General features: G+C 38.1%; 2 protein-coding genes and 1 pseudogene across 5 annotated transcripts; 1 reads left to right on the top strand and 2 right to left on the bottom strand.

Annotated features, from left to right (window-relative positions):
- Positions 1-51,653: 51,653 nt before the first annotated feature.
- OLFM3 (olfactomedin 3) lies at positions 51,654-242,228 on the bottom strand. 4 transcript variants are annotated; one of them, XM_039348456.1, is made up of 7 exons: positions 241,708-242,228; positions 235,855-236,093; positions 100,104-100,250; positions 83,426-83,581; positions 73,734-73,953; positions 62,059-62,165; positions 51,654-53,044 (listed from the first exon to the last, which is right to left on the bottom strand). In XM_039348456.1, exons 4-7 carry the CDS (start codon positions 83,570-83,572, stop codon positions 52,367-52,369), a joined length of 1,152 nt encoding a protein of 383 aa, XP_039204390.1. In that variant the 5' UTR covers positions 83,573-83,581; positions 100,104-100,250; positions 235,855-236,093; positions 241,708-242,228; the 3' UTR covers positions 51,654-52,366. The 4 variants fall into 4 exon arrangements, with proteins under 4 accessions (XP_039204390.1, XP_039204389.1, XP_039204388.1 ...); XM_039348455.1 differs by lacking the exon at positions 235,855-236,093 and adding an exon at positions 211,439-211,586; XM_039348454.1 differs by lacking the exon at positions 235,855-236,093.
- On the top strand, positions 153,789-155,423 carry LOC120310251 (elongation factor 1-alpha 1-like). The gene has a single exon (XM_039348457.1). It carries the CDS (start codon positions 153,870-153,872, stop codon positions 155,256-155,258), a length of 1,389 nt encoding a protein of 462 aa, XP_039204391.1. The 5' UTR covers positions 153,789-153,869; the 3' UTR covers positions 155,259-155,423.
- Positions 216,855-216,977, bottom strand: LOC120310276 (annotated as a pseudogene).
- Positions 242,229-288,358: the final 46,130 nt, after the last annotated feature.

Here is a 288,358-nt window from a genome sequence, read left to right as displayed (position 1 = left end):
AAGGGAATGAATGAATGAATAAGGGAATGAATGAATGGATAAGGGAATGAATGAATGAATAAGAGAATGAATGAATGAATAAGGGAATGAATGAATGAATGTTTATAGGCACATATACCCATAAGTTGGCCTTTGCCATAAGACACACATTGGTGGTGGTGGGCATTCTATGTTTGGTTAGGGCTTCCAGTCATGGGTCAATCTTCTCAGGATTCTAAGAATCTAAAAGAGTCTGTAACATTTTGAGTTAGGGATCTGGCTTTTAAAATATCGGGTTTCGAGTTGTCTACAATAGAGAGAAAGAGCATGAGAAAGAAAAATAGAATTTTGATTGCATGAAACTTTACACTGCAGGAGAGAGTGTGAATAAATAATTATCCCTGCAAATTGAACAACACAAATAAGAAAGCAATCTAGGGTACAACTCTTATTAGGATGATGTAGAAAAGAGATTTGCCGAGAATTTTCCTAATGAAGATACTTTCTGAAATGGAATGGTGCTCTTGCAGCCCTTAAAATAGTCCAACCTCAGGATTAATCATCTTGGTGTCAGCCTAGCCCCTATTTGTATTTGCCTTTACATAAAATAGCTATTTGTAGAAATTATAGACTGCCTCCAAGAACACTGCTCAGAGGCATTTGTATACTGTTAAACTCATTAAACCATACAAAAATGGCTTCTTATGTATTTTAGAACACAGATGTGGTTTCTAGATTAGGAACAGATTAATCCCATTTGTTCTTAAGCACTTCATAAAACCTCTGGGTAACAAACAAACAAAACCTGCAGCTGCTACAATCTACATTAATTTCCACTGTAGAGATTATCCAGATTGGCATCTTACTGTTAAGAAAAGAACACTCCCTTCCTAGATGAGAGATGCAAATTAGGTTTTATCAGCATTTCATGCTGATAGTGTATAAAGACTTTCCTGAAAAGCTTGTATATCGCTGATGAGACTATTATGGTTAATCATATATTAAAAACTCAAGACATCCAGCTATTAAAACAGCAGGATATATTGTTATGGCCAGTTTCTTAAAACTAAATGTTTAACATTATAGTTTCAGGAATCTGCAGATCTAAGATGCTACTGGAATTGATGAGAGCATGCTATTAGTTATGACACAGCCAGAATCATATTTCAAATTGATCAGGAACTAGTTAAATTTCTAAAGTGAGGCCTTGGAAGTAATATGCAATAATTATCTGGATGCTCTCCTGCTCAGTATTAGCAACTCGCCTTTAACTGATGTCAGCTAATTATGTAATTATGCCAGGGATTGATTAGGAAAAATTAACTTGTTGACATCATTGCTATGGCATTGCAGCAGTGATATTTCGTGGGACTTAACACAATATTTGCTTTCTATCTCTACCTATTCCACCCTTTCTCTGTCTCTTATCTATCATCTCTCTCTCTCTCTCTCTCTCTCTCTCTCTCTCTCTCTCTCTCTCTCTCTCTCTCTCTCTCTCTCTCTCTCTCTCTCTCTTTCTACCATCAATCCATCACATTTCAGTGTTAAAGAATACAGCATGCCCTTAACTCACCCATTGAAGCAAAAAATCTTAAACATTTAGTTACACAGTTTACCTATTTTAACAACCACCATGCCTAATGGGAATAGATCAAAACATTAACACTTGCTTTGTCTTAACAACTATATGTTGTATTTGTTCAATATATGACAGACCAGTGTTAAACTGCTATAATATAAGGCTTTCTAAGCAACAATACCAAGGCACAAATGCTACCACAAAACAACCAATAAGATTATTATGGGTCACCACTGTACTGTAGTTAAAGAGAGTTATAGCACCACATAGATAAATGTTACTGGTGTTATTTGTTCCTGAGAGTGTCTGTCATCATACTATGAACCACATAGATGTATGGTTTCCATCATTTGTTTTTCTGGAATATACAAACAATGGACAAAAAAAGGATCCAAATCCCCTTACTATTCTTGGTATTCACTAGCATATATCTTGATATTCTAGAGGCAGTTAATAGAAGGTTAAATCTATGATCCTGTTTTTGTTATTTGCTTTGCTACCTGCATCGCTGAAAGGTGTTTTGTGCAAGGCTGACCAAACCAGCTCATACAATCTCACCTATTGTGAGGATGCTTATTTTGGCATCTTCAAGTCTGTGTATATTCTACCTGCTTCAGCTTACACATCAAAACTTGCATAAATAAAAAAGATAAAGAGGAGGATGTTCTCCCGATAGAAATTTTAAAAATCTGTTAAGCAACCACCAAAAAGGTTTTTCCAAGCATTTCCATCAGACAGTGAGAAGAGTACCAAGAAAACCTTTTCTTATAGATCTGAACCCCCATCACATAGGGCATATCCCTATATCCCTGGCTGAATGGGAAGAAGGTTCCATGCTGAATATGATCACAAGGATAGGATCACAGTAATTGACAGCATTTAGCCAATCTTAGCTGATTTTAAAAGTTAATCAAGGTCAGGCCTGATTAGCCTGTTGGTTCGAAACATGCCAAGAGTTGTAGGTTAGATTGAGAAGTCAGAAAAACATCTGAAAAGAGGTAAGCCCCTTCTATATTGTTGCCAAGAATACTATATTCTTCACACAGATATCCTGTTGGTCTGAATGACACATCTGATTGCACAAGAGGAAGATGGAGTCAAGGTAAGCAGTCCAAATATTAGAACGTTAGCAAAGACATAAGCTATAATGCACAGTGTGGGAAGCCTCCCCACAGAGAATGAAATATTTTGGGGAATATTAAAAGAGGTGGAATATTATACTTCTCCTAAAGGAGAAGAGGAGAAACATGATCTCAAAGGCAGAAAGTTATAGAAAAAACAGCCTAAAACAGAAGCCTGAAGTCTTCAGAAATGGAGTGGCCTGGCCAATTAAATGGCCAAGCCACCCCATTCATAAACAAAACTCCTTTAGCCACAGCTCTCACAGAAGCTGATGGGATTAGAAAAACAAACACTCCTAAAATCCACATATCCCACCCAGTTCCAAGGACAGGGCATGACCTCCCAGTCACAATGGGAGTCAGGCAAAAATAATTAAAATACTAAAATGGCACACTCAAGCAGAGGTCAAAGTCCATTTCACAAAAAACAGATATCTCAATCGCAAAGCCACAAAGAATGTATAAAAAACCTACCTACTCTCAACTCCATTTTGTCAGCTGTCCCAGAACCGCATGCTGTTGTTGGTTCTGCTCATCAATAAACAGAGATCTTCTTTCCTGCAGCCTGCCTCCATTTTATTTCCAGCATCTTTCTCCCAGCTTGGAACTGGCCCCGATTTTTCTTTCAACAACAGTATACTGAGGAATTGAACATTTGTGAAACAGGGAAGAATGTGAATGAAGCAAATGTGAAAAGATGTAAGCAATGAAAGCAGACATTTGAGTGGGTGGATCCTAGTCCTAATGTTGGTTGCAGAGGATCAAGCTCTAACCCCCCAAAAGAACAATTAAAGAAATCCCAGTCAGAATTGCATTGCCATTAGATTAAGATAGTATTAGAAACGACTGTGAAGCGGTATATATGTCTAAGTGCTATTGCTATTGGATCCAATCACATCTGTATGGTTTCCACTGCAGCTGTCTTTGAAAGCTTAGATTGGCCAGGCTGGCTGTCATTTTTTCTTTTGTTGTGCAGGATTGTTTGTTGCAGACATATATACTGTATCTTTTGACTTTTGAAATGTAAGCTGCTGAGAGTCATTGGGAATTGGGCAGCTTCTAAATCCAGTCAAACAGATAAATAAACCCAGGAACTTTAAATAAAGAATTTTTTTTAAGTGTTATGCTTTTCAATTCTGTAGATGGATTTGTTTTAGAAGTTGAGAATAATGTAGTTTTTTTAAAAAAAACGAACGGTGAAGAGAACAGCAAGGAAAAATCTGGTAACAAAGCATATAAAATAGTTTACATTCTTCTGTATTGATTTCTAGTTCCTAATACATTTTTTATTTGTGTATAACCTTTTTCCTGTGTATCCTTTTCTGAGCAGGGAGGAAACGACCAAACCTAATTTCCAAGTCATATTTCTTATAGATAAATATGGCAAATCATTAAAGAAACTATGTCTGCATGATGAACATAATCAGGTTTTACAAGTAAGTTTACAGGAGATTTACCAGTTGTACATGTAAGACTTAGGAGAATTGTTGTAATAGGTTGTTAAAGATTCTACCCCCTTTCTCTTGCCTTACCTTGAGGGAAGACATTTATCCTGAGGTTTGCAGCTTTTCTCATTATATAAGCAGCTAACATTTCATTTGGTTATGCAAATTAGGAAAGGATGAATAAACACTGCCTTCAAATGTAACAGATATTTTGCATTATCATATTAGGAATGGAGGAGGCATAAACCTTTCCTATAATTATGGTCGGCATCTGTGAATTTATAAGAAAGATACAAATTGAAGGAAATACGGAAGTACGGAATGTAGGAGTTGTCGGAATTTTTTTTTATAAAGCCACAGTAATGAATTCTTCTGATCCTTGAAGAAAAGGGAAGAAAGGAGGAAAAATGCTATATTCCTATAGCTAGTGTCATCTCCCTCACCACATAGATTAGGTTTATGTTAATAAAGATGTCAGGTTGGAAAGTTTGGAATTTCTACACAGATGTTAGAAAAGAAAAATCTTGGCCGGCCCAAATTCCCTTATGGGAATATTCCTTAATTCAGAATGCTGAACTTTTATTTACGAAACACTCTAAATGACAATTGAATCAGTTGGATGTTTTTCAATAAAGAAGTCCAGAAATGTTGATTTCTAGATGAGATGGATGTGGGGTTGCTTTTCTTTTTCCAAATGAGGAAGAAAAATTCTTCAGGGGTATGAGGATGAAGAAAAAATTGAAAATTGGCTTTGGAAGAGTTTCTTGTACTTACATGCTTGTTTAGTCTGTCTGACTAAACATTGTGGTCGTGAAAAGCTTTGGACCGTATTGCACAACTCATCATTAATTTAGAGCTGCAATTTTTAATTAATCACAGCAATAGATTTATCAAGCAGAATTCTATTGAGCTATTGGGAGAAACATGTATTTTTCTTATTGGCACTGTGAATTGAGTACACATTTGTGGTTTTGTTTTGATGTTGCTTAGTCATCTCGACTCCCAAATGCAGCTAGATATTGATCTAGCATTAGTGTAATTTAAAAAGAATTAGCACAATTAAAAAAAATAATAAGTTAGCAGATTTAAACTTGATCTCATGAAATTGCAGTTAATGTATCTGTATAATGAGGATTTTTTTAAAAAAAGAATGTTTTAATACTGTAATACATTATATGAAACTACTGATCAGGCTCATGATTTTTACCTCCTATGATTGGAGGTAATCTACTTATGGAAGATTCTGATCCAGTAGAGAAACTATACTGAGATAAAAAGATTTCTCCCAATCCATCAAATCAATATGAATTACAATCAAAAGCAGGAGACCTAGTTGCACAGATATCTTCACCAGCTTAAGTTGTGAGATTGCGTCCCCAATCTAGGTAGCTCTTCCAGGTCAATTTATCAGTCATTTGTTGAATTCCCTCTGTAGAGTTCCCTGAAATGGTTCCCTGAGATCTCTGCCATTCAGCTTATTCAGCTTGAGAGCCATGGTGACGCAGTGGTTAGAATGCAATATTGCAAGCTAACTCCGCCAACTGTCAGCAGTTCAATCTTGACTGGCTCAATGTTGACTCAGCCTTCCATCCTTCCGAGGTCGGTAAAATGAGGATCCAGATTGTTGGAGGCAATATGTTGACTCCATAAACCGCTTAGAGAGGGCTGTGAAGAACCATGAAGCAGTATACAAATCTAAGTCTATTGCTATTGCTATTATAATCATTTAGGTGATATAGATATTATTGGGGGAGTAATGCAGTAATACCAGAGGAGGGATGGACTGATTATTTTAACTGCCAGGACTAGATGAGACCACATCAGCTTTCATAACCTCTTCTTTTTGCCTAATTATCTGCTTATAGTGTCCCCCCCTGCCTTGTTATTTTACTGTTATTGGCTTTATATAGGTTATGGTTGACTCTTAGCTTTCCCCCAGCTTTTATGCATTCTGGAGGAAACCATGCTTTTGAGGGCTGTATTGGTTTATTAACATCCTTGGGATTATCATGGAGCTCCTACATTTAATTATGATATAGTTCTAAGAGATCACCAATTGTACTCAACATAAAAGGAATGGATAGAAAGTATGGACAAGGTAGTTATTAGGTGATTAAATTACCAATTTAGGCAGTCTGTTTTCCTTTAAGATTTGGTTGTTGGAAACATGCTGAGCTATAATATTGAATGTATCACATCCTTTGGTTGTCATGTGCAAGAGAAAATGTTGATTTCTGGGTTAAGAATAGAATAGAATAGAATAGAATAGAATAGAATAGAATAGAATAGAATAGAATAGAATAGAATATCTTTACTGTCATTGTATAACTCACAATGAAATTAAGTAAGTTGGTAGCAATGGTACACATGACTAGTACTGCAATGTCTTTTTCAGGATTTTTTATAGCTCAATCAAGAGATAATAAAGACTGTAACTACAACAACAACAATAATAGCAATAATACAAAATGGAAAATGTGACATTTGGTAGTCAGGATTGTGGTCAGTATTTTGGTGGGCAGAAGCTGCAGGAGTGTTAGAGAGTCCTATCTTTAATGAATAAAAAACTAGATATGTTAAGTCTGTCAGAAACTTTATGCATCAAATTTTCTTGTTTTTCTGCCAAAGATTGATGGGGAATTATGCAGCTGTAAGCTGTCAGCTAGCTGCTGAATGTCTGTGAAGCAGCAAAAACAACAACTCAAGATTCCTGATTGCCCACAGACAGCATGTTGTGCAAATCTTTTTTGAAGGTCTCCCTAGAATCATCTCTGTTCTTATACATGGATAAAGTTGTGTCAGAGTGGTGTAACACAAGACATCCGTTGCCTTCTTAACTAGTGCAATCTAAACATGAATTGTAGGGTAAAAGCTAGTATACATAATAACCTCAGTCAGCTCAAACACAGTCTCCTTTTGGACAGACTATGAATAAGTCTGCTCAAGGGAAGCATCTTTTCCTCTAAAGGTACCTTTTGCAGTACCTCACTCTTTCTGTGAGACACTGACATAATAAAAAGAGAGAAAAAGAAAATTATTGTGGCAAACGCCACAATCATTTGAAGACTCCTGGGCTACCTTCAGACTTATGCGGTTGATCCATTCCCAAGTTTGTCTCTGAATCTATAGTCATACATACAACACATACACACACAAACAGTACACACACACACACACACACACAGAGAGAGAGAGAGAGAGAGAGAGAGAGAGAGAGAGAGAGAGAGAGAGAGAGAGAGAGAGAGATGCATACAAACACATACTTACATACATATGTTTGAGTGCATGTGTATGTACTGATTTTTAATCAAACTGTAGCAAAGTGTCTCCTGCCTATCACCCAGTGTTCTTCACACAGAAAGAATGAATGTCTTTGTGTATTTTTCTAGGACTCCCTGATTAGTGCAATCTGACATGCCTCTCAAATCCATAGCCATAAACAGTATAAAGCTGTTTGCCTCGTAGCAATCTTGAGCAAGATTGTTCATAGAGAGACGAAGCTTAATGAGATTTCCCCATTCTTCGCCATAATCCTACCCGTAATGTGTTGGTTTCCCCTAGGCAGGAAAGTCTTTCATTTATTTACATGATTTATATAGCTGCTGGTTTCACATGAGTGATTTTGGGTGGTTTACAAAAGCAAACAACACCCCACTCCCCCCCCCGACCCGTACCCACACAATAGAAATCAACTGACATCAGTAATTTTAAGCAGGATCTCTGGAAGGAACAGTGAAATAAATGCCTTCCTCTTTTATTTCAAAGATGTCACTGCAGGCTGCATATAGTCCATAATCCAGCTGTTCTTATAGTATAACATTTGGATTTTTCTTCTTTTTCAGAAAACACAAGGAGCCTCAAAAGCATCTTAAAGAAGCATTCCTTAATATACGTTCTAGATTGCTCAAACACAAGTTCTGAGCTGACTGTGTGTGATAGGAGCCAATCAGAAGATCTTTAGGATGACGAGAAGTACTTTAAATTTAAAGTTACTTGCCAAAAGGGGAAGCTGCATTTGCAACTATCAAAAATGTTCTAATCTAAGAAATTAGTACAAAATACCAAGTTTTTTTTTTTTTTGGTTACACATAACCTTATATATCTCTCCTTTTACAAACTTTAATTGGCCTGTGCTAAATTCAAGGAAATTTAAATGCTAAATAAGGCAAAAAAAGATATGCCATTTCTTGTTCTAGGAAATCTCACTTAATAATTCTTCTGGGTGTGCTATCAGAACTTTAAAGCATGGTACTTTGAACATGATTATTGCATCATTTTAGAAAAAAAGAAAGTATAAAAATAAAAACCTGAGAGGTATACTTTGTTGACCTTCTACATTAAATCTCATTTTCTGCTTTGATCTCTTTGTTTCATCAAACAACAGCATAGACAGAGCCCAACCTATATCCTTTAATCTTCCACAGCAAGAGAAAGACAGAGATGACTTTATCCTACTCAAAACCCAGAAGTCCAAAAGTTGATGGATTAATACAAGGATACTTGTACAACATCTTTACTTTAGGAAAGAAAAATACTGTATACAATAACAGGGCAGATTTTTTAAAAAATCCACTTAATTAGAAATAGATTTCCTTTTAGGAAAAAAAAAGAATGACTGAATCCAGATTTTTCTGAGACATGGACTGCTATAATTGAAGCTTAGTTACTCTAGCCATAAGTAAGAAATATGTATTTCCATCGATGAAGTAAAGCTCTAAGTTTGTTCATACAGGCTACAGAATAATAGCAACAGCATTTTAAAATCATTTTGTGTGTACATTTAAAAGTTTCCAAGGTTCGTATGGTTTGGGATTGGGCAATAGAAATGACTAGGCAAAACATTCAATACAAACCGGAGACATTACTATTAGGAATACTAGAGAAAAATGTAAATAAAGAGGACACATATTTAATTATCCATGTGGTCACAGCAGCAAGGATACTATTTGCTCAAAAGTGGAAAGCAATGGAAGTACCGAGTGGGGAAGCACTAATAAAGAAAATTATGTATTGTGCAGAACTAGATAGGATAACTAAAAGATTAAAAAATCAGGAAGAAACAGAATTTTATCGAATATGGAATAAATTTTATAGATGGGGGAAAAAAATGGAGGTCACAGTAAAGAGATAAACTGAGATGGAGACTAGAAATGTATAGCTGTATATAGGTATATTATATGTAATTAATGTACAATATGGACTGAGATGTAAGTCAAAGACGATTTACCATGTTCAATGTTTTTAATCCTTTTTTTTCCTTTGTATTTAATAAAAAAAATTAAAAAAAGTTTCCAAGGTTAAAAACTTACCAGACCAAGACAGGAAAAGAAAAAAAGGACAAAGGCAAAAGTGCAAAAAGAAAAGATAAAAAGAAATAGAAAGCAGAAGCTACCAATTTCCTTTGCAGCAAATACAAGTATGATTATATAATTATGTCTCACTCTACAGTTACAAAAAAGTTCACTTTTTTTCTATTATCTATTTTTTGTTCCTAGCCATGAAACCCAGAAGTCATTAGTGCATTATATATTTTTTTCATGCAAAAATTCTATAAGTGATTTCCAGTTGGCTACAAATGCAGATGTCTTCTTTTAAATCAAAATATCAATTTAGCCTTCTCTGCAAATTTCAAATGAATGGTCTTCACCAACCATTTCTTTGTTGTGGGTAATGTTGAGCCTTTCCACTTTTGAGCATGTAGTAATCTCATTGCAGTTGCTATAAAATAAATGTTCTACTTTATTGCTTAAGTGTTTGATTTGGAATGTGGGAAAAAGTTCAAATTTTCTTTTATACAGAGCCTGAATACTTATTTTGTTTTACTGATAGAACATGACCTTTAATGATAAAGTGGTAATACCACTTTATAACCCCTTAGTAAGACCACGCTTGGAATATTGCCTCAGGTTTTGGTTGCCATGATATAAAAAAGATGTTGAAACTCTAGAAAGAGTGCAGAGAAGAGCAACAAAGATGATTAGGGGACTGGAGGCTAAAACATGAAGAACAATTACAGGAATTGGATATGTCTAGTTTAATGAAAAGAAAGACTAGGACTGACATGATAGAAGTATTCCAATATCTCAAGTGTTGTCACAAAGAAGAGGGGGTCAAGCTATTCTCCAAAGCACCTGAAGGCAAGACAAGAAGCAAGGGATGGAAACTCATCCAGGAAAGAACCAACCTAGAACTAAGGAGAAATTTCCTGCCAGAACAATTAATCAGTAGAACGATTTGCCTCCAGAAATTTTGTGTGCTCCAACACTGAAGGTTTTAAAGAAGAGGCTGGACAACCATTTGTTTGAAATGGTATAGGGTTTCCTGCTTGAGCAGGGGGTTGGACTAAAAGATCTCCAACTCTGTTATTCTGTTATCTCTGACTCTTCCTTCCCACCAATCATCATTCACTTTCTGTAAAAACTTTTAAATCAAGAAACATATATTTTAGTGAGATGAAGTATTTCTTCTTGTTTGGGTTTTATTGGAGATAAAAAGGGAATTGGGCCAAACTGTATTCTTTCCCCATGTTCTTAACACATTCCTTCCTGTCTTATAAATCACCTTAAGAAAAATCTGTGTGCATTTTCTCCATAAATGTTTTATGACAATGCAAAATTAAAGTGGGATGTCTTGTATCTACTGTATGCATGTCTGTGGACAATGTGTCAGAAAAAAAAGATGTTTGCGGTGTCTAAATTTGAAGTTAATTAAGGGGATTTGGAAGGGATTTTTACTCATTTGAGATGAGGCAGATGTCTCTAATTTGTCGTGTTTTAATTCCAAAATGCTCTAAAATTTCGGCCCAGACTTCATTCTGGAACTCTGTCATTATTAGGCCTCATACCAGAGCTTTATAGCTCTCTGGATTCTTAAATCCTTTTTTTATCACAGTGGCTTGATTTGGCAGAAGACTCTCAGGCCTGTGTTGGCTGGATTAGCATCTTTCTCAAAATAAGAAGGAAGCCTTAAGCACAACAATTGATTGTCCTTTGAAATGCAAAGTGGTAAGAGCCTCAGTGCTCCAGAGTTTAAATTCCAGGCTTTTTTTCTCTTGCTCTTCTGAATTAATAAACACTTGGCCAGCTTCTTGATGACCTTGAGAGGCAGCTGAGGTAGGCTTACACAAAAGTTCTCTCTAGCCTGAGAATTGTTGGTTCCCTTCCATCAATGGTACTTGTGTTGGAGAGGGAGAAGTGTTGTATTCAATGACTGACAGATACATCCTCAACTTGCAGTCAGACTATGACTGGTCAGCTCAATAACAGTTTCTGTGGTCAGTGTTGATTGGGTGCTATTTAGGCAACTCATGAGGCCAACCAGGAGAATGAAGATAGGCAAAAATAGGCTTCAATGGTTTATGCATGTGGTTGCTATGATATATGTTCAAAGGGATCTCTCTATCATCTTCGTTGTCATCCTGCTCCTCCTATCTCTTCATGTGAGACTCAAACTAAAGGTTGGGTTTCATAAAGGTGTTACTGAAAGAATGCCTAGAAATACATCAGAAGAATATTCGAAAGAGGAGACAATCTAACCTCTTTCATCTCTTTCTAGGGAGTCAAGGTTGTGTAATGAAGATGGTTCTGGTCATTTCCTTAGTTAATGAACACAACTGTTTGAGTAGCCTTTTATCTCCAAATTCTTCTAACTTAAAGCTCACTCACATTGTTCTGGATTGGTCTACCCATTTCAAATATCTTCAGAAATCAGGATGCTGTAAAAATGGCCACATCTAGGTTTGTTGTAATTGTAGATTCTTGCTTAAGTAAATATTGCTTCCCCTAACTCCCTGCTTCACAATATTCAACAATACTACACATTCCTCTGTATTTCTGTGTCTATGAAATTGGACTTATCTCTCCTCAAAATTTCACAGTTCATGTTCTTTCTATGTTTTTATATCTATTTGTGTTACACCTCAGGTACCCCAAGGTTCTGACTTAGGTCGGTATTCATCAATGTCTTCATCGATGATTTAGATGAGGGGATAGAAGGGTAACTCCTCAAATCTGCAGATGACATCATGGTGGCAGGAATAGCTCAGGGTAGACTTGAGAAGGGTCTTGACAAACGTGAACACTGGGCCCATTATCTAAAGAAGTGAAATTCAATGGTGTAAAAAGTAAGGTCCTATATTTAGACAAGAAAAACCAAATGCACAGGAATAGCATAGATGGTACCTGGCTCAACAGTGGTAACTCTGAGAGAGATCTTGGAATCTTAGTGGACAATCACTTAAATATGAGCCAGCAATGTGCTGCAGCTGCCAAAAAGCCAATGCGGTTCTAGGCTGCATTAACAGAGGAATAGAATCAAGATCACACGAAGTGTTTGTACCACTTTATAATGTCTTGGTAAGACCATGCTTTGAGTATTGCATCCAGTTTTGGTCATCATGATATAAAAAAAGATGTTGAGACTCTAGAAAGAGTGCAGAGAAGAGCAACAAAAATGATGATTAGGGGACTGGAGGCTAAAACAAATGAAAAAGAGTTGCAGGAGTAGGGGATGTCTAGTTTAATGAAGAGAAAGACTAGGGGTGACATAGTGTTTCAATACCTCTGGGATTGCCACAAAGAAGAGGGGATCAACCTATTCTCCAAAGCAGCTGAATGTAGGACAAGAAGCAACGGATGGAAACTCATGAAGGAAAGAACCAACCTAGAACTAAGGAAAAATTTCCTGATAGTTAGAAAAATTAATCAATGGAATGATTTGCCCCCAGAGGCGGTAGGTGCTCCATCACTGGAGGTTTTTAAGAAAAAAATTGGGCAATCATTTGTCTGAAATGCCATGCAATTTCCTGCTTGAGCAGGGAATTGGACTAGAACAGGGGTTCTCAACCTTGGTAACTTTAAGACTTGTGGACTTCAATTTCCAGAATTCCTCAGTCAGCAAAGCTGGCTGAGGAATTCTGGGAGTTGAAGTCCACAAGTCTTAAAGTTGCCAAGGTTGAGAACCCCTGGACTAGAAGGTCTCCAGGGTCCCTTCCAACTCTGTTATTCTATTTGAAAAAAAAATTGGATGAATTTGTGCAGAACATAATTTATTTTATTTATATACTGTCTTTATTATTTTTACAAATAACTCAAATTGGTGAACATATCCAACACACCTTCCTCTTCCTATTTTCTCCACAACAACCCTATGAATTTAGGTCATTTCTTTGGATGTTCATAAAGAAGCAGATAATGAAATGCGTGTTGTAATGTAATCCTACCCACCAGTATGTAAGGAACACAGCTTACCTTGTGATGTCCCAATGGAAATATTATCATTTGGCTTAATGAGGATACTCTGAGGTTTAGCCCTAGCTGAATGCCAAGGGCGCCCCTTCCTGTTGGCAAGGCTTCTGACTTCTGACTTCTGGTATAGTTGCATAGGTAATGGTGAAAACCTGGTGCAAGTGAGGGACAACGCTCTGGCCACAGAGAAAGAGACTGAGAATCACTACCCTTGCTGCATTCTTCATGGCTGCACATCTTTGTACCAGTCCCTGTATTTGTTTATTATCAAGAGCCTTAAAGCAGCCCCAATCAAGCAGATTTTTAAAATAAGGGTTGACACAAAAGTGCAGGCTGATCCCTGTCTGAGAAAGTAAACTGAGGCCCAGTTCTCTCCACGGTGGCAGCTGAGAAACGTTTCAGCGCATCATGAAGGAAACAATCAAGTGAAAGCTTTTACTAGCCACCATAAAGAAGATGAGAACTAAGCCAGTACACGAAGCCGGAAGCTAGATTAGCCTTGCTATTGACTCATTTCCAGCCATGCATTCAAAGCGATAAGACCCACCTGGTAATCAATAAAACAATTTGCAAATAGCAGTAGCGATAAGCATCTCTCATTTGGAGAGAACTGCTCATTTTCAGGGTCAGTCGCAAACTTTAATTTCTGTATGGGTAAAGCTCTACTGTTAGACTTGTATGCAATTAGGGGCCATTCACAGCTTGCTTCCCAGTTTTGTAACTGCAGCAATAGATGTTTGGGGACAGCCCATTCACTCTCACTGTAGGGATTTCATTTTTTAGCCACCCCAGGCAAGCTTTTGAAATGATTTCTTTTCTATCTTTCTGTAATTTTGAAAAGCTTGCAGCAGATCGCACTGAGCCATTTTCCCAGCAGACAAAATGGTAATATGACATCCAGGGTTGAACTCTGGATCCCCTGTTCCCATCTGCAGAAGAAGAAAACTTTGGAGACGGATTCTTCCCAAAGTTTTGCTTCTTCCAATTAAAACAGCGCTGAAAATTGAAAGATCCTAAGTGTATCATTCAACTGCATGTGCCACCAGGTGCTGGGATGTGGAGTAGAATACACTGTTTGCCAAGGTTGTGATGATAAAATCTGTTCAGGTCCGTTTTTTTTCCCAGCTGGGAGAATGTGGGTGAAGGAAGATACGAAAGGAGGTTTATTTTCCCAATAAAACAACAACAACATGTGTTCTTGGGGCAACTGGCAAAATGGAGTGGTGATCTAGTAGGTTTTTATGTGTTTCTGGGCCCTTTGTTTCAAGGTGTCAGTATATGTGAAACTGGACTGGAGGCACTATTTTAATTGTTGTTATATGTTTTCCTTTTATTGTGTCTAGTATGGTGACTGGTCCTTGGGGGCAAAAGGAAGTGTAAGTATGGGTCTTTTGTTTTCCTAATTTAGCCCTAGTGATCAGCTTCAGAATTTTGTGTAGTCAACTTTCCAAGATCACTTTGCTACTTAGTATTTTCTGAATGGGAGTCTCGTTTTATGAATGGGAAACATTGTATCTTATGAATGAAAGATGGTTTCCCTAGGCTAGACCACTGACTGTTTTAACGGAGAAAAGATAGGAAAGGGTTCCTGTTTAATTCTTATGGGGACTTTCTTTTCTTTGGAAGATCAGCCTTGGGGAAATATTTTATTCTATTGGGGAAATATTCTATAAATATTCTAATAGAATATACCTCTGCCTGCTTGGAGGCTTGTTGTCAAAACATGCCAGTACTGAGTGGGATAGTCCTTACCATTTGCAAAGAATGTTGTATGAGGCACAGGTATGAATAATAGTGGTAACTTAGTCTATTCCTTCTTCACCTTATTGCAAAGCATTGTGTGGTTGGCCAAAACCAAAGCAGGAGTAGATGTAAATATTTATGGGTCTGGTGATCTATGGAAGATTAAACTTGAAATGTAAGAACAAAAAATGGTGAAGAGCATCGATTAACATGTCAGAAATATACCTTTGAGAAAAAAAACTGTCACGGGGGACTTCCGGTTTGCGTCGCAGCGGAGTGGGATGCAGGAAGGCAGGTCTCTGTCTTCTGTGCCTGATTTTGCCCTGCTGGGGGCCCTAAAAAGGGCCTAAAATCGCTCTGAAGAGGTGATGAAGAGGAGGGATGCCTTGTTGATCACAGAGAGATGGCGGTCTTTCCATTTGAGCCAAGGAAAGCCCTACAAACTGGCAGGGGAAAGACCAGTTGCATTCTTGTGGCCTGTCATTAGTGGTTGACAACTAAAGAAGAAAAAAGCACCAATTAACAAATCATAAACAGCATGTTTGGAACTGGATGAGAATATTGATTCTTTCTTTACTAATTTACAAACTGAATTTCCTGGGAAAGGCTCCCAAGAAGCTGAAAACCTCCGAATGTAAATGGAAGTGGTGTTTTAATTTTATGGGGGACAGAAACAGCTAATTTTTCTCTTCTTATCCCATTGTGGGAGTCTGTGACTGGATCTTCTCAGGTTGAATGAAAGCTTTCCACAAAACATTGTGTAATTTCACCCTTTGCCCAATACAAGACATTTTTACTAGCTGTACAGGATTAATTTAACTTTCCAGTTTTGAGAGCCAGCCTGGCCACACAGATCTATGGGCTTGTTTAGAGTGGAATCCAGTCCTTGCTGGCTTACAGAGTCTCCATGTCACAATATTTCTGTCAGCTTCAGCTTGGCTGCATCAAGCTACAAGGCAGAATTGTTGTCATCCAATTCAATAAAGTTCCCTTGCAACTTTAATTAGTAGCTTTCTCCTTGCAATTTGCTTTCTTTAATTTTTTTGTTCAATTGAAGCCTGAATGAATAGATCTTAATTTCTGTTTCTCTTCCCCATGGCCTTGCCTCTGGCAGTAGACTTTTAATTCCTGGATCATTTAGTCTCTTTTCTTGTTTTTCCTTTTCAAAATAGTGAAATAATGCTGCTTGCTATGAAAACATACTTTAAGATCAATAGTTTTGTTGGAAGTCAGCACCAACCCACCCTCCTAGAAAAAGAAATATTTTGGGGAATATTAAAAATAGCTAAATATTATATTTCCCCAAAGGAATAATGGAGAAAAATCTTAGGCAGAAACCAACCCCCAGTCTCCTCTCCCCCCCCCCAGAGAAACAGGTCAGCTTTTAGAAATGCAGACTTGGGGCCACCTTTTCATAAGCAAAATGAGAAGCTTGGAGCTGATGGGATTAGAAAGACAAAGACTTCTAAAATCTACATCCCCACCTAAAATCTAAAGACATGACCTTTAGGACACAATAGGATTAACCCACCACCATTAGAACACCAAAAGGGCACACTCAAGCTCAGGTCAAAGTACCTAAAGCCACAGAAACAGGAAGAATCTCAAATACAATGCCCAAAGAAGGTATAAAAGCCCACCTATCCCAATTCCATTTTGTCAGCTGTTCCAGAACCATCTATTTTATTCCCAACTTGGAAGTGGACCTGATTTTTCTTTCAACAGTTTCAACTCTTTTTTAGAATCAGTGACTGCATGATTTTTAAATTATTAACTAGCAATTCTTATATCATGCTGAACAGAGAACAATAATGGGTGAGAACTTATCAAAAAGGGAAGTTTTAAGCAAAGGGACAATAGCACCCAAATGTCTTAATCATGCCTTACCAGCTTATAATGGAGAGGTGGCCGGCATAGTTGGATTTAGAAAATAAAAATAAAAAGGATAAAGAATTAACACATAAAAATACTAGGACAAGCAAACATGTCATCATCCTGATTTTTTTTAATTAAAAAAAAACTCTTACTAAGAAGTAGCAAGTCTATCTAAACAAAGTTCATCTTATTCCTTGGAAGTTTCAACTCCTCCTTCATAATTCAGCTTTAACACAGCTCATTAAAGGAGTGTAATTGTCATACATTTGTATGCTAATTATTTGTTCATTATTTTTCCCCCCCCTCACTCTTAGCTCTTTATGTACATGGTTGGAGGAGATTCTCTTGTTGAATACCTGCCCATCAGATAGTAGATTAAGACATGGGAGCAGGACCAATAACACAACTGGCGGTCCTACTTTCATATTTAAAAAAATGGATGTTTGGAATTGTGAATAAAGTCACAGCCAATTCTTTCCTGCAAACCCATTGCAGATATTTAAAGCTTTTGCCTGTCTAGTTACTAACCAGAATATAATGTAACTTCCTGTTTCAAAGACAAATGGCTTGTTTGCTGCACTAAATGTTTGCAATCATGATACACATCATGCCTGTAAATAAGAGAGTTAGGAGGGAAGTCAGCCTTTAATTATCCCAAGTAGGTTATTTGGCTGAGAATTTCAAAAGCTTAATCACAAATAACTTATGTGGCAAGGCCAAATGGAGAGAAAGTGATTAACTATTGAAATCTTATCCTCATAATCAAAATGACAGAGCATAAAATAACCATGTGCCTTGAATTGGGATTGCCTGGCTTGTGTGTGTGTTTGTGTGTGTGAAATGAAGCAACAAATGCTTCTTTGAGAAAAAGTCCTGTAAACATAATATTATCTACGATAAGAGTCTCTCTCTCTCTCTCTCTCCCTCCCTCCCTCCCTCTCTCTCTCTCTTCAATAATAAGAGAATTATTGGATTTCATTTTAGTCTCTGGGGCTCTGCTTCTTCATTGTTCTTTTAAAGCAGGGATGGGCAATTGATTTTCCCAAGTAGCCACATGAGAAACTGGGACTGCAGGGCCCAATCAAGAGGACTGAGAAGGTATGTAGGCATGTATGGACATATGTAAATTGAAAAAAAAAAAGCAGTCACCTTAAAAATAAATCCAATGCACTTGTATTGCATGCATGGTGTACACTTATTTACATTTCTGAATGATCTCACACAGGTTAGATAAGAATAGCCAAAGATCTGGATGTAGCCCAGGGGCCATAAAATGCTCAGGTCTGTTTTAAAGGCTGGGAGGAGGAATAATGGAAATAGAAAAACGAACAATTAGTTTACAACTATATGAGAATCCCAGGCTTGCCATAATTCTGTTATCTGAAGCACGGACTTTCTTTTGGATGAAATCTGGAACTCTGCTTTACTCATATCTTGTCTAATATCCTTAATACTCTGTGGCATGTTAAATCTGTAGGGATAGAACTGGTGGTTATCATTTGGCCCAAAGAAACAAGAGTCTGCTTTGATATACCTACCCTATTTGCTCTGTGTTGATTTTACACTAAAGTAAGTGAGTTGGGGCTATCATCTGATTTTGGACACCACTTATGGTGATTTTAGAAAGGTTTCTGCTCCCCCCCCCATTCCTTTATGTTCTTTCTGAAAGAAAATGAGAAAAAACAAACTGTATTGATATTACTATTACATTTCAAGTGGTTTCCCTGCACACCTCTGCTTCTACTCCTCCAAACAAAAAATGTTGGGAAACAAAACAGCTGGGGAGACTGTTAAAAGCAATACAATGAGCCAGAGTTGGGGGAAAAAATCAATCATTTGATTAAAGGAGCAGAAGTGTTCAAAAACCTGCCTAGCACTTCATGCCATGAAACACCTGCAGAATCAGATCTTTAAAAACTGGTTTTAAAGCAGCACAGAGTCCCAAAGACTGAGCTCTAGCAAACTGCATTTTATATAAAAATGAGTGATTAAAAAAGTTATGCTTCCATAGGAAAAGGACAATGTATAAGGAATGAGAATCTGTTAGGAAGTCTCAAACCCAATGCCATGATATTCTGGATTCCACACTAAGTAGAAGACCTGGAGAACATATAATTTCGAAACCTGCCCCCCCTATTTCTTTTGAAGTCTGTATTGAGTGGGGAAATGAATCCTGTAAAATAAGATTTTTTTTTTAAATAAAGTGATGCTTAAAGTGAGGCTCCGTGGTATCTGAAACAGAACATCCAGATGCAGTCACAGTTTTGTTCCATACAGTATTAACCTTGTGAACTCTAAAGCTTCCTCCTTCCGTTATGTAGTCAAGATGGACAGTGAATAATATTTATATGTTACTTATATGTAAGGGTGTAGGTCTATACATATGTAATATATAGTATGTTTAAATGTGTGTTATATATGTGTACACTTTGAGAGCAAGCAAATAAATTTATTTTTTAATGTGTGCCGTTGAGCCCACAGTAAAAAATGACAATAAAGGTTATCTGCCTGCCTGCCTGCCTGCCTGCCTGCCTGCCTGCCTGCCTGCCTGCCTGCCTGCCTGCCTACCTACCTACCTACCTACCTACCTACCTACCTACCTACCTACCTACCTACCTACCTACCTACCTACCTATCTATCTATCTATCTATCTATCTATCTATCTATCTACCTATCTATCTATCTAGTTTTGGTGATATGCTTTATTCTCTGAAGATCATTGCTTTTGTTTCCTGCTAAATGAGCATTTTCATTTGCAATTTGCAGGCTCAACCAAGTGATTTCACATTTAAGTCCCTAGAATCCATTTTGACTTCCTACTTCATTTCTGGACCAAGTACTTTTCCCCTGAACCTTATTATTCTACTGTTTGTGAAATTAGAGCTGGGGGTTTAAATTGAACAATGCAGGAAAGCTTCTTTCGGCTTCTGTGGGTGTACAATCTATAATCTTTCATTTCATTTAGCTTTCAACTCCAGAGTGCCTTTTTTGATTGGTGTTTGGCGATGACAGTCATTTTGTTCCCAATCATAACTTGCTACAGATTTTGTGGAAGTTGGCACCTCTTGACTTCCTTTATTCATGACCGACTCATTAGAATCCACTAGTTGTTTTTCTTGGAAGTAGAACACCTTGATTTACTATTGAATAAAGCCCTTGATCTCATCACCAGCCAGGGAACCTAAAAAGATTATTGCCTTATGCTGGCAACAATCATAAGCAGGCAAGCCAGTCTCTTCAATTTCTCTGAATGTATGTAAATGTATGCTAATTGAAATGAGTTATTTGGCAGGCCTCAGGAATACCAGTTTAGCAGCAAATGAGCAAGGAATCCTCAGAGAATACAAACTAGGATAAAACTATGCAATTGCCTCCTTTATTTATTTATTTGTTGTCAGCCTGATGTGGCCACTCTGCTCATTTATCAGAATTGCCACTATGATTCATGACCTGGTTTCCCAACCTCATAATCTACTGGCATGACAGACAGCAAGCTGCTTCAGTCTCCATCATGATGAAATAGCCCTAGTGCATCAGTGATGGAGAAAGGGAATAGGTTCACTGCCCACAATTATCCTCTCAAACAAGGAGTAACTACGTGACTATACATTACTTCATTGTATATAAGAGGATTTTTTGGGTGGGTGGGCATGCTCTTTCATTCATTCTTGACCCTTAGCAACTGCCTGGACAAGTCCCTGTAGTTTTCTTGACAGAATTTCAGAAGTGGCTTGCCATTGCTTATTTCCTAGAGCTCAGAAAGAGTGACTGGCTCCTGATCACATAGTTGGTTTTGTGTCTAAAATGGAACTAGAACCCACTGTTCCATGGTTTCTGGTTTGGTGTCTTAACCACTACACCCAACTTTTTTAATATAAGAGAAATAAGACTGCTAGATTGAAACACAGACAACATCTATAGTATAGCTTTCCAAGTCATGGGGAAATTGAGAAAATTGAGAAAAGTAATTTTCTCCTTGTGGTTCATTTTGCTAAAAATGTATTCCTGGCAGAGTGATTATTTGCCTTTAATGATACATTTTTTGGTTGGTTAGGATACATTATTCCTTAGAAGAGGAACAGAGTTTGCAGGAAGAAAGGTATGGAGTATTTGCTAGTTGGGAATTTAAAAGTCTTTGAACAAAAGTGCAAAAGGACTTAAATGATTGGAAAAAACTACAATTAACTTTGTTGGGGAGAATTTCAGCGGTTAAAATGAATATACTTCCAAAGTTTCTTTTCTTGTTTCAAATGATACCTATTTTGAAGAAAGATGTTAATTTGGAGGAATGGCAGAAAAGGATTAATAAGTTTATTTGGGCAGGGAAAAAGCCAAGAGTTAAATTCAAGATTATACAAGATATACGGGAAAGAGGAGGACTTAAAGCGCCTAATTTAAAATTGTATTATGATGCAGCGGCTTTAACCTTGATTAGTGATTGGCTCAACTTAACAAATAAAAATATTCTTTCCCTTGAGGGATGGGATTTATTATATGGATGGCACGCTTATTTAATTTATGATAAAAAAGTTGATCAGGTTTTTAAAACCCATATTTTAAGAAGTGCCTTGTTGCGTGTCTGGAAGAAATATTATTATAGGTTAAATTATAAAATTCCAATTTGGGGGATTCCTGGACATGTGATAGAGGGAGTATCCAGGGGAGTGAATTTGGATAAGATTTCTTATAAGGAATTACTTAGTTTGATTGGGCAAGATTGGCAACTAAAGTCATTGATTGAGTTGAAGCAAGAAAATATTGTACACTCTTGGTTTCATTATAATCAATTGTTAGTGAGGTGGAGTTTAGATCAAAAGGTTGGTATCACCTTAGAGGATGTGAATTTGGTAAAACAGATTAAAGATCAAGGTCGAACTCATATAAAAAAATTTATAATGTTTTAATAGAATTGGATTCTGAAACAGAATTAGTTAAAGACTGTATGATCAAATGGGTGCAAAATATTCAAGAGCCGATTTTATTGGATATATGGGAGACAATTTGGGTTAGAAATGTAAAATTTACTCAGGTGCAAAATTTAAGAGAAAATTTTTATAAAATGTTTTATAGATGGCATTTAGATCCCCAAAAGTTGTCTCGCATGTATCCGAATTTACAGCCCAAATGTTGGAGATGTGGAAATTTAGATGCAACTTATTTTCATATTTGGTGGACTTGTAGAGATATTAAAGCTTTTTGGATTAAGATTTGGTGGAATATTCAAAAGAGTTTTAAGAGAAAGATAAAGTTTACTCCACAATTGTTTTTGTTGGGTATTATTGTAGATTTTGGTGTTAAAGAAATTAATTTGATGTTGAACCTTATAACAGCTGCAAGATTATTGGTGGGGCAATATTGGAAGAAAAATTTATTGCCTACTTTGGAAGAATGGATACTTAAAGTGTCTAATTTAGCAGACATGGCGAAAATCTCCGCCTATTTGAAGGATCATTCACAAGAAAAATATATTATGGTTTGGAGAAGATGGATTGATTATATTCAGAAGAAATATGAGATTGAAAAGTATTATCTTGCTTTTGAGTAGATTCTAGATAATTATTATTAGTTTTAATTATTTTACTATTTTTGACTTAATTTGTTAATATTTGTTGGGGGAGTTAAAGTGTGTTATGGTTTTGATTGATAGTATAGTTGATTAATGTTAGTTAGATTATGTTTGTTTATTTTATTTTTTAATCCTGTAATCAGCTCTGGGAAGTGGGGGAGGGGGGAAGGGGTGGGGGTTTATATTATAATAAATTTATAAAACTTTTAAATAAAAAGAGTCTTTGAACAGTTATTGAAGTCTGAGGTAACCTCTTGACAGACTTGATCCTGAGCAGCCTTTCTATCCACTGATCCTAGATGACTCCTTATTTGACTCAAGACCTTTGGCAGATGAAGCGTCAGAAGTGATGCCAAGAACATGAGTTGGGAAAGGAAAAAAAAAAAAAAGACTCTGAGCACTTTTAGGCCTACTCCAGGGGTGTAAGAGAGGTGAAGCTTTTTTACTTTTCCTTTCTTGTTACTTAGGTGGGTTGTTGTCCAGCATCTGTGTTTTGGGTTACAAACTCTGTATTAGGGAACAGTCAGCACCAAGAGCTTTCACTTGGTTGCTGTGATTGTGAACGCAACATTTTGCCATTTGAGTCTTGACTCTGCATGGGCAGGATCTAATGTGATAACTGCAGTGTTTTTTAATCTGGGATTTGGGATTATTTTTGGCCTGTGGTCTCCAAAGGAGTATAATGGGTGCTCTCTAAGATGTCATTCAGCTAAAAGCAAGAAGTTTCCTGCCTCATCAGGGAAGGAACGCTGGTGATGGTCTTGTAGGAGGCCCTGGATCCTTGTGTGTTACATAAGAACTATCCAGTCTTCAACTTTCACTTCTTAGGGAAGATTGTTAAGAAGATGTAGAATATCCTAGAAGAAGCAGATTATCTGGACCTTCTATAGTTAGGCTTCAAGCTTCAACAAGAAAAAGTGACAACATTGGTCACAGTAGGGACATGGATGGGGAAATGCATCCCTCCTTATCTCAATGGCCCTTCATACCATTTTCTGCAGAGGTTGTGTTTGGAGGCATTGGTTTGTAATTATTCTGCTCCTTTCTCAGTGGTAGCTCCCAGTCATGATGATGGTGATAAGGAGAGACTGTCTGGTGGCGATTCCCTTATGATGTATCACAGAGGCAAGTCCTCTTCTCCCTTTTATTTAACATCTACATGAAGTCACTAATAGAGGTATTCTGATGGTTTGGAGACTGATATCATTAGTATGCTACATCATTGGACCAGTTGTGTTGAAGTCCTGCACTGGCATCTGTGGGCTGTGAGGATGTAAAAATAATAATAAAAATCTCTGCCTTTGTCAGCCTTCCTATTTTCAGCCTTTGAGATGCAGGGGCAACTTCTCCAGATCTAGAATTATAATTGTATTTTTTAACCTGTCATATATCTAGCTTGATTTTCTAGTAAGGGGAAATGACGGAAGATAAAACTCCAAATCTAAGGGCATTTGCTGTAGACATTTAACTACATTAAAGTCAGATGGAGAGAGAGTAGGCATGGATGTATGCTTAGGTCTGTATACTTTGACCCTTGAAGAATCCCTTTAGAAGCCTGGCCTTTTGGATGCTCAGATGTCCAGTTCAGTTGGTTTTCACTGGTTTTCTCTTTTTATGGGGTGTAAGTTATGTTCAACCCATTTCTGCATCAGTTGCTTCATTTAGCCACCCTTGTTGTACATTGGAGTAGAAAAGTGAGATGTAGATTGAATACATAAACACGTTAACTAATCTTCGGACTTCTGGGGAAGAAGTGGCAAAATGTTGTTGGCTCCAGTAAGAGTAGTGTTGCCAACTGCAGCAGAACGAAGAATCAATGAATAGAATTACTTCTTTGTAATTTCCCTCTGGACACGGAGGAGACTTGAGATTGTTCACGAGTGCTTTGTGGTCTCTGGCAGGTTTAGGGCTCTGGGAGATGAGAGAGTAGCTATGCTGCTCAAACCATGGTTGGTGCCTTTAAAAGAACACTGGATTTGCATTCTTCCTTTTCTAATTAATTTCAGAAAATGCTTGCTAACTGCTCCTTAGCTATTATGAACCTTTCAACTGACAAGTCTGAAAATGCATGTGGGTTTCCTTCAAATTTAAAGAAAAAACTTTAAATATTGGATTAAATCTTAATTGGGGGGAGGGGAATAAATTGCAAAAGAGTGATTAAAACTTTGGTTTTAAAATGTTACAAATTAATTAAATGGCCAGATGCATTTGAAATAAGATTTTGGAATTACTTATAAGAATTCTTCCCATGGGAAAATGCTTTTTATGGTAGAATAGGACTTTGATGGTTGGACATTAGAGGCAACTAGTAGCATAAAGACTAAGAGTTCTTCTCCTTTGATTTCTTCTAGTAAAGTCAACTTACAAATACAGAATGAAGGAAAGTAGTTTAACCTTACACATATTAAAGAATATTTTTGAATACTGGACTCAGAAGTTAATTTTAAGAGTGTCTGCCCCTTTAAATAGATGGTGTTTAAAAATCTATATGGAAAGGAACAAGTTTTGCTTGACAAGATTGAGAGGGATCTGAAAGTCGATTTAAAAATAATAGCATACAGAAGTGACATGAAAAAGGATGTTACACTGGACATACAAAAGAAATCAGCTATCTTAATAATTAGAAGGAATATACAGATAGTACACCAGAAGAGAGACCTGGATAATTTTCCTAAATTGGGTTTTAAAAAATAGGCTTGTTAAAGCTTTGAAGAATTTTGTGAGAAGGGACAAAGAAAACATGAAAAGAAATAAAATTTTACTAAATAATTTGAAGGGATCAAAGATCAAGATTGTCAAAAATAAAGGGAAGGAATATAAAGTTGATTTATTTGATCATGGCTAAAAGAGATATGTTGTTGTCTCTGGTAACCATTAATGAACTTTTGCTGACCAGGATTGAATAATGAAGCTTTAAGGTTTGTTGATAGATAAGAAATGGGATATAGGAAGAACAGATCATTTGTTGTATTTTAACAAAAGGTGGTAAGTTACTAAAATTGTTTACACTTGTTATGATGAAGAGAAAAGTTATTTCTTTATTTATTTCTCTTTTTAACTTTATTATTTTTCATTTGTTTTATATATTTTTCTACTCTGCACTATTTTTCTTTTTATTCTTTTCTCTTTAGTTTGTATTTACTTTTATTGTTTCAACTTTAATTTTAATAAAATTATTATTAACTAAAAATAAAATAATTTTCAGTCTGAAAAAGGCCTTGTGAATTTTCTTCCAAGTTATGCAGTCCACATGACCTTTGGGAACATTCTTTCCTATAAATTACATTTTTGTGTTTCCCTAAAGATATACATTTTCTGTGTGGTTGTTGGATATGCTGGAATGTTTCCCAAAATGCACATATGCAATCTATGTTTGTTTTAGGTTCTGCTGTGTATTTGTGTAGAAATTCTGGCGGGATGAATTCTAATGATTGGTGTGTGTCCAATGACTTTGCCATTACTTCACTATTTCTCTGTCAGGGTTCTTCTGTAAGATTTGTTTGCACATTCCTTATTCTTTATATACACCAACATATGTATTTAAAATCTCTTTATACTGAGGGGTCCTTGGTGCTCTCTGAGCTTCCTTGTTTTCTTGCAGACATTTCATTATCCTAACTGGTAACATCATCAGTGCTAGTCTACTACATAATTCCAATTTGATGGCCAAATTTACCAACAAATTAAGGAGACACCCATGGGATCACCACTTTCAGAACTTATAGCCAGTGCCTTTTTTGTCATAGAATATGCCGAAACAATACAAAGCTCTGGATCGGTGAAAGGAAGCTGCCTGGGGAAATTGGGGGTATTGAAGGTTGATCTGGAAACACTTCCATAGCCGTGAAAGCAGACCCTCTTCTCTGCCTTGGTTCATGGGGTTCCCCCACTGCCGCCACCTGTCCTCACCCCCGTGTTGGCCGCCAGGGACCAGGACTGGCTCCTGGAGTAAATCTCTTTGAGGGACCAGGCGTGCTCCCAAAGCAGCAGCGCCACTACCGGCTTGGTCACTCTGGCTCTGGAGGAAGCCTCTGTGTCATCAGAGGCAGAGGAGGATGAGGTAACAGAAGATATCCCGGCTCCAAACAAGCGCCCTCTCAAAAGCCGCAGCAATGGTGTCTGTTAGCTAACGCTGCTCACTTGATCTGCACCTTGGAAGCTCCCTAAAGCGGTTCCCCCCTGCTTTGAAAAGGGCTTTTGACTGGAGCCAGATGGAGCATGCTAGAGGCTTTCGCCAGTCCACTGGAGCTGTGCGTGAGTTCCAGCACCCTTTTTTTAACAAAAAAGGACTGCTTATAGCGGAAGTTATCATGCAACGACCTAGAAGCCTAGCACTTCCAAAAAGACTAGTACTGATGATGTTACCTAGTTAGGGTAATGTGCAAGAAAACAAGCAAGCTCAGAGAGCACCAAGGACCCTTCATTTCAACCCTGAACTACAAATATTCTCCTTTATTACTTCCTTTATACTGCATGTTAAAGGCTTCAACATTAGTTAACAAAGATAACTAATAATATTAGAGACAGAGATAGAAAGATAATATTGTAATTTTAAAGACATGACATAAAAGGAAAAAGAATTGGAAGAAGTAAAAAACCTGAGCCTAGATATTTAGTTCTTACTGATAAACTTTAATTGGGAAGAAAATGAGAAGTAAGCTTTCTTTTATTTCATTGGCTAAATGTAAGTTGCTTTTTTCAGACTAACATTGCTGGATTTCCTTTTGATTCCTGCCTGAGGGGTGACTCAAAATTGTGCTGTTCATCTTGCCACTCTAGACCAGTCTTGACTAAGAGAAGATAAAAGGATTTGTGTAGACATTTTGTTCCATGCAGTCTGCTATTAGACAGATGTTTAACAGGCAGGTCAGAAAATGAGTTTGGGAACTACATGAGCAATATTACCACCCATTCCCTAGTCCTCCTTTAAAGAGATGTTATGTTTTATTGTCTTTAAATTGGGATCCAGGTAAATTGTATTGGAAGAATAATATATATAAGCATTAGTTTAAAATGTTTTTAAAAAGTTATTAAAAGATTTTACATCAACAATAATACATTGGAAAAAGAGAAAAAGAAAGAAAAATATAGTAAACATAAGAAAAAAGGAAAAAACAGAGAAAAAAGATAGAAACAATTAAAAAATTTATCTATCTATCTATCTATCTATCTATCTATCTATCTATCTATCTATCTATCTATCTATCTTCTGATCTTCCTCTCAGCAGTTACACATACCGTGCTAATCAAACCATTTTCTCCAAACATTATAAGTCTCTTCTTCCTGTAAGTTATTCTTTCTAATAATCAAAATTATAAGTCACAAAATCATTTTCTTTCTTACACAAAGAGTCCATAAGAGGTTCTTGTCATTGATAAATATCAATAATGTCCTTTTTCTAGTCAAAGAAATCAATTTGGCTATCCCAGCATGTTCTATTAAATTCACCAACCCTTTCTTTATGGTGAATAATGCTAAATCTTTCCATCTTTGTGCATATAAAAAATCTTGCTGCAGTAATCATGTATTGAAGTAGTCTTCCATGATTCTTTTTCTAATTGTTTATCCATCAACCCTACAAAGAAAAGTTCTGACTTCAATTGAATATTATAAGTTTAAAATGTTGATAATAGATTCAATATTTTAACTTTCATGAATCATTTTCTTAGAATATAAGGATTACCTCAAGCTCCTGGCAGCTATCAATAATCCTGTTATTGATCCTAGTGTGTGTGTTTTTTGTGTTCCCTTTTCCAAACTGTCTGAGATATAGATTTTCCCAGTTCAGCATTGACAGTGCTGAAACGGCAGGTGTTAAATGATTGATTTTTGCAAAGTCTTCATTCAGAGTGCAGCTGAGATGTTCTTGAGTGTAAAATGAAATGTTCATGCTGCAATAAGGTTTCTTTACATATGGATTGATCCTTAAGGTAATAGTTTTTACTTCTTGCTTCATAGCATGGAGTTTAATAATGATTGTGATTAGATTCACACATCACTAAGCTATAATGTGGGCTTGTTTCCAATGAATCCACTCACAGTGCTATGTAAAACAGGATGAGTGGTTTATTGTAGTTTATTGTGGCTTATCAGTATGATAAGTGAGTCATGCCTGTTTGCTTAAGTTGTATGTAATATAATTTAATATACGAGGACAATTCAGAAATAAACCTCTGTTTGGTTATCAGATACTCGCAGATACAGAACTTTTATTATATACATTAGAAAACTACAACATTATATTACTTTTCGACATAATTGCCATTCAAATTGAGTTTTTAACTTTTCGGGCAGGGAAAGTGTGTGTATGGAACAAGCCGTCCTCCTTCAGGTTTCGACTTACACACAGTTAGATTAGAAGAGTAATTTACTCAAGGCCATGTAGATAACAAGGAAAGAAACATGCATCCAAAATCTAACCAATCTGTGGAAATACAAGCTTGCCTTAGCAGTTTCAGAAGAGAAGCCAAAATTCAATCTGAGGTCTTTGAACACCAAATCAAGTTTGTCAGCCAGTCCAATGGTCAGAGTTTCAGGGTTTCCAAGCAGAAATCACAACACAGAATAAGAGATCAGAGAGTTGTTTCCAAGATCAGCAACAGCACACAAAACTCCATGCTCTAGGATTAGGAGGGGGTGGCCCTTGCTCATCACCTGAGCTCTGTCTCTCCTGTACATCCTGTCCCAATCCTGGAGGGACCTGGCCTGCTTTGGCATGCTCTTCCCCACATTCCTCTGAAGCCACAGACACCCCTCCTTCAACCTCCATCAGCTCCAGTTCCAGCTCATTTTCCTCAGCAGATTCAGGCTCTGATGGGGGCATGACACCACGCAACTAACTACTAAGGAATTTCAAACCTTATAAGACGATATGACAAGTGCCTCAATTTGAATGGCAATTATGTCAAAAAGTAATGTAAAATTTTCTAATGTGTATAATAAAAGTTCTATATCTGTGAGTGTCTGTCATTGATAACGAAAGGAAGGTTTATTTCCGAATTGCCCTTGTAACTTAATACAATAACTTAGATGAGCCCTACGATTGTTTATAGGCCTTGATAGGCCTATCCATGTTAGTCAAACTTTGAAATCATTTGCCCCAAAAGCAATCTTACTGAAAATGTGGCACATACAAGACATAGTAAAGGCCTCTGAAAAGTGAGGGTGATCACCATGGTTAAATCCTGTTTTTCATGAAGAATTTCTGTTTTACTTTCAGAAAGCAGGTGGATATTTGTATAATTAAATGCGACCCCCCCTTCTCTGTAACATGCTGTCATGTTGGTGGACAAGAGATCTAGCCTAATTACCTCCTTCACTGTTAAATGAAGGAGTGAGTTATACTTTGATACTGTGTGTTTGGGGGAGGAGAATTCAGATTTTGGCTTGATATCATGGTTCCGAAAGAAGAAACTCTTCAAAGAACTTTGAGGCATTGTTTACCTTAAAGAATCTTTAATTTGCAATATAGCTTCCACACGTACATAGAGAAGCCAAAATCTGAATTCTCCTCCCCCAAACATACAGTATCAAAGCATAACTCACTCCTTCATTTAACAGTCATTACTCACATTCTCCAAGTATTTTGAAGTATGAGCTTTCCCACCTGTTATCTCCTCTTATTACAACTAACCAGTGCTTTTTTTGTAAAAAAAAAAAAAAAAAAAAAAAAGTGCCAGAACTCACACATATCATACAACCCACCTTGCTACCCTACAAGGTTCCATGCAAAAAAAGTGCCGGAACTCCGTTCTAGGCATTCTATGACAAGAAAAGCCCTGCAAGTAACCTTGAAGAATACTGTACTGAGATATTGTTATGGCTAACTAGTCCCCAAGCACATTCTTCCCCCTCCCCTCTAGCATCATCAAATTTTTACTCTAAAAGTAATACACAGGTTAAATAGGAAATTAACTTTGTACATGTCATGAGATAAAGTATATGTTTTATTCCCACCTGCCCCCATGTATTCACATGTAATTGATTCTCCTTGATTCTAAAGAGAAAGTAAGAGCTTCAACATTACATCAAAAGTCTGTTTAATTTAGCATTTGGACAGTCTGTTGCTGCTAGAGACCTATCTGTACTACAATATTTCTGGCATGATGTAACTGTTAGTTGGCTGTTGGTTTCCTGTAGCTCAACTCCTTCCTAATCTGGTTAGGCTGGGGTAGCAGAATAACCTTTCAATAATGAATATTGTTGGAAATCCCCACATTAATACAATAGGGATGCTGTGCTATCTAAGATGTTTCTAGGAGGATCAATTCCTTGTATATGATTCTCTTTTCAAGAAATGGCAATTATGACACATCACTAGCCAGGTCAAGTGTCCTGCATAGAGAAGTTAATGCCTAGATTCCTAAATGCTATCATCTGCCTTTGATATCTATGGAGATTCTCAATCATCCAGATCATGGTTGCCCCAATAGAGCTTTTTTCAAAGGGCAGATGGACTTTCTTGTTTTTTGTTTTCGATTCTCACTCAATAAGCAACTTCAGTTCTAACTGAAGAAAGTCTTGGTTCTTCTAACCAAGAAAGTCCAGTTGCCTTTTGGAAAAAACACCTTTGGGAATCTGTCTTTGACTTTTAATATGGATCAGTCCTTAGCACAATAGTATCAATGTGACATCTACAACCATAATTGCCTTAATATGACATTAAGGGATCTACTGTAATTTTTGTTGGCACAATGAGATATTCTTCACCTGTTGTTTGGTTCTCATTGTTTGGTTAGAGTGTTCTGATTTGGGACCTTTCTATTAAAAAAAAGGAATAGCACTAAATCTGGTACTGATGAATTTGGGAGACTCCAACTTAGCACTAGCCATGCTTTAAATTTCTAGAGCTGAGATGATTTAATAACTAAAAATGTGTGAGGTTTCCCCAGATACCATCTACTAATTAAGAAACTCATTTGCTGCACAACTCAGTTTTCTTCTTCTTTTCCATAGTAAATCAATTTACAGATCAGTCTGATGCTGGACACACATTATGGGGAGAAATGAGTTGGGCGTCATTCACACTGTTTGATCTGTGGCACTGCTTCTTTGTTGTGAAGAGAGAAAGGAAGACAAGGGAGAATGCAGGCAATACCCCCACCCCCTCAAAGTTATTTGTTAACTGGAAGTCAAGAGGAGGACAGTGATATAGCTTATTCCTTGCTCATAGAGTCCACTAGTGGTGCAAATCCCCAACCTTGTATTGTGGAACATGTCATTAATAAATGGTGAGAAATTCATCATGAGCTCATCCATACTAAATGAGCATCATTGTGTGAATGAATCTGGCTTTCTTATAAAACACTTCGTACATATCCAATGCTGGAAGTTTTCTCTAACAAAATCTTGTAATTCCTTTCTTCCTTTCTTTAAATGCAGGTAGTAACATGTTTGTTACTTATTTTTAGCAGACAGGTTGCTAAGTAATAGTAATATACAAATCAGGCTGCTATCCTGAACATATAGAGGTGAAACCAGTTTCCATTTAATATGCTAAGATTTGCTTCTGAATAAACTTGCTTATATTTGAGTGATTCAATTCTTTTAATTATGAGCCAAATTCAGGCATTGGATATCAAAAAGAATGTGACTAGCTAGCTCCTCTCCCTTATCAAGTTTCCCAGCTGTCATCTGATTGGTTCACTTTAAGGAGAAGCCTTTCTCCAGGCATCAGGTTTTTTTAATGGAATGCAGAATCCTGATTGGGTTAGACTAAATTAATCAAATGCCAGGTGGGGAGTGAGACTGGGATTTTTATTCCTGATTATTGTGGAAAGATGTACTATAATGTTTAAATGCTTTGTTTATCAGTCTTCCTATATTCCATCAGTTAGATAAGGAGTTATATACAAATATTAATATGTATCAGGTGCAAGAAACCACAATGACTCTGTGAACTGATCAAGTACTTTATTGTTGCTTGCCTATTTACAAGAATCTTCCCAGAATGTCTGCATTTTCGTGGGAAGAGACAGATAAAGTCTTCAGGGATATTAAGGAGGGTCTGGTCTTGGTCACTTCCTCCTCTGGAGGAATTCCAAGCTCACCAGTCTCTTTATTCTACCCCCTATTTTAACTGGAAATCCCACCATATATGAAGTTCTTGGGATTCTCTGAGCTTGGTTATTTTCTTGCAGGTGTTTTTTTTTTTACCAGGGTGAAGAATAACATCAATGTGAGGAAGAGTGGAATTTGCTTGTAATTTATCTATTGTAGTTTGCCCTGCCAGTCTTAGTGGGAGTCTAGTTTCTTCCCTAATGGTTACTTGATTGGGGTATTGCTTCTTTCTCAATTGCTTATCGGGTGATGTCTTTTGCTTAACTGGGTATTGGGTGGATGCACCCTGAGCCAGATAAGTTCAAATAAGTGCAAGGTTTAAAACTAAGAAAAAGTTTATTCATAGGTAAGATATAAAGAAGAAAAGTCAAGAGGCTTTACTAGCTTGGCACAAGTGGAGTACAAGAGCTGGACATTTTGTAAAAGCACCTTTGGGACAACAATGACCTGAATGAATGAAAAGCTCTATAGACAAGGAGGTTGACATTTTAACTGGGAGAATATGTACTGCATGGGAGAAGATTGTGGCTGATGAACTTGAGGAGGAAGAAGAGAAGCAGACAAGATTTGCCTAGTCAAACAAGGAGGAGGTTAAAGAAGGATCAAGCAGCCAAGAACCGGTGTGTAAGTTGGGTAGCCATATATATCTGTTAAATAAATACATAAATGTGAAAAACTGTTGCATGCAATTTTTGAAGCTAGCTGGGCTCCCAAGGGGAGGGTAAAGAGTTGACTTGTTGAAATACACACTTTGCTTTCATGTCCCTTTAAGGATATTTTCCAGCTCTTGGATGGAAGAGAAGGAATTATTCCTATTAAGATTTCCATATAGTTGCTACTATTTAGAGTTATTCTTGTATATATCTAATTCTGTGTGGGTCTCTATCTGTATGGCTCTTGAATGCAAGTAATAAAAAATGTTGCCTCTTTGTAACTGGAGGTTTATATATTTTATCGGATCTGTGGAGGAAGATTATATATTAAATCCAACTATGCCTTTTACAGTATAGTCACTATGTGGAATGACTCAGATTCACTTCAAGGAAGTGCTTAGAGCCATTAGAGATGACTTGTTTTTGCTTTGTTGAAGTAAGGGAGCCACTTGATTTGACTTAGTCAAGTGATTTGGGTGGCCTTAAGCCTCTTCAACCCACTTCTGTGAAGAAAGGTCCTCTCAACTTTTTTTTCCACCCTGGACTGGCTGGGTGTTTTGGGACTGCGCATTGCAAGAAGACCTTGAGCTTAGCTGCCTTCACTCATATTGCAGGACAATGTTTTGTTCAAAATGGCAAATCTGGACGTTCTTTGGATAGTGCTGTAAGAGAAAGTTTTTCATGGATTCTGGGTGCCAGAAGAAGCCACACGGGAGTTGAAGGTGAGTGGACCAGGCAGTGCTATGACATGCTTTCCCAGACTAAATTTGGGGACTGCTGAGGAGGGTTCAGGTTGACTGTCTCTGATGCATGCTGCAGGATTCCCCCACAATTCAACTTTGAAGATTACTCAGCCTATGTTGTAAGACAGGGGTCTTCAAACTTGGCAAACCTGGCTGGCTGAGGAATTCTGGGAGTTGAAGTCCACAAGTCTTAAATTTGCCAAGTTTGAAGACCTCTGTTGTAGGAGAAGGGCTTTTCATGGCCTTCATCAAAACTGGCTCCTTTTAGCTGCCTTACATTGAGATGTGTAAGTAGGGTAAAGTCAAGAGAGGCTCCAATATGGTTCTTAAAATCAAGAGGGTTTTTCCTGTTAAACAACAAACCCAAAGAGCCTTGGTGGCAGAGTGGTTCAAATGCAGTATTACCAGCAGTTCAATTCTCACCGGCTCAAGGTGGACTCATCCCATCCTTCCAAGGTTGTTAAAATGAGGACCCAGATTGTTGGAGGCAATAGGCTGACTCTGTAAACTGCTTACAGAGGGCTGTAAAGCACCATGAAGCGATATATAAGGCTAAGCGCTCTTGCAATTTTAGAAAAGGGCTCTGATTGAAAATTCCTCAAAGCAAAGTGCTCTTTTGACCCTTCCTACCTAGCCTTAATTCTTCCTTGCCTTTCTCACAAGTTGCACTGATGGTTAATTTGCTTCCAGATGTGATTTGAGTTGCTAGCTGATACCTATAAAGCTCTACAGAGATCTTATATCTCTCATAACATCTGCCTGGTTAACTTGATCTTGCAAGGTTGACATGCTCCAGGCTCCTTCAAATATGGTGACTTTGGTGACTTTGAGTCAATTTTTTACTGGCAACTGTCTGGACTCCTCCCTGGATTACTCCCTGTAGTTCTTCCCCTAGTTTTCTTAGCAAGGTTTTCTGGAAGTGGTTTGTTCATTGCCTCTCTCCTAGGGCTGAGAAAAAAGGACTGGCTCAAAATTAGCCTATTGGCTTTGTGTCTAAGGCAGGACTAGAACTCACAGTTGTTTGGTTTCTAGCCTGGTACCTTAATCACTTCACCAAACTGGTTCTGTAGTGCCATTTCCCAGGTCCATGAAGGGATGCCTTCCCTGAAGCATCTCTTAAATAAGGTTTCCCCTGAAATCCAGATGGTTCCTTCTCTACTATTGTTTAGAAGAGTCATGAAGACCTGGCTCTTCACCCTGGCCTTTGCTGAGGGAGAGTGAGACCCTCACTTCTTCATGTTTGCCACCATTTTTCTTTGTTCTTTTCTGTTTTATTATAATACTTTTTTATTGCTGTAAGCCACCTAAAGTTGCTGAGAGTCAGGCAGCATACAACTTTAATACATTATGGATGGTTGCAGACAGTGGTGGGATTCAGCCGGTTCGCAACACTTCAGCAGAACTGATAGGTAATTTTTTTGTTGCCCAGGACTGTAATGGACTTCCGGAAGCTGCATCACATAGAGAACCGGTTGTTCACATATTTGAATCCCACCGCTGGTTGCAGATGTTTAGATTGAATCTGGCATTTTTGTCCACTATCGAGTCCTTTATTATTCCATTAACCATTTACATTTTCTGGGAGCTATCATAGCAGGAGGATACTAATTGGGGAAGGTTAATTGCTGCCTGGTTTTGTTGTTGTTGTTGTTTAGCTAATCATATTGGAATAAATCAATTAAAGGAATGTAATGTAATGTCCATTGTTTCACTATACACATACCTGGGTGGCAAAACATGAATAAAAACATGGCAGGAACACAAACCAGAGAAGGTTTTGAATGTCTCTTTTTTAATATATAAAAAGATAATGTAAACTGATTCACAGGCTTGGTTCAGTGGTTTTTGCAGTGTCTTGGATGGCAAACTCTGTCCAGAAGACTATTTGCAGCTGTTGATATTTCTCCGCTATCGAGAGTGAATGACTTTGTGTTCCCTCTGAAAGATTTTCTTTTTTTTAATACAATATTTTATTACGTTTTATAAGATTAGGGAAGGGCTAGGGTCAATATAGGTATTGGGGTTCAGGGATGGGATTGGGATAGGGGTAGGTACAACAGTGGGGTTGCCCCCAATAACATTTCCAAGCTTTAGCAAGCAGACTATTGTCCAGGTACATATGTTCAATGACAGTAATTAATGTAATAGTAAATAGCTATAGTCAATAAGAATAACAATAATCATAAAGAGTATCAATTAATCAGTAGATATCATTCATCTTATTAAACATCACAATCATTTCTTGCTAGTTTGTTTGGCTAACCATTGGTAAAAAAATTCCCCATGTTTTAAATAGACTGAGTCTTTTTTCTCTTTAATCTCTAAAGTTAGTCTGTCCATTTCTGCATATTCTAAAATTTTCCTGATTATAATCTCATCAGATGATATATTTTCATTTTTCCAATATTGGGCAAATGCTATTCTCGCAGCTGTCAATATGTGTAATATTAAATACTCATTCTCTTTCCCATATTTGGGTTCTAATATTCCTAACAAAAACAGTTCTGGCTTAAATTCTATCTGTATTTTAGTCATTTTTTCCAACCATGTATGAATCTTAAACCAATTTTTTTTCACACTAGGACATACCCATCAGATATGATAGTAGGTACCTGGCTTTTGTTTACATTTCCAACAATTATTCGAAACATTTTTAAACATTTTCGCTAGTCTTACTGGTGTCATGTGCCATCTATAAAACATTTTATACAAGTTTTCTTTATATGAAGCTGCTTTAGTCAGTTTAATGTTTCTATCCCATAACTTTTGCCAATCTTCTAAGTCTATAGAATATCCGAAGTTTTTTGCCCATACTATCATTGTTTCTTTTACTTGTTCTTCTTCCATCTTCCAGTTTAGCAGAAATCTATACAGTTTCTTAATCAAGTTTTCATCTGTTTTCAAAAGTATTTGGTCAAATTCTATCTGTTCTTTATAAAATCCCATTGTCTTTACATCTTTCTCATATCTTGTTTGAATTTGCAAGTAAGGCACTCTCTGAAAGATTTTCTTGTCCTTTCAAGTGGGGACAGTGGCAGTGATGCTTCCAAGCAACCATTAATCAAGAATCTTCTCCTGCATTATCATAAAGGCAGCTTGCTGGGATAAGACACATCTTAATAATTGAATAAGTGGCAATTGAAAAAGAGAGGGAGACCTTCAACCTCCAACAAAAATTAATTGTGACCAACAAACGATGGATTGAGGATGAAAATCCCTGGGTATCCTCCTCCCAAGGAAATCCCATTGCCTTCCGTGAGGCTTATTTTGAAGCTCACAAGAGTTGGTTGCAGCAGGACTTTCTCTGAAGACCTAATGGAATGCAAACAGAGTATCCCATTGGAATGCTGCCTTGAGGACACAAACAGGTCCAAGATCCCCTTTCCATAGAATGGTTTCTACCGTGCCTTTCTGCCCTCCCCAAGGATGCCCTCAGGTGCTCTTGGCTTGCTTTTATGTTTGTTTGTTTTCTGGTCTCACTTCTGTAGCACTAGGCTACAGCCCTGATATTGATTTATTTTTTAAAAAATATCATTTCTGGGGTTCTTTCATAAAACATTTAGAAATACAGATGAGGTTGATAGTTTGCAGCATGCCAGAAGTTTCCTGCATATGACCCAGTTTGCATAACATTTATTTGGAGGCTATTTAGGCAAACTAAATAGCCACTCACTTATCTGCTTTATCTCCAGGTGTGGAAGAAGCGGTGCAGAGAGACCTAACAGCCTTGGAAGCAGCGCCTTGTCACTCCGTTCCTACAGCGTTAGATTGGCTTGTTTGAACCTTCCAGATGGACAGTTGGGGTGGGGTTACCATTGACTCTTTTGACTTATTGATTTGTGCAAGAAACCCTCAGATCCTGTCTTCTATTCCTGCTGTCAACATCTTCCATCTCTGTTTCAAGAGTTCTACTTTCTTGGGAGGACTGATTGAGGCAGGTCCTTATACTAGCTCTTCATGGATACTACCCTGAAAGAATTCAAGGTGGCAAGTGCTGTTTACTAGTTTGATTGACTTTTGTCCATGCTCTGTTCCATTCTGCTACCATTAGTGGAAAAGGAAGATGGTTGGCATTATCACTGCTAACAAAATGCTCTGCCTACTTCAGAGACGGAACCACTTTTTGAAACTATGAATCTTTCTGTTGGTACTGTAGCTGTTTAGGTGTTCACATATGTTTATGCATAGCTAACAGAATCATCTTTTTATTGATTGATTGATTTACTTAATGACATTTTTTAGATTTCTATCACACTCTGAACCATACATTTAGTATATACATTGGACTCACACAACAAACAAAATGAACACATGGTGGACTCATTTATGATTCAGCATCTTATATACACACAAGCAGTGCATTGTTTCTGTGACCCTTATCTTGTCTGAGACTATTTTGAATTATTAAAAAAAAGGCTTTTTGTGTAATGATATCTTCTTCTATAATGGAATTTTAACTTTGGGTCTGGCTCTTATGTATTTCACAATTCTGCTATAGATGAGCTGAATATGGTTCACCCTCTCTAATCGTACCGTGCAGTAACTTTAAACCTTAAACACCCTCACACCGTCAAAATCTTGCTGTAGATAATTTAGGATTGGCTCAATCGTTAAGCAATCAGCAAAGCAACCAACCTGAGTATGAAAGGACCACAAAAATATATGTCAGAGTATGCACAGTCTTATTGCACTGAGATAACCACAGTAAACACAGTAAACAGTGATCTATAGTAAATGGTGGTTTATATTACACTATCTACAATATCATACACCAGGAACAATATACATACACGTGTTAATACAGCAGGATCCAACACATAGCAGTTATAGCAGAAAAACAGAAGAGAAGAGAACATAGCAGCAGAGACTTCCTTTTATGCAAAGGTTCTTAAAGAGACACAGACCCAGCTGGCTCTTAAAGGGACATAGACCCTGTTGAGTCATTCCCATCATTACGTCATACATCTTACATTACATAAGCTGGTTAGCTATTAAATCATTACCTTCACAATATATTAACATCTTGGGTACCTGCTTGAATAGAAAGGTGAGGTATAAATCAACTAAATAACTAAATAAAATAATTTCTGATTGCTGCATTTTATATTCAAATAGAGATGTGGTGGGACTTTCTGCATGAAGGGCCAATAATCAGGGTCAACCTTAGATATCATGTGTTCTGACCTGGGTGAGGGAATTTGACATTCTATTTCAGATAAATTATTTTTTTCTTTCCCCTCTCACTTTGAACAGCACAACTTCATCTCATCCATAAGCTTAAATGCACTCAGTATCATAAATGGTTTACATACATGACAGGAATGAGCATATGTCCATGTTGGAAGTACCAAAGTACTTCCATGGTGAAAGGATTTGCCATTGACATCACCATAGCCCCGGGGATGCCCAATTGGGCATGTTTCATGTTTCTGTGAAGTTGCCCACCAAAGTACTCATTTATCTACTTGTGGGTCACCTGCTTTTGAACCACTGGGTCAACAGGAGCTGGATCATGTGATGGGAGCTCACCCCGCTCCTTGGCAGCAATGGGTCTCGAATGGGGGGCTGCTGATCGTCAGCCCAGCGTTCTAACCTTATGAGCCACTGCACTCCTATTAATGAGCAGCTGTTTTTTCTAGGTACTTTATATATGTACTTGGTACTGCTATATATCCTCTAAAATCTCCAAATGTCATAACTAATGATGTTGCCAAAGAGGGTGGAATTGAATTTGTTTTTATTTAATCCAGAAGCTGGGGGTTGAGGTAGGCATTTACTAGAAACAAGTGTCTTAAGCTTCCCAAAGGGTTTCCATGCCATCTTCATGCATTAAAGTTAAAAAAGGCAAAACAATTGTTATTAGCTACTGATTTATGGCAATGCAATTGGAGACTGAACAATCGAAATCCTCTCAGACTTCAGAGTATCAGTTCCAGTTATGGCTTTATTCTGTTCCTAGTATGTGATTTTTTTTTTTTTTAAAAAAGCCCAACAACAATTCACCCCCAATTGTCTTATTTCCACAAATAAGCTTGGAATTTCTCCTCCCTTTAGGAATAATTTAACTCCTAAAAGGAATGATTGTAAATTTATGATGGCATAATTAGTTGATGAAAAATCCAAGTGATATTATAAATTAATTGAATAGCTCAAGTTAATGAATGATTCTATCATACTCATTAAGAAAGTTACAATTCCTGTAGAGGAACACCTGATCAGACATTAATTGGAACTGTTTATTATGAAGGCATGCTCTTCAATAACTCTAAACAGTTTAATTCAATTGAAAGCAATTCAATTCATTAATTCAAGATGCTAATAAATCATTTAATTAAATTAAAGCTATTCATTGGAGAATGATTACTGTTCAAGCAAGGTATGCCTATTCCTCTGGAAACTACAATAATTGTTTTTCTCATGAAGGAATTTAATGATTAATAATTATGAATCAAAATACAAAATATATTCTCAGGAAAATATGCATTTAGTCCAGCTTGAAGATTCCAGAATTAGTCTTAATTGGAATAGTCTCATTAAAAACAAGGAACATGTGTGGGGCCTTTGGGCGGAACCAAATGGTGATAAATGAAACACAAACAACTGTTTTCACCATTGGATGCACCATAGGGAGTTCTTTCTATATTCACAGGGGACAAAACGAGTATTTCTACTCTAAAGAGCTAAGGAAAAAAAAAAAAAAAAGATTGGCAGTTGTGAGGCCTGGGGTTTGAGAGCTGAGATAGAACAGAACTACTTCTATAGCAAGTTAGACTTTTACTTTGAAACAGGCTATTTTGGAGGAAAAGGGATTTTGATGTCAAACCTGCCCCCCCCAGTTCTTTATATATTCTCTGGTCTCCTTGCAATTCAGCCCATGGTAGGACTTCAAGATTTGCTCTGTGAGCAAGATGAGCGGTCTCTAAATGGGCAGTCTATATCTGATAGATAGATAGATAGATAGATAGATAGATAGATAGATAGATAGATAGATAGATAGATAGATACGTAGGTAGGTAGGTAGGTAGGTATGTAGGTAGGTACGTAGATAGGTAGAGAGAGAGAGAGAGAGAGAGAGAGAGAGAGAGAGAGAGAGAGAGAGAGAGAGAGAGATGGATGATGGAGTTAATATTATACCCTGTTTTTGCTAATGCAAAATCTTCACCCTATCCCAGTACCATTTGTGAATATTCTTCCATTTGCTAATGGCAGGCAGGATATAGGCCACAGGGTTTAGCTGTAACAAATAGTCCAGTTTCCTCCCTCCTGACATTGAAAATTAACACTAATTATAAAGTTTTTATTTAGGTTTCTACTCTCTATCTTCAAGTTGGGTTCCCATCTTAATTTGTGAGGCAGGGGAAAGGGAGGGTAAGAATTCTGGTTCAATTCAGTTGAGCCTTTTTGGACTTGGCAGAAATCTCCAATTTCAAGAGCTGCCTGTTTTTGTTAGGGTGCCAGAATGTGATCACGATTACAATGATTTCAAACTGCTACTGGGCTGTCTAGGGCTTCAGCCCCCTCCTCTTGAAACATTCTTGCTTTCATTTTTCTGCTAGACTTAATTTGTCAGACTTTCATCCATTTTTCAATATAAGAAGTGACGTATCCATTTTTATAGCAAAGCACATTTCTCTTTATTTCTATGCAAGTATCCTATTCACTAGATCCATCTAGAAACATCTTCAAGTGCTAGTTAGTGGTGAATTACTTTGCCTCTGTGGGGCTATTTTTCTTGAAAAAAAACCTATAGTTTTTTGACTGAAAGTAACTTTTTTACAATGAAAAGGAGGACACAAATAAATTGAAGAAAAAATATCATAAATAAAAGAAACATTTTATTCACTGCAACAATAATACAAAATACACTATAATATGATAAATGCATAATAAAAACATTTGTAACAATAATATTTTATATTGTAATTATGCTTACATGCTGCGCCCCTGCCCACAGCTGCCCTGCCAACACTGCTGCCCCACCGTGTAGAGCGGGCCCCATGGCTCCCAAAGCACCAGCTGCACCGGCTCTGGCCCCAGGGGGGACAGCCCACCATCGACACACCCTACCTGCAGCCGCCCCGCCAGCACCACCGCTCATCCTGCACAGCCTCATGCAGAGCAGGCCCCGCGGCTCCCACAGCATGGGGGGCAGCCGGCCACTGCTGCCCCTTACACCCCCACCCGCAGCAGTCCCGCCACCCCTGCCTCTTGTGCCCACAGCCATTATTGCCCTAGCAAGGCTGAAGATCAAGAGAAAGTTACCGTGGCATCGCCGCTCCAGTCTCTTCCAGGTATCTTCAGGACTAACTAGGAGATGGTGTAGTTGGGTAGCAGAGAGGGGTGCAAAGTTCCTACCAATTCGCCTTCGCTGCAGACAACTTACATGTGCAAAGTTTGCCAGCCAAGTGTTTTGGCACGCTCAGCAGCAATTCCTATTGGCTTTCGAAAGCCAATAGGGGGAATAGCACAGCTCATGCAAAAGTTGAAAAAAAAAACATCAAAAAAGGTGTCGAAAGCCGTTCTGAGCGTTCTATGAGGGAAAAAAAAAGCCCTGCAGATTAGTCTTCAAATATCGAAAAGGAGGACATGTAGGAGGACACTTTTCGAGGGAAGACAGAACTCACAAAAGGAGGACTGTCCTCTCTAAAGGAGGATGGTTGGTCACCTTACTGAAAGGTAAAGTAAGCAGAGACAATATAAAGAGGTTATATGGGGCCAGGCAAAAATGGCACTTAATTAAATTAAAATTAAATTATATTAAAATTAAATTAAGTGCTATTTTTGCCTGGCCCCACATAGCCTCTTTAGCCTGTCTCTCTTTGCTTTACCTTTTAGTAAAAAAAATAGTTTATTAATATGATTCCATTGCTCATATTGAATAATCCTCCCAAATTCTGGATATATTAATAATTACAATTCTGTGGCAACTTTTGGAATAGACTTGGGGCTCTACTCAAGGCTTGGAGAGACAGGCTATAACTGAGAGGATTTTGGTTGTGCACTTCTGTGATGGGAAACACAACACATACACATACAAATTTATTGGGAGAGAGAAGAAATACACTAATATGGTGTAGCTAAGGTTCAAGTCCACTGTCAACCATTCACTGTTTGGGCCAGTAACAATTTTTCTCAATCTAGCCAACATCATAGAGTTGATGCTGTAGGGTTAAGCTAGACAAAGAAGATAGATAGATAGATAGATAGATAGATAGATAGATAGATAGATAGATAGATAACCTTTATTGTCATTTTTTACTGTGGGCACAATGGCACATTAAATTTAGTTGCTTGCTCTCACGTACTATATACAACATATCTATAGACTTACACCCTTACATATAAGTAACATATAAATATTAATCATTGTCCATTTTGAATACATAATGGAAGGAGGAAGCTTTAGAGTTCATAAGGTTAATACTGTATGGAACAAAACGGTGACTGAATCTGGATGTTCTGCTTCAGATACCACAGAGCCTCATCCCAGAAGGTAACAAGGAAAACAGGTTGTGAAGAGGATGTGTAGTGTATTATAAATATATTGCCTGGAGGAAAGGCAAGATATAAATCTAGAAAATAAATAATTCTCACAAACATCTGGAGCTAGATAAAGCTCCAGAAGAGGAGGAAACATTCAGATGGATTCATGAAGTAGTCGAACATTTGGTCTCTCAAATTATCCTCCTGACAGAATGGTAGTTGCTGGAAGGAAGAAGTATGAGGATCAGATGTTTGTTCCTTGTTGGAGATCAAAAAGAGTCAAGAGATGGCTTCCCTGGAGGAAGGAAAGAGAAGTCCCAGAGAGACAGCATCTTCACCCATGATCCAATATAGATAGGAGGAAGATGGCTGCCTTTGGTGAAATCCTGGTCTCTGGGAAAGGTCTGGGCAGAAGACACTGAAAGAGGTTCTTCGCCCAATGAAGGAGCTACAGATGTTCAAATGAGCAGATTCAGGCAAATAGCAAACATCTTTATTACAGTTTATTACAGTAGGAAAAGAGAAGTAGTTTGATACAGCTAAAAATTTATCTGTATGATCTTCAAATTTAGAGATGACTGGGGAGATTAGGGCATGTCATGGGGTATCATAAAAAGGACACTAGATAAGCAGATCCAAGAAAAGTAAATGAGCAACCCTTAACAGGATAGGTGTCGGAGAGGAATAATCCCTGGGACAGAGACTTAGGAGGAAGATTGACACCCGGTAAAAACTGGGATCGTGTTGTAAACATCTATTCTATTCTTTTCCTTCTGTTTAATCATATCCAATTCTCAGAGACTGCCTGGATTGGTCCCTGCAGATTTCCTTGAAAAGGTTTTTCAGATGTGGTTTACCACTGCCTCCTTCGTAGGGCAGAGATAGAGTGACTGGCCCAAGGGCAGCCAGGTAGCTTTGTGCCTAAGGCAGAATTAGAACCCATCGACTCCGCCTGATGTACCAAACTGGTTCCCTGTTCTAAATACCTATTGTGAACAGCTTCAGTATATATAATAAAAAAGGATAAAAGCTTCCCCTGTCTTGGTTTCTATATGTCACCTTTGCCAAAATATCCAAATACCTCTATTCTGGAAGAACCCAATCACACTGTGACACATCCATATTGAAAAGGAGAGAAAATAGATGTCTTTATAGACGTTTTTCCATCTGCAGTTCTCCACTGCTGGGTAGAATGTGTTTAAAGCTGTTTGATTACTAAAACACCACCATCCTGTGAATAAGGATTCTCTAATGAAATTTTTAGTTGCGGCTTGTTTGTATCTTCCCCTTCTGAAGCCATCCCAATTTATTTTCTAGTTTTGTGATTGTGGTGCAAACATGATTATACTTGTGGATCTGGCCTACTGAGGCAGATAGCATTTAGCATCACATGACTAGTCTAAAAAATGTTCCCTGAGAGAAGCAATCAAGGATGGAAGCATTTTAATCCTGCTGCGCACACAACTCTTTGGGGAATTGATTATTGTCTTTGGCTTGGTGACTGCCAAGAAGACTTATCGGAAGCAGATCTTTCCGTGGTTGGCTTGGTATGTTGTGACAGATGCCATCTGTGGAGCAGCAATCATAATCTTGAGCTTCTCCAAAAAGAACTGCCAAAAGACTTATACCAAGAGCCAGAACAGAAAAAAAAACATTTCCAATTCACAAGCAGAATTGGTAGATATGATTCCTTTGAGAGAGAGCTGGCTTGGAATGCTTACTCCTTTGTATCAATATAAATCACTGACTTCCAAAATACAAAAGGAAGGATTGCAGGGATATGTGTGTCTGTCAGTGGGAAACGGTGACAGATCTTGTAGTGGATTAAGAGGACAGGTTGTCATTCACATATAGGTAGTTCTTGACTTACAGTTGATTGCTTAATGACCATTTGAAGTTACTATGGACTACAGAAAAGGTACTAACGACCAGGAATCAAAGTTCTGATGGCTACCCCCCCCCCCAGTGGCCATGTGATCACATTTGGGAGCTCAGCAACCACCCATATTTAGACCATTTGCACATCCCAGAGCCTCATGACTGCGACTTACTATGTTTTTTATACCAGAAATAGCACTAGCACTTAGACGTATATACCACTTCACAGCACTTTACAGCCCTGTGGTCAGCATATTAACCCAACAATCTGGGTCCTCATTTTACTGACTTCAGAAGGATGGAAGGCTGAGTCAACCTTGAGCCTGGTGAGATTCGAACTGCCAAACTGGTGACAGCCAGCAGTCAGCAGAAGTAGCCTGCAGTACTGTCTTCTAACTACTGTGTCACCACGGCTGTAAAATCAGCATTTATTTTCAATTTCCAGCAAAAAAAAAAATGCCCATTGTGGACAATGGGTTCTCTTAACAATTATGGTGTTTGCTTAATGATTGCGGCCTTTGCCTTATAACCACTGCGTTTGTTTAAGGACTGTCACATAAAAAAGCCATAAAATTGACTCACGATGACTTGCTTAATGACCAGCATGAATTATGACTCTAATTCTGGTTGTAATTCAAGGACTACCTGTATCTGAATGGCCTGCTAGTCAGCTGCTGAAGTCTCAAATAATCTCCAAAATTCTTCAACTTGCAGAATTTTGCCTAGGAAGTGAGTATCTGAAAAAAAAAGATTTCATGCAACGGAGACCTGCAGCCAAGGAAAGTCTGTGAGAGTTGGAATCAGTACAGGAAAGTTGGCATGAGATGGTTAGATTTTTTTTTTAATTGTTCAGGGCTGCACCCTCAAATCTGGACGATTTTATATCTGTCCAGTACAAATCCTGTCTCTCTCTTTGTTTGCTCAGTCTATTGGCAGATGGAGTGTTAGTTTTGGGATGCTGATCCCACCTCATTAACTAGTTGCAGTTTCAGAGTCTTTTCTTTGTGCTTTTATGAAAATAAATAGCTTTTTTTCTTGATTACTCCAGTGTTGTTTTTGTAATTGAGCACCAAGCACTCCTAAATTACTTGAAATAACGGGGAAACTGTGGTTAAAAGCAAAACATGGGAGCCATGATTTTAAAAGCTAATTTCCTGCTCTGTCTCACCGAGAATCCAGGTGAGTAGAGGACTTCTCCACATTCAAAAACAAATGGTGGCTGTAATACTTCTTAACTGGATGTAACTCTTTTATCTCTTTAACTGTTTTGATTATCTGACCATAACCAAACCCGCTGGAACTCAGGTAAGCAGATATCAAGATGGAGACCCCAAAGAAAGATCTGTTTCCTAGCACCAGGTCAGCCATCTTATTGGATGAATTGCCGATCTATATAGCCTATTTGGCCACTCGTTTTGCACACTGAATGAGGTAGACTATGGGTCCATCAGTACTGCACACAGAATCCAAACTCTATGGTTTATTTTCAAAATACTTTTTTTTTTTTTGCTTTAGAGACCTAAACCCAATCTGAATTCAGAACATTTGAAGGAACAGTTTCATACGAGCCCCCTAGATTATTAAAATTTCTCTGAAAGATGGGCAGATATTCTAAGGGTGCTGCATGAGTTGCAGTAGGAGCCCCCAACCCCCAGTCTACGGCATGCCAGAAACTGGGCTGTGTAAACCAGTGAAGCCCCATCTGTGGGATGCAGACAGCATATGAAACCACGTCCCCTCCAGTCCACAGAAAAACCTCCCTCCACAGAATCAGCCCCTGGTGCCCAAAAGGTTGGGGGCCACTGATCTACAGTATAGTGGAAAGATGAGATGGGTCCAGTGAGAGGAAAAAAAAAATAAACATTTGGCCTGAAATAAAGTGCAGATGTGTTGTCTTTGGTATTGAGAAGGTTCTAGAAACAGCGGTGGGGGGGGGGGACACCAAGTCCTGCTCCTGGAAAGGACCAACCAAGATATCTCTTTTCCACCCCTCAAGCGCAAGGCAAATTATTTGTTCCGTGATTATTTGGCAACTTAAATATAACCTTAAACAATAAGGAACATTAGTGTTTAATACAGGTAGTCCTCAACCTACAATCACAATTGAGCCCGAAATTTCCATCGCTAAGCAAGGCAGTTGTGAAGTGAGTTTTGCTCCATTTTATGACCCTTTTTTGCCACAGTTGTTAAGTGCAGTTAAGCGAATCTGGCTTCCCTCCCAATGAATTTGCTTATCCGAAGCCAACTGAGAAGGTTACAAATGGTGGTCACAGGACCCCTGTGACAGTGCAACTGTCAAAATTACATGCCAGTTGCCAAGCGCCCAAATTTTGGTCACAGCACACGAGGATGCTGCAGCAGTCTTAAGTGTGAAAACCGGTCATGTCACTTTTTCCCATGCCGTCCTAATTTTGAATGGTCTCTAAATGAATGGTTGTAAGTTGAGGACAACCTGTAGTGAGAATGCTAGCTAAATGTCTGGAACCTCTCATTGGCAGCCTATAGTTTTCAGGTATGCAAACTTTGGACAGTGCAATATCCATCAAGAAGGCTCTCCATTAGCTAAAATGGTCTTGGGGTGCCTATTATATTTGTAGGAAGATGACCTTCCTTACATAGTTGAACTACGACTCCTAGCTGCTCAAGGTAGCAGAGTCAGCAGTGTTGGAATTTAGCAATATTTGGAGGGTCATCGGATCCCCGCGTCTATTTTCTTTTTACAATATATTTTATACGTTATAGGAAGCAGCTAGTGGTTCCTACCATTTTTCAATCAAATGACACCCTTTTATTGAAGTTTCTTGTGTTATTATATTAAACAAATAAAGACTGAGGACAGCAGAGCATTAGGGCAACTTGTTTCTGTAAAGGTATTCAAAGTTAAGATTTTCTGGTTGGATTAGCATCTTTTTTTCCCCGCTCTTCATTATGCTGTCAGGTAACTGAATGTACGTAAATAGCAATAGCACTTAGACTTATATACCGCTTTATAGTGCTTTATAGCCCTCTCTAAATAGTTTACAGAGTCAGATATTGCCCCCAACAATCTGGGTCCTCATTTTACCGACCTTGGAAGGATGAATGGCTGAGTCAACTTAAAGCTGGTCAGGATTGACTTTCAGGAAATGAGCAGAGTTTGCCTGCAATACTGCATTCTAGCCACTGTGCCACTAGGGCTCTAAATCTAATAATGGACTAGAACAAGGAAAACTCATTTAATGTTGTCTTTCAAGAGCTAGTCAAATAAATAAAAAAATGTAGTGTTCTTTTTTTAACTTTGTTTGCTGCCCAGAGTTACATATGTGAGCTGAGAGTCTATATCAGGGGTAGGCAACCTTGGCTCTTTTATGACTCGTGGACTTCAACTCCCAGAATTCCTGAGCCAGCTATGCTGAGGGGAAAGGGAGAGGTTTCCAAGCTGAGCCATGCTGGCTCAGGAATTCTGGGAGTTGAAGTCCACGAGTCATAAAAGAGCCAAGGTTGCCTACCCCGGTCTATATATATATTTAATATTTAAATTTGTATTGAAGATTCTATTTAATATCTATTGAAGAATCTCTGAGGTCTATTTTAAAGGGTCCTGAGGGTAAACAATTGCATGCATTACCAGCTTTCCCCAAAAATAAGACCCAACCAGAAAATAAGTCCTAGCATGACATTTCAGGTTGCTCGTAATATAAGCCCCACCCCAAAAATAAGTCCTAGTTAAGATTGTCAGCCAGCATTTAGTACCGTATTTCCCTGAAAATAAGCCCTAACTGGAAAATAAGCCCTAATGCATCTTTTGGAGCAAAAATTAATATAAAACCCGGTCTTATTTTGGGGAAAACATGGTAATACAACACAAAACATAACTGAAAAAGAAAGGCACATGGAGGGAGAAAAAAGTGAACATGTAAAGAAATAAGCTGGAAATTATAATGGCAGTCGAATCTCCAGTAAGGGCAAACTGAAGAGAGGACCACATTCTGTCCAAAAATCTTCCATTTGCAGAAACTGTGTGGTTGAAATCTCTCTAGAATTAAAGAGAGATCATGTGATTAATCATACGTTATGTGTACAGCTGCATTTTTCAGAATTGATGGCAGGAATCCTGCTTTTTCAATCAGCCGAGAATCGCGGGATTCCATCATACTTATATAGCTGCTAATGTCGCCATATGGAAACATTTGGTTTGTTCACTTTGTACTTTATTTATATTTTTCTTTAGCCTTCTTTAAAAATTAAGAACTTTTGGGTTTCAAATTTTATTGAAATCACCTAGTCTATGTCCTTTAATCTTTAAAAAAGAACAGGTTATCTATAAGTTTAAAGATTTGGATTTTCTGGAATATACAGCAAGAGTATGATTATTGTTGGCTTTGGAAAGTGTCACATGGATTAGGGCTCAGATGGAATCTGATGTAACATTTTGATGTTGATTTAAAGGAATCTCTTCCATGAGAAAAAGCTTAGCTTACACTTATACTGATAAGATTTTTGAAGATTACAGGGCACCAGATACCTACTTTAAAAGGAATGTTTGACTCACAGCAACAGGAAGGTTTTGAACTATTTAACCCTTTACTAGCATTGGCTGGTGTAACTCCAGACTATCAACCCCCATTGAATGAATAAAACTGAAACTGATTTACAGATGGAAATAAAAATAACAATTTACAAAGGGATATGGCAATAATGGATTTACAAATGAAAGATGAGGACTCAAAAATGGAAAAAGCAATACTAATGATTATAAACCAGATGAGTGCTTTGAATGATTTCTTTATAGAAATTTACAAGAGGGATTTGCTGGAGTTGCTATGTTGGAAGTAGAAAGAGGGCTTGATAAAGGTGAAGAAAATAACTTTGAGAGAACAGAAGAGAGAAGGACAATCAATGCAAATGCTGGAACTTTCCCTGAGGATTTTAAAGACTATCAGAAGAAAGAATACAAACTTAATCTATTTGGCCAAGGTTAAAATAATGGACTATTATTTGGACAAATGTTTAATGGCTTTTTGATTAGGACTGGATGAAAATATTTTATTTTATTTCAGGTAATATTTAATTCTTTTGGGGGGGGGTTGTGTGGGATTGAATTTTGATTATTTCAAGAGAGGATTTTTTTTTTAAAAGGAAAGGATGGATGGAGATTGGGTGTAATAGATGTAATTTGTAATAATTCTGCTGTCATTTCTGATAACCCCTTTTGCCCGCTGGGTAGTTTAACAGGGAGTGCTGCTGTTTAATAGGGAGTGAGGAAGTTTTAGAGATGGATTTATAAAAACTGTGGGAAGATATGGAATGAGAAGATATTTGATTTTATTTTAAGAGACTGATAAGTTCTTAATGTTGATTATATTTGCTGGGGATAAAAGGGGAAGTTTTCTCAGGATGTGTTTTTTTGTTTGTTTTAAATTAAAACAAAAATAACTATCCACTCCCACCTCAAAATAAATAATATGGGGCAGGAAGCTTGGAAGGTGTCACGAAGAGTGTCCTTGATGCTCATAACTGATGTATTACTCCAGCACCATAGAGTTGGAACAGGAGTATTTACCATTTTCCTAGGCTAATCCATCTAGAGATCTATCTTAAAATGACAGAATATAACTAATATCAATATCAGAAATCTTTCTCTCTTTTTTTGTATTCTGAGCTTTTTATTCAGGCAGATCAAGAAGATGAATAGCTATTAAGTACACATTCCAAGTCTGCTTTTGCTAGGGAGTAACTCTGGGGTTTTCCAAATTAATGTAGTCTACAATTCCTCCTATGCTGCAAGATGCAAAATTGGAGCCAAACATATCACTTTTCTCATGGCTGGGATTCGGCCAGTTTCCATTCCAGAAACATCCTGCTGTTATGTTCAACCAAATAACTTCACCCTATATTGGTACCATATTTTTGAAAGTTGGTGCCATATCTTGAATGAAATGCTGGCATGTCAATACTCCTTTATGACACATGAAGCAGACATTTTAAAATACTACTCATAGGAGCTGTTGAGAGTGGCATTGGATGTAGACAAGCAACACCCTGTCTGAATTAAATATAAAACTAATTGTGCTAGGCTAGCCCAGAATTTACAAGGACTTTCATAGCAGCTTGGGTACAAATGTTGTTGACATAACAGGCAAGAAATCCTGATAATCAGTTCTTAAAGTCAAGTTAGCTTTGGGAATATGCTTGAATAAGTCAAGTTAGCTATGGCACAAGGAACAATCAAAGTTTTTGATTCTGAAAGTGAAGATTGAATTCCCTGAACTACAAGCATTAAAAAAATGGGCCATAATCAGGTTTATGATTAAATTTCAATTATATTTTATAAAAAATAATTAACTTTCACAGAAGTGAAGAGATACAGGTACACAATGGCGGACACAATGGTATAAATACAGATCATTGAGAAACTGCTTGCAAGAGATTAAAAACAGACTGTACAGCACCGCATCTGAAATTGTGTAATAGCCAATGGGATTTTTACTCTTTCTACCCTTAAAGTAATCCAATCCATAACTGATTAATTTTGGAACACTGCTTTTAAAAATTCACACCCTTGCCCCGAAGAATTCTTCTCAATTTTCCCTCAGATGATTGTTCAAATATACTTTAATGTTGAGCAATTATTATTACTTTTTAAAAAATGATGATGGTAGAAAAAGACATTCATGCAGTTTTACACCACCGTTAGTCTCTGATTCTAATATAAGGCAGATCATTAATTTTTTTTTTTTAAAACAATGTCTTTCCCACTGAAATAAGAATTTAGTACTTTCCATGACAAAGTCACAGCAGGCTTTATATACTGTTTAGAAAGATACCTGTATTATGAACTAGGTCATTTTAAAAGAAAGACTTTGCCATATTTGGAATATATTACATTGTAGAAAAATCCTCCTCCATTAATTTTTACTGAGAAAGAAAAAAGAATTTGAAAGAAACCCAGCAGGATGCTTTTTGAGTTCGGCACAACGACACTCTTTCGGGTGGCTAAAAGTCCTGGTTGATACCTATGTGTCATCTTCTGTTTTAATAATGTGGAAAAGAGTGACGTTGAATAGGACTTGGTGCCCATTATTCCAGGCATAGAGAGCTCTATCTCTGGCATTGTAGTCAAGCATTGATATATGGAAATATTGATTGTGAAAAGGTATGTCTGTATATTCGTACGTGGAGGTTTTTGTCGAGTATGAATAGTAGACCTTGGCTCCAGTTAAGTGGGAATTGGTGACGTACAAGGTGCCACAGATCATGAAAGATTCGCCAGCACTTCGCTTAGGGTACCCGGTGCTCCAGGTTTTCATCACTTCTAAAGTATCCTGATTCAGTTGACTGATGACAATGTTGCCTGCATTCTGATTAGTGGCATAGACAGCCCACAAACCTATCTCATCGGCCATCAGATCGATATCAGAGAAGCCACCCCAGGTGTAGGGATAGACGTTGTGAAAACCAGCATACTCCAGGCTACGCTGAGCAAGCACCTGCCCAGTATCAAAACTGTACTTGATGATGATGTTGCTCTGATATTTGTTGAAATAGAGAGACCCGTTGTAGACAACATGATTAGTTCCTGCCCATTTGAAAGGGAGATTGTATGTCCTGGACTCTGCACCGCTGACAAAATCTGCTATGGATTTGTATTCACGGACAATTTTGTTGTTGGTGTAACTGTCCATATACCAAACCTGAAAGTGAGAAGAAACACATGTGCTTTGGAAAGTCAAATCAATGCACTATTTTAAATATTTGTATTAGTCATCTCCCTGCCACCCATATTTTGACTTACTTCCAGTAGCAAAAGAAAGCCAAATGTCAAAAATGGATGCAAAAAGTTACCAAAAGTTGTTTAAGAATGATTGCAAAAAAAGTGTAGATTTGCCCTTCCATAAATAAGAAAACAATGTGTTCAGATTCAGTATTTTAATGCTGCAACAACATCTACGCTACAACTTCATTTTCTTTATTCATGTTGCAGTAAGCCTGTTCTCTTGTTTACATAATATGAAAGTTATAAATTTATCTCTATGTGTTATATAAACACACCAAGAAGATACCTTATCTATCTATATATATGATAGGGTCCGACAGTGTCTGGCAGCAGCCACAGTCTATGCAGGTAAGTCCGAGCACTGCGACCACCAGGATGGCCCTCCAAACAGATGCGTGGGGGGGAGGCAGGCAATCCCAATGCATGGCGGCACCAGCAGCAGGTGGAGGCAGAGATAGGCAGGCAATCTTGATATGCTACACAGCTGCCTGCTCTGGCACTGCCATGGGCAAGCCGAGAGACACCCACCCACTTCGTCCCATCATCTCTTGGCTTGCCTGTAGCCGTGCTGGGGCAGGTGGCCGCGTAGTAAATAGGGATCATGTGCCTCCCCTGTGCCTCTGCTTGCTGCGGCGTGACAATGAACCTCCTGCCTGCCAAGTCCGTCCCACCGTTTCTCGGCTTATCTGCAGTTACTCTGGCAGCTGCATGGGATTTCTAGATTAGGTGCCTCCCCCCCGAATGTCTGCCTCCCTTGAGGCTTGGACAGGTAATCAACTCAATTGTGCTGCATGGGCTGCGCAGCCCCACAGTGCACTGGGTAAGGGGCCAGCAGGCTGTGGCCAGCAGACACCATCGGCCCCTGCCTGCTTGCTTCCCCGAATATGAATATATATATATATATATATATATATATATATATATATATATATATATATATATATATATATAGATGCAATCTTCGATCTCCGGGAAGAGTATACTCCAGTTATTTATTGTTAAAACAACATTTAAAACAATAAAAACAGTTATATACAAGACTAAAACAACTTAGCTTTCGCTGGTCCTCTGCCAGCGTCCTCAGAGTGGGGCTTAGGGGGTGGGAAGTTCTTTTTATCCCCTTGCTGATCCAATTGCCTACTCATTGCCCTCGTGACAGGGCCATTCTTCCTGATTGCCTGTGACTGCCTTAACTGTTCCGCCCTCTCTTTTTTGCACTCTAACATTGTATTTTTCTGCTCCGTCATCCTTGTGCTGTCTCCCCCTCCCTGCGCTGTTATCATTAACACACTCCTCAATCCCTCCTCTCTGCCCAATGCAAGGTGCCTCCTCCGATTCGGCAATACACGAGTCCTGTTGGGCTGCTGGTCCGTCTGCCGTTTTTGCATTCCATTGCCAGTTCCTATCTCATCTTCCTCCTCCAACTCCCTAGCCTGCCGATTCATACACCCTTTGTTGTCCATTCCTGTCATCCTTCCCCCCCTTCCTTCAACCCTCCCACCTGTTGATTAACATATTGCTCCTGCCTTTCATCAACCATTCCTATTGATGTTCTCTTCCTCAATGTCTTTTCCTTCCTGATCCGCTGCTCTACCTGCTGTTCCTGTTTACCCTCCTCCCCCACTGTCCATCTTCCCCTCTCCAATGTCCTCCCCATAATCTGCTGACTTGCCTGTTGTTCATCCATTTCTGTCCACCCTCTTTTCTAACATTCCTCCTCCTCTGACCTGCTGTCCTACATGCTGTTCCCACATGCCAACATCCATTACTATTAAACCCTCCTTCTCAAGCTTTCCTCCCCCCCAATCTGCCATCCTGCCTGCTATTCTTATCTGCTCTTCTCCTTTCCTGTCAGTCCCACCCTCTCCTGTTTCCTCCCCCCCTCTCCAATCCACTGCTCTGTTTGCTGTTCCTTCCAGCATTCTTCCTCCCCTTACCTGCTGTCCTACGTACTGTTCCCATCTACCAACCTGTGTTCCTGTTGGACTCTCCTTCCCAAACTTCCCCCCCCAAAACTGCTGTCCTGCCTATTATTCCTGCCTGCCCTTCTCCATTCCTATCAACCCCACCCTCTCCTGTTTCCTCCCCCCCTCTAATCTGCAGCTCTACCTGCTGTTCCTGGCTATTCTCCTCCATTCTTACTCCCTTCTCAAATATCCCCTCTCCCCCCGTGAATATGCTTCCAATCTTACGTGCCTCATCTTTTCTGTTCTTTTCTCTCTCCCCTTCCCTTTTGATCAGTCCCCTGGGGTCGGGCATACCCCTCCCCCGTGTTCTGGGCCATACGATCAATTCTGCTGTTCCCAAGAGTCTTCCCTGGTCCCTCATCATATCCACCTCCTCTTCCTTTACTACCCTTACCTGTCTGTGACCCTAATATTCCCTCATCTGTCTCTACCTGTGACGTGTCTATGGGATCCTCCCTATGTCTAGTCATGTAGTAAATACCCCCCCCCCACCAGTCCTGGTTTCGCCTCTGACAATCGGCATCCGTCTCTTGACATGCTCTTCCTGCACTCTTAGTGCCTGGTACGCCGAGGGCAGTTCTATACATCGGTTGATGGAGTCTGTGTTGGAGAACCAGGCCTCCTTTAGTAAGCATCCTCCTTTGGAGGCGCCTGGGCAATGGCTTCTGCCTCCTTGAAATCAAAAGAATGTCCGGTATTAATTATGTGCGTCCATATTTGAGAGTATTGCTCCTGCCTTCTGACAGCCAATTTATGTTCATGTATCCTAGTTTTTATTCATTTGGCTGTCTCCCCCATATAATTACATTGGCAGTCTTTGCAATGCACTCTATGACCGCTGATCTTTCTTCCTTCGGCAATGGCTCTTTAGGGTGCATGACTTTCATCCGGAGTGTTTGATCAGGCCGGTGAGCAACTTTAATATTATAAGGTGCCAATATATGCGCTGTTGTTTCCGATACTCCCTGGACATATGGTATTGTTGTCCGGGCCATTGTCCCTGGATCATTTGGTGCCCTGCGGGGTTCTTGATGTTTGCTATACCTCCGAATGAAGCGAGTTGGGTAGCCATTCCACTTACACACTTGATAAAGATGCGCACGCTCCCTCTGCTTAGCCTTCCTGGTATTACAGTGCGTGTCTATACGTGCAAATAATGTCCTTATGACATTATTTGCATGAGATTTTATGGGCTGCTGGGTGATTGCTCATATAGTGCAACATCCTGTCGGTGTGAGTGGCTTTTCTATACACCGTCGTATGGAGGGCACCATTAATTTGACGTGTAACCAAAACGTCTAGGAAGGCCAAGCTGCCATTGGCCTCCTCCTCCGCCGTGAATTGTATATCCGGGAATATTGAGTTAAGTTTCTCCATAAAGGCAGTTTTTCTTGCCCGTTTGATGATGACGAAAGTATCGTCCACATACCTGGCCCCAAACTCCGGTTGGTAGTCGGCCATGGCCCTGCTTTCCAAACACTGTAGGACCGCCTCCGCAATGACCCCCGAAATAGGAGATCCCATCGGCGTGCCCTTAATTTGTTCATATATTGTTCCTTGGAATATGAAGTACGTTTTCAAGCATAGCCGTAATAACCTGACAACATCTTCTATCCCAAGGGAACTTTGACTCCGTAGTCCTTTTAGTTGTAGTAGATCTTTTATAGTTGTCATGGCCAATTCTTGCGGGATGGACGTGAATAGCAATGTTACGTCGAATGAGATCATAATCTCATCGTCCCGTATCCTCATCCTCTTTAACCTCTGTAGGAATTCTTGTGAGGATTTCACAGTGGTTGTGTTGTCCTCCACTAGGTGTTGTAACCTTCGACTTAGCCATTTAGCCAGACCGAACATGGGTGTGCCCCTAAGTGCCACAATGGGTCTCAATGGTGTCCCTTCCTTATGTATTTTGGGTAGGCCATAAAATCTCGCCATAGCCGAGTCCCTTGACCGTATAGCTCTCAGATCTTCTTCATTTATTCCTCCACGTTTCTTAAGTCCATCTATGATCTTATTGAGTTGATTTTTCATGGACATTGTGGGGTCAGTCCTAATTACTTTATAGGCACTGTTGTCATCTAGTAAGGTCTTGGCCTTGCATTATACTTGGCTCTGTCCATGACAACCGTGGCCCTTCCCTTATCTGCTGGCAGGACCACGATGGATTTGTCCTTGCGCAGCTCTTCCAGGGCCTTTCTCTCCCCTGCCGGTAGTACATGGTGTTGTTTGTGGCCTGTAAGCAATCCCGTAACTCGTTGTCTTATGGCATTCTTCTCTGTCTCACTAGTGGCCATACCATGTATAGTTGGTTATATGGTTGAAGGAAGGGGGGGAAGGATGACAGGAATGGACAACAAAGGGTGTATGAATCGGCAGGCTAGGGAGTTGGAGGAGGAAGATGAGATAGGAACTGGCAATGGAATGCAAAAACGGCAGGCGGACCAGCAGCCCAACAGGACTCGTGTATTGCCGAATCGGAGGAGGCACCTTGCATTGGGTAGAGAGGAGGGATTGAGGAGTGTGTTAATGATAACAGCGCAGGGAGGGGGAGACAGTACAAGGATGACGGAGCAGAAAAATACAATGTTAGAGTGCAAAAAAGAGAGGGCGGAACAGTTAAGGCAGTCACAGGCAATCAGGAAGAGTGGCCCTGTCACGAGGGCAATGAGTAGGCAATTGGATCAGCAAGGGGATAAAAAGAACTTCCCACCCCCTAAGCCCCACTCTGAGGACGCTGGCAGAGGACCAGCGAAAGCTAAGTTGTTTTAATCTTGTATAAAACAACATTTGTTGTTTTAAATGTTGTTTTAACAATAAATAACTGGAGTATACTCTTCCCGGAGATCGAAGATTGCATCATTGAACACATATATATATATATATATATATATATATATATATATATATATATATATATGTTGTTCGGGTTTTCTCCCGCGTAAAATTGGAAGTGTCTTGGCAACGTTTCGACGAAGTCTCATTCGTCATCTTCAGGCTGGTGCTTTCAGCTTCGTGCTTTGAGCAGCAATGTGTGGTCTTAGCTGTTTCTTCTTTTTAACTGCCAGTGGGGGTATGAACTGATTGGGTGGGAGCTTGGCTGTGTTCTGATTGGGTGGAGGTGTGTTCTGAATGGTTAGGGGCTTGGCTGTGCTCTGATTGGCTGGGGGAGTGTTCTGTTTAGTTGTGCTCAGGTTAGTCTGAGTTGCAGAGGGGTTTAAGATTTTGGGCTGCCTTGCTATTTTCTGGCTTCGCGTTCGTGGTCGTGCCTCCTCTTCATGGAGGGTGTCAGTTTGCTTCATGTATGGACTGGAGGGGTTTAAAGTGGCTAATGATGCAGCTGTGGTCTGGCTTCTGGTTTGTGGTCGTGCCTCGTCATCAGTGTGGCTTTGGGTTTGTTTTTTGCGTGGATGTGTGGTGGTGACCTCCTGTGTGGTTTTTGTGAGTGTGGGTCTGGTATCATTTTTTGTGTTAGGGATTCGTTTGTCAATAAGGGCGGGTTTCCAAATGGCTGGTAGGCGGGAGGTATCATCTCGCTTGTTCATGCTGTGTGGGCGTTTTTCTATCTCGATGGCTTCTCTGATTAGTCTGTTATTAAAATGTTCACTTTTGGCAATGGTTCTGGTATTTTTAAAGTCAATATCATGTCCTGTGGCTTTAAGGTGTTGGACCAGGGAAGATGTTGGTTCCTCTTTTTTGACTGAGTTCTTATGTTCTTCAATGCGTGCACTTATTCTTCTGTTGGTTTGTCCAATGTATGTGGTGGGACAAGTGGTGCATGGGATTTTGTATACTCCTTGATTTTCTAATTCAATTTTATCTTTGGGGTTTCTAAGGATGGTGGATATTTTTCTGTTTGTGCAGAATGCTGTTTTGATGTTGTGTTTATGGAGGATCTTACTGATTCTGTCTGTGGTGCCTTTTATGTATGGGAGGAGGGCTTTGCCGTTTTCTTGTTCTTTGTCTTGGATTTTAGTGGGGGTTTCTTTTTGGATTAGGTTTGTAATCTTATTTCTATGGAATCCATTGGATGTTAGTACATTGGTGAGAGTGTGTAGTTCGGGTTTTAGGTGTTGTTCGTCAGCTAAGCGTTTTGTTCTGGAGATGAGTGTCTTGGCTACAGAGTTGATCTGTGCTGGGTGGTGGTGTGAGAGAGCGTGCAGATAGCGGTTTGTGTGTGTTTTCTTCTGGTAGATGGTGTGTCCTAGGGAGCCATTGGATTTCTTGTAGACTAAAAACTAAGAAAACCAACAGAAGAATAAGTGCACGCATTGAAGAACATAAGAACTCAGTCAAAAAAGAGGAACCAACATCTTCCCTGGTCCAACACCTTAAAGCCACAGGACATGAAATTGACTTTAAAAATACCAGAACCATTGCCAAAAGTGAACATTTTAATAACAGAATAATCAGAGAAGCCATCGAGATAGAAAAACGCCCACACAGCATGAACAAGCGAGATGATACCTCCCGCCTACCAGCCATTTGGAAACCCGCCCTTATTGACAAACGACTCCCTAACACAAAAAATGATACCAGACCCACACTCACAAAAACCACACAGGATGTCACCACCACACATCCACGCAAAAAGCAAACCCAAAGCCACACCGATGATGAGGCACGACCACAAACCAGAAGCCAGACCACAGCTGCATCATTAGCCACTTTAAACCCCTCCAATCCATACATGAAGCAAACTGACACCCTCCATGAAGATGAGGCACGACCACGAACGCGAAGCCAAAAAATAGCAAGGCAGCCCAAAATCTTAAACCCCTCTGCAACTCAGACTAACCTGAGCACAACCAAACAGAACACTCCCCCAGCCAATCAGAGCACAGCCAAGCCCCTAACCATTCAGAACACACCTCCACCCAATCAGAACACAGCCAAGCTCCCACCCAATCAGTTCATACCCCCACTGGCAGTTAAAAGGAAGAAACAGCTAAGACCACACATTGCTGCTCAAAGCACGAAGCTGAAAGCACCAGCCTGAAGATGACGAATGGGACTTTGTCGAAACGTCGCCAAGACACTTCCAATTTTACGTGGGAGAAAACCCGAACAACCAAAGACCTACATACAAATACCCGCGAAAACCTCAGAAAACATATATATATATATACACGCATATATATACACATATACACATACATACACACACACACACACATAGGACTTTGGTTATTCGGGTTTTCTCCTGCGTCAAATTGGAAGTGTCTTGGCGATGTTTCGATGAAGTCCCATTCATCATCTTCAGGCTGGTGTTTTTGGCTTCTTGCTTCTAGAAGCGAGAAGCCGAAAACACCAGCCTGAAGATGACAAATGGGACTTCGTCGAAACATCGCCAAGACACTTCCAATTTGACGCGAAAACCTCAGAAAACAAATATACACACATACATACATACATACATACATACATACACACACTGCCAACATCATCAGAGCATAATTCAAGATTACTGGGAGTCCTTTTTATATTGCCGGATGGTTCTGCGCCCGGCTTCTCAATCTAGTCATCAGTCTGTCCGTTTTCTCTACTTGGTTTGTTCTTAAAGGGCACACATCTCTTGCTGTGTTGGTATCTTCCAAGGTTACTATTTTCTTTTTCCTGGGCTCAATCACTTTCTTTCTGCTAGCATACGCTGGTTGCTTTCACTCGCTTACACTTATCCCTGGAATAGAACCAAAAAAGGGGATAAGTGTAAGCGAGCGAAAGCAACCGGCGTATGCTAGCAGAAAGAAAGTGATTGAGCCCAGGAAAAAGAAAATAGTAATCTCGGAAGATACCAACACAGTAAGAGACATGTGCCCTTTAAGGACAAACCAAGGAGAGAAAACGGATGGACCGATGACTAGATCAAAAAGCCAGGTGCAGAGCCATCTGGCAATATAAAAAGGACTCCCAGTAATCTTGTATTATGCTCTGATGATGTCGGCAGTGTTGGCCGACGAAAGCTTAGCTTTATCTTTTGTATTAAACAGTTTTTGTTTTAATATTATCCTGGTGCTCGACTATTTTATTTCTAATAAACACACACACACACACACACACACACACATACACACACACAATCTTATATATTTTATTTTTTTCTATACTGTTTCATATTTTTATGCTGTATTGTATACTATCCAGAGTCCCTCTTTGAGGGTGATGAGCAGTTCAGAAATGTGAAATGCAAATCCATGAATCCATAAATCTATCCATCCATCCATCCTCAAAGATTTGAGAGAGTTCTAAGGTTTACAGTCGTGAAAAAAAAGGTAAAATGCTAAAGTAGTCCTTCTTGCTGAAAACGAGGTAGTGGGGACTGAACATTGTCCATAAAAGTCAGCTGGAAAAGAAAAATGAGACAGAAGGAGAGGTGGACTGATTGAATTCATTATGTGTTGTGGAGGAGGTCACGGCTGGCTCTTCTACTGAACAGGTCCACTCCGATTAGAAGGTGAGAATAACATTGTTTGAGAATAATAATAATGTTTTTCTGCAGATTCTACTTTAGCATTTCAAAGTTAAAATAAGAAGCCCCTCTCATCTGTCCCCCTCAATCAAGATTCCCATTCTCATTTGGCACGATAATTATGGATGTGAAAACTGCACCCCATTTGCTAGACTTACAGATACCGAAAAGGATTTATTTCTCTCTGGCAATCAAGCTACACTGGAAGGAGAACGAGATTAGATGTATAAAGCATGCTTTGCCTGCAGATGGTCCTAGTTCATCTCCAGTCAAATGGATCTCTGTAACTAGCGTTTGCTTGAGCCTTTGGGGAATCATCGCTAGTCAGAATAAACTTTAAGTATAGCAGACATTAAAGTTTAAGACAAGCCTATTTGCCTGTTTATTTAAAACACTTTCATACTGCCATTCATTCTATTTAGAATTTCAGAGATAATAAATCAACTAGAAGAATTCCTCCATGGCTCCCAGCAAGAGAGAATATAAGCCACCTACTCTGTTGTTTTTCTCAGATGCTAATGGATCTGTCATCCAAGCTCCAAACCGGGTTCCAGATGTCTTGACTGTAATAGGACCGGTGATTTTCATCAATTTGCCGCAGGCTGAAAAATAAAAAGAAATCACGATATATGCTAGCTGCATTCATCTTCCTGGTTGAAGTGGGGGATGGATTAAGAAATCAATTTTGCTTTAAGTGACCTTCCACTCACATTTTGTCCCGTTCAAAGCAACAGCTTGTTCAGCTTCTCTAAGGAAACAAAGAACTATTTAGAGGTAGTCCTCGGATTAAGACTACAACTGAGCCCCAAATTTCCATTGCTAAGTGAGGCGGTTCTTAAGTGAATAGCCTGTCTCATTTTACGACATTTTCCCAAATCACTGCAGTTAAGTTGTTAGGCGAATCTGGCTTCCCCCATTGACTTTGCTTGTCAGCAAAGACAGCTGGGAAGGTTACAAATGGTGATCATGTGACTCTGGGACTGTCATAAATACAGGCTAGTTGCGACGTGCCCGAATTTTGATCATGTGACCATGGAGATATCAGTCAGGTTGTAAGTGTGAACACCGATCATAAGTCACTGTTTCCAATGTTTTGTAACTTTGAAAGGTTACTAACAAATAGTTGCACAACAAAGGAATACCTGTATTTAAGGAACATATAGGTAAACTATGGTCTCTGGATCACCCCTTCCAGCTTTAGTAGAGTAAACTGTAAAAATATATATATATCAGAGAGATGTTTTTCTTCCATTTTGAGCAGGAAACACAAAATTATAATGTAAATCCTACAAAAAGCTAGGTCTTTTTAAAAATTGACCCTCCTGTTACAAAGATTTAAGGAAAATACCTAAAGCAGAGGTCCCCATCTCCCCCCGAAGATGCCCTTGATCACATAATCCTGATCTTTGGAGACCTTTTGCCTTTCCTGTGCTGAATTTAGCTGTCATTCAGCAAAGGCTGTTCCTGGCTACTTTATTTGCTCCTGATTGTTTACAGGCAGGCTAAATGCGTGTAAAATGCTGCTTTTCCAGAATGCCTGTGGTGTGATGCATTGCTGTACAAGGGCTGTTGGTCCTTTCCTATTATGCTGAAACTTGATAATGTGTTGCCTTGTTTATTGCAGTTTAATCATGTATAACAGTTTTACCTTGCTGTTAGAAACCTTGAGCATTCTTACTTATACAGGATATAAATATTTTAAAGAAAGAAAAGAAAATGTAGGTTTATGCTCTTGTGTGGCTTTATCACACCTGAATGCATATGCTTTCCAAGTGGAAGGCTTGTATAGCAGTCTTAATGTTTTGGCTTTTTTTTTCTTTAAAGAAGGTATAAATAGAGATAAAAAGACAAGCAAAAGGATAAACACAAATGAACAAATAAGGAGTTTCAAAATATTAAGATTATAGTTTTCTATTACACCATTACTTAATTATGAATAACTGAATATATCATTTATTTTTAAAAGATTAGAAATGACTATTAAGCTCTAAGCTAATGATGAAGATCAAGAACCATGGTCAACACAGTATAAATCATGGAATAAGATGATGTGCCACATTAAATTCAATTTATCTTATTAAAAAGCCTGTTCTAATTTAGATATGCTATGAAATTGAAATATGGACGCTATGCATACTGAAACATAAATTTTGGGTGAAGTATGAAGGAATGATTTCCAGTTTGAATTGCATTCTATAGTAGATTTACTTTCAAGGCACAAAGTTATTCTAAATATAGAAGATATCCCACAATTTAACATTTCTCCTAATGAGTGGATCAAATAATCTTTCCAGGAAAAAGCATATGCTTTTTCCTGGAAAGATTATTTGATCCACTCATTAGGAGAAATGCTAAATATATATAAAGCAAATTCTGTATACAGCATCTTCTGAGGGAATACAGGTATAGTCTTCAACTTATAACCAGTTGCTTAGTGACCATTTGAAATTACAGTAGAATGTGCAAAAGTTAGTTACAACCTTGTTTTAAAGTTCTGAGCCCCCCCAATCATGTGATATTTTGGATGCTCAGCAATTGGCCAGCATTTACGGCTATTTGCAATGTCCCAGGTCATCTGACCAAGATTTATGATGTTTTGGGTGAAAACTGCCTTTTACTTTCAGTTTTTTGCAAAAATGCCCCCTAATGAGCAATGGCCTCATTTACCAACTACAGTCTTGTTTTACGATCACAGCATTCACTATATAACCACATTTGTTTAATGACCATTGCAAAAAAGGTCATAAAATCATATTGACCATAAAATCAGATTGTGGTCAACATGATTTACAAGTGTAGTGGGCAGTGTCCATTACCTTTCTAAGTAGAGGACTACCTGTGTGTGTTTTTTGTAAGGTTCAGTAAAAATAGTTCAGGTTGAAATGGGAATTAATCTTTTAAGATTGTTGCATTTTAAAGAAATTGCTTTCCAGAACTGTTGGGCTTTACAACTTTGGCATGAAATGAAAGCTAATCTGTTATCCTTCTTATCTTTTCTACTACCTTCTCCCATTGATATCTTATGATTACAGTACTTCGTTGTTTGTATGTATACTGAGAGCTTATGCAGCGGAGACAAATTCCTTGTGTGTCCAATCACACTTGGCCATAAAGCTATTCTATTCTATTCTATTCTATTCTATTCTATTCTATTCTATTCTATTCTATTCTACTCTACTCTACTCTACTCTACTCTACTCTATTCCTACTATCATTACATTTCGATTTTTGGATAATGAATCTTCCAATTAGCTAAGAGAACTAGAGTAGAATACCAACGATAAAACACCTAATACTATTTATTTTTTGTTAGTTTAATATTCAGAATAAATTTAATATCCTTCTTCAACTGACGTTCCCACTGTTGTGTATCTATTACTGCATCCCAGTTCTGCATTTATTGTTCTATAATCTTTCAGTCTATCATTTGTAAGAGATCTATAGCTAAAGCAAGATGACCTCTAGGTCAGAAAACAGAGTTATCCCTATCAGAAACAGCCAGCCTATTGGATATAAATGAAACTATAACACAAGTTTTATAGTTGTAGAAGAAACATAAGAACAGAATGCAGCGTTAAAAATTGAATTGATTTCTACCTTCATCTAAGATCTCTCAAATTAACTACTCTTCAGAGATCTATATTTTGAATCTTCTTTTATGGGAATGCTATGCTTCTTGTTAACCTTAATAATGTGTGACTATTGAAATGAAAAGGCCTTGTCTGCTAGCAATGGGTTTGGCATAAGGTTGCCTGCTTTGGGTATTAAATAAGGCAATATTCCCCCATTTTTCTATTTTAATTTAAATTATGGTATGATAGTTTACTGCCCAGAGTCAATTGGATTGAGCTGGGTAGTTAGAGAAATTGAATAAAACGATTAAACAAATATTTCCCCATTCTGCTTTTCATTATTGCTTTTTCCTTATTTATTCCACATGTTTAACAAATTCCATTCAAAGGGAATAAAATATCTAGCTTAATGGGATTTATTTAGCAGTGAGAAATATATACAATTAGATTCAGAGGCAGGATTCATTTCTGACAGCACTTCTTGCTATAGTCAACTGGATTTTTTAAGAATTTCCATACACACTGAACAAAGTAGGGCTGCCAAAAATGTGCCAATTGTAATTTATTACCAATTAGTTTTTAAATCTTCTGCATATACAGTATGTGTTTTTAAAAGACATGTTTAAAAAATGTGTTAAATTACTTTTCAAATGAAAAGTAAACTACTTTTAAACCACATGTTTAGAATGCATTAAACTACTTTTCAAATGAATATCTTGACATAAATACAGAGATATTGTTTTTAAATTGAAGATGAAAGTGAAATCAGGAGACAATGAACTCTTTAAAAATGTTTATAAATATGGCATAGTTCTGATACACTATAATGGATGCGTTCTTGGAAATTTGCTGCGTATTTCTTTTTAGCAAAGTATATTTTTTCATTTGCTTATACCTCATTATTTTTAGACTTTCATGCCTAAGGCAGGACTAGAACTCAGTCTCCTGGTTTCTAGGTTGACGTCTTAACCACTACACCAAACTGAACAGACTATCTCAGTTAGCCATTTTCCTTTACTTATAATGAGAAAAATGCTCCAATAATTTGCCTTAAGACATCACATTCATTGCCAAACCAAATGAATAGGGAGAAAATAAGTTGGAACTAAATAGACCTTGAAGATTAAAAATGAGGCAGGCAGGAAGCAAATGTCACAGAACTGTGCATATCTTCTCATCCCTTTTCAGAAATGCGTAGTATTGCAAAAGGAGCCCTGCAATGAGTTTGCTCTAAAAGTTTCCCTTCAAATGGCAGCCAGTGAAGCACTGCAGGAAGAGGCCTTACCTCCTTGCCCTTTGGGGTCCCAAATGAAGTGGGATAGACAGAGGAAGAGATGAAAGGGAGCTATTAATTTTGGCATTAACTCCATTCCCAGGGTGTGTAGTTTCAGCTACAAATTCTGAGCAGTTAAGTAGACTACTTGGATATCATGTAAACTTTAAGTAAAGGCACAGCAGTGACTGGGATGACCACAGAATAAAGTCAACCATGGCTCTTGGTTCAGTTTTTCAACTTTGTTTTAAATCCAGTGATTCAGTTTTCCTAAATAAGGTCCTGATTAAGTAATATATTTACATTTCTCTCCCGGGCTTAAAATTAAGGTGCCTAAAACGAGTCACACAACTTCCCAAAGTCACTTTGTAAAATGAGGTGAATGGCATAATAAATGTAATCATCACCATCATCTCAGATGCTACCTTAACAGCTCATAGGTCCTTGCTTAAGACTTGAACTGTTAAGTTTTTACCAGTCCCAGACTGTGAATCGAATTAAAGAAATATTAATATCAATACCAATATCATCATCATCATCAATAATAATAATAACAACAACAACAACAACAACAATTGCATGCAACCTCCCCAAATAAGTGGCATTCAATCCCAAATCCAAAAGGTGCCACCCACTTGTCAATTTAAGTTGGAAAGAGGAATAAGGGGGATCAACAATAGGAATATTCTTTTTGGTTTTTATTTTCTTTTACTGATTTATTTACTAATTTATATTATTTTATTTTACATCAAATACTTCTTTGTCCAAGTTCGGCTTACTTACTGGAGTAATGGCTTCTATATACCACTGAAAGCCTCACTGTGACCTCAGTTCCTCATCCTGGCTACTTGGGAGACTGCATAAGGCCTAAGGTTGGAAACCAGGCACACAGTAACAATTTTTTTTCTTTTACTCCTGTGTCCCCAAAAACTTAATATCTAAAAACAACAACAACAAAGGCTTTTTGTGTGCATTAATTTAGGGAACACATACCACAAAGTGAATAGACTGGAAATAATGGAATATTTTGTACAAATATGCTGGCTTGTTTGCAGAATATAACAAGAGCAATATACAATGTGAGTAAAGTATGCATAGAACAATGAAATGCCAAGTATATGGTTCAAGGTTGAACAAGAAGTAAGACAAGCTGTTTGTGCCTTCATGGTTGTTTAAATGCATTTGTGGACAATATATAAGGAATGTTTGTGATAACATGAGAGACTGGTTTTGCCCTCTAGCAGATGACTGAGAAGTGTGTGAATAGAGGAAAGAAACCTTATTGCATAAAGAACACAATAAAGTGTGTTTAAATAAAAAGGTTTAAATAATGTAATGTTTTACATGAATATGAAGTTGAAAATGGATTGCTGAATGTGATACTAGCTGTCTATAGAAGAAGTAAAGCATGTGAAAACCAATGGAATACTATTATATACTATTATACATACACACACATTTATATTTATTATGTCATATTATACTATATTAACTTATGTCAGGGGTATCATGCCGAAACCGAGCCTACCCCATTGTCAGCAATAGAAAAAAAGTCACGATACGGCGCAACACATCATGTGACGTTGTGAGTTTGACACCCCTGTGTTATGTTGTTATATTTATTATTAAATGGTTTAGAATGAGCACGAAGTAAGGCAAATATTTATGTTATGCCCTTGGTTGTTTAACGTATTTATGGGAAAATGAATACAAAATTATTGTGGTGACATTAGAAGCCTGCTGTTTGGAGATCTCTATGTATATGCACATGACACCGTGTTACTGACTGAGAATTTAAATGATTTGCAGAAATATATCTAAATGGTTAACAAAACTAGAGAAAGAGAAATATTAGCATATGTTGGTAAAATATTAATTAAAAATGGGATAAAATGAATGGAACAATTTTAATGCATCTAAATGTGGGTAGAAATGTAGAGTAGTTATATATGATCTGCTTTAAGGAATAAATGTTTTCCAAAGAAACATTCTGCCCCCAAAATGAATATCCTGTATCAAAGAAGTTCACTGATATGGGTTGGTTACATAAAATGAATGAAACTGAAACTGAAAATCAACTACATAAATGAAAAATCGTGTAAGAATGTTCATTTAAACTGGTTTGACTTATTGTTATTCTCTTTTTCTTATCTCAGACTTTTGCTTTCTTTGGCTTAGTATTTTTTCAAACTCTTTCCCTGCACTTTGAATAATGTTGCATATTTCAAAAGGGAATATAGAACAATGCACCTGTGTCTATGAAGAATTATGATCATTAGCACCACATTAGAAAGCCAACTCCCAAAAGCCATAAATCAAACTTAAAGGGAATCCTTTAAATAGCCTTATTAGAAATGTCAGTTTCCATGGAGCAAGCTCATAGGACCAACACGTTTGGTATACTGTCTAAGCTGACAGTATGCGCTTAACTAATCCGTACACCTGATGAATGGATGTGGTCAGACTTTCCGTGATTATGGTATGTTTGGGTCCCTGTTTGATATCCATCTGATACATTTTTCTAGCAGATCTGAGTTTGTACTGATGTTTGGTTAAAAAAGAAAGAGGATGTAACAGTCATAGTTTAGCACATAAGGGAGGAATAAGCTTCATTAAACCAAGAAAGGAGTCAACAGGGTCTAATAGAAGAAGTCTCTCTCTCTACAAGGAAAAGTCTCAGAGGAACAAACCCAGTGGAAGACAATAATAATGAAAAACTAGAGGCATACATGACATTCTTTTCCATGGTCTCACAGAAGAAACAGTCTCCAGAACATCAATTAATCTTGACTTCAGCAAGAAATCAACAAGGTACATCATTAGAGTCTGATTACTAAGTTAATTAAAATATGGACTGAATGGTGTGGCAATGAATTGGTTAGATAACCAATTTAAAAACCAGACCAGAAAAATCATAATATATTAATTAAATTTATTGGCTGCCATTTTACTACAGGATAACTCTGATCAATAATTGGAGCTAAGAATCGGCAAAGCATCACAACATTTCAACATTTTATAGCAACTTGGATGAACAGCTTAAAGGAATGCTGAGCAGATTTGAGATAACATAAATAGGGATAGCTAATTGCCTAAAATAAAACAATTAAAAGAAGCTGTGCTTGACAGGGTAGCATGGAAAGCACTTGCCTATAACGTCCCAAAGTTGGACAGGACTAAATGGTTAAAAACAAACAAATACAGAAATAAAATTCAAAACAATTTGTGGTAGATTAGAAAATAGCAGTCTGAAGTTTAACGAAAATAACTGACTTTTCTAGCCTGCTTCATCTACATTTCTTGCTAAAATACTTTAGAAAATCCTATTGGGGAATAAATCTACTTAGGGTTAAAGTAGATTTTGGAGAGCAAAATGGACAATGCCAATGGATTTGGAGTACATGAGTATGCTTTAGGAGTGTAGAGCCTGCCTCATCTACATTTCCAGGTAAAATACATCAGAAAATCCGGGGGGGGGGGAGATTATGTCTCCATGAATTCAGAGAGCAAAATGGACTTTGCCAATGGATTCAGAGCACATGGGTATGCTTAGGAGGGTACTGAGTTTTCGAGCCTCACTGCCTACGGAACATCAGCCCAGCAAAAATAAGATTGGCCCCACTTTGACACTCTTTTGAAAAGCTCTGAAGGGATGTTTTTTTCCAATGGGCCTGGAGACCCCAGGGCGATATAGAGCCCATCAAATGGTTGGTTTTACTATTGTCGCCAGGGAAGGTGGGGGTTTCTGGTCTTTTGTATTGTGGCTTTATTACTGTAAGCCATCTGGAGTCAGCGAGAGTGAGTTGGGCAGCTTTTTAATTTTTAAATAATGAATGAATAAATAATAAATAAACAAACAAATAATAAGCAAATAAATTTGCCTTTATCTGAAATAGCCTGTCTTTTTGAATTCCTGCAAATATATTGAGGAAATGCCACTGAGGACAGGTCTGGTCACTAAGGATGACAATGATGTCTCAGTTCTTCTAGAAGGCTGCTAAACTGGTGTCTCTAGTGCTTCCAGAAGTAAAGTAATGTACAATGAAACCATCACCTTCTGAGATGAACTGCAAACATTAGAAACCATGAATACATTCTGGCACTTACTGATAATGCACCTTTACAGTTTCTAATAAGCGCCTCTCGTCATTATTTTTATAGCCAAGGATTGTCAATAAGACAAATGTCTCCACTGCCTCTGTCCATTAGGGATATAATTTGGGATTTGAAGTGATCTGATTGCCAAGTACATTTCCTGCAGCAGTGGAGATGGTTGGCAGGTATTCACAGGGGCTCTGTCTAAGCTTTGGGATCAGTTTAAGTGCCAACTTAGTCTCAAAGCACATAGCAGATCTGTGTTTTATTCTCCAGCTAAAGAAGGAAAAGTCCTGCACGCATTTCCCCCAGACAGTGCCAGAATACAGATGAGAGGCAACTGATCCCATCTTTTGTTCTTGTCCCTTTGGGATCTACCTAGACATGAGTGGCTATCTGACCTTCACAAGAAGGCGCATCAGAAGAACAAACTTTGATGCTTAATTTTTCAAAGGATCATACAATGTTGTCAACTTTCATTTTCTGGGTGCAATATTTTCACCTTGAATGACTAGCACATGCTGGCCATTATACGCCCACATACAAATCCTGCCTGCTTTGTTCATATGTGGACATGCCTTAAATCATATACAGCTTATTTCATCAATTCTGCATAATTCATACCCTATAAATTCCGCCGGGGGAAGTTTCATCATTCCTAATAGAATGTTATGAACCTTTCCTCTTTTTCCTCAATCTCTTTTGCATATTTTTCATCAATGAAATGGCAAGTGATTAAGTATTTCTAGTGACAACAGGAGACCCTCAAAAGGAAACACCACATGCATAGTTTATTTCCTTTCCAGTTCATTTAGCCATAATCCTTAGTCTACATCTGGTTTCAAAGATATGTCAAGAATGTATTATTGAAAAGGTAACTGAATCTAAAGATCCTACTCAATATATTTCCATTTTGCTACCTTGTCTTTAGGAAAATCTTGTATACGTGAAAGAGAAAATATTACAGTATAAAGTTTCTGTATTGATATCCAGAGTTTACCAGACTAACATTTAGAAATATGTAAAGGATTGGTATGGCTAGCATTGCTAGATTCCCTTACTGATTAAAGGTATTGCTAATGATTTTGTTGCCAGAAATGAAGGATGATAGTTTTCCATCCAGTTACTTTAGATTATTTGCATTTGCCTTTTTGGATGAATATAATTTAAGTAATATTTCCCCCCATTATTTTTTCACTACTTATTTAACACCATTCATGGAAACCAACTACATTCTCTAGTCTACCAGATATATTCTGTGTTCAGAAATGAGCACCCTGTGGAAATAAGAAAAAAAGTCATTCTTTTGAAGCTAATGTTGGGTAAATGAGAATGAAGGTGCTTTGGGGGGCTGCCCTTAATGCATACTTATTTGGAGATAGTTCAGTGATGCTTGCTTATAGTTAAAGTTGTCTAACATTAGAAAAATGATCCATTACTTGCCTAGTGAATATAAACATTCAAAAATACAGTAAAATACTGTGTCCATTTGGAGTAGATTTTTTTTCTGCTCCATAGTACTGTAGACAATTGCCACTGATTAAATCTATCTTTTGTGCTTATACATTAACAAAATAACTAGTTTGTGTTTTCTCAGAAGGGCAATTTGGCCTGGAATTATGTTGGGAATGGGGATGGAAAGAACTGCTGGCAAAGCTTCACTGAATTTATCGTCCAGCTGTTTGATTATGTCAAGTGCAATGTATTTGTTTAGGGCTATACTAGAATGGTGCTAACTAAGTCAAGTCCTGCTGTTGTGTATGTCCTTCTGATCTCATGTATATGTTCGTAGAACAGAGGGTGGTAAAGCTAAGGATGTGTTGCATAGACTTCTGTATTAAAGACAGACGTTTCTCCTTCATGGTCGGTGGGCTATCTCAACCAATGGAATGATCCACTAGTATCTTGAAGATCTGGTAGAGCATGAACTCATCTCTGACTAAATGGATCAATTTCAAAGAGCCTCCAGTGTTTCAAACATTTTTTAATATTTATAGTTCACTTATTTAATTGTATCATATAAGAAGCCATACATTCACTGACCCTTTGTTTAATTTCTTCCACACCTATACTACATTGTCATTCCCTCTCATTTCTCCATCCAAAATAAATCTTCCCCAAAGGCAAACCTTTTTTTAAAAAAACAAAAGCAAACAACAACCCAATAGTCTAGTTTAAAGCCCTGGGATTTCCCAAATAAAATTTACCAGATCTTATCCTGCTTAATCCTCCCCCCCCCAGGTCATTTAGATGTAGCTATGTGTAGCTCTAGAATCCAATCTCAGTATCCCTGAATATAAAATAAAATCAGAAAAAGACAGAGTATAAATAATCTAGGGCCATGGCTTCAAGATTCTTCCAAAGTTGCTGGCAATACCGTATCCTGATTGTAAAAAGACATTTTTAAATGCACGATAAGCAATCACATTAGCTGTATTTAGGCAATTAAAATCTAATTACATTCCAATTAAGTTCTTGGCTCAGGCCTGTCTGTAGCATGTCATTCAAACACCAAGGGTAGCTCTGTTCAGAAAAGATTGTGCATGCCTGCTCCTAGCTTATGCACCACCGTCTAAGGCTGCAATGAACTACAATAGTGTAGTTTCCAAAATTACCCCTGTAGATCTATTGCTTAACTGATATGGATTACAAAAGACATAAAAGGCCAAATGGAATGTAACTCAGATTAGTGAGATGGTCCACTGACTGCCCAGTTTGATTCAATCACATAGTTGCCAGAGGATAGAGGTTTTAGAACAAAGTTAACGAACAGAAGAAATATCAGAAAGATCCCGTCTATGAAGGAGTGTCATCTGATGTGACCCAGAAGAAGGCTTTTCTGTTGTGGCACCCACTCTTCAAAACATCATTCCCTCAGAGCTTAGATTGGTCCCAACCCAACTGGCCTTCAAGATATGGCTTTGGCATTGTGCTTGGAAGTCAGGCGATAGTGGAGATCTTCTTCAGAAGTTACATATACTGAATTTGATGTAGTGACTTATTTGGCCGCTGATTTTTTTTTTTTAATGTGGCTTTTATCGACAGTTTTGCAGGTCAGTTTAGCTTGTTTTCAATGTTGTTTTTAATTGCTGTGATCTGCTCCAAATAACTTAGATAAGATGGGTGGCCATACAAATCAAATCAATAACACAAAATATAAATTCTTCATGGAAGAATTCCAGGCAAAGCAGATGTGAAGAAAGCAAGGAGGAATGAAAGTGTGAACTTACTCAGTTTTTTCATGCAATCTCGAAGCCTGGTTTCCAAACTGAGGACTCGTTGATGTAGCTCCTCATAATCATAAGCGCCAATTTCCTCTTGGATCCCAGTCAGTACTGAAGACAGGTTTCTGATTTCCTCTTTGAACTGGGTGATTAACTTGGCGTCTGTTTTGTACTGTTCCAGAACTGGTATCAGTGGTAGAAGGTCATCCATCTTTTCCTTCAATTCCTGTGAAAAAGAAGTCGAGTGTGCATTAGAGAAGTGCTAAGAAGTGCCATGTCCTCTAAATTCCTTAATGAGATCCTGTTAGGCTTATTTTCAAATCTACTCTTGTGGTTTTTATTGATCTTGGTATGAAAACAATGATTCCAGTCCTGTGAGACAGTTAGGAAGCTAAGAATAAATGGCTTCAAGCTTGGAGTATAACATATGAAGTACTCAATTTTTAATCTTACTTAAAACAAATCACTTTCTTTTAAGTCAAGCCTTTTCCACTACTGTAGGGTTTTTTGTTTTTTTAAAGATCCAAAGCACTTTAATGACAACTTGCCTGATTAGAAACAGACCATTTTGCCTGCTTAATAATTGGCACTTATCCATATATTTGTGTTATACTACTACAACGTTTCTCACATGACTGATTACTTATGCCAACATTTATTCTTGAACTAAATTGCAATTGTCATTGTATCAAAGTAAGACAAAAGATAGAAGAACTGCATCTTTAAAGCAACTCACAAGACTATTTCAATGAGAAAAAGCTTTGCAGTCAAGCATGGACACTAGCTTGGTTTACTAATAAAGTATTTCGATTTTTCAATTTTCTAGATTAATTCCTACTTCTCAACTGCCATTAAAAGTAGTCTTCAAAGTATTCCATAGCTATTTTGCTGGTACTTTATAATTTGGGGAGTGTTTGTGTGTGGTAGCATTATAAACCTGCATTTAATGAGTTTCATCAATCATTTTGAAACTGTTTTTGAAAAGTGCTTCAGGAATATTCACACTGTTCTGTTTTGGCTCGGTGGAACTAATTCTTGTCAGCTTCAGCTGTTGTTGTTTTTGAAATTGTATTTGGAATTGAGTTGCTAGAGAATGAGTGTATTATGAACCTCGGCCCCCAATGCCTTTAGATCTGTCAATGACACGGCTTGCAGTGCTCATTTTATGGGTGCAAAATTAGCATTCATTAGAAGGACTGCCTTGGGATATTACTGAATGAAACTCCTTTATCACTACTAATATCTATGGAGGATTTTATGAATAGCATTTATAATTAAAACAGCATATTTGTACTGTTGTTATAGTTACATTTTAAGGGAATGGGAACTGGATGGGATTTCCACAACAGGGTAAGTCAGAAGCACAGAAAGCAGCAATTAAACACTTAGAATGGGTTAGTGCTAATGATTTGAGGAGCACCTGAACATTCTTTTTTAGGATAGATGTTGAGAGATCAGAGATACGTCTGAAAGTAGTCTGAAACTATAATATGAAATTAGGTAAAACTAGCAAAACACACACTCTTGTCTCAAGCTTCCTCCTTCCATTATATATTCAAGATGGACAGTATTTAATATTTATTTGTTATGTATATGTTGGGGTATGGGACTATACATATGTTGTATATAGTATGTTTAGGTGTATGTCATGTATGTGTTTCACTTTGAGAGCGGGCAACTAAATTTCATTTTTGATGTGTGCCGTTGTGCCCACAATAAAAAAATGATATCTTATCTTATCTTATCTTATCTTATCTTATCTTCTTCAATTTTACCCTTATTTCATGTAAAGCTTCTATTGAGGGAAAAGAGTATACCATTTTCAACAGAACTTAAAATAAAACATAGAAGTCATGTTTTTTGAGGGGAGGATGGGGAGAAGAAGAAAAAAAAATCCTCCTTTGGCATCCAAATATTTAGAGAGAAATGGAATGGATAAAGCAGAGAGAGGTTGTGATTTTGTGATGGAAGGCCCATCCCTTTTTCATACCTCTGCCATTTTTGCTTTTTTGCCTCCCTTGTGGTTAACCTTGAAATGAAAAAGGATAAAGATCAAAGATCAAAACCCACCACAGATTCATTTTTGGCCCATCACTTGGCAGCTACCAGAAGGAAACCCAGAGTGAGAGCTGAACTCTATCTAATGTGACCTTTCTTGCAGTCCTTGTCAGGACGACACAAGGTTTTTTGTGCTGAGGTAACACTAGGCTGTTGAGTAGTAAATCTGAGTCTGCACAGCAAAAAAGGTTCAGATAAAGAAGTGGGCAAACCAGGAAAAAAAACACGTTAGATATGATGGAATTCACTTTTAAATGCCATTAAGTAAATCCAGTTAATAGTGCTCCATATATATTTAAGAACTTGATCATGCTAAAATGATCTCTCGGTCAGAATTTTTAGAAGGGCTTTGGAGTGGGCAGACAAGAGTTTTGTGGGCTAGAGGTGGCTGTCTACCTTGAGGACACTCTAAACTATTCTATCATCATGTTTCATAGCAGATGATGATGTTATTCCATCACCAGCATTGAAAATGTTGTTATAAATCCAGTGAGGTTTGGTTTATAGCTCAAAAGGGCAGCTTGTATTTTGTCTCTCCAGCAAAATGCTAGTTATTGCCCAAAAGAGAAACACAGCCAAAAACCAGTTATTAAAACAATTAATTCAATGAGCTGATCTTTCATTTTCTGCAGAAATAAATATCCAAGGATTGAACACAGATATGTATGATATTGGGTACTGTTCTGTATTAAAGACTGACTTCATCTCTTGGTTCTTGTCTGTAGATACTTTCATCTAATGAAAGGTGACTTTTATGAAAGAAGCTACTGTATTCCACAGAAACTATCACGGTAGAGAAAGGAAGAAGGGGAAGGAGGGGTTTTTTCCCCTGGATTTCAGCTATTGACTTTCTGCTTCCATATCAGAGATACCCTTGTCATCAAATCATATAGCATGTTGGAGTTCTCTTGTTTTGCCCTTATTTCTATGTGGTTCAGCCTCATTTTTCCAGTCTGTGTCTGTGCAAAGCCTCGTGAGTACATAACATAAACTAGATTGCAAACTACTGGCACTAGTCTAATTCAAAAACTCTGGAGGCACCATTATTTTCATGGCATCATGTCCAATAAGGATAATAGAAAGCTTTATGAGAGAGAAAAAAATATGACATCACTTTCAGCTCAGATTCAGTAAACAGGTGCAGCGATTTGGGAAAAGGCATTGATATTCCTTACAAAACTCCTTTCCCTTTCCACCTTCAAGGAACTGCTTGAAAGTCCAAGAAGCTTCCTTCACTGCAAATTTTATCATTGTCTCTTGCCAGAGAATGTATATTCCATCCAAGGTCGTGAGTTTCATTTTTCAAAATTGTGTTCTAATTCTGAGGAGGAAGTTAAATTGGATTAACTTCAGAATTGCCCATATTATAAGGATCCCTTTCCGAGACCCCTAAATTACTTAAAAGGGTTTTTGCCCACTTTTAAAATAAGCAGATATTGCAAAATCAGCATTGTACTCCCTGAAGAGATCTACCTTATGAGGCTTGTTAGCACTGCATCGTATTGTATACTGATAGTGGCGACTGTATTAAAAGCCCATTTAAATTAATTGTATTTACCTCTTTACTTTAATAAAATCTGTTTTCTAAAATTCATTTGGGAAACATTAGCATCAGTGGGGAGTCCATAGGTAAAGCTGAAGGGGATGTATTTCACACATCTAATTTAGGAAGACTGAAATTGCAGTGCTAAATTACAAGCAGAAATGTTATTATAATGAATGCATTAGAGAAAACTGAGCTCCCTTTGCAACTTCTAATTTTATACTCATGAGAAAAAAAAAACAAAACCATTTACTTTAGCTGCCCAGAAATTTTGAGCAAGAATGGTTTGGAACGGATGAATTGGGAGAGTGTTTCATTAGAGAGAGTATCATAAACTCCGACCTTTGCAAATGGACATTAAATTCTCTTTCTATTCTAGAGAACTTAATTTATGAATGCAGTGCTACCACTACATAAGTCAATGAGATTTTTTTTTCAATGTTGGCTTCAATATGCTTTCAGGATTTTTGTACAGATAAAAGGCAAGATTTATAGATTTTTATCTAATTCCCAGACTGTTCTTTCTCAAATGAGTTTAGGGTATTTCCATACGGTAAATGTATTTAATCTTATACATTTTTTTTCAAAAAAAAAAAAATGAACATGAAAGATATGGATCTATCCCTATATAGATAATCCTTGGGGTATAATGGCAATTGGGACCAGAATTTCCATCGCTAAGCAATGTGGTTGTAATGTGAGATATCCTGTGACTGCATTGCTCAGTCCAATTTGCCATTATAACCCCAGGATCACATGGGTTGTTAAGTGGAAAGAGATGGGAGTCCTAGCAAGCAGACCAGTGAGTATTAGGTGCCACAGGCAGGCACTGTGGAGTGCAGGCAGGTGTGCTGGTTCTGTGGGCAAGCACTATGGACCGTTGGTGGATGAAAAGGTGATGGGAGGAGGAACAACTTCTGACTTCCTTCCAGCTTCCCCAATGACTTTGATTTTGGAAAGCTGTCAGAGAATATAGGAAATCCCAATCTAATGACTATGGCTCACGTGGCATCATAATCACAAGATAGGCAACTGGCTTTTGATCATGTGACCACAGGTATGCTATGATGGCTGGAACTCTGAGGATTAGTTGTTTGTTCCGCCCTCATTTAGCACTGTCATAATTCTGAACGTTTGCTGAACGAGTGGTCATAACCTGAGGACTTCCTGTATCTATCTATCTTTCTTTATAGACTCCAGTAAAGTGTCTGAATTAGGGTGAATGCAAAACCCTGGAAATTGCAGATAGAATTTCCAACCCTTATTTATGAGTAAGTTCGTTAAGATGGAATTTTTTTGAACATTTTGAATTATTTCTTTCCAGGTTTCTTGACATCTGGACATAGATGCCATTTATGAGATAACCTACCAATGGACTACCTTCCTATCTCTTGGTCTAACTTTCCTTTCATTACTCTTCTACCCTCCTCACAATCTCTAGCAACTTCAATTGTAACAGGATTTTCAAAAATCTACAGAATGCTCAATGACATATCTACATTTCAATAAATGTACAAAGTATACTTCCTCTCAGAAAACAGTCTCTGAGTACCATCCAAATTGGGGAAAATTTCCCCAAAGTACAGACATAGAACTATGATCAGCAATTTGAAAAATTTGCAGGTAAGAGTTGTTGACTGGATCTCGCCTTCCAGCCCCCAATGGGAGAATGTTGGGGCCTATGTTGGTTAAGAATTCTTCTAGTGGATGAGGAATTGCATGCAAATGAGTGAAAGACATCCATGTACTAGAGTGAGTAAGCAGCCATAGAACGACTGGGGTGCTTTAGTCTTCCTTATTATCTAGTATAGAAACCAAGTAGAGTAGTTTTCCCTGCATACTTAGCCCAAAATTTAGTGAGTTCCTGGAGGAGAAGTGGAGGCTCTTGTCTCTGGTTGAAAACAAGCTCAGAGAGCACCAAGGACCCCTCACTTTCTATTGTGGTACTCCAAAAATCAAAATATTCATTGATTTTATACAGCTTTGGAACACATGGAATGTTAATGTTTGGGAGGTTTTTTTGAAAACTCTCTGAAAGGAAAGATGAAATGTGTACTTTGTTTAAATTAATGGAGTATTTACATAATCGGAAAGGAAGGGCATACACTTAACAAAGAAAAATAAATAATAAGCACCTGGAACTGCTACTGTATTATTACAGGCACGACTGCATTTTGTACTATATTTAATGTATTTATGGTACTATGTACACTACTTGGGAATCTCCTGTATATCAGGGAATACAGAAATAGTTTTAATAAATATCTGGGATAGAGAGTAAAGGATGCTTTCACTCTCTAATAAAGCTATCAACATCAAAGAGGAACTGGGTTTTTTATGGAACAAATATGTAAGATGGTGAATAGTCATCCATTTGAAAACAGGTTTCCTGTAACGCGTACCTAATCCAAAAGGCAAATTAGCTTGGTCTTTTGCCATTTCAGATGTGCACAGGAAAAGAAAACTGTGTTAAGGGGTATGAAATAAAAAGAAAAACATCTTACTTCATTTTACAGAATTGGAAGAAATAATACCACATCTCATTGTGGTATTATTCTATAGAGTCAGTCCGCATACTTCAATTGTTGGACCGTGCCTCCACGCTGCAATATTCATATTGCCAGTTCTATGACTGGTGGCTTTATCTACTGTAGTTTAAAAAGGTCAATGAGAGCTGAACCAGAGAAAGTGATAGGAATGAATGAATTCACTGCATTTTAACAGCATCAGTAAATATGGAGCTGTTATGGAACGGACAGGAGCACTTACGCATGCAAAGCCTGTTTTCTCTCTATTGCTTTGTCTCAATGTATGAAATGCATGGCCTGAATTCTTACAAATTGCTGCTTTGAAAGAAAGCAGACGGTCTATTATTCTGACCTTTTAAATTACTCAATAGCCTTACTGCTTTGCAATCCCTTTCAAAATGCCAGTTGAAGTATCATATCAAATCGGTTAGCCCAGCCAATCCAAATATCAGGTCTCTAAAAAAGGTTACTGTGTTCAAACAGGCAGTTTGCCTTTGACAGCTAGGACTGAGCAGCTGCTTACTGACATTATGTGCGGTCAAGGAAAAGTGGAGTAAACAATACAAAATACGTGAGCCACCCCAGACAAGTTTGTTATCAAGACCAATGTTGGTAACAGTCATAACAGAGCCAGGAATGACCCTATTACCTATGTGAAGATATTATGCATTGACACCATTCTGAACCTTTCTTGAAGGGATAGTTTCTGCTTAGCTTCCCTTCCTGAGTGAATTAACCTGGGTGTGACCTTAGAGAAGGCTTTCTACTAATATCTGCTATGGCTGGAGAGAAAAAAAAAGGCATAACAAGACTGCCAGATGATCAGCAGGTCCAGCGCAGCGGTATTTCCTTTTGGAGGCAAATGTCATATTTATGCTCAGATCTAGTGATTGGAGATTTCTTTCAAGTCTGAGGAGAGGGAAGCATTCTCCCTACACTTGAGGGCTTCAGGAGAGCTGAAGGAGCACGAACCAGTTTGGTTGCCCAGCCAGGCTTGTCATTCAACATAACTGCCCACTCCTCCTATTGTTTGGTGCCTGAGGCAGCCACAATCCTTTGCCTAAAGCAGTGTTTCCCAAACTTGACAATTTTAAGGCGTGTGGACTTCAACTCCCAGAATTCCACAGCCAGCGTTGCTGGCTGTGGAATTCTGGGAGTTGAAGTCCTCATGCCTTAAAATTGTCAAGTTTGGGAAACACTGGCCTAAAGCAAGGTTTGACTCTGTTCATTTGGTCAAAAACACAGAAAGTGGCAGAGGGAGCAGCATCATTCTCTGCTCATCTTTTATGGAACTCAGGCAACAACTGCTGAGAGGAATCTGTAGACTTTCTGAGAAATTGCCATGAAGTTCATCAGGTTCCCTGGGTGAAGAATACACTTCTTCTGTTTTGATTCTTTATTGCCCAGAATAGGTATTTTCCCCTCTCTTCAAAATGTCTAAATTTGATTTCAGAAGAACTTGCTCATTGTTGCATGTCCTCCTGGAGATTTGCATCTTTTCCCTGTGATTGATCAGCCTTTATGTATTGCTGAGAAGCAAAAAGTCTTTGGCGGAAAAAAGAACCTCAAATACGATCCTGTTAGATTGCCATCATCTTTTTTTTTTTGCTTCCAAAATCATTTTAGTAATGTTGATATTCATTCCAATTCACTGACAAAACAAGCAACAATCTCAGACTGTGAATAATAAACAAGTTTGGTTCATAGTTAAATATCTTGTGAAAATCCAGTTTAGAATCACAGGATGATATCCAGACATAATGTTTGGACTTGATTCACTCATTTAACTTAGTTTCATCTGCCTACTTTAGAAGAATGGATATTTAAAGTTTCTAACTTTGCAGAAATGGCAAAAATTTCTGCTTATTTGAAGGATCATACACAAGAAAGATATATTATTGTATGGAGAAGATGGATAGATTATATTCAGAAAAAATATGGGACTATAAAGTTTCATTTATTTTATGAGTAAATTTTATAGTAACTGTTGTAGAGATTTGTTTATATATCTTAATTTAAGGGGAGTTAAAGGTTAAGTATGATTTTTTTTATTTTTTTTATTTTTTCTTTCTTTTTTATTATTGTTAACCTTCTTATTAATAACCCTGTATTCTGCTCTGGGAAGCGAGGGGGGGAGGGTTGAGGGTGGGTGGGTAATGATAATATAGTCATGGTAAATGCTTGGGCATTTCCCCTATGCTGCGTTCATGTGTGTGAGAGGGATGAGAGGGGAGGAAGGAGTAGGGAGGAAGTAGGATGGTTAGAGGAGATGGGGAGGGGAAGAGAGTAGGAGGGGAGGAGAGAGGGAAGTAGGGAAGGTTTAGAGAGGGTGAACGCAGCCTGGGGGGAATGGGCAGGCGGTACCAATGGATAATTGTATTTTGTATGAATAAATGGAAAATAAAAACTTTTTAATAAAAAAAAAACTTAGTTTCATCTGGCTTCAGGGAACCTCTCCAGAGAGCTAGAAAGAAGTCAAAAGTAATTTAATTGACTAGGTTCTCTAACCCCAAGAATTATTATAGCCTCCTCAGACACTGTGAAATTCATGCTGCAGTGTTTTATCAGTGGTAAAATTCCTGTTTTTAAAGTGAGGGAAAGTTGGAAGAAACCAGACTGGAAGATTAATTCTACTTTCAGAGATGAGACCAAATAACTCAAGAACCCACATTTTAAGGGAAGTTGGTGAGAATCTCTCCCTTAGTATCATTTAGACTGTAGTCCTCTACTTCCTTATCTCAGTAGGCGTACAATGAAAAGAATGCGGTACAATTTAGGCTACACATACATATTCTACATCTTTCACATTTTATACAGAGGCATATTCAGGAGCTGAAAGCTTTGGTTAAAATAATGAAAGCAGTTTCATGCCATCAGATTCAAGCCCTACGTCGTTTATACAGGTGGCATCAAGGCATACTTACAAAAAGGGCAGGGTTTCTTTCCCAATGGCATAGTGCTGTTTTTCTTGTTTATTTGTTTGTTTGTTTAGCCACTAAATGAGAAAATATTAATATCTCAATTTACCCTATGTGTCCATTGTACCTTCTGATTGCATCCTTAATTGAATAAAGATCTGACCCCAAAATCTATATTTCAAATTAAAAATATTAAGTCAAATAATCCTATTAATAAAACATAGGAACCATAATAGTCCCTTCTTGGATATGTATTAGAATTCACATGAATATCATTCCATATAATTTTGTTATTAAATCTCCTGAATGATTCAGTGTAACATCAGTAGAATCTGGCCATACACGTACGGTTGGTTATACATATGCTACCTTCCCTCCCTCCCTCTTTCTCTCCCAGTGGGAACCCCATCATGAAGGAAGTGACACAGAATGTCTTCACATGTTTGTTTCAGTAAGTTATGATAACTTCCCATCAGAGTGAAACAGCATAGAGTAGGGACAATCTTTTTCAAAGCAAGTCTTCAGGCATTTACTAACAAGTATTTAAAATTGACATCTAGCCCACCTCATAGTGCCCTTTCTCAAGCATATAACTTCTGGCAGTCAGTCAAAACAATTGTTATAGAAAATTTAAAGATGGGAAATGCTTACTTGAAAATGCTTGGTCATTAAGGTTTTTCGGTCGTCTTCAATTTGTCGGAACTTAGCCTTCAGTCCCTTCATTTGCGTTTCCATTCTCAAAACATACTGGAAATCCCTCTGAGTCCGTAGATTTAAAACTTCAATGGACTGAGACATATTCTGAACCTGTGAAAGAAGAACAATGCTCATAACCTCATTTTTAAAAGTGCTTTCCTCTTTCTTTCCCAATACAGTTCAATCAAACGCAGAGTGATAGTTTGGCATGTGTCAGTTCTTGGATTGTTATCCATTTTTAAGACCGCAGCAAAATGTTGCATTTCTCAATGCACATGAATAGAGTGTCTGAACTGTAGATCAGACGCCGCTCTTGTTCTTGGAGAAATACAGCTTTTCTTAATTAATGAGATGGTGAGAATATTAAATTTGGATCCCTGCTTTATCTAATAAGCATTACCCTGTAAAAAGATCTCACAACGCAAATCCATGGAATACTACAAGACAAACATTGTTTTCCAGGCAGAGCCAAATGCTATAGCAGTATAGGACATGGTGTCATGTGGTCCAAAGGAAGGAGTCTGGTACCAGAAGAGGCCATTATCAAAACAAGGAGTATTTAGTAATTTTCCCCACACTACCCAGAAATGCACATCTAGCTCTTTATACAAAGCTGATGGGTAAAAGAGATGCAGGAATTTGAACAATGGTATAAACAGAATTCACATCTGATACTCAGCACTCATGGAATTCTTCCACAATAGCTTCTTAAGCTTTTCAACAGTAAAATCACAAGTTCCTTATATTTTCTTGTGTACCTGTTCATCTCTTCCCATCTCACATGTCAGGAGAAAGGCTCACAGGAAGCCTGATTCAAGAGGCAGAGGCATCTCTTAAGGATGATGTCATACCTGTCATGCTATCATCACTCTCCTCATCACGGATGCAAATGATGCAATTTCCATCATTTGCACAAGTATGTCACGGCACCCATAATCTCACTTGACATTCCCCCCCTCCCCCCTGACACTTCTGCACAGTCATTGCTTTGCTTTGGGGTTGATTCAGAACAGCACCCAGATCCACATCAGCAACAGCTTGTTATTAAAAAAAATGTTTTTAAGGATGCTTCACTTGGGGACCTCAGGTTATACTTCTGAAAAAGGAAATGAGAAGTGCAATTACAACAGATATTTGGTTTTATACATGAGGGAGCCCTAGTGACAACAAACACCTTGCAAAGCTGGCTTGTTCTCATATAACATACGGATGAGTGTCAGATTTTCTTTTTTTAACCAAGGGAGGGAGGTAGTTTCTGACTTGCCTCTCCTTACACCTTACGAGATAGTGCAGAATACAGAATAACAAAGTTGGGAGGCACCTTGGAATTTTCTAGTCCAAGCCCTGCTCCAGCAGGAAATTCTACATCCCATTTCAGACAAATCACTGTCCACTCTCTTTTTAAAAAGTATTGGAGCAACCACAATTTCTGAAATCAACCCATTCCCACCAATTAATTATTCTAACTGCCAGGAAATCTCTCCTTTTTTCTAGGATGATTGTCTCCTTGGTTAGTTTTCATCCAGATAAGAAACACACCCAGAAGTACTAGTTCTAACTTTATTGTAAAGTTACATTCACAGAATCTTGCAAATATGAAAGTACATCTTCCCATCTTTACCTTTACAGCAACAGGAAATTTGGCAGGGTCCCTTCTGAGATATTTGCCCTCCATATTATATCTGTGAGCTGAGTTGCCACTTGTCTGATCATTGTCTAGCCTGTGGCTCTTTTGCTTGTCTCTCAAGAACATTCCCACATACCCCTGCACTACCACATCACTTTGCAATCATGGTAAGAGGTAAATTTGTCACTGTACTTATATTTGCTGCAAAGGAAAATCAAAAGCTTCTTTTTTTCTCTTGCCTTTCTTTCTTTCTTTCTTTCTTTCTTTCTTTCTTTCTTTCTTTCTTTCTTTCTTTCTTTCTTTCTTTTTCTTTCCTGTTTTTGCTTTCATTATTTTGTGTTAGTTTTTATGCTCTTTGTAAAACTTTTAATAAAAATTTTATATTTAAAACCCTCCATATCACAGCCAAGGTTCTTCCTGAGCTTCAATAACATGCCGCTTCTTACAAAATGTGAGAAGCTACTTTCCAGCCTGGATCCTTGCTCTGCACACTGAGCACTCTGTGGAGCCTATGGAATGGCAGCCATTGTGGCTGGCAGCTTCTTCCTTTCATTTTGCTGCCAAATCCACAGGCACCATTTACAAATTGGAAGTGAGCTGCCTGCCACATTTTCTGTCTGAACCACACACCTTTTAAAGACAAATGTAGAATATGAACTCCATATATCAAAGAAAGCTGGATGCTGTTAACGTGCTCGCCTGGGGCAGATATCTTTCTACCCTTGAAACCTACTTTTTTATCTTCATGGTCTAAGATTTTTGCTTCAGAACATCAAAAATCAAAACTGCGTGATGGGAAAACGATGGGGAAGCAAACTGTTTCAGTGAATAGGAGGATGTGGGACTTTGGATGGCTATGTTTTGGGTCAGTGGTGAAGTTTGATAGACATTCAGGCTCTCAGAAAATAGCATGTGATTAATGGAAGAGAAGAGAATGGTTTAGTCCCAGGAGGAGAGTGGCCAGTACGTTTCCCTAGATCACAGGAATCCTCTGAACCTTTCTATGATCTATTCAGAGTGAACTGTTGTAATCAGGTGGCAAATTCCTGAGGTTCTGCGTTATGGATTCCATGCTTTTTACAGTCATTTTAACAATTTAAGCTTCAAATAGATTTAAAACATTAAATAATATTTGAACTGTCCATCAAAAAGCCCTTCCCCAACAAAAATATGGAAGAATAATAATGAATCCCAGTCCTACTGAGATTGACCCTTGATCTTTAAAAATGTATTTTTTTCCCCCCAAATGCTGTCTTCTCTCCTGTGGCAATCTCTTGATATCTGTCCATTAGATGACTCCCAAACTGGAAAGTTTCACTAAAAAACATATATGGGTAATGTCATATAAGCACAGAGCACACCTGAAATAAAGCCTGAGTTTTTCTAGAAAATGGAGTAATTCTTCTTAAAGTTGAAAAAATAAGGGAAAGCAAAATACAGCATACTTGTTCCAAAAAGAATGAGACAGAGAGGAAGATATCAAGTGGCAGCCGGCTAAAGACAGATTCAGGTCTGGGAGAGAGAAAAGCAGGCAATGCTTAATTGATAACAATGAGAAAAGAAAAAAAGAAGAAAAGGAGAAGAAATCTGAGTTATATGATTACGAGCTATTGAACACGAGGCACAGAAGGCCAATATGCCCTCTTCTCAGTATTGTTAAGGAGAAGTGGGAAAATGTCCTCTTCTAAATGCAGCCAAAGTGGAGTTTCAGCAATGTAATCCTGTTTCTCCAATAGTGAAGAAAGCTGGGAGCTATGGTTTAACAACATCTGGAAGAACTTTGAGTTACAATGAGAATGGGAAGACAAAATTAAGCACTGCAGCTCTTTGATGGCAACACTATAGTCTTGCAATGAGAATTTCTCGCTTGAAAAATTCACAGAGTTTTCAAAAATCACAGGAAAAAAAGAAATCATACTCAACCATATGCTTTTTCTTTTTCTTCTCCATTTATATAAGCAAGCTCTCCCCCAGCCATCTACCTGCTGAAATGCATGCAGGGAAGGAGCCATGGGCACATATTGCAAACATGAGCTTCAATATGCAGGCAGTGTATGTGAGGCTTGGGCCTTCCTACTATTTTGTCTGTACACTGAAGACACATGGAGGACAACCTTAATAATAGGTAAGTATTTCAATTTCCATATTAGTGTGGCTCTGTCCTTTGCTTACTTCAGTTTTCATTTGCAAAATAATGACAAAAAGGTAGGATTCCACTGGCACCATCAGTTGATTGCCACTATTTTTAAACAGCAAATATAGTAATGCATTATTGGGTCATGCCAAGCATTCAAGTGCAAGAAAATCTGCTATAGCCAATTTAATTTCTATTTTTTGTCCACTCAAAATCCCCAAGTTCTGCACTAATGAATTGCCTAAATGGGATTTTTAATAAGAAAGAGAAGAAAATGAAGCAAGGATGCTGGCCTGGAATTTATTGATGCTTGCAAAAGACTTGAAATGATGGACAAACAAAATTCTTGCTGTTACTCAGATCATAGGCAACTCTTGCTGATGTTTCATGTGTGGGTGTAGCTTCTCAGAAGTGTACCATCTACTTGATGGCACAGTTCTGAAACTTTTTTGTGTGTGTGCCATAATTGACTTCAGGGTGTTTCTGCCAACATCAAAAATTCCATGACTATAAAACCATTACAAAGAAAGTTAGTCCAAAAGGCAAAATAGCTTCTGGGCTTCAGAATCACTCCACATCAAAATCACTTCCTTCTTCTACCAATTTTAGGCTATCTTACCAGTCTAGTGATATTATTAAATACATCTTTCTTTTATTCAGTTTCTACATGCCCAGCTTTTGCTCATGGAGGTATTGAAACACAAGTCTTTGATTTTTTATATTCAGGAGCACAATGATGTTAAAAAAGCTAAGCTTTTGGTTAGAAACTTGGATGGGAGATCACCAGGAAGTCCCCGGGCTGTAGATAAGACTGGGGAGTTTAAAGAAAAAGTGAAAAGAATTGCAGACATAGACAGTAGCAAATCAATTCTGGATTGTTACCAAAAAAACAACCCAACCCAACCATAAATGTGTCAATGAAGTCATAAGGCATCTGGCTGCATCTCAAAGCTGTCTTGGAAATGAGAAAGACATTTAGGGTATTGGCTTCCTTTTGTCTAAAAGAGCAATTTGAAATAAATTATCAAAAACCTAACAGGTTGGGTTTTGCACAACCAGCCAAAGGATGCATAATTGGCACAGCGGCAGGATCCCAGATGCATACTTATAAACATTTTGAGATGCAGATCCAGACCTTAAGAGTGCACATCTCCCCTATGAGACAGTGTTATTCAGTGTAGCTTATCGGCTGAGATTTTTTCCATTCAAAAGGAGCACATTTTATTCCTGCAGCTTGCAAGGTCTTTTTGCTAAATTGTTTCTCAATTTCTTTCAAGTTTTCACATTTGTGAACGTCCGGTTAGATCCCACAGGCTGGGCCTCCTTCAGATCCCGTCGGCCAAGCAGTGCCATTTGGCGGGGCCGCGGAGGAGGGCTTTCTCTGTGATGGCGCCCATGTTTTGGAACCAGCTCCCCCCGGAGATTAGGACCACTCCCACCCTGTTGGTTTTCCATAAGCTGCTTAAGACCTGGCTTTTCCGGCAGGCCTGGGGTTTATAAAACCTGACCCCTGGATGACTGTTCTTGTACTGTTTGTTTTGTTATGTTTTATGTGTTTTTTATTGTTAGCCGCCCAGAGTCCTCCGGGAGTGGGGTGGCTTATAAATTTTAAAAATAAATAAATAAATAAATTTGTGTTAAATTTTACAAAGCGCAATAACCTGTAAGCCATCCAGTTCAAAAGAGCCATTCTTGAATGAATGCTGCCTTATTAGTTACAGATGGGTTTGGTTTTTGTGAGTGACAGACCCTGGTACTAATCAGCCAGAAGACTATGAATTCTAGTTCTGCCTTAGGCACCAAGCCAGCTGGGTGATCCTGGGCCAATTACTTTCAGCCCTAGGAAGGAGGCAATTGTCTCCCAGTTTCTAGCCACTGCACCAAACTGGCTCTGTGCTATTCTTACTCAGATGCATATACTTTATGCATATACTATTTTATACAGAAGTTTCCAGTTTAAAGGTTGCAATAAGATTTGTGATTTTTTTTTTTAATGAAAGGTGTCTTTACATTTGCCCAATGCACTCCCTGAAATGTCAGTTCTTTGGAGAATGAAAGAAACAGTATTTGTTCAAATAAGAAAAAAGCAAATCTTCTTTGTCAAGTTATTGGTGAGTTACTAACATATAATGTGTTAGGTTTGTTCTCCTTATTAAAATAAAAGAAGAAACATCCAAAAACCATGCCGGAGAGTCTGCAGAGAGCTCATTCTCAAAATTCAAGATTCAGCATTGGTTTTTTGAGTTGAAAACTGAAATATGAGGAGCCTTTGAAAACTGTCTTCGAATGCTTTGGATTCAGCATACATACATGCATACTACAAGGAACCCTGGCTTATTATGTGCAAATTGTTAATCAGCTGCATTGAATGCGGCAGTTACTTTGAATTTCTACAATGAAAAGTAAAGCTCACAGCATCCATTGTTTACCTGTTTACAAATAAATGTATCAATCAAAGAAAATATTTGTAGCTCAGGGTTGAACAGTGATGATGATGTTACCTAGTTATGTAATGAAACACCTGCAAGAAAATAACCAAGCTCAGAGAGCATCAAGGACCACATAAATAAATGTATTACTACTACCTGCTTACAATATGCATCAGAAGAAAACTGTTCCTTATGTAGTATTTTTGTGACCTGACGCTGTGTTAGCAGAAGGAAAATATAACCACACAAAGCTCTAGGATTTTTTTTCTACATAAGAACTTCTGGGAACTTCACCCAAAAAACCTCTTTGCTGTTGCCAGGAAATGAAATCTTCTGCAGCAAATTTTCACTCTCAATTTTTTTGAGGCTTCTTGTCTATATTTCAAATTGAAATCTAAAAGTTGTATTACATTGTTTTTTTAAAAAAATCTGGAATAGTTTATGCAACCAGAAACTCATTTATAGCTATAAATCAGGACCTGCAAGAGTTAATGTGACTACCACACCTATTCCCCCTCCCCCAACCCAAGAAGTCCAGGTATGGTTTCCAGAACTTTCTAAATTTCTGTTCAATTCTTTGTTCTCTTTGCCCTGATCAATTTGCTACCATATTTGTACAGTAGGAAGAAACCACTTTTAAGGGAGAAAATGGGGTGTTCCACTTGTTGGATTGCTGGGTGAGGGAGGAGAGGAAAAATACATAACAAACTGGTAGGGCACAGAGAGCCATTTTCTTTGCCGCATCAACCTCTTTAATCCCACTGGTTATTTGCTAGACATGAAACTGGAGGAAGGTTGAGACTGGCAGTAAATGGGAAATATCTGTAGCCAGGGCCCCTTCCCTGGTATTTCTCACCTGCTTCTCCCCAAAGAATTATTATATACATTAACATAGATAGTCCTCAACTTATGATCACAATCAAGCCCAAAATTTATGTAAAACACTTGTTAAGTCAGTTTGCCCCATTTTACAACCTTTCTTAGAATAGAGTAGAATTTATTGCCACTGTGTAACTCACAATGAAATTAAGTGCTGTCCACAGTGCACACTACTCACAAGTAAAAACCACAAATAAAAACATACATTATATATACAGAGTTGTTAAGTGAATCACTGCTAGTCAAACTGTTATTAAGTGAATGTGGCTTCCCCCAATGACTTTGCTTGTCCGAAGGTCGCAAAAGGGGATCACATGACCTTGGGACTCAGCAACTATCATAAATATGAGTCGGTTACCAAGCAGCCAAATTTTGATCACATGACCATAGGGATGCTGCAATGGTCATACATGTGAAAACTGGTCATAAGTCACTTTTTTCAGTGCCATTGTAACTTTGAACGGTCACTAAATGAACTGTTGTAAATCGAGGCCTACCTGTATGTTAAGCCATGCACCAAAAGCAAGGTGTCAGCTCTATGATCTACCGACTAAAAAATGTTAGTTGCCATTTACTTAAGTCAGTTTCAACTTATTTCAAGGCTAATGGGGATTCTTTGGGGGGGGGGAAATGGAGGGATATCAATTCTTTTGGCCACATGTGAATAACGAATGGATCATTACTTTCACCCGTTTAAATTTTTAGTGTTTTTTTTTTCCACAGAAGAAATAGTGTCTTTGGATTTTAATAAGAGAATAGCAATAAATTTCTCTGTCTCCTGAGGGATGTGACAATTCTCCTGGGGGAGAGCAGGTTATGAAGGCAGCTGCCGCTGACTGTTGTGGGACATGAGATTAATTCAGGACTAGATAGACCTCTGGCCTAAGCCATCCAAAACATATTTTCAACTTTTTTATACGGCATCTAATTCAGAACCCAAGAGATGACATGGAGAGAAGGTCAAATAATGCACAGAAACCACACGGTAGATTTGTGTTAGGTTAATCTTGCGTAACCCCATCCCTAGTTGAAAACCAAATGAAACGCTAAAATTGACATTTAATCCAAATACAGATTTGCTATTTATCTTGCCTTTGAACGCTTTCTGAGAAAAAGCTTGTAGAAACAGCAAAGCCACATTTTTTTTAAAAAAAAAACTGTACTTGTCAAGATGGAAACCAGGCAAACACAAAAGCCACCACAACTGTGACACAGCTACGAACACAGGACTGAATCTGCAACATGGGGCTTAGAGAAGTAGCAATTCTTGTGCGCTCAAATGTAATTAGCTTAAAATAATTTCACCAGGGCTGGAATGAATTTCAGGCAGATCTGGTTATTTGAGTAAAAATTCTAAAACATACTGCTTACATGTAAAAAAAATATGCAGTGTTTAGGATGGAAATAATGCCTCAGATAATCCTGATTATAGGCAGTCCTTGATCTACAACCATTTGTTTAGTGACCATTCAAGGTTACAATGGCACTGAAAAAGTGATTTAAGACCGGTTTTTACACTTTCGACCATTGCAGCATTCCCATGGTCACGTGATCAAAATTCAAGCACTTGGCAACTGGCATGTATTTACGACTGTTGACTGCCTGGGGTCATGTGTCCACTATTTGTAACCATCCCAGCTGGCTTCCAACAAGCAAATCCATGGGAGAAGCCAGATTTGTTTAGCAATCACATGACTCACTTAACAACTATAATGATCTATTTAACAACTATGGCAAAAAGGTCGTAAAATGAGGCGCTTGTCACTTAACAACTGCCTTGCCTAGCCATAGAAATTTTGGGCTCAGCTGTGGTTGAAAGTATGTGGATAAACTATCCATATGTGGATAAACTGACTCAGCTGAGCATCCATGGAAATTGCAGACAGGATGACATTTCCAATTGCAAACAAAACTAGTTAAGAATGAGGACAAAGATGGTAGTCTCGATGCTTTCTGGGGGAGTACAAAACAATATTAAAAATGGGGAAGAATTTTTTGGTAGACGCACTGTAATGGATGCTGCAATACAATTCCTCCAAAGCAGAAATAATTAAACCAGTGCTCCTCCCCTATCAGTTGGCCATTCACTTGACCACCCGAGCCCAAGGAAGAGAAAACGCTCCAGTAGCCAAAGATGTGACTTCTGCCCTAAAAGTCAGCCTGAAGGATGATAAGTGGTTTTAAATTTACAGCAATGTTTGCTCAATACATGATGGACTAGCCTGGGTAGGGGCAAAACTTCACGCTCCAGAGTCAGAAACTCATGGTTTTGAGGAGCTGCCATGAGTTAAAAACGGTGGGATATTTTGGGGTTGTGAAAAAACTGCACTTAGTCAAGAGGCAGTTTTGGTGGCCACTCCTCAAGAAATACATTGAGGGCTATGTTGCCAGCTGCCCGATGCACACTTTGGCAAAGCGGCGATAAGGGAAAGCTCTAGGACTCCTTCAAACAGTAGCTGAGCCATCAACACCTTGGAGAGAGATTTCTATGGACTTTATTATAGAACTCCCTGAAAGTGCGGGAAATATAGTAATTTGGGTGGTGACTGATTTATTCTCCAAAGTGCATTTTATCCCTTGCCAAAAGATCTCTTCCACTTGAGGTCTTGCAAAACCATTCCTGCATCATATTTATCAACTACATGGAGCACCTCAACACATTATTACAGATAGGGGGAGCAGTTCATCTCCAAGTTCTGGTGAGCCTTCTGGGAGATATTGGGGACTGAACCAAGGACTTAGTTTTAGTCATCACCCCCAAATAAATGGGGGTATTAAAAAAAGGTGATATTTGCCACTCTCAAAACGATTCACCTGTGCGCAAAAACCAAAAAAAGTTAACATCTGAATTAGTGTAGCCCAGTCCTTTTTTTTCTCATAACACTTGGTTTTTCTAAGCAAGGTATGTGACGGGAGGGGAATCAGGGGAAAATTCACAAATAATGGAGGAATCCTGGAAGGGTCAAAAAAGTCAAGATGGCAGCTACAACTAGGCAATCGAAGCCTGATTGTAGGGTTTGATCACATGGTCACAGATGCCATCTTGACACACGCATAACCCTGCACAGTTTTTTAGAATTTAGATTCCTTCCTGGTTGAAATGGTGGAAGGTGGGTTAATTACATATTAGGCCACTAATTCTTAAAAAAAATGTATTAGGGTTAAATTTCCTACTTCTAAGACTATGTGAGACAGGTAATCCTCGACTTACGATCACAACTGAGCTCAATTTTTTTGTTGCTAAGTGAGACATTTGTTAAGTAAGTTTTGCCCCATTTTTGCACAGTTGTTAAGTGAATCACGGCAGTTGTCAAATTAGTAACATGGTTGTTAAGTGAATCTGGCTTCCCCATTGACTTTGCTTGCCAGAAGGTTGCAAAGCGGGATCACTTGACCCCGGGACACTGCAACCATCATCAATGTGAGTCAGTTGCCAAGCATCAGAATTTTGATCACGTGACCATGGAGATGCTGCAACGGTCGTAAATGTGAAAAACAGTCATAAGTCACCTTTTTTCAGTGCCATTATAACTTCGAACGGTCACTAAATGAATTGTTGTAGGTTAAGGACTATCTGTACTGAAGACCAGTTTTTGCAAGTGTTGCTTTTAGGTAAGCCTGGATTGTGGAACTGCAGCCATTGTGATACGATCAGATTTACAACTCTCATTATCTCTACCATGGGCAAGTGTCAAGCCCCTGGGCTTGTCATGGGCCAGGAGATGGGGAGCATGCAGCCAGACGCTGCAGGTGCTGTCCTCAAAGGAGACAGAAGGCAGGAACACTCCTCCTACCAGCTGGACAAGGGACTAGATAAGCAGGATGAGGGAGGGATTGTGCCTTACCTTGGCTGCGTCTCCCTTCCTCCAGCTGCCTCGTTATCAGAACAAATGGTTGGGATGGTAGAGGCTCCGTGGATGTGTCTGGAGGGGGGGAAAAGGGTGGTGCACTATGCCTATTATCCATACGGACTGGATGCTGGCTTGCTAAGTGGGGTGGGGTTGATGGGTGGAGCACAACTATGTAAAGCACTGGGAACAATTCACTCCCAGTGCTGACTGTTCCTTCTGTGTTTGGAGTTTATCAGCAGCTGGCAGAGGACAGCTGACAGCAAGGAAACTGGTGCTAATGGAAAGTGAATTTCAACATCTGATAGTTCTCCATGTTCTCCAGTGCAATGACCAGTCATCCCTGGAAACAATGAGAAGGTACTGGAGGAGGTACTTTCCACAGGTCTTTATGTTTTTAATACTCTAGGAGGGACTGCCTTCTTTCAACAGGGCTTCTCTCAAATTGGTCGATTAGCTACAGTTACAGACCCAAACTCATCCTTCAATTTCCTGAACGTTTTAGTTTTTTTGTCTGTAAACAAAAATGGATCCAGATACGCAGTACAGCACAGCACGTAGACTCCCTTCCACCTTGGAAAGATACCTCCCTACCTCCCTTCACAGTTCAGAAGTTTGTTGATTCTGAAAAGCAGATTGCGTTGTTTTTATATCCCTGTATCCAACAGCCAGTGTAAGAGGTGAAACGGCTAGGAACAGTGATGCCACAAGCCAACTGTTCAGAAAATGTTTGCAGCTACGTGGACTCATTATGCAACCTACTGAGAGATGTTCTGTCAGTTTTAGAGCTGAAATTATCTTGGAGAGCTCTCATATTGTGATTTGTTAGCTTGAGGTCTGGCACAGTCTAGCCAAAAACTTTGCTTTCTCTGCCTTTGTTTTTCTTTGTATGTGATGTTAGTCCCTCAATCACATCTTCTCTACTGCAATGGGAGGGGAGGGAGGAGGAGACCTCAGGATTTTAACATATCCCAGAATAACTGGAGGTCTTATGCTCTAATAACAGATCACCAAAACAAAGGCTGTGATTAATCTTGAAATCATCCGTTTTACTCCAGAGGAGTTGGTTAAGTGCAACAAATGTATTAAAGCAGGGGTCCCCAACCCCCCGGGCTGTGGCCCATTCAGAACCGGGCCACCGAAGCAGCGAGGGAGCATGCATGCCCAACTGTTTGTGCTTGTGCAAATGGAGCTGTGCGTGTGCACTTGACCACTACTCGTGTGGAACCGTCTCTGCTCCCCCACCAGCCTTCCAGAAAGACGGAAAGGTTGGAGATTGCTGTATTAAAGCACACAGTTGACAAATTTGGACAAGGTGACCTTGAAGAAATATCACTGTGAGTTACTAATTAATGCACCTTTACCTGAGCAAATGCTAAGAGGCAAGCAATAAGAGCAATTACAGTCCACTGTGATGCAATATGACTGTCCATCTTCATCACATAGGAAATGACTAGGGTCTTTTGCAATAGAACCTGGCAGTAGGCCACTCAGTGGAAAGGGAGCTCTATCGGATTGCCTATTTAGGGCTGTCAGAAAACAGCCTGCTGCTTGTGACAAAAGAATGCCCTCCGGTAGATCATCTGTCCAGGCAAGTGGCAGCATCTAGCTAATTTTGATTGATCTTGGAAAGCTTAAGCTCATTAGCACTTGGATGGGAGAGCATACACACACACACACACACATCTCATTTCTCTCAAGAAAATCTCAGAAGGTAGTGATGGCAGTGATGGCAAACTATTACTATATTATTGCCAAGAAAACAACATTCAAGGATTTCTTCAAGAGTTGAAGGAGTCTTTATCTTTAGCAAGAAATTAACCAGGTTGGAAGCTGATCATTCTTTTGCAACACTGGAGACAGAAAATGGATGTGAAGAGTAATGAAGAGGAACTTGATGGAGATTTGAATGATCTGTTGCCTAGACCAGGGGTCCCCAACCCACGGGCCACGACTCATTACCGGGCCTTGAGATGCTTGGAACTGGGCCGCAGAAGTGGCGGGGGAGCGCGTGCATCTCCACTTGTGTGAGCAGTGGGCAAGCGCACACATGCACGCTCCATTTGCGTGTGTAGTGGGTGCACGTGTGTGCCGATTGCGCAAATGAAGCTGTGCATGTGCTTGCATGTTGCTCACACGGAACTATCCCCCCTCCCCCTGGCTGATCTGCAAAGTCGGAAAAGATTGAGGAACTCTGATCTAGACAAAAGGGGCTGAAGTATTTTAAAAATCAATACTACAGGAAGACTAAAACTAGAGGAGGCCTTGATTTCCGGGAAAATCATTTACTAGAGTTCTCTTAGGGATTCATCATCATTTTCCCATTTCCATTTCTCCTTCTTCATTACTGAGGATTTCTAAAGAGCCCGTGAAACAAACACTTACAAGCAAATGCATATTGAAATCTTTGAGCCAAGGTGTTATTTCAGGGAGAAACCAGTGACTATTTTATAGCAAACATAGCTTGATTGTTGATGCTTTTGATGATAAAACAAACAATTGCTCTCTTTTAGCAACTTAACTTCATTCCCCAGCCCACCCCCACCATCTCCAAGGAATAGTAGTTTACTCATTTGGTTTCTGCAGTTGGAGTCATAAAATTTAGGGAGTTATTGAGAAACGGGAAAAAAAACCATTTATATGCAGCAAGTGCAAGCCTGGCATGTATTGTGTTATCATTCCTGAAAACAATTGATGGAGTTTAATAGCTTGAGCCTATTCAGCAGATTGAAATAAAAGAGTGTCTTGGGTTGTATTCCAGGTAACGGTTGAACTGAGTAGAGAATTGAACACTTGGATTTTCTGCAGGCATAGGTCAATAAGACAATGACCTTTGAAATAATAATATAAACAGGGATGCCACTTTTTTTTTTTAAAAAAAATGGAGAAACATGTTACAAAATGTGCAATGCATGGCCAGTATTTAACAATGCCTGTTGCCCTGGGCGAGAACCAGAAGCATTACTGTAAATAAAGATTCTAAAGGCTGACCAGTTTCCCATTTCTTATTTTTAATTACAAGAATTTTACAAAAGTTTAGTTGCCTAACCTTGTTGTAGAAAAAAAGGTGATAATGACAAAAGCTTGCACATCTGGCTAAGCTTGTCTGGCCTCAGTAACTTCATGGGTAGGCCTCCTTAGTACTCAAAAGGAGAGTACCTTGAAATAGCAGGACTGGATGTTGAAGGACTCTTGGGAAGATGATAGTGGTAAACCACTTACATGCACTTGTCAAGAAAACTGCCATGAAATCACTGGAAGCCCAGTTTGATTGGAATACCAAGAACTCAAGGAGTTTAGCATTTATGAGTAAGCACAATTATTTATTTCTTTTCAATGAATTATTCAATGCAGACCTTATGCATTGGTTCATACCTAAGTAGCTAATGGAATTTGAAAAGACACAAACAGGATAAAGCAAAATATTAAAATAGAGTAATGTTAAAATAATTTAACCACTAAAATCCTGGCTGAAGAGATATGTTTTAATTGCTCTCTCAAAAGTGGAGAGAATGGAGGTTAGGTGCAAATCTGAAGGGAAAGCATAAAAATCATGGAGTGACAGGCAGATGGTTTCTGTTAGCTTCTGTTGCACAAATATCCACACAGTGACTATTTGTATAAAAGTATGACTATGTGTTTACTGACTATAGAGAGGCATAAGTGAGTTTTCTGTTCTACCCAGTCACACCAACTCTCCAATGAGTTGGCTCAAATTGATGGGAATGTTCTTCTTTCACCCTGAAGCCATTAATATCTCCTTCTGAGACTACTAATCAAAGAGAAGAGGGCAATTCAGGGGACCTGATGGAACATGCTTATTCCTCCCCGAAGCTTCTGACTCTCCAAAATCACCTCTATGATCTGGATGGTGAGGATAAGCTAACAGCTTTTTCTCAACATTGTTTGGGTGGAGAAAGTCATGTTACTGAATCCTCAGTCAGAACTAAGACTGTAATAGGGGATGAGGAATGCAGAAAGACTAACTATAAAATTGTTTTGTTGGTCCCCAGCCCTTGCTGACGCAAAGTGTCATAAAGGTAACATCTGAGTCAAGCTCGACTCTTGGTGACTTCATGACCATGTCTTTCTCACTGTCAACAGTATGGAACTGGTTTGCTACTGCTTCCTTCTGGGATTTTACTTATTTATTTTATTTGTTTGTTTGCCAGCCCTGGACATTTTCTTACAAAAGCCTCTTGTCCAATTACTAATGGGGTCTGATCCATCTTTGCTTTTATAGTCAGGCATTACAATTCATTCATATTGCTCAGCAATTGCTTTGCTGGATCACTCCACTGCTTTAACACCTTGTTGGACTTGTTAGTAAGAAAGAATCAGAACAATGTAGCCAGGAGATGGGAATGTAATACTATCTGTGTCAAGAATGGTTAATGACAAAAGACACCAAAGACTGTGAGGGCTGATTGGAATTCAGCAAGGCCAGGTCAATGAATCATCCAGAGATGCAACAAATAGAGTACTATAGGATAGCCACAGCTACTTTATATCTAACTGAAATTATTCTCCCAAAAGTTCTGGCAGGATTCTTTGGGTAATTTTAGGGGTTATTTTCAGGATGCCCTTGCCAATTAAAATTAGGCTTTCTCAAACTGAAGGAATCTGTATACAATACAGCAATGCTCTCAATAACACTGCTTGTCTGGTTTTTATATCATTAATTGAAGGGCTCCAATTGTAGACTTTCTTATTAGCCTACGATTTTAGATTCTAGACTTTATAATCTAGATTTATGGACTCTTAATGTCCATTACATTCTGGATATTTCAGGGAACTTCTGATACGATACACGTTATAATTCTAAAAAGCAGGTGAGTAATTGGACCCTGAATGAGTCCATAAGGATTTAATGAATTAATTTCTTATTCCGTACTAAGATTTATTTCATGGAATTTACTGCAACTATACTGCTTTGAACATTATCATTTTATTTTAGATTACTAAAGTTAAACTTGCCTAATCATCATTAGATTCTTTATTGTCCCATTCCCAGTAATTTCTGTTTTCAGGACAACATAACAAAATAAATTACATCAATGAACCAGAATGTATACAGATTCCTTTCTTTGCTTTTGTCTGTAAATGCTTTTTTGCTGCTTACAGAAATATTTTCTTATAAATACTTATTAGGGAGACTGAAAGCACTGCAGACATACATTCTCATTTCCCAGAAATTAATGGCAAACTTGGTGCATAATCATTTTTGACTTATTATCTTATATATTCTAGAAAGTGTTTATTGTAGTGCGGCTGATTATTACATGGAGAAAGTGGTTAAGGGAAACTTTTTAAAATTGAAAACACATTATTTATGTAATGGAGAGACAGAGTTAGTGAGGGAAACAAATCTCCATAAATACCTTAATTTGAGAATGGACTGACTGCAGCTTCAGGCTTGCAAATCAGCCCTGGATGATATTTTTAGAACCAATATCCCAATACTCTGAGATGGAAAATACACTGAAAGTGCAACGTGTGCCCTTAGAATAGTGTTGCTGCAGTTTAGGAAGAAAAGAAAAGTTGACTTCTCAAAAAAGGGGAGGAAAATATTTTGCACCAAGTCTCTTGTACCATAATCTGTGTTCTCTTTAAATCAAAGTTTCTCAACCATGACAACTTTAAGATATATGGACTTCAGCTCCCAGAATTCCCCAGCCAGCATGGGGAATCAAAGGAACACAATGCATATGCTCACCTTCTCAAGCAGTTGCCTTAACTGCCTGCTCTTAGCATCCCTGGAGCATAAGTTTTGTTCTGGTGCAACCACAGTACAAATGCATCGTCCATCTGGGTCTTGCGCGGAACTATAAACCTGCCACCCTTCTTTGGGACTAATTTGAGTCTGAAAAGAAAAACAACACGATGTAGTAAGTGATGGGCTGGTACTGATGGAAATTGAACATTTTCAAATGACCCCCCCCATCAGTCAATGTCTTAGAAAATAAAAGATGCTTAAAAATGCGTAACTGCTTTAGAAAAGATGCACATAGTATCAATAACATCTTATTTATTTATTTTAAGTATTGATATAATTGCTTATCTTCCAGCCAACTCTTGGTGACTCCCAATCAAAGATTAAAAAAATCCATACCAAAAAAAATCTTTTTTAAAACCATAAAACACAATTGGTTAAAGCATAAAACATTCAAAACAACAAAAATCTTAGCACCAATCCATGCTAACATACCATCATCTAATCTCCCAATGCTTGGGGGAAAAGCCAGATCTTTAAGACTGAAAGGGTGGAACTGGATTTGCTTAATGACGGCATGATTTACTTTCCAACATTGCTGAATTTCAGGCGGGCAAGATATTCCATAAGACAGGGCATACTTTGTAGTTAGCATTAGGTGACAACATTTGCAGGAAGGAACCAGAAACATACCCATTTTCCTCACTTGATAGGATGGGATCTCTTTAGGGAACGGCTGTCCCACAGGTAGACCATGTGCCATGCAGGGCTTTAAAGGTGATGACCAAAATGAAAATATGCACCATCTTGCATATTCAGCTGATATTATTTCTCTGCCTCTTTTAGTTTAAACTTCTTTATCATCATTCAGAGTCCATTTCAGCTGTGATTGTACTGCTATCCTGCTCCTGCAAAAGCACTTAGTGTTTCTTTTGGTGTCATGTGTAGACACCAGAAGGCTTGGTCTAAGGTTGCACCAATACCAATGGATCTTCTGACAGGCACAGTGTCCTGCTCCTCTCCTTCATTTTTCCACTAGTGTGGCCTTGGGGTGACTAATTCTTTGATCTTCACCTGCACTGAAAATATAGAGGGATTTGCCCAAAACACTTTCCTTCTTCCTCCAATGTCATTCTCAAATTAAAGAACAACTGGGTATAGTGGTTGCGCTGCTGGATCTGGATAGGATGAGTGCTATTTATCTTACATCCACAGCAAGAGCTGTGGTGGCACAGTGGTTAAAATGCAGTATTGCAGGCTAACTTTGCCCACTGCTAGGAGTTTGATCCTGACCAGCTCAAAGTTGACTCAGATTCACATCCTTCCGAGGTCGGTAAAATGAGGACCCAGATCGTTGGGGGCAATATGCTGACTCTGTAAACTGCTTAGAGAGGGCTGCAAAGCACTGTGAAATGATATATAAGTCTAATTGCTATTGCTATCCCTGCTGAAAAAAATGAAAGTTGCTTGTTGTACTTACAGTTTAACTTATCCTGTTACACAAAGTTATTGGGCAGAAAAAAAAGCAGAAAACCAATGTATGTTGCTTTATATATTTGGATTGTTTGTATATTTGTAGCCTAGTATCTGGTCCACCTAACATCTGTAACCTGCTAAATTATTATTAGCCAGTCTGTATTGGATTTGTGGGAAAAATATCTGGATCACTTGAATAAAGTGCCAAAAACATCCTCTTTAATCTAGAAGTGGCAATGGCGATGGGTAGCTATACTTTCTTAACTGTTTTTAAATGGCTACCGCAGGCTATTGGCTACAAGTGACAGTGATATTTATTTATATATAAAATTTATTGGCTGCCCATCTTACCATATTGCTAGAGGAAATGAGGCCAAATTTCTTACACCCTGCCCAAATTTTATTTTATTTTATTTTAAAAAAAGAGATGCTCTATGCCTGCTGTAGGATTAATACTCGCATTTCATTAATTACTGCAGCTGAAACAGATGTAGCAGCTGCAGTAGTGGTGGTAGCAGTGGCTAGTAGTTAACAGCAACTACAGCAGTAATAAAAATGTTAGCTGCCAAATTGTGACAATCTGGGCTGGGGGATTGTGGAGGATCCCACAGATCCCAAAAGAATAAGGTAGGGGGCACAGTGGGCACTGAGTTCAGACTCTTCATCTTTATTCTCAAGTACAGTAAAGTTTAAATAACCACATATTTCTTTGCTCGTCCCTTTCCTTTTCTTCCTTGTTGACTCCTTTCCTTTTTCTGGTTCCAAACATTATCCTCGCTAAACTCTTTGCATCTGTTCTGTCTTCTTTTCTGCCAAATTAATGGGCAACCATTGCCCTTTTATCTTGTAACTGTGCAGTTTCTTCCTCATTGTTTGTATTTATTGCTGTTTTACCTGTTTTGACTTTTGTAAACCACCTTGAAATCACTGATAAAAGGCAGACCAATAAACAACACGTCTGCTTTAATTGGAAGCCTCCTCCCCATGGGCCAAGTGGAGGCAGTGACTCCAACGAGGGATTCAGAGCAGTGAATCAATTTGATTTTCCCCTGCACAGACATGTCTTTTGCTTTGTTGAATGTAGGCAGTTCTCTACATCTAGCTGACATTTACTTAAACAGGAAAGAGGCAAAAACGTGTGCCGTTTCTTTGAGGAGAATACAGTCTAGCTGGTTCCCAAGAGACCTAGAAACCACTCACCAATCTGTGAAAGAGGACAGAGGCTTCCCTAAAATGTTATGGGCCATGCACTAAACTCATTTCTCCTACATAAGATCCTGGATGTTAATTTATATTTGCTATATTCTTTCATCTAGTCTAGATTTGCCTAATTCTGTGGTGGTTCTTCACAATGTTGGTCATGAATCCTTTCTATTACCTGACATTCAGCTCTTCTAGAAACGTCACTTTTTCCTCCTCAACTTTAATAAGGGTCAAATTTATAGTGATGCACATAATCACTAATTGATATAATAATATTATAAGAAACATTGACTTTGTTTATTGGAAGCCAGCTGGGAAGGTGTCACACACGGTGACCAGGTGACCTGTGATGCTGCAATCATCATAAATACATGCCAGTTGATAAGCACCTGAATTTTGATCATGTGATCGCAGGGATGCTGTGATGGGAGTTAATGCGAGTACTGGTTCTAATTTGAGAACTACCTGTAATTATGTATTATACTACAAAGAATTTTCCTTTGAGTACAACATTGTGAATTTTCTGATCATTTCATTGAATAAACCTTGGTCTTAATGTTTGGAGAGAGGGAGAACTTCTGTCTCTGCCTGCTATGCATGGATTTTAAATATTTCTTCAGTAGCCTTTTTAAAAGTTAAAAGTCTCCAAAGTATCTTTCCCCCCTTTTAAATTAGGGAGATGTTTGAAGTCCTTGATCATTTAGTCACCCTCTTCTGCACTTTTTCCAAAGTTATAAAATCCCTTTTCAAAAGTGGCAACCAGAACTGTACAAAGTATTCCAAAGATGGACAGACGGATCTAAATTATATATATTTAAATTTATATAGATAGATAGATAGATGGATTGATAGATAGATGGATAGATAGATAAAAGAGGCGATCACCAGGAGATAAAACAACACGGTTTAATAAATAAAACCAAGCTTTTGATGCTAGGAAACTGCCATCATCGTCAGGGTATAGACCAGCCAGTTAAGAGACCTGCTTATAAACCTAGCCGCGCCTGCATTCTACGCATAGACCTCATAACAGGTCCCAGCCAGTTGATTCTTACTTCACTTACAGAACTGGATAGCTCCTTACTGCTTACATCCACGTAACCACCCACCTCCCCTTTCTCTTTGGTTCTTAAGTCATAAAAGCATCGTTTGTTTCCCGAAATTCCCGATAACACAAATGCAAATGAGCATAATATGCGCTGGGGGAGGGAAAGAGAGAAATGCCCCAAGGAATACAGGAAGAAGAAACATCTTGACAGCGTGGAGGAGACTTTAATTTCGGGAAACAAACGATGCTTTTATGACTTAAGAACCAAAGAGAAAGGGGAGGTGGGTGGTTACGTGGATGTAAGCAAGAAGGAGCTATCCAGTACTGTAAGTGAAGTAAGAATCAACCGGCTGGGACCTGTTACGAGGTCTATGTGTAGAATGCAGGCGCGGCTAGGTTTATAAGCAGGTCTCTTAACTGGCTGGTCTATACCCTGACGATGATGGCAGTTTCCTAGCCATCAAAAGCTTGGTTTTATTTATTAAACCGTGTTGTTTTATCTCCTGGTGATCACCTCTTTTATCAAAATGTATGTACCCAGGAATTGTTATTCTTTGATTTTTAATATTATTATATATATATTAGTTACACACACACACACACACACACACACACACACACACACACACACACACTGAGTTGATATCTTCCTGACACTATTAACTATGAAATTAGTGCTTTTTCTGCATAAACATCTAACTTAACCTGAACTGCATTTGCCATTTGGTTAACCAATCACCAGTTTATTGGTAAGGGAACACCACAGTTGTTAAGTGAACACAGTGCTCATTAAGTGAACCCTATGGTTGTTAAGCAAATTCATTTTCCCAAATGGGTGGGAAATTTTGCTGGAAACCAGAAATAATTGCAAGAAAGTGTCAAAAAATATCGCAAATTGTGATCCTGTAAGCACGGGATCCTGCAAACAGCTGTAAAAGTGAACTAGTTGCCAAGCTTCCAAACTAGGGTAATGTGATCATGAGTGTGTTCCCAGGTGTGCTCATTGTAACTTCACCAACGAGTTATAAGTAGCTCTTGGGAGGTCAGTCATAACTTCAAACAGTTCTTAAGTGACCAGTCATAAATTCAGGACCCATCTGTACAGTGATTCTTCTGAAGTTCTTCATAATCACATTTGGCTTTCATTCCCTGAATATTTTGGCACATGCAACATAGCCACTCAACAAGATAAATCAAGATAATTAATGAACATGTTAAAAGCATTGGCCCTAACATGGATTCTTGAGTGACCCCGCTTCTTACTTTTCTCCACTGGGAGCTACTCATTTATCTATACTCCTTACTTTCTGTGTTTAACTAGTTAGTAACCCATAAATGAGCAGAACTTTTTAAGCCACCAAAAAGGAATTTATACAAGATACTGTCGTAAGAAACCTAGGGATTTTTTTAAAAAAAATCTCTAGGATGGAACATTGACAGGATCATCTGCATTCATGTTCCTGTTGATATTTTTTTTTAAACCACTCTAGAAGAATATTGGGGAAGGATTTATTTTATGGATAAACCCAATTTTTTCCCCACCATGGCTTAATTCTTTGTGGGCTTAGCTATTTGTTCTTTAAGGTTTTTTTTTGTGAATTTCTCCAGAACAGATGTTAAGCTGACTAGTCTATAATTTTCTGATTCTCCTATATCTTTTTTTAAAAAGCTTGACTTCATTGGCTACTTTCAAATTCTTCTGATACTAAGCTGATTTGAGGGACAGGTGACAAATTTTGTTAACTCAGCAATTTCTCATCTGAGCTTTTGCAGAGGGCTTGGGTAGAAGGCATTTGAGCTCAACCAGTAGTCAGTAAAGAGTCCCAGGATGGGAGGGGGGAGATATTTTAAACCCATGTGGGCTACTGGTTAACTGGTAATAACTCCTCCTTGATAAGTGGTATAATAACTACAGGACGCGAATCTTCTATGCAGCTTCTGATTGAAGCTTTTGAAAACCTTACAGGCAACTATATTCCAGAAAACTCCTGCCCTGGCCCCAAGAATAAAATTCAGAAAAAGATACAGTAGAAGTTTTCAAAAGATTTTTTCCAAAGTTCCATTCAAAAACATTGCAGTACAACAATGTACCTTCCAAACCAAGCATGTCAATGCATCAAATTCAACCCACCATGGTTCCATAATATATTTCATTCAATCTTCAAACAGATCAGGCACACTTGAGTAGATATGACCTTTTAAGCTATGCTGAAGTTCTTTTTCAAATATGAATGTTTGATCCCAGATTAATTTGTTTAATAAAAGACAGAACCATCTCTAGCTGACCAACGATGGGTCTATAGAGGAGCCCTTTTCATTTCTAAGAGACCACAGCACCAGCAGTTTTTTTTTTCACATCAAATGTTTGAAAACATGTACTATTGAATGCAGTGTGGTAGCATCTTGTACATTTAGAACATGAGCATCACATTTCAATGCAATGTTGAAAATGAAGGGGAAGTAAACATTTGAAAATTCACATACCATATGCCACAACTGTATAGTTGTGGAAAAGGTGGAGGATTAAGTAGGGAATTTTACATTCTTTTTTAAAAAAAACAAGGCAGGGAAAGTACACACTGTATGGCCTCTGGAATATGTTCTAATTTCTTTATCGGCAATGGCCATTAGAGGTGTGTTTCTGCTTTCCCCTTTTTGTAATTGGAGATCAAATCATTTACAAATAATAATAATAATACATTCTCATAGTTATATTAAGAGATTATACCTGCTTCTTCCCAGAAATGGAGGCAGAGGTTTTCTTTAGGTAAAACAAATAATCCAAGAAGAAGAGTGCAATGGCTGATTATATAGAAGACAACCAAAATTTACACGCATTGATGTAAGTTAAAAAAAATTGGAACTGCTGAATCTTTTCCTGGTTGTTTTGCTTCCCTAATGTACAACTCTCCACAAGTACTCCACAAACGCATGGCACAACACCGGAGAACTAACTCATCAGCAAGTCCATCTACACCTGAAAGACAAGGGCCGCTACTTTGAAGACAACAAGGTTCACATTCTGGACAGAGAGGACCACTGGTTTGAAAGAGAAGTCAAAGAGGCTATCTGTGTTAAAACTGAACAGCCCTTTCTCAACAGAGGGGGAGGGATACAACACCAACTATCTCCTGATTACAAGTCACTCTTTCAGCAGTCCCAAGATAGCTCCACACTCATTTGCACTCTTGAGGACACAGATTAATCCCCAAGAAGTTTCAAGGATTCTCAGAATGTTAATGACTGGCTGATTGAAAAGGGTGTAAATCCTTCCTTCCCTACTAGTTAGTTAGAACTGAAGAAGCTTCCCAGAAGAGAAGTGAAACGTCTTCAAGAAAGTCCAGTTTGTTTGAAAAAAAAAAGCACTTTTGGGACAACCATGACCTGGATGCCTGAGAATCTCCAAAGACATTGTTTAGTGAAGGTAATAAAGTAAAGGTAAAGGTAAAATATTTGAATGGTGTCAAGTTTTCTTTCCAGTCGAGTCTGAGTCTATGGGGCGGTATTATCTGTTTCTTAGGCAAGGAAGCCAGCATTGTCTGAAGACATTTTGGTGGTCCTGTGGCCAGCATGACTATATGCTGAGGCGCACAGAACGCTGTTACCTTTCCATCAAAATGATACTTATTTATCTACTCGCATCTGCATGCTTTTGAACTGCTAGGTGGGCAGGAGTTGAGGCAAGTAATGGGAGCTCATTTTGTTTGCGTGGCACTCAGATCTCAAATCCGGGCTGTCAGTTTTCCAGGTGACAAGCTCAATGTCTTTAACTGCTGAGCCATCGTGAGCCCAGCAAAGGTAATAAAGACATGCCTAAACTAAAACCAAGTGATCTCTTATACTCCTAAAACCACATATAGATCAAAAGTTATAGATCTCTTCATTCCAAACATATATAAGGAGTTATTTGGAATTACAGAGAATCCACAGACAGCTAAGAGGTGACTTGTAAGAAATAATCAGATGAACTGAAGTGTCAAGAGAATTGTATATCCCAAAACTAAAACATAAAGCTCAACTTTAAAATATTTTTTCACTTAAGTTAGACAGCAGCTTTCAGGATATTATATGCTGGTAATACTGCAAAGGAAATTAGCATTGAAAGAACATGACTCATTATGGTATCCCTGACATATGCATACTCTCCCTTGCCTTAGAAACCTCTCTGAGCCTGATGGACTCTCAGTTCCTTTCACCAAGAACCTCCTTTGGTATTCACATGAAATCTAAGTCCCTACAATTTCAATCCCTTGGTCTAGTCCTGTCTTTGGAATCTAAGAGACCATACCTGCTTTTTCAGCTATTTCAGAATAGAATAGAAAGCTGGATATATTCAGTTCCAAAACATTTCAAGGTCCTTGTCATCAAAATTGCTTCAAACTTGCATTCTGCGACAGAAATTCTACACTCATTACACATGGGCATCCCAGGTAATTTTGCAAGCATATTAATATCTAGCTAGCTAGCTTTATGAAAAGTCCAAGAATCATGTTCAAGTCAGTCAATCTCTGAATTTGTACATTTATAGCATTTTGTATTATTTTAATTGGGGGTGGGAGGAGGGAAATTAAAGTATAGGATATAATGAAAGTATGGGTGCATGAATCCTTTCCCTTATTCATATCACAGGAACAATCTAAGAGCTACAAACCATAAGAGGGACATCAACCCAGCTGCCAAACTCAAAAACAACAGCATCAGCTGCTATCAGTTTGCACACAATGTTTTTTGCGGGGGAAAAAAGCTGTCCTTTAAATATATGGAATTTCACAAAATTGAACCAATATGGCACAGTGGTGACAACAGTTCTGCTCATCCAAGTATCCTCCAGATTTCATGTGACCATGAATCCAGAATGCCCAGCCAGTGTAGGCTTTGGAATTCTGGATGTTGTAGTGTTAATTTAGTAGAAAGGTCTTCAAATTTCAAAGGCCAGAGAGATACAGCTGGTAAAATCTTATTTTAATATTTAGGTGTGAAGCTTTTGGGATAACCTTACATGACAAAAGAGTACTTGTTATTTTAAGAATACAGATGGGGCACATATGTAATAGAAAACAACAAACAACATTTTGGTTGTTTTGCAATAACACACACAGTATCTGGATGTATATAATTAACTCTGCCATGTTTCTTCAAGTAGAACTCAGCTCCCTGTGACTTCATGGTCACAACAACAGTGTTCCAATAGCTAAAAGTTTGCCACAAAGAAGCACCCGAGGGCAGAACAAGAAGCAATGGATAGAAACTAATCAAGGAGAGAAGCAACCTAGAACTAAGGAGAAATTTCCTGACAATTAGAACAATTATTCAGTGGAACAACTTGCTTCCAGAAGTTGTGATTGCTCCAACAATAAGAAGAGGTTGGACAACCATTTGTCTGAAATGGTATAGGATTTCCTGCTGAGCGGGGGGGGGGGTGTTGGACTAGAAGACCTCCAACATCCCTTCCAACTTTGTTATTCTATTCTATTCTATTCTATTCTATTCTATTCTATTCTATTCTATTCTATTCTATTCTATTCTATTCCTGTAGGACTAATATGATAGTGGTTTCTGCTCCTTTCTTCCAGGATGTTTATTTATTTTCAACAATGCCAGTGGTGGCGAACCTATGGCACAAGTGCCAGAAGTGGCACTCAGATCCCTCTCTGTGGGCACGCGCACCGTCGCCCCAATCCTAGGCCTTCAGCTGGGTTTTATAAAACCTTTTTGCTTTAGGCCTCCACTGCCATGTGCAAAAAAAAAAAAAAGGTTCAATCAATCAATTTCAACTTCTCGTGTGAAAAAAAAAGATCTTGCAAAGTTGGAATTGATTGATTGAACTTTTTAGTCCAACCCAGTCTGCCATTACCACTGCATCCACGGGCCACCCAATGGGCCAAACCCAGCCAATGGGCCACACCCAACCAATGGGCCACACCTACTCAGCACCCGACGATGCATAAGTGGGTTTTGGGTTGCAGTTTGGGCACTCGGTCTCTAAAAGGTTCGCCATCACTGAACTATGCAGTCTATTATACTGCCCCGATATTGGTTGGATGTCTCCAATCCAAGTAATAAAGAAGAATAACCCTTTAGCTTTTTTCAGAATGCAAAGTTCTTGAAAAGTAGTTGCTGTCACTTAGTTGTCTATGATGCCCTCAAGCAAAGCTCAACTTCTGGTGACTATATGGACATATCTATATTGCTTTCTTGACAACAGTGTAGAAGTCATTCATCACTGCCTTTTTCTGAGAGGTTATTTTCAAGTTCCTAATCTGCTTAGAGCACTAAAATTCCCACTAGTCTTTCATGTGAATACTAAACCAGCCCAATTCTGCTTAGCTTCTGATCCCAGATGAGGATATCTAAGTACTACCTAGATTTCTGTAAACAGACCTCAATAGTATTAATTTTAAATACCAGAAAAATCTAGAGGAAAAATGGCTAACAAATACTGCTATATAGGAAATTCTTCTCCAAGGGTTGTTCTTATGCTTTTTAAATTTTCTTTATTTAAAACTCATCTTAAGAACTCTGGGCAGTCCAAAACCGTGATACAAAAAACATTTTATAAAAAAATAAAAATGACAAAAATAGACACAGAAACAACACAAATCTGGCACTATAGCCAATCTCCCTTGATGTAACCCACCCCACACATTCTTCCAACTTCAACTTTACTTTATCCCAACACTTGGAAAAAAGGGCAGTTATTCATGGCTTTCCAGAAAGTGAAAAGGACAGAGATCTGCAAAATCTCAAGGGATAGTGTGTTCCACAGATTACAGGCTGTCATGTAAAAAAAAAAAAAAAAAGGACACATTTCCTAGGTCCTGCAAGATGGCAACATCTAAAGCAGGGGTCCTCAACCTTGGCCACTTTAAGACGTGTGGACTTCAACTCCCAGAATTCTGGGAGTTGAAGTCCACACGTCTTAAAGTGGTCAAGGTTGAGGACCCCTGATCCAAAGGAAGGGAACTGAAGCACATCTACTCTATCTGATCTGATGGACACAGGGAGAGGCAATCCCACAACTTAGCTGCCCATGTAAGGCTTCAAAGGTGGTAACCAGCACTTTGAATTGTATGCAGAAGAAAACTGGGAACCGGTGCAGTTCATACAATGGAGGTGTAACATGGACAAATCTAGGGTCATGTAGCACTGCATGCCACTGCATTTTGGAACAATTGTAATTTCTGGGACAAGCCCCATTGCAGCAGTCCAACGGGAAGTGACCCAGGCATGAATGATGGTGAGCAAGGCCTCCTGATCCAGTATAAAAGCTTATGTTGATAAACCAACATAGTCTTTGCATAATAGGAGGCAACCACACACCACTTTAGCTGGCTGTCTTCAGTAGGTCAGCGGTTCAAATCTCACCGGCTCAAGGTTGACTCAGCCTTCCATCCTTCCGAGGTAGGTAAAATGAGGACCCAGATTGTTGGGGGCAATGTAAATATATATATACATTGCTTACTGGTGTACACCGCTTAGAGAGTGCTTGCACTTAAAGCGGTATATAAGCCTTATAAATAAATAAATAAATAAATAAATAATTTGAGTAAAAGTGAGATTTATCTATTGTTGGATGACTGTCCTAATTCTGTGAGCCTGTGAAAGTCACAGCTACACAAAGATACATGGCAACCAGTGAGACCTTATTTATGTCGTTCAAATACCTGATTGCATTATTATTAATTCTGTAGAATTTATTGTAATTCTGGAAAGAAATTTTTATAGATAACTGCCTTTTTAATTCTTTGCCAGATGAAGTTGGGGTCTGAGAAGTGATCACATCAGCAAGAAGAATCCGAGAAGGCTCTATTTGAACTGCTTGTAAGAACATCAAAATATCCCTTGGGATCCCTTTGCACATTCCATTTTCAAGATGTCCATGTCTTATTTACAATGGTTGCAAGCCAGCACATCATGTCACCTGGTTTTCCCTGAAAAAGCTTATAATTAAAACAAGCAAAACAAAGTAAAACAGGCCATAAAATCAAAAGCAAGTAGAAATAAACAAACAAATAAAACTACATCCAAATAAAAACCTCACTACCGCCCCAAACAGACAAGATACCAAACTTAATACCATCAGACAAGGCTGCTGTTTTATAATAACCAGACAATAAAAAGGCTCCTATTTATTTCATGGTGGTATCAAAACCAACCCCTGAAGATGATCTAAGTGGCACCATCTAGAGAAGGCACTCTCTTTAAATAGCCAGATCACAGGGCATTTAGAGGTGTAATGGCTAAATCCAGCTTTTTACACTGGGCCTGAAATGGATTGTGAAGTGGCTCAAATAAAAAATTAATGGTGTATGCTGTTGACATTACTGAGCCCTGGGTAGGAACCTCAAAGTTCCCAAACCATTTTAAAAACTGACTCATGTATAATGTATCACAGTCATCTAAAATATAAAACAAAATGTATGGCTACATCTGAAAGCTAAAATTCCCTATTGAGCATGTATGGTAGAAAACCTGTCTATGCTATTCATCTCCAGAAACAAGGGAGTCATTCCACTCCTGAGTGGGAATGAGAAAAAAAGATTACTTCTGAATTCTGCTTCCTCAGACTTTCTGTGTAAGTGAAACATTTATGTGGAATTTACTCTCCAGCTCAACTGTTCAGTAATCAGGTAATGGGATGAACGTGCAGCCTACATCCAACCTAGAGCCCATCTTGTACTTGTTCACAATTATGTTATTTCCACAATAATATCTAACTATCTTGGAAAATCTGGGCTGCTTATTTATTGATGAAGCTATATGCCTCCTTTTTGGCAAGCATTTCTAATAATGGCTTAATAATACATTACAAGCTTTTGGTGGAATTGAAAAGTCCACTGAATAGAATACTGATGGGTGGTGATGGTTGCTATTTAGGGAAAGCAGAAGAAGCAGCCATTTGAACAATGATTGGTGTTTCTGTTGCAGATGTAATGAAATCACATTGGCAAAAGATGGATGGGGGAAAAAAAACATTCTCCCAGATCTGTCTGTCTGTCTCTCATATTTATATGGTTGCTCATCTCACAGAAATGAGACCGTGGGCGGTGTACAACAGTGAATTAAAAAGTGTTACTAAAAATGTTTAATGGATCATATGAAACGATCCAGCTTCAAACAGGTGATACGGAGCACACATAAATATTTTGCCTTGTCAATAGCTCCTTGAATCATGTCAGAGCAGTCCAGTCAAAAAACCTCTGAAAAAAGTCCCATTTTTCTATAAGGAATAACAAATAGATAAGACAGGAATATCTCCACATGGTCTAAATGTCTAAAATATATGTATTTTAAACAATAAATAAATAAACTTAAATCTGGATTGTTGCACAGCCTACTAAACAGCAATCACTCTGAAAGTTGCTTTAATAGGAAGTGATGTGCAAACATCTCAGTTGCTTTAATAGGAAGTGATATGCAAACATTTCAAATAAATTAATAGTAAAAGCAAATGTATGATTTCTCTTAGGCCTGGGATACATGGCTATAGTATCCTACTCAAGTTTATTGTCGAGGTAGAATAGTGGTCCCATCTGAAAACTAGATAGAGCTGTGATCTCAGTTATCATAAGGGTGGTCAAGATCAGGCCTTGATCCTATCACTTGTAGATTTTAAATATAGATCATGGTAACAGAGCTCAAAGCACATGTTATAGTTCTAGAGCATGGGTGTCAAACTTGATATGTATCGTGACGCATTGTGATGTTTTTTGCCTTTGCAGAGCTGGGGTGGGTGTGGCCTGTGCGTGACACATCCCACCCACCAGTTTGACATCCCTGTTCTAGAGGATCTTCTACAAAGATTCAAGGTGGAGAAATTCTAGCTCTTTAGATATTGTTGGGTCTGTCTCCTATTAAACCTATCAGCATAGCCAATGATTTGAAGTGATAGGCGCTAGAGTCTTAAAACCTCAAGAGAAGTACAAGATCCCAGTTAGAAAGGTATGCTTCTTATTGGATAGCATGTGCAACCTGAGACAGGCTGGGCTTTATAAACTAAATTGGTTTAATGAGGGAGGCAAGAAAAGAAAGAGGAGAGTTATACAGGACTCTTTTCAAACTTTAAAAAAAAAAAACATTCAGGAACTATGCCTTGCTAGAAGAGTCCTCAGGTGTTTGCATACCAAATCTGTTCTATTTTTAAAAGTAATCACTGCAAGATCTTTTCAAATAGCTTTTCCATACATCTGGTGCATATTTAGAATGGAGAATTTCCATAGAGAAGCGTTTTGGGATTCAGTGCCCAGCCTTAAGTGGTTGAAGAAATCAGACTATATTTAAGTTCTAGTGCTTCAGAGCCTACTTTGACACTATTTCCCACAGCTCTATGATTTTAAATGGGCTTGTCTTCCTAGGAAAATTGGCTCAGAACAAGCACTTGGGCTGTAACAATATCACCCACTGTTATTTCTACTGCTGGCAGATTTGAATAAGATGGAGGAAAAAAATCAAGGAAGATTTTTTTTTTAAAAAAAATCTCTCTTTTTTTGCAAAGTTAAAAGATTGCCTGGCTCACATCAGTAAATGCAGAATTTCACCCTACGTGAAAGGACGTTCCCCCTTCCTTTTTGGTTCATCAGATGTAAGAAGCTAAAATAAGCAAGCCAAAGGAACAGGAAGGGAAAAGGAGCCTAGGAGAGCATTTGGTGGGAATTTAGGTTTGGAAGGAGAGAAGGTGTTAGGGATTTTGGGGTTCAGATTTTGATCCAGGTTAGAGAAGAATCTGGAGGCTGCTGAATCTCACTTTTCTTTTCCAAACTCTTGCCTAGATTCAGAATAAATTTCAGTAGTAACTTCAGCTCCAGCTGAGGGAAAGAATTAGAGGAGGTTTTCTTTCTGAATCTCCTTAAAAGGCTTCTGAAAGCAGAGAAAGAGAAATATCATTCCCATGATTTTTTCGCCTTGTTGTAATGTCTACTTGTGAGATGCCATTACTGTCTTTAGAGCATTGGTAACTGGCAACTCAGCTGTTCTGTACTACATTTCCCATAGTGCTTTAGTACTGACCATGTCAAGAAAGAATGATGAAGCTTAATTCTAAAATATTTGAATGGTGTCAAGTTTTCTTTCAAATTTTCAAAAAGAGGATCTCTGTTCCAGGAATATAAGTTGGCAAACTGCAACATTTGGCCCACAACTGCTTTTTTAATGGTTGTGAATAGTAGGTTTAGAGGGCTGCATTCTGAAGAGTGGGTGGAGCCAAGAGACAAACTCAACTAGGTTTTATTTAGTTTCCATTTTATTTAAACTTTGTAGGCATATACAATAAATGTTTGAGGGCCACATAATGGCAGCCAGTTTGGTCTAGTGGTTAAGGCACCAGGCTAGAAAGAGGGAGAACATGAGTTTAAGTCCCGCCCCAGCCATGAAAGCCAGCTGGGTGACCATGGGCCAGTCTCACTCTTTCAGCCCAGCTCCCCTCACAGAATTCTTGTTGTGGAGAAAAATAGGAAGAGGAATATTCATATGTTGAAAATGAGTTATTTGTAGGATACAAATAAATAAATATATTCAGTAATTTATTTCTGTTGCATTGTACGATATAATTTGATGAACAATTTTGAGGAACTTTAGGGGCTGCACCTTTGCTTTTCAGGGTATATCCCTAGTGGAGATAAAGAGATACTGAATGGGGAAGACAATAAAGAGAGTGGAAGAACAGAAACTGTTTCTTGTCCAGAGAACTCAATGGGGACCAAGCTAGGGCACGATATTCCATATTTGTCCACTAAAGTTTAACTAGCCAAAGTTGTTCTTGTTTGTTAGCTACAGTAGTACTTTTTAGTATAAACAAAGTCAGAGAAAAGAAAGAAGATAACCTCACACAGCATATCTGAGAAAAAGCAAGACATGTAGACATTAGGTCCTGCTTTTGCAATACGATGCAATGAGGTCAACATTTTTATGAAGATTTATCCTGGGAGAATTTAAGCTTTTCTCCATCTTCTGTTTTTAGTTTGACCGGGATGCAGGTATGTCTTCAGCAAGCCAACATTTCATCAAATGTGCTGTGTGATGTTGCAAGGCAAGTACAAAAGGAAAGGAGTGTTAGCTTTTCGCGGGTGTTTGTATGTAGGTCTTTGGTTGTTCGGGTTTTCTCCCGTGTAAAATTGGAAGTGTCTTGGTGACGTTTCGACGAAGTCCCATTCGTCATCTTCAGGCTGGTGTTTTCAGCTTCGTGCTTCGAGGAGCAATGTGTGGTCTTAGCTGTTTCTTCCTTTTAACTGCCAGTGGGGGTATGAACTGATTGGGTGGGAGCTTGGCTGTGTTCCGATTGGTGTCAGTTTGCTTCATGTATGGATTGGAGGGGTTTAAAGTGGCTAATGATGCAGCTGTGGTCTGGCTTCTGGTCCATACATGAAGCAAACTGACACCCTCCATGAAGATGAGGCACGACCATGAATGCGAAGCCAAAAAATAGCAAGGCAGCCCAAAATCTTAACCCCCCCTGCAACTCAGACTAACCTGAGCACAACCAAACAGAACACTCCCCCAGCCAATCAGAGCACAGCCAACCCCCCAGCCAATCAGAGCACAGCCAAGCCCCTAACCAATCAGAATACACCTCCACCCAATCAGAACACAGCCAAGCTCCCACCCAATCAGTTCATACCCCCACTGGCAGTTAAAAGGAAGAAACAGCTAAGACCACACATTGCTGCTCGAAGCATGAAGCTGAAAACACCAGCCTGAAGATGACGAATGGGACTTCATCAAAACGTCGCCAAGACACTTCCAATTTTACGCGGGAGAAAACCCGAACAACCAAATTTTATATATATATAAAATTTTAAAAATTGAAGAATAGCGATTCCTGGGTACATACATTTCAGTAAAAAAGGAAGCGATCACCAGGAAATAAAACACCAACTAATCCTTACTTCACTTACAGCCTTCAGTGATTCTTTCTTTTAGCTCTGACTTACATCCACCTAGCTTTCAATGGCTAGCACCTGCCATCATTGTCAGAATACAAGCTAGCTAGTGAGGAAACCTGCTTATAAGGTCCATGCGTAGAGTTTAGGCATGGCTATGCTTATAAGCAGGTTATGCTTATAAGCAGGTTTCCTCACTAGCTAGCTTGTAAAAAGAATGCAAAAATGGCTCAATCACCTCCCCAATTTAAATAGGTATAGGAGGAGGGGTGTACAATATCTGTCACAGAGTCCAATAGGATTTGGAGAAGATAGGAGGAAGTAAGATACCCACTGAACTTGGGGACCTACTCTGAAATTAGGATTAAGTTGCATGCATATGCAGCTCTCTCTCTCTCACACACACAAGCAATAAGATAGTCAACATTTGGTAATAAATCAGATTTTGATTTTTTTTTAAATTTAATAACTGCATGAGCAGGAGATAAACAACAATATTGTGGTGACTGACATTTATTTTGATGGCTGATTTATTACTTCTGGGATGCCCAGTCTGTATCCCTCTATGTAATTTTATCCGAAGATATTGGAAGCACAGACATTCCCCACAGCTGCCATTCTCAAAAGTTTATCTATGCTTGCTTTATCTACCTATCAATCAGACACAATATATGAACATTGGTCTGCATTTTCTCTCTATATGTTTAGCATTTCTCTCTTGTTTCTGGCATTTCCCAATAAGGCTAGCAACATATCTTTGAAAAATTTAGATGGGCTCGGTTTATATCTTACTTTCTGTCCTACCTTTCCCTCAATGCGTTTAGGGAAAGGTAATATAAAGAGAAAGAAAGGTAACTTTGACAGAGACTGAGATCTGTTACCAAAATGTCAAGGGGAAATCATATTTCCAAAACAAACAGAAAGTATGCAAAAATGGCTCAATCATTTTTGTGTACTATTACTATTACTACTACTAATAGTAAAGTTGGAAGTGACCTTGGAGGTCATCTAGTCCAACCCCCTGCTCAGGCAGGAAACCCTACACCATTTCGGACAAATGGCTGTCCAGTCTCTTCTTAAAAACTTCCAGTGTTGGAGCATTTACTGCTTCTGGAGGCAGGTTGTTCCACTGATTAATTGTTCTCACTCTCAGGAAGTTTCTCCTTAGTTCTAGGTTGCTTCTCTCCTTGATTAGTTTCCACCCATTGCTTCTTGTCCTGCCTTCAGGTGCTTTGAAAAATAGCTTGATTCCCTCTTCTTTATGGCAGCCCCTGAGATATTGGAATACTGCTATCATGTCCCCCCTTGTCCTTCTCTTCGTTAAACTAGACATACCCAATTCTGTACAATAGACTAAGACTTGCAAGGTTCTGTTATTATAGCGTTTCTGAATAAAGGCCAACTGATCTAGTCACCTAGTTAATAAATATTCTAAAGGCTAATAAATATTCTACTCTTATGATGTAGCAATAGCAATAAGCACTTAGACTTATACACCGCTTCACATTGCTTTACATCCCTCTCTAAGCAGTTTACAGAGTCAGCCTTTTGCCCCCAACAACCTGGGACCTCATTTTACTGACCTCGGAAGGATGGAAAGCTGAGTCAACCTTGAGCCCTTGAGCTGGGAGTCAGCAGAAGTAGCCTGCAGTACTGCATTCTAACCACTGTGCCACCACGGCTCAGTCCAGTCCAAAGAGAGTTTGAAGAGATTTGTGGCCAAGAAAACATCAGAGTGCAGATTTCCCCAGATACTATAAAAATTATAGAAGTTTCTGGAATTATACAGAGTACAAATGCAAAGTTTTGGAGTCAACATATAGCTTTTAAAAGAAGAAAAAGAAGATAATAATGCCGAATTATTATCAGATATGACTCCACACTGATCTAAAGTGCTGGATTAGAACTAAAAATCCTTTGAGCTCCTTTGGAATTCAATGAACTGCAAACTTTCCAGAGACAGCCACAGAAGTTACAAAGGCTGGCTGATGTGAAACTTCGTTTCTGATAAATATACAGAAATGACGGCATTACTGATAAATACTCTGGCCTGAAATACCATCCTTAATTCAATAATCTGCAGAGAAGGACTTCAAAAAGAGCAAAATGAATGGTTCAAATGAAAAGCACTAAAAATCATGAATCCTATTGTCATTTCCTGCCCGCAGGCAATGAACAAATTCCATATTGATTAATAAATTAGTTTTTAAGTGGTATTTAGCCCAGAGCTGCTCTTAATCTGATATTTGATTGCAATCACAAATAAAGTGGAAAAAGTGGAAAAATACTGAGGCTCTGAAAATGCTGTGTCTTCAGAAAGTTTCCTCTCCTGCACCTGCTACTTAATTTGGCCATCCTCTGTTTGAACCATTTCCTGTTTGTGCTAAAGCACGAGTTCTGTCATAACTGTTTGGTATTCTTCCCTATGCTGACATAAGGACATATAAAATATAACCATGTAAGGAATACTATGTAGTCAGGAAATGTATACATATTAATAGGGCATAAATATATCCTATGGAACTCCTTTTGGGGGTTCAGACTTTTTGCTTTGTTAGCTCTCTGAACTTGCGCAATAAACCTTTCCTTCCCCAAAAGAGCTGGCTCTGGCCCCTTATTTCTACAACACAATGAACAGAGTACAGGTTAGGAGACACCTTTGGAGCAGGGAAATTCAGTTAAGAGCCTTTTCTTCAAACTTTCATTAGCTCCATTTCAGCAAATGGCAGGGCAAAGGATGCAGAATTCACCCACTTTATCAAGCTATTAAGACAGCATTAAGACAGAGCTGGCTTCTTTAGTACCTGACAAGACTTTTTGGCAAGCATCGCACTACATTTCAGCAACAGCACACATAATGGAATCCATCCTGAAAAGTCAGTGGACATCTTTAGCCAATATATAACCTATAATTTGGCATGCTGCTCTAATCAAATGGTTTGCAACTGTATTTTCTTTTTGTCTTAAGTTTTCTTTCTTTTTCTTTTTGCTCCTCTTAAAAAAAAACTCTTAAACATCTCGCTTTTACTCTGGGACGTCCAAATGCAGCGTTGAAAATAAAGCAGGGAAAAGGGGGTCATCCTGCTCCGTGCGACAGTTTTGCAAGAAAAGGAAGCAGAACAGCTCAAATGTAATCACCATCATTTTGTATGATCACAGCAAGGCTTTTTGAAGTCACAGTGCAGAAAGTGGAAAGCAAACAAATAAGAATACCTTTGGTGTTTTAAAACCCGTGCCTTAGATACATATTTTAGAAAGCTTTTTTTTTTATAAATGTTCTGCTTTCAGATGGCAAATGTTCTTTCCAGCACATAAGCTTGGGTTGCAACATGCATTAAGGACTTGAAAGAAAGAAGGGGAGAAGGAAGGTTCTTACTAGAAGCATGCAAAAATTAAAATTGCAGTCTCTGGGTCACTTTAAAGAAAAGCCATAGCAGAATGCTTCTCCCTTCCCATCCCTCAAGCCCACAAAAGCTCTCCAGAGAATGAAGTTACTTACTAGCATGTTAAATGTGGACAGCCTGGTGGTATTCAGTCCTACCAGTGATGGGAGCGTTTGAGACATCCAGTTAGAAATCATAGCCATGGTACTAAGCACTGCACCCAGCTTGAGCAGTGGAGGACTCATTGCTGTGGAAGCTAATGAGTTTTCATAGTGAATGATTATCATCGTAGAGCAGACTGGCAGGGAAAGAGGCGTGCCTGCAACTCACAACATCCATGGCATGAAAAGGGTTCAGCCTCTCTAGATTGAATCATCCTCCAAAACACACATCCAAGCTGCTTCCTCCCCCCCCCCCGCTCCTCCAAGCACTGGCATTGAAGCCTCCTCTCTTTGCACTACATAACAAGGCTGGTCACAGGCACAAAAGCCTTTAATGCTCATAAAATCAGTTTTGCCTGGGAGGGGCGAAAAGATGTGGAAAAGAACAGACGATCACTTTGCCAGGAGTGGGCAGCTTGTTGGTTAATGAGGAAGTGGTCCAAGACCAGAGGTAACAAAATCAACCTGCTACGTTTAGCTGGTGGTTAGAGAACAGTATCTCTTAGACTTCATATGGAACATCTGCAGACATTTGTAAATAGGGATGAGGCCGTGAACCTCTTGCTACTGCCATTGTCAGTAAGTATTACAAAGCTTTGTGTGAACAAAAAATGCAATTTGATGGGTGGGTGAGAATAAGCCCTGATGGATTCCATGGGACTTGCTTCTAAGTCAGCATGAATAGTCAAGCTACTTACTGCATCATAGCCCATAATGCACAAGGGATCACTGTTTGGAGAGTCAGAAACGACTAGACTGGCCTCCTATCTCTACTCCCTTCAAAGCCAGGATAAAGTCTGTGTATATGAGTGGGTGCAGAAATTTCCAGGAATGTCACATTTTTTTTTATTTTATATGACTAATAGCAATTATAACATCAAATTGTTCCAACCAAACATGACTCTTAAGGAAAAGAAAAAAGATCTTGGTTTAGAGCCAAAATGGAGACAATGCACCTGAAATTGTTTTTCTACCGATTGCTTCACTGTAATTTTTTGCTTCTGTGGAGACATTCAGATTATAATTGCAGAGATGTCACTTTTTTTATATTTATGCTGCTTAGTAAAATATCACAAATAAAACATCACTTTCCTATAATATGACATGATGGCTCCTGATGTAATGAATTTAGAAAAAAAAAATGATAGAAATGTAGAACATGACCAACTATCTCTGCCTCCAAGACCATGTATATGGTAAGCCATGTATCTGAATGATGTGGAGGTTGCTGTTCATATAGTATCAGACTTTACACTTGTAGATCAAGCTGGGAGAGGGTATTGCAACCATCCTGATCTGTCCTAATTTCTCAGCAGCTTTCAATATCATGGCATCCTTCTGGATTGACCGCAAGTAATGAAAGGCAACATACTGCAGTGGTTCTCTTCCTTTCTCCATGGTGGGTTCCAGTCAGAGTTGGAAGGAGGTGAGAGGTGAGCCTGCTGCCCCAGATTTGTGGGGTGTTTCAGGGTTCAACACTCAGCCCTCCAACTTAACTACTACAGAGGATGTTGGGGAAGGTCATCTGTCACTTCAATGTTGATGATCCTCAGTTATACCAGTAGAACTTAGACTTCATGGTGCTTTACAGCACTCTCTAAGTCAGTGGTTCTCAACCTGTGGGTCAGGACCCCATTTGGGGTCGAACGACCATTTCACGGGGGTCGCCAAACAATGCAGTCCACCATTTTTTCCCCCTTTTCCTTAGCTGTGCTACTCCCTTTTATTCTATTGGCTTTTGAAAGCCAATAGAATAGACTCTCTTGAATAGAGTCTAATTCTATTGGCTTTCAAAAGCCAATAGGAATTGTCCAGGCTGTTTCTGCCCTGCTGAGCCCGCCAAAAGTCCCATTCTGCAAACAATGCTGCACCAGTTGAGTAGTCCTCGACTTACAACCGGTAGAGTAGTCCTCGACTTATGACCAGTTGGGGGTCGCGGCATTAAAAAGGTTGAGAACCACTGCTCTAAGTGGTTTACAGAGTCATACATCATGTCCCATGTCTGCCAAGCTATGCTGTTAACATCATATTCCACTGGCTGAAGCTTTGGTCGAGGAGGAACAAACTAAGATTCCATCCTAGCAGTACTAAGCATCTGTGGTTGTTTGACCCTTCTGGGAGCCTTTCATCTGTAGGCCTGAACAGGGTTAACCTACTTTTTTGGGGTCTAGTCAGTGGTGGGATTCAAATATGTGAACAACCAGTTTTCTGTGTAGATGCCGCTTCCAGAAGTCCATTCTAGGCCTGGGCAACAAACAATTAGCTACTGGTTCTGCTGAAGTGGCAGAATCCCACCACTGGGTCTAGTTCTTAATCAGCAGGGGAGTTTTGGACCCATAGCTCTTGTTTGAAGAGCATCTGGCAGTTGTAGCCAGAAATTTCCTTGGCTTGTGTTGCAGTAATAGTTATATGGACCAAGAGCTCTTACATCAAGACTTGGTCCCTGCATGGATGGAATGCTGCAGTGTGCTGCATATGGGGGTAGCCTCAAAGCCTCAGTAGGACTCAGAAGACAGGCCTTTGGTGTGGCACCAACCCTCTAGAATAGCATGCCCCAGAAGATGTACTGTATATGGCTGCTGTTTATCAGCCTTTTAAAAAAGCATTAACAGGAAGGCTCTTTTCTAGGGCCTTGGAAAGGGAGAGAGTTAGTTGATGTTCCTTCTGAATGATGTAATCTGTTAGGTTTTCTTCTGATTTATTTTTACTGTTTGTATATGCTTGAATGGCTACTTAAGAGACCCTGGAGTTAAGTGGCCTAGAAATTTGCAAAACAAACAAACAAACAAACAAACCAATTAACTATTCTGTTTACATTGGCATGTTGGAACATGTAGGTGCTTTGGGGGTTATTTATGTTGTGCATACAAGTTAAGGAAATTACTCAGCTTCCAGGTCACATGGTAAAATGAGCTATAATTTTAGAAGGAAATAACTGTATTACTACCATAGTTCGTTAGAGCTTTTTGGTCAATCTGTCTTCCTTTAAGGGAAGATAAACTTAATCATGATTTGTTTATGAGAAATTCTTGTTAGCGCATCAGGAGTCATTCTTCCTCAACCTCACATTTTGATTTTTTTTAAAATATAATTTTTATCAAAGAAATTTTTAAGGAGTTACAAATAATTCAAATATTAAAAAAAAGAAAGAAAATAAGAAATAATGGTGAATAAGTAAGAAAGAAAATAGAAAAAGAAGAAAAAAAGAGAATATAAAGAACCAACTTCCAATCTTTTTGATAGCAGTTATAAATGCACTTATATTTTACCCTAAGTTTACATCATAATTTCCTTCTTTCAGTAAGCTATCCTTTCTAATCTTGATAAATCATGAGTTCATTTTTCTTTTTTCCTTTTTTAACAAAAAGTCCATAAGAGTTTCCAGTCATTGTTAAATGTATTTGTTGATCTTTCTCTAATTAAACAAGTTAATTTTTCCATCTCTACAAATTCTGTCATCTTCCTCTCCATTCTGGGTATTTCAGAGTCTTTTCATTTTTGACTATATAATTGTCTTGCAGCAGTAATTATAAATACGAATATTCTTCCATAGTTTTTTTCTAATTGACTATCCACTAATCCCAGTTCTGGGTTCAGTTGAACGTTGGTCATTAAAATTCTTTATATCAGTATATGTATTTGAACCCTTAAATTTAGACAGGATAAAATAACCCATCATGTAGTCCACATTTCCAACAGGAAATTTGAAGTAGCTTTATACATTCTAGACAATTTTTCTGGACTTATACACCGACAGTAGGTGCATCTTTTTATAAAAGTTTTCTTTTAGGTTATAGCAATGTAAATTTCAATCCTTTTAACCACATATTTTCCCCACTGTTTCATCTGTATATTGTGTCCAAATTTCTTTGTTCATTTCATGATATACTCATTCACTAGTATTTCCATTTCAAATTTCAAACCCTTCTTTGTAGGTCAGGGGTCCCCAACCCCAGGCTGCAGCCCATGAAATTGCAGGCAAGCATGTGATGCTTCATTTGCACATGTGCAGGATTTAAGTTGTGTCTGTAAGACCATTCTCCCCCGCCACTGCCAAAACCATTCCGTGGAATCAAAAAGGTTGGAGATATCTGTAGGTCATCAGTAGCTCCTACTGAAGTAACACGAAAAACCAGGGGATGCGTACTTTTTGTCACAAGGTTGACACAACTGGAGAAGGGCACAACTGGAGAAGGGCAAGTGACATATGCTTATTAAATTCAATAGCTAGGTTTATACAATGGTAGATGCAGATGGCGTATTAACAAGGCAAAAAGTGAATTTAGTCTGTGTCTAAGCCTTTTTCAACTCCTTTTCTTTTTGACTTTTTTGTGCTCTTTTAAATCCCAGAAGATTATCACCACAGGAATTATTAATTATAGACATTTATTTATTCAATTTGTATAGCTATTCATCACAAACCAGTGATTCTGGGCAGTGAACAATCATAAAATGAAATGAATTGGTCTTGGTTTTTCTTAACAGGATTCAAGTTGCATTTTAATCATGGACTGTAGATCTCATTTTTCTCACTACATTCCAGAGGGAAATTGCAAACTTTTATTTTTGTTCTAATTCTCAACTGTGCCTATGTTAAGGCCATGAAAGATAGCTCTCCTCCTACCCACCACCCCCAATTTTTAGCCAGTGTCATTCTAATGATATCTACAAAATAGAAGACTGTATGCAGACAGGAAGTTATTATAATTTGAAGGATTTTGCAAGAGGGGAAAGGCTTATGCATCACACTCACTATTGAGCTCCCAGATAAAATAATGACTTCTGTAAATTCATTGAATTATGTGGAATAGTTTCACTTAATTTCCAGATACCTGAATGAATGAATGAATGAATGAATGAATGAATGAATGAACGAATGGTTCTATGACTCCTTCTCAGGAAATAGACTAATCTCCATTGTGGGTCTAAGCAATTGGAGTTTATTCTCAGTTAACCTGTACTGTGTTCATTCCTTTTAGTTTTCTTTCCCAGTTTTCTTGTTGAGCTTCAATATCAAATAGCTGAGTTTTGAAAAAAAAGTCTAGTGAATGCCTCTGTCTTGCATATGCATCATAAGCAAGCAAGTATCAATAATATTTGGTAGCCTTTCCTTTGATGAAAATGTGCCATCTATATGAGGCTTGAATAAATTTATAGTTTGGACAGAGATATACTTTGTTGGAAACAGGAAACTATAATAAAATCATATGTAGATAAGAATAAACTTGTACATGGCTACTTAGGTATTCAGATCTCTTTCTGTAATGGTAAAATTGTTCCCAAGAATACTATACTACTCTGAAAAAGCCAAGAATGCTTGATAAAATGAAGTTTTAGGTGTTTGTCAATATTCCTTTTTTTAAAGTGAATTCATATAGAGAGAGGTATTCTTACATAACCTGCATTTGAGCTCCTAAATATTAGCCAATCTTTGCTTCTCTCTGCATACCTCAAATTAGTTGATTTAACCAAGATGATAGAAAAATAGATCAATCCTCTTTCAAACATACTGTGGTTTTCTATATAATTTTATGAGGGAGCTTCAGCCTTCCTTTTCATATTAAACCTTCCCTTGGAAATGCCTGGTATAATAGAATATTATTTTGCTGAAGATAAAATCATTCCCTAAGTATATCTTTAAAAACGGAGTACGTTTTAGTGCACTAGCAAATGAAGGGAAGTAAAACTTTTTTTGGAATCTATAGCTTACTGGCAAGCAATATGAGCAATGAGCAAACAGCATAAATCTATGTAAAATAAGATTCTAATCTAGCATACTACCATGGGAATCTTGGTAGTTCTATATCATAAAACGTGCCCTTCAAGTCAGTGGGTAAAAACTATGCATCTTAGACCAGTGGTTCTCAACCTTTTTAATGCCGCGACCCCCAACCGGTCGTAAGTTGAGGACTACTCAACCGGTCGTAAGTCGAGGACAACTCAACTGGTGCAGCACAGTTTGCAGAATGGGACTTTTGGCAGGCTCAGCAGGGCAGAGACAACTTGGACAATTCCTACCGGCTTTTGAAAGCCAATAGAATTAGACTCTATTAAAGAGAGTCTATTCTATTGCCTTTCAAAAGCCAATAGAATAAAAGGGAGTAGCACAGCTAAGGAAAAGGGGGAAAAAAATGGCGGACTGCGTTGTTTGGCGAGCCCCATGAAATGGTTATTCGACCCCAAATGGGGTCCCGACCCACAGGTTGAGAACCACTGTCTTAGACTGATCACTAATGAATTCTGGCTTCTAGTCACCATACAGCAACTTACTGCAGATTATATAATGTCTAGCCACCTTCTCAATTATCTCTCTGGTCTAGTTCACCCAAAGAGATGAGACTGAAAACTTTTCTCCATAACTTTTGGATTGCATAAGGGAGGAATCCTAACTGCATATTTTACAATTTAAAGAAATAGCCACGTGAGTTCATAGTCTCAATATCATAGGGAAAAATACTACAGAAACCTAATTATTTTATTGGCAGGCTAAAGTTTGGATGTGCAAGATGTCTCTGCTCAGAAGCTAAGCACAAGTGGATTTGTTTAGAGGAATTTCAAAATTGTAGACTGTGGCCTATTGAAAAAAGGAAATACTCTGAAAGAAGTCAGTAGCAAATCTTTTCCAATACTGCTGCCAAGGAAGTTATCTACTACCGGATGCACCTCCTGAGCACAGATTAGCTGTGGTTCCTAAATCAAGCTTTCTAGTGCCTGCCTAGCTAATGGAAAAAGTGATACTGGTGGCAACTGTAAGTAACCCATTTCTCCTTTTTCTTCCTAGTGTTTTCCAAAATGCAGAGTTTGCTTTTTAGCCCTAGGCCTAGATCAACCAAGTGTTGATCCATTGGTTGAAGCAGAAATTGACTGACTGGCTTTTCATCCAATCTTGTCATGGGCTGAGAGAGCGTGACTGGCCCAAAGTCACCCAGCCGGCTTTCATGCCTAAGGAGGAACTAGGATTCCCTGTCTCCTAGTTTCTAGCCTGCTTCTTAACCACAAAACCAAACTGGGTCTCAGTTGGTAGTCCACATCTGCCAATGATTAATCTAATGGTGATTCAGCAAAGAGTAAGGCAGTGTTTCCCAAACTTGACAATTTTAAGGCATGTGGACTTCAACTCCCAGAATTCCACAGCCAGCATTGCTGGTTGTGGAATTCTGGGAGTTGAAGTCCTCATGCCTTAAAATTGTCAAGTTTGGGAAACACTGGAGTAAGGTAATCACTACCATTTCATATTATATCAGTGCATAAGTGTTATTTGCATAACTACCTCTTTGGGAAAGGATACACAATTAACTCATCCTACAGGTTATAGTTCTGCAACAAAACGGTGCTACAAACTGTTCAATCATATTTTAACCCAATATGTGGAAACCCAACCATAAAGTAGAGCAAGGAGTAGAGTGCAGAGAGACAAAACAGTGCTGTTGTAACTTCAAACTTTTTCTTTCCACAGGTGTTAAGTGAATCATTGCAGTTCTTGAGTTAGTAATGATTGTTAAGTGAATCTGCCTTCCCTATTCACTTTGCTTGTCAGAAGGTGACAAAAGATGGTCACATGGCCCCAGGACACAGCAACCGTCATAAATATGAATCAGCTGCCTAGCATTCAAACTTTGATCACGTGACCACGGGGATGCTCCAACCATAGTAAATAACGATCGTAAGTCACTTTTTTCAGTGCTGCTGTAACTTGGAACAGTCACTAAATGAACTGTTGTAAGTCAAGGACTACCTGTATACTATTGTCTCGTCATTTCAAGTTTAATTTCTCACTGCTTTCTTTTTTTCTTTTTTCTTTTTTTTTGTAAAATTTTTTTATTTTCAATTTTACATTACATCATAAAAAATACTTCAGATAAAGAGTAAAATAAATTTATACACATAACCTTCGGTATTGCTCACCCATTTTCCCCAAACCGCATCCACCCTCTAACCTCTTCTCTCACTTCCCTCTTTCCCTCTTCTTCTTCACTCTCCCCCTCTCCTCAACCTTCCTACTTACTTCTCCCCTTCCTCCTATCTTCTCATTCCAGATGCAGTCCAGGAGAAACGCCAGAGCAATCCCTCTCTCCAAAATAAAACATAATATTATAAACAATGAAACTATTTCTACTTATCTGAGCTATTTAACCTTCAACTGAACTGTAAGTCTAATTTCACTCATTGGCTGAATATGTTGAAAAGTACCAGTAACAGTAAGCTCATTTCTCATTAAAGAATTAGCTGGAATAGTGTCTGAATCTCATGCCCTGTATTTCTATTTCTCCAGGGGATGGACCCTGGTCTCTTTCTTCTTAACTAAAAATTGAAAATCTCAATGAAGGCATAGGTGTCTGCAGCAAGCCACAAAAATGTCAGCTAATGGGTCTGTCATGCTACTATTTTGCAAAGAGCACAATTAAGCAGTGACGTCATGGCACCCGACACAAGATATTTTGTGCTATTTGCATCATAACATACTGTACATTGTCATTTGTCTCCCCCACCCTCCCTCAAGAACCTGTGCCCATTAGGCCTTTGGATATGGCTTACTAGGAGCTGCAGTTTCTTTAGTTAACAGGATAATGGTTCCCTTCTCCTTATATTTGTAGCATTATCAACTTTTGATATATTTTTTTTTGGGGGGGATCCATGAACACCAAAAAAAAAAAAATCTTCGGAATGCTAAAAGAATGCTTTTGAAGTTCCTTGAAAGATCTGATAGGTCATTTAGTTTGAAGGAGATTGTTTTGGAGTTCCATTATACAGGACGTTTAACAAAGCTAATTGGTTTGGGACTTTAGCAAAGCTAACGAGCTAAGGTGATATACATTACAAGTATCCACATCTGCTCAGAAATCCAAGTGATGAACCAGACCAGGCTATAAAGAGTAGAGTGTTTGTGCAATGCTTTGCACTGAATTTCACAGAAATGCAAATGTAAGCACTGACTTGCAACTGTTTAAAGATACCACATCTTTTCTTGGGATAACAAGGGAGATGTGTGCTATGTTCCTCCTTCTGTATATTCTCTAGAGCACCTTTTCTGAATTGCTTTTGAAGTGCAGCAGAGAGCCCTTGCTTAAACTAAGAAAGTGATGGAACAAATAAAAGCAGTACTATTGTTGGTGTCCCACTATCATCCAGAAGATGTGGATTATGTTTTCCAACTTTTTCAAAAAGGCATAAAGCAGCATTGTCAGGGACTTCAATTATCCCAATATCTGCGGGTTGACAAGTTGTGCCGAGCATGGCCCTTTTAGGAAATTCCGACTTCTCTTGCTGAACCACATTTTCTTTTGGAAGGTGGAGGAAGGTAAAAAAAACATTAATTATCCCTGTCATGATGTTATATAATTAGGAAAAATTAATTGAGGAAGTGGAAGTAGCAGGAGCATAGGAGGTAAAACTGGATTTTTACATTTTAAGGGAAACTCAAGCTGAGTGCAACCAAACACACATTATTTTTAAAAATGGATTTTAATATAGTTAGAACAATGATTGAAAGAATACCACTAAATGAGAAGCCAATATAATACCACTGCAAGAAACTAACTCAAAGCAGGTGGGAGTTCCTAGTAGGACACTGCAGGAAGTTAAATAGAGCTACCATCAATTAATTTCCTTCCTAAAATCATCTTGAAACCAGAAACTGGTCCACAGTTCTTCACCCACCCTATAAGGGTCAGGCAGAATCAGTTATTAATATTCCACCAGATAGTCAATTCAGGGTTCAGGGAATGAGAAACAGGCTGAGATCCTGTGGGTTTCAAAAGGCAAAGAATCACAAAAATAGGATATTCTCTCTAGCAGAAATAGTTACTAGAAGTTATTTCAGCAAGGCGTGGATTTTCTGAGCAGATTTAAATATACCAGACCTCACACTCCCTATCCAGATGCAGCTGAAGTTTTATGAAGCCTTGATTTTTCCAAACTCTTGCCTTTCAAAGTTTAATTTTCATTATAGGTGACATTAATTGGTTAACCTTTTGTTACCCTGGCCTTTGGTTCTCTATTATCTTATATATTCTCTGGGCATAGAGCACCTTGCCTCTCATTATAGTTCCAAAATTTGAGAGATGGGTATTAGTGGGTCCTGCATCTGGCATTCCCACCAGCAGTAATATCAGATTGCTTACCCTGTGAGGAAGATTATATGTCTGGGTGGCCATGACACTTCAGCGGTTAATCCCATGAAGCCTCCTTTGTTTCTCTTAAATGCGGTATGTTCAGTTTTGCAAGTTTTGCATCTGTTCCCATTTGTATATCCGTACGTCAATTCCCATTACTAACTACAGTACTGAATTTCTCCATTTGCTCTGATGGTTTATTAATCAGATTAATGATTCTAGCTTGAGCATGTAGATTGCAGGAACATGAAGATGTTGCTGAAGATGTTCTTGAAAATCCTTTTCTGTTCTTGTTGTCATTGACTATATTAAAATAAACTTGTTTTCTTTCTTATTTCAACGTGGGACCCCATTCTGTAAAAGCTAATTCCTGGGACAGGAGGATTTGTCATTCTGCCTTTTCAGACTCTGGATAAGGGAGCATCTTGTCATTCCAGAAGGGGTGGCAGAATTAGCATTATCATCTCAATTTCCTAGGGACTTCTTCAGTTTTGGCTTTTTTTTATACTCCTTTTTCCTGAAGCTTATTTCTATCACATCAATTCCTTACATTGAATGAGATACAGAATGGAGGTCTGGGTTATTGATGGCAGGGATTTGGGGAGCGATGGCCTAAAAATAAAAATAGAATTCTGATGCTTTTTCAAGTTGGGTGGATCCTTTCAGTTATGAAAGTACAAGTTTTCCTGTAGGTCACTAAATGCAATCATTTTCACTTGCTGTTGGAAAGATAATACCAATGATTTGGAAGAGGATATACTTAAGAAGAACACTGCCACTAAAAACCCTTGTTATTTTTTCACTTATCTCTGGTGACAAGGGCACTTATTAAAACTGCTCAAGAAAGAAGCAAACTTTGTTCTGGGATGGGAGGAGGAGGAGGAGGAGGAGGAGGAGGAGGAGGAGTTAATTTCAAATCTAAGAAAACATAGGTGGCTGGAGAAGGAGGTGTATTTTAATTCCAGTACGAATGACCTGGAAGACCTAATGGGGTTAGTGATCTCAGAATGTCTCATCTAGGGGTATAATCTGCTAGTTTCTTTTCACATCATTGGAAACTGGAGTGATCTAAATCCTACTCTGACATCAAACTATTCTGTAGGTATAGTCTCTATGGAAGAGAGCTAACCTCATAAAATGTGATGGAAACCTTTCTCATCCAACCCAGTCAGAATGCTGAGGGGATTAATTAGTCAATTTTGGTAAAGACTATTAAAGATGAAAAGAGTCATATATCTGCAGCAACCTGGGGCTATGAGTAGTGTGAAGCCAAATGAGAATCCAGGCTTCCTTTACTGAGCATTAGTTTGAATTGGGGATATTTGAAAAGTTGCCATAATTCATCTGAAATAGAAGAAACAAAGGCCAGCTTCTCTGGATCCTCACCCTGGCAAGGCATTTATGATAAATCACAGCCACTCTGAAGAAAAGTAAATTACTAACAGCAAATTCTCTCTTTTTACACATATTCACACACCCACACACCCACACCCATCCACACGCACATCCAAATATATAAACTTGGCATAACAAGTTAAATAAATAGCCAGCAGGAGCTTATCCCAACTCAGGTGCATGTGAGTTGCTTTCATAATTTGCTAGCATTTCTCCATGCATCCGTCCATGGACAAAAATGTCACTGTGTCAAGGAGCAGGACACTCTCAAGCTGCAAAGAAATCAAGCCTAAACTGATGCAGTTTTGATGTGGTGGAACGTAATATGGAGTCACAGGAGGGAGAGTCTCTTTCCCAGATGTCAAAGATACAACAGAGCTTGAAATATCTAGAGGAGAGGAAGAGGACAAGGACAGATCCTTCCTAGCAATCCATACAATATAATTATAGTTATGCAGATAATTGCTTTAGTCTGGCAAGATTCTGTCTGTAGGCGAACAACAATAAAACAACTAATCAGAAATAACCTCACTGCAGTTTTCTTGGCAAGTTTTCTTGGAAATGGTTTGCCATTTCCTGCTTCCTAGGGCTGAGGGACTATGACTGCCCCCAGGTCGCCCAGCTGGCTTTGTGCCTAAAATGGAACTAGAACTCACAGTCTCCCAGTTACTAGCCTGGTGCCTTAACCACTACATTATTGTGGCAATAAGGCAGTTTTATTTAGTATTTATTCATTAACATTTCTATGATGGTCCAGTCCAGCAGGCGCTGAGAAACAGTATAAATTCTAAAACCAATATTACTCTGAAGTCATTCCCTCCTGTTAAACAGTTCAAAATAACTTAAATAAATGGAATTTTAATGAACGTTACAAGTATTTCAAGCATCTCATAATTTAAGTTTATGGACTGAACATTAGCTGTGCCAGAATGAAAGGATTTGCCAATTTTCCTATGAAGATTTCCATATTTTTCTCTAAATAATTCTGATTTCCCTGTAATATTTTCAAATGTTTCATTGGTGGAAGAAACTTATTGCTATTTTCCCTGAAGTCTTCTGATGACTCTAGGAACTTTCAAATACATCCCATACTCTTTTTTAAAAACAAAACAAAACAAAAAAACAACCTACAGTTTTGCTTTACTTTCTTTGGCTCCCTCAGATGTTTGCTTGAATTTTGCTTTAAAACTGACTCCCATTGAAACTTTCATGGCAATTTTTCTTATTAGCTTTTATTCTTGTGGCAATAAAGAAGGAAGTAAAGTCAATCCCCTTCTCCAAAGTTACAGCAGATGGAAATCCAAGATTCAAGGAATCAATTTGTCCATACGGTTTGAGAATAATACCCATGCTGGTGTGCAATACATCAAAAAACAGGAAAAATAAACCCCATACCCAGAAAAATAAAGCTTGTAGTCCAGACTGATTCATACACCAGGAAAAAGAAAAGTAGATAATGTTCTACCCTCTGAAATTCTAATTGGAAATTTGCTACATCACAACTGAAAATTTCAATGCTGCAATTAGTATATTAGTCATTTACACCACTCAGGATGAGCTAGACAGGAGTATTCCCACAAGCATTGTGCTAGACAGTACTGTTAATTATCTAATACATAAACTGTAGAAATCAAGAACCTGGTAGTTCTTCAAGTGTCATTGGAGAACAATTCCATCAACCTGGTAATTCGCTTTGGGCAAGACAAAGATTACTTAAAACTTTCTTTAAAAAAAAACCCCACGTATCATGGAAGGCTATTGTTCAAGGAAAATATTAAACTACAGGCCAGATCTTGTGGGATGTGGGTGAATTTTTAAAAAGAGAAATAGTATTCTGTAGGTATCATATATAAAGATGTTATTGTGGGCTCTGTGGTCCTAATCTTTGAACTCAATCCTGCCTGGAGACCTCAGAAATCTGCTTGAAATGTTTGTGAAATCAAGAAATTCTACCAGGTAGAATGTCAGCTCTTCAGATTTATTTATTTGTTTCTGCTGAAGAACAAAATCAGTAACACAAGACATAAAGATGGGTTTCTGGAGAAAAGAGAGTTCTTTCAGTTTAAAATTGGACTGGGTGTGAGAGCCTGCTGGGGGAAACCTTGATGAGACAAGCTACTATTTCAGCCTGCTAACAGGAAGCCATTTCTACAGTATGTCTCCTTTGTCTGCTTTACCCTCATGTTTTCTTTCTTCCTTTTCCATGTGCACAAATATTTTGTGTTGAACGTGGGGCAAAACTGCAAGGTAACAATGCTACCATGTGGTTCAGTTCAGAGTGAAAATAAAGTGCGAGCTGATATCTTGCACTGAAACAATTAAGTGGGCTTGGTACATGGAGGCTTGGAGGATTCTTGAACAGGGGGAAGCATCAACTCCATAATGTTAGAACTAGACACAGTATGGCCGATTGAAAAGTAATTGTGACCTGCTAGAGATTGGGTGGCGAGAGAAAGAATTAAGACTGATAGAGAAAGAAGAATTTGAGACCTACGTCTCTTGCCAAGCTTAATCTAAATTCTAGGCTGGGGCCTGGCACTGATCGCTTGAAAAGGGAGGATAACCTTCCTTGATCTTCGATAAACTTGATTCACAATCATGGCTCAATTCAGTCTCTGTATACAATAAGGTTGGAGAAAACCTGTGATTCTCCAGGTGGCACTCATCTAAATGCCTACCACCACAATGATGGTGAACCTTTTGGGCTTGGCATATCAAGAATTTGAAAATGCCTAACTTGACTCTGCTGGCATGTCATCCCCCCCAACTCCCTGTCCCCAAATTTATATTTCCCCACTCCTCTGCCACCCTGAACAGTGGCACTTGGCAGTAGTACCAAGGCTGGGCCTGAAGTAGATGCTTAGGCCTTGACTCCAGCCCTAGCGAAACTGCTGCCCCTCAAGAAGGTCACTCTGCTACTGTTTCAGTATGTTGAGAATTTAAACGAAACAGCCATTTCCCCCCCCTGAAACAAATGGAAAATGGGCAAAAGGGTTGTGTGCAAAGATCAAGCTATGGAGCATAAGTGGTAGATAATAACGGTAGACCGGCAATAAGAATTTCAGATTTGGAAATAGGAATGATTAAAGACAAATATGGTTAACTGCTGGATGGCAGCAAGGGAACAGAGAGTAATTTAACTCTGCCATCTGATGGCCATCTGTTTTTTGCAATTAAGTCCCACCAATCATTCTAGCAAAAAAAGTATCGAATTACAGTAAAGATAAAACATCCATTATCTGTCTGTCCACCTTCATAAGTTTTATAAATAGCTCAAGGCAGCAAACATACCTAATGCTATTTTCTCCTATTTTCCCCACACCAACAACCCTGCAAGGTGAGTTGAACTAAGAGTGACTGGCCCAAAGACACTCAGATGCCTTACGGCAGGACTAGAACTCAGTCTCATTCTCTTTCAGTGTTTATATATTTCTTCTGTTATTATATTTTACAGCAAGCATTAAAAATGTAATTAAACTTTGAATTACTTTTTTCTGCAACCTACTTAGAAGTTCCATTTCAGATATATAGGCCAGCTATTGAGAAATGCTGATGCAAATATGTTTGCAAAAATCTTTATCCTGTTCTTCAGCTGAAAAGCCCACCAGGTTATCTTACATATAATTAATATATGGAGGCTTATAAGCTAAAAAGATGACATCCAAGGGAAAGGGGAGGAGGAGGAGGAGGAGGGGGGTGGGCAAGAAACTTAAGTCATCAATTCCTACAAGTGAATAATAATGCGCTGGGGGAGGAAAACTCCTTGAAGCTGGCCTTGTACCATAGCTAATGGAACAGACCTTTCTCTACCTTCTTCTCCTTTATTTTGAAGGAACATATGACTTTTAGGAAATGGGACCATTGATCCATAACTGGTACTTTCTGCTTGATCATTTTTAACTAGACTTTCTGGTGATTGTATATGTAAAGCAACTACTTGAGCCATGCTTCTTTAAGTTTTGGATTACTCAATTTGGGAAGATTTGGGACTTGTCTGATGCAAAACGTGTGTTCTCCCTAACCACTGAAATCAAACTCGGCTTTTCTCATACCAGCGATGAGCAAAATGTTTTGCTTTTGAGATGTTTTGAGTTGTTTTCAATTTGAATTAGGAAATGGGGCTGAAACATTTCTGAAATGAACAGAATGAGCCAAATAGCAAGTGGAACACTTCTGCACGGTTGGATCAACAGTTTCAAAACTGAAACAGGGCATTTCATACTCAAACCATTTTGAATTTGAACTATTTTGTGCACAGATATTTTATACTCATTCTCTATAATGCCACAGTCCAGGCTATATGTTATACTAAATCATATTCTTTAATGCTCTGGATAATTCCAGTGTTGCTTGTATATGAGATGTATGTGAGATAAATTAGGTACCATGTTTCCCCAACAGACCTACCCCCCAAATAAACCTCAGCTTAATTTTTAGGGGTGGGCCTAATATAAGTCCTACTCCAAAAATAAGCTCTAGTTTTGGGGCGAGGCGCATACCTAAAAATCAAACTAGGCTAGGGGCGGGGGTGGTGGAACCACTCTATGTGCCCCACACCCATTTACCATTGCAGCCAGCCTCCCATGGATTGATGGTTGCCTTGCCTTGCCGGCCCATCCTTCTGTGGCATCCCCTGGTCTGCATTTTGCAATCAGAGGCCTTTCCAGAAGGCTTCTGCAGCAGAGAAGCGAGCTATGGATTCAATCTGTAGCTCGGTTCTCGGCTGCAGAAGCCTTTCCAGAAGGCCTCTGATGGCAAAATGCAGGCTGGAGCTCCATTATCAGCTGCAGAATGAAGCTGCTCCTTCGGCCACAGAAGAAGTGGGCCGGCTGTTGGGTGGGGCTGTTGGTGCCACCGTCGTGAGGTTAGTGAAAAAGACAACCCCCTGAAAATAAGATCTGGTGGCTCTTTTGGAGGGAAAAAAATAAGACTAGGTCTTATTTTCAGGAAAACACGGTAGGCAGGCAGGCAGGAAGGCAGACAACAGATGGATATTCTGGGATAGGCTGCAACTTTGTAATTTCTTGCAACCTTCAACTAGTGGGAACATCTGCATAAACTGAAGCCCAATTCAGTGTATGTTTAGAATTACTCTATCATTGCATGCAAACCAGACCATTATGTTGATGAAAATGGATATTCTTTAGCTCTAAACAATCCATGGAAAAAAAAAATACAAGCAAAAAAGTTTCCTGTATCTGGATTAATCCCGATATGAATTTTAGAGAACTCAATTTTCAATCCAGTTAAAAGTAAAATTTTCAGCCAATAAAACCAATCAATAATATAAATTAGAATACTAATTCAATCTAGATTACTTACTGTAGTTTAATATGTTTACTTATCTCCCAATTATAGGCATCTGTAGAAGGGGCAAACATTACGATGTCACAATGCAAACCATGTGACTTATATACTCAAGTCCAATGCTGGGACATAAGAAAGCCCAAGGTCTGCAACATGGCATTGGTCTGTATGTTTTATCAGGTTTGTCCTTGTCATCATAGTTTGTATCAAGTATTTATGTTCCTAACTTCCTCTTAGATATTTTGGTTAGCAACCTTCCCCCATGCCCTTTTGAATATGAATAAATTAGAACAATTGTATATTCCAATTTCTAATTTGAAGCTATTCTCATTTTCAAGTAAACCTTATTCGGACAGGAAAGACAACATTATGCCTAGTTAGGTTGCTGGCACTGAGTAACAATACATAATATTTGTACACTCTAGAACGATGAACCAGGAATGCATCCCCCAGCATTCTATTACATGTAGATGTAGTGGTTTCCTATAAGTGTTTTCCACCCATTCAGCTCCATAGTTAACCTGAGTATCATGCTCCTAAAAATACAGTAACTATTCTTACAATCATCCCAATGCTAAAGCACATATCTCATATAATAAAAAGAGTGTGCGTGAGCCTTAGTTTATAGTTTGACAAATTTATCTATTTCGATTGCTAAATGCATCTTATCTGCAAATTAAATGTGCACAGACACACACATACTCATTTGTACTATGCAGTATGCGCAACTTTTCTTCCAATAAACATGTCTGTATGCAGTTTTGGAGTAAAAATACTGCATCAAAAATATGCAAAGTGGCCATTGAGTAAGCTAGCTGTGTTCAAACTTGCAAATAAGTCTTCAAAATATTGATAAGGTATGGTTTTTTTTTTATAAAGACATAAAAGTACTCTCTATCTCTGCTTTGCTCTAAAACAGTATTTCCTGACTTGAACTTTCCAAGCTGGCAGGAATAGCCAACACTCCAGAAGACAAGCTTAAGATACAGGAGGACTTTTGCGCTATCTAACAAAATGAAATTCAGTGGTGAAAAAAGTAAGGTTCTACATTTAGGCAAGAAAAACCAAATGTACAGGTATAGTATAGGGAAGTGATGGTGAACCTTATAGAGACCAAGTGCCCAAAAACTGTCCCCATCCCCATTCCGCCCCCCATCTCCTGCGCCGCCTGCTCGCAGGGCCACTCACTGCCTCCAGGGCTCGCCGAAGATCGCCCAGGCAGTCCAGCAGCGCTATAGCGGTCATGCCCTCTGCCTGCGCCCTGCATCATCAACTGTGCACAATGGGGTGTGAGGGCAGAATCTTGTCTACGCTGCCTAGCTGCCATGTCCTTGGCTGCACTGCTCCGCATGGGCCACGCTCAGGGGCGACTCTCCTTCAGGGGGGCTGCTGGAGAGGAGGGGGTCGTGGGGGGAGGCAAGGCTGGGGCAACAGCACGTGTGCCCACAGAGAGGGCTCCAAGTGCCACCTCTGGCACCTGTGCCATAGGTTCACCACCACTGGTATAGGGGGTACCTTGCTCAATAGTAGTAACTGTGAGAGGGATTTCGGAGTCCTAGTGGACAATCATTTAAATACAAACCAGCAGTGTGTTGCAGCTGCCAAAAAAGCCAACGCAGTGCTAGGCTGCATTAACAGAAGGATAAAACCAAGATCATGTGAAATATTAATACCACTTTACAATGCTTTGGTAAGGCCACACTTGGAATACTGCTCCAGTTTTGATCACCACGATGTAAAAAAGATGTTGAGATTCTAGAAAGAGTACAGAGAAGAGCAACAAAAGATGATTAGGGCACTGAAGGCTAAAACATATAAGGTTGCTGGAATTGAGTATGTCTAGTCTAATGAAGAGAAGGATGAAGGGGGACATGATAGCAGTGTTCCAATATCTCAGGGGCTGCCACAAAGAAGAGGGAGTCAAGCTATTTTCCAAAGCGCCTGAAGGCAGGACAAGAAGCAACAGATGGAAACTAATCAAGGAGAGAAGCAACCTAGAACTAAGGAGAAATGTCCTGACAGTTAGAACAATTAACCAGTGGAATAACCTGCCTCCAGAAGCGGTGAATGCTCCAACACTGGAAGTTTTTAAGAAGAGACTGGACAGCCATTTGTCTGAAATGGTGTAGGGTTACCTGCCTGAGCAGGGGGTTGGACTAGATGATCTCCAAGATCCCTTCCAACTTTATTTTTATTATTATAGAGCTTGGAGAGTTACATCACAGGCAAGGACAGGCAAGCAGGGATGATATGAGCAATATCTGGAGGGTGATTCAAAGGTTAAGAGTACATGATGAGATAAGAGAAGGAAACACACAAGAGCCATGGTGGCGCAGGGATTAGAATGCACCATTGCAGGCTAATTCTGCTAAATGCCAGCAGTTTGATTCTCACTGGCTCAAGGTTGACTCATCCTTCTATCCTTCCGAGGTCAGTAAAATGAGGACCCAGATTCTTGGGGCTAATATGCTGACTCTGTAAACCACTCAGAGAGGGCTGTAAAGCAACGTCCCCTGTCCTTTTGGGTACCAGGGACTGGTTCAACTGAGAGAGCTTTTTCTGCGGACTGGAGTGGGCCTGGTATCACAGGCTGCCTACGTCCTGTGGATGGGGCTTTCCTCTTTGTGCAGCCCAGTTTCTGGCATGCCATGGCCTGGTGCCGGTCCATGGACCGGGGGTTGAAGACCCTGCTGTAAAGCACTGCAAAGCAGTATATAAATCTAAGTGCTATTGCTAAGTGCTGTTGCTATTCTGCCAGTTTAGAAATCTATATGTAGTCCTGAGCACATAAACATAATGGAACCTGCTCATTACAGCTATAATGGATATAAAATGTTTTATGACTATTTGCAATGATTATTAAGTAAATCACCACTGTCATTAAGCCAATGCTACGGTTGTTAGATGAACCGATGGTTTGCTATGGGTATATTTTGCCGAAAACAGGAAGTAAGTTCTGATTTTCAACAAAACTGTCATAAAATGTGGTCACAAGACCACAGGACCCTGCAAATGGCCATAATTGTGGCCGTGTTGCCTGCACCTGAAGTTTAGTCACATGACTATGGAGGGCGGTCCAACCATCAGAACTTTGAATCTGAGTCATAAACAGCCCGAAGATAGGTCCATCCTAACTTCAAAAGGTCGCTTTATCAATGCCTACCTGTAGTAAAAATTCATGAAAATATTGAAACATAGCTACAAATAAACAGGTGGCTTCCAATTGGTTGCTGGTAAAAAATAAGTATTTCTCTTGCAGACTTTAAGAGGAGAGCTGTGTTAGTTTCTGAAAGGCAAATATCAGAAGCCTAGCATCTTTTCTGACTAATACATTTTATTAAAAGGCATAATCTTTTGTGAGTTGTAGCTTATTTCATCAGAGGAGCTACAGCTCATGAAAGCCTTTTGCCTTTTATAAAATTTGTTAGTTAGAAAAGATACTACCAGACTCCTTCTGAATATTCTTCTGTAGTGCTAGGGCTTGACTCTATACCAGGGTCTTCAAACTTGGCCCTTTTAAGATTTGTGGACTTCAACTCCCAGAATTCCTCAGCCAGGCATGCTAACCTAAAGATTGACTTTGATCTGGACATAGGCATGAGTTAGGAAAGATGTACAGATTTTTTTTGCTATTATTGAAGCCATGAAGGCACATAAGGCAACCACAATATTATGTTTCATGCTTCCTCATGTTGCCAGGAGGAATATTTGTAATAAACATTACTTATTTTTTAATCTTGTAATGAATTAGAGAAAATCTGTTCCATCAATCAATTTATTCTTTTTACCACCAGTTATGACAGGTAAAACCTGCAAAAAGTGGCCAAACATTAATAAAATACATTAAAACGTACAAAAATAAGTAAAAACATTAACAGTCTTATTAAAGTAAATAAAATATTAGAAATCATTGCCTATATTGGTCCTTGGAAGTAAAGTATAATGCATCACAATATATAAGAGAGGCTGTGAAGTGCCTAGTTCAGGTTTTGCAAAATTGGGAATTGATTACTGGGTACTATAGCTAACAAATCTATGTAAATCTCATCAAAGCAAAACATTAATTGGCCATTGACTATGCTGGTTGAGAATCCTGGGCAGGCCATAACTTTGGGAAAAATTTGCAAAGGCAAAATGTCATTATAAATATCTGAATGATCATTCTTTTAAGTCCATCTTTCCAAGCAAGGCTATGAGCAGCAAAGATTTCTGGTTATCTTTTCTCATTAATGCTCCCAAAATGACACCCAGGATGTTTGCAGATGGTGGGCAAAATGTTAACAAGAGGAATTCTTCAAGTACTTTTATGCCTTAAGTTCCCTAAAGCCTGCAGCCTGAAAAAAATGTGCAGTGTGACTGAAATGACACTTCTCTTATCTGTCATGTCCAGAGATATGGACCTGTTCCCTTTGATGACCATCATGTCTAGTTTCTTCCTTAGGCAAGTATTTCTCCCCAACCATTTTCAGCATGGGACAAAAATCAGAAGCTCTTTGTTGACTATCATATTAATTCTAGCTAGCATAGCCAGAATTCAAAGGAGATGGAGTCCTGCAATACTTAAGAGGGCCAAAAATTTTCATCTTTGCTCTAGAACAGAGGATCTCAACCTTTTCTTCACCACATACCCCCTTTAAATACATTTTGTGGCTACGGACCCCCCAAGACTTAACTTAAGATTTACAGTAAATCAGTGAAGTAGAATATTTGTAGATCAGGGTTGGAATGAGGGGTCCTTGGTGTTCTCTGAACGTGCTTATTTTCTTGCAGACATTTCATTACCTTAAGTAGGTAACATCATCAGTGCTAGTTTGCTTAAGGGGGCTTAAGTATTCTTTGGTTGATTCTAATGGCTCCTTGGCAGTTTCAGATCAGCACAGATTAACTCCAAGGTCAACTTCAGACCAACAATCATGTAAGCAATACCCCAATCAAGAAACTGCCGAAGAGCCATTAAAAAACAGCCTAACCAAAGAATCCCAAAGACCATCCCCACCCAGATAGACAGGCAAGACACCAGAATATAAACTGACAGCAAACAGCACTCCTTAGGTCGCGCTGATGATGTTACCTAGTTAGGGTAATGAAACGTCTGCAAGAAAACAAGCAAGCTCAGACAGCACCAAGGACCCCCATAATATTTCTTCAAGTCCCTGTGATGACATTGTGGCCCCCCAAGGGTCCGCGGATGACAGTTTGAGAACTACTTCTCTAGAATATTGTAAATACTATTGCAAGATTATCAGTAATAATAATTTTGTTTAGTGCTTTATTAAAAAAACTACGAAAGAACACCCGCCCCCCAATCACAATAGCAAAAAGATAAAAGCTTTCTGGTATTTTTTTGTGTGTGGTTTTATACTGTTTTTATATAGTGTTATTGCCTGTACATCATCCATAGAATTATTATGTAAAATACAAGCACAGTAAGAGAATAAGTAAGTCCTTAGAAATGGCTGAGTAAATATAAAGAGAAAGCTTCGCTTTTACATTTTCTGCATAGTATAACCTGACTCTAATCCTGACTTTCAAATATTTTGGGATTTTGAGAACTTTCAGAATTCTATACGTTTGGAGAACACCAGGTGTGGTGAAGGTAATTCTAGCAAAACATTAACCAGCTGTGTTCAGAAATAATATCCAATTACTTTGGGGAAGTATATCCTAATTTCAATCTGCAATCTAGTGTACCTACCTGCCAATGTATTTCATCAATCTCAAGTAAGCTTCTTTTAAGAAGTTTCAGAATAACAGATTTGGAAGGGATCTTGGAGGTCATCTAGTCCAACCCCCTGGTCAGGCAGGAAACCCTATACCATTTCAGACAAATGGCTGTCCAGTCTCTTCTTAAAAACTTCTGGTGTTGGAGCATTCACAGCTTCTGGAGGCAGGTTGTTCCACTGATTAATTGTTCTAACTGTCAGGAAATTTCTCCTTAGCTTTAGGTTGCTTCTCCCTTTGATTAGTTTCCATCCGTTGCTTCTTGTCTTACAGTTATGCAGTTTATGGTTTTGCACATCACTGCTTGAAACCTCTGCAGAATTTTTCAATTAATCTAAGCAACCATTTTTAATTTTTGTTTGTTGTGCAATGCAGAACTTCCATAAAGACTATTAACATTGAATTGCTGAATTCATGGCTCTTTGGGAGAGAGAACTGGTGAGTAAGCAGACTTTCAGATTTGGGGGGTATAACATGTCAGTGTAAGAAATTTTTATTTGAACTATTTCAGTAAAATGCATAATCCATTGTGCAAATTTTAAAAAAAACAATTACTCCCCACTGTAATTTATGTTAGGATCTTATTTAGGTTATGTAAATTCCATAAATATCTTAACATTTAAATAATTCAGTGGACATCCACAGCAAAAGGGAAAAAAACCTTTCTGAATAGACTGTGTTACTGTTACATAATAAACTTTATTTAAACACATTCACTTACTAACTTTTTAACAACCCACCATGAGACAGAGCACTGGAGCAGAAATAACATGCATAGAAATATGTAGCTTTAATCCTTGACTGGTATGTTAAAAAAAATAGCAAATGTTTCCCATATGTATTTTACAAAATTGAACATACAATTCCCAAGCATTTTTGTTAAAGATCAGCTAGAAAGCATTTTGCAATGCTGGATCAATATGCAGAAAAAATAAAATCACTGATTCACTGGCATTAGTAGTTTCCAACTCTTTATGGAATGAATGCACACAAAATACTATTGCTGGCTGTATTTATGTTTCTTTTGAGTCTGTGTTTGACTGATGGAAACTGAGTAGTGAATTCCCTTTGATTGATCCAGGAAAAATGCAAGAATGCAGATGCTCAGTTGAGTTAGTTCAGATTTAAATGAGTCAGATACTCCTAGTAAGAATTTGTGGTTAAATGTCATTTAGAGGAACAGTAGTAAGGATTGTTAGCAAATTGGTCTCAGCATTAAAACCCATTTTTCAAGCCCTTAAATAAACTCTAATTAAAATGATAGCAACAGCACTTAGACTTTTATATCACTTCATAGTGCTTTATAGCCCTCCCTAAGCAGTTTACAGAGTCGGCTTATTGCCCCCAACAATTTGGATCCTCATTTTATCAACCTTGGAAGGATGGAAGGCTGACTCAACCTTGAGCCTGCCAGGATTGAACTCATGGCGGTGAGCAGAGTTAGCTTGCAATACTGCATTCTAACCACTGCGCCACCACAGCTCTTTGATATCAAAATGAGGACAACACATTGTAAAACATCTATAAGGTTCAGCCATGGACTAGAGGGAATTGGGACTCAATCAGAGCCCTCTTTTCTCCCTCCTTGTACACTGGCCTGTGACAAGAATTAGGAAGTCTATAGTTATGTCTTATTTCTCCATTTGTAATGGAATGTGTGAATGACCTTGGGGAAAGAGGGGAATCCACTTAGGAATTGGAGAAGAAAGGCAGAAGCCCCTAGTGGCTCATAAATCAGAAAAAGAAACCTAGGAAGATCCTTCCCTAATGGACCAAGCAGTTAAAAGCAGAAATGGAAAGTTTTTACTTTCAGACATGCAAGATTCTATTAATTAGCCTCACAATAAAATTTCCTGTCAGGTTTACTATGGAAGGCTGACACTATCTACCTCTCCTTCTGTTCATTCATGCAAGTAACTCACTGATAAAGCAGAGTTCAGCATTCCTTGATTCATGGCAGTTGTCTTTAAGCAGTTGGGGTGTGTGCATGTTTGTTTGTAATGGTAGGGCTTACTTGGGATGATATGGTTTTGGTTTCTCTTTCTCTTCCCTCTTTTTTCTCCTTTCCATAGTGCAGTGGTGGCGAACCTATGGCACGCGTGTCAGAGGCGGCAGTCAGAGCACTCTCTGTGAGCATGCGGGCCATGCCCCGGAGATGGCAACCGTCCCTCTTCAACCAGACGCCTGCTAACTTGCCGAGGTCCCACGTGGCCAGATGCATCCCAGCACCCATGCACTCGCTGGCCTCTGTGTGTGGGGGCTGATGGTGTCAGGCACCTCACCTTGCCCTGTGACAATGGCACCCCTGCCTTGGCTCACCTCACCCTGCACGACGAGCCTCCTGCCCATCGCCCTACCTGCCAGAAACCCCCAACCTTGCCCAGCCCCCATAGGCATCCCTCCCCACGAGAAACATCGAGGTGATCACACCCACCTTGGCCACACCCACCCAGTCTGCCATGACCACCACAACCATGCCCACCCAGTGGGCCATGCCCACCTGGCACCCAGAGAGAAATAAGTGGGGGCACTCGGTCTCTAAAAGTTTTGCCATCACTGCCATAGTGAGAATGATCCAGCTGCTACTTGGAATTCATCTTCTTTCCAGTATTCCCAATGCAGTATTGATCCATTTCTCCATTCTGGAGAAATTACTGTCATTTGTGGTCACAGTTGCCTCAAAGTAACAGTGCAGCCTAATCCTAAGCTAAAAATGAAAAATGAGAACTTGATTGGGGGCTAAAAGGATCCTTCCTTGCCCTGTGTTTTGATTAGGACTGGCTGCGCTCTGCATTTGAGAATATGCTTCTTGTGTACTCTTATATTTGCATTATCAAAAAGAGTATAGAGTTATAAATAAATAACCCAAGATTTTTACATACAGATAGTCCTCGTTTAATGATGGGTCATTTTGCCACTGTTCAAAGTTACAATGATCATAGAACGGGCGATTTACAGCCCATAAAACAGCCCTGGCCATCATAAATGGTCACTGACCCCCCCCATAGTCAATGAACACATGTTAGGTGGATCAGCATTACGGCTTGTGGTGTTTCACAGTCATGTGACCTCAATTCACAGTGGTTTTTTTTTTACAGTTTCTAGAAATAAAATGGGCATTCAAATTAATGGGTTTACTTAACATTCGCGACATTCACTTAATGACTGCAGCACTTGCTTAACAACTGCAGTGTTTACTTAACAACTGGGGTGTTCACTTAGTGACCCTGCCATTCTCTTACTGACCCATGGCATTTGCTTAATGGCCACAGTGTTCAAAATAATGACTGCCACATAAAAAAATGGAATTTTACTTCTAGTCACGAGTGCCTTGACTTATGGCTGTAATGATTTATGACCGTATTTCCAGGCTCAATTACAGTTGTAAATCTTCTGTTATGAATTATACATGTTTTTGGAAAACTATATGATTTCTTGACATGTAGTTCAGGGATTTCACGCTAAGTCATCTATGGCCTCTGACTATGGGCTCAATTTCTTAGTTTCCCCAGAATTTAATGTAGCCCTAAAGATTTGGCTCAACTGATGGACTATTTCAGCTGGTTGCATTTCCATGTATTTATAGCCTCTTTTCAACAATAAATTTACAAAGCATCAATTTTAATGATTGAGTCATTCTGTAATATGAAACCAAGTTGTCTCTCTTGGATTAAGGTACAATATTGGATAGAGAAATATTTACTTCTGACACTCGGTACTCCATAACTCTATTTCTGGAAAAAAAATGCAACAGAATCTTATTTCCTATAGAATGGTGATTTCTTGCTACATTTCTTGCAGGGGACTGGAGGCTAAAACATATAAGGAACAGTTGCTGGAATTGGGAATGTCTAGTCTAATGAAGAGGACAAGGGGGGACATGATAGCTGTGTTCCAATATCTCAAGGTCTGCCACAAAGAAGAGGGAGTCAAGCTATTCTCCAAAGCACCTGAAGGCAGGACAAGAAGCAATGGATGTAAACTAATCAAAGAGAGAAGCAACCTAGAATTAAGGAGAACTTTTCTGAAGTTAGAACAATTAATCAGTGGAACAACCTGCCTCCAGAAGCTGCAAATTCTCCAATGCTGAAAGTTTTTAAGAAGAGACTGGACAGCCATTTGTCTGAAATGGTATAGGATTTCCTGCCTGAGCAGGGGGTTGGACTAAATAACCTCCAAGGTCCCTTCCAACTTTATTATTATTATTTAAACTTGTGGAGAATTCCTTTTCTTCCCCAAATAATTTTATTGAGGATTATATTAAACCAGACATGTCAAACACAAGGCCTGGGGGCCAGATCCGTCCCGTGAAGTGATTTCATGTGGCCCATGAAGCTATCCTGGAAACAGTGAAAGAATGGCCCCCGCTGCCTTGGCCCTGGCCCAGGCTGGCCAGGAGCCAATGAACAATTTTGTGGTGGCCATCTATGCTGAAATGCATTCAGTCTTAGCTCCACAAGGCCATCTGGAAACAGCGAGGAACCAGCTCCTGCCGCATCGGCCCCATCCCCTGGGTGCATGCTGGGGAAGTGTCACCCTTTATGAGGAATGAAGAAATGCACTATCCCTGGAAGTGGCCAGCAAATGGCCCTCGCCTACTTCACATATCCGGCTTGATGGGCTCCGCTCTGGTCCCACCCCTTTCTGCCAGAGACCATCAGATCTGTCCCACTCCTGCCCAGGCTCCCACAGTCACCGTTGACACGAAAGATGTAGAGCTGGCCACGCCCACCCAGTAGGCCACACCCACTCCATCCACTCCCACCCAGTAGGCTGCACCCACCCAGCCCCCTGAGGGCAACCGCAATGCTGAGGCGGCCCTCAATGAAATTGAGTTTGACATCCTTGTATTAAACAATTACAACTAATATGACAACCTAATGCAAAAAATACATGTATATATGAAAAAGTGCAGAAAAACTACAAAAGAAAACAAGAAAAAAAAGGAAAAAAAATAGAAGAAACAAATTAGAAAAAACTTCCCCCTTCATCCACAGCAAGTATAATCAACTTTATCACTGGACCTTAAAATGCAACCAAATACTTTTTCATCCCATATCCCAACCCACTTTATTTAAACCCATCTCCCAGTCAGAGTTAAATAACAATTTCAATATTTATATCTTCATAATTAACTTTAAAATCTTTCTTTAATTCAAATTTATCTGAACTCTTAGTCCATTTAATTTTTTTTCCTGAAATTAACACGGTAATTACTCTTTTTGCTATATATTGTGAAAATGGAAATTATTTTCTTTGAACACATAACTTTCTTTCTAAATAGATAGAAGAGCAACTCATACAGCAAATACCAAACCTGTGGTTCTAAAGGTTCTTCAATTCTTGGTAAGCAATAAATTCCAAAGTGATTAAAAAGATGAAGTCTACTCAAATATTGAGTTAATAAAAGGCTACATTAACAGCACAGAGCATGATGGAATCCTGCAATTCCCAGCAAGAGACTGCAAATATGTCAGTTTCTGCTATCTACTCACAAAATTCCATTTGCCTGGAGTATATAGGGTTAAATCTCAAGATCTGTCTCTAATCCAGAGAGAATTTTTAGCAGTCTAAATCCAGTATCCAACTGTTGACAGTAATATCTCCTGAGATTCATGGAATGTCAGTTCTCCATTCCTCACTGGATATGACTCCAAGTGAAGAATTCATTGAGAAGAATAATGCAGGGGAACTAATGTACCTTTTAGTAATTCACAGTGGCAAATCTGAAGTCAAAGAATAATTTTTCTGCTACATGACAAACACTGCATGTGTTAGTGAACCTGACCATGCAGCATATAGAAGAAAAAACTGTAAAACCTCACAACAAAATCTAAGATTTCTTCAAATCAACTTTTGAAATGACAAGACAACCTTTCAGAAGTTGGGGAAAAACACTATTTTTCTGAGCAACAATAAAGGTGCAATGCTTTGGGAGAAGCATGAGTAAAATAAGTAAGAAAGTGTCTGTTTAACACTCTTTAAAATTATTTTATTACACTGCAGAGAAATGTCATTTGTAATTCAGAGAAAGAAACAGAAAGCAATAGGAGAAGTCTCATGAGACAGTAAAAATGATATTTTCTCTTTCCCTTTTCATATTATCTTGGAATACACATACAATAAACCTTGCTTGTGGTTACCAGATGTTTTTCAGGTTTTCAGAAGGATGAAAATATTATTGTCTTGCACATGTCTGCTACCAAAAATATAATTTCAAATAAATAGATTTTTTCAATGAGAAAGTTAAAAAATCCAGTTTTCCTTCATTGATCTCTTATTAGGGAGGGCTTCACATTCTTTTCTCAAGTGATTTTTGATTCTATGAACAGATGGACCCCTCTTGGGTCTATTCTGAATTTACCATTTTCATGAGTAATTTTTGGAAAAGGCATGTCTGTTTTTCAAGATTTTACTCCCAGCTGATAATGTTCGAACTGATGATTTCATATATTTCTCCTAATGGAAATGGAGTTTTAAGTTTATCTGATCCGCATCAATTAAATAAGCACCAGTCAGGATAGAAAATTATTAGAAAATAAACCCTCTGATTTTCACCATAAACCATAAAAACAAGATGAGGTTTTAGATCTGAAATGTGTGCAATTGTTACTTAATTTGGCAACAAGAAGCAGGACAGGTCAATCCCCAACAGAGAAAGTTTTCACTTCCAAATGTATGTTTGAATATTTAAACCAATCAAAAGGAACATTCAAAGTCAGAACTCATGGAAAATGGGAATAATGTGGCAGATCTGCTCATCTGCTTACAAAACAACTGGTTGTGTAATGAGGGAGTTATGTAGCTACCAGGAGAGTTTCACCCACTATTCTGGCCTCCATTTAGTTTGTTCTGATTCTTTATGTTATGTGTGAAGCTGATGGCAATAGTTATTGTGCCTTGCTTCTATCACAGCTATGTGGTGTCTTATTTATATTAGAGAGCAGGTGCATAATACTTAGAATAGTCTTCAGAGAAACCTCCTTATGGTGTGTGTTTCTGCACATACAAAAAAGGGATGGAGCTTGCATTGCGGTGACAGAATGCTCCTTTTACATTTTGATGAAAGGCTCCAATCCTGAGACTCTATACTTCTTCTGTTGATTAAAAAAAAAATAATCTCAAATTCCCTTGTTCCACTGTTTTATTCACATACATACCAGAACATATGACAATACCCAACTGATACTGGCTTGACTTGAAAAGCAGATTAGATTTGCTTTTGGATGAGAGACTGTCAAGGTAATCTTCCGAGGTGGCAGATTAAACAGAGATTTTTCTTTTAATCCCCAAAGAAACTAATGTCACTTCCAGTAGTCTAAATAAAACTACTTTCATTGAGATTAGCTGTAATAACAGAATCTTGCAAGTCTGTGCAGTATCTCCTCCTCCTCCTTATAATTCAGTGAAGTAGGAAAATGCCCCTCTCAGTCACAAAATGTTATCTATCTGCGGTGGACTTAAAATATGTCTTACCCCTGTCACCCTGAGAATGGATGTTATTTATCTCTGTCAGGGTAATTTTTCTTCCTCTCTACATCTTATACCAAACTACTTTTTTTAAAAAAAAAACCTCTTTTGAGGTCGCATCCATAAAATCATTATGAGACCTTACCTTATCCTTCTTGTGAACTGTTGAATAAAGATTACTAAGCTTCCCTTTTACATTTTCCTACCTATTAATTAACTCAACTGTCTTTTCTCTAAATCAGGGGTCTTCCAACTTGGCCCTTTTATGACTTGTGGACTTCAACTCTCAGAATTCCTCAGTCACAAGTCTACAAGTCATAAAAGGACCAAGTTTGAAGACCCCTGCTCTAAATCATTCTTCCCTCCCATACTGTCATAGAAGGAATATAATCCTGTAGTGACTATCGTGAGTTCTTCTGAGTAGGAAGGAAAGAGAAAGATTCTGAAGCAACAGAGAGGGATAGTGGAGAATCAGCTATTGCATGTAAACAGTATGCCAACAAATTGGAAGAATCCACCCCTGGTACTAGATTTTAAGATTACTCCAGGAAGTTCAAGATTCATTGCCATAATGGGGTAAGTGATGCAAAATTTATTTTATTTGCATAGCCAGAATGATTTCACTTGGTTTGAAGAATAATTTCTCAGACACTCCAGAAGATATTTGCATAAATGACTACTGTTCATGTAGGCAAGAGCCAAATCAATCAAACCCTACATACCAGAGAAAAATTTTGCTTTTTTTTTTTAAAAAAAGAAAGAAATGCCTAAATAGGGGCAGGATGTGTGGAGATTCTCTAATAGTTTAAGCTCACAATAGTCTCCACCTTTTCCCCCTCAAAAAATATATTATAAACTGCCCATAGATTTTTGCAGGTATTTTGGATGTGATCAAACATTCATCCCATTTGTGGGGCCCTTTATTTGTCTGCTATATTTTCATTTTGTCCTATTACTGATTTCTCTCCTTTCTTGCTGTCAATGAAGTTATGTAGCTAAAAGTGATTAGCTACATAATCACCCCAAATTGCTATTCCAAAATATTTGGCACCACAGCACAATGGCCACTGTCCATGCACCATATAAGGGCCAAGAAGCATATTTTAATATTTTCCATGTAACATCAACCAGCTTAAACCACAGATTGATTTGTTTTAACTGAAGAAGGTGCAGTACTGTAAAATCTTTGTACTTTTAAAAAAAATGTGCAGAAAAACACATTAAAATTATATCAGATGGTCTTTCCTTTCAATGATGCATACTGTAGTTAGTGTTACTTTCCTCAATGTCTCAACAGGATTCTTTTTCTTGAACTTTTGAAACCACCTGCATTTATTCAAATGAAGTTAATTATTAACACAGCAAATGATTAATAAACTCAAACTTATTTATTCAGTTGATAATCCTCTGAATTACATAACTTGGCAAGGAGATTCTTTAGGAAACAGTCCAATCCCTGAAGATTTAATTTAAACTAAGTCTTATTCAGTTCAATGGCCGTTTATCATGAGTAAAAGTGTGTATAGAATTGCAGTCTAACTCAGCAGCTAAAAGTAATCAATGATATCTTGCTTCAAATCATCCTAGTACTGGATAAATCTTTCAGTGTGCTGGCATATCAGTTTTATAAAAAAATGAATGTTCAGCCATGCCACATTTATCTCTTTCACAATCCCCATCTATCTCTCCCAACTATTTTAAAATATAGGGTCAATTATTTACAACTGTTTATGGGGTTGAAGCATCAGATCAATGACTTCAAACAAAAATGTCAGTTCCTCAAAATGGACTATTTTTCATCTTTTGGTATTTCTAAATTTAGATTGGAAAAATGAGGGGGTGATTGTGGATCAGTCAACCACTGGACTGACTGTAGACAATCCATTATCATTTTCACTTTCTGTAGCTCTGAGTGATTAGTTCAATCATGGTGGAGTGTTTCTTTAGCACGCAAAACCTATGAAGAAATTCATTAATGTCAGAAGGAAAGATTCTTCTGCTTATGAGTAACACTGTATGAATATCAATACATTTTTAAATAACTTTAAGATAGTTGAATTTTATAAGAGTTAGATGTTGGTTTCATGCTTCTGTTGTTCAATATTCTTTAATATTTTTCTACTCCAGGGGTGTCAAACTGCCGGCCTGCGGGCCGGATGCATCATACCAAAACCGCTGGCAATGGGAAAAAACTAGCAATATATCGCAATATGTCACATGACGTTGTGAGTTTGACACCCGTGTTCTACTCTAAGACTGAATACTGTGATCAGCAGAAATCAGCTAAACACAATGATGTCTGTGCATAAGAAAGAAAGTGCACATTTTCAGGCACTGTGTACCAAGTAAAATAAAATAAAATAAAAATATGACTGAAATCTCACAAGATTGACAAAGTTCATGAGATCTTGATAATTAGGAAAAGCCATCCCAGCTCCAATGGAAAGGCTTAAGTTATTATTAAAACATTTATTTTTCTCCTTCCCCTTCTCATTTTTATGTTTATCTTATGCCACAAAAAATTGAAAGGGAAGAGAGAAATAGAGGAATTCCAATCACATGACAGTCTAGCCATTGAGCTCTATGGTCACACTGTCCATACTTTCTATCTTCGTTCTATGTGGGGGAAGAAACTATTCCATTTAACCCAGCCATAAGATTTCCTTCTTCAAGTATTGAAAGCAAGTAAGGTGGAAGTTAGTGGAAGTTCTAAATCAGTGATGACAAACCTTTTAGAGACCGAGTGCCCAAACTGCAACCCAAAATCCACTTATGCATCGTTGGGTGCCAGGTGGGTGTGGCCCATTGGTCAGGTGTGGCCAATTGGATGGGTGTGGCCCATTGGGTGGGCACGGCTGTGGTGGTAATGGCAGACTGGGTGGGACTAAAAAGTTCAATCAATCAATTCCAACTTTGCAAGATCTTTTTTTTCCCACGAGAAGTTGAAATTGATTGATTGAACTGATTGACTGATTGATTGAACCTTTATTTTTTACACATGGCGGAAGAGGCCTAAAGCAAAAAGGTTTTATAAAACCCAGCTGAAGGCCTAAAACTGGGTTGATGGTGCACGTGCCCACAGAGACGGCTCTGAGTGCCGCCTCTGGCACCCGTGCCATAGGTTCGCCACCACTGTTCTAAATGGAAGCAATGCAACTTTTTAATTCTTGATGTAAAAATCCTCAACAAATAATTTAAGCCAGACTCAGTCAGCACTGGCAGGGCATGGCTGGTTCTTTCTCACATCTTATTTTAATTCTTTGCTTCTCCACCATCCTTCAATACATGTAGAAATGGATAGGAAGCTACGGTGTCATTAAGGACTCTGGCAAATTTGAATATGCATGCAGTTCCCTCATGCCTTAAAACATCACAAAAACTGAACATCAAAGTCATACCTGAAAGATTTGGCACAAGTCACATTTTAAAAGATAAAAGAGAATAAAACTCAGGCTGTAAAGCATTAACTAAGTTCAGTGTCAAAGAAAAGAGCAACAAAGAAAAGAACCAAGGCTTCTGTTGTCAAAAAAGTTGACATTGCTTTTTCGCTACGGATTTGCCGCTGCTTCGGAGGACCTTTATTGGAGCCGACGGAAAAGCCTTATCTAACCACCCAACATGGGAAAGGAAAAGACCCATATCAACATTGTTGTCATCGGACTCGTCGATTCCGGCAAGTCCACCACCACTGGTCATCTGATTTACAAATGTGGTGGAATTGACAAGAGGACCATTGAGAAGTTTGAGAAGGAAGCTGCTGAGATGGGTAAAGGCTCCTTCAAGTATGCATGGGTATTGGATAAGCTGAAGGCAGAACGTGAACGTGGTATCACTATTGATATTTCACTCTGGAAATTTGAAACCAGCAAGTATTATGTCACTATCATTGATGCTCCTGGACACAGAGATTTCATCAAAAACATGATTACTGGTACATCTCAGGCTGACTGTGCTGTCCTAATTGTTGCTGCTGGTGTTGGTGAATTTGAAGCAGGTATTTCCAAGAATGGACAAACCCGTGAGCATGCCCTTCTGGCCTATACTCTGGGTGTAAAACAGCTCATTGTTGGAGTCAACAAGATGGATTCCACTGAGCCACCTTACAGCCAGAAGAGATATGAGGAAATTGTCAAAGAAGTCAGCACGTACATAAAGAAAATCGGCTACAATCCAGATACAGTGGCCTTTGTGCCAATTTCAGGCTGGAATGGAGATAACATGTTGGAACCTAGCTCTAATATGCCCTGGTTCAAAGGATGGAAGGTGACTCATAAAGACGGTAGTGCTAGTGGAACTACACTGCTGGAAGCCCTGGACTCTATCTTGCCACCAACTCGTCCAACTGACAAACCTCTACGCCTGCCACTTCAGGATGTCTACAAAATTGGTGGGATTGGTACCGTTCCAGTCGGTCATGTGGAAACTGGCATTCTAAAACTAGGCATGGTGGTAACATTTGCTCCAGTTAATGTTACAACTGAAGAAAAATCTGTTGAGATGCATCATGAGGCCCTAAGTGAAGCTCTGCCTGGTGACAATGTTGGCTTCAATGTAAAGAATGTATCTGTAAAAGATGTCCGTCGTGGTAATGTTGCTGGTGATAGCAAAAATGATCCACCAATGGAAGCTGCTGGATTCACAGCACAGGTTATCATCCTGAACCACCCAGGCCAAATCAATGCTGGCTATGCCCCTGTTCTGGATTGTCATACTGCTCATATTGCTTGCAAGTTTGCCGAGCTGAAGGAAAAAATTGATCGTCGTTCTGGTAAGAAGTTGGAAGATTGTCCAAAGTTCCTCAAATCTGGAGATGCTGCCATAGTTGACATGATTCCAGGCAAGCCTATGTGTGTTGAGAGCTTTTCTGACTATCCTCCTCTGGGTCGTTTTGCTGTGCGTGACATGAGACAGACCGTTGCTGTTGGTGTCATCAAGGCTGTTGATAAAAAAGCAGGTGGTGCTGGCAAGGTCACAAAGTCTGCCCAGAAGGCTCAGAAAGCTAAATGAAAATTCTGTACAACTGCCACCTCAGTCTTAATCAGTGGTGGAAGCATGGTCTCAGAACTGTTTGTCTCAATTGGCCATTTAAGTTTAATAGTAAAAGACTGGTTAATAATTACAATGCATCGTAAAAGCTTCAGAAGGAAAGGAATGTTTGTGGACCATTTGTTTTGTGGCAGTTTCTAAGTTATTAGTTTTTAAAATCAGTAATCTTTTTTAAATGGAAACAACTTGACCAAAATCTGTCACACATTTTGAGACCATTAAAACAGATGGCACCTTGATCCACAAAAAATGTCTCGTATGGATTCAAACTTGCAGCCTAAATGTTGGAGATGTGGTTGCTTGGATGCTACTTATTATCATATTTGGTGGTTATGTAAAAATATAAAAGCTTTTTGGATTAAGATATGGTGGAATATTCAAAGAATTTTTAAAAGAAGGATAAAATTTACTCCACAATTGTTTTTGTTGGGTATTGTTTCCGACTGTGACAGTAAAGAAACTATATTAATGTTAAATCTAATTACAGCAGCTAGGTTGTTAGTAGGGCAATGCTGGAAGAAGGAATCTTTGCCTACTTTGCAAGAATGGTTTCTTAAAGTTTCCTATTTAGCGGAAATGGCAAAGATTTCGGCTTTTTTGAAAGATCAATCGCAAGAGAAGTACCTTTTGGTATGGAAAAGATGGATAAATTTTATACAATACAAGTATGATATAAAAAAATATTACTTAGCTTTTGAATAATTTATATTTAAAGTTTAAAATATTTTTTAGATATTTTTTTCTTTTTCTAATTTCTTTTTTTTTCTTTTCTTTTTTCTTCTTCTTCTTGTTTCTTTTCTTTTTCTCTTTCTGTTTTTTTAAGTATTGGTGTAAAAGTATTTTATGATTTGTTTAGTTATTGTAACCAAATTTGTATATGGTTCATTTGTGTTTAAAATTTTTTCTTTTAAATTTTAATTAAGCCTGTATTCAGCTCTGGGAAGGGTTGGGGTGGGTTGGGAGGGTTGGAGGAAGGGAACTTTTTTTTTGTAAAATTTTAAAAATTTTCAATAATAAAAAAAAAAGTTGACATTTATACACAAGAGGGAGTTATAAGAGCCGAGGTGGTGCAGCAGTTAGAGTGCAGTACTGCAGGCCACTTTATCTGACTGTGTTCAGCAGGTCAGCGGTTCAAATCTCACCGGCTCAAGGTTGACTCAGCCTTCCATCCTTCCGAGGTAGGTAAACTGAGGACCCAGATTGTTGGGGGCAATGTAAATATATATATATATATATATACATTGCTTACTGGTGTACACCGCTTAGAGAGTGCTTGCACTTAAAGTGGTATATAAGTCTCATAAATAAATAAATAAATAAGTTATATCAGATATAATGGATTCCCCATGATTTTGAGATGTGCAGACAGAACCTTATGAACCTCTTCAAGAGAACCCTAAAAACAGCCCTGTGGAGATTGAGTATGTTCAGCAACAATGGAATGCTAACTGTTGTAGTATGGATAAACACACAACTGGAAGGGAGTAGAAACTGGAATGCTATATCCTGGAACATAGCATGGCAGATCGTTTGGAGCCAGGCCATGGTGGTGTTTTAAGTCCCACAATACTAAGATATTTCTTATATTAACACTTGTGTCTAACACTTAATATGTTGTTAAGAAAGGCCCATACGCTTTTGTTATAAAGACGAGCCTGCAACTAAACAGAGGTGATTCATTCCAGTGTGGAAAAGATAGCAAAATGCCATCCTTTACTGAAATTTAGGCAAGACATGTCCCAAACAGAAGGGATTAAGGTGAGCTTCTCAGAGAACCTTTTGGGACTAACACTGTCTTCTTCTAATGCAGGGGTTCTCAACCTTGGCAACTTTAAGACTTGTGGACTTCAATTCCCAGGATTCCTCAGCCAGCTTCTGGGAGTTGAAGTCCACAAGTCTTAAAGTTGCCAAGGTTGAGAACCCCTGTAATGCGTCTGCTTTTCCCTGTTAACACTTAATCATTGCTTAAGAGCAAAAGTTATAAAAATATTCTCCATGTAATACCTTATACTGATTTTAATTATGCTAAAATTAAGTTGTACAGCAGTTAAGTTGTAAGTTATTTTTTTTTGTATATAAGCATAAACACATCACTGAGTTCCCTGAGATGTTGTTTACAGATCCTATATGCAGACATATAGATTTCTTTATTTCACTGATTTTAATTAAAAGGGGGGGAAGGTTGAGTTATTTTAATCATTTGTCATGGCAAAAATTCAAGTTTATTATATCACCCAACTCGGTCACCTCAGCAAAGCCTTTTGGTGTTAAAAGTAAGCATCAGTAGCCCTCGACTTATAACTATTCATTTAGTGACTGTTCAAAGTTACGACACTGTAAGTAACTTACAACTGGTCCTCACACTTACGACCATTGCAGCAACCCTATGATCATATGATCAAAATTCAGACACTTGGCAATCTATTTACAATTTACAATGATTTTAAAACCCCAGAGTCATTTGTGACTTTCCTAGATGACTTTCTACAAGCAGACTCAATGGGAGAAGCTGGATTCATTTAATGACTGCATGATTCATTTAACTGCAGGGATTCACTTAACAACTATGGCAAAAAAAGGTTGTAACATAGAGTGTGACTCATTTAACTGCCTTGCTTAGCAATGGAAGTTTTGGTCCAGTTGTAGCTATAAGTCAAGAACTATCTATACTCAAAGATTTTGTGTCTCACTGGCTGAAATGGAGAAGTTTTATCATATGCTTATGCTAAAAACATTTTCATCCTTGAGTCAAGGAAGGAGAAAAGGTGGCAGTTTTTTGCTTTCTTTCTTTACATTGATACCTGATGCATGATTCTTATATCTGATGGGTTCTTCCTTCAGAGAGAACTTAGTTTTGTTTTCTTTTAAAATCCAAGGAAGAAATGAAAGGCCTTTGCTAGCTTCTGGATTTGGAAGGGAATCATGATTCCTATCATCCAGAAGATGGTGGACCTTTTAGAGACGGAGTGCCCAAACTGCAACCTAAAACCCACTTACTTATTGCCAGGTGCCAGGTGGGCATGGCCCACTGCGTGGGTGTGGCTGTGGTGGTCATGGCAGACTGGGTGGGTGTGGCCAAGGTGGGTGTGGTCACAATATTGCTCGTGGGGAGGGATGCCTGTGGGGGCCAGGCGGGTTGGGGGAGATCCAGGGGGTCTCTTGCAGATGGGATGGTGGGCAGGAGGCTCATACTGCAGGGTGAAGCGAGGCAAGGCAAGGCAGGGCAGGGTGCCATTGTCGCAGGGCAATGGACCAGGGGCCGGGGTGGCTGCTGCCTGACACCATCGGCCTCCGCACACAGAGGCCAGCGAGCGCATGGGGGCCGACAGTGTCCGTCAGCAGCCATAGCCTGCCGGCCCCTCGACTGGTGCACTCTGGGGCTCCACAGCCCACTCCTAGCAGTACAGAGAAGCCACCTCTGAGCTGGACGGTCGGCTGACAGCTGAGGAGGCAATGCAGTGGGTCGTGCCTGGGAAAAGGAGAGCATGTGAGGCCAGGAGGGATGGGACGGGGGGGGGAGGGAAAACAGTTGTGCTGGGATGCATCCAGCCACGTGGGACCTCGGCGAGTTAGTGGGCGACTGGTTGAAAAGGGACAGTTGTCATCTCCAGGGCATGGCACGTGTGCCCACAGAGAGGGCTCTGAGTGCCACCTCTGGCACACGTTCCATAGGTTCGCCACCACTGTTCTAACCTATTCAAGGTATAAGACAAGAATTTAACACTTACATATTAATTCATATTCTTCTAATTGGTCCATAAGCTGATTTGATCTTTTTTTCTGCATTAATTTCACCACAATAAAAAAAAAACCCTTGCATTTGTAGTCACCATATTTCTTCAACTCCTTCCTTTTAAAGTTCTCCCCAGTCTGCTTTTAGGACACTCCAACTTTTCTTTTCCCATTTTCTTTCCAAGTGCTGAACAATCCTTTACTATCCTCTTTTTCTATTTTTTTTTCTGGGCAAAAGAGGTCAGATCTATTATTTGTGCTAGAGATGCTGTAGCAAAATGCTTTCTAGTCCACAGCTTGCTCAAGGACAAACATTATTTTCTCTGAATCTTGCTGCATTACTCTCTTCATGTTTATTTATTTTATGTATAATTCTAATTCCCCTGATCGATTTAACATCCTCAGTTTAACATGTGATTCTAATTCCCCTGATATATGCTTTGAACTTGCTTTAGTTCAACCCTAATAAACAAGTTACTACCACTTTTTAGAGCTTTATTTATGGTCTTTGAGTATAAATCTGTGTACCAGATTTTCTTTAAATGCCTGTAGTTCAATGTCACCGAATACAGCATTTGTGTGTTCAATTTGTGCATGTGTAATGCACAAGCACACATGGAAATGAACACACTTTAGAACAAAATCTTGTTATATTTGTTAAAATAACCGAGTTTATTTTTCATTATTATCTGCATAGAATATTATAGTGCTGAGGCAAAATAACAAATTGCTTTCCTTAAGCCTGTTAAGATATTATCACCCTCCCAGGAAACAGGATTAGAGGAACTAATTCTACTTTATTGTAAGGCCACATTAACAGAAACTTGTAAGTTTGAAGATACAAACTACCAGCCTCCACTTTTAACTGCTTGATCCATTAGGGCAGGTTCTTCCTAAGTTTCTTTTTTTTATTACCCTTCCACTTCTTCTGTCTCATTGTTTCTTTGCCAGTATCTCTTCCCTTCTTTCTTCAAGGTCATCCATCCATTTCATTATAGACATCGGCAGAAATAAAATGCAAACAGAAACTGAAACTCAGATTACGTGAATAGATTTGCATGGGTCCCTTTTTCCTTGCATGCTTTGATTTTATAACATTTTTCTGTAATTGTAGATATCACATTACTTTTTAAAAAATACATGCTTTTATTAGGCATTTTAGGAACATACATAATCAAGGAAGGGAAAAGAACAAAAAAAGTGGATAAAAAAAGGATACAAATGAGCAAATAAGGGCTTAACAAATGCCACGGAAATAACAATTTTCCAGTGTATCATCTGGGTTAGAATTTCTAGTTACTGTAATCAGATTGTAACCATTTAGTTTTCATGCACTTCTCATTGTGCATCTGTAAGACTTCTACTGTATAACAAGAAGCTTTTATGAGTAACTAAGACAAGCGATAATCTGTTGGGTCCTTATTTCAGAGATATTTCAGAGATATTTCTTTACCTAAACCAGTGATTCTCAACCTTTTTAATGCCGCTACCCCCAACCGGTCGTAGGTCGAGGACTAAACCGGTCGTAAGTCAAGGACTAAACCGATCGTAAGTTGAGGACTACCCAACCGGTCGTAAGTCGAGGACTTTCCCTGCCCGGTAGTGCCACGCATGCGTGGTGCCATCCCCTGCACCGGCCGAGGCATAGCTGGCAAGCGGCAGAGACAAAGAAGGCCGACCACCGGCTGGGCCACCAGCTGGCCCAGCCCAAGGGAGGTAAGGCACCCGCCAGAAAAGGGGAAAAAATGGTAGACAGCCTTGCTTGGCGAACCCCGTGAAATGGTCAATCGACCCCAAATGGGGTGGGGACCCATAGGTTGAGAACCACTGACCTAAACAGAGAAACAGAATGACCAATTCAGTGTGAGTGGGAATGACTTCTGCTTCCTACCAGCTTGATGGCAGCTGACATTCCTCTAGCAACTAATGGTTGTGTTGTAGAAATAAGAGACTTGAGCCAGCTCTTTGGGGAAGGGAAGGTTTATTGCGCAGGTTCAGAGAGCTAAACAAAGCAAAGGGTATGAACGCCGAAAGGGGTTCTGTAAAACATATTTATACTCTTTAATATGTATACATTTCCTGATCACATAGTATTCCTTACATGGCTATTTTCTATACATCCTTGTCTCAGCATATTAAAGAATACCAGACAGTTTTGACCAAACACGTACTTCTGTAAAAACAGGATATGGTCCACATAGAGCAAAGTTAAATTGGTCAACAGCTGCAAGACAGGAAACCTTCTGAAGACCCAGCAGTTTTTTTTAGAGCAACAGTATTTTTCCACTTTAGTTGGACAGATTTATTTACCTCCAGAGGGCTAGGAAGGGACTGGTTTATTAAACCTCCAAGTGGCAGCATTGAAGCAACCACGAATTTGCCAAATTTTAATCCCAGAGCAGTCATGAGTCCCAGATTTTGGATACATTCTGTAAGTTAACCCATTTAATGCACTGTTTCTCCCAGTTAAATGATACACTTTAGTAGTATACAGATAATCCCAGCACACTGACATTATTCTTGAACTGTTTCTTTGACTTCAAGATTGCTTCTCTTAAATCAAAATGGGTACAGTTCATCCATATTCTCTTAATGAAAGTAACTCAAATTTTGTTATAAATGGAAGGAGAACACACATTGGCCGTCACTTGTAGTAGAAATCCAAAAATGGCTTTTCCCCCCACTTCCAATAAAAAACATATTCTAGTAGATGGAAGATAAGAGTCAAAAGCCCCATATAATGGCCAAAAGGTTTACTATCTAAAAGAACAATATGCACAGCTTTTAAAGGATATTCATAGGCCAAGTCTACATTTTTGATTTTGAGGCAGCAAAACATGGAAATCCAAAGGAGGCTACCTACCAATATATTCAGTATTCGATCTTTATGGACCTACTATTTGCTTGCTATGGTCGAACCCTTTTTGGCATAGCATTTCTTTGATCTGTCTCTATGTAAAGTTCTTTGAGGTGCCTCTCAGTTGCAAGATAGGGCTATTTTCCCATGGTATTCCTGACCCAGAAAGGATTATTATATCAATCCACACGTCTCTCGGCAAATCTGAGAAAGGAACGTATACAAGTAGTCCTCATTCACTGACTGCTGGTTCAGAAAGTGGTTGAAGTTATGATGCCACTGAAAAAGGAAACTTATACCGGGTCATTGAAATTGTAGCCACTGTAGTCGGTGTCCCTGAGGTCATGAGATTGTGATTTGGATTTGGGGCAACAGGCACATATTTTCAACGATCACGGCATCTCACAGTCATGTAATCTTCATCTGTGATCTTCACAGGTGGCTTCCAACAAGCAAGGTTAATGGAGAAGCTGGAAAGACATTGTAAGTCATGGTCATGTGACATTACACTTAACAAACCACAGTGATTCGCTTAACCACCACAGCTGCAGCTGAGGTAATAAGTCGACATGGTAATGTGATGTTTTGTTTTATAACTGTGTTGCTAGTGATCCCAACTGCGATCAGTAAATGAGGGCCACCTGTACAGAAATGGAAGGTAGAGAAAGGATTCTTTTTCTCGAGTAATCAAAAATGAACCATTATAATAGTTTTAAACAGTGAAACAAATATAGGATGGTCCTTGGAGTGCTGGAAAGCAAACACAGTTGTGTTGACTAAGGGTGATTAGCATGGAGAAGGAGTAGAGAAAAATCATTAAATTAATATGTTTATTAGGCTAAGTGAAGGCTTTTGAGTTTCTAAGCTGAACTACAATATCAAAAGGGGCCAATATTTATTTATTCTAAACCAGCTTTCAATTCTTTTTTTTAAATCCAAATTCCAACGCTAAAACCAGATCCTAAATATAAAATAGAATGTTTACAATGTCTAAGTTTACAATGGACCTCTGTATATAGATCATGGCATATATTATAGAAAGGAGCTAGGGGCACTAATGGAAGCATTATTCAAGCAGGACCTTAAACTGTAACTTAAGTATTTTCAGTTGGGCCTGCAGTTCCTGCTCTTAATACATGTTACATTAGCATCTTGGTGAACTCCTCAGTTTATTTCCTGTACCGGAATATGTGTTAAATCAGAACATAAAATGTTACATTATCCCTCTACCATTCATTCAGGAGACTTCTCCTTTCTACCATCAAGGACCTTTTCTTTCTTGACAAATTTATGGTAAACTCAATTAATACACGGCACGCGATTTCACTGCTTTAAAATCTGCTTTCCTTTTAAGATGCCTGTGTAAAATTGTATCTAACAGGGTTCAGAGAGAAGAAAGTAAAGCCGTTTAGCCAAAGCTGAACTAAATTCACAGGTCAATTTGAGGAGGGTGCATTAGGCAAGAAGATAACTGGACTAATATAAGCAGCTATGATTCTTGAAAATCATGTATAACACTCATTATGCTTTCACTGGAGTCTTCTCAGTATCAGAAGTTAACAGGGAACAAACGGGGGATTATGTAAGATTTCTCCTCCCAAAATTGGACCCCTCTCTGATCTCAGAGGGAGATTTAATATATTTTATGAGCCTTGGGTCTCTAATAGTTCATTCTATAATTCTCACCATCCAATCCTATGGGTTACGTGAATATAAAGTGCTGATGTCCCACTTTACCATGGACTTGAAACTTGAAAGACTGTTAAAAAACAAATCTCTGTTTGAACAGGTCTGCCTGAAGGAAATTGGATTGGAAAGAGCCACTGAGATTGGAAGGAGTTATTTTGGGGTTTAAATCCAACATTCTACTCCATTTCCAAGCACCCCATTTGCAAGCAGACGAAGCTTCCAGTCTCCGTCAGTTCTCCATTTGGGTGAAAAATGTTTGGACACCTATCGGGTGATTCGCTCTGTTTCCAAGCGCCCCATAGGGGCCCAAACAGTTTTCGCCCAGACGGAGAACTGACGGAGGCTGGAAGCTTACAAAAGGAAAGAGTGTGGCAGGCAAAGGGAGGCGGCAGGGGAAACTTGCGCCGCCCGGTCTGTGCCGCTCTCCTCGCCTGAAGGTGTGTTCCACTGGCACTGTCCTCGCAACCAGATGTGGGATGGAGTGGGCGGGCTCTTAACTAGGGTTTATTTTAGGGGTAGGGATTATATTAGGCGCATGCCAACAAATCAGGCTAGGGCTTATTTTCTGGGTGGGTCATATTTTTGGGGAAACACGGTAATTGACTGGTCATAAGTTGAGGTCTACTCAAGGTACTTGAAAAATGCTATCATATACTCTTTCGGTCATCATTTCTCCCGTTAAACATGTTTCAGTTTGTCTTAATCATAGATATAAATCCAGAAATGGACATAATACTTGAGGTGCAGTCTAGCCAGTGCAAAGTTAATTGGAAGTGTGAAGTACTATCAAGACTCGTACATCTGAACCTTTTAACTAAAATGTTTTTCACTAAATGTCACTGTTCCACTACTTTCTCTATTGGCATCATTATTATGATTATTATTCTTTGTTATGATTATTATTACTTTGTTGTTTTGCATGTACAAAGAAAGCTTATGCACTGGAGACAAATTCCCTGTGCATCTAATCACACTTGGCGAATAAAGCTATTCTATTCTAAAAAGCTACTCTATTTTATAAAAATATTCTATTCTATTCTATTCTATTCTATTCTATTCTATTCTATTCTATTCTAGTGTTTTTCACTAAACAAAACTACACTAAATTCATTTTGTTATTTTCACTTTAACGTATCCTGATCATCTTGAATTTTTCTTCTGAGAAATTCTTGATTCAGGAAATGTAAGAAGCATATATTTTTTAAGAAAGATATGTGATTTCATACATTGAACTTCCTACAGAACTATAGTTAAAGTACTTTATCTTTTTATATGATAGTATTTGATTAAGAGACAGTATTTGATAGAATTCATCAGATAGGCCTGGTATTGCAGTGAAAACTGTTGAATAAATTATTTCTAAAATGATTTATAAATAGTTGTTTGTTCTGATGGCTAAATTGAACATCAGTCTTTGGGTATATTTGTTATCTATAACAGCTGATACTGCAATCAAGTAATAAAGGAACGACTGACAGATTTAAAATGTCCAGGAATACATTAGAGCTCATGAACTTGATTTTGCCTTAATCAACTTCAGATAGTTGGATGACATCTTTGAGAGTAGGGCTAAAACCCATGTCATGCCTCCAGTGTCATTCATCTCTCAAACAAGAGACACTTCAAACAGTCAGAGGGATGCTGAAACATTTTTTCCCAGGAGAGTCATATTCAAATGACATATCTTCTTCCACCACAACTAATGTCATCCTTGTACTTTCTTTGCAGTTTTCTCAGGAAGAAATTATGGATGCCCATACATAAGCATCTTTACTAGTGCTCCTCTGGTGTCCCCAAAGATATTGCTTCAGAAACTCCATTGGCGGGAAAATATGGGGCAACCAAAGTAGGATTATGGTTGAAAAGACTTAAAGTGGTGAAGAACCAGGTAAGGTTCCTGCTGATAAGTGTAGAAAGGAATCTTGAGGAAAACAACAGACTAATTGACTGAGTAGGCTGCACTAGTTCTGGTGAATGGAGGTCTCCATTTTATTTTTATTTTTATTTATTTGTATTCCACCCTTATTATTTTTACGAATAACTCAAGACAGTGAACGTATCTAACACCTTTTCCTCCTCCTATTTTCCCCACAATAACCACCCTGTGAAATGGGTTGGGCTTACAAAGAGTGACCAGTTGGTTTTCATGGCTAAGGGAGGACTTGAACTCACTGTCTCCCACTTTCTAGCCTGATAAAATTTTTGACCTGGACCATCTCTATCTCCATCCTTGTTTTGATTCTGGATTTACTCCAAGAAGAATTCAGAAGAATAATGGAAGTTCTTCATTTACTTCAAAGTGTGGTCAGTAAGCCATGTTTGGAATTTCCCCAAATTATTCTTCTGACAGGATTCTGGATTTCAACGGCTAAATTGCCTGATGACACCATTAATATCTCCATGACTGGCTTAAAATTAGATACAGAATGCTGAACTACATGGATATTTAGTCTGAGCCAGCAGATCTGTTTTTAATGTTCTGTTCTAAATACGGTGAAGCATTTTTCATAGTGTTCATCAAGGGCAAATTTACATATCTACAGAATTAGGAGATGTGAGAAGCATTCACTATATAATACTTTTGTCTGTCACCTCTCTGAAGAAATATTTAATCAACCTGCACTCTTTATTTAATTGATTGGTTAATTTGGTTGGTATAAATGTTCACAAGCTGTCCCTTCCTTAAATTTCCTTAAAATTTCCTCCAGGTCTGGATTCCTGTGACCTCACAGACATGGTTTTCTTTGCAATGATGCAAAAGTGGCTTGCCATTGTCTTCTGGAATATTTTTTTTTTTTGTAAAAAATTTTATTTTCAACTTTACAATACATAACAATCTTACAAATATTTCAGATAAAAAATAAAACAAATTGATACACACCACCTTCGGTCTTGCCCGCCCATTTCCCCCCAAACCGCATCCCACCTCAAACCAACTTACTTCTTTCCCTCTTTTTCTTCACTCACCCCCTCTCCTCCTTCACCTCAACCTTCCTACATACCTTCCTCATACCTTCCTCCTCCTTCTTCTCCTCCCTCTTGATGCGGTCCAGGGGAAATGCCCGAGCAGTTCCTCTCTCAAAATTAAAACATTAATATTATATACAATAAGACTATTTCTACTTTATCTGAACTACTTAAACTTCATCTTCTGGAATATTTTTAGATCTCTTAATTTGGCCTACAATCCTGATGCTGCCACTTGATCAAATCCTACAATCAACTATTCTAAAGAAGCACTTTTTCTCAGAATGAAGCACATTTCCATAGACTACAATAGATACTGTAAAAATATTATCAGTAATGCCTTCATTAGATGGTGGCAGCTAGATATTAATCCTAAACTTTCTGTGAAAACTAGTACGCCACTAACAATGGCATGTGGCGTGTTAGAAACTGGTGATTGGTGATACTGCTGATAGGTGAGATACCTTTAGCATTGTTTTTGCCTTTCTTCAATAATGAATTTTCATTATTTCATTATTTTTATTGTTTCATTGTTTTACTACCATTACAGTTACATTTTTTAATAATTTTATATTCTATAGTTGAAAGCCGCCCAGAGTAGCCCCTCAGGAAATGGGGGGTGGGGCTGAGATGACTAGTAAATAAATTTAATCATAAATAAAATAAAGTGTGAATGGAAGGATGGATAGGAAACAGGGATCTAATATGACTGGAAGATTCCTTTTTAATACTAATTAATTGAAGAAAATCTTTCTTATTTAAGGGCTCTAATAAATATCACTCGATTGTTAAATGTTGTCCTACTACTTTATTTTTAATCCAAGGTTGCATGTTTAATCCAAAGTTCCAAACTAGTGGAGCTGACAGAAAGATAAGCTTCTTTTGAATTCAAGGTGAAATTCATCAATCATTTTCATTCCTAAATGATGGTCTCAGGAGATTTGGGCAACCCAAAGCTAAATAGAGTCATTATTGAAACAGCTCTTGATTACAAATAACAACCTCTGCAGATGTTAATCAGCTTAATGACAGTAGTTTCTCTACCGCATAAAACAGGGATCTTCAAACTTGGCCCTTTTATGACTTGTAGACTTCAACTACCAGAATTCCTCAGCGAGGCACCCTGAGCATGATCACAGAGCAGAGCTTTTCAACCTTTACATCCATTGTACCACTTTTAGGATATGGCAACATCTGAGTACCAGCAGTTGCCTAGCAAGGTGTCAAAAACTTGATGACCCCCCCCAAAAGTGATAAAAGTACAGGTAGTCCTCGACTTACAACAGTGCACTTAGTGACACTGAAAAAAGTACCCCCCAAGGCACAGCCGAGCAAGACACCTGCCTGCCCGCCCGGCCACTCTCTTCCTCCTGTCCGAGGTTTTCATTGTTGTGAGCATTTCTGTTGAGGATTGGCAGTGGGGGTGGGGTGGGATGTGTTTGGTTTTTATTCCCTCTGCCTGCTGGGTGGTTGCAGCAGGTTTTGGTCACTTCACAAGACCCTGGGGCACTGTGACCGTCATAAATATGAATCAGTTGCCAAGCGTCTGAATATAAATCTCAAGACCCTGGAGATGCTACAACATTCCAGCTGATCCTGGCACTTCTTCTGGGCTCAGCAGCTGGAGCCTGGTGCTGATCCTGGCGCTTCCACTGAGCCCTGACAGCCCTGCAGCTCCAGCGTCTCTAGCTCAGGCTTGTGCGGTGCTGCCACTGGTTCAGCTCATTCCCCTCCCCTGTTACCACTTTTCTAGGATGATCTCATACACCTGCCAGGTGCCAATGTACCTCAGGTGGTACCCGTACCACTGGTTGAAAAGCCCTGTCATAGAGCATTATTAAGAATGAGACAATATCCTTTCAGCTTAGGTTCTTCGCCTTCAAAGAGGTAATAATCTCTTGGAATCATCAATGATGACTGAATTCAGACAACTAAGGAAGTGGTACCTATGCACATGGAAACGATCTCATTTAGGTATTGGATGATTTAGCGAAGCCTGGAGGGGGCTCACTTGTAATGGAGAAGAGCAATTGTTTCCTATCAGACATCAAGGTGATGGATCACTTTCCTGCTCCACACAAAAAGGGCTCACAAACTTTCAAATGCAAATTAGTCTGGAAATCTCAATGCCTATTATGTCACATTAGGAGCATTTGTCCAAAGCAGCAGCTTATAATCCAAGGAAATAAGTTATTTTCCTTTTACTGAAAGGCTGAACTTCTGAGGGGAAAAAATGGAGAAGTTTATAGAAACACTATAAGTTTCTGCAAGGTGGGAAAGTGATCCTGGAGCTCTTATTCATCAGTCTTTGAAAGAAGAACAGTAAATATAATTGATATGTACATAAAGAGACATATGCAAACACATCCAATATTTTAAGAAGGGAGCATTTATTTTAACAAGAAAAATGTATTGTTTTCTGAAACATTCTTTTTTTATTTCTTTTTGATCTCTGCAGCATCCTTTTAGCTGTATTTGGCAAAAAGGAGCCAAAAGATTTTGACGCCTAGTAGAAGTCATACTGATACACCGTGGTGGATCCAGAAACACCAACAGTAAAATAATAAGCAGTATGCTGCTTTAAAGGGAACAATATGAAGACATTGTTCTTTTATTCTGTAAATTGAACTTCTTTACAGATATTCAGAGCTGTAAAAATCTCATGCTCATTTACATGGATGCAAGATTCCAACCAATCTATGGTGATTGCAACATTGATTAAAAAGTAGTTTTAAATATTTATTGGTATATATTTTTTAATTTGGTTGATCAAATAAATGGAAACACCCAAATTCCATATGCACCACCCTTTATGTACCAAATGGCTTCCAAAGTGGCTTTTTTTCTCAAAATTACTGCAAACTAGCATTACATATGGAGCTGCACAGAAAGTGAAGCCAGCAAGAAGAATTTAGAGTAAAAGTCATAGACTAGGTCGAAGAGTAAGTCTCCTTTCCTGATTGCTCCTTGGCTGTCCAATTCTCAATTACAAATCAGCTTTTTATATAATAAAGGGCAATCAGGGCACAAGAGGAAGTGAATATTTAAGTTATTCATATCTAATTGGGTAGGATCATGTGCTACGAACAAAGATATAACCCCTGACGAGCTTATTCTAATTTCTGCAGGCAACTTCTATTTTCTAACCGTTCATTGTGAAAAAGCAGTTGGGCTTTAAATGGATTGTAACCTTGTTTGACTGAAAATAATGGCATTCACAGCCTACTATAGCCAATTTATAACAAGGGCTTTTGGACTTGACTTAAAGCCATTAGTGTTATATGAGAAGGATTAAAGGAATGGCTCTTTTATTGAACTTCCTAACATGAGTTCAAGTTTTACAATAACATTTTTTTTACCATGACATTACTATAAAAGGGAGCAGGAAATCTCTAAAATTCTGCAAATCCCTGTAAATCAAGTAGTTAATTTGTCTTGATTTAATATACTGATGTCATTATTCTTTAAAGCTGCTTGTACATTTTTGAGAATAGCTGATTCATTGTAAATTTATAGTACACCATAAGAGAAATCCCTAATGAGTATCATATAGTAGTATAACTCTTGTAACAATTGTCTTTGAATTCTCATATTGTTGCACCACTGCAAAGTAATGGTTAAGGTGCTGGCATAAAAACCAGGAAACCATGCGTTCTAGTGTCGCCTTAGGCCAGGGGTCTTCAAACCTGGCCCTTTTATAACTTGTGGACTTCAACTCCCAGAATTCCTCAGCCAGCATGCTGGCTGAGGAATTTTGGGAGTTGAAGTCCACAAGTCATAAAAGGGCCAAGTTTGAAGACCTCTGCCTTAGGCAATGAAAACCAGTTGGGTAATTTTGGGCAAGTCACTCTCTCTCAGCCCAAGTCACCTCACAGGATGGTTGTTGTGGGGAAAATAGGAGGAAGAAAAAATAATGTGTGTGTTTGCCGCCCTAAGACTTATAAATAGTAATAAAACTGGAATAAAAGTTTGATAAACAAACAAACCTACTCTGATCATAATTAAATAGCAGTCAATCCTCCTTAGGCCCCAATGTCTTCCACTTCCAGTTAACAATGTCAATGTGTCCATATCCACTTTATGTCCCACAATTCTGTTGTACTTAGGTACATAATATAGAAACATTTGTGTAAGTGACAGTCATCCTTCATGTTGATTTGAATAAGGCTATAATTAAGTGTGTGGGTATGAGTGTGTGTACATAGGGGGAAATACAAGCACCCATTCTAGAGAACTCTTGGAGTCCTTGGCCTTTGGAGAGACGTGGTTTTCTACTCGGCATCTAATTTTTGAGCTGCAGTTTTTATTTTTATCAGATCTCTAGCCTGCTCTTCTGGTGCCTTCTCCACTCAGCTGGAGTGTGCTTTCGAAGTACTGGTCAAGACAGCTGTCAGCTTCTCCGACATTCTTTGAGCTCAGATGCTTTTGCTTTTTATAACAGTCAAGAAGCAACTTAATGCAGACAATTCAAGAGTCAGGACATATGAATCCAAATGAAACTGGGTCAAGGAAAATCCCTGAATGTTAAATGATGGTGAGGGGGATAAAGTTTTGACAATTCAGCTCTCCTCCGTACTCACTGACTGCACTTCAAGAGCTCAGCAACTGGGCCGTATTTATGGCGATTTGCTGCATCCTGCAGTCAAGTGGTTCGCATTCACATGATTGCATTTTACAACGGTTTTGCCAAAAACCAGCATTTTCTTCTGTTTTTCTTTGGCAAACAGCAAACAGTTAACAACCACAGTGTCTGCTTAATGACTGCTATGATAAAGGTCGTAAAACTTTTACAACTACAATGAGTTAGGACCATAATGGAAAGTCTCCAACAGTCATAACTCAAGGAGTACTTTTGTGGTAATTAGTACTCTCTCAGTTGGTGGGTTTTTTTAAAAAAACCCTTTTACTTGTCTTTGCTTCGGTTTATAGAAATGTCCAGCTTATAGTATAGTAGAAGTACCGTAACACATTTTTGTAAAAAAAAAAAAAAAAAAAGGGCCCTGAGCTTTCAAAATATTATAAAATGCTGTAGTCTGTTCCTCAGCAGTGCACAGAAAAAGTGTTGAATTAGATTGCATGCATTATTGGTGCCTTGTTCCTTTTGTGCTTATGGATTTTTCATAAGCTTTGAAGATTTTTAAATCTGACAAGTGGGAAACTAATGGGAAATTGGCAGACTAACAGCTGAACAACCAAGTTACAGCAAGCAGGCTTTAATCCAAGTCACTTTTTTTCCCCAAGCAGGACTGTTGATTGCACTCTTCTCAAATGTTCCCCCTAGGAGACCTCAATGCTCCCGTACCAACAGAAGCCTATTTTTTTTTCTTGCTTACAGATGGTATATCTCTTGCTACAGAAAGCTTTGGCAAAGCTTGGGCTAACACACCAGTGCACCCCTTTTTTCTTTTTCCAAAAGAAATTCACAGGATTTTAAGTTAATGGACCAAATTGGTCTATGATGCAAATCTTTCAGAGCAGCCATTAACTTCAGTGGAATCGAGGCATGGGAAATATTATTTTCTATTTAAATAATCAGATCCTATTTATATGCAAAGAGTGGCTTGAACCTAAGGAGAAATTAGCGGATAGTCTATTGTGTCTACTTCTATCTCTTTCACTCTGCACACATGCATGCCCTGGATGGGGAAAAAAGCCTTCATCTGAGACCTTAATTCATATCTAATTGGTATTCATGTGCAGAAGGCATTATCATTTAGTTAAATTTGTAGCCCAGACAATCCTGGAGATTTGAAATGAATTCCGATCATTTTAAATAAGGTCAAACAAACAGTTGATGTGCCAAGGTAGGGTAAATGGAAACTCCTATCTATTTAAATCCCTACCTTAAGATTTCAATGTCAGTTTTCTGGCAAGGTGATCACTTACTCATAGCACCTATCCAAAAAGAATAAAAGGAAGCATATTTGCATAACATTCACACAGACTGCTATAATTATATATCATTTACATATGAGCATAATACATCTGATCATAATGGGAAAGCCTGAGGCTAGATGACCCCATATGCCATATCCACATGCTGTTCAGGTGCTGCTCACATGATGGCTAACTTCAAGCCACTGCAGCCTCTTCTTATAGTACTTTCACTTTTCACTTGGTTCTGAAGAGGAAACCCCTTCAAATAAAGCATGAAAGTCTCTTTCAAGTTAAGACTGGCTCCTGGTGAAAACCTCAAAAGCTTCATGAAAACACCTACCCAGCTTTTGGGGGATAGAATTAGTTTTCCCTTGCTCTCCTAAGGAGGCAGGGGATAATTTACAAGTCTGGAGACCATCAATTTCCCTGATGATCTGACATCTAAATACTACCGTAATCCCAGACAAGGTTACTCAGGAACTGGCCCCAGCTGAGTCCTTCCAGTACAAAACACCTCCAGATAACTGAACACTATAGACTGACACACAGAGACACTGCAAACTCTTGCAGGAAAACATCAGGATGGGAATGGTAAGAGATTTTGCTGTGGAGGTTCTAGTGATTAGGAATTGCCATGCTTACTTGTTAATCCATTTGTTAATATTCTCATTCTAAGGATATAAAATACATATTTGTTTTGGTGTCCCACATATTGTCTATATTTACCTGATCCTTCTGCTTCATTAACTTGGGTGCTGCTTTTGCTTGATAAGTGTTATATTTTATTTGTCAGTTTATTTATGTTTCACCTCTTTCTATTGTGCATCAAGATGGCTCATCAGAAAGAAATACTGGTTGGGAAATAAAGAACCATAGCCAGACAGCATCATTAGATTTAAAAAGCAGGCATTAAAATATCCTGGTGTCCTATTTCAAGGAATGTCCTCTAAGATCCTGGCACTTTTAGAATGTACTAATTAATTCAGTTACTTCTCTGCATTTAGCTTCCATAATATTCTCCAAACTAATACACTGCCAACTTCAACTGATTTATAGAGAAGGAAATGTTCCCTTTTATAGACACTGTCATATACTTCAAAAGTGCCAATTTTAGAATTCATCTAAGGCACAAAAGCTTAAACATTAAATAAATATAGATTTATAATAGCCAGTGCAAAACATTAGAATCATCTACCCTTCTGCGATCCTGCTCGATCTTCTCCATATCGTCTAAGCGATTAATGCTGTACAGGAAATCTCACTGACCTTCTGATTTTCCCAACTGCTTTTAATCCCACTAGGTCTTCCACTCTGTCATCTTCTATCAATCGTCTTTCCACTTTTTCTTTTACAGATAGCGGCAGCCTCAAAATGTATACCAGACTAAGAAATCAACTCTATATTAACACTAAAACTATTTTTATTAAGATTAAGTAAGAGAATCATGCAAGTGTGATCATGCTTTACCTCCTCTCTTTTCTTATATTTATGGGAATTAGAGAGTAACTCTCCGGGATATATCTTCTTCATTATTTGCTCTCAAAACTGCTTTAATTAGGGGGTGAATTAGGGATGTCCATCTCAGATATGTCTTGCTGAGACATATCACATATCTTTTTCATTATTTTCTCTCAAAATTCCTTTAATTAGGGGGTGAATTAGGGGTGTCCATCTCAGATATATCTTGGTGAGACATATCACATATCTTCTTCAATGTTTGTCCTTTCTGTCTACATTGCTGGGGTAATAGATCTTTCCTCTTTCTGTCTAGGCCAGACCTGGGCATTTTATAGCTCCTGGATCACCTCTGGCCCTTTGTCCCTATCTGGCCCATGGGAGGTCAGTCAGAAGTTAGAAATCAAATGTAAATAAGCACACTACAGGGTGCAGGAGAAGACGTTGAATCAGGAACAGTTCTGCACAGTCCCCACGCACTTCTTCAGTCAGCCACCAACCATGGAAGGGAGGAGGAGAGAAAGTCTTCCTGCGGCTGCACATCACTCAAATTTCACCTGTAGCAGCCAAAGCAGTTGAGTTGACAGAATTTGAGGACATCAAATCAGGTTACTTTGGTTCAGCCCTACACAACAGCCCCAGTTTCTCATATAGACACTTATGTATGTCTGTGTCTGTGTTCCTCAGTCTTGCCAGCTTACATTCCTCCAACGGGTTAATTCAGCAATCTAGGTTGTAAATTGGAGAGGCAGTTTGGTCTAGTGGTTAAGGCACCAGGCTTGAAAGCAGGGGATGTGAGTTCTAATCTTGTCTTAGTCATGAAAGTCAGATGGGTGATGTTGGGCCAGTCACTCTCTCTCAGCCCAAGTCACTTCACAGGGGGATTGTTGTGAGGAAAATTGGAAGAGGGAGGTATGTTGCTGCTTTGAGTTATTGGTAAAAATATGGCAGGGCATAAATAAATTGTATATGCCCTGGTCCTGGCTAGTAATGCTCTGCCAAAACTGCCTATTCCAAGCACTCAAGTGGATGCCAAAATATTCAGCAATTGGCAATACAGTCTCCCCCCTTCAGAAAAAGTTGTTCATCTTTGATATAAATTCCTCAAAGTTCATTAAGATTACCTGTTGCTTGCTGGCTGCTACTGCTCCTTTCCTTTCCCAGCCTCTCTACAATTTCTCCCAGAAGGCAAAGTTGGCTTCCATTAACTGAACACAACAGACAGAGATGGCTAATTCCCTTTCTCCCCCCCCCCTAAACTGATCCAGATTAACTTTTCCTTTGTATGTTGTTTTTCTTACACTGTTTCCATGAATTCAAACTTGGCAATCCCCCTTCTTTCTGTTTAGCTTGCTTCATCCACAAAACTTATAAACTTTCCTACAGCCAGTATACAATATTGTCAGTGTATGATTCATATGAGATTAAGCCTTAGCATTTCTGGGTTAGCCTGCAAAATGTTAATCTTAACTACTGATTATTATTTTTTTATTCCATTCAATCACGTCCGATTCTCGGAGATGGCCTGGAAAACTCCCTGTAGTTTTCTTGGTAAGGTTTTCAGAAGTGGTTTGCCATTACTAGCTTCCTGTGGTTGAAAGAAAGTGACTGGCCCAAAGATATCCAGTTGGCTTTGTGCCTGAGGTGGGATTAAAACTCACAGCCTCCTGATTTTTAGCTTGATCCCTTAACCACTACATCAAACTGACTCTAACTATTGAATAGCAAGTGATTATCTGATAGCCTTATGTGCCACCAGGATAGAATTTATTTAACAAATTGGTTCAATTGGTTATTATTTATAATTTGTTTTTGTTTTATTTCCTGAGTGCATAAGCCTATTTAACAATGGTGCCTGTGCCTAACAGCACTGTCCGTGTGGGGGACCCAGTTCACTACAATAGATAATGAAATGAAATAAGATATGTGGATGATCAAAAACTACAATGACATGATATATCCAAAGTGGTTTTTATTTATGAAGAGGCAACTGGGCTAATTTTTTTTTTGAGGAAAAAGAAAAAGACATTTCGCTTCTTACCCTAGAAGCTTCATCAGTTGTATTGAATGGTATAGGAGAATACAACTGATGAAGCTTCCGGGATAGGAAGCAAAACTTCTTTTTCTTCTTCTTCCTCAAAAAAATCCATCCAGCTGCCTTTTCAAAAATAAAAAAAAACACTCTTCATATACAATGACAGGACTTACTTAGCTTTTACTTAGCTACAAAGACACCTAAATTCTTACATACCTGGAAAACAGGTGAATAGTATATTATGCACAGATTTCTTACAGATGTCAAAAATACTGATGTAAGTCCACCATTTGATTCTCTTCCTATTGTATAAATCCCTTATGAACTGGGCCTGGTATTAGATGTGATAGCTCAATTAAGCAAGAGTGACAAAACAAATAAAAGCTGTGATTGCTTTCTAGTGGCTTTCCAGATGTGTTGAGAATACAATTCCCAGAATTCCCAATTTATTTAAAAGCTACCAACTTAGAGAAAGCTGAGCTAGGATTATACAGTAAGTAACCCCTAACCAATGTGAAATAGATTGTTGCTTGTGACGATGAAAGTGAATTTTCATTACACAAAATAAGAATGAGTTTATTCTTACTGAAATTTATCATTAAATATTTGGCTAGAAAAGACTTGAGGCAAGGATAAATTGCATTAATTAATCCATTCACTCCATGTGCCAGCAGGCACTTTCCATAAGATTTCTTTTTTCATCATTAATAAATACATCTTCCCAGGAGGGAAATCCTAAATTTGAAAACAACCTTTTCATCTTTAAAAAAATTAGAAAGCAGAGCAAGTCAGCAGTCAGAATAGATGTTTTGGGCTGAAGGACTGATTCACTGCTCACAGATTTTAGGATAAATATCTGGTTTTTCCGACATCTTAACTGTTTGTGGAGATCTGGTAATGACTTGGAACAAGCTTAGCTAATTGCTTATGAATGTGCTGAGTCTTAGATGTTTTTAGGCTTTAAAATAAGACAGGAATCAATACCAAACTGATTTAGGATCCCAGTGTTCAGGCTATAAATGACCTGGCCAAACAAGACAATGAAAATCAGTTTTATTAGGTTGTGTCTTGTTTTGATCTTGACCTTTTTCCCAAGGAGCTCAGAGCTCTGTACAAGTTCTCCACCCTCCTCCACTAGCTCACCTTCACCCAGACCCACGTCCATTTTAAGATCACAGTAAACCTGTAAAATGGATTAGATAAAAAACAAACCAAGATCACCATTAAACTTCATGGTTTAATGGTGATTTATGCCCAGGTCTCCCAAGTCCTTTTTTACAATTTTTAACTTGTCCAATTCTCCTGCAACGTTGAGAGTGAATAAGAAATTTCAGAGTAAAACAAATGCCAATGTCTACAGTGTATTTAAAAGATCCTTAAGTTCAGTTCTCCGATTTTCCAGGATTTCCTGTGAAATCATCCTATTCATTTCCATTGCTTTATTTATTCCAGCACTTTTGGTTTGAGCATAGAAATGCACCACAAAATGTCCAGATCGTTAATGATTTTACAGTTCATTGTGGGATAACTGGAAAGCATTTCCCAACAGCAATCCACTATGCCTAAAATACATTTTTACAGAGAAATATTGTAATGGGAAACATATAGCAGGGTGAAACATGCACCAAAATGAAAGGGAAAAAAAAACTCTTTAAGGAAACCTGTGAGCATTTTCTTAATATCCGTTGACAAAATGGCTTTTCAGTTCTGCCAGAGGGGCTGAGAAGAATGGCTAATACAATTGGACTAAGTTGAAAAGAGTCATGGAAGAGCTTCTTTCAGATTTCATCCCTAGAATGAATGGATTATTTGAACTATTTGACACAGCATTGGCAGAGAAGGTTTTTGCAACACAGCCTGAGGTGAAAATAAGATCCCTTCCTTTCCTCTCTTTTTTACTTCTCTTCTTTTAATGACAGCAACACAGATGTTTTAAAAGAGCGAGATGCGAAAATGCCTATTTCAGCTTTTCATGGTAAATATGGAAGTCTGGGACGTCAAGATTACCCTATCAGTTTTGCAATCTGGACATTTCCCTCCTTTAGCTGCCCAATAAGTGGCAGCATCTTGTTGATCTTGACTGGGTGGCATAAAGTTGCTGTGATTGAGAGACACTGTCCTTAGAAGGAAGAGTAATGCTGAGAAAAGGAAGAACTAAGCATTCGTGGCAATGGAAAGGGAGTCGCCACTTTCACATTGCTAGTCCCCATAGCAATACAGGTCGTCCTTGACTCATGTCCACAATTGAGCCCAAAATTTATGTTGCTAAACTAGACATTTGCTAAGTACATTTTGCTCCATTTTGCAGTTGTTAAGTGAATCTGGCTTCACTTCCCATTGACTTTGCCAGGAGTCGGATGTTTGCAAAAGGTGATCAGATGATCCTCGGGACACTGCAACTCTCATAACTGAACCAGTTGTCAAGCGTCCAAATTTTGATCATGTGACCTGAGGATGCTGCAATGGTCGTAAGTGTGAAAAACGGTCATGAGTCACTTTTTTCAGTACCATTATAACTTCAAACAGTCACTAAATCAGTGGTTCTCAACCTTTTTAATGCCACGACCCCCAACTGGTCGTAAGTCGAGGACTACGCAACCGGTTGCAAGTTGAGGACTACTCAACTGGTGCAGCACCATTTGCAGAATGGGACTTTTGGAGGGCTCAGCAGGGCAGAGACAGCCTGGATAATTCCTATTGGCTTTTGAAAGCCAATAGAATTAGACTCTATTCAAGAGAGTCTATTCTATTGGCTTTCAAAAGCCAATAGAATAAAAGGGAGTAGCACAGCTAAGGAAAAGGGGGAAAAAATGGTGTACTGCGTTGTTTGGCGACCCCCGTGAAATGGTCGTTCGACCCCAAATGGGGTCCCGACCCACAGGTTGAGAACCACTGCACTAAATGAATGGTTCTAAGCTGACTGCCTGTGTTTGTATGCTACATATATACCTAGCTTTCTTATATGCTTTCAATTTAATCAGCATCTAAACTCCTCCCTGAAGTTCCTCCATTGTCTGGAGTGAATACAAGAAGCAAAGTCATTTGAATTACAGCACCTTCTTTATAAAATGTTTGAATCAGACTTTAATCTCATTTAATCACCAAGCAGAGAGGTATGGCCCTTCAAATTGGCAAATATACCAATGGTGATTTTATCCTTTTTTGTGGGGACTTTTTTTTTTTTTTTTTTTGCTTAAGGCTATTGATACTGCTGGGATATTTTATTGTTTGTTTAGATGAAATAAAACTGGAGTATAAATCTGTCAGTGAAGACAATGAGTACATAAATCCCTTTATGCATACATCCATCTCCTGCAATCTGACTTCTAGTGGTAGACTGACCCTATGAATGCAGTGCCTGCGTGTAGTAATGTAAAAGTGATGTCTCATCTTGGGGAATCCATGTCAGATCCCTGCTGCCCGTGAAGTGAGAAACATGTCATGAGTATGAATCTACTTCAAGGACTATCTTATTTTTTGTGTGTTTGGAATAAAAAGAAGTTTTGTGTTTATTCACTGGCCAAGCTTGACATTTATTTACTAAAGCATTAAAAACGGCTCAGAAATTAAGTAGGAAGAGACTGCCCTCTCACAGTGAATGTGAAAAATACTACCTCGGGAAATAATGAATATCCCTGTGGAAAAAACAGGAAAGGTTGATGAACAGGAGGCAAGTTCCAGATTACTTTGGTCAAAAGTAATCAGAAAAACTGCATGTACACACATAGATACTACCAATAGTGCAAATAAGAACAGAATCAAAATAGTGTCAAGAGCAGTAACAGACTGCTTCCAAAATGAAAGGCAGGCCACTACTCTAATGCGCTAAGTCAAATTACTTTTGGTATTAGGAAGGCCAAAGCTAATCTAGTGGTCTAGGTTACTACAATTCACCGCAGTTTTACAGATCTTTTTATTTATTACAAAAGGCAGTAAAGTACAAGCTAAATTGTACATGGGCCTTTTTCTCCATTGAAGGGAATAACAAAAAAGTAGAAGAGCAAAGCATACTTCAGCCTAAAAATTCTCTCCCTTATCTTATCAATTTTTGCTCTTCTGGTTTTAGGGAAGGGGAAAATACAGCCCAACTTTATTTTAAAAAATGGGCTAGGTATAATAAGATGATCTATGGCCCTGGTTCAACATGGAACGATGTTTTATTTAACTTTAGCACAAAGATAGGCAAACATTTTTGGCCTTTGACTTGTACTTTTGGTTTACAAGGGGCATTAGGGAAATATCTGGTGTCACTACTGATGATACCAGATAGATGGGAGTAAATTCTTTGTGCTACTTGCTATGTTTCAGGGGAAATGTTGGATTTAGAGAAGGAAGGAATGTCATCATGTATCAATTTCCTTCTTTATTTTTGACATCAAAACTACTTACAGTGAAAATTGATCTTTCTACCACTGAATCTGGCAACATAATACAAAATATAAATTTGGCAAGAATATGGAACATGGGTTTCCTCTCCACACAGTGGCATCTGTAGAGCAGGGAGCAAGCATAGGACTTTTATCTGCTTAGCATGGCTTGCTTTGGAGATTTTGATAAAAGCAGTGGATCATAAGAAAGGCTTGGCCTCTGCACTACCATACTAAAATTTACCATAATCTCATCACAATGATCAGACCACTACAACTAATGCAGAATCTCCCATAAGTTATTGTCTTGAAATGAGCAGTCAGCTGTAAAGACAGGTGTCAGGTACAAAAGACCAGGCCCATAAGTGAAGGCTCAATTAAGCTGATTTATTGCTAAAAGCCTATGTATAGGAATCTTAACTAATAGTTGGCACCTGGTTAGAGTTAGAGAAGGCTAACCTCTGCTTATCTGGGTATTGGTTATTGGGGAGGATATGTTCTAGTCTTTTTGTTTCCTTCTTAGCTTTTTATTGTGTCTTTTGAATGGTGTGTCTACTGATGGCTGACCAAGAAGCAAACAATGAAGCTCAAAGAGCACCCAAGACTCTGCCATACAACTGATCTGTTCTTTATGTTTGCCCTACTGCAATTATTAGTCTATTCTTCAATCAGACACTGAAACAGAATCTTGTTATGCACAGAGTAAGATTCAAGTATTTTCTAGGAAATGGAATTCCTCTTATTAGTTTCTTGCCTATTAATTAAAAGGGGCGTTGTCTTACCTGAACGCCTTTTCTCAGCACGGAGATGGAGAATATTACTTTCTTCATGACACTGGGATTGCCAAAGAAAATATTTGTATCTGTGGGTATTATTGTCCTGAAGGCAGGACAAGAAGCAATGGGTGGAAACTAATCAAGGACAGAAGCAACCTAGAACTAAAGAGAAACTTCCTGACAGTGAGAACAATTAATCAGTGGAACAGCCTGCCTCCAGAAGCAGTAAATGCTCCAACACTGGAAGTTTTTAAGAAGAGACTGGACAGACACTTGTCCGAAATGGTGTAGGGGGTTGGACTAGTTGGACTAGATGACCTCCAAGGTCCCTTCCAACTTTACTACTATTACTATTTGATTATTTGAAGTGTGAATTAGATGAAGTATCCTATAGAGCAGGCATGTCAAACTGCCGGCCCGCAGGCTGGATGCATCATACTGAAACCGCACCCACCCCATTGTCAGCAATGGGGAAAAAGTTGCGATATGTCGTGAGACGTCACGTGATGTCACGAGTTTGACATGCCTGCAATAGAGGTTTTGATAAATGGTTAGTAACACCCAGGTACAAAATAATTTAAATATGAATGACAGTGAAAATTGTTTTCTCTGCAATCAACAACTTTCAAGAAATTCAGTGACGTCTAATAATCAAATAAGAAAAGAGAAACATTTCTCTCACTATATGGAGTCATCTCTTGTTCTGCCACTGTCTCTTAATAAGGCATTCCTCCACCTACATATTGTTTTTATAATTTCAGGAATATATTAGATTTAATACAATGCACTGGAGTATATAAACTCCTCATTCTGTTTACAATTGCAAAATATCCGTAAGTCTCTTAGCTGCTCTGTGACAGTAAAGCTGAAAACATCCCTCATATAGAAGATATTTAAGAGCCACCTGGATTTTAGAAATGTATTTTAACAAAATACCTGCATATTAATCAACAGCTGCTGCAGAATGTGCCACATTGACTTAATTTACATAGACTTCTAGTTGGCATTTCACTTTCCAGTTTGCAATAGAGTCTAACTTTTCAGGTTGTTGTTGTGCCATATGAATATGACTGAAGAAAGTCGAAAATATTGATCGCCTGGCTACAACTTGAAAAGGGCTGAAACCAGATGGTGAGATCCATAATTAGACCCAGAGTAGATAAGATAGTGAGCCATTTTCTCCTATGGCTAATAGCAGCTTCATCATGGAACTGTAGTAACTACAATGACTGCAGTTTTTGATTTTTTTCCATGGGAACACATGCTTTTAAATGTGTTGTAGACATATGCATTGTTTGTGCTCCTGCATGCTCTGAAGGATCTTTTCAAAATAGAATCTGAAGTGATGAACAGTGTATGAAACTACACACATAGGAAAATATGGTCCAATTTTTGCATGGGAGATTCAGGTGGGACAGAGCTAAATTAGCAGGTATTAAAAACCTATGTTTCTCCAGATGTTGCTGAACTATAGCAAGGGATACTGAAATTGTAGTTCAGCCATGTTTGGTCACAAATCTCCTATATTATATTTAATTTGGCCTCTTTGGATTTAACTACATTGTTTGCTTGAAATACAGGCAGTCTTAAATTCTTTTGTGATATGTGTGGGCAGTTAAGTGACAAGTTACTGATATGTTGCTCTACATGTGCAGTGGCCAAGACCTACGATGGTAGCCATTAGTCTATTAATACTAATGAAATTTAGATTTCAAAGTATTCCCCTACAGGAACTCCATTCTGCATCAAGCTCTAAAAAAATATTTTTGGCACTATTTAGTGTCATATGATCATTTTGGCAATGTGCCACTTAAGTAAAGATGCTTAAATAAATCATTGCAAGACACTATTTTACATCATATTCTAGAATATGTTTGAACTTTCTGCTCCTTGATCTAGTTATAGATAAAATGTGCCAAACTATCCATTTACATTTTGTTCACCATTAATTTTTGATTGTGGTATCATTCTAAACTTGGCTGGTTTATTGTTACTTCTTTTGCTCTGGAAAATTGTGCATCATTTACTAAAAGCTAAAAGCCTGAAAATCCATGATACTCTTAAAACTCATCCAGTGTTTGTAACTTAGAGATATCAAATGTCAAAGACATTTACTCCAAGCACAGTAGCAGAAATAAATGTCCAATCCCATTAAGAACTAAATGTCCAAGAGAATGTCCAATTCCATTTAGATTAAAAAATGTCGTGCTGAAAATCTGATTTTTTCAAAAGCTGTCTTTAAGTATCAAAGTAATTTGATTCTTTCCCATGGGGCATTGACAATCAGTTAAGAATTATTTCTGTTTTTTCTTCCACCTTTCAGCACTGATGCCAATTAAAATAATCTTCTCATATATTTTTATTCTCATATGGTCAAATGATACTGACCTGTCTTTTGCAGAATTCATTCTTAGGCAATTGGCTGTGTCTTCCAACATTATCTTAGAAGGTGAAAGAGCTGTGCTTCTGTGTTTGTATGTTTATTGGTTTTAAAGTATTTGAAATGTTCCTAACTTGTTTTTGGGCCTGGTAAATTTCAGACCCAATTTAAAGTTTAAAAAGTCTAAGCTGTTACCACATTTCATACACTTCAAATAAAGAATGTAAGGTAACTGACTGATAATTTAAAAAAAATGAAATCCTTATGCTTTTAAAGTAAAGATAGGTCAGCACACTGTAAAAACTAATTCCAATAATACAACTATTATTTTATGTTCAAGAGGGCTGCATTGTTAGAGCCCGTTTTTTATTTTTTTTAACTTTTAATTAATAATAACCACAGGCCTGAATCTGCAAAGAAACAGATATGAAAACAAAGAGGAAATACTCATCTTGGGATCTAGGTAGATAAATCATGCCTACCATACAGTACACAATTCCAAAGTTTTCCTTCGTTGTTGGGGCCTTAGATGAAATTGCCCTACAGCCCAGTGCTCCCCAGGATCTTTCATGTATCACTTGCTTTCAGCTCTATGCCATTTCCAAAGCTGCTCCTAGTCACATGAGCCTTTGTTCTTGAAGCAGCTTTAGGGAATACTCATCTGTCTGACTTCTGCACACTCTGGAAGAAGTTGTGTAAGAGCATAACCGTTTTTGCACAATTTTTGGAGGCTCTAGAGGCCATGCAAGAGCACTCTCCATTCTCATGTGGCCTTTGTAGCCTCCAAAAATCTCTTGAGAACAGGGCATGCTTTCCAGATTAGTTGCTGTTAGTGTTGGTGAACGTTGGTGTCATCCAAAATGTGGCATGTCACCTTTGACGCACATGTCATAGGTTTGCCATCATTTATTTAGACTAACATCTTGCCTTGTTTCCAAACCAAAGTAACTTCTATTGCATGCCCACCTCCAATTTTACCTCACAACCCTGTGAGATGACTTTGTTTGGAATATAGCAACTAATGCAACAGAATCCTGTGAGCTTCCCTGGCGGAGGGTAGATCTGAATCTTGGTCCATCTGCATGGTAGAAAAAAAAATCCTAACTGTAAAAACCAGTTTGATAGTGCAACCAATTATCCAGAGAATATTTTATAGGCTTTGTGCCTGCACAGGATGCTGTAAAAGAGGCAATGAATTGCCATCTGTTGAGGATATTTTAACTTGGATTTTTGTAATGAGAAGAGGTTGGACTTAATGGTCTAGGTTGTCCCTTCTGTTATTTGTTGAATGGTCTTCCATACTGGTATAATGAAAGGCTCTTGTGCCATCATTGTTAAAGAAAGCTCATACTGCCATTTTTGTCAGCTTTACATATAGAATGTGGAGTTAAACAATTACTTCTTGGGGAACTTTCTTCTCTTTTATCTCAAGCTGCCAAATGTTTCAGGTCAGTCTGATCAGAGACTGATTATATAAAAAAACCCTTGGCTCGGAAGAGAAAGGTAATGGCTAGCATAGGAAAATTTGGCTGACCATTGCTGGGGGAAAAGATAGAATTGCTTGGACTGATTCTGGAGGACATTTCTTATATTCTTACTGTAGGAGTCACACATTGGCAGAGAGTAGCTCTGTCACCTTGATCGATGTAATTTATTTAGAGTAATGAATTAGACCCTTTTATTATTCATTCCTTAAAAAAAAATCCATGTTTCCCTGAGAACTGATCACAAGCACAGAATCTGCAACATTTCATCATTTTTTGGAGATTCAATAAACATAAGAAATAAATGTTCCATTTTTTTAAATGGAAGAAAGAGAGATTGAACTGAATGGAAATTTGCCAAGTCCTCAGGTAGACAAAGCTTTGCTATTTCTATTTATTTGTGCTGGGAAACGTTTCTTCCAATCTTGTCTCATTAATAGAACATTTTCTCTGTTGTTTTGTACAGAAAAATATTCTGTCTTGCTGATTCCAGTGTAGCAACTTAGGGAAAGGGAGATGGATGAAAACATTCTATTGTCTGTTGCAGAAACAAGACATAAATAGAAAAAAGGTGGTGTGCCTTTACACATAGGAGAGATGTGTTTTTCCCCTTGAACCTTATTTCAATAGGCAATGCCTATGAATGAAACAGCATCATTATTATTTAGTAAAATTGTGCTGCAGGAAGAAGTGGAAACTAACAATACCCCTATCTCTGTTTTATTTTTACATTTTGACATAATACCAGATCTGTGTGTCTTCTAATTAAACTGTTACATTATAATATCTTAGGGATATAAACAACCTAACACACAGGATTCAAATACTTGATTTGTCTTCATAGATTGAAATTCCCATAAAAAAATGAAAAAAATGATAAGAAAGCCTCCTTCAATCATAAATCTAATACTATAATATCCAAGTGAAACACTGCAGAACCCAGATACTGTGTTAGAAACAAATGGTTTCAAGTTTGCTTTTATGTAAGACAGCATCAATTTAATAGGATTTTCTTCTAAGTAAACATATAAGAGTTACGTTTATAGACATATTAAGCATGTTAAACAAGGTACTTGACACATTCTTTTCTTACTGACATTTGAATGAGAGTAATTATTTTTAGAGAGCATGTTGGCCCTGTTCTTTTATCTTATTTAACCAAAAATCTTGATTGCAAGCCAAGCTTTGCTATCTCAGATCTATTGTTGTAATGTAAGAAAACCAGTGGTGGGATTCAGCTGGTTAGCACCTCTTTGGCAGAACCGGTAGCTAATTTTTTGTTGCCCAGGCCCAGAATGGACTTCCGGAAGCGGCATCAACACAAAGAACCGGTTTGAATCCCACCACTGAAGAAAACAATCAAGTTCAGAGAATACCAAGGACCCCAGAGTTCAACCCTGAGCTACAATTTTTTTTTTTTTTCGGTACTGTTGGAATAGTAGGACAGATAGCACTGTGGGATAAATTGCCAGGGAGCAGTTTTTCTTCTTTTTAATGGAACAAGAAAAATTAATTGTACGAATAGAACAATGTTTTCCTTTGAAAAATTCATGGCAATAATTCTATTATTTCAGAGGGCCAGTACATAGTGACATAATTTAATAGTTATTAGATATTTTGCTCTCCAGATACACTATTTCACACTGGTAGGACTAGATTTGAGATTTTTCACATTTCATTTGGAAAGGTTCAACGAACTGCACACAAATTCCTCGGAAGTATTTTAAAAGCATTTATGGTGAGGATGTACTTCCTTGCTCAGTAAATCAGTTGCCCCTCTTTTTCCTCAAGTAAAGCAGTATTTTTCAAACTTGGCAACTTTAAGATGTGTGAACTTCAACTTCCAGAATTCCCTAGCCAGCATAGTTACCCAGCCAGCATACACAAACATCTTAAAGTTGCCAAGTTTAAAAACAACAACACTGAAACAGAGGGATCTAATACATATTCCATTTCTAAACAATGATCAAACATTCTAAACTGAAAAATTGTGATCGTAAAGTACAGGGAAGAGATTGTTTCACAATTTACATTTCTCCTATTTACTCTTGCCTCAGTTGTTTTTTTCTCTCCATAGGGGAGGAGAGAGAGAGAGAGAGATACCTCATTACATATTTATGTTTGCATGATTTTCCCTTGGAAAGTAATTGAACTTTAGGAGGAATATTCTTAATTAAAAAAAACATCATTGGTCAAAATGATCCCATCTCCATTCTAACTAGCATCCTCCCAAAACTGTAGGGAAATCATTAATTCCACTGCTATGTTATGCTTAGTACAACTCTTAGTATGTAGTCCTAGCTAATCGAGCAGAAAAAGAGCCAACCCAAGAATTCAGAACTCTGAGCATGATTTACATTGGGCCATAGCAACAGTCTGAAGTGAAACAGGAGCCATAATCAAACAGCAAAATGTGCTGGAACTCAAGCCAATTGTGGTATTAGAGCAAGGTACTTATCGGAGAAATATCGCTTCTACACCTTTCTTCCTGCTCATAAGTTGTTGAAAGCCCTTCTGTGTCAAAGTCTTTTCTAGTAAAAGATTTCTTATTGAGAAGTGAAAGCTCATCACTTGGAGTTTTAATCAGCAATTCTTGACCCTCTATTACAGCAATCACCAACATTTTGAGCCAATGATCAGAATGGTGTTTTGAAGAGCATGTTATATGCACCTGCATGAAATGTCTCTCACATAACGGATTGCCCACTGACAAACTGCTTGTCTTTGGATGGATTATCCATTGAAAAAAACAACAATGTGCTAATAAGGCAAATATAAGCATGCTGCTTGTTATCACCTCTAGTATGATCCCTCTTACCTCCCAGAACAACTTCACTTTTTCTTCTAGGAATGAGCACATACTTCCATACATTCCTCAACATTTTAATTCTCTAAGCTTGACCATGGGGTCCAAACAGCCTTAGAAGTAATGTTAGAAATCTATTGATAGACCTTCTAACACTGCTAGGGGAAGCAAAGCAGGAGTCAGTTTTTCAATTAGAAAAACAAATGAAAGTAAGATAGAGTTCAAAGAGAAGGTCCCTATCAATACATCAATGTTCAGGAGCATAATATTGTTTTATTCTTCTTAAATCAATAAATACTTCAAGTTTTATTTTTCCCATTATACTGCATTAAAAAAGCATTTGACTCCCGAGAGCTATTGGTCAATTGCTCTTAAGAGCAAGCGTCTTGGCATCCAAGACTGGCTAGAGTTTGGGCTGCATCCAACCATATAAAGTGCAGATAAGTGCATAGATCCTAAAAAAGCCAAACACATTAAGTTATCTGTATGTGCTGCTAATGATTGTCTATATGTTTACAGGCCTAATATTTGTCGCCCATGAGGGACGTATTTGTTGTGCCCAAGAACAGAGTAAGCTGATTAGAAACTTCTAGACATTTAGGACTACAAACTGCATAATCCCCAATCACTGACCCAACTGAGAAACACAATGTTCATAATTCCTAATCAGTGCTCTGTTGAATGAGGATTGTGAAATTATCATCTAAGACAGGGGTCTTCAAACTTGGCCCTTTTATGACTTGTGGACTTCTACCCCTCAGCGCTCCTGGTTGAGGAATTCTGGAAGTTGAAGTCCACAAGTCATAAAAGGGCCAAGTTTAAAGACCCCTGATCTAAGATATCTGGTAAACTCCAGATTAGCCACTTATGTTCCAGGAGGAGACATTGAAGAATAAAAAAAAAAATGCTATTCTTATGGGAAGTAATCTGAGCTGACAATTTCTGTTTCCTGCTTGGTTTCTCACTCATATTCAAAATGTCTCTTCTTGGGTATTCAAAGTATAACCCTAATAGTCTGTTTCACATTAGACAAGTCACACCAATCTATAAACTCAGTTCATAAGGGATGTAATTCCATTTACGCTGAGAAACAAAAATAAGAGATTAATGCAGAAGGCTTAAATATGCTATTAATTAAGCCATGTTTCATGCTATCTAGGAAGAACTACCAATGGCATAGGCTAAATTTCAAGTTACAGTCAGAATGATATATATGAACATATGAGCAATGGCTTTTTAAAACTAACCTCTAAATCATACTAAGACTTAGCAGCAACAAATCATTCTTGGCATCCCATAGTCCTGTTTTAAACTGTCATGTTTCTATACTTTTGGGACACCTTTAAGTTTATGTGCTGTGATGTGCTCAATATTTTGACAGGGGTAGATAAAAAAGAAAAATGAGTTTCCTCTTCAGCAGCTACTCTTTCAAGTACTACTACCAGATTTATAGATATGTTTTTTTTTCAACTTCCTCTGCTAGCTTTGTGAGGGTTCATGTACGGCCTTTTCAATCACATTAGACCCTCTGGAGTTCCCAGGGAGACTTGTTCAACTCCAATGCATTCCACAAAATGGAATGGAATAAACTGGAACAGGTTAATTTCATTATGGAGGGAGAAGGAGAGAGAGAGGGAGAAAGAAGAATATGTAAACCTCAATAGGGAATAATCTCAAAGTTTTTTCTTTCCTCTTTTTTTTTTGATGCCTTTTTCTCACTTGCCAAGATAGTACAGATAGTCCTCAACTTTCCACTAAAATGGAGCCAGAATTTCCATCAAAAGTTGAGAAAAGAAAGAAAGAAAGAAATAGATGAATTTTTTGCTAATCAATTAACAAATGTATGTAGGAAACATAGTAGGAGTAATGGGAGACTTTAACTACGCTGATATCAACTGGGAGACAAACTCTGCAGCAAGTGGGAGATCAAACAGATTCCTAACCAACTTAGCTGACAACTTTGACATCCAAAAGGAGGGAATTAGAGAAAAAGCTATACTGGATCTAATTCTTATTAATAGAGAAGAAGTGATAGAAAGAGTTGAAGTTGCCGGAACCTTAGGCAAGAGTGACCATGTCATACTGGGATTCAATGTAATGCAAACACAAGCAATAGAATATAATCCAACTATGTTAAACTTTAAAAGAGTTGATTTTAACAAACTCAGAAAGAAGTGTGGGAAATTCTGAAAGATACAATCATAAAAGCCCAGAGCCATGCAATACCACTGAAAAAGAAAAACAACAAATTCAAGAAGAAATCAGCATGGTTGCACAAAGATCTCTCTGATAAACTGAAAGACAAAAAGGGTAAGTACAAAAAATGGAAAGAGAGACACAAAACTAAGATAGAATATCAGCAGATAGCCCGAATATGCTGGAAGTCAGGAAATCAAAGGCTCAGAATAAATAAAGACTTGCAACAAAAGTCAAAAATAAAAAAAAAGTTTCTTTCAACATATAAATAATAAAGAAAAACTCAAGGAAACAGTCAGTCCACTAAAGAGAGAAGATGGCAAGGAAGTAACAGGCAGTAGAGAGAAAGCAGAACTGCTTAATTCATACTTTGCATCAGTCCTCATGCAAAAAGAAACTATAGCCCAACCTACCAAAAACATCTTTAAAAGACAGACTAGAAATAAAAAATAAAATAAGCAAGAAAATGTTAAGAGAGCACCTGTCTGCCTTTTCTGTGGTGTCTCCGACCTGGTGGAATCAACTTCCCCCCGAGGTTCGAACTACTCCCACCCTGCCGGCCTTTAAGAAAGCCATTAAAACTCTCCTGTTCCGGCAGGCCTGGGGCTGATGTCCCCGGGGGGGGGGCGGCGGGATATGATCGGACACGCTGTATGAATGTATTTATTTTATTGTTTTATTGTCAGATTATTGTTTTAATTTTGTACGCCGCCCTGAGTCCCTTGGGATTGGGCGGCATATAAATTTTAGAAATAAATAAATAAAGAAATTGATGAATATAAATCTCCAAGACCTGATGGATTATATCCCAAAGTTGATGGAAAAGAGTTAATGTGGTTCCCATCTTCAAAAAAGGGGGGAACAGACCCAGGAAACTACAGACCAATCAGCCTAACATCAATACCTGGGAAGATACTCAAAAAATAATTAAAAAACAGATTTGTGAACATCTGCAAAGAAATAAAGTTGTAACTAGTAGCCAGCACGGGTTTGTTAAGAACAAATCATGCCAAACTAATCTTATTTCATTCTCTGACAGAGTGACTAAATTAGTAGACCAGCGAAATGCTGTGGACATAATATACTTAGACTTCAGCAAGGCATTCAACAAAGTAGACCACATCCTACTTCTTGGTAAACTAGAAAAATGTGGGATAGACAGCATCACTACCAGATGGATTTGTAATTGGTTGACAAGCCATACTCAATGAGTAGTCCTTAATGGTACTACATCTACATGGAAGGAAGGAAGCAGTGAGGTACCACAAGATTCCCTCATAGGCCCAGTACTCTTCAATATCTTCATAAACGACTTAGATGAGAGAATAGAAGGGGAACTCATCAAATTTGCAGATGACACTAAGCTGGCAAGAAAAGTCAAACCCCCAGAAGACAAGCTCAGGACCAAAAAGATCTTGACAGACTTGAACGATGGGCCTTAACCAACAACATGAAATTTAATGTTTTATACCTAGGCAGGAAAACACAAAGGCACAAGTACAGATTACGTGAAACCTGTCTCAAAAACAGTAACTGTGAGAGGAACCTTGGAGTCCTATTGGACATTTACTTAAACATGAGCCAGCAGTGTGTGGCAGCAGCCAAAAAAGCAAATACAATCCTTGGTTGCATAAACAGAGACATAGATTCAAAATTACACAAAGTATTAGTACCGATTTATAAAGCCTTAGTAAGACCACACCTGGAAAACTGCATTCAGTTTTGGTCACCATGTTACAAAAAAGATGCTGAGGCTTTGAAAAAAGTGCAGCGAAGAGCAACTAAGATGATTAAAGGCCTGGAGACAAACATATGAAGAAAGGTTGTAGGAATTGGATATGGCCAGTCTAGACATGATAGCAATATTCCAGTATTTGAGGGGCTGCCATAAAGAAGAGGGGGTCAACTTATTTTCCAAAGTACCAGAAGGCTAGAAAAAAAACAATGAGTGGAAACTAATCAAGGAGAGAAGCAACCTGGAATTAAGAAGAAACTTTCCAATAGTGAGGACAACCAGTGGAATAGCTTGTCTTCAGAAGTTGTAGGTCCTTCATCACTGGGTTTTTAAGAAAGGACTGGACAGCCACCTATATGAAATGGTATAGGGTCTCCTACTTGAGCAGGGGGTTGGACTAGAAGAGGGGTAGGCAACCTTGGCTCTTTTATCACTCGTGGGCTTCAACTCCCACAATTCCTGAGCCATCCATGCTGAGGGGAAAGTGAGAGGTTTCCATGCTGAGCCATGCTGGCTCAGGAATTCTGGGAGTTGAAGTCCACGAGTCATGAAAGAGCCAAGGTTGCCTACCCCTGGACTAGAAGATCTCCAAGGTTCCTTCTGGCTGTATTCTGATTGATTGGCACCCATTGATCAGACCCTATTTTACAACTTTTTTGTGGTGGTCATTAAGCAAACACAGTGGTCATTAAGCAAATGTCACAGTCATTAAGCAAATCAGTGTATTACTTATGATGAGTTTTGCCAGAAATCAGCCAAAAAGACTGAAAACCAGCAAAAAGTCATATGTGGCGTCCCATGATAATGGAACATTGCAACCAGCTGTAAAGATTAGCCAGTTACCAAGCACCCCAAACGCATGTGATTGTGGGCATGTATGTAGTAGTTGGAACTCTGGAACTGGGTCATAAGTAGTTTGGGGGGGGAGAATCAGTCGTAACTCCAGTCACTTTGTGAGGACAACCTGTAAGGATAGATTTTACATAAGCAATATCACATCTATCATAGCAAACAGAATTGGAAAATAATCCATACATTTATTGGAATGCCAATCATATTTATTATCTTGTGTTAATTCCAAAAGCCCAGGATAGCAATAATGGGAGTTATTCTACTTTATCCCTCAAAATATTAAATAGAGTAGATACTGATTTGTCCAATGCCACCATAGGTTTCAAAGGAAGGGAGCTTCTGAACTCCATTCCAGATATAATGTGTAGCAATAACTATTTAGAAAAACAGATTATTGATTGGATACACAAGCCACCAAGTTGATGGCACTTCATAACACACAAAATTATTATGGCTGCCTCTAAAAGAGAGAAATGATTATTCCTCTGATACTAATATATAAGATAAGATTATCTTATAATCTTCCTAGATTAATAAAAGAGGATATAGTAATAGTAGTAGAAGCTATATTAATGGTATGACTATTAATAGTAACCTTTAATTAAATTTGCTGTCCAGAAATGTCTGGTAGTTTAATTCAATATATGAAATCCATCCATCACATCTCCGTTTCTTCTCACCCAATTTGTTCTTTTCTTAAGATCTCTTTTCCTGTCATATCTTTCTTTTTCTACAAAACTCTTGCTTTTTGTGATCTCCACTATATTCATTCAGTTTTGGGCCTTTATCTAATTTATTAACATCTTTCTTTTCAAAACAGCCACAAATGAAAAAGCCACAAAAATACTACCTTTTTTCTCCTTGAACTTACTTTATTATAAAATTTGGCTAAAAGTGTCTCTTAAATATTGCTTGCAAGTATTCTCTATTGTCATAATGCTTCAAAATGAGATCCATGAAAAGGGAGTAATTCATAGTTTTAACCATTTAATCTCAACTGTACTGTTGGTAAATAAAATGTAAAGGTGCAAAAGTGCTCTCATACCAACTAGACTAGCAAAGATTTCATACATAGAAGGATTTTCAATATCTGAATGCATATAAGTTATGGGAAGCTTGCAATATTGAACTATCAGAAAAATAAAAGCTGAGAGAATCAGAAATATGAAACTGAATTAACAAGGAATTTTTGTGAAGAATCCACTATTATTTTAACAACAAGCAAAAGTATGGTGACTTTTTATTGATTTCCATGAAACTCCATCACAGCTACATACCTGGAAATATTTTCCTCCCCCCCCCCCTTATTTTATCTCCTATTAGCCCAGACTCTAGACTCAATCAATTTCTTCCTATTAGATTGTTCTTACAATTACACCTACCCAACAATAAAAACAAAGGAAAGAGTGAGAATGTGGGCAGACAGATTCAGTTGTACTACTTGGGAATTTAATACTCAAAAGAATACAAATATCTACCTTTTGCAAAAATGATTGCAATGAAATTAGGGTTGGCATTTAACCAAAATCTGGGCTTACTTTTGTACCTGAATAAACTGAGTCTTTGTTGGTCTGTAGAATAATGGAATATGTTTCCATTATGCAGCCTAGGCATATGTATATAGGTAGCTCTTGATATATGACTGTAATGCAAACGTAGAGGGATTTGCTCACGTGGATGATTGTATTTTACAACTTTTGAGGCGGTCATTAAACAAACAAAATGGTCATTAAGTGAACAGTACATTTGTTTAGTGAATCAGTGGTAAATGTAGCTGTGTTGCTGAGAGACTAAAATTCAGTCACATAATGGCAGAGAGGGCCCGACTGTCAGAACTTAGAATCCAGGTCATAAGTAGCCCGAAGATTGGTCTGTTGTATCTTCCGTCATAAGTTGAAGACTATCTGTATTCAAACCCTTTTATATTTATTTGCTTTCTAGAGGACAGTGAATATATCGAGAGGAAATGATATCATGTCCCCCTGAAAAAATAAGTGTGCCTAATATTGTCCCCAATTCCAATTTCACTGTATTTCAATGGATTGAAAGCAGTAAATGTCTCCAGTTGTACAGGTGAAGGGCTTTCATAAAATCAGGAATCCTGCTAGAATAGAAGTTCCCTTCCCTAAAGAACAAACATTTACCAGACATCACCTCTTTTGCACAAATCCTTCATGTTGACAAACTGTACAAACTACATTTAAGTAGACTTCATCTCCGTAACCTGGAACATTAAAGAATGCAAACTCTCAGATCATATATAAGAAACCATTTTCTAAACTCTGAAGAAAGAGAAAAAAGTTCATAGATTTTGTATGTCAGAAAGCTCGCTGCTCGTGTGTATTACAGTAGCTCCTTTTCTGGTTCATTAAACAAGACTTTCATCTTACTGAATCAAAACTTTCTCTGCACAATAAAGATTGTGCAGATAATATGAGCTGTCCCAATTTACAGCTTGTCCTTGATAATATAATGTATATTATTTTTATGACTAAAATATTATCTTTGGGAACATTACAAATAGGCACACTAAGTTGAATTTATAATGCTCCTGGTGATGTTTTCCCGCATTTTAAAAGACATGAATTGTATAATAGATAATTCCCAAATTGTGTTAGAGAAATATTGTAAAATAAGCATAAAATCTTATTGCACATTAACCGTGCTGTATCTTATTAATAACTGCCCCTAGTTTTTATGCTCCCCACAGCTTACTTAGAATAGAGTTGATTGCGGGTCACTGCTAAAAACATCTGGGAATTGCTATAAACATTGCCAAATGCTGCGTCTTCATGATAACCACGTTGGAAAAAAATGAAATTTATTTGGATGGACATCTGAATTAATTACTTCATGTTTCATTATGATGCTGGGTTTTCATAGCATTTATGCAGGCTCAGGTCCAGAGTTGTAAACAAGCGAAAAAACATAAAGGCTAGGCAAGTATTATTTGAGGGGATCTCAACTGCTGACTATCTTCACATGACCAATGCCAAATTGGTAGAAGAGTGCTGCTATGAGCTTACATCTTCTAAGATTCATAAGCGAGGGAGTATAATTACATAAATATTGTGAAGTTTTAATGTTCAAGTGGTGAAAAACTTAGCCCTCGTAACCCCTAAGGGACAATGAAGCAAAAATTGACTTCAAATCACAGATAGTCTATCTCTGGAGGATTCTGTGCACGATTGCTCTACTGAATGAGGCTACATAGGCAGAACTGCCCATCTCCAATCATTTCTGTTTGTCCTATGTTCTATGTAGAATGCTCCAAATACGCTTTATTAAATGACACAGTCTAATGCAGTGGTGACGAATGTGTGGCACGGGTGCCAGAAGCAGCACTCGGAGTCCTTTCTGTGGGCACACGTGCCATTGCCCCAGCCTTGCCTCCCCATGACACCCTCCCCACCAGCAGTCCTCCTGGAGAAGGGTTGCCTCCGAGCATGGCCCACGTGGAGCAGTGCAATCAAGGACATGGCAGCCAGGCAGCGTAGACAAGACTCTGCCCTCACATCCCATCATGCACAGTTGATACTGCGGGGCATGGGCAGAGGGTGTGGCTGCCATGGTGCTGCTGGGCGATCTGCAGTGGGCCCTGGAGGCGGTGAGTGGCCCTGCAGGCAGGTGGGATGGGGGCAGGGCAGGGGCGGGAGTACTCGGTCTCTAAAATGTTCGCCATCACTGGTCTAATGGAAACATGACTCGTCTGTGCAGTACTGCTTTATGGAACAGAAAACCACAGAGACTTGGATAGTCCCAACCTTCCAGGCTTTCATATGGTGCTGAAGACCCAGTTCATCCCCTGAGCATTGGACTACGTAGCTGGTTAAGCCTGTAGAAGGCAGAGAGAATGGCCCTGAAGGACAGGTGAAAGACCTACTCAGATAAAAGGGGTCTAAGCCCAGGTCAAGAAAGTAATGCAGACAAAGATAAAGGTATGCTAGGGAAAAAACATTCAGACTAATAAGATTACTATACTCTGAGTAAAGTAAAAGTAAAGTACTGAAACAGTATACTCTGTTTCTATAATTTTACAATAAAAGCAGTATTGACACACATGAAATTAGTTTACATATCTAGTTTATCTTGAAGGGCTAATAGAGCTAATACTCTCTTATGTTGTGGTTCAATGTTTTTTTAGCCACACTGGGTCCAATGTGCTTTTAAAAAGTTATTTTTGTTCATTGTTTGCTATTTATTCATTCACTGCCCAACTCCCAGCAACTCTAGGAAGTTGATAAAAATAACAATATAATACATTGATAAAACAAAGAACCGAAGATAGCCAAAGATGGCAAAAGCCATGCAACAGCAATAAGCAAACATATACTACTCAGATGGTTTTTCTGACTGTTAGTGGCCTAGTGTATTGTGTGGATGGCCATATAAATATAAATAATGAAAATATGATTTCTAAAAATATCTGTGGTGGGCTTCTATACATAACATACATACAACTGTGGCAACTTTATGACTTGTGGACTTCATGTCTGGCTTAGGAATTTTGGGAGTTGAAGTCCACAGGTCGTAGAGTTGCTATAGCTGTCCATTAACTTTTTTTTAATTACAAAACCCTTTTACAAATGCAAAAGATGTCTTCATGGAGGACTGGCCTTTAACATGGTCTCAGGAATTATGTAGTTCCCTGAACAAAGACACTTTGGATGGATGGACTTAATATATGACCCCACACCCTCCTCTACCAATATTGCCTCTTATGGCATATAACATCTGAACAGGGCTGTAATGCATTTGATTCCTGGTACATAATCATCTGCATCTGCCTCCTTCTCCATCTGCTCCTTTCCTCCCCCTCACGATTTGAAAACTGGCATGCAGCCATGGAGTGAATGTAAAAGTGAAAGATAATAGAAGTCTAAGATTGACGTAATTGCCCTGAATTAGTAATAACACATTAGCATGCTGCAGTTTCTCTCTTTCTCTCTCTCTTTCTCTCTCTTTCCGCCTCTCTCTCCCTCTCCTCAGATCTACAGTTCAGAGCATGCTAATCAAACTTTTAAAACATGTTAGGAAGTCTCCTGACATATCGGAACAAAATACATTACATTCTAGTGCCAAGAAATAAAAAGACTTTTTGGTAAAGTGATTCATCAGTCCACCATTTTTTAAAAAAGTTGACATATATGAAAAATATATTATATAGATTTTTAGAGCAGTTTTAGGGTGAATGGTTGTTACTTTAAAAAATGTGATGGTCTTGTAGAAGGATTTTTTTTGTTGCCTCAAACATATTGCCTATCCAATAAATAATTTGCAGCATTTTAAGACATATTTTTCTTGCCTTTTCACACCATTGAATATAGGGCTATACAGGTGTCAATCTTTTAAAATAGGCTAGATTAGGAAACAGACACCACAAGGAATAATAAAAATGTACTTTATTGATAGAAGTTATAATAATAAACAGTCTCAAATTATTCTATTTCAGATACTATACATTATATAAAGACCCAACTCTCAGAAAAGACTCTAATGCTAGGAAAGATAGATGGATGGAAAGAGAAAAGGATGACCAGCAACAAAGTGGATGAACCTTGGAATCATCCAAAGTGGAAAATAATAAATACACCACTGGGATACCTGAAATATGGACTAATCTGGCTTTATTCCAAACCAAAACGTTATCTATCCCTCTCAGGAAATTATTAAATATTATACAAATTAGTAAAATTAATAAGTCTTCCCTAAGCAATTGTTCTTTAAATATGTTTAAAGCTTTTGATTTTTTGAAAATTCAATTAAAAAAAAACAACGCTAATTAAATTCAAGCTTGAGGCTGGTTTTTTTAAGACATTGAAAATATTTATGAAACAACTAAAGCTCAGAAAAGACTTAACAATTATGACAGATTCCATTATAATTTCAAGATATACCAAGCTGGTTGGCCTTTATCACCTTTATTATTCAACCTAGTCATAGAAGCATTGGCAATAGCATTTAGATCTAATAATCAGATTTGTGGGATGAAAATGGGAGCTAAAGTGGATATTTTAAATCCACTTGTAGATGATATGATTTTGACTCTCTCAAACATTTTTTATTCAGCCAGCTATAGTAAGAGTTTGAGGAATTTGGAAAGGTGTTAGGACTATCAGTTAATTTTCATAAATCACATCTGACATTTTTTCCTACTCTCCTGAAACCTCAACAGGAAATCTCCATAGTTTTAGGATACAAAACTTATTGGATAGAATAGAATACAAATCTTTAAAATATTACTAGTTACTAGTAATGTTACTACAAATATTAATAAAATTTACAAATAACTGTATAGCACCATGGAAGAAATTAAATATGAAAATGAAAAACTAGGCTTCAAAACATACCAATATTTTAGGGCAAACTGCAGCAATAAAGGTGAAAATTCTTGTGTTGTTAAACTTTTCATTTCAATGCCACTCAGTAGCAATTTCAGAACAGGAAAGAAAGAAAGAGAGAGAGAGAGAGAGAGAGAGAAAGAAAGAGAGAGAGAGAGATTCTGCTAACAAGCAAAAAATCTGAGGGTAAACAACATAATTTTATATAGACCTCAGAAATAGGGAAGCTGGACATGCCCAAGTTGTCAATAAATCAAGCAGTACAGTTAGGGCATATGATTCCATTAATTATGGAAAACCTTTCTAAATAATGCATCCAAACAGAAACTACGTCAGGGCCAAATAAGCCAGTGGTTTTTTTTCATACAAAATATTTTTCTAAAATAAAACAGATTAAAAATGTTTTACTAAAACAATACTTCAAATTTTGAAGAATAAATACACAGTTTTGATAAGGGATATTTCACTTTTAACTCCTTTGATAAGACATTTGATCAGGCTAATTATTATGGTTTGGCTAAAATGAAATCTTTAAGAGCATATAATCTTTATAAACTAAACAATTTTTATAGCAATGGTGAACCTCTCAATAAGAGATAGAAAAACAAATAGGCGATGAGCTACCATGGTTTTGGTATCAACTTAAATCTCTTCTGGGCAATAGAAATATTAGAATTCTAGCATTACAACCTTATATTCGGAGTGTGGGGGGTCCAGCATGATTACAGGGGAATTCTGGGAGTTCAGGTTGACACATTTTAAAGTTGCCAAATCTGAAAATGCTGCTTTAAATAAATCATGGTCTATTAGAAGACCTTGCTGGATTATTATGATGATACTGTAAAACAGAGAAGAGCAAGTAAGTTTGAAATAAATCCCCAAGAGGCATGCATCCAGGACAGAAACATAATATTCAGCCTGAATGTTCTGAGATGTCTGTTTTGAACTGCCCATTATTTCTTACTTGTGCAGGTGTAGCAAGGTTAGGTATGAAAAATCGTTTCTTTAAACAAATGACTCATTAAAGCAGCCCCAACTTTCTACAGACCCATACCAAACCCTCTTGCCCCAAAAGCATGGCTGCTGTAACTGATTAGTAAAGAATTACTGTGTTCACATTCACCTGAGGTCCAACACTTCTTCCAAATCACTTCTGAAGCAGGCACAGCTCTAATAATGATTTAATAACATCAGTGAGGTAATCAGCTACCACCCAGACACTACATCCTATTATTATACCTGGGAAGGCAGGATGATAGTTTGAAATCTCCTGTTCATTCAGTGGGTCACCAGGATAATATATAATGTTAGGGAACAATTTATCCTTGCTGAAGTGTAACAGTTATGCTTATTGTTTAGGGAAAGAAAAACATTTACAAGCTTGGACAGCTCAGAGCAAACCATAATAATGGACAAAAGCTTGTCAGAGAATGTTAATTTTATTCCAGCGTGAAGGGCTTGCAGTAATGAAATATATTTTATGTGGCACTTTTATTTCACCAGTGATGAATAGGTCATAAACAGCAACATGAATATATTTAAAGAAAAATCTTAGGCAACAAAAAATCTTGAATTGTTTTAACAAATACTAGTATTTGAACTGGAGCTCTCTGAGTCTTGAGTGTATATCTTTCTTCCTCTTTTTTAAAAAGTAAAAATGATTTTGTCCTTGTTTTTCTTGTGCTGATGGAAAACGAAGCTCCTCCTTGCTCTTCTGACTATAAACTTCAAAACAATTACCAATGATTCCTCAACAAAGGCTTGAGAATATTTTAGTGATTTCATTATGCAGCATTATCATAACAGAATAGAAAAATAACAGTAAATCTGATGTAGAATTTTTCATTTTATACACATATAACCTTTAGCAAGATTCTTACTCAAAATTGATCATGCCCTCTTGTCCTCTAATAGCCATTTATTTTATTTCTTGTGAAAATTTGCTCAATATATCAGGATGTTTTTATTGGTTCTAATAAAAGTGATCTGTCAATTCTACTTCCATCCCAAGATTAATGCTACAGCCCAACCAATGTGCTGAATTAAAAAATCTAGGGCCTGACTTTGGGAATATCATTTTATGCACAGAATTTTCTCACCAAACTACTTCTATTTATATAACCAATAAATCCAAAATGCATGCATGTTTAAATTATTAGTTTATGCTCCACGCTCATTCACAATACTCTGGAGAGTCACCTAATCCATAAAACATAATCCACAATTCATTAAAGTGATCAGAGAACTGACCCAATATTAGTTTAAGCTAAAAATATAAAAAAACATTTGGATAAAGAAGATAAAAGGCCCTTAAATTAACAATGTATTCTACGTGAGAGACCAAGTTGATCCCTGAAACACACTATAGGTAATCCTCAACTTATGACTCGTCTCTAAACAACTGTTTTAAGTTACAACATGACCCAGATTCAAAGCTCTGATGGCCAGTTTTCATTCCCCTCTCCCCCCATGGTCATGTAACCACATTTTGGGTGCTTGGCAACTGCCTGCATTTACAGCTGTTTGCAGTGACTGCAATTTACAATGTTTTTTTGTGGAAAGTGATCTTTACTTTCAGTTTCTGGAAAAAAAAAAGGCCACTGCGGACAACGGGTTCACTTAACAAACATGGCACTCGCTTAACAACATTGTACCCTGTACAGAGTGTGAAGAGTGGTTGTGTTGAGAACACTGTTGATGTTGGTTCCATTTCTCCCTGAATAGGTGGTTCCAGCAGTAGTGACCGAGGAGGAATGGTCAAATTATTTCCTTCTACAATTAGCAGGTAATCCTCAACCTTACTGTTATAAGTAATGACAGTCATTAAGTGCCTCATCAGAGGACCGACTAAATTTTATGGCATATTTTTGCAGCAGCTGTTAATTGGGAGGACGGCCACCAGAACATCAAATTGTATCTTTTTTTGGGGTCCACTATAATGTTGAATGGTCATTAAGCAAGGACCTTATTACCTGTAAGTTCCTGAGCTACTTTATGCTGTATATCAAGGCCACACTAACTACTTGTTTTTGGAACTGACACCCTGACTAGTAGGAGAGGACAGGACAACATTTGCAACACAATAATTTAAGATTTTTTTTCTTATTCAAGGTTCCTCAGCATTTGCAAATGATTGCTAGGAATGGAATAAAAATTTATTAATCTGAGCTCTGTGGGTCTGATCTAGTGCTTCCTACTGCTGGTTGGACAGAAATTTTTAAAGCTGTAATTCTGAGGTGATGGCAAACTGCTTCCATTTTGTTGTCAAGAAATCTACATGAACTATTTCTGGGGTCACCAGGAGTTAAGATAACTCAAGGCACACTTTATTTTTACTTATTTTGAAATTTTACTGACTGAATGCAGCTATACAAGTGAACATGTAAACAATCGAGAGTCTAAGACAGTAAAGGACTTTTTCTTCCATGCAAACAGAAAATAGATAGGCAGAAATGGGAAAATGCCAGAATCCCCACAGAGTTGCACTTTATGGCCATCCATTCTTCAATATTACTATGAAGAGGGCCTAGGAGCATTCTTTGTTTTCAAATTTATGCCAACTTTTGAATGTATGTATTTAAAATGAATTGTTGTATTCTCTGTGGGAAGTTCAATGATGATATTTTTCAGAACAAACATAAATGTGGCCTTATAAATCTGCATCATGAATAAATAAAAACAATAAAAGAGCTCAGACTCCAGTTCCCCTCAGGCAGAACTACCATTTTAAGGACACTTTTCATTTATGAAACATCCCACTTACTTGACAGCTGCTTTATCCTGCCAGTATGGTAGCAATGAAGCTGAGCAGAGGACAGAACCAAGACAAAAACTGAGCATCTTCACCTATCAATAAACTTGTTTAATCTGTCTTCATCATGCAAGTTTGCTGGTGAAAATGGTCCATTTGCCATGTGTGGAAGTATTTGTGGATTAGCAAATGTAGTATAGATCTCCAGAGAAAGAAATATCTTTCTGCAGTCATCAGTGGGATACAGTTTTTGAAAGAACAGTGAAGGGGAATACGTAGAACAGAGGATTCCTTTCCTGCTGAAGATGAAAAATATATCAAAAGCTGTGCCAAAAAACCCCTGTTTATACTCTTTCTAACTGAATATACTGAATATACCATCAACTCATTATGGAAAAGAGGTTTGCATTTTGCAAAACTCCTGTAAACATAAACTTTCTTTAATGGCTGCCCTGCTTAGTGACTTAGTTCAAAGTTAGAATGGCATAGAAAATCTAATGTTATGGCTGTCCTCACACTTATAAGATTTGCAACATCCCTGCAGTCATGTGATTGAGATATCCGGTGCTTCACAATCAGTAGGCATTTATGATTAAAGTTACAGTGTCCCTGCAGTCACATGAGCACCATTTGTGAACTTCACAACTGGCTTCTGGTAAGCAGAGTCAATGGAGAAGCCAGAAATGAAATTGCAAGTCACTGAGGTGGAAGTGAGTTAAATCCATCATAGTCACATGTCTTGCTTAATAACCACATGTGTTAGTGAAGTGAGGACTATCTGTATATAGAATAAGGATTTTCTACAATGTCTTTCTATGGACCATAAATATGTGATATTAATTGTATCATTGTAGTTTTTGTGTATTGTGTTTTCCATATAAATAAGACTTGCAGTGGAAAATCCAGTTAAGAACAGGACTAATAGGAAAGAGGGTTTGATTACAGTTCCGATTAAAACAGTTCCTTCTCAAAACAAAAGAAAGACTTATATCAATGAGAGACACAGGAAAAAAAAAGAATTAACTTCTTTCCTATGTGCAAATCCGAGATCTTTATATAGTTAATAGTAATAATCATAGTACAGTACTCATTAGTCAACTGATCATACCAAAGCATTTATACCTGCTTCCTAAATTGATTGCTTAACTTTTAGACAAATTATTGTTATTATATAATGATTTGCTTTTATCCATAGAAGTGAATGATAACCATTTACTTTCATCAGAGAAAGTTTTGCATGAAATATGTGGTTCTTTCTTGCCATTTATAATCATCTTCTTCAAACTAGTTTTCTCCAGATTCATTGAAATGACAGCCTCCAAAATTGCCAGTTAGTGTTGGCTGGGAATTATAGCAGTTGTAATCTCAATATATTTGGAAAGAACCCAGCAGACAAAGGAACTTTCCATGTTAAAGTGGTGAGAAGAATGTTGGGAATCATTTTCACAAAGATTATGATTTTTATTTCCTATAGAAAGTAACAGTAAAAAATCAAACATGTTGACCATGCAGGAAAAAAAAAATCAAAGTCCCAAAGCAATTATTTTGGTCAGTTGAAATTTTGGAATAGCTGCAAGTTTTGGTCCTTAAAATTCTTCACCAGCCTTTTGGGGGCTTTAACCAACTTCCCTAATGAAGACTTCTCAGAAAGGCTGCACTTATTATAAAATTGCAGTCAGCTTAATAAAAGTATTCCTTTTGTGATTTTGTCTTTATTTACTGTAGCTTCTGAACAAAAGGCAACACAACTTCAACAAAGCCTGCACAGGTAGAGGCAGAATATCAGACACGTCCTTTTCAATAGGCAATAGCTTAATTTACTCAGACAGTATTTAGCATTCATGGGAACATGTCCATGAACTTTTGCTTCCCTTCAGTTTTTAAATTCAGAACATTTACTGCTGCTCTTACTCTTTTTATACCTTCTTGGCTTTCTTTAATGTCAGCCATCTAGCAGCTTGATCCTGCATGTTATAATGTCAGGTAACTGATTGCGAGGCTCATATCTCCCAGCAGGCCAGCTAAACTGGCAGATCTGTTGCATTTATTCCATAGTATTCGGAATCTTAAAAAAATGATTCTTAAAAATGTACCCTGGAATAATCAGACATTTAGAAAAGCTGAAGTTTCTTTCAACTTTCCTCCTTGATTCCAAACACTTTGAGGGGTTTGCGGACCACACTGTTAAACAAATAATTATAAACTCTTTTACAAAGGGACTAACCAGCAGTGATCAGTATGCAAGCAAGAACTTTTCACTAAAGAATATTTAGATAGAGACTTAAAAATGGTAACCACCTACTGTATATCTTGAGAGAAAAAAGTTGGCTTTTCCTAAGGAACAAAACAATGAAAGAATGGCAAGAGGAAAAGGCCATGAAGGAGAAAATAACAATCACAGAAAAGCAGCATTCTTTCAGCACTAGATAATAATAATAATAATAATAATAATAATAATAATAATAATAATAATAATAATAATAGTAAGAAGAAGTAGTAGTAGTAGTAGTAGTAGTAGTAGTAGTAGTAGTAGTAGTAGTAGTTGGAAGGGACCTTGGAGGTCATCTAGTCCAACCGGCTGTCTACTCCAATGGCTGTCCAGTTTCTTCTTAAAAACTTCCAGTGTTAAGGTTGAGACGGCGGACACTGTCGGGGGGAGATAGATGAGCGACACCTAAGGTCTTATTTTAAAGGTATTTTTCTCTTTTTTTTAGTTTTATATATAATGTATGAAAGTATTATATGTATTGAAAATTTAAATAAAAATTAAAAAAAAACTTCCAGTGTTGGCACATTCACTGCTTCTGGAGGCAGGTTGTTCCACTGGTTAATTGTTCTAACTGTCAGGAAGTTTCTCCTTAGTTCTAGGTTGTTTCTCTCTTTGGTTAGTTTCCACCTGCTGCTCCTTGTCCTGCCTTCAGGCGCTTTGGAAAATAGCTTGACTCCCTCTTCTTTGTGGCAGCCCCTGAGATATTGGAACACAGCTATCATGTCCCCCCTCGTCCTTCTCTTCATTAAACTAGACATACCCAATTCCAGAACTGTTCCTTATATGTTTTAGCCTCCAGTCCCCTAATCATCTTTGTTGCTCTTCTCTGTACTCTTTCTAGAGTCTCAACATCTTTTTTACATCGTGATGACCAAAACTGGATGCAGTATTCCAAGTGTGGCCTTACCAAGGCATTGTAAAGTGGTATTAATACTTCATGTGATCTTGATTCTATCCCTGTTAATGCAGCCTAGCACTGTGTTGACTTTTTTGGCAGCTGCAGCACGCTGCTGGTTCATATTTAAATGACTGTCCACTAGGATGGCATAGTATGCTTTTAGGGAAGATTATCAGTCCCATATGTAGGGTTCTGTGCAAGGTTCCTTTGCCTTGGAGGTGGTTACCTTTGAAGTCAGGAGTTCAGAGGAGGAGGAGGGAAAAAGACTAGGAGGACTGAAGAGTCAGCCCATATGTTATAGAGGGCAGGGGAGGAGAAGAGAAAGGAGAACTGTAAACTTTTCTATGACATGGTCCTGGTTTTGAAGGACCATTTATAGATAGCATGGCTAAAATGTCACAGAAGGATAAGAAAGAAACTACTTACCAGTGCATTTTGACTGGGACAGTTCTGCATGCCCCTTGGCTTCCTGAAGCCATGATTCCCTTGAAGATGGGCACAAAAGGTAGGCATTGCTAGACCAAAATTTTGCCTGATCCAGTCCCAGCTGACTAAGTGTAACCAACAGTCTCTTGACAGTCCCAGCTGACTAAGTGAAACCAACCAATTCAGAAAGTGCTACTCCTCCTACCTAGAAATACTCTACTTCAGTGATGGCGAACCTTTTAGAGACCGAGTGCCCAAACTGCAACCCCAAACCCACTTATGCATCGTCAGATGCCAGGTGGGTGTGGCCCATTGGGTGCGTGTGGCTGCAGTGTAACAGCAGACTGGCTGGGACTAAAAAGTTCAATCAATCAATTCCAACTTTGAAATATCTTTTTTTTCCCCGCGAGAAGTTGAAATTGACTGATTGATTGAACCTTTTTTGTTTTTGCACACGGCAGCGGAGGCCTAAAGCGAAAAGGTTTTATAAAACCCAGCTGAAGGCCTAGGACTGGGGTGACGGCGTGCGTGCCTGCAGAGAGGGCTCTGAGTGCCACCTCTGGCACCCGTGCCATAGGTTCGCCACCACTGCTCTACTTCATAGGACTAAAGAAGTCCTAACATTTGATTATTATGGGCGAGCTAGGATCTCTATGTGTGATAGTTATATAAATTATTTAAACAAATAAATACTGGAGGGGGTAAGTTCAGCTCCTGGAAGGTCTAATAACTCCTTGGAATTGTTAGTGCAGTCCAGCTAGGTAGAAGACACCAAGAAGTCTTTTCCTGGTCATTTTTTGGTGTACTCAAGTTGAGTCTCCTGAGAAAACTTGCTTTAGATGGCTCAAATACTTTTACCTTCTACCCAAAGAGGGTAGAACTTGGAGCTGACCACCTAACTCTCTATTTCTTCTTGAATGACTTTACCTCTTGATGGAAAAGAGAAAAGGGAATAAGTTACATTTTATTGTCTCTTGCACTGATAAAAAAAGCCAGGTTCATGAACTTCTGCTGCTTGCTTCTATACTAAAACTGGTTGAAATTGCTATCCGATTTATTCTCCAGCTTTGGCAAATATTTTCTGACTAAATATTCTGCCTAGACAGCAGTAACTATAGCCCTCTGACTGGTAGACACACTTGCTTCTCTCCCAATCATTCCAGAAGGCAAGAACCAATGGCTTTTCTTTTCTTGGGAGGATCTTTACAGTAGAGGACATGTAATTTTTATTTGTATTATTTTTGTATGAGTCCCTCTCTATTGTCTTCCCTAATACTTGATGACTTCGTGCCCACTAGTGGACTGGTTAAAAAGAAAATAAGAAAACACTACTGTACAACTTGTTTGTATTTTTCCCCTTCTTGACCTAGAAGGAGAAAATGGCAGAACTCTTGAAAATTCCAGCTGGTTATTTTTTTTTAAGGGAAAAAAAAAAACAAAACAGGTTCAAATCTGTAAACTTCCAAAAAAGAAAAGCCAACTTTACACTGGTTCTCTATTAAGTCTGTAAAAATCCAACATGGGCAGATGCCCTCAAAAACGACAGGCAGCCCAGACAAAGTGGCAATGGAGTATGGTGACTAAGAGGAAGGACATTCCTGCTCAGAACACAGTAGCCTATTGGAGTTGAGGCATTTATCTACCAATAAAATAAGGTGCATCAGACAGAGGACACAGGTGCATCTGACTCAGGGCAAGAAAAAATGGGCCAAAATTGCCTTTATGGTGGATTGCAAATAGTTTTCAAATAATATGTCTTCCAGTCCTCAAAAAATAGCTACTGGACCATCCTTCCACTGGGGCAAGCAGGACATGTGGGTGAGCCCTGTATTTGCACAGTGTGGGTTATTTCGAAAGGTTGCTAAGTCATCCCATCAATCAGGAACAAACCCCACCCCGGTTCTGAGTGTTCTACAAATAGCAATAGCACTTAGACTCTTATATTGCCCAAATGTTTGTGTTAAAAGTATTCTCTTCCTTTTGCATCCATTCATCAGCAATGAAACAGGTAATGTAACCAGCCTTTCCACAAAATGTTCATGTACGTATGCTTGCTTTCTTCCCCACCATGGGGATATCATTCTTATAAGAAATACTGGCTTTCAAAAGTTTTTTTGGGGAAAAAGCCATGTTTGTGTCTCTGTACCTAAAGGAGACAGCAAGGGGAGTAAGCAATTGTCCATAAGCAAAGCCCTATAGCAACATCATTTCTCCAATATCCATCCTGTTAGGAAGGCATAACCCTAATTGTCCTGGGATTTGAGGATGGAAACTTTTTCTGGCTGGCTAAATGTGAGAGGGTTTCTTATCAAATTGGAGTTTTCTTTACAATACAGGGTTGACAATGCAAGGTAATTGCTGCACTGTAATTACAATGACAGCATAAATGCTGGGGTTTTGCAAAGGGCTAAACAGTAATGTGAATAATGCATGAAGATCTCAGGGCACATTTAGAACGATGGATAGAAATGGTGGAAAGCACGTTAACATTGATCTGTCCGAGGACGACGGAACTCTCTGATCTCATAAAAGGTATTCTGGAAGGCCAGTGTTATTTCTAGATTAAGGTGGAAGAAATATAGAGCAAAACAGAACAAAGAGATCTGGCTTAATTTATTTAAAGTCATATTCAATTACTTGTGCTGGCTTCTTCTCTCTGGCATTTTTTGGATATTTCTTAGTTTTTTGACCCAGTCTGTAAAAAAAAAAAAGGGGGGGGGGATAAAGGCAGCAGCAGCTAATGAAACTTCATAACTCTGCCCTTCCTGTTTTTGTTTTGAACTGAAACCCCTGTTTTGTCCTGTATATAAGGGGAAGATGCCATTACAGCTTAGATACCAGCAGGCTGGAAGGGGGTAACAAAAGAACATATGAAGAATGAAGAAAACATGAACAATAGCAAAAGCTGAGATGGGCCATTTTCCTGAACTCTGGTCTGCTGGTAATTCATGGGTTAGGAAGTGATGGTGACTTAGAAGCAAAACAAGATCCAGGAATTTTACAGATAATTCCAGGATAGAGAAGAAAGTAGTGAATGAGTTCAGTACCAATTTTATCATTTTCTAAGAAGTGAAAGGGAACTGGCTTCAATCCTGTGCTGAATCCTGAACTCGGTGGGCTTCCCTCTAAATAACCCTCATATCCTTAAATACAGAACTTAATCAAAATGTCCATGTCTATTAATTCTCAGAATAGTGTGCATTGCCTCCTGAGTGATGCTTGTATATGTTTATACTGTATGTGTATGTCTGTGCATGCAGATATGTATATTTACACACACACATACACACACAAACACAATGACATATCTCTTTTGTGACTTGCTGTTTGCAAATATAGCTCAGCCAAATTCTGGCACCAGTATATTTTGGCCTATAACCAATTCTTTCCATGGTCCCTAATAGAAACATGGTTCATTTAGTTTAGGGGATGTGAACAATTGTGGTTTGTGGCTCAGTATTTTAGTTGACCCTTAAGAATATTATTTTCATATCTAGGCTGTATCTTAGTTGGAATATTGCAGCTAATTGCTTTTTAAAACTTTTTAGAGGTTTCCTATTGAACTGTTAATGTTATTAGAAGAGACTAAAGGGAGAATATGAACCAGCCCTGTACTTCACCAAGCTCTGGCTGTTATGTGAACTCTTATTATTTCCTCTAATGACAGAACAAGAGTCTATGTAAATTTAAGATTGTAGAATCTTTCATGCAAGGAAATAGATAGATACCACCCTAAAATTTTTGTTTGGTAGCATGCATGATTTATGTACTTTTCAAGCATACAAATAGTAAAATCAGATTGAGAAAAGTCATATCTTTTTTTAATGATGTACACTGAGACTAATCTGGTAATATATTCACTACATTCATTTCAAACATACTTTCCCTTTCTGTGGTTAAACAATGGAAATTTCAAAGTAGGAGCATAACTGATTGACTGCCTCTCTCATAAGGTCATCAAGAAACATACATGAAAAAGGTTTAGATCACGTAGGGATTCCTTTAATGACTGAAGTAATGAAAAACACTGATCAATGGGGGGGGCTGCACTTTCAAAAATAAAAGGCACTCGTTCCATACCACCAATGAGTAATAAAAAGTCCAAGATTGATAACTGGGTGAATAATTCCAGAATTCTGGCATTTACAGTTTTCATATATCTGGAAGGCAGCAAGTTAAACAGATGAGTTAAGGATGAATTCTTCAAGTTGAGCTGAAATTCTTTGCAATTTTGAGTATATGTTCACTCAGCTCTCATGGCTATGTTACAAAAAGGATTTGTTATTCCGTTCTTCATATTTTTTTTAACCTCCCAATCTAGCCTACAGCCCTTAGATTGATTGAATGATTGATTGGCTGGCTGACTGATTGATTTATCAAACCTATATACCATCCATCTTGTTGAAGGGGACTTTAGGAGACTTTAGTCTCCCATCTAAGCATTCACTAAATCAGAACCCGCTTAGTGTTTTTATATATATATATATCAAGTTTGGCTACATGCTGCCATGTAATTCTTTAGTTTTTGTGTTGCACCATAATATTCCCAGGAGACGCCCTCTAACCTAGCTTCAGGGTTTACCTCATTCTTCAGTAGTGAGCCCTAAGACCCTCCCCAAAATTACTCAAAACAGTGGGCAAAGTTGTACAAACCAGCTCAGTGAGGTTGTTGTGCATACTAATGTGTGTAAGACTGGATCCCTAGCCTGAAACATTAACAGGCAGAAATGTCACCATTGATCACCACATTTCCTTAATAGGACTCTGTAAGAAGACAACTTCCTATCCATAATTTGAAGAATCTTGGGGGGAGGGCGAATCATTTAGGACTGGTTTCAAGAAACAGCTAGCATATTCCAAAAGTTTTCAGATTTTGGTGGTACCTCTATTCCCTCCCTAAAAGTAGAGGAGACCCATCCTAGAGGGGCAGGAACAAATCATGACCCCATCATGCTCCCTGGGACCTTCCATAGCAGTTCTGTTTCACACAGACCTCTATGAAGGCCGTTAGATAGTCCAGCTGAAGAAGCAAGAATATGTGCTAAAAAGTATGAATGTGTCTCTGGGGCACTCTTTTGCCTTGGGGGTGAGAAAACTCATAATTTCACATCTTTCAATCCCATGTGAACCATGTCAATCCAGTAAAGGATTATGGTCATCCACCTCCTGAAAGAAGTCACCCAAATGAATGAACCAATACTTTAAAAAAATGTTTAAAAAAGTGAGAGAAGTGGTAATATATTCTTACCATTATATAAATCTTGCAATATTAATAGCAGAAAGAGATGATTTGGTCAATTTTGTGTTGCAGGAGGCAGGATGGCTTGCAAATGGGCATCAATTTAAATTAAACAAAGTAGTCAATTTTACTTATCAGCATTCTTCTCAGCTACAACCTGCAAAAGAAAATCAGACTTAAGACTCTCTTTTTCCCATCTGCATCTACTGTGAAGATTGTTGGCAAAACCTCATTGGATGATTACCTTCTTTTCATTTGCCGTTCCCTAACTGTGTTTAAAACCTTTCATTCTTTTCCAGTTTGATTTCACATGCTTCACAGATAAGATTAAAATGACCGGAAAAACAAAAATGTACATTAAAACAACATCATTTCCCACTCATTCAACCAATGGCATTTTGGAATTGAGGGGAAGATTAGCAGGTCTATGCTGGTCTATGACTGGAAAAAGATTTGATTGATTGATTTGATTGATTGATTGATCAGCAGCTTACAATAGAGTTAGTACTCATGGTAATGCTTCGTGTCTGGGCTACCATGAAAGACTAATGTCAATGCTGTGACAATGGATATCATCGCTCTGACAACTGAAAATTAGCAGCCATTTTTACTTTTGCTTCTAGCGTGCCTTTCCTATTCTTTAGTGTTCAGATGTAGAAGTGGGGGGTGGAATGAATGCTTAAGGGTTTAGTTAGCCACAACAATGTAGAAGTGTGGGAACTCAAGGACATGGTCTGATAAGGTTTTGGTGGGCTGAGAGGCTGGTGAGAAAAGCCTGCATCTTGCGTTAATTGGGGAATGTGATTTATGACAGCGTTTGTGGGATGGGAATTGCAACTTGTTACTTTATATCTGGGGGGGAGCGAACCTCAGTTTTGGGTTCAGCTATGTAAGTGCCGATACTTTGTTTCCTAATAAAATGTTCTTTAAGAAAGAAATCTTGCCTTGAAGTTCTTTTAGTGGTTTCATCTATCGGAACCATGACAGCTAACATATAAAGATAGTTCTCAATTTACAATTGTTCATTTAGTAGCCGTTTGAAGTTACAACAGCACTAGAAAAAGTGACTTATGACCACTTTTCATACTTATGACTGTTGCAGCATCCACATGGACACATGATCAAAATTCAGACACTTGGCAACTTGTTCATATTTATAATAGTTACAGTGTCCTGGGGTCATTTGATCCCCTTTTATAACATTCTGACAAGCAAAGTCAATGAGAAAGTCAGATTCCCTTAAGGACTGTGTTACTAACTTAAAAACTGTAGTGATTCACTTAACAACTGTGGCAAGAAGGATCTTAAAATGGGGAAAAACTCACTTAACAACTGTTTCACTTAGCAACAGAAATTTTTGGCTCCATTATAGTCGTATGTTGAGGATTACCTGTACTTCATTTTGTATTGTCCCTCAGGCTGGCAATGACACTGCAAGTTCTAAGCTATAGGTTTTAGAGCCTTGATATCATTCTGCATTCCCTTAGGTTTTGACTGTCAGTTGAATATCCACGCTAGGAAAAGATTTTTCACCTGGTAATACACTTGTATTTTTAATTGAAAATGCATAGAGAAATTTGCTTAAACAGGCCTGGAGGCAGATAAAAATTGCAATTATGGTATAAATGGTCTAGGGTTAACTGAGAAGATTCTTAGTTCATTTTAATCACAAGGTCAATATACTATTTTATAATCACATGACCAATTCCATAAGAGCTGGGGAAAAGGTCTCTTCTCTTCAAAGAGCCCAGTATGGATATAAATGCACTTTATTAAAAAAAAACCACACACACACACACAGGGAAGAAAGATAGGAAATATGTCTATTTGCATTTATTAAGTAAATGAAACTCAAACCTGACCAAACTGAGGATGCTTCCCTCAGAATGATGAATGCTTGGTAGGCTTTACTGAAGCTATAGATATTTTTAGTATACATAAACATTTGTTTAATCACAATCAGGCACAGTCCACCATTACTAAAATTTTATGAGATCTCATATGGAGATAGTTGCAATTTCCAGAATTTTTATGTTAGGCCACAAATGTTCCAAATGTTTTAGAAAAAGCATAAAAATTAGCACAAACTAATAAAAAGAAAAAAAGCAGAAAAGCGAAAAGGGGAAAACAGAAATACAAAAGTGAAATGGAAGCATGAGAAATAGAAAGAAGTTTCCAATTTTCTTTATAGCAATTTATGATTACAGAGGTTCACTTCTTTCTATTATGCAGTTTTTTTCCCCAATCATCCAAACCACAAATCAAAATGTTTCTTTCTCATTTCTTGTGCTTTTTCTTTTCAATTTGCCTTTTATTCTATGAGGAAAAAATGTTTATTTAAGGAAAAAATGTTTTTAAAAACCTGTTGATTATATTAGGATGGCCATTAAAGAGCAAAATCTAAAATAGTTTGGATCACATAAATGCAAGTATATCTTAAATGAATGCTGTGAAATATGTATACAGTTTAAACTGAAGAGATTATATTACTCATATCCCTCTTTAAAAATAAAAAGGATGGTGTTTGACAAAGCTGCAATCTCAAAAGATAGTAGCTCCGTAATTAGGAACTGAATGGAGCACATAGTTTGATTCTTAAGATGCTAAAGGCCATTAATGCTGACAAATCACAAGATCCTAACCGCAAGCATATCAAAGCAAAGAGAGAGTAAAGTAGAAAGATTTACTGATAGGTTCCTGACTGCCTATTCTTCACCCCAAAAAAGAAGTAAAAGAAAAGAAAGCAAGAAAAGAAAGCAAGAAAAGAAAGCAGTAAAATGTTTGCATGAAATAAAACATACTAGACTCTTAATATTCTTTAGAAGCTGTTTAAGAACAGTTGCATCTATAAAGTTATCAATGTGACCACTTCAACGCCAATTAAGGTACTCCAATTAAGGTGAAAAAAAAATAAACTGACTTCTGTAGTGAGTTACTTTTTAATCTCTAATTGACACTGCCTTGCCAAGGTTTTGAAAAATTAATAGTTGGCAGATAGCAAAATTATCATAAGGTATCAGACTCTACTACAAATTATGGGAATAAAGATCCTACCATATTTAAAAATGCAAATAAAATCGGGAAATGGGGACGTGAAGCAATTGAGCTTTAATTTTTCAAGGCAACCTCCAAATACAGTTCAGAGTTCAGAGATTATATGAGCCCTACTGATATTTTTTTTAAAAAAGGAATCCGAATGAACAGCTTGGTGCTAATTGCATTTATTTCAAAATAATGTCAGGCAAACCATACTGCATGTCACTATAACAAAGCAGTAACCCTGTTAGATTCAGGCATTTGTTTTACTACCTTAAACCACAATAAAGGCCACCAAATGCTTTCTTTAATTGGTGGTTGGTCTTGCACATCTTCCTGTATATGTTTTGAGCCATTCCTCAGTAATATTTAATTTACTTCTAGAATACATTGCTTATTTTATATCCAATCACATTTTTATGTGATTTGGGAGATTTAGGTCTGAACCGGTTCCACGGACAACTCTAATCTCCACATCGCTTCCCACTGAATCACATAAGTGACAGGGATTCTTGGTAAGTATTCTTTACTAGCACTATAGACAGGCTGGCAGATTCCAGTTGAAGTATACAATTTTGTAGATACCTAAGTTCTAAACTATGTAGGACTTTATAGGTTATTGCCAGCAGCTTAAATTATTCTTTTACTGTTTCACAATGTCGTGTTGCATGTTTATTTTGTCTACAAAATAAATGAAACAAGCACTAGACTCCCTCTACAGGTAGGTCATTCTCTTATGACCGTAATTAAGCCCGTCAATTACGGTCATAACTTGTGAGAGTTGTAAAGTGTGACTGACAACAATTTTAAGATATTTTCTGCAGCAGTTGTTAAGCAAATGTAGCAACTGAAAAGCAAATGCCCTGGTCATTAAGTGAAGCCATTGTTCACTATGGGGGGGGGGTTAATGGAAAATGGAAGTAAACACTGGTTTTTGGGGGGGGAAATGTCATAAATCATAGTGTTTTATGAGACTATGGGACAGTACAAATAGCCGTAAATATGGGCCAATTGTCAAATGCTGAAATGTGGTCACATAAATCTGGGAGTGGCTGTCAGAACTTCAGAACTAGGTCATAAGTATCTTTGGTGGGTGGGGGTGTCCATCAGAACTTCAAACAGTTGCTAAGGTCATAACTCGAGAATACCGGTATATTTTTATAATATTAACTGTCAAATAAATGCTAAAATTCAAACAATCTGGAGGTGTCAGGTAGAAAGACTCAGGATCATATGTTAAGTTATAGTTCAGAAGATTTATTGTTCAAGCCTATACTCAATAATTTAGTCGACTAATGTTCAACACTAAATTGGTGCAGATATGGATTGATGTAATTCAAGAGGCATTGGACTCTTTGTGGGAGCATAACAACTCTAGGCTGATGACTGTTTATCTCTGACCCTCCCCAGCTTTACCTGTTCTTCTCCTACAGAAAGAAAATGAGTATTTATATAGTGTATATAAAAAAATTACTAACTTATCAACTGCAGTGATTCACTTAACAACTGTGACAGGAAAGGTTGTAAAATGTGATTTATCAACAGAAATTTTGGGCTCAGTTGTGGTCGTAAGTCGAGGATTTACCTGTACAGGATCAGTACAAATGACCCTGGGTTTATGACAATCTGATATATGTGCATGTACTTGTGTACAGCAGCAATTAACAGAACACATGCACACAAAAATATCTTCAGTTCAACATTTGATTGGCTCATGAACCTTGAGAGGCCCTTTAAAATCTTCAGAAAAATCTCTAAAGAGAACTCTAAAAATTATAGCACTGTTTGTACTGTGATCCTTTGAAGGAGGAGTAGACAGCAATTGTTGAGAATCCACTTGGTTACCATTGTGGAAATAAGTTGCGTAAGTGGAATGTCTCTAGTTACATTTTTGCAAAACAAAACAAAAAATGTCTTCAACTGCACAATCTGTATATAGAAATAGGATACATATACTGTCCAATAAGAAAATAAATCTGGTGATAAAGACTGTGACTTAAGCTCAAAACTCATACTGATGACCCCCTTAATTGCAAAAGGAAGTACTAGAAAAGGATCTTCAGTAGCCACCTAATTAGAAAAGACTACTTATTTTATTGCAAATATTTGTTTAATAATTTAAATGCTAATTATAACTTATTTAAGGACTACAATAACAGAAAAATAAAGTGATAGAGAATCTTAATGTTGAAAAAGACACTCTCCCCCTTCCCAATTTATTTTTTTAATTTTATTTTATTCAAATACAAATAATACATACATAAACACATATAAATCTAAATAAAAACAGTATAAAAATACAAATACTACAGTGCACCCACACCCCTGGAGACCATTTTTATTACCTATATTTCTTCTCATATAACAACTAATAATATACAATATAATTCAATTGTGCCTTTATCTCCTCCAAAACAGCATGTATTCTTGAAAAATCCATTTAATATATCAGATATTAAACTGATAAAAACAGATACTACACTTGATCTTAGCTAAAAGGCCAAGAAGCGATCCTCCTTCCCAATTTATATAATAACATTTATACTCCAAATTTCTTTCCCTATATCTCCCAAATAACCAACATATGGCTCCTATTCCAGACATTGGGAAAAATCCAGATTTGTCAGGGAACTTTTTTTAGATAAACCAATGATATATATTAATACAAAACAAAAAAAGAATTGACTTAAATTACTCATGAAATATGACTGATACTAACAGGGAAGTCAGACTTACTTAGAAACTACTTTTCTGTAATTTAGCACCTTCGTATTTCTTATTACTCAGTTTATAATGAAAGACCAAACTAGCTACTCCCAAAGGTAAGCCACTAACAGAAACAGACATTTGGGATAAATTTATGAGTCCAACCTGAACCGGGATGGATCTATTCAATATGAAGATCAGATCTCCTACTTTGAAATAAATCTAATATTTCCCAAACATTTGAGGTACAGAAAATATATTCCCACATGTGTACCTTGACACAAACCTCCATATAAATTAAAATGTTATGGTGGGGAGGGAAGAAAATGTATAGTTTTGCCATTCTAGCTAGTTTTCAGCCAGAAATTTATTTGGTACAGATAAAAAGTTTCGATATATTCCATTTAAATTTGCAGGTTTAGTCTTTATTTCTGTAATATAAATTATTTCTGAATTGGTGGAATTGGTATCCTCCCACCCTCATCCTCCCAAAAACTGGGACAGGAAAATTCCTTATTAGAAATATTGCTCATCTACCCTATACAATCCACCTAACGTACAGTATTAATAGTTAATACTTTGGCTTATGTCCCATTTTTTTCTGCATGCAGATTTTATAATTACAGACGAGACAACTGTGCCTCTGAATTTCAATCAAGTTGTCACAACAAACAAGCTATCACTGTTCAATTTTCAAGGATAATCAATAGGATGGCATGAAGCTTTAGATTTCCAAATTAAACACTTGATTCTGTCTCACAATGAATTTAATCAGTTTGCAAGGTAATGCAAGCTGAATTAGGTAATTTTCCAAATCACTGAACAAAGGTGCATTTCAAATTTGGGGTCAGCATTGCCTGCACCCTCTTCCTCCCCCCCATAAATGCTAAAATAATTGGCTTCTATTGCATCCAAAGGAAACTGCTTTTAAAACTGCAGTCTAAGAGTTGGGATCATCCAGTGAATTTATTATTTTTATTTTTTATGCTTCAGCTTCTTTGATATTATACTATATGATTAGCATCTCAGCAGCATAGAGCAGATTAAGAAATACAAATTAATTTTCTAATAGATACAGTATGAGTTTCTGAAGTAGAAAAATATCAATATCAGCAGTTCAAGCTTCTGGTAATAAAACAAATAATAAGATTACGGTATGTTTCCAAGTCTCAGACGTCTAATGTTATTCACAGCAGCATAGCTCTGTGCAGATATGTAGAAAATTCAGAAAATGCTTTAAGTGCAAACATTTCCATACTGAAAACTTCACAATATTTCCTTATTCAAAAACCAACAGCTCTCTTCTCTGAATGCTTAGCAAGGATCACCATATATCTGAAGAATAAAGGTTGTATTTCCAAAACTCAGCCACAGCCTTTATGAATGCCTAACATTGACATATCTTTTCTTAGAAGGGTTCTTTTTTAAAAAATTGTGTTTACTAGGTCACTAACTCTGTCCCAGTTTATATTATCCAATAGACTGAAATGACAGAAGCTTGCACAACAATAGACTGTATCACAAGCACAGGAATTATTTGGCTGGTTTGGCCCAGTTTATGAGACTTAGAAGCTGAATTGTCATATACATTGCAGCTAAGCAAAAAACTCACATTTTTTTCCTGTTCTGTCTGGAGAAGCTAGTAGAGTACAAGACAGGGATTTGATTTTATATGCACAGAGAAAATCAGAACCCCAAGAGAACTGTGATTCAGGCTTGGTGGACAGCTAGCTTGTCCAGACAGAGTAGAGAAAAATGTGAGCTTATAATTTTTATTACAATCATATTGAAAATACTGATGTCTAGCACTTCATTAATAATTTAACTGGCAATGATTCCTTTTTAAGATAACTTGATATGCATAATTGTGATTTATGGATGAAACTTTCCCCCAAATTTGTGTATGTACATGTGCATTGTTAGTTCTGCAAGACTGGGCACAAAATTGTATTGTATCAACCCGCTGCTAAACGATGAGTGAGTTTAGGACGGCCGCTGATGCCTTTTGACTAGTAAGGCATTTAATTATCTAACTTGCAAGTTATTAACAACCTCAAAAGAGGAGGGGAGTTAAATAAGAACAAGATACCATCTACATTCAAGAGAGAAAGCTATGCCCGGGTCCTTGCTAATGTATGCTCTGGGTCTCTTTTATGAAACAATGCCATCTTGTGGGATGTAGGAAATGTGTCTTGTCTGTTGTGCCACTTGCAAAATGCCACGGTCTTCCTTCTGAGATCCAGATGGCTTTGATTCTTTTAGAAGGCTGTGAAAACCTATTTTTTCTCTCAGATATTAGGGCAAAACTGTTAATGGAACCGGATATGTGTATTTCTGCAGCTGTGAGCCACTTATGAGATGCTTAAGTTGGGTGAGCATATATATATTAACTATAATATTTAACTAAATAAAAATATCTCCTTATGTCGTTAGTTGCCTAAGTAAAGAATTGAGATGGATTTTCTTATCTTCTTACTTTATTAAGAAATGCCCTTCAGCTCAAAGGGAATTCTTTATATGTGGTATTTTCAGTCAACCTTACATCCTTATTTCTCACAGATTTTGATTTAACTCTATGTCCTTTTTTTTTTTGCAAAATATCTGACTGTACATTTAAATGTGCAATAGGAAAGCAGCATCATTTTTGTATTGTGTTCAGCAAATAAGTTCTAATTTATTTACTTTTTTATTTTTTTTAATGAAGACTCTGATACAATGTATTTACAAATGACTATGCATTTAATGAAAAGATTTTTCTGATTGCAATTAACATGCCAGTTAATGTTAAACCTTTATATATAAATTATGGAACACCATTCATATGGCCATCTTATAAGAATAATAGGAAAAAAAGAGACAAAATATCCTCCTCTACCAACAGTATAGTGATACTTTTGTAATAAAAACAGAAGGAAGTGCAAAATTGAATTTTGGAAAAAAAAAATCCCAGCATGTACAACCATGAGTATCTTGTAATTATGGTTTGAGAATTTGTGGACCTTAAATATTTAAGAGTGCTACAAGGGCTGTTGATCTGTTCCACAGTCTTCTTCCAAAGGGCAACTAAACAATTCTAATTATTAGCCATCCCTCAGCAGTAGAGTATTATTCTGCCTACAACAGAGCTCAAGTTCAGTTTCCAATATCTGCAGACAGGACAGGACATATTCCTGCCTGAAATTCTGGCAAGCCAATGATCAGTGGTCTAATTGGAATAGCTCCATGTTCTTCTTTTACAGTCTCTTTTAAAAATTCCTGAAACCAATACCCACTGCTAATTCATACAACCTACTATCCATTTTCAGTGAATCTACTGCCAAATTCAGTGATTTTAAATTTGCATGTGAATGAGGCTATATTGAATGACCTGTCCCTTCTGAGCACATCCTAAATTAATTCATCTTTCTGTGTAGTTTCCACTTAATTAGCTTTTTTAATTGAGAAAATATGTAAGAAGAACAGAAATATAATCTTGGTGCAGAGACCAAGGTGTTGTGCCTCATCTTTTTTTTAAAATCATAATAAGGTAATTTTTTAAAATAGACAAAATAGCAAGGTAAAGTATCTCTAACATCTTCCTTTTCAAGAATACTTCTAGGCCCCTCATAGACCCAGGACATAGACTTAGAAAAAGGATAAAGATACTTCAGTGCTTCAGGGAACTAGAGAGGACGTTGAGAATAACCACATCAAATAACCTTGTAATTAGGTATTTTGTAACTATCTATACTCTTCAGGACAGCCATTCTGCACATATAAAATCCTGAAGATAGCCATTATGGGTCAGATCTGCTTAATAGTTCAATAAGTCTCCACCAGAAAAACCCCAAGGTTATAGCTAGACTGGTAGTTTTTTTTTAAAAAAAAAAGATTTTAGAATGAGTTAGAAACAAAGCATTTCTTTAGTGTTCCAGAAAAAAATATAATGGACACGTCTATGAAATGACCAGGATTTGAACACAACTGAAACAAGAGTTTAATAGAGAACGAACCACACAATATCTAGTCAGCACCATGGACAGAAGTATTAAATGCTTAATACTTATAATGCAGCATCAGTGTCTGAAAATGCACAATTTCCTTGATCTCACAAAGTTAGGTAAGAATCTAAAACAACTGTAGACAGACAACTTTCTGAAGACAGAGTAGCATCCGTCTCTGAAATCTGACTGAATAGCTGGCTGATTAGAATGTTTGATGACAGAAACATTCAGCTTAGTAAATAACACAGTTAAATGAAGTGCTTTGGTTGAGGCTGATTTAAGATGAAGATCATTGAGCTAAATAATCATAAATCAAAGTACTCCTTTGTAACTGGGTAGTGCATTGTGTTAATGCTCATTTAGGATCAAGCAATTAGAAATCATGCTAGGTTTATTTCGTATGAAGAAAAGATGGGGCATGTATTACAGTCTCAAATCTAACAATATGTTTTTAAGAAAATATAAGCAAATTTAGTTGCTATTGTCTTTTTTTATGAGCTGGAGAAAATGTTGCTCATCTCCTTTTATATACTTGATTACTAATTAACAATAATTGCACCACTTTCTTCTAGCATTTGTTTATATGTGTTTTGAGTTTTCAAAAGCTTTTTCATAACAGGAACAGTATTTAATATTGTCAAAGAATACACACACACACACACACACACACATATACATATACACATACATATATACAGTATATATACACATACATACATATACATACATGGATACATATACATACATACATATACATACATATACAAGTGTGTATGTGTGTATGGTAACCATTTTTCTGCATTATCAGGAGTAAGGAACATTTATCTCAATCTCTCTCATTCATTTAAGCAAGCGCACAGAGGATGACAGAATTAATCCATTAGGTGCCTCCGAGTTCCATGGGTATATTAATCAGGGTTAGGTTTTGTTTGGTTTTAGCACGTGTTAATTGTGCATTATGATTAAATGTCAGTGGAAGAAGAATCTACCTGGAAACACAGAGATGTGCCTTACAAGTAAGATGTTAGACTTCAATAAAGAAAATTCAAGTCGTCAGTCCCAAAACAAATCAATGTCTTTGGGCTAGTCACTATTTCTAGGTCCAAACACCTTGGAAGTACTGCAAAATGGAGGCGCACATGGCTTATACACATGCACTGAAGACTCCCAGAATCTGGGTCCTTTTGTTCCTTTTGAGGGTATGCCAAGGGCAAAATGTAACTTCTCAAAACCCCTAAATATTTCACTCAAAAAAGGACTCTGTCTTCTATTTTTGGAGTGAGTGCCAAACAAAGTGAGTCATGTCCCTTGATCCGATGCAAGTTTTGGGGAAAAATGAGAAAAACACAGGCCATCTTTTTGTGCTCCTAGAGAAAATAGGGTAGCAATCACTGAAGAACAAATCACATGAAGTTTATCTTCGCTGTGATAAACTATAGAGATTATAAACAATTCCTTCCATCCAAGATTTCTACCAACAATATTCCAATCCATTTTGAAAGAATATGGGTAATTCAATACTATATAACCTTCCGTAAAAGATTGCCATTATTCTAATGAAGTATCACATTTGGAGATATTAGCTACATTTTCACAGTGCCCTCTCCTTCATAGCCACTGTTTGTTTATTTATTAATATTTGTTAAATATTGGATTAAAGAAAGAGGGACAACAGAAATTTTGCTTGAATCTCAGACTGGATCACGATACTCCCAGATAGATTCTGTATTTCTTCAAGGTGAAGCAAAATGCCGTTCAAACCAACCAAGAAATCTGACTCCTTCCATAACTTATCAGGGATTTGTGCCAATGCGATATGCAAAATCAGAATTATTTTGCTTCTGCTTTTTCTTACATGGGAAACACAAAGATGGAAATAAAGGAAAAAAGAAGGGGAGGAAAGTGACTGAGAAGCTTCCCTTCTAAAATACAGGAAGCATTTTAGCATGGGAGTTTCAAACACTGTCTTTCCAGGGAGAAAAGCTGAATCTTGTATAACATTACAGGAGTCCTCAACTTACGACTGGCCACTTAGCAACTATTTGGAATTATGCAGGGTTTTTTTTCTTATAGAATGCCCAGAACGGAGTTCCGGCACCTTTTTTGGATGGAACCTTGTAGGGTAGGCAAGGCAGGTTGTATGAAGTGTGTGAGTTCCCGAACCTTTTTTTTTTTTTTTTTACAAAAAAAGCACTGGAATTATGACAGACCACTCAAAAAAGTATTTACCACCCAGATTTGAACTTTCAACAGCCCCCCCGCCCAATGGTCAGATGATCACATTTTTGGTAGCAGCAACCAGGTCACATTTACAGCCATTTGCAGTGTCCTTTAGTCACATGGCCATGATTTATTTATTTGTTTTGCTGGAAGCAAAATTTACTTCTGGTTTCCAGCAAAAAAAAAAAAACAAAAAACAAAAACCAAACCACCTATTGTAAACCATGGGTTCATTTAACAACCACAGTGGTTGCTTTACAGTCGTAGCCTTCGCTTAATAAGCACTGCAAAAAAGAGGTATAAAATTGGGTGTGCTCACGTGATGACCTTAACAAAGACATAGCTTATGACCATGATTTTGGCCCAATTACGGTCAAAAATCGAGGACTACTTGAAATTTGCATTTGATTCTCTGCTCTTGATTATCTTTATTTTCAAACCATTTTGAAGAGCTTTGGTGAAGTAGATATGTTTTATAGATCAGAGGTCCCCAACCTTTTGGGCACCAGGGACTGGTTACATGCAGGGAGGTTTTTCCATGGACCGGAGGGGGAGTGGTTTTGTGTGCTGGCTGCATCCCATGGATGGGGCTTTGCTTGTTTGTGCAGACTGGTTGCTGGCATGCCACGACCCGGTACCAGTCCATGGACCAGGGGTTGGGGACCTCTGTTATAGATTGTGCCCTTTCTTGATTCTTCTGCCTAATCCTCATTCATCTGATAAATTATTTCTTTTTCACAATCTTTTTCCTGAATCCTTTTTTGTTTCAAGGCATTAATGGCGCAACCATGCCTGATCCTACCTATAAGTCAAGATTCACTTCTCTAGTTGTTTCAAACACCTGTAACATATAAACAGTCATTACCCGAATAATCACAAAAAACGCATGTGAGTATGTGTGTGTGGAGGGGTAGCTGTTTTATAGTTCTTCCATCACCACAAAAATCATTTTTTTTTTTGTACCTGGCAAAAAACACTGTATCTATCTTGTTATAATTGGCAAGGTTTATGACAAGCTACTCATCTATATCTGGACAGAGCATGTTTCAAAAATGATTTGGAAAAAGTTCTTCACATTTTGTACAAAAACTTTATCTCTCTGGTATTTGTTAAATCAGCCCATCCTTTTTTAAAAACAAAAACAAAAACAAACCTTCTGTGTGAGTCTTAAAAGGGTTGGGCTGCTTTAATGAATTGCAGAGACATACAATACTCATGCAAGGTCTGAAGCATTTCCTCTAAATCATTTTTGAAGCACGAACTACCAAACTGTATAATATTTGCTGCATTCGTAACACTTGCTCACCAAACAGTAGAGAAATTAGCAAAACAACTTCTATCGATTCATTTATTCATTCATTCATTCATTTATGAGACTTATATACCGCTTTAAGTGCAAGCACTCTCTAAGCGGTGTACACCAGTAAGCAACGTGTATGTATGTATGTATGTATGTATGTATGTATGTATGTGTATATATATATATATATATATATATATATATATATATATATATATATATATATAGGTCTTTGGTTGTTCGGGTTTTCTCCCGCGTAAAATTGGAAGTGTCTTGGCAACGTTTCGACGAAGTCACATTCGTCATCTTCAGGCTGGTGTTTTTAGCTTCTTGCTTTGAGCAGCAATGTGTGGTTTTAGCTGTTTCTTCCTTTTAACTGCCAGTGAGGGTATGAACTGATTGGATGGGAGCTTGGCTGTGTTCTGATTGGGTGGAGGTGTGTTCTGAATGGTTAGGGGCTTGGCTGTGCTCTGATTGGCTGGGGGAGTGTTCTGTTTGGTTGTGCTCAGGTTAGTCTGAGTTGCAGAGGGGTTTAAGATTTTGGGGTTAGGGAGTCGTTTGTCAATAAGGGCAGGTTTCCAAATGGCTGGTAGGCGGGAGGTATCATCTCGCTTGTTCATGCTGTGTGGGCGTTTTTCTATCTCGATGGCTTCTCTGATTATTCTGTTATTAAAATGTTCACTTTTGGCAATGGTTCTGGTATTTTTAAAGTCAATTTCATGTCCTGTGGCTTTAAGGTGTTGGACCAGGGAAGATGTTGGTTCCTCTTTTTTGACTGAGTTCTTATGTTCTTCAATGCGTGCACTTATTCTTCTGTTGGTTTGTCCGATGTATGTGGTGGGACAAGTGGTGCATGGGATTTCGTATACTCCTTGATTTTCTAATTCAATTTTATCTTTGGGGTTTCTAAGGATGGTGGATATTTTTCTGTTTGTGCAGAATGCTGTTTTGATGTTGTGTTTATGGAGGATCTTACTGATTCTGTCTGTGGTGCCTTTTATGTATGGGAGGAGGGCTTTGCCGTTTTCTTGTTCTTTGTCTTGGATTTTAGTGGGGGTTTCTTTTTGGATTAGGTTTGTAATCTTATTTCTATGGAATCCATTGGATGTTAGTACATTGGTGAGAGTGTGTAGTTCGGGTTTTAGGTGTTGTTCGTCAGCTAAGCGTTTTGTTCTGGAGATGAGTGTCTTGGCTACAGAGTTGATCTGTGCTGGGTGGTGGTGTGAGAGAGCGTGCAGATAGCGGTTTGTGTGTGTTTTCTTCTGGTAGATGGTGTGTCCTAGGGAGCCATTGGATTTCTTGTAGACTAAGACATCCAGGAAGGGAAGTTGGTTGTTAGCTTCTGTTTCTGCTTCTGAAACAGAAGCTAACAACCAACTTCCCTTCCTGGATGTCTTAGTCTACAAGAAATCCAATGGCTCCCTAGGACACACCATCTACCAGAAGAAAACACACACAAACCGCTATCTGCACGCTCTCTCACACCACCACCCAGCACAGATCAACTCTGTAGCCAAGACACTCATCTCCAGAACAAAACGCTTAGCTGACGAACAACACCTAAAACCCGAACTACACACTCTCACCAATGTACTAACATCCAATGGATTCCATAGAAATAAGATTACAAACCTAATCCAAAAAGAAACCCCCACTAAAATCCAAGACAAAGAACAAGAAAACGGCAAAGCCCTCCTCCCATACATAAAAGGCACCACAGACAGAATCAGTAAGATCCTCCATAAACACAACATCAAAACAGCATTCTGCACAAACAGAAAAATATCCACCATCCTTAGAAACCCCAAAGATAAAATTGAATTAGAAAATCAAGGAGTATACGAAATCCCATGCACCACTTGTCCCACCACATACATCGGACAAACCAACAGAAGAATAAGTGCACGCATTGAAGAACATAAGAACTCAGTCAAAAAAGAGGAACCAACATCTTCCCTGGTCCAACACCTTAAAGCCACAGGACATGAAATTGACTTTAAAAATACCAGAACCATTGCCAAAAGTGAACATTTTAATAACAGAATAATCAGAGAAGCCATCGAGATAGAAAAACGCCCACACAGCATGAACAAGCGAGATGATACCTCCCGCCTACCAGCCATTTGGAAACCTGCCCTTATTGACAAACGACTCCCTAACCCCAAAATCTTAAACCCCTCTGCAACTCAGACTAACCTGAGCACAACCAAACAGAACACTCCCCCAGCCAATCAGAGCACAGCCAAGCCCCTAACCATTCAGAACACACCTCCACCCAATCAGAACACAGCCAAGCTCCCATCCAATCAGTTCATACCCTCACTGGCAGTTAAAAGGAAGAAACAGCTAAAACCACACATTGCTGCTCAAAGCAAGAAGCTAAAAACACCAGCCTGAAGATGACGAATGTGACTTCGTCGAAACGTTGCCAAGACACTTCCAATTTTACGCGGGAGAAAACCCGAACAACCAAAGACCTATATACATATATATATATATATATATATATTTACATTGCCCCCAACAATCTGGGTCCTCATTTTACCTACCTCGGAAGGATGGAAGGCTGAGTCAACCTTGAGCCGGTGAGATTTGAACCGCTGACCTGCTGAACACAGTCAGCTAAAGTGGCCTGCCGTACTGCACTCTAACTGCTGCGCCACCTCGATTCCCAAATGGCAAAGATTTTGCATGCCAAAACCCCTAGTGGCTATCAATCTGAGAAGTAGATTGATCAATCTTTATCCTCAGAGGTACTACCAGAACATCAGATTTTAGCTAGCGGTACCTCAAACAAAGAAAATGATAGGCACTTTTCTTTTTAAAAAGAAAATCAAAGCTAAAATCAAAGCCTTTTACTTTACCTAGTAATCTTACTTTTGACAGACTTCATCTTTTTCAAAGCATGACCTGTACATTGTGTCCAAGTATTTAAATATAAGAAAGATGATGCAATATGTTTATTTCCAATGGTAGTTAACAGGAAGGAAAAAAAGGGGAGGTGGGTGGTGGGAGGAGAGAGGAAAACAGCAGGAAAAAAAAGGGAAAGGAGTTATTTTTCCATTTTTTCTGCTCCTCAGCCCCATTATAAAACAACAGCAATCACAGAAAACTGACCCTCTGCTAGCCTTGCTTTGGCAAGAGTAAAGCTGAGACAACAAGCATTTTCCAAGCGATGTAGAAGTAGTACTTGACTTAAGACCACAAATGGACCACACTTTCTGTTGCTCAGTGCTGGGGTCATTGAGTGAGTCACAGCCAATTTTATGACTTTTTTTTTTTTTTTTTGCTATCGTCATTAAATAAATCCAGCTTGACTTTGCTTGCCAAAAGCTCTCTGGTAAGTTGCAAATGGTGATCACATGATTCCGTGTGGCCATGGGAATGCTGTGATGGTTGTAAGTATGAGCCCCGGTTCTTTTTATATCTATCTATCTATCTATCTATCTATCTATCTATCTATCTATCTATCTATCTATCTATCTATCTATCTATCTATTTATTTCAGCACTGTCATAATCTTGAACAGTCATTAAACAAATGGCTGTAAGTCAAGGACTACCTGTATTTCTCCTCCCAAGGACAGCAGGAAAGCACATTGTCAGGGAGGGAGGGTGAGGAAGAATCTTTTCATTTGGCCTTACCTCAAATCGTCCCCCTTTGAAATTCATTCAGGTTGATTGTGTTATTTCCGTACATTGAACTTTCTTTGCTGGTGCTCACGCCTAGCAAAGAATTTAACTTTCCGTGGTTTCCTTTTTCACATTCAAAATGTTTATTCAGAACACGCATGAATAATTTATGTTAAATTATTTAAGTAAATACACAACAAGGCAAATAATTAACCTGAACTGGATATCACGTGCAACTCATCATTAAATATACACCAACCTCAGTAAATACTTATAGCATATCATTTGCTATGACAGATCTCTTTCAGTTGGTTTCAAATAACCCCTCTTGCTAAGAGTGGCTTCTATCCATTTATGTGGAGAAAGAGGCAATTCCCTTTTCTTGCTACCCCACCCCCAGACAATCCTAAGGTCTCCCCCAGGGAACTGCAGTGTCCTCAAGTACCAAATCTAGGGCTTTGGGCAGGACGGAAAAATAAAATCAATTGTATTATAAGAAAGCAACTCATGCAGTATTGAATTACTCCCAACAAGGATAAATATACAGATCAATATTAATAAGAATCATCTCCAAAGTGGAAAATCTCAGTATTACACACATTTCAAATGTATACAGAGTAATTACTTTATATACTATTGGAAGGCTACATTCCATCCCATGATAATGCAGCCTAGGATAAAATGTGCACTTGGTTAAAAATATCTGAAAGCTTTTTTCATTTGTTCTAGGGGATTTAAAGGACCACATTTATTTATTTTATTTATTAAATTTGTTTGTAGCTAAATCCTGTCGCCTTGCAGGGAGATGGGCGGCAAACGAATTTTACAAATATTTTACAAAATATTACACAGTCTTCATGTGGCAATTTGAACGTGACGAAGGAATGTTCCAGAACAGCAAATTATACTGCATGCATGAACAACCTTTAGTCGATGTAACTATAATATAAGTAAATGATAAAATATCTGCTTCCAGAGAATTGTTGAAAACTAATACAAATGCCCTACAGCTATTGATGCAATATTAAATAATTGTTTGCTATTAAGGCCTTTTTTATTATTTATGTCAAGGGAAGGGGAACTGCTTTTTAGAAACAAATTCCCACACACACAATAAAAGCCTTTTGAAATTAATACATCAGTTGTAAAATAATGATGCTTAAATGCCCCAAATGAATCTAGACAGCCATGATTCAAAGAAAAGTCATTACCAAAGACAGTGCTTGAAGGCAAGCCAAGAGCAAGTGTATATTTGAATGGTTGTCAGAGAGACCTTCCTTTCAAGCACGCCCAAATGTATTTTATGATTTTAAAAAAGTAAAAAGAAAAAATATCAAGAAAATACATTAATCATTTTTATTACCTTGGATCCAAAACTGAACATTTTTATTTTTAGCAGAAATCTGAAATCTTGGCTTTGGAAGCAAATATCTTCCTAAACTCTATCAGGAAGCACCACTGATGCACCAACAGTACACTCATGCCAGCAGGTACTTCCAGAAGGAAGCCACTAGGGCAGAGGCCCCCAACCTTTGGGGCACCAGGGACCGGTTCCTTGGAGAGAGGTTTTTCTGCGGACCAGAGGGGTGTGTGGTTTTGTGTGCTGCCTGCATCTTGCGGATGGGGCTTTCCTTGTTTGTGTGGACCGGTTGCTGGTATGCCACAGCCTGGTCCCGGTCCACAGAGCGGGGGTTGAGGACCCTTGCCCTAGGGAACTGCCATGCAAAAGCATTTGGGGTCAAAGTTGGAAATCACTTCCTAGGTAATCCCCTCCAGCAGAATTGCTGTAGAGCACAGGTGTCAAACTCGCTGTATCACGTGACGTGTCACAATGTATCGCAATTTTTTTGCATTGCCGGAGCTGGGGTTGGCACGGCCTCTGCATGACGCAACCAGCCCATGGGCCGGCAGTTTGATATCCCTGCTGTAGTGGAACCCATTCCTTGAGACTTCAAAAAATCTTAGGGATTCTGTCGGACCCTGTTTGAAAAATCCCAGGTTATAGTATCTTAATTTTTCTTCTGAAGATGACAAAGATGGGGAGAATTAGGAGGAGGAAAAAGAGGAAGAAGAGGGAGAAGAAGAAGGAACAGCAGCACATGATAGATTTCCACTTTAAAACTGAACACATTATACTAAAGTTTCGGCTTTAGTTCTAGCCTGAAATTGAGAGGAGAGTTCAACCCGTCAAGGATTGCAATATGGATAACATAGATAAGAAGTGAGGGACTTTTTTTTTTTTTTGAGGACTTCTTGTTTTACTGATATGCCAGTTCATGAATTATAGTACGCTTTCACCCTTCTCATCTTAAAATGCAGTCAGTTTTTAAACAATCTTGATTAAAGAGGGCACAACAAGAGTCACCACGGGCTATAGGTACTGTAGTAGCTCTGGAACTACAGATTGCCCACCTCTGCTCTATACCTGTTGCAGAGAAAATTCCTTTACCCCAGATTTTAGGATTCCCTCCTTGAACTCGTGCAGCTTTGGGGAAATATTACCACCATTATCAACTCTAACATTATTGCTTTATGCGTTTTAACTGCTTTTTAATAGTGAGGTTTATAAACATAATTATTATTACAACTATTATTGACAGTCTGAATTACTGTAAGTCAGTTATAGAAATTGTGCAAATAATAAGCACCAATGAAAGCAAATAACAAACTTGAAAAGTCTATTCAAGACTACTACATTATAAAAAAGGTCAAGTCAAAAACAGGTAGTCCTCGACTTACAGCAGTTTGCTTAGTGACCGTTCAAAGGAACAATAGCACTAAAAAAGTGACTTATGACCATTTTTTACACTTATGACCACTGCAGTCTCCTCACAGTCATGTGACTTATATTTGGATGCTTGACAACTGACTCATATTTATGACAGTTGCATTGCCCAGGTGTCATGTGATCCCCTTTTGCAACCTTCTGACAAGCAAAATTAAGGGGCCACCAGATTCAATTAATTAAGTTACTAATTTAACAACTGCAGTGACTCACTTAACAAATGTGGCAAGAAAAGTCATAAAACAGAGCAAAACTCACTGAACAAATTTCCCACTTTGGGGCTCAATTATGGTCGTAAGTTGAGGACTAGCTGTATTTAGAATCCAGGATATTTACTGCTAATTAGGTTGGAAATACATTGGTCACCAGTGTAGATCATAACTGATGCAATTTCTGAGGTCTAATTAATAACCGCTGCAAGGTAACTGGACATTCAATGTAGCTTCCAAGTAGCCTTCATAGGAAGACTCTCATTCAGGTGCATTACTGTAATTCAACAAGGAAGTTTAGAAGTATAGGTAACAAGCCAAATCCATTTTCACCTGGCTTACCAAATGAAGCTGTGCCCAGATCTTGGGATGCAAGATCATCACAACTCATGAAGGATAAAAGTTTAGAACAAGGGCTTTTTTCACGAATCTATTGCTGAAATCAAAGCCCAAGAAGTGCTGAAGGAGGGGGAGCTTCTGATGTCAACTGACAACACTTCTTCCTTTTAGTTTAGGGACTAAGGGATAAAAAGATTTTTATTTTTCCTTTAATCCATCACAGAAAATTTCTTTTTTCTTTTTTTAACCATAGTCCTTGGGGAAACGTTTTTCCCCTTAGTGCCACGGAACCCATTCAAGCGCTCAAAAAAGCCTTATGATCTGTGGGACCTAGCCAGAAAAATCCCACTTTATAGCAGCTTGATTTTTTCTCGGCAGACAGAAAAGAGGAGAAGAATTAGGAGGAAAAAAAAAAGAAGGAAAAGGAACAGCAGCACATTTTAGACCTCCATTTCAAAACTGAATATGCTAGTTCTAGCCTGAAATCAAGTACAATACATTTTGCACTTCTTTTCCTCCTTAATAAAAATAATTCAGAGGAACAATTACTCTGAAAACTGCCTAAAATATTGAAACTGAATATTTCAAATTTAATCTTGTTTCACTAAGGCTTGAAAATGATCACTTGGTAGCCATTTGAAGATCTTTCACAAACAAAGCCACTTTTTTTCTCTCTAGACATAATTCTCTATCACAACATTGATAACCTTTTTTGACATCTTGCTTGGGCTGTCTCAGGAGAGACAAAATAAGCACAAAGGCTGAATTATATTCACACTGCTTCTGTGGATCCTTCAGGACCACAGGGCAATGTGAAGAAGCTTAAAATACAATTTTTGACACTAGTTTAAAGTGTAGCAAATAGGCAAATACAACATTCTGAGATATACGACACATTGGCACAGAGGAGGCATAGGGTCCATTCCCATAGTTACTACCCCAACCTTTTTAGTAGTGTACTAACGAAAAGATTCTCTCTGTATGTGACATATAGTTTGACGGCTGCTTAACTTATATTAGTAATATAGAAAATTACCTTATAATGAATGAGATTATTGCCTCAGTTAGCTCAGTATTATATATGTGTTGTGTGCCCACTAGATGCATTGGGGTCAACTAGCAGAATTTCCAGCAAGGATAATCTGTAGAGCACCAAACTGGAGAAGACTAGTTTACATAAATAAATAGTGGCTCTCAAGGTGTCAGACATGGGTGATTCCTAGCTTGACCTGGAAATTTAGGAACAGACTTTCCCCATTTTCCTCTCTATAAATTAGCTTTTTATAAAAGATATGATGGTGGACAATTTCCTTGAAAAGTCACATGAGAGGACCAAGGCACACTGTGGCTGACCCTGGTCACGACAAAAAAAAAAAAAATACATTTGATTTTTAAAATATATTATGAACAGGGGCCAAGCAATTGGGTACAAACATGATTATATAGATATTCCTTTTATAATTTCACTTTAAATGAGCTTTGTGATGCTTATCCCTCAAATAAAGTGGTAGCAAAACCACACTTCCTTTCATTCCTGAAGTTATGAGTGTGTATCTATAACAGAGAATAAAATACAAAGTCCACATAATCAAAGAATGGAGATATGAAATGGAACAGATTACACACATGCTGGCACACCCATGTTATTAGAAGAGAAAAATCTCCACTGAATTAGCTAATGTCTGAGGATGGCTTCAAATTATCAAATCAGTACTTGCTAGATACAGCCGCAACAACCACAATAAAGCATTTTTAAGATGTTCGAAGTGGGAAGGACACGTTCTCAGCCTTTTGTATTAGCAGAAGATACTTCTTCTATCATTCGTGTTGTTCTGTTTAAATAATTCAATAGGTGATGTGAATGTAATTTTCTTACAAGAGAAGGAAACTAATTTGAAAAACCGCCTAAGACAAAATTAAGCTTATTTTATCTGGAAGTTACATATTACTTCATGCCTCTCTACACTCATTCCCAGATCGTAGCACTCAACATTTAGCCGTGGCTTCTCCAACACCCAATCACAGAAGTCAGTGAGCCAAATTAAGTAATACATCCTTCAATCTGGGTTAAATCAATCTCAAATCAAGGGTTATAAAACTCTCTTTGTAAAAGAATCAAGAATGTGTTTTAAAGTACGGTCTTTGGTTCTTACAAAACCATTCAGTGAAAGACAGAATTAAATGGTACATTTTTCCCAATCACATTGAAAGGTGGCAGAATAGGGGCTGGAGGCATGTAAGTCAGAGGTTTTGCACGGACCAGTCCTGGCTTTCGAGTTAGACTATGGTTTAACACAGGGGTCTTCAAACGTGGCTCTTTTATGACTTGTGGACTTCAACTCTCAGAATTCCTCAGCCAGCATGCCCGGCTGAAGAATTCTGGGAGTTGAAGTCCACAAGTCATAAAAGGGCTATGTTTGAAGACCCCCTAGTTTAACATGAATGCAAGCCTCCTGAATACAAAGCAGGATATGAATCTAGCAAACAAATCAATACTACCATAGAACATGAATTCAATATCATTAGACTCCCCACAGCAGGACTCAAATATCTGAGGCACTTTTCCTATCCTGAAATCTACAATGGCACCACTACACCTGTGCAAGAATGTTGTACCATGAACTGATCGCAATAATTCCAGACTAAAAACTAGTACAAAATACCAACTGCTTGTAGAAGCTGAGAACTTTGAGCAACTATCAGAAAAATAAACTATTTCTGCGGGAATATGGAACTATTTGGAAGAAAAAAATGCATAGTTGTTAAGTCAAGTGTCTCAAGTTCTGTCACAAATTTCATAGGGTGAGTTAGGTTTAACTGAAAGCTACTACATCTATTTCAAAGTAGTTAAGCAAACCAGTTAGTTAATGATACCTGTTAAGTTATCTACCTAAATAGGTCTGATTGAGATGTTTCTAGAAACGAATGCCTTTCATTGTGTGCAAAACTTAATAATTAGGAAATATCTGGGAAGCATCAGAATGTCTCCTTTTCTTCTAAGATTATGGCAAATGCACTTGTTCTGGTGCTGGTCTGTTAATTTTCCAAAAGTAAACCTTCAGAAACAAAGGGGTTTGTGGTAAACTGCAAATTTCAGGGCTGGACTATATAATGCTATAAATCCCTTTCAGTTCTGCAGCATATTATACTTTTCAAAAACTACTAGACCATGCCCATAATTGTCAGATTGGGATGGTCTTGGAGCAAAAAAATAATAATGATAAAAGTTTTAATGTTCTCTGAAACACTCCATTCCTACTGTGCTTAATTCAATCAACTTCCATCCCAATTACCAAAACTATAGGTGTGCAAAATGTTGAAACATCCCATCCAGTTCTGACCTCATTGAAAGAATTCCAACAGAATTTATGGAAAGTATTCCAAAATAAAAATAGGCACTCCAACTGTGAAATGTACTGCAAGTCAAAATGACTTGTTCTTATGATGGAACAGTTTCAGGACTGCTACTACAGCCTTTGCTGCTCACTTTGATTGCACACCACAAATATCAACATTGTGCAACATTCTTGGGACAAACTGCCTCACCTGGCTTTAACCTAGCAAACTCAAGGATCATATTTTGAAAAGTCACCAGCACCCAAATAACCATGGGTCAGATGAAAAAAACTATAAATCTGATATAATTTAAATTTAAATTGAACTAAACTTAAATTCATGAAACCACAATTGGTAATCTAGTTACAGCTGTCCAATTCCTAAAAAAAAGATGACCACAATATAAAATCCTGCCACTTGGAGAAATTCCATAAGTGATTATGTCCAAGTCATCATTGTGCAAAACAGACTAATATCTAATCTGCTTTATGTTTCAGTGTTTTCTGCAAGATTAAATAAACTCCCTAGAAAAAAGGAAGCAAGTTCCTTACAGAAACATGGAATTAGCCTCCTAATGAACTAATTGGGGAAAGCCTTGCAAGCTTCTAATTGTGCAGTGAGGCCTTTCATCTGAATGGAATCTTTATGAATACCATGCCTGGAACGTAGAAAGTAGCCTTGTATTGAATCAGACCAGTGGTCCATTTAGTCTAATACTAGTGACATTGACTGGCAGTGGCTCTTTAGGGATTCAGACAGGAATCTTTCTAGCCTTTCCAGCAGGACCAAGCCGGACCCAGATACTTTCTAAATCTTTAGGTGTCAACTCCTTCTGCTCTGCTAGAGTGATGCTTTGCTTGTGATTGAGCAATGGCTTACCTCAAGAGATTTTTGTAGGCAGCATAGGTCAACTGAGGCACCTCTATACTTTCCAGAAAATAGCACAGAGATGCCATCTAGCAGTCACCCTCAGGAATTTCCAGATTTTCAACATTTCTTCTATTGGAAATATAACTCCATAATATTCAGTAGATATTATGTTTCTCATTGTAACCTTTTGATTCCAGTTTGAAGTTTTGCCTAAGATCTCAGCAATACCCAGAGAAGAAGATAATGATCTATATTAATAGAGTGGAAAAAAACGATATTTTCATGGTAGTTAAAGAAACAGAAATTGCTCTGAGTTAATACATGCTATACTTTAGCCAAAGTATTAAAATAAGTCTTCAATGCATTTGCCACATTTAAGACTTGTTAAAAAATGGAGGTGCTGCTTCATTATAATAGCTAACTAAGTACAACTCATGCAATGGTCTACAGAAAATAGGAAAAATTTAACCCAATTTTGAAGTGAAATCCTGTAAAAAAAATAAATTAATGAACACAATCTCTGTAAGTGGATCTTAATCATGACAATATACAAATATTGTGCCAGAGTTAAACTTATTGGATCTACATGCATTGAACTACTTCTGTGTTTGGAATTTCTGAATCACATGTCTAATCATTTCAAGAATCCATATGAGGTTTCTTGATTTGTTTAAAAAAAGTGGGTTGTGTGATACCTCTTAAAGAGTAATGTTGGCCAACCTGCCTGTGTAGCTGATCTGCATAACATTTTAAGCAAATCATATTCACTGGAGACAAGCAGAAGTTTATCAGATTGCACGAGTCTCTGACCATTTATTTTCCATGTTATTGTAAAAAGTTCCTAAAGAGCTCTGGATGTCTACTTTAAAGGGGAAAAAAAATACAAAACCCTAACTGTCTGCTGTGAGTGTATATTTTTTCTACACAGGTAAGAGCCAGTTTGGTGTACTGGTTAAAGATCTGGAGTAAAAATTGGGTGACTGTGAGTTCTAGTCCTATTTTAGATTCGGAGCCAGCCAGGTGACTTTGGGCTACTCACTCTCAGCCTAAGAAGAAGGCAAGGGCAAAACTACTTCTGAAAAGCATTGCGAAGAAAACCGCCGGGATTTGTAGCCACCTAAGCTCAGAACTCACTCAAAGGCAAAAAATAAGTAAACCAAAACTACAAAACTTGGGAAATGACTGAAATTCATTACTTCTGAGAAATTAAAAGAATTCTGCCCGAGGCTGTTTCTAATTTTGTTGTAGAGGTTCTCTACCTAGGTTTAGGAAATACCAGGAGGCTTTAGTTAATGTGAAAACATTGGATGAAATGACTCTTCTTTTTAAAGTTGTTTTCTTCTACCTTTCTGTCCAGGAAGATCCCTAAGGTGGCTTACATAACACAGCTCACTATGGTAGCATTGAGATTGCTTTTAACCCCTTTTGTAATGTTAAAATAGTGTCCCAATATTCTCTGATGTGTCACAATATTCTCTATTGTGTCATGTATAGAATGAAAGGTCGCTGCTGCCATATATAATCTCTCCATATAATAAAAAGCACAATCTCAAATGCCTGTAGCTGGAAAAAAATAGCACTTACCCCTGTTTCTCATCCTTGCTCCTTTATATAGCTGCCTGGGCAACATATGTGAATTCTTTCATGTCATTATGAACTTAGATATTTCAGGGCTAAACTGAGCAACAAAAAATAGCATCCCAATGGAAGTTCGAAAGCAGATGATTTTTATTTTATTTTTTGTCAACCTCCTGCCTCATGACACTGGCTTGCTGTTTTTCATCTCCAAACTGTTCACCTCTGTTTTTACTACTTGTGGAACAAAAATTGGAATATAAATCTCTTTTACATATACATGGAAGTGTATGAGAATCAGGCAATTTTGAGCAGAAAAGAATGGCCCTTTTTTTTCCTGTATTGAAACTCACAGCGTCCAATGGGGGGAAGGCCCATAGCTTGGTAGCATAAGATGTTCGGCATATAGGAGATACCAAGAAGGATTAGTTTTGGGAGTTTCCAAGTAGGACTACAAATGTTAGGCGCCTGCTTTCGATCCTGGGAGAACCACTGCCAGCAAGATATAATAATAGGTACTAGGTGATCCAAGATCCTGCATCACTCTAAGATAGTATTCTATGTTCATATGGGCAATTTTCATTATAGGATTGTCAAATCATCTGGCATTTATCCAATCTGTTAATGTCTAGATATGGCAGATTGCAAATCACATTGTTTCCAACAACTAGTCAGGAAGGATGGGTGCTGTACTACGGCATATTTAGAATGCAGAAAGTTGGTATAGTCTACACTTAAGTTTGGCTGTGGAAAAATTCTGACTGACTTCAAACTCAAGTTCATTTCTCTTCAAAACTGATTGGGCCATGTATATTGCCTTCCCATTATGTTTACATGCTTCCTTTCTTCCTCACTGTCTTACATAAATGTGAGAAAATATTTACGTCTAGGAAATGTCCAGACCATTTTGTTCGTTCATATGGATAAAAACCATATGAATTTATGCCATAAGAACTGTAACAGTTTCAAAATTTGATTGGACTTTGTTGGGCCTTTTTATATTGTTATAATAGATAGGGAGTGCCAAACACATGGCCTATGGGGCTAGAGCAGGGGTAGGCAACCTTGGCTCTTTTATGACTCGTGGACTTCAATTCCCAGAATTCCTGAGCCAGCCATGCTGGCTCAGGAATTCTGGGAGTTGAAGTCCACGAGTCATAAAAAAGCCAAGGTTGCCCACCCCTGGGCTAGAGATAGCCAGCACTCTTTTGTAACTCTATAGCCCCCCTAGAAGTAGGTGGTCCCAAAAAATATGGTTCATTTTATTTTCATTTCTTGAAGTTTGTGAGAAGGTTAAGAGATCTTAAATCTTGCAGAATTTAAAGCTAAGAATAAGAAGCTAAAGAAACCTAAAACAATGGAATATAAGGCCCACCTATTTTTGACTGTGGCCTTTAATATACTATTCCACAGAGGTCTCCAACCTTTTGGGCACCGGGGACTGGTTCTGTGGAGAGAGGTTTTCCGTGGACCGGAGGGGGCATGGTTTTTTTATGCTGCCTGCATCCTGTGGATGGGGCTTTCCTTATTTGTGTGGACTGGCTGCTGGCATGACGAGGCCCGGTATTGGTCCACGGACTGGGGGTTGGGGACCCCTGCTATACAAAGTTTTCAAACTCAAGGAAACTGTGCTGATCCTGAGTAAATTAACACAACTTAACTTTACGATAATTCCATAGGAATTACAGGTAGTCTCGACTTATGACCATGATTGAACCCAAAACTTCTGTTGTTAAGGAAGATGTTTTTAAAGTGAGTTTTGACCCATTTTACAACATTTCTTGCCACAATTGTTAAGTGAATCACTGCAGCTGTTAAGTTAAGTTAGTAACTTGGTTGTTAATGAATCTGGTTTCCCCCATTGACTTTGCTTGTCAGAAAGTCATAAAAGGTGAACATATGACCCCGGGACACTGCAACCATCATAAATATGAGCCAGTTGCCAAGCATCTGAATTTTGATCACATGGCCAGGGGGATGCTGCAAAAGTTGTAAGTGTGAAAAATGATCATAAATCACTTTTTTTCAGTGCTGTTGTAACTTTGAAGAGTCACTAAATGAACTGTTGTAAGTCAAGGACTACTTGTACTGTAATCCTAATTTTATTTCATTATTTACCATTTATAAAAGAAACTTTAAAAAATTGAGAGATTTTTTCCAAAATTTTTGTGAGTCAGAAAAAATGTTAACAGCACTTTACAGATAGTAGCATTGAGGCCGCTGACTCAACATGGCACTGTTGTTGTTTTTTAGGGAGTTCCTAAACTGGCATTTTTTGGTAGTATTATGGCATCTCACTATAAAATGCATCAAACATCAAGATGTCTGTAGCCTAAGGATCAATGCGTTAAGTGGGTTGGGATGGAAATTCATCTTGTTTTCCTTCTACCTCTAGATATTTGGTTGGGAGGACAACATAATTCCCTGTTGTAGATAAAAAGATCTTCAGATCCTCACAATCACAGCACAAGCAACTGAGAGATGCATATACAACTCTTGTCCACACAGTGGCTCAGATTATCTCTCAGATGCTCAGCAAAGCTTAAGCCGGCCCCTACCTCATTGCTTTGTTTTTAATCAGTGCTCAGTTTTGCTTTAAGTGGAGAAGTCCCAAAACCCAGCTAGGGTATGGTTAACATTATTTTAAGCTTCTTTCCTTTTCAATCCAAACAGAAGGCATGACTGTCTTTCATGAAATTCATCCTGACAAATTGCAGTCAAACAATAAGTCGACCCAAACGTGAAATCAGCAGTGCAGCAGGTACACATTTTCTAAATAACGGCCGGTATCATATTTATAATGTGTGATTTCCCATTTGCTCTCTCCTTACTACATCATGATTTCCAGAAACAACTGCTTTCAACTTGAAGCTCAATTGCCAGCTTGAAGTCTATGTTTCCAGTCTGAACAATTCTGACATCTCTCGAGATATAAAACTTGCTCTGCTTTGCATGTCAAATACCTTTAAAATACAGTACATATTGGCACCCACCCTGTGCAGAACATACACAATGCTGAAGATCTGTACTTGTTATTTTTTCCAAGTCTATCCCCAAAATGTATATATCTAATATGCAAATTGTTCACTAAAACTTTATGCCAAACAGTACACGGTTCAGGAATAATGTTGGGCCTACCCATGGTTCACTAATCTCTTCCCAATACATTTGGATGGGACCCTTTTTAGGTTGAAGGAATGGCTGTCAGATAGTCAAATGGCATTGTGCAAAGCCATTTTTATTGGCTTCTAAAAGTGTACATCATTCCAGTCAGAGCAAATCCTTTTTAAATGTACAAATTCATCTAAAAAATAAATAAATAAACAACTCTTCTGCAACCTGGAGGGAACAACAATTACATAGGAGCCCTCCTTTTTTTTCTGTGATAAAAATGACACGTTTTTTTTTATTTCGACTGCTGCTCCTATTTTTGGGAGTATTTGATGCATTTTATAAATAACCCAGCCCATACCAGTCACTTGGCTATCCTAGTGTCCGTTCTAGTTAGCGCCAGGGACAACTTCCAGAGTATAATAGTGGTGGCACTATCCCAAAGGGGGAACCCATTCCATCCTATTGCTCATTTCCAACCTATTCATCATTGGCTTAATTTCTCAATAAATCCTGCCACCCCACAAAACAAACTTGTATTAATAAATTATGGAAAAGCCCATAATTTATTAATTTATTAACTAATGGTTAATTCAGTTTGGTTGCAATTTATTTTACGGAGGAAAAAAAAAGGGGGGGGGAAATAAGTGAGTGCCATAGTAGTTCCAGCTGTTGGAGAAGATAAGCTGCAGCATCCTCATGTTGCTGACCTCCCTGGTCACTTTCCAACATTAGGTGCAAACACACAGATACACGCACATACATAAACACACACAAGTAAGTACGTAGTGCTCAAAAACAACAAAGCAGGTGGGTTCGAAGCGAGTTGGCTTTGGAGAAGGGTGAGTACATTTCTGGCCAAAACTGTAAGATCTTAGCGGATCCGATGGCAATAAATCTATCAAATGCAACGAAAATCTCTCTTCCCCCCTTCGTCGCCGCGGCCCATTCCTGTCTGAAAAACTATCCCCCCCCCCCAGTCCAAAGCAGACATAAAGACATCAGAGATCCGCATTGCTCCTTCCATCAAAACCGCCGGGGGAAGGGAGGGCAGACGGAAAACAACAACTTGCAGAGGAGCCCTATTTCAAAGTAGTGCCCGGGTGGGGGGGGGGGAACAGAAACAGGACCGAAAGAAGGGCAGTTTGTCCGGATGGAAGATTGGCTTGCTCCTACCTTAGAAGGATCTAGCCCAGCCAGAAGAGCCAAAAGCAAGAGGTTGACAATCCGGGCGGAAGGCTGCATGCTGCTCCCGGGCTGCTCGGCGACCGCTGCTCTTCTCCTCCTCCTCCTCCTCCTCCCTTGGACTCTCCTTCATTCAGTCACTGCAGGGACCCCTGTAGTCAGTTACACTTTCTGCACGCCTGCCTGCCTGCCTGCCTGCCTGCCACAGCCAGAATGCTGGGAGCGGCGGCAGCGGCGGCAGCTCGAGGGGCGCTCATTCATTCCGCAGGCATCCTTCTTAGGCGAAGGGGCGGGGGGGGGCACCCAGTCCAAAGAAGCCGCGGGAGGGAGAGAGAGAAAGAGACGGGAGGGAGGGAGAGAGTATGGGTGGGTGGGCTGGCGGGCTGGCCACTGGCGCACGCCCCGCAGGTGCCCCCGGCTCCCGTTCTCCGTCGGCAGCCAGCCCGCCCCGAAAAGAAAAGTTTGCGCGTCGGACCCAAGAGAAGCGCCAGACAAGCCTGCGCTTTGGCCAGCGCGGATGTGACATCACCGCCGCCCTAGGGGGGAGCGAAGGGGGGGGGAAACTGTCGGCGAGGGAAAAGGGAGGGATGGTTCTCTGGGGAAGGTTAGTAAGTCGCGAGAGACCGCGCGGAAGGCGAGGCGGGAGCTGGGCTGGCTCCGTGGTGATGGGTGGGGTAGAACCACGCAGCCGAAGTGGTTGAGGGATTTCCCGCGCTTCTGACTTACCCGACTTCTTTTAGGAGCCTGGCAGCACGACATTGGGGAGGGGGGGGGGCGGTGTCATTGAGTTGAGAGATGGGAAACTATACGGTGAAAGATTTGCCAGTCTCTCACTGACACACACTCCTTCGATCACATGCAGATCAATAATAATAATAATAACAATAAAAATCATTCCAGTGGAAAGCCGGGGCTGTTCCAAAGGCCATTGGAAAGGGGGTGTGGCGGGGAAAGTCAGCTAACTAATGAGAACCTAGCGCGGCGAAGATTCCACCTTAAAAGAAGGAGCGTACTAAGAGCAGGAAGGGATCAGCAGGTGTCCCGCTCTCCTATTGCCAATTAGCCACTTACACTATCAATTTATTTTGGGTTGGACAGATTGGATGGTACGGCTTTTGCACAGGTCACACCCTGGCATCTCCAGACACCTTTGGGGAAACTCTTGTCTGAACTTTGAAAATGAATTATTGGAATGTAACAGTTGGGTGCCAAAAGGAGTTACCAGAAGCAACAATTTACCATCATGAATGCATTAGGATGCCATGCATGAAATAATAACTAAGCTAATCATCAATATCCTGCCAAATGATTATTTTATAACTCTGTCCACCTATATGTCTCTTGCTACTTAGTTGCAATATAGCCAAATCTAATGCAGTGAGTGAGTAATAGCTGGTATGATTAACTCTAAACTAGCTGGCCTTTGCCAGCATGGTACACGCCAGTCTCTTGATGCTCATCCACGGTGGCTGGGAATAATGGGTACACTCAGATGGCTGCTTCCATTTTGTATTTTGTTGGTTGCTTGTTAAAAGTTTTTTTAAAAAAGATATCTATTAATAATTTCTCATACAAGAATGGCTAGTAATTCACAGGACTGGAGAACTCTAACCAAAATTTTAAAAAAAACCACCAGTGATTTAGAGAAAAGGTTTAATTTAGAGAATAAGTCTGAAAGCATATAAAAATAATTTTCAATGTTTACACTTTGGTCTTAAAGATTCAAGACTATATTAATTTGGGGAGATACTTAAATAATATTTAATTTACCCCCCAAAGGTAACTTAGTAAAATATGCATTGATAGATTTTATTAAATATATATATATATAAAACCCAATGCACATGAAAAGTCCTATATAAAAAACTGATGTAGTCAGATCTAGATACGATAGGTGAAAAAGGACCATAATGACCAGATTTTGAAATCTGAGTAATCCAACATTTTACAGTGTAAAATAAATTAATATTTTAATTCCTATTACTCATAGTAATAGGAATTAAAATACTATCATGTAAAATATAAAAAGGGGGAGGGAGGAGAACTTGTGAGTTTCTTCATAGAGAATTAAAATATCGAAGTGCTTCCAAAGAGATAGAATGTGACCAAAAGCACGCTTTTCAGAAAACAAAAGATCAGTAAAGACTAAGACAAGAATTGGAAAAAGACATTCTCCTCTATGTGTATTATCTTTTCATGTGGTATAGATGGAAAACACTTGTCTCGCTATCCTTGTTGATGGAAATCAAAACCTAAGGTGAATAATTCACAGACTTGTCTGCAGCTATAAATGCTGGTATTTTTTATTGGATTTTCTACCTCTTACTAAAGTCTGTAGTTAAAGAAGAATTTTGAACATGGGATAAACATGCCTCAGTACTTCTGAAGCTGTGCCAACTCTACCCCAGTCTGTTTTATAACTAGCACAAATGTCTTCAGTGTGCAACCCAATTGCTGAACCAGAAAGTTAACAGACATTTGTCACAAAGCTTACACATCTACAGTAACATCTATCTGACCTTATTCATGGCTGAGTTCGCCGATTCTCCAATAATACTATTAGTTTGCTACAAAGGTAAGCACTTGGGACCTTCTGCTAATTCCAGTTTTTGAAGGATATTTATTTATTATGTTTCCAAATGCCTGCTTAGGACATGCAAAAAAACTCAGTCGAATTATCAAAACTAATTTTTACAACGCTTTCTCATTAATCCATGGAAATCATTTTTATAAGAGTTCTAGAAGGCCAGATAATTTTAGAGAGAGATTTTTTGAAAACATGAAAAACATGAATGGTTCTCTTAGTAACTGTTAGTCAGATTAGATTCTGAAGTACTTTTGTCAAACATTAAAGTAAATGAGAGCCAACATATTGCAGTAACCCAGAATGTTGGATCAACAATATTGAAGTTCAAGTTTGTATTTATTATGAAACTCTTTGAATAACTTAGTCTCTTTGCTTTTTTGAGCATAATCTATTTTACAGGAAAAGTATTAGGACAAAATGAAGAGAAACCTTTGCATACACAATCTTGAGTTCACAGAGAAAAAGCAAAATATGAATACTAACAAGCGTATATGAAAGACAATCATTTTCATACCTCACTCATAAGCATCAGAGTAATCTTCCCCAATTAATTGCCCTCCATAATGTTGGATTTCAAGCTTCCAGAATCCCCCAGCCACCAGGAAGTCTGGTGAAGGCTGACCATGATATAGGATTGGCAGCAAAAAATTGAAATAATGGCCCTTGATCTGATTCAGGTATTTAAGTATTCAGATATATATTTTCATATTAATGGAGCACTATACCAGGGGAAAACTCATTTACAAATATCTGTACTTCTCGGCTGCTTAAAACAAACAAACAAACAAAAATGTTTTTTCTACAGGTCATGAGATGGCAACCCTAGTAAATGGGAATGCATTGCATTGAAGTAACACTTACATTAACTTGTTCAATTTTTAGATTTGTCAACACTGCATAAAACATGCGGTTCAAATCATAATGTTTACATTTTATTGCCAGAGTATATACTTATGCACATAAATCAAATTATGATAATTATGTGTATGTGTATTTGAGATTTTATATGAGGCTCAGGGTTAGTAAATAGCTAATTGGAGGATGAAGTGAGAGTAGGAACCAGCTTAGTAGCAGCTTAGTCCTCTGTCCCTTTGAATGGTGATATAAGATTACAGCCAACAATCCTTGTGTGCAAATATCTTTAAATCAAATTAAGCAAGGCAGCTTGCATTGAGAGGATAGGTCTGAAATGTAACAGAGCTGACAGGGCTGGAGTTATTCTAACCATAGGTCTGCTGAGGGTTACATGGTTACATTAAGAAAATCTGTTTGCTCATTGGCTCTACCACTGCCTTTCTTCTGGCATAATTTTTTTCAAATTTGCAGCTTCTAACACTTTGCATAGTGCAAAGGAGAAACTGAGACTACAGTGTTAAAAAAAAAATCTGAAAGCATTATAAAAGAAATCAAAAGGACCAGAAGTCTCATAAAGAGGAATAAGCAAATGTGAATTTGCTGCAGTGTTTTATTTGTTTTATTACTTCCAAATTTATAATCCTGATTTTTACTGAAGTGTACTTAGTAGGGATTAACACTGGGATTAACACCAGACAAACAATTAAACAATAAACAGTAACCTAATCAAGGAACTACCAACTCAGACAAACAAACCGTAAACAACAGCCTAATCAAGAAACCACTAAGGAGAAAAACAACACTGCCGACACTGATATATAAAACTAATGTGGCTCATAGCATTTTAAAAATATAAAAACAAAATAAAAACAATACAATTAAAACCAAAGCAAAATTAAAATCAGGACCATTAACATCAATTAAACCTAACAATTAAAAACTTGATAAAAAAAATAGGTTTCCACCATTTTCCTAAATACCAGAGAATGGGAGCCAGGCAAACATCTTTGGAGCATGCATTCTATAGCTTCAGGAGAAGGCTATCTCCCATGTGAGACCAAAGATGCTTTTTCACAAGGCAACTGGACTTTCTTGTTTTTCTTTGAAGATGTTTCACTTCTCATTCAAGAAGCTTCTTCAGCTCTGACTGGATGGTGGGGAATGGAAAGATTTATATTCTTTGCAGACAGCTGGTCATTTGCATTCTTTTTAGAGAGTCCTTGAGGAGCTTTATCTGTGTCCTCAGGGTCACCTGAGTAGTGCAAAATGGGTGTGGAGCCCTACTCAGGTGACCTTGACCTTAACCCGTTATCAAGTTTAGGCAATGTTCAAAACTGTGAATTCTTTCCTTGGAATTAGATGGTAAAGAAGTAGGTATCATCAGCAGACTAATGGCCGTCCATTCCAAGCTTCTAAATGGCCAAATCTAGTGGTTTAATACAAAAGTTAAATAATACAGGGGAAAAATCTCTGTGTGATATCACTCATCCAGTTGTGGAACAGTAGACCTTGGGACCTGAATGTCCCACAAGGCCCATCCCTTCTGGATGACCCAGAAGAATACTGTGGTCAATAGAATCATAAGCTTCCAAGATCAGGGAGAACTATCAGAATTCCATTCCTTCCTCCTACTGTATTTCCTGACCACAGTCAGTGGGGATTTCATCTAGAATATGTTAAAAAAAAATATTGGTTGCCTTGGCAAATGAAATCTAAACAAATCCAAGATTGATTGATTTGTGACATATTACACCTGGTCTCCTCCACAGTTCACCAATTCTAGTTGTGTCATGCAGATTGTACATCAGATGGTGTTCCTGATCTCATTTTTTAAAAAAAATTATTTAATGAGCTGTTAATATACTTATCAATGTATATTTTGATTTGGTGTTTTCCTACAGCATGAATTCGATAAGTCCAGCTCATGAGCCTAATCCCATATGACCTGAAGTGAGGTCTCTCCTCTGATGCCCAACCTCTTGCTTTCACTATCGATGAAACTGATGTTTTAATGATACAATTATTCTGTTACCGATTATGATTGGGTTTTAACAATGCAATCTCAGAACACATGGCTACACAAAAGTGATCTCATTGCTGCATTTTTGCAATTTACATTTGGGATGCTAGGTTATAAACTGAATAAGCCCATTTACGTCTGACAGATATGCTTATCGTGCAATGCAAACACCCATTTAGCCGTTTAATATTTCCACAAATGAAGAATGTGTCACACGCCTTTGAAGGAGAAACTAAAACTGGGGTTAGGATATCTTGGGATTTACACAGATGCCTCTGAATCAGTCTTTGGGGTGAGAGTAAGATTCTCAAACCATCCAAAAATCTAAACCCACAAAAAAAAATGCACTTATTTCAGTCCTTTAAAACAGATCAAGGCAAGAAAGAGGTAAAGCAGTAATTTCAGGACTGTTTATTTTTTGGAGTGAAACAGAGTAACAGAATCTTCAGTCTATCCAAGTATCTCTCTGCCCATCTTACCGTATTAATAACAAAATCAAAGGGATATTACATATTATAAGATGGTCTGTTCCAAATAATTTTTAAAATAATAATAACAATAATAAATTCATAAATTTAGGAAGAGTAATTACAAATAAAGATATCTTACATGAGAATGGGGACCTGAAAACAAGGAAAAGATTATCAGAAGACGGTATAGAGTTGGAATGGTGGGCATACTTACAAAAACAGTCGCGATACAGAAAAGACAAAAAAGAACCAGGGAAAAAATTAGAGCATACACAATTAGATAAAATCCTTCTAGGAACAGAAGATCAAATGATAAAAAAGATATATCAATATTTATTAGAACAAGATGTATTAGAAGAACAGGTAAAATAAACAATGTTAATCTGGAGTAAAAATTTTGATTACAGTATTGACCTAGATAATTGGCAATCATTATGGGACAGAAACAGGAGGTTAACACTAGCCACTACAAAGAAAATTTATACAAGGTGTTTTATAGATGGCATCTTCCCCCTACAAGGCTAGCAAAAATAGATAAAAAAAACCTCACCAACATGCTGGAAATGTAGAAGGCTTCCAGGGACTTACTATCACATGAGGTGGGAATGTTCAAAGGCGCAATTTTTTTGGAATCAGATAAAAAATTGGCTGGAAGAAATACTATTACAAAAAATTGATTTAAAACCAGAAATCTTCTTATTAGGGATTATTAATGATAAACTCAACAAAGCATCTTTTTACTTACTATTGCATATTTTAACCGCAGCAAGATTGGCATACGCCCAAAAATGGAAAGGAAAGGAAACCCCCACTGAAGAAGAAATATAAATAAAATTTTATCCTGCACCAAAATGGACAGGTTAACTCTAGAGATTAAAAATAAAACTGAAAAAAAGTATTATGAAATTTGGAAAAAATTGTACGATTGGTTTTAGATAAGAAGGATCGCTGAGATGATTATCGATTGACTAGTTGATATCATAAGGACTTCCTATTAGTACCTATATTAGGACACAACTGAAAGATATGTAAATACAACATTGACGATTGAAAGATGGTTTATCAAAAAATTTACAGATGTTATACGCACAGTTTGTTATACTCTGTCCTGTTATAGAATGTATTTTAAGTTTCTGTTTTTCTTTCTGTAACATAAGGTAATACTAATAGCACTGTTGAAGCCAGGGAAGTTGCATCATGTCCATTTTTGTTTTTAAAATGTACATTTAATAAAATTTGTAAATAATAATAATAATAATAATAATAGGTGGTGCAGTGCTTAGAATGCAGTATTTGAGGCTAATTCATCTCACTGCCAGGAGTTTGATCCTCACTGTCTCAAGACTGACTCAGCCTTCCATCTTTCCAAGGTCAGTAAAATGAGGAATCAGATTGTTGGGGGCAATATGCTAACTCTGTAAATTGCTTAGAGAGGACTGTAAAGCACTGTGAAGTGGTATATAAGTCTAAGTGCTATTGCTAATAATAAGATGGAGGGACAAAGTCTTGCTGAACAAAAATTGACATAGATTCCACAAAGATAACTCCCACTCACCATCTTCAAGAAGTGCCAGAGATTGTAGAAGACCTATAAATGGAAGTGATTCTAATGATCCAGAATATTTAGATTTTCAAAAAATATTTTGGTAGGTAGCTTTACTCAATGGGAAGTAGGAATCTCTGTCTAAAGGATAGGACTAATGCTTCTTAATTTGTACTTAAATATTCTTGACTGAAAGATAAAAAAATGAGTTGGGAGAATAACAGATGATACCAACACATTTCACCTAATGAAAACCAAACATGATTGTGAAGAGAGTTTCAGAAGAATCTCTTTAAATTGGGTAAATGACATCAGTTTTATCTAGGTATAGAGTGATGTACGTTGTGGCAAAAACTAATTTCACATAAACGTATTGTGGTCTTAGTTGTCTATAAATATTCAGAAAACATAAACTGGGGTCATAGAGAATAGATCAATGAAAATGTCTGCTCAGTGAATAGCAGCTATGAAAAAGACAAAATCCATGTTAGGAATCATCAGGAAAGAAACTGGAAGTATAGCTGTCAACACTGTAATGCTTTTATAAAAATTATGGTACATCCATGCTGGTAATACCAGGAATAGTTCTAGTCATCATATTTGAAAAGGGATACAGTAAAGTGGTAAAAAGCGCAAAAGAGTGCAGCCAAATTGATCAGGGATTCAAACACATTCCAACAACTGATTCGAATGAGATTTAGTTGGCTAAAGGAAGTACTTCATACTATTCATTGAGACAAGACAGGAACCTGGTCACTAACTTGCATAGCTTTAAAAGGAAGTTGGATCTGTTCATAGAGATCTGGTTTCTCAAGGTCATGTGAGGCCCAGTTATACCTTTGCATTGGGGGTAGCATACCTACAAGTGAAGTTTGTAAGAGAACAATGATTTTCAACAACAAAGGTGATTGAGTCACCTTCTCCTGCTCTAAAAACTCCCAATGCATCTGATTATGTTGGCCCAATCCAACACTGGGTTTGGTCACGTGGTGTGAGTAGTCAAGTAGTGTAAACAAAAATCCCCTTTTATTCTGTACGGCGAAAGATATGCTTGAGGCTGGTGACACAAATCATGAATGCCAATTTACAATTTTATAGCATATTTATACAGCTTCAGGCAAGGAAATTATACAACTTCAGTTATTATAGGCTAATGCAAACAAGAAAGTTGATATGTAACTTTATTAGGTAGATTTGAAATATCACTGGACAGACTTCAAGTATGTTTATGGGAAATGCATTTCATTATCTAACCTCTCTGCCTTTGGGTGTGATTTTTACTATGCTAACAATGAGGTTTCATGACCCTGGCATTTTCTAAGTATTTCCGCCTTATGTGACTTCAACTACTTCCATAATGGAGGGGTAAATTTTTTAAAATGGTTTTTAACTATTCCATCAGTTGGCCATGGTGAAAAACAAAACAAGCTTTAGTTCCATCAGCATCACTTTTACGTTTTTATGAACATTTGCATCCTCATAATTATTATGGTTGACTTTTTCTGCACATTTTCCAGTTTTACACTATTCTTTTAGAAGCAGAATAAAATAAAAATGTTTCACGTTGCTTTTCTAAATGTACATGAACATACAGACATAATAATTGGCATACTTGTCATGTTTGACAACACATCTTATTTGAATTTCCAATACATTGTTAAGCAGAGTTGATCAATTAATTTTTATTGGACATTAAATGCTGTCTTCTATTACACCATCATAAAAATATAAAATGTTGACATGGAATGTGGATTTCATTCTTATTTGGGTTTTACACTAATTGAATTTGATTTAGACACTCATATAAATAGTGTGAGATTTTATTTGAGTGCTGCCAACTGTTCAAAATTCTGTACTTTTCAGATCCATTTGGCTGGAATATGACACAATTCTATATTTAGGTAGATCGTGGCTCTGTGTAAAATATTTTTTGTTAATGAATCAATGATAGTAACTTTCCAAGACTTGAACAGTTACTTGCAACTTTTTATTCAGCAACACTAGAACCACTCAGTCATTAAATAATCCAATATTATTTATATGTCCTGTCAGTGTGAAACATCCCGTGGCATAACAATGAGCGGCATAAATATCTGATGACCAAGAACACCGAATAGAAAAAAAGTTGGTACCTTATTTTATACTTAATTAATAAGACAGAAATAGGAGGCAAAAATAGCAAAGTACATAGGCTAACAAAATGGAAGCTGTTGTACAGTGATAGCTCCCTTCCAAATGGGAGCCTACAGGTTCAGGCTTTGTCACTGGCACTGACATGTATAATGCAACATGAATTAACTTAAACTAAAGACAGAAATCCTTAAATGCATAGTCACATAAGTAGTCACAATTATTTCACATGCACAGATTCAAATCATGTGATGGACACACTAGGAAATGAATGGATGGATGGATGAATGAATGCACAGATAGGCTTGCCTTTATTTTTCAGTGGGCTGCTTGTGAAATATTTATATACATGAGGTTGAAAGGAATAAGTACTGATTGAATTCCATTTTAAATGGAATTCCATTTTACTTCTAGAGATGAGAATGTAATCAGGTGTTCACTTTTAGAATGTAGACCTTTATAATAATAAGCAGATGGCTATGATTCTCTTGTATCACTCATTTCCTGCAAATGACTGTAGTTGTTGGAATTATACCTAACAGAATTCCCAGTATGTATGATGGAATATGCACCTGGAGAAGCAGTAGAGGGGAGTTTTGGCAGCATAGAGCTTTCCCAGGGAGTCAATGGTAAATTTTATCAGAGAGAAGCCCAAATTAAGAGGCTGCATAGTCCCGATCTGAATAGGGAAGGAGGGAAGAGGTTCAGAGTAGCCACACCCTAGACCAGTGGTTCTCAACCTGTGGGTTGGGACCCCATTTGGGGTCGAACGACCATTTCACGGGGGTCGCCAAACAACGCAGTCCGCCATTTTTTCCCCTTTTCCTTAGCTGTGCTACTCCCTTTTATTCTATTGGCTTTTGAAAGCCAATAGGAATCGTCCAGGCTGTCTCTGCCCTGCTGAGCCCGCCAAAAGTTCCATTCTGCAAACGCTGCTGCACCAGTTGAGTAGTCCTCGACTTACGACCGGTTGGGGGCCGCGGCATTAAAAACGTTGAGAACCACTGCCCTAGACTTTCTCAGGATATATCTATTAGGATAGTTGTAGGTTAGTTTGATAAGATGTTGTCCATTAGATGCAGAGTATGCAAATAAAAGATTGGACTCCATTGGGTTTTTGCCATGTTGTCTTTGGGCTTGGGCCTGACAGTGAGATTGTTTTAAGCCAAATGCATTTAAGATTCAGGCAGAAAGAAATGGATGAACATACTGTATCTTTCTTTCCATCTTTCCCCCACTATAGCAAATAACTGCCCCAAATCTTTCTCAAAAGAAATAGCTGTATTTGGGATTTACCCTTTTAATCAGACATAATGCCATAGAGTAGTGTTTCTCAACCTTGGCAACTCTAAGAGGTATGGACTTCAACTCCCAGAATTCCCCAGCCAAACAATCATGCAAAAACAGGGCTTCTCTAGGAACATCTTTGTTTTCCTGCTTCTTCCCCCCTTTTCAGACCTACAGGCACAGAGGAGAGTAAACAGACAAAAAAGAGGCAGAGGAGATCTTCCAAGTCTACCCCCACCATACCCATTGTGGCTCTCTGACTGTGATTGGGACATGGTGGGTTTTTATCAGACTTGTTAGATAAAAGGGAAGTTGGAAAACTAGCTGGTGTGGACTGTCCCGGCACTGATAAGAATAGTCCTCTACTTGCTTCCGGTGGATCTGCGCGCGCGATGGCGGCTACTTTGTAGCCGTCCTCCTGGGTAAGTATTTGAATCGCTATGAACAGCGGACATCAGCTGTTCAGCAGTTCAAAAACCGCCTCCCGGGCAAAGGGGGGGGGTAGAGAGGTGTCTGAATAGTGGTAGAGCCTCTTATGCACCCCCAAAGTTTTTTTTTGGGGGGTGAAAAGAGTGCTCCCACGGAGTTCAGACTGTCTCCGCTTCCCAGCTGCTTTTGTCCCTAGGGACAAAACAAGCCGCTGCAACCACCTCCGCGATTAAAGTTAACTGGTGAGTTTTTTTTAGAAGCGGACAGAGCTGAGTAGAGGATTTAGTTTTTGCTTTCTTGGATTTTATTTGGATTTTAAGTTCAAAGATTTATTTTTACTTTTATATTCCCTCTTTTTATTTTTTTTCCTTTGTTGAAAGGGAAAGTAAAATGGCGATCGGCAAGCCTTTCGGTGTTTTTTTTTCGGAAGGCAGAATGGCGATCGGCAGGCTTTTTGGGGTTTCTTTTTTCCCTTTCCCTTTTTTTTTGTTTTTTTTAAATGATTGGATTGGAGTGTTAGTATTATTATTTTTGTACTTTTTTGGTTTGTTTTTTGTACTGTTTGTATTTTAAAAAAAATGGAATGGATTTTTTCTATTTAATTATTCTTTTTTCTTTCTCTCCTTTCTTTTTTTTGAACTCCTTTCTTTTTTATTATAATGATCTCCTCTTGAAGGATTTTTTTTTGATTTTATGGAATTAACTTCCTTTTTTTCCTTTGTTTAATTTTTGCAATTTTTAAGGAGTAAAGTTTTTTTTAAGATGGCTCCAAAGCGTCCAGTAATCCCCACAGCTTCTAAAGTGGCTTCTTCTTCGGTGTCATCATCAGCGCAACAACCTAAATTAATAGCCTCATCTTCTTCTTTGCCACAGTCAACAATGGTGAAGGATTTGCAAGATATGATGGGAGATGTTATACTTCAAATTAGGGGAGAAATGAAAGAGATTCTAGAGGAAAACAATAAGACTTTGAGGCAAGAGATAGTTTTGGCTTTAAAAGGAGTTGCCTCTGTTCTTGAAAAGTTGAATTCTTGCGTAGAAGAAGTAGAAGAAAAAGTGGAATTGATGCAGGAAAAATTTGAAAGTATGGAAAAAGAGATGAAAAATTTTCAAGATGAGATTCTTATGCTTCAATATAAACAAATGGAATATGCTTTAAGAATCAGAGGTTTGGGTGAGTCTGTGCAAGGTGATCTGAGAGAGATGGTTGCAAAGGACTTTGCTGTGATTTTGAATAGAGAAAAAGAGGAAATACTTAGTGAAATTGAACAGACATTTAGAGTTAATTCTGTGGTGGCAGAGCAAAAGAATTTGCCAAGAGATGTGGTAATTTACTTTGGGAAAAGATCCCTGCGCAATGAAATTATACAAGCTTTTTATAAGAAGAGGTTTCAAATTGCTTCACAAAATGTTATAATTTTAAAGGAGATCCCATCTAAAATTTTAAGAAGAAGAAAGGAGTTTGCTTTTTTATCAGACGAACTTAAAAAGAGACAAATTTTGTTTAGATGGGATGTTCCGACTGGAATGGTGGTGAATTACCTGGGGATACGTTATAGTCTTAATACTGTTTCTAAAGCAAAAGACTTTTATACTTCGGTCCTGGGGGTATGTTCATCGCCACCTATCACGTTTAAAGCTTTGGAAGATAAAAAGGCAGAATTGCAATCTGAAGTGCTTACACTTATGAAAATTGGGAAACTTCAGTTTGAGGGGCCTCAACAAGTAGAGATGGAGGAGCAGAAGACAACTGGTGTGACATACAATTCTAAAGAAAAGGATCAACAGAAGAAGGTCAAGGAAGTTTCACAAGTATTGGTTTCTGAATCTGCTGGAGAAGTAGGATTTATAAACTCCTTGGAGCAACCTTTAAGGGCAGAATTGCAGTGTGAAGAGCCTATATTAATTAAAAATGGGAAAATTCAGTTTGAGGGGCCTCAACAAGTCGAGATGAAAGAGCAGAGGACAACTTGTGTAACATATAAACGTAAAGAGAAAGACCAACAGAAGAAGGAGGTTAAGGAAGCCTCACAAGTATTGGTTCCTGAATTTGTGGGATAACCAGGACTTACAAATTTTTGAGAGCTACCTTTAAGGGCAGATTTTAAAGTACTTCTTTCGAGATTTATGGACAAGAGAGACCGATAAGGATTGTGTTTATAGTGGATGGAACTGACTATTGGAGAGAAGACTATGGAGATCGAATGAAAATTTTAGATAAGAAGTTTAAGTTTAAGTATTTAGTTTAAGTATTTAGAAGACTATTGAGATTGTGGGAGAACTAAGATTTACAAACTTTTTTGGAATTACCTTTAAGAGGTTTATGGATAAGAAAAGGAATGTGTTTACTGTGGAGGAATTTGTTATTGGTAAAGATTTAAACAGGTATAAGGGAATTTTAATGTTTTAAGTTATGTTTATGGGAACTATTATTATTATTATTTTTTAGAGAAGCTAATTTATTTAATTAAACGTATTTAGATTTGTTTAGGATTTATATTACCTTTAAGAGGTTTATGGATAAGAGAAGGAATGTGTTTACTGGGGAGGAATTTGTTATTGGTAAAGATTTAAACAGGTATAAGGGAATTTTAATGTTTTAAGTTATGTTTATGGGATCTACTATTATTATTATTTTTAAGAGAAGCTAATTTGTTTAATTAAACGTATTTAGATTTGTTTAGGATTTATATGTTTTTTAAGTTTTTTCTTTTCTTGATAGGAGAGAAGATTATGGAGATTGGATGAAAATTTTAGATAAGAAGTTTAAATATAAGTATTTAGTTTAACTATTCAAAAGAGTATCCAGTCTTAATGGTATAATGAATGTTTATATGCTTATTTTTGTGCTCTAGAGTAAAGAAAGAGGGAGATTAGATCTTATATTGCAGGTATGGATATTTAAAGAAAGTAATGTTTAAATTCGTGTTTTGGGGATTCTATATAGAATGATGGATAATAATATAAGTACAATACTAGAAAATGTTTAAAGCATATTATAATGTGTGTTTAATGTTTGCAATTATTATGTTTTAGAAAAGATAATTTGTTTAATTTAAGGTATTTAGATTTGTTTAGGATTTAGGATTTATATGTGTTTTCTATTTTTTATTTTCTTTGAAAATTTTAAGTAAGCCTGTACTCAGCTCTGGGAAGGTTGAGGGAGGGTATGGGAGGTTTGGGGAAGATGGGGGAGGGTATAGGAGGGTGGGGGTTTGGAGAAGGGATTTGTTTTGTAAAATTTAAAATTTTTCAATAAAAATTAAAAAAAAAAGAATAGTCCTTTACTTTTCCCATCATCTTTTGACAGATCACTAGGTATGTACTTTTCCAAATGGGGGGTAGCAATAGACTGTGTTGAAGTATATTGTGGAAATGAGGCAAGAGGTGAAGACTTTTAGATGTGAGAATTTGACTTGATCTTGAAAAACTAAGGGAGAGTTGAACCTGGTTTGCTTTTGGATGGGAAATCCTTAGGCTGTAGGCTAGACTGGGAATTTAAGAAAATACCTTGGAAGAAAAAAAAAATGGCAATCCATCTCTATATTATTGCCATAAAAACTTTATGGATGGGTCTCCAAAGTTATTAGGAAGCCAACCTAATTCAAAGTTTTTATCATTATCTTTGCATATTCCAAACTCCCTCAATTCCAAATGTTTTCCTCTTATTAACTTATGCAAATGTCGTGATTTTGTCTCTCTTCCCCCTGTTTAAAGGAAATGAATATGTCAATGACACTAGTAGCTCTCGGCTAAAATATTGGAATTTGTTTTGATATGTAGATAGACTAGACTCATTCTCTGCAGTATGAAACAGTGCATCTGAGTAGGGCTACATGAATTCCTCATTCATTGTATTAAACTCTTATTAAGAAAAAAAATGCACATCTTTTGCCCGATGCAGGATAGTTAGTGTGTGTGTGTGTGTGTGTGTGTGTGTGTGTGTGTATTGTTAATCAGGAAATAAACATATCAAACATTTTTAATCAGCTATAATGATTTTTGCAGACATTGCAAAATTTTCTTCCCAAATTCATTATCTTCTTCCTCTCTGGCTAGAAGAATATATTTTTATTCATATAAATTGCTCATATGTATGTACATACCCAAATTTAAAATGATTACCTATGGCAAGCTGGAACCACAGTATCTTTCTTGACATCAACAAAGCTAGCTGTTTCTTAATTGGGAATTCAGTATTTATTCATATTATTACTGTTCATCCTTTCATTATTAAAACATCTTGTAAGATGTTTAGCATTTCAACAGAATTAGAGGGAATGTAAGAAATCATCAAAATCAAATGTATATTAAAATACTGAAGTGATAAAATGAAAGCATGTAAAAGATGACATAATAATGACTAGAAATAGTCCTCACAACTGGTTGTTTAGCGATCGTTTGAAGTATTTTAGATCCAGTTCTAACCTTCTGGTGTATGCGGTCCCCAGTGATAATAGTGAACATGTTTCAGGCACTCAACTGGCCCATATTGATAAATAAATAAAGGCATCCATTTGCAGCATCCTGTGGTCACATGACTGTGATTTATGACATTGTTTATTTCTGGGTTTTGGCAAAAATGCCCCACCGTAATTAATGGATTCACTTAACAACTGTAGCATTCCCTTAAGAAATGTGGATTCATTTAACAGCCATGATAATTCACTTAAAGACCACTGCAAAAAAAAGTTTGTAAAATTGGGTCGGTCACACGATAACCCACTTTACGACCATTGGGACTTACAACTGTAATGGGCAGTCTCTCTTACAGTTGTAAGTCAAGGGCTACTGTATCAACAAGGGATTGACCTTCTCATTTTTTTTTAAAAAAAGGTTTCGTGCAGTTATAGAAAACAATCCCTTCCTAATACGAAAATTCACCTCCTGCTTGGTCCTGCTATGCTGTCTTATTGTAGGCAGGGGAAGGGATGATGAGCATGCTGGATGGGGTGAACAAAGATTGTTAGGAGGCTATGCCAAAACTGTGTACCCCAGTAGGGTTACGCAAGCCTTAAAGTCATCACATCAGTTCTACTAAAGTAAGTAGACATCGGACTGACCACCAGCTTATTAGTTACTTAGGAGTCAAGGACTTGGCAGCACAAGGAAACAACAGCCAACAACTTAATAGCCGACCATCAACACTCCAATCAACCATAAAAAGCCACACCCAACCAGGCACCACATAAATGTGACACATAGAATAGCCAAAGCACACATTCTGGTGTGAGAGAAGTTCCCTGAGGATGGTCTCCAGCACAAATCTGAAAGCTCAGAAGACTAAACCTCTGGTCTCAGTGACTGACCCAATTTGGATCCTGCAACATTATCCTGGGACATGTATATTTGCTTTCATTCCTAAGTAGACATCTTTAAGCTGAGCTGAGCTGAACTGAGCTGAGCTGAGCTGAGCTAAGATGAGACGAGACAAGACAAGACGAGACAAGACAAGATAAGATGGATAAGTTATGCTAAGCTAAGCTAAGCTAAGCTAAGATAACCTTTATTGTCATTTTTTATTATGGGCACATTGGCACACATTAAAAATGAAATTTAGTTGCTAGTTCTCAAAAGTGTACACAAACACACATTTAAACATGCTATATACAACATGTATATAAACTTTCACCCTTACATATAAATAACATATAAATATTAATCACTGTCCAACTTGAATACATAATGGAAAGAGTAAGCTTGAGAGTTCACCAGGTTAACACCGTATGGAATGAAACTGTGGCTGAATCTGGATGTTCTGCTTCGGATACCAAGGAGCCTCCTCCAAGAAAGTAACAAGGAAAACAGATCGTGAAGAGGATGTATAATGTCCCAGACAATCTTGCGGACCCTGCTCAAGCAACGCTTCTGTGCTACATCCTGGATGGGAGGGAGGGAACTGCCAATAAACTTTTCTGCCATCCTCACCACTCTCTGCACCGCCTTCCTGTCTGAAGTGATGATGCTTCTAAATCAGACTGATGCTGTATGATAGGATACTCTTGATCATTCCTCTGTAGAAAGTGGTAAGGATAGGGGAAAGAAGATGTGCTTTTCTCATGCAATGCAGGAAATGCAGGTGCTGCTGTGTCTGCTTCACCAGGGTCTCACTGTTGAGTGATCATGCTAGCCTACTTGTTAACTGCACATCCAGGAATTTGATGCTGGTGACCATCTCCACAGGTGAATCATTAATGCACAGAGGAGCATGGCTTTATTGGGCAGCACTGATGTAGAAAGATGCTTGAAGTGGATGATTATTTTAGTGATAATGTGAAAGACATCATTTCATACTGGACAGGAGAAAGCAATGACAAGCCACTCTTATTTCACCAAGAAAACCACATGGATGGACACTATACAGTAAATCTGTGTTAAACTTAAATTTACCAACAAAGAATTGAAGGGATTTAATTCTTTAACACAGAAATAGTTTGTCACAGAAGCGACTTCCTATGAAGGCTCCTAGATTGGGGCTGAAAAGCGAAAGTGGAAGCAGTATGCTCCGTCCCACATTTTTGTAATCAGGTTGCTCTGATAGACCGGTTTCACTATACAGTAAAATGATTGATGATGTAGTGATGGATGAAATTGACAATGATCTCTTTGGGTTTTTTGTATTTAAAAATAGGCTGTTCTCCTTACACCAGTTCACCAACCCCTCAACCTCCTTGTGGTAAGCACCCTCACTGTCATCATGAATAAGGCCCATTACTGTTGTATCATCTGCGAACTTCATAATACGGTTGGTGACAAACCTAGCACAATAGTCATGGGTCAACAGGGTGAACAGCAGTGGACTTAAGACGCAGCCCTGAGGAGAACCTGTGCTCAAGAAAATGGTGTTGGAACAAATACAGTAGTGGGCCTTATTCATGATGACAATGAGGGTGCTTACTGCAAGGAGGTTGAGGGGTTGGTGAACTAGTATAAGGAGAACAGCCTAGTTTTAAATACTAGAAAAACCAAGGAGATCATTGTCGATTTCAGAAAAGGCAGGCACAGCTACACTTCTCTGTGCATTAATGATTCACCTGCAGAAATGGTTACCAGCATCAATTCCTGGGTGTGCAGCTAACAAGTAGGCTGGCTTGGTTGTTCAACAGAGAGACACTGGTGAAGTGGGCACAGCAGTGCCTGCATTTTCTGTGTCACATAAGAAAAGCACATCTTCTTTCCCCTGTCCTGACCACTTTCTACAGGGGGATGATCGAGAGTATCCTGTCATACAGCATCACAGTCTGATTTGGAAGCATCATTGCTTCAGACAAGAAGGTGGTGCAGAGAGTGATGAGTGTTTAATATTCATATGTTATGTATATGTAGGGGTGTAAGTCTATACATATGTTGTATATAGTATGTATATGTTGTATATAGTATGTTTAGGTATGTGTCATGTATGTGTTCACTTTGAGAGTGGGCAACTAAATTTCATTTTTGATGTGTGTTGTTGTGCCCACAGTAAAAATGACAATAAAGGTTACCTTATCTTACCTTACCTTACCTTACTTCACCTCACCTCACCCTATCCTATCCTATCCTATCCTATCCTATCCTATCCTATCCTACCCTACCCTACCCTACCCTACCCTACCCTACCCTACCCTACACTACACTACCCTACACTACACTATATTATACTATCCTTATCTTATCTTGCCTTGCCTTGCCTTACCTTACCTTGCCTTACCTTACCTTACCATGGGGCTTTTAGCCTGGATGGGACTCAACTTGCTACTGAGGAGCAGCTGATTACCTTCTGGAGTGCTATTTGTATTGATGTTAAGGCAAGAACAAAGCTTTCAGTATGTCCAGTTGCTGATGTTGCCATGCAGACAAAGAAAACACAAAGCTGCAAAAACAGAATTACAGTCAGAACCAGGAAGGCAAAAAACATGAATATGGAAAAGCTCAATACAGTGAAAGATGAAACAGTCCACTACATATTGACAACTTAGACATCAGCAGATTGAAATGGACTGGAAATTGCCACTTTCAGTCAGAAGATTATACTATGTACTACTCAGAATTTTAAAAAAAGGAACGGCTTTGTTTTCATAGTCATGAAATATTTAGTAAATTCAGTACTGGGGTACAATGGACTTATGACTGAATAATGTTACTTAGATTTCACAGGCAAACTTTTAATGTTATGGTTATCCAAGTTTAGCAACATTACTCTCCAAACACTGACACAGAAAACAAGGTTGACTAGTTGTATGGTTGCTTTCAGTCTGAAATCAGCAGAACATGGAAACAAGATATACTGTTTGTGATCGGAGACTTGGATGCCAAAATTGGAAATAGTAAGGAGGAAAATGTAGTCAGAGTGTATGAAAAGCAAAAATGAGATGAGAGCAAGTTATCAGTTTTTGTGAATTCAATACTTTCTTCATTGCATATACAGTCTAATATGATTTTTATCGAAACTTTTATTAGATAAAATACAATTAATGCAAACCAATATAAAGTAAGGAAGAAAAAAAGAAAAAGAAAGCAAGCAAAGAGAAAGCAAAAACTGCAAAGAAAAGAGAAAAAAGTTGAAGAAAAATAGAAAAGAAAAAAATAGTTATAAACAAGTAGTTTCCAATATTCTTCACAGCATTTTTAAGTACAATTATATTTAACCTCCCTCTCTAAACTTACATCATAATTCTCTTCTTTCTATCCTGTCTAGTCATCAAAGCTATAAATCACAAATTCATTTTTTTATTTTTATGCAAAATATCCATGAGAGGTTTCCCATCACCAATAAATGTAGATAGTGTCTTTTCTCTAATAAAAAATAATAATTTATTCATCTCAGCAAGATCTATCAATTTCACTAACTATTCTTCCATAAATTCATGCTGAATTTATCCATTGGTGCATATAATAATCTCCACCACAGTAATCATATATTGAAGTACTCTTGCATAGGTTTTTTCTAACTGTTTATCCATTAGTCCTAAAGAGAAAAGTTCTGGCCTCAATTGAATATTAATCTTTGAAATCCTCTGTGTTAGAGTATGTACTTGAATTCAATTTTTTCTATATCCACAAAGCATAATATAATATCCCTTCATGTTGTTCATGTTTCCAATATATTATTGAAGAACAATTTATACATTTACATAATTTCTCTGGTGTCATATACCAACAATACATTTCATAAAAATTCTCTTTAAGATTATGACACAGTGTAAATGTCAACTCTTTGACCGCATATTTTCCCATTCTTCTTCTTCTTCTTGTGCCATATTTCTTATCGGATGTTGCCAATCATGTTGGTGATCCTGTTTTTATCAGCAGCAGCACGAAAAAGTGCTGCTGAGTTTTGTCCAAACCAGTCCCTTAGATTTTGAAGCCATGATGTTCTTCTTCTGCCTGGATGTTCTTCTTCTGCCTTCAATCTTTCCCTGGAGGATTAAATGGAGTATGCCGTATTTTTCTGGGTGTCACATCACATGTCCGAAATATTCTAACTTTCGTTTTTTAATTGTTTTGATGATTTCCCTTGGCTTTCCCAGGTGGCTTATCATCCACTCATTTCTGATCTTGTCAACCCAGCTTATACATAACAGCTGCCTGTAAATCCACATTTCAAATGCTTCTAGTCTCTTCAGGTGGCCTTCTGTCAGAGACCAGCTCTCTATTCCATAGAGCAGGATAGAAAAAATATAACATCTGACGAACCTGATTTTCAATCTTAGGCTGATGTTGTGACTGCAGAAGACCTTTTTCATTTTGAAGAATGCTGTTCGAGCTTTCTCTATCCTTGTCTTTACTTCAGGGGTCATATCCTAGCTTTCATGTAAATTAGAACCAAGGGGCATGATCCAATTTTTCCGTTGGTCCATCTTTATATTATAACCAAAATTCTTAGCCCAGTTTATCATACATTCTTTTAATCTGTTCTTTCTCTATTTCAGATTTTAGCAGAAGTTTATACTTTTTAGCAATTACAACTTAGTTTTCAAACAATAAAAAGGCCACCCTATACATCAGGGGTGTCAAACTGCCGGCCGGATGCATCATAATGAAACAGCGCCCCCCCCCATTGCCAGCAATGGCAAAAAAGTCATGATGTGTCACGACACGTCATGTGACTTGCAAGTTTGACACCCCTGTTATACATGGATATCACCAGGTAGAGTACACAGAAATCAAACGAGACTACAATTGAATGAAAAGAAATTATAACTAATAACAAATCAGGAGCAGAATGCAGGCTTACAACTGGCAGTAAAAATATTGAAGTAGTAGAGAGTTTCTGTCTTTTAGAATTGACTAGTAGGTTTAAAAGATATCAGCAGTGAAGAAATATGCTGCAAAAGAGAACTTGGTAGAGTAGCAAAAAAAGACCTTGGAACATATATTCACATGCCATGATATGTCTAAACCTGAAAAGAACAGAATCTTGCACAAAGCAGTTTTCCCTGTGACACTCTATGAAAGCAAAAATTGGACTTTTGAAGAAAATCTGTTGACACATTTGAACTTTGGTGTTGAGGATGACTCCTGAGAATAGCCAAGAATGGATAGCTAAAAAAAATGAACAAATGGACCATAGAACAAATCAAACAAGAATTTTCATGTCAGCATACATGATTAGGCACAAATGTTCATATTTCAGATACATTAAAGACCGCCCTCCCTTGAGACATTTACAGTGCTAGAAATGGTGGAAAGCAAGAGAAGAAGAAGAAAAAAGACCAGAAGGATGAATTTGATTATACAGGTACAGTAGTCCTCGGGATACAATGGCAATCGGGATTGGAATTTCCCTCAGTAAGTGATATGTCACATGAGTATATTACTTAGCAAAGCAATCCTGGCAGTCACAGGTCCCATTGTAACCAAGAAAGCATATGGACACACAAGACGGACGTCCTAGGCAAGCAGGCTGGCAGGCAAGAGCTTTGGAGGTTGTGTAAATGTTGCAGGTGGGCATTACTAAGTGTGGGCTGATTAGTGGGGGCTTTGGGCTGGCTGGTGAAGCTGCAGTCTAGCCAGGGGGGGCATGGGCAGGCACTGCTGAATGTGGGCAGAGATTACTGAGCGTGGGCAGTGGAACTATAAGGGAAGGCAGGCCAGTGGAGTGCTCCTCAAGAGGAAAAAATGGCAGAAGTGTCTTATTGCAACCTTCCTTACCAGCTTCCTCATTGGCTTTACTTATGGCAAGCTGGCAGGGAAGATCACAAATGATGATCACATCACTGTGGTTTTGCTGCAACGTTATAATCGTGACGCCAGGCACCCAAATGCCTGGATTGCAATCATGTGATTGTCGGGATGCTGAGATGGATGGAATTCTGAGTATATGTGGTAAGGCCCCATTGTTCAGTCCTTTGCAACTTTGAATGTTCATTGAATGAATATTTGTAACCTGAGGATTACCTATATCAGCAATCTGAGAGAGAGGCCAGATTGGAGTCAGATGATCCCAAAGAAATCTACCTATGTGGTTACTAAAAGTCAATACTGGCTTTATGACACATAATCAGTTAAAAGAGTAGTCATAATGGAAATTTGGGGGGATTTAACCATGGTGATATTTTTTATTCTACCTTACAGGTAGAAAAAAGGATTTATCTAGAATTGTACTATAACACTTTCCACCCAGAACTAACTAAATAACACATTGATTTGATACCATTTGAACTGGTTACATTTTATCTGTTCAAAATATAGTAAAAACTTTACAGTATGTATTTATCCAATTTGCACGCCATTTGACTTTCAACAATTCTGACTTTTAGATTATTGAAAAAAGAAAGCGAGTACACATTGATGGAGGGTGCATAATAATATTCTCTGTCGTTTAAAAAATCTGAAGGAATGGGATCATGAGAAGCATTGATTTGAAAAGCATTTTGATCATGGGAAGCATTGGTTTGAAAAACATATTGATTTTATTGCCAAAGGGATATTTATACACATCTCATTAGTGGAGAGAAATTATATTTCTGTCATTCTGTCCTGTCTGAATAATGGAAAGATTAGAGTGAAAGGTAAGCATCAAAATCCTAAACAGCCACTGACCAGAATCAAGATTTTGGGGATTGCAAAAAAGGGATTGAAGATGAATGGAGTCTGCCATTGCATCTACAATTTGGAACATCTTCAGTTTCATATTTCAACCCTGGTAAAGAATAAGTGAAGAATATACTTTCTGACAAACACTTTTAAAAAGAAAAGCTTCATAGATGCCACTTTCACTAGAAGATCTGTCTTCATTTGTAGATGACTGTCATCAATCTAAGTTGGCTTTTCTTGTGGTGTAAAACAGAAGGAATGGTGAATTTAGAGGTTGTTGACCTACAACTCACAGCAAGCTCTGTCAGGGTGACCAATCATAGAGTAACAGTTCAACAACATCTGGATAGATATTACTTCCCCAGCCTCTGGTCTGTTATGATATATTGTGGTATGTTAGCAAGATCAGTTTATTATATTTTTTATTGTTCATATTCTATGTCAGTGATGGCAAACCTTTTAGAGACCGAGTGCCCAAACTGCAACCCAAAACCAACTTATGCATCGTCAAGTGCCAAGTGGGTGTGGCCTATTGGCTGGGTGTGGCCAATTGGGTGGGCGTGGCAAATTGAGTAGGCGTGGCTGCAGTGGTAACAGCAGATTGGGTGGAACTAAAAAGTTCAATCAATCAATTCCAACTTTGCAAGATCTTTTTTTTCCCACGGGAAGTTGAAATTGATTGAACCTTTTTTTTTTTTTGCACATGGCGGCAGAGGCCTAAAGCGAAAAGGTTTTATAAAACCCAGCTGAAGGCCTAGGACTGGGGCAACGGCATGCATGCCCACAGAGAGGGCTCTGAGTGCCACTTCTGGCACCCATGCCATAGGTTCGCCACCACTGTTCTATGTGAATAAATGAATAATCTGACCAATTTCAGAGATTGCAAAAAAGAATTGCCATTGTTAATCACAGCAGTAAGTGCTTTCTTGATATTTCTTGTGCAGAAATCAATGCTATGAACAACACATTTGTTGGAAGAAAGGCAAAGAAGAGCATAAGATTAGTACTATGACACTAGTTTATAATAAGTGCCACTTTTCCTGGTTGATTAGATTAGACTGTGTTATGAATATAATTTGTAACATGTATTTTTTTAAAAAAAAGGTAGAGAGCAAAACAGGTATATTCCCTGCTACTACACAAGAGGGCCTTCCCAATAAATGTTATTTATATGCATTAGATAGCTGTAAAAGAGAACATAGGATGGATTCAATGTGTCAGATCGCAAATTTAGGTTATACATCAGATGCTTCCTGGCACCGAGAATAGAATCTGATTTAACTTTGGGAGAATATTTATGTTTGTGTATGTGGGTGTTTGAAAGAGAACCAGAGAAAAAGAGAATAGCTTCATAGTTTTAATTTTGTGACTCCCAAGATTCCAGTACTGTAAGAACCATAATGCAATTGGGAAAGTAGAACTACAGTACATGTTCTTTCAATGTTTCAATAAAATACAATCATGGACAGTAACTGCTTGAATTATGTCACTTAGATTCTATCTCAAAAGTATATAATACTACTGCACATTCATCATTATTTTTATTTTTACTCAATTCACAGTTTAATGGACTATTTTGAATATAAAAGCTCCTTCAGGATGATAGGTTTCTAGTTAGAGTGTTGTTTATTCAACTTACATATCTGTTAGCAACCTACTAACAAGAGCTAGTTTGATCTAGTGATTAAGGCACCAGGCTAGAAAACAGAAAACTATGAGTTCAAGTCCTGCCTTATGACAGCCAGCTGAGCGACTTTGGGCCCATCATTTTTTCTCAGCCCAACCCACCTTAGAGGGTTGTAATTGTGGGGAATATAGGAGGAGGAAAGGGTGTTGGATGTGGTGGTGCAGTGGTCAAAATGCACTATTGCAGGCAAACTCTGCCCACAGCCTGGAGTTCGATTCTAATGGGATTTGAGGCTGATTCAGCCTTCCATCCTTCTGAGGTCAGTAAAATTAGGACCCATATTGTTGGAAGCAATATGCTGACATTGTAAATCGGGGTGTCAAACTGCTGGCCCGTGGGCCAGTTGCATCATGCAGAGGCCACATCTACCCCAGCTCCGGCAATGCAAAAAAAGTCACGATACGTCCCGACACGTCATGTGACATGGCGAGTTTCACACCCGTGTTGTAAACCATCCAGAGAGCACTGAAAAGTGCTATGGGGTAGCATATAAGTCTAAACCAGTGGTTCTCAACCTTTTTATACTGGCGACCCCGGTCATAAGCACGCGGTGCGCATGCGCGGCACGGTGTGCATGCGCGACACCACCCCCTGTGCCGCCCCCTGCGCCGGCTGAGGTATAGTCGGCAAGGGGCGGCGGCAGGCAGGCCCGGATGCTCCCGGGCAGCCACAGCAGCGGCGGCGCAGGGCGACCACTGGCTGGGCCACCAGCTGGCCCAGCCCAAGGCAGATAAGGCACCTGCTGGGCCCCACAGGCGCCAGCAACCCTCCCTGCACCCACCTGCCTCCCACCTCCCACCCCCGGCCCTCTTTTACTTACTTTTTAGTTGCTCAACAGGGAGGGAAGCTCTGCAGACTGTTCCCCTTACAGCACTGTTTGCAGACTGGGGCTTTTGGCGGGCTCAGCAGGGCAGAGACAGCCCTGAACAATTCCTATTGGCTTTTGAAAGCCAATAGAATTAGACTCTGTTCAAGAGAGTCTATTCTATTGGCTTTCGAAAGCCAATAGAATAAGAGGGAGTAGCACAGCTAAGGAAAAGGGGAATGGTCAGATAAACAGGTTGAGAACCGCTGGTCTAAACGCTATTGCTATTCTCTGCCTTGAGTTATTTTAGAAAATAATAAAGGCAGGACACACATACATAAAACAATGTTCTTTCAGCAGAATAAAACATAAAGCAGCATAAAGCATGTATTTCCTCTCTTTCAAAATTCAAAAGCATACTTGAAAGAGGCAATGCATAACAGAGCTTCATACATACTACATGATGAGGAGTGCAAACACAGCCATTGTGACTGGTTAAACCAAGGTTCATGGTTTTAATGTTCTCCTTTCCCTTTTCTTAAATTTCCAGAGAACTGAAATTGAGAGAACTGGGTGAGCCAGGTTGGTCTAGTGCAGTTTTTCTCAACCTTGACAATTTTAAGGCATGTGGACTTCAACTCCCAGAATTCCACAGCCAGCATTGCTGGCTGTGGAATTCTGGGAGTTGAAGTCCACATGCCTTAAAATTGTCAAGGTTGAGAAACACTGGTCTAGTGGTTGTGGTGATGACCTAGAAATCAGATCACGAATTCTTGGTCCACCTTAGGCATGACAGCTAGCTGGGTGACTTTGGGCCAGTGACTCTCTCTTAGTCCAACCCACCTCACAGGGTTGTTGTTTTGGAGAAAATAGAAGGAGTAAGGAGTATTAGGGATGTCTGCTGCTTTGAGTTACTTAAAAAGTAATAAAGATGGGATAACAATCTAAAAAAAATAAGTAAGTAAATAGAACATACAACACAGATTAATAAGGTTGGAAGGGACCTTGGAGGTCTTCTAGTCCACCCCCTTACTCAAGCAGGAGACCCTGGCCTACACCATTCCAGACAAATGACTGTCCAGTAAACTAGGGCTGATCCCTTCTGAGACTCTTTCTGCACTCTTATTCCTTCTGTAGGCTGCTACATCATTTGTCTGACTTTTGCCCATGCTTTGGCTCTTCCTCTTGCCCCCCCCCATGTACTCTTCATAGTGCATTACCTCTACAGAGGGAAAGGGGAATGGCCCTGAAGGATATGACGAAAGACTACTACCAAGGCAAAGGTCAGATAAGCAAAGTAAATTAAGGTAATGTTGAAGTAAATTTTGTCTCAACTGCATCATCGTATGTTTTAGACAGGCTACCTGTACATCCACTTGCTGCTGGTATTGCAGCAATGCAGCCTTGAGGTGCTTGGCAGATAACAGTGCACCCTGAGGGGATCAGAGATCCTCTTTCCTCTCTAGAAAGAGAATATGACACTTGCAAGGTTAATGTCAGCCCTACAAGGTCAATTGGGTTAAGAAACCAATGTCATGTAGATCAGGGTTACATTTACTGTAACAAGTCTTGCAAGTCTGAACGTCTTCTGGGAGTTGAAGTCCACAGGCCTTAAAATTGTCAAGGTTGAGAAACACTGGTCTTGTGGTTGTGGTGATGACCTAGAAATCAGGAGATCACGAATTCTTGGTCCACCTTAGGCATGACAGCTAGCTGGGTGACTTTGGGCCAGTGACTCTCTCTTAGTCCAACCCACCTCACAGGGTTGTTGTTTTGGAGAAAATAGAAGGAGTAAGGAGTATCTTTGTATGAACCAGGGAAGAGCTTGTGTGACACATTTGTCTAAGTTATCTTTTGGCCCAGGCTTAAGCTCAGTTTATCTGACCATTGCCCTGGTAGTGACTCTAAATTATCATTGTATGGGAACTGATTTATAGGCCTGAAAGCTAGCGAAGTGACTTTGAGCCAATCTCTCTCCCTCAGTTCAACCCACCTCATAAGTTGTGGGGAAAATAGGAGGAGGAAGGAGCATTAGATATGTTTGCTGCCTTGAGTCACTTGACAAAGTAATGAAAGTGAGAATAAAAAAAAATCAATCAAACAAACAAATAATGTACTACAAGGTTTTGCAAGGACAGGCTCTAAGAAAAAGGAGGAATGGTGAATCACCATATAGGAGGCATATACAGCCTTCAGTTCTTATTTGTAGTCAACATCTGGGTGGGAATATGGCCTAATGACACATCTCCATAAAACAGTGGGGACTATGGAGAAGCAAAGACTGACAGCCAAGCAATAAGCGCAAGCTGAGTTTCTTCAGGCAAGGAAATCCATGAGTTTCCCCCCATGAGCTCTGGGGGGGTGGAGGGTGTGTGTGAAGTTCCTTGTAAGGAAATTGCAGGGTCCAGAGAGACTCTACAAGTTACTGCAAGTAACTAGGAGCCTTGGGACAACACATTATGTTCAGAGCCTCACACAAGTTCTTAAAGGACACTAGGTCTATTTGACCCACTTTCTAAAGCATGTTTAAATGGAGCAAATTTAAAATTGTAAATAAACCTTTAAAGTAGCAGAGTACTTAATGCCACCTAGTGAGCGTACCTTCAATCTGGGAAAAATTAAACCAGAAAGGAAGGAACCAGCTACAAAGTTTAAAAGAATTACATGCAAAAAGCTTGCTGGGATTTTGGAGTTAAAAGTTAAAAAAATGGACTAAAGGGACAGGAAAAAATTAGAAAAAAATTAAATTGGATTTCTTTTAAAAAAGTTTTTTTAAAAAAATAATTAAATACAGATAATATATAACATCATGGGAAAGAACACTGTTCAAATTTGTTAAGGAAGTGAATTGGCTGGGTTAATGAAAGAGATAAGTAAAAAAAAGAAGGGAAGCATAATGTTCTGAGAAAAAACAAGAATCTATTCTTCAAATCCCCTGAAGGCAGGACAAAAAGTAACAGATGGAAACTTAAATAGGAGAGAACCAACCTAGAACTAAGAAGAATTTTCCTGACAATGAGAACAATTAATTAACGGAAAGGCTTGCCTCCAGAAATTGTGAGTGCTCCATCTCTGGAGATTTTTAAGAACAGCTTGGAGAACTGTTTGTCTAGAACAGGGGTAGGCAACCTCGGCTATTTTATGACTCATGGACTTCAACTCCCAGAATTCCTGAGTCAGCTATGCTGAGGGGAAAGGGAAAGGTTTCCAAGCTGAGCCATGCTGGCTCAAGAATTCTGGGAGTTGAAGTCCACGAGTCATAAAAGAGCCAAGGTTGCCTACCCCTGGTCTAGAATAATATAAGGTCTCTTACTTGAGCAGGGGGTTGGACGAGAAAAACCTCCAAGGTCCTTCTAACTCTGATATTCTGTTATGTAGTTATATAAGTACTGAGTGCTGAAAAGGATGAAAGTGGGATGGACATGGGGATAAAAGTCTCTCCTTTTTTTTACTATGTTTTTATGTACAGGTACTCCTCAACTTCTGGCTAGTTGCTTAATGGCCAAAACTTCCCATTTGGGAGAGTGGATTCAGATTTATAGCCATGAGATTTGCTTAACAACTGTCGTAAAAAAATCCTTAAAAAACATTGGTTCTGGTCATGTGGTGCTTCGACTTACAACTGCAATGACTTATGACCAGAATTCCAGTCCATTTTGTAGTTGTACTATCTATTACAAATCTGAAATGAAGAAAAATAGTTGCTACTAAAAGTTATAGAAAGAAGGAGAGAACTGTTGGACCATTTCAGAAAAATATATTTGTTTAAGATGGATAAATTCACAGAAAAGGGTATTATTTTGTTAGCCAGCATAAAATGGAATATCCTGAAGTATCCACAATGGATGATAAAATAACAAGTCCTTTGTTGGAATATTGGACCTTTCATGGATTTTTTGATGAAAATGAAAAGACCCAAAATGATTACTTTTAGATTGAATAATTGAAAAAAGTATGGAAGAAGAGGACGAAGAGATTATTGTTATGCTTCAGAGGGATAATCATTGTGATTATAACTGCTGTAATGAAGGTCAGAAATCATCATTTTAATTATCTTTTTTCTTTCGTTTAACTGTGTTGTTTTCTGAAATTCTTATTCTCGCTTTTCTCTTATTTTCTTCTTTTATAGATATATTTTTTATGCTAGTAAATTTTTCAGTAAATATATACATGTGTGTGTGTGTGTATGCATACGTTTAGAATATATATGTATTGTATATACAAACAGTATACTGTACATAATTTTGTGTGTGTGTGTATATATATATATACACATATATATACACATACACACCTACCTACCTACCTACATACATACAGACATATAATTGTAGCCAATGATCCATGCATATTCACATATACAGAAAAAAAGTGAGAACAAACTCCACTGTATATAAACTTTATAAAGTTACTTTATAAAGTTCTCCAAAGCACCTGAAAGCAGGACAAGAAGCAAAGGATGGAAACTAATCAAAGAGAGAAGCAACCTAGAACTAAGGAGAAATTTCCTGACAGTCAGAACAATTAATCAGTGGAACAACCTGCCTCCAGAGGTGGTGAATGCTCCAACACTGAAAGTTTTTAAAAAGAGACTGGACAGCCATTTGTCTGAAATGCTATTACTATTATTATTGCTATTATTGCTATTATTATTATTGCTATTATTATTATTATTATTATTATTATTATTATTATTATTATTATTATTATTTATCAGGCTATCAGCAATTTTATTCTTACATTCAAATTAGTGGTTTTTTTTTAATTTTTAAATTTCTGAACATGCATTTCACTTACTCTCCCTCTACCCAACAATTCTTTAGCTAGCTGCAGTGGCCGTAGGGATACAATCTCTCTGTGGTGCTTTAATTAGATATGCACTCTCCAAATCTTCATGGCTGACTGGAGGATTTTGTTTTGTTTTGTTTTGAAAACAGACTAAGGACATCAGAATATTTTAAGTAACAGGGAAAGAGCCTTTTGTTCTGTTTCTTTCTTTCTTTTTTTTGTCCAGGGATGCAGACAAGATTATTTTAAGTAGGGATGACTCTAAACCGCCATTCCGAAAATGGAATATTTCAGGCAACTCTTCAGCAACTTCTTTCTTGCCAGTGAGGATCTAGGAAATCCATAGTGGATTCTCATAGTTTTAACCATGTGCATGAAAAGCAGAGTCATCACTCAATACATTTTTCTTTAAATAGAAGCAACAACATACAGAGGAGAATTGGGGAGAGTGACAGCACTTTGCAAGACTCGGAGTTCTGCTTTATTCCTCTCTGTCTGTTAGAACCATGACACACTATCAGCGGTGGGTTAAACAGAAAGGCCTTATGTTGTTGTTTTAACCATTTAGTCATGTCCAACTCTTGGCAACTTTTTAGGCAAGTGTTCTCCATGCTACCTTCCCTGTTGAATTATTGCCATAAAGTGTTCTGGTGAGATTTGTTTTACAGAGTAGTTCACCATTGTTTTCCCTAACTGTCCCCATTTTATCTGGGCTTGGGATCGGCATATGGTTGATGAACCAACCATATGTCTGGGTTATGTCTACAAGTACACAAAGAATATTGTATACAAGAAGCATGCACAGGCAGTCTATTCCTTCCAAATCCACATCCTATGTTGCCAATTTGTATTGGTATTGGGATGTATACAAATACAAAAATACAAATACAAGTTGGCAACACAGTATGCGAGTTTGGAAGGATAGACTGCCTGAAAAGGTTATCAGTACCTGTGCTTCCTTCTACCAATTCCCCCAATGACAGTATGACCCAGCTACCAGTCATATAGCAGCATTGGGCAGGAGGCAAAGAGGAGGGGAGGGAAACAGGCTATCTGGAAGCTTTGTCACAGTGAAGGTCTCATGAAGAAAAGGCTGAATAAACAGAACCAAAGCCCAAAAGTCAAGCTCTTATGAGAGGAGGTAATCAGGCAAGAGAAAACTGGAGAAAGAGAGAGAGTGGTTTTTCTTTCCTTTCCTCAGTCTGGCTTAAGGTTTAAACTCTTCTAACCACCTCTCTCAGACAGGGCCAGGTTTAGGAAGAGGTGAAGAATGAAGAAGCCCAGGTAGAAGCAAAAAAGATGAAAAGGTGTACAAAAAGTAAGGACTTTGACAAAAGAGAAATAGAAAACAGAAACTAAACAAGATAGAAAACAGATTGGACTCCGTAGAAAAATATAGCATTATAGAGTGACACCGGAGATAGGACAAGGATTAGGACAACAGGAATATAGAAGTCAACAATAAACAAATATATTAGGGACATAGAATATACGAAAATATGGTGAAAGTGGATTGTAAAGAATGTAGTGTAGATGAAGAGCAAATATATGCATACAAATATACATATATACAATATATATATATAATTATATACATATACACATGCGCACATACATATATACATGTGTGTGTGTATATATGTATGTATGTATGTATATACATACACACACACTTTATATAAAATTTTCTGTGTGTGTAGATTTTGGCAAGATCTTGGTGAGGTTTATTTTTGCCATTGCCTGCTTCCTAGGGCTGAGAGAGTGTGACTGGCTCAAGGACAAGCAGTTAGCTTTGTGCCTAAGGCAGGACTAAAAATCATGGTCTCATGTTTTCTAACTTAGTGCCTTAACCATTACTTAATACTAGCTCACTATAGAAAACAGGTAGTTAAAATAGACAATAGTTTTATTATTCAGCTTAATTTGTGAAGGCATTAATCATTTACAATTAATTTTTATTTGTAAAATTTCCTTTTTGTAAAGTATTAGTCTTTCCCAGACATTAAAGGGAGATACAAAAAAAACAAACAAACAAATGTCCAAATTTCCAGTGCTTTGTGTCTTGTTGAGACTAGTCAGTCTGGTTATTTGTGGTTCAAAGAACCCATGACAATGGAAAAGATGAAACAGCTTGATTCACAGGATTATTAATTTAATAATTGACTTTGAGTGGTTCAAATTTTAATTCAGATGGAGTAGCCAAATCTAAGGAGTAGGCAGTGGAATGTGGCCATAACAATTTCCATTGTTATCAAAAGTGGAATAACTAACTATCTGTCACCTGGCTCCTTAATTTTTATATATTTTGGGTCCTTTAAGAAAACTGAATGGCTGATCCATTATAATCAACTTCTCATGTATTTATTAGCTATTTTTATCTCACAATTGTTTTGCAAGAAAAGACTCTTTAATCAATTGCCAAATAATTTCATCAATCTTACAGCGATCTATTAATCCAGCACATTAATTCCTTTTTATTTAGTCATTTCATTATTCTGACGTGGTTTACAACACTTGGAGTAGGGACAGTTCTTTGGCTATTTTGTTCAACTAATGATGCAAATGTAAGTTCTTTTAAATAATCCATAACTTTTGCTTTTTAAACAGTAATTTTATTAAACATTAATAATAATTTTATTCAAGATTACAATAAAAAGGTAAAAAATAATAAAAACTAATACATAATGAAAAATAAAGAAACATAAAGAAAAAATAGAAAGAAAAAATAATAATAGTAAAGAAAGAAAAAATAAGTATATAATAAAGAAAAAGAAAATAAATATATAAAAAATGAGTTTCCTTTCAAAACAGTATGAACTTTTTTAGTAATTTGTCTTCTTCTCTTCAAATATAAACAAATTATCTCTTCTTCCTTCATCTCACCTATAAAGAAATATTAAAGCCTCATCATTTATTCCTGGTGAGATAAAGTCCATTAAGGGTTACCTTAACTTATCTATTTTAATGTTGAACAAATAAACCAATGTTATATTCTTTCCTTTTACTTTTAACAATCTTGATCTTTAATCCTTTCAAATACTAGAGCCTGATTTCTTTTTATTCTTTTGAAAGTTGTCCCGTTATCTTTTGGAGTGTTATTCATATATATATTCCTTTTAATTATTAAGATATCCGCCTATTTCATTTGTTCATTTCCATTTTTATATTATTATTGCGGTCTGTCATTTTAAAATCCATTTTCACACTAGCTTCAATCTTGTTCGGTAAAACCTGTTCCTTTTCCACAATATCTTTTAAACATAGTCTATTTATAAGGCAGACATTTTTAAATTATCTCCATTGTTCACAAAGGTCTCTCAATACACCTGATTAAAGGTATTATGTTTTAATCTGTATTGGCAAATAAAATGTTAAATGTTCTTCTCCTTTTACTGTAATATTTATTTCCTTCTGGTTCCATCCTAACATCTAACCTTTAGAGTCACATCCTATCTGCTTATTATTTAAGAATTCAAAACAACAGCATTTTCACATGGGAAGGATTCTTATTATAATTTGCTTTCTTATGGAGGAAAAACTGTTTTGAAGCATTGAAGGGGCATTCTCTGGAAGAATCAGCATGGCTGTTTTGAGGATTTTTCTCATTTGTCTCCTATTGTGGATCTTTGCTGGCATCCCTTGCACTTGTGCCCTCTTGCATAAATCCATACCTTGGGAAGACATCTAGACAGTTCCCAATATACATGCAATATGGCTTTAGAGTGTAATTGCAATGATAAAACACACAAAACAAGACAAAAGCTAGTGGCAATAGTTAGTTTTATCAAAGCATAAGCCTTCTCAGTAACCAATTGGATGCTTTATGCATAGGCCATCCTTTAGATCTGACATTTCCTAGAGAGCAGATTTAATACCATCAGAAGAAGATAATTATCTCAGTCATCTATAGCCTCAAATTCCAGGCCCTTCAAAGACATTGAAGATTCCCACAGTTTTTGCCCCTCCCAATATGTTTCTCCCTTTTGACTTACTAATACTGCAACCATAGCTACAGCTGCTATTTTCTTGAAAGGTCTTCTTTCTGCAAGTATATTCAGCAGCAGTAGTGCTATATGAGTGCTATATTGTACATATGAGCAATATGTTAATGAATTCGGTAGATATAAGGGCTGCCAGATCCTTTTACATACTGGCAATGTATACAGTTAAAATGGGAATCAAACAGAATTAAAAAGACAAAGCAGTATGTTTTTAATCATACTCCTGTATATAAGACTCTGCACTACTGAGATTCAATTAAAATATATTGCTAATAAAGTTTATATGCATCCATGAAGGGTGTGGGGAGGCAACTTGCATTGGGTGTTGGGAAACAAGTATATAAAGTATATAAAGTATATAAAGTCAGAGTTAACAGAATAACAGAATAATAGAGTTGGAAGGGACTTTGGAGGTCTTTTAGTCCAACCCCCTGCTCAGGGAGGAGAACCTATAGCATTTCAGACAAAGTTAGAAGCATAGTATCATAACACATGCATCATGGGTTCAGGTAACTTCATTTTTGGAACATATTTGACATAACTCATTCTAAAGCTCCTGCAATTCAGTTTTTTGAGGGCATGTTTATACTGCTTCATTGCATTATTTGCACACATGCAAGAAAGCACTGTCATATTCAACAGGCTTTATTCAAATAAAGAGGCATACAGTTTTAACATTTGGGGAAGTTTGAATTCCCATATCTTTATTCTGCCTTTTTTTCATTTTCTTTTCATTTCCTTTTTTTCTGCTTAAGATAACTTCACATGTTTTAAATACTGAGTATTTGCCTGAATGGTTTCTGTATTGGCAGTGTTTACTATACCTCTTGAAAATTGTCATTTTAAAAATGTTTTACATACTGCAAAAGTATGAAGGGTGTATGGATCATCTCAGATCCTATCTAAATGGATGACAGAATCCAAACTAATGACCTGAATTGATTCAGAAAATGGACTTGATCTGAATTTTGCTGGTTTGATGGTTTAATTCTGAATCCCTGACATAATTTAGAAAGTCAGTTTGATTCAGAGACTTGAATGAATCATCTTTTCATCAAATATCCAAATTGAATATTTGCACAACCATAAGGGCTGTTTTGCAAAAAATAAATAAATAAATAACAAATGGTGTGAGCTAATGATGATATATCCATATTGGAGGGGGGCAGTAAGGAAGATTATTATGTCTATTGCGTTGTATAGGGATTGTTAAAGTTAAGGTAGAATGCAAGTGTTCATTCCTGTAAAGTGTGATATGGGATGTTGATTGAAGGCATAAAATTCTGCTGCAGATTTTTTTTTTGTTGTTGTTATACAAGAAGAAGGGATCTATCTAAGCAGATGTGCTGTGGTGTAAGCGGAAACAATAGACCCCATCTACTAGTAACTTCTGGGAGAAAGGAGGAGAGGCTAATGACAGCCTTTTCTAATATGAAGAATGCATACATATACATATAATATACATATACATATAGATAGACATATAGAGATATAGACATAGACACGCACAGAGTCATCATGATATTTGCTTTGGGAATGGCAACAATATGAGAACTTAAATAAAAGCATAAGAAGTAGTGACCAAAAGACACTAAAGGCAAGGAATAAAGGGAAAGGAAATTGAACCAAATCTGCTTTACTCCAACACTATTCACTAGACATCTCCAAATTTTGTATCAGTGCATAGATGGCTTTATGTTGATCTGCATATTCCATCTGTTGATTAGTTCTTTGGGAACATTTTTTTTTAACAATTTCATCGTACTATATCTGGCTTCCAAGTCTTTGGGACAAGGTATTGGAGTAAACCAAAATAAGGAAAAATAAATAAATAAATATCAGGCATCAAACCAGATGATATTTGTTTAAGCTCTATGAACATGTCTCTTTGAATATAAGCTTTCAGGCTGATGGTTTTTAAACTGCATTGCAAGTTTGCTGTTCTGGCAGATGCCATGGTATCCTCAATGTTTGTAATTAATGACTTCAAGGAGTAGCTTCAATCATGCTGAAGATCCATGCAAGCTTAAAAAGTAAACCCAGTACCAATGCCCAATGGGTATTCTTAGTGCTGATGAATTCCTTAGCAGGCTTCCAACAGAGATGTCTGAGTAATCCTATTTCTCCAAGTTTGCATGCAAATGACCAGTTTTGTACATCATTTGGAACTTCATTCAGTTCTTAAATTTGCATGCACCTGGATGGTGCAAAAGAATTTAAACTTATCAGTGAAACATATATTTTGAGGAAAAATCAATGAAATGCATATTAATACAATACAGTATGAAAACAATGGACGAAAATGTGAAATTGGCAGTATCTGGACATCAGTGATTAATAAAAACAGATTGATTGTGTTTAGAAGTTAGAGCAACATTGTTAAAAAGTGCTTTTCTTGCACTTTTCTTTGGCTGTTAACGGTGTCTATGGAGTATATGCTTTTTGCCATATAAACATATCACTATAGCAATATTGTAATCCCATGTCTATCATCGCATTGATTTTAGTATGAATGATGGGTCCCTTCACATATGTATGCTTGCTATTGTAGGAACCATTTTCTTAAAGGTGATCCCATATCATTTTGAAATGTGCATGAATAAATCAAATGTGGACATTGATTCAATCCAACATTTTTCCCACCCAAATAGAGTGGGGAATATGGAATGATAATAATCCCCCTATAACTTAGCAGGGGGGAGTAACTATGGTGCATTCTTGACTGATAAAATGTGTGGATAGATGATGGATTTCCCTCTTCACATGCTCTTTATTTTAATCAGTTACTCTTTTGAAATCCAATTTAGTTTACACTTCTCTGTATACATTGTCTCCTTCTATGATTGGGGCCTTAACATGGCGAAGGGGCTTGTGTGGGTAAATTAAATCACAGGCTAAGTCATTAGACATGTATATGTCCAGGGGGGTCTCCCAAGGCAAACAGGCCATGATGGATACCCCAGACTAACACCGGTCATGTCTTTCAACCCACATTGGACCAGCATAGCAGAATATTTTCTATTCCTTTCACATGCCAATAAAATCTCAAAAATGGCCCTCATTCCCAAGAGGCCCTAGGGCAACTACCACAGCAGCAGGAAGACTTGCCTGAAGGCAGAGGGTGCTAAAAATCACTGGGTTAAATCAGGCTGCCTTTGGACTTTGGACATAAGAACGGTCAACATTCGAACAATGAAAAAGGACACTTGACTAGAAGAAATGCTGACTGAATTCAACAATGTACATTGGGATATCATTGGATTATGTGAAAGATGACAAAAAAGGGAAAATCTAATTGAAATTGATAGAACTGGGCATTTACTCTACACTAGAGGTACCGAAGATGGTTTTCTCATCAACCAAAGCTGAAAGATTCTGTAATAAAATTTGAAAGTATATCAGAAAGAGTAGCCCAATGCATCATTCCATTGAGCAAACATTATGAGCTTCAAATCATCCAAGTTTATGCACCAACAATAAACTGTAGTAATGATGAGGTTGAAGAGATTTACAATGATGTGACCCGCCTTTAAGAAAAATGACGATACAAAATACTAATGGGTGACTTTAATGTGAGACTAGGAAAAACAATACCTGGTTAAAAGTGACTGGTGAATGAGATAATACAGACAATAGATTAGTAGATTTTGCTGAAGGACAGGAACTTTATATCATGAACTTATTTTACAAGGAAAAAGCTAGCAGAAAATGGACATGGAAAAATCCATCTGGATACACAAGCAAAATTGACTACATCACCTCAAGTGATAAAACCATATTTCTGCAATTGTACTGTCATCAATCATTTTAATGTTGAAAGTAACCATAGAATGGTACAAGATAAGTGAAAATAGATTGTTGAAAAGAGCATATGAAAATGATAAAGACATCATGAAAAATAAAAATAAAGAGTGATAAGTTGTTAGAGGAGAACAGTGATTTTGAGATTAATCTTGCTATATTGCAAGGTTTGGAAGAGATGAACATTACGGACCAAAATGAAGAAATAGTCAAAAAAATCATTGAATCTGCTACATCTATAGCACTGCCAGAAAAACACTTGGTACAGTCAAAAATCTCTGATGAAATTATTGATTTAATGAAAAAAAAATGATGGACAATGAAGAATAACGGAAGTTTCATTAACAAACTGGAGTACGTTGAACTTTGCAAGACCATAAAAAAATGTGTCCAAGAAGAAACATGTCATTTTAACGTGAGGCTTGTGAAAAAGGCGATTGAAGGGTTCAGGGTTCAGACGTGGCTATGGCACAATGGATCACATCCAGGTTGTTCAGGAAGTCATTGAAAGGCACAGCAAGTACACCATGCCAATGTGCATGGCTTTCATTGACTATGAAAAGGCATTTGACTCAGTATTCCAGCAAGCAATAATTAATGCATTGCTCAATGAAGTTGTAGACCAGTGATGGTGAACCTTTTAGAGACCAAGTGCCCAAAAACTGGCCCCGCCCCCACTCCACCCCCTGCCCCGCCCCCACTCTGCCCCACTCCGCCTGCCCGCAGGGCCACTCATCACCTCCAGGGCCCACCGCAGATCGCCCTGGCAGCCCAGCAGCACCATTTTGGCCACGCCCTCTCCCTGCGCCCTGCAGCATCAACTGTGCACGATGAGGCATGAGTCTTGTCTATGCTGCCATGTCCTTGGCTGCGCTGCTCTGCTTGAATCACGCTTGAGGGGAACTCTCCTCCAGGGGGGCTGCTGGTGAGGAGGAAGTCACATCGGGAGGCAAGGCTGGGGCAATGGCATGTGTGCCCACAGAGAGGGCTCTGTGTGCCGCCTCTGGCACCCATGCCATAGGTTCGCCACCACTGTTGTAGACACTGCTTACCTAAACTTACTACAATCAATATATGAAAAAACAATGGCAACAATTTGCCTTAATGATCTTAAAGTGGAAATCAACATAGAGTGAGATGTACACGAAGGCAATACAATATCACCTAAACTTTTCTCCGCCTGCTTTGAAGAAGTATTTTGCAAACTAGACTGGACAAAAGATGGGATAAAAATCAATGGCACCTACTTAAATCACTTAAGATTCGCAGATGAGGTCGTTCTCTTCTCACAAGACCCAAAAGAGCTACAAAGACATACAGTATACAAGAGCTGCATGAATCAAAACCATTGGCTTAAAAATAAATCTGAAAAAGATCCAGTTATGTTTAATAAATTTACCAAAGGAAGAAAACATTTTTATATCTGAAAAAGAACTAGACATAGTAGACTACTGCATATACCTTGGCTAATGGATCTCAATGGAAGGCAAAACAATAAGAGAAATTGAATGGCATGTTAAATGTAGTTGGTAGCAAGCTAAGCATAATTTTCAAGAATGACCTCCCCCTAAACCTGAAGAGAAAAGTTTTTGATCAGTGAATGCTACCTGCTCTAACATATGCTGGTGAAACATGGACACTAACCTCACAATTCATACAAAATCTACAAGTGGCACAAAGAGCCATGGAAAGATATATGCTTGTGAGTACAAGACAAGATAGAATGACCTGCACATGGATTAGAGAACAAACAGAAGTATACAATATCTTCAATAGAGTAAAAGAATTGAAATGGAAATGGGCTGGTCACATACCAAGAAGAGCTGATGACAAGTGGATCAAAACAGTCATAGAAAATGGATCCCACTTCAGAAAAAGTGTCCACGAAAGAGACCTAAAACAAGATGGGTTAACAACATCAGCAAGAATTGTAGGTCCAGTTGGCAAAAGAAAGCTCAGGACCACATAGGTTGGAAACATGTGGAAGAGGCCTTCCTCCTGCAGTGGATAGACAATAGCTAAAATGAAATGAAATGAAATATACATCCTATGTTGGAAATAAATTCAGTGCCAATTCTCCAAGGGCAAATTTATAGAGAATTGGGTTGCTAGTGGTTTATTAATTTCTGAAACAAGAGGTGACATTCTATTGCATATATAGAATGATGGGTATAGGGTCAAAAAAAGATTAACAAATGTGTTGGAATCCCACTAAGTCACCAGTCATCCACTGAAGGATCTTGAGCCAGACAATAACTCCCAGCCAGCCTGATCTACATTAAAAGATTTTTGTGAAAGTAAAACAGAGGATTAAATCTCACAAAGAAACCTGGGATATAAGCTTGTGCTTTTTAATGCTTAGAAACAAAGAAATATGAGAATTGTAACCCAACACATCTGGAAGGTATCAGCTTTAAGAGGGATTCATTCCATTATTCATCAAGAAACATGCTCTGTACATTTTGGAGATCCAGAATAAACACTCAGGTTATCACTAATTTTAATTTCAAACATAGGATTTCATGAGACATCATTAGAAGTTCCCTTATGCCATAAGGGAACTTCTCTCTGATGGCATGCACGCCACCACTGCCAGCAGCAGGCTGCCACTGCCAGCCGGAGCAGGAGCCCCACCCAGCACAAAGGAGGCAAAGCGGCTGATTGGCAAGCTTGAGTAGAGGTGGTAGAGCAGAGGTCACCAACCATTGTCGATTGGTGGACTGGAAGAAAAGGGAGGGGGAAGCATTTTACAAGCATGCATGCGCGCACAGGGCTGTGAGCACGCACACATTGCAAATGAGACAGAGCTAGTGTCTGCGTGATACTCACTAGCCCTGCCCCGTTCTTGCGTGGTGCAGCACCTTGTATCTGCACCCCTCGGCGCGGTGGTGGCCATTTTGTGCCTTGCAGCACAGTGGACCATTTTTGCACCCCTGGTTTTTGCATGCCAGGGGCGGCACTCAGAGGCGCCTCCCTGCCCCCCCCCCCCGAGGGCACCACAATGCTGATGCAGCCCTGGCACTTTGCGATAAATAAGTGGGTTTTGGGTTGCAGTTTGGACACTCGGTCTCTAAAAGGTTTGCCATCACTGCCTTATGCTTAAATGAAAAGTAGAACATGGAGAATAATTTCCATATGATATAAAAAGTGTCATAGAAAGGCTAAGCCATTATTCCATTTGATTAAAAATATTTGCCATCTGCTGTCATGGAGAATAATTGAAGCATTTTCAAATAGCCTCAGACATGTACAGTATCCTTAGGGAGCAAGACAGTGTAGGTTTTTACTTCAAAGTTAACCAGATCACTAAAATTGTTAATTACATCACACAGAAATGCTAAAAATTAGATATGATGGAACTAACCATTCTTCTTCTGTATGGTCAAAGAAACATATTATAAGCATTGGGGAAAAGTAGGAAGGCCCATATCATGATTTCATCATGGTGTGAAGTTGTTTACCTTTGACAGCCACACATAATGGAGCAGGAGAAATTCATAAAAAGATAATGTCACATAAATGAATGTTTTGGTAATACTGCAAGAGAGAAAACTATTCAGATTCTGATTTTTGACAGCACCTCTCTTGCTAGCTGACCATGGCTAAGACTTGGTGTTGCCTACTGAAAAGAAGATCAGGAAGTGGCTTGTGGAAGAATTGCTGGAGACTCACTCCAATCAAAGGAGAGAGAGAAAGCTAAAAGGTCAAAGTGAAGAAAGAGTATCTATCCATGTAATTGTTAAAAGTTAACATCAATTTGATGGTATCTAATCAATCAGTCAATATCAGTCCCCCCCCCCAGCTAAGGTCTCCAGATGTGTTAGACTATCTGTCTCATCATACTTAGACATCATTTTTGCAGATTGTGCATATGTGGAACACATCACATTGGAGAAAGCCAAGCAATGGGACCAAATAACTCTCCGTTGCAAGGCAGTTTTGTCTATTTAGCCATTTAAGCTTTACTTCTTTTTTTTTTTCCCTAAGACTTTGGTAGCCAAAGCTCTCCCTTTGGGTGGCTGAGCAATTTCAGTGCAATTTTGGAATGGCTAAAGCAGTGTTATTTTAATTTTCAGCTTCCTGCTGTTCTGCCATAAGCACTTCTGATTGAAAACTATTTTGGATCAGATGGAGGAAGTCATTGTATTCTCTTTCTGAAAGAAAAAAAAGAATAAAAATTAAGGTTTATTTCTTTTAGTTTGAAAATTATATGTTGCTTTTAGTGCAGTGTCAAACATAATGTAACCCTATGAGGTTGGGATGCTAAGTATCCTCCCTTTATATCTTATCTATAACGTAAAAATTAGCTAGTTACAGCAATCTGGACATCAGGCTGGACTCTGCTCAGAATGGGAACACTGATGCTGTTAGGTATAGATGTTTCCCTCCTCACAATGACAATAAAACTAGTGAGTTTTCCTTTTGCGCGGTGATGTAGAAGGTATTTCAGGTTATTGCTTGCCAAAGCCTGTGCCTCAGTTTTAGATTCCGTAGTGATGCTTGTTGATATTCTTGGAAAGAAATCAGACTTCTGGAATAAGTTGCTTTGTGCATTCTTTTATCGGTAGTCATATTGTCATTCTGAGCAGATATACTACCAATTCATATAGAGTGGTGGTGGTAACTATGACAGTAGCTGATATAAAAGAAAGAAGCAGAAGTATTAACTTTAGCCCCTTGAATTTACTAGATCAATGTAATTGTTTACAGCCAACCAATTTTCAGAAGCCAGTTAAATAACAGGGTAAAATATCAGCCAACATTAGGAGTTGGAAGATCAATCCAGCTATGCATGTATAAATAGACCAGGGGTTCCCAACCGGGGGTGCGAGACGATATTCCAGAGGGTGCAAAAACTTGGGTTTTCAAAGTTATAGTGTATATGTATAATTTGTTGCCATTAATTAGAACTTTTGTAAGGGGTGTGAGAATATATCAGAGGCGCTTTAGGGTTGTGGGGATATAGAAAAGGTTGGGAGCCACTGGAATAGATCATCACAGATCAAGTACCATCTTTGCTTTTCAGAGAAGTGAGTTCATACATTCCAATGCCACATATTTGATTTATTTATTCATTAAATTTTACACTAATTGGCATACATTAAAATGAAATTTCATTGCATACAGCCGTCAAAGAGTCACCACCTCCAATATATACTACACAAATTCATTTACTTTCACAAACCTTTGAAGGCTATAGAAACATGACTGTTCTATATATAAAAGCTTCCTGCTCATAATACAATTAAACAATAAGATTCATTGTACAGGTAGTCCTCGACTTATGACCACAATCGAGCCCAAAATTTCTGTTGCTAAGTGAGAAAGGTGTTAAGGGAATTTTGCCCCATTTTACAACATTTCTTGCCATGGTTGTTAAGTGAATCACTGCAGTTGATAAGTTAGTAATTTGGTTGTTAAGTGAATCTGGCTTCCCCCAGACCATTTCACGGGGGTCGCCAAACAAGGCTGTCCGCCATTTTTTTTCCCTTTTCTTTGGCCACGCCCCTGGCACCCGGTGATGTATAAATGGTTGGGGGTCACCACAACATGGGGAACTGTATTATGGGGTCACGGCATTAGAAAGGTTGAGAACCACTGATCTAGCAGGTATTTAGCATGATGCATGAAATATAAAATACATACTACTGTATGTTTAAAGCTTGTAAATAAACATCCAAGTTAGAAGGTTCCACCATAATGTTCTCAATTTGCTGTGTTTCAGTGGAACAAGAGTTAAAACACTTCAAGTGATTCAGCTATAAGAAAAGGTCAAAACCGTGGAAAATCTGTTTGCTCTCTTGCCTTTCCCTGAAGGGCCATAACAATAGATAGGACAGCAGTTCCTGCTGATTACTACCAGTTACAAGAAAGTTGGCCAAATGGATCATTTTAAAAACATTTATGAAAACTGTCTGCAATCGTTTCCTTTTTCAGCAAAATAGATAAGGCCAAGAAGGACAAGAGCAGGAACAGAGTTCATGCACAAAAACATCCCTCAAAGCTTATCAGATCTACTATATAAAATTATATTTTATATGAACTCTGGCTTGAAGATGTACACAGAGTACCATAAACCAAAATGCCAGCAAGCCAACCAAGCACAACCTATAAGAATTACGCTTTGCTTTTTAATGTGTACTCAAAATCCACAGTTCTAAAATAACCAGTGCCCAATCACCCAAAAACATTAAACTAGCACAGAGAACTTTTTGCAGAGAGAGAGAGAGAGAGAGAGAGGGAGGGAGGGAGGGAGGGAGGGAGGGAGGGAGAGAGAGAGAGAGAGAGAGAGAGAGACCCTACCTTGTTGGCTTGTTGAGTTTTCATGAATTATGTTTTGACCTTTTACTGAATTTTTAAAAGCATGCTGAATCTTAACATTGAATAACATAAGAATATATTCTGCACGCATAAATCTGAATTCAAGAAAACAATTATACTGTTCTTAATTCTTTGCATTTATAGTTATAGCAATGAGTAACACTTGCATATGAGCTGAGGCACGCATCTTTGATATTACCTTTGCAGCGTTCCATCTTTAATTGCCTGTTCCTTTTTATAGTTCTAGAAAAGATTTTCCCCGTAGCAGAATGTCTTTTAAAATTTAGCATTAATTCCAAGGCACACAATGGCATAATGGTGTTGTCCGCAGGGGCATAGTCTTCTGTCTTGGCTGTATGGACTAGATTTCTGACTAGAGCATCACCTCCATGCTATATGTCTGGTATGTAATACATATATATCTCACTTCAGTCAGCATTGATCAGCATGGTCAAAGGCTAAGACCCAGTAACATCATCATTAGTTGTCACGAATGAAGGCGAATATACATGTCCCAGGATAATGTTGTAGGATCCAATTTGGGTTGGTCCCCCGGACTAGAGGTTTTGTCCTCTGCGGGAGCCCATCTTCAGGGAGCTTCTCTCTATCTAGACCCAGACAGGGATCCTGCATCATTAGTTGTGCGTGACAGGGAATGGGCCTTGGGATCAAGATTGAAGGATTATCAGGAATTGTGGGAGAGATCTTGCAATTAAGGTAGTTCAGAGATTAGCTCTAAATCGAGGGGTCATTCAGTGTGATCATCGCTTAGGTTGCAGAGGGATAAAGTGCCACATTGCATTTTATAGTGTCCATTTTTCTGATAGTGTAAGCCAAGGATTTAATTTGAACTGAGCCAGTGATTGATTTGAAAAAATTGTGTTTTAGAAACTGTACTTACCACTTCCCATTGGCTGAATTTGGTCAGTGAGCAGGCATCCTAAGGATTCAAGTTTTAGAGTTCACTCTGGAACTAGTCAAGTAATAGCCTCCATTTATATTTGACAATCATATCCAGAAAATGTATTGCAGCTATCATAAAAATGCTATTGGCAAACCTTTGATCCCAAATGAAGTGATTCTGGTGCTGACTGTCTTCAGTCCCCTTAAGTCCAAGGTCATCTTACAAATCAGATGAGGTTTGTTGGTGATGAAGCTGATGCCAACAAGGCAACTGGACTGTTTTGCTTCTCATCCAAGAAATGAAATGCCTTCCTCAAGAAAAAAAAAAGTCCAGTTGCCTTTTGAAAAACCACCTTTGAGACAATTATGGCCTGCGTGACTGAGAATCTTCATAGACATCTGATACCAACAACTTTTATTTATTGGATTATCCTTCTTCTCTGTATTGTTCCAATTTTAGTATATGTGCTGCCGAAGCAAGCACCTAATGGATTGTCCTTTGTATGTTGGGACCACTATTGAAAATCATGAAGTCATGGTTAAACTTTGGCTGCTCAACCATGTAATTGATGACTCGGCTCACTTCATCTGTCATGGGAGCTACATCCAGAACCTTAGCACAGAGCAGCACCACCACTTGATATTTATATTGAGGGATACACTGGGATCTATAGTGACAGATATCCCTTAGATTTTGCCCCACCAAATTATGAAGAAGAAGAAATAAGGTGCACATACTAAATCTGAATTAGACACTACATTTGATTTGGACCAAATGTTTGGAATGAAGTGGCTGCAAGCATTGGGGAGCGCTGCTGATGGTTGCAACACTTCAATGTTGCATTAGTGATTCAGCGAGGACATCATTGTCTGACGGAAATGAGGGGATCAGGTGGAATAGGTGCTGCAAAAGTGAGGGGTAAATTAACTTGAGGAAATGTGAGGTGAGAGCAAGTTTAGGATATCAGCGGTAGGAACAGGAGATAAAACTTCCCTT

This window comes from Crotalus tigris, unplaced genomic scaffold (genome assembly GCF_016545835.1).
Source record: "Crotalus tigris isolate CLP2741 ecotype Arizona unplaced genomic scaffold, ASM1654583v1 scf7180000018155.2402879, whole genome shotgun sequence".
Lineage (NCBI taxonomy): Eukaryota > Metazoa > Chordata > Lepidosauria > Squamata > Viperidae > Crotalus > Crotalus tigris.
Note: the sequence above shows the minus strand (reverse complement) of the source record. Positions and strands in the feature narration are given on the sequence as shown.

Excerpts from the sequence above, each read along its gene's own strand:
- OLFM3 (XM_039348453.1), bottom strand. The coding sequence starts at position 120,330 with ATGAGTCCTCCACTGCTCAAGCTGGGTGCAGTGCTTAGTACCATGGCT. Across the intron at positions 100,251-120,201 it reads TGTCCACATTTAACATGCTA|ACTCAAATTAGTCCCAAAGA; the intron begins GTAAGTAACTTC and ends TTTTCTTTTCAG. Across the intron at positions 73,954-83,425 it reads TAATGACCAAGCATTTTCAA|GAATTGAAGGAAAAGATGGA; the intron begins GTAAGCATTTCC and ends TCTTTTTCACAG.
- LOC120310251 (XM_039348457.1), top strand. The coding sequence starts at position 153,870 with ATGGGAAAGGAAAAGACCCATATCAACATTGTTGTCATCGGACTCGTC.